General features: G+C 51.0%; 13 protein-coding genes across 18 annotated transcripts; 4 read left to right on the forward strand and 9 right to left on the reverse strand.

Moving 5' to 3' along the window:
• Positions 1–2941: 2941 nt before the first annotated feature.
• VWA5B1 (von Willebrand factor A domain containing 5B1) lies at positions 2942–24550 on the forward strand (the record flags this gene model as incomplete). The annotated part of the gene is made up of 21 exons (XM_082069825.1): positions 2942–3080; positions 3752–3913; positions 4284–4506; positions 5204–5346; positions 5705–5836; positions 6397–6521; positions 9055–9231; positions 11660–11770; positions 11848–12050; positions 14319–14433; positions 15653–15838; positions 16377–16572; positions 17472–17659; positions 20102–20324; positions 20455–20772; positions 21427–21564; positions 21953–22078; positions 22581–22655; positions 23046–23115; positions 23481–23604; positions 23813–24550. 21 exons carry the CDS (start codon positions 2942–2944, stop codon positions 24548–24550), a joined length of 3912 nt encoding a protein of 1303 aa, XP_081925951.1.
• An 11768-nt stretch (positions 24551–36318) lies between these two features.
• CAMK2N1 (calcium/calmodulin dependent protein kinase II inhibitor 1) lies at positions 36319–38716 on the reverse strand. The gene is made up of 2 exons (XM_082069875.1): positions 38455–38716; positions 36319–37681 (listed from the first exon to the last, which is right to left on the reverse strand). The coding sequence occupies exons 1-2, from the start codon at positions 38612–38614 to the stop codon at positions 37611–37613; spliced, it is 231 nt and encodes a 76-aa protein (XP_081926001.1). The 5' UTR covers positions 38615–38716; the 3' UTR covers positions 36319–37610.
• Positions 38717–41593: 2877 nt separating this feature from the next.
• MUL1 (mitochondrial E3 ubiquitin protein ligase 1) lies at positions 41594–44272 on the reverse strand. Its single transcript, XM_082069903.1, has 4 exons — positions 44124–44272; positions 43938–44025; positions 43155–43275; positions 41594–42386 (listed from the first exon to the last, which is right to left on the reverse strand). Exons 1-4 carry the CDS (start codon positions 44241–44243, stop codon positions 41657–41659), a joined length of 1059 nt encoding a protein of 352 aa, XP_081926029.1. The 5' UTR covers positions 44244–44272; the 3' UTR covers positions 41594–41656.
• Positions 44273–45531: 1259 nt separating this feature from the next.
• Positions 45532–46428, reverse strand: FAM43B (family with sequence similarity 43 member B; the record flags this gene model as incomplete). Its single annotated transcript, XM_082069918.1, has 1 exon — positions 45532–46428. The coding sequence occupies one exon, from the start codon at positions 46426–46428 to the stop codon at positions 45532–45534; it is 897 nt and encodes a 298-aa protein (XP_081926044.1).
• Positions 46429–49030: 2602 nt separating this feature from the next.
• On the forward strand, positions 49031–50805 carry CDA (cytidine deaminase). Its single transcript, XM_082069929.1, has 4 exons — positions 49031–49214; positions 49547–49658; positions 49885–49942; positions 50571–50805. The coding sequence occupies exons 1-4, from the start codon at positions 49037–49039 to the stop codon at positions 50682–50684; spliced, it is 462 nt and encodes a 153-aa protein (XP_081926055.1). The 5' UTR covers positions 49031–49036; the 3' UTR covers positions 50685–50805.
• Positions 50806–52402: 1597 nt separating this feature from the next.
• PINK1 (PTEN induced kinase 1) lies at positions 52403–61940 on the forward strand. The gene is made up of 8 exons (XM_082069657.1): positions 52403–52716; positions 54868–55179; positions 56037–56140; positions 57038–57220; positions 58086–58249; positions 59443–59570; positions 60091–60327; positions 60801–61940. The coding sequence occupies exons 1-8, from the start codon at positions 52423–52425 to the stop codon at positions 61059–61061; spliced, it is 1683 nt and encodes a 560-aa protein (XP_081925783.1). The 5' UTR covers positions 52403–52422; the 3' UTR covers positions 61062–61940.
• Positions 61941–65443: 3503 nt separating this feature from the next.
• Positions 65444–78005, reverse strand: DNAJC16 (DnaJ heat shock protein family (Hsp40) member C16). Of its 2 annotated transcripts, XR_014185752.1 has the most exons (15): positions 77764–78005; positions 76085–76151; positions 74849–75179; positions 73722–73906; positions 72846–72950; positions 71986–72144; positions 71513–71643; positions 71094–71277; positions 70742–70924; positions 70439–70515; positions 69896–69976; positions 69694–69792; positions 69143–69310; positions 67914–68804; positions 65444–67241 (listed from the first exon to the last, which is right to left on the reverse strand). XR_014185752.1 is itself a non-coding variant. In XM_082069555.1 (14 exons), the coding sequence occupies exons 1-14, from the start codon at positions 77925–77927 to the stop codon at positions 68408–68410; spliced, it is 2331 nt and encodes a 776-aa protein (XP_081925681.1). In that variant the 5' UTR covers positions 77928–78005; the 3' UTR covers positions 65445–68407. The 2 variants fall into 2 exon arrangements, 1 of the variants encoding a protein (XP_081925681.1); XM_082069555.1 differs by having other exon boundaries at positions 65445–68804.
• A 60-nt stretch (positions 78006–78065) lies between these two features.
• Positions 78066–83863, forward strand: CASP9 (caspase 9). Of its 2 annotated transcripts, XM_082070054.1 has the most exons (10): positions 78066–78212; positions 79010–79229; positions 79730–79810; positions 80000–80031; positions 80610–80786; positions 80905–80994; positions 81656–81803; positions 82102–82281; positions 82395–82504; positions 83359–83863. In XM_082070054.1, the coding sequence occupies exons 1-10, from the start codon at positions 78081–78083 to the stop codon at positions 83449–83451; spliced, it is 1263 nt and encodes a 420-aa protein (XP_081926180.1). In that variant the 5' UTR covers positions 78066–78080; the 3' UTR covers positions 83452–83863. The 2 variants fall into 2 exon arrangements, with proteins under 2 accessions (XP_081926180.1, XP_081926181.1); XM_082070055.1 differs by lacking the exon at positions 79730–79810.
• A 1606-nt stretch (positions 83864–85469) lies between these two features.
• On the reverse strand, positions 85470–87489 carry LOC309448383 (chymotrypsin-C-like; the record flags this gene model as incomplete). Its single annotated transcript, XM_082069857.1, has 8 exons — positions 85470–85487; positions 85570–85719; positions 85887–86032; positions 86108–86244; positions 86871–86996; positions 87087–87184; positions 87270–87361; positions 87450–87489. The coding sequence occupies 8 exons, from the start codon at positions 87487–87489 to the stop codon at positions 85470–85472; spliced, it is 807 nt and encodes a 268-aa protein (XP_081925983.1).
• A 640-nt stretch (positions 87490–88129) lies between these two features.
• EFHD2 (EF-hand domain family member D2) lies at positions 88130–93184 on the reverse strand. The gene is made up of 4 exons (XM_082069696.1): positions 92977–93184; positions 89970–90117; positions 89294–89428; positions 88130–89141 (listed from the first exon to the last, which is right to left on the reverse strand). Exons 1-4 carry the CDS (start codon positions 93171–93173, stop codon positions 89007–89009), a joined length of 615 nt encoding a protein of 204 aa, XP_081925822.1. The 5' UTR covers positions 93174–93184; the 3' UTR covers positions 88130–89006.
• A 1632-nt stretch (positions 93185–94816) lies between these two features.
• FHAD1 (forkhead associated phosphopeptide binding domain 1) lies at positions 94817–117563 on the reverse strand (the record flags this gene model as incomplete). The annotated part of the gene is made up of 28 exons (XM_082069858.1): positions 94817–95069; positions 95687–95852; positions 96432–96652; positions 97703–97786; positions 98089–98216; positions 98652–98787; positions 100029–100137; positions 100594–100753; positions 101321–101436; positions 101830–101908; positions 102606–102831; positions 103018–103107; positions 103326–103433; positions 103646–103783; positions 104103–104173; positions 106007–106202; positions 106748–106900; positions 107279–107362; positions 108477–108584; positions 109165–109269; positions 109655–109723; positions 110612–110742; positions 111445–111568; positions 112527–112757; positions 113008–113096; positions 114862–115132; positions 117064–117270; positions 117471–117563. 28 exons carry the CDS (start codon positions 117561–117563, stop codon positions 94986–94988), a joined length of 3777 nt encoding a protein of 1258 aa, XP_081925984.1. The 3' UTR covers positions 94817–94985.
• Positions 117564–118699: 1136 nt separating this feature from the next.
• On the reverse strand, positions 118700–129593 carry TMEM51 (transmembrane protein 51). 3 transcript variants are annotated; one of them, XM_082069814.1, is made up of 3 exons: positions 129537–129593; positions 121353–121810; positions 118700–120009 (listed from the first exon to the last, which is right to left on the reverse strand). In XM_082069814.1, exons 2-3 carry the CDS (start codon positions 121691–121693, stop codon positions 119598–119600), a joined length of 753 nt encoding a protein of 250 aa, XP_081925940.1. In that variant the 5' UTR covers positions 121694–121810; positions 129537–129593; the 3' UTR covers positions 118700–119597. The 3 variants fall into 3 exon arrangements, with proteins under 3 accessions (XP_081925940.1, XP_081925941.1, XP_081925942.1); XM_082069815.1 differs by lacking the exon at positions 129537–129593 and adding an exon at positions 127334–127541; XM_082069816.1 differs by lacking the exon at positions 129537–129593 and adding an exon at positions 125555–125750.
• An 8224-nt stretch (positions 129594–137817) lies between these two features.
• On the reverse strand, positions 137818–215741 carry KAZN (kazrin, periplakin interacting protein). 2 transcript variants are annotated; one of them, XM_082069590.1, is made up of 8 exons: positions 215542–215741; positions 147911–148102; positions 140783–140919; positions 140063–140233; positions 139120–139309; positions 138891–139021; positions 138546–138596; positions 137818–138130 (listed from the first exon to the last, which is right to left on the reverse strand). In XM_082069590.1, the coding sequence occupies exons 1-8, from the start codon at positions 215702–215704 to the stop codon at positions 137963–137965; spliced, it is 1203 nt and encodes a 400-aa protein (XP_081925716.1). In that variant the 5' UTR covers positions 215705–215741; the 3' UTR covers positions 137818–137962. The 2 variants fall into 2 exon arrangements, with proteins under 2 accessions (XP_081925716.1, XP_081925717.1); XM_082069591.1 differs by lacking the exon at positions 215542–215741 and adding an exon at positions 153676–153912.
• Positions 215742–282079: the final 66338 nt, after the last annotated feature.

Below are 282079 nucleotides of genomic sequence, written 5' to 3' on the forward strand. Positions count from 1 at the left end.
AAGTGGAAGGAATATTTTTACCCAGCTGCTGAAAAAACAAGTCACCCCCGAGCAGTGTGGCTGTGACCCAGGTCTGGCTTGGACCTGGAGGTACCATTTCCCAGGGAACCCAGTTGGGGCTGGTGAGAGGTTACAGCAGGGGGGTGCAGCGATTTGGCAGCCCAAAAATGCCTCTGTCACAAATTGTGGCACCAGCGTTGGTTTTCACACAGTGGCATTTGTGTTTGGGGGGAGCAAAAGCAACGGGGGATGCCAATGGACACTGGGGCCAGGTGGGGCTGTGCCGCCCTTTTATCCCTGCTGCCAAGACTGATTTGGGTCTTACTGGCCCATTGTTGGCTGTGGGTGCCAGGGATGCTGTGGTGGTGACACTACTGGGACCCCAACATGCTTTTGGGAGCTGGGCAGAAGTCAGGCTATGTGCTCATGTCATGATTTGCTCTGTTCAACACACAAAAATACACCTTAGAAGAGCGTTATTCTGCCTCTGTCTTTACTACATGTGCTCAAAAAGCAGATTTTTTGGAGGCACTTCAATGCTTTGAGACGCAGACAGGCACCCAGGCAGTTCTGAGCAGCTCTCCAGGCATCACACCCTCTTTTCAGGCACTAAACCCCCCTTTTCCAACCCAATTCTTTAAAATCCAGCCCCAACCTGTGTGTTGGGGCAGGTGGAGCAGCCGGTGCGAGGTCCAGGTGAGCCTGTGTGTTGCAGTGGGTCTGTGCTTCAAAGCAGAGCTCTGTACATCACCAGGACCGTCCACAGTATCAGTAAATCCTGCACAGAATTTGGCCGGGGGTATAACCTGGAGTGGGACGAGCACATTTCCAGTGTCATTCCCCCCTCTGTGGCCATGAAGAGGAGTAGATTGTCAAGGAAAGAGTGTTTACAATGCAAGGGAAAAAAATTACAATGGTGGTAATTTGGGGGATGTGGAGTCCTGCCTGTTCCCATCCTGAGGGTCCAAGCCCTGGACAGAGACTGGTTGCAGGTCCCAGAGGAGCAAAGGCAGGATGGGGAGATGCTGGGGGGGCTGTTTCAGGCTCCTGGGGGGCACAGGACAGAGATGCCAGCTCTACCCCTGCTCTCATCCCCTTCCACGCTGCAGTCACTTGATGGCGTTGCTGACACGATCTGCAAGGAGCAGCAAAGGGAGAAAGCAGTGAGGAAGAACTCTCCCAGTCCTCCCAATCCTTGTAGGATGGTTTTTGTAGCTGGTGTAGCAAGGAGGGCTCGTGCAGGTCTTGTCCGAGCTGCAGGAGAGGTGCAACTCTGCTGCTTTGCTTTATAGAGCACACAGCTCAGGGCTCTGCATCCCACCCAGGGTCCCTTAACGCTTATGCTGGTCTGGGGGATGCAGAAATCCTGTGGGAAGCACGTCCTGAGCTGCTGTGCGGGCAAGGAGGGGCTGCGATCCCAACTGTGGCTCTGCCATCAGTCACCAAGAGAGCTGCCAGGCCAAAGTCACGCTCCTGGAGCTCGAAATCACCTCTCAGACAGCCCCATCATGAATTCCCCCTGGCACCTAGCCGGCAGAGAGCAACCTCCCCTTGCTATTTCTTGCTCGCTTTCTTCCCTAAGTCAAAATAATCTCCCCCTCCTTCTTCCTCCGCCTGGCATTTAATCCCTTCCCGATATCTTGATGGCCTCTGCCATGTCTTGGCGGTGAGACAACCTTCACTATCTCTCCCCGGAGCAGGTGAACTCTTGCCAGCTGCTGACTTTACAAGCACCGTTAGCGTGGCTCCGGGCATCCCATGCCGGAGCAGCCGAGCTGGAAATGCTCCTGCATCTCCTGAGCATCCCCCGATACCCCTGGGCAGCTCCTGGCATGAGCACCCTTTGCAGGGGAAGGAGAGGATTGAATCAGGTCGTTGGCTGGGAATCGGGAGTGTGCCTTGGGTTACAACCCTCCATCTTCTCCTCCGCTGTTTCATTTGCTCAGGTGCCCTGGCTGCTCTCCCTTGTTCTCTCTTTTTCCTCCCTTAGACCCATTTTCCTGCCCATACGCCCAGTGAGCTCATGGCCTTGATGTCTGCCGTTCGCATCTTCCGTGGCGTTTGCATGTAAAGGTGGTTTTAATAAGGCAGGACAGCTAGGGAATGAGAAACTGATGTATTTCACTGCTGCTGGCTCCTCCTGGGCCTTGTAAATCATTGCATAAAACATCGCAGAGCCAGGCAGGGAGAACTGCTGCCTAGCAACTTCTCCTGCTGCCCCAGGGGAGCTGGATGTGGCCCCAGAACCACCTGAAAGGTCTCCTTTGAAAGCCCAGGTCTGGCGGGAGATGAGCTGGAACAGAAAAAACCTGCTTGGGGGGAAGAGTTGCAATGTAATTGGCAGAAGTAGCCGCTTTTTGCATCTGAATGTCTCGGTGAAGGGAAGGGAGGGATGAGTCAGCCTTTGGGGAAGGGATCTGGAGATGCAGGGCAGAGCTGTGCCACCACCCCGAAATGCAGCAAGGAAAACTCTCAGAGTCATACTCTTATCCTGGAGAAAGTTGTCAATTTGGAGGATAATGACATGCAGGAGAGCCAAAAAAATGCCATTAACCCATTCTGCCCAGGTTCAAGCAGTGGGGGGGTGTGGGAGCTGATGGGATGTGGGATCCACCACGGCAACATGGACCTCTGGGGCTGCCTGTCCCAGCCAGGTGGCTTTAATCTGAGCCCCCTGCCAGGTGCTGGAGGGGACCTGGGGCAAGCATTTGCCTTGTGTCTTCCCACCAGGGTCTGCTCTCCATCTCTACCAGCGGAGCCGTCAAGCCCAGGTCTCCTCCCATCCTGGGTCTATCACCGTTCTGCCCTCAGGGCTGCAGAAACTAAAATGAATTGGCAGGGGCACACAAGCATTTTGGGGTCTCCTCTTTCATTCTCACCCTTGCACCTCTCTCCAGCTCTCTGCAGGTGACCTCCCCGTCATCGACAGACTCCCAGGAAGATGCCGGGGCTGATTAACCGGACAACCCGCTCCCCGCTCCCACTCTCCGCGTCAGAGGTTACATCGTGTGTCAGCGGCTATGCCTTTGGGATGACAGCGTCCCTCACCTACCGCAACCCAGAAACACAGGCTGTTGAAGGCAGGTTCCAAGGGGTCAAGTTCCGAATGCCAGAGCTACTATGGGAGCTTTAGTGCCAGGGATATCATAGAAGTTTTGGTAGGAAAAGAGCGTAATTGAATTCAACCTTTAACCCAACACTGCCAACTCCACCTCCACACCATGTCCCTAAGAATCTCATTTACACAGAATCACAGAAGGGTTTGTGTTGAAGGGACCTTCCCAGCTCCCCCAGCGCCACCCCTGCCATGAGCAGGGACACCTTCACCAGCTCAGGTTGCTCAGAGCCCCGTCCAGCCTGGCCTGGGATGTCTCCAGGGATGGTTCATCCACCACCTCTCTGGCCAACCTGGGCCAGGCTCTCACCACCTCAGGGCCAACAATTTCTTCCTCATGTCCAGCCCAAATCTCCCCTCCTTTAGTTTAAAACCATCACCCTTTGTTCTATTGCAACAGGGCCTGCTAAAGTCTGTCCCCATCTTTCTTATTGGCCCCCTTAGATGCTTGTGGGAAGAGCAGCGAAGGGCATTGTGCCCTCAGTTATACCCTTCAAAGTCCAAGGCTACAATTTTTTAAGCATGAAAAATCCCAGGAGCATACAGGGAGGAGCCAAGAGGGATCTGCCCTGCTGTGGTCCTGGCTGGCGGGCCTGGACAAGTGCTCATTTTTGGTAAAAACCCTTCTGCTGGCAGGACTGTTCGTGTATCCCTTGGATGAGTGCACCACCGTGGTGGGGTTCGAGGCGGCTGTGTCGCGACGTGCCGTGACGGTGCAGATCAAAGACAAAGCCAAGATGGACGAGACGTATTTCGACGGCTGCAGCCTCCCTGATGGAAGAGCTCGCGATGGAAGTGGTGAGGGGGTCAGGGGCGTTTTGGGGGGTGAAAACCAGGGGAAGAGGGATGGGGAGGTGGCAGGGGGTGACATATGCCATGGCATGGAGGGGGCTCCTTGTGAAAGGCTGAGCCTTGGGTTGTGGTGCTCGTGTCCTTTCAGGTTCTGCCAAAAGTGGTAGTTAAATCTGTTTTGGAAAATGCTGTTGTTTCTGGACAAGTGAAGGAGTGGTGCAGGGTGCTGGGGGTCTTTAGAGAAGTGCTGATGTGTGCAGAGATGGCTGGTTTGGGCATTTGGTCCAGGGTTGAGGTGGTCACAGGATACCCAGGGTGAAGCATTGTCCATGGTTATGACCCTGCATCTCCCTGGTGTGGTCCTCTGTCTGTACAGGAAGGATCATGATGGATGAGGACTTGGAGAGGATTGTTTTTGTAGCTAACCTGGGCATGATTCCTCCTCTGGAAAGCGTCTCCATCTTCATCAGCACCTCCTCTGAGCTGCAGACACTGCCCAGCGGGGCCGTGAGGGTCCTTCTGCCAGCTGTGTGTGTCCCCAAAGTCCCCCAGCCCAGCCTGGAGAATGCCAGCAGCCTTTCCAGCCACCAGCTCCAAATGTACGAAAAACCACGGGACGGGGTCTGGCTGGGATGGAGCTGGGGGGATGTAGGACTGGGGGAGCAGAATCACAGAATCACAGGATGGCTGGGGTTGGAAGGAACCTCTGGACATCATCCAGTCCAACCCCCTAGTTCACCCAGAGCAGGTTGCACAGAAATGCATCCAGGCAGGTTTGAATATCTCCAGAGAAAGAGCCTCCACAGCCTCTCTGGACAGCCTGGTCCAGGGCTTTGGCACTCTCAAAAAAAACAAAAGTTTCTCCTCATATTCGGATGGAGCCTCCTGTGTTTCAGTCTGTGCCTGTTGCCCCTCACCCTGGCATTGGGCACCACTGAACAGAGTCTGGTCCATCCTCTGACACCCACCCTGCAGATATTTATAACATAAATAAGATCCCTCTCAGCCTCTCTTCTCCAGCTGAATAGCCCCAGCTCTCTCAGTCTCTCCTCATCAGAAAGATGCTCCAGACCCCTCAGCATCTCTGTGTCCCTCTGCTGGACTCCCTCCAGTAATTCCTTGTCTGTCTTAAACTGGGGAGCCCAGAACTGGACCCAGTACTGCAGATGGGGCCTCACCTGGGCAGAGCAGAGGGGCAGGACATCCTCAAAAGTGTGAAATTGCTGTGGAAGGCGGGAGAGCTGCTGCAGATCTGCAGTTCCTGGTGGGGTTGACTGGGGTTCGTGTCACCGTCAGGGACAAGCGCTTCTGCAGATCGGGGAGCCCGGAGGGAGGGAGCAGGTTGTGCCTGGCTCAGCTGCTGGAGGACGAGGCCACCAACCCCTTCGAGTACGAGTTCAGCTTCCACCTGGAGATCCGAGGACCGTGCTTGCTGGCAGGTAGGAGCACCAGGCTGGGCTGTCACCACCTCAAGGCAATGGCCACATTCTTCCTCCTTCTCTTGCGCCCCATGTGGAGTCTATTTTGGCAAGGTAACTGTGCTGGGGTGGATTTACCAGTGCTGATGTTGATGTGGGGTGTTGATACAGCAGAAGCAGCACATAGTCTTCTTGTTTCCTGTCCTCTGCCATCTTGCTGTCTCTTCTAAGAACCTTGTGGTTCTTAGGGACATGGTTTAGTGCTAGATTTAGGTTATGGTTGGACTGAGTGATCTTAATGGTCTCTTCCAACCAAAATGATTCTATGATTCTCCCTGGTCTTCCCCATCCCTAACTGTACCTTGGTTTTCCCGGCCAGGTGTCGAGAGTCCCACACACGAGATCCGAGCAGACGCTGACCCCTCCGCTCGCTCTGCCAAGAGCATTGTCATCACGTTGGCTGATAAGCACACCTTCGACAGACCCGTGGAGATCCTGATCCACCCAAGCGGTAGGTGGGCTCTGCGTCCTCTCTGCTGCCCTTGCCCCTTCCTGCGATCCAGCTGGATTAGCTCTGGTTTTGCAAATGTATCAGGTGTTTCCTGGGAGATAAAAGGGGCCTGTCAGAAAGATGGGGACAGACTTTTTAGCAGGGCATGTTGTGATAGGACAAGGAGTGATGGTTTTAAACTAAAGGAGGGAGATTCAGGCTGGACATGAGGAAGAAATTGTTGGCCCTGAGGGTGGTGAGAGCCTGGCCCAGGTTGGCCAGAGAGGTGGTGGCTGAACCATCCCTGGAGACATCCCAGGCCAGGCTGGACGGGGCTCTGAGCAACCTGAGCTGGTGAAGATGTCCCTGCTCATGGCAGGGGTGGCACTGGGTGGGCTTGGAATATCCCTTCAACCTAAACTATTCCATGATTCTATGATAATCCCAGCACCTCTCAAGGTTGCCCATGCTGCCCAAGCTCAGAGGTATTGCTCTTTTTTCCACAAACAGAGGTTCCTGCATCTCTCATAAACCTAAAGTTCAGCTCAGGCTGTTCTTCACCCGATTCTCTGCATTTCCAGAGCCACACATGCCTCATGTCTTAATGGAAGAAGGTGATATGACGCCTGCAGAGTACGAACAACACCTGAAGGGGAAGAATGATTTCATTAAAGGCACTAAGAAGGACCCCAGTGCTGAGAAAAAGGTGAGAAGCAAAAGCTGCAGGGATTAGCTGAGGCTTTCCTTGGAACTGGAGATGTGCAAGTAAATAATTCCTTGCTTGCTTGCAGTACCAGACATTACACTGGCCCAGTGAGTTCTGCAGCATCCTCCCTCGGAGAGGTGCTTGTGTGGAGGAACAGAGGAAAATTCTGCAGAGCTTCTCGTAAACTGAGTGTGGAAGAAGCTCTGAGATGGTTTTTGTGTGTATAATTAGTGCTAGTCTAGCATAGCACAATTAGATAGGTACATTGTTATAGCATTAAGGGTATTATAATTATTGCAGTGACATAGAATAAAATATTCTTTTAATTGCTTGGTAAATGTTTACTGTTTCTGGATAGCTGTCAGAGAGAAAGAAGTGATTTTGCTTGGAATAATGAGCTGAGCTGAAGACAAGGTAGGAGAAACTTCTCTTTGTTCTGCTGATCAGCAAATAGGAAAAAAAAGTCTGCTCTGGGATTTGTGCTTCGTCTTTTTGGCAATTCTGAAGTGATGAGTGACAGCAAATGCTTCTGAGCTGCCACATCAGGGTGTCTGGGATCTGGGGAGACAGAGCTCTCCGAATTTCCAGGGGGGGCGTCTCACCCACGGCACTTGTGTGACCGCAGCCCTGGGCTTTATGTGTCACCTCCCTGTTTTACATATACCCAGCTTCTCATTGTGACCAGGGATGCTCAGTTCCCCCCGGCACACACCTCAAACCCGCTGTGGAGCTGCCTCCCCACACTGCCGTGATTTCTCCTTTTGCATCAACCCATTTTGAATTCCTTTTCGCCCTTCGCTTTCTCTCGCAGCGCGACAGGGGATGGGGACCGCGCTTGCTTGCGCAACCAGCGTCTCCTCTAATTGTGCTCGGCAGGTGGAACGAAAGGAGACTCCCACGCTCCGGCTCAGATGGCTCTCTAATTATTTCTGTGTCTTTAGCACGTCAAATTATCTGATGGGGGTATCATTCCAGAGCCGTTTCCCTGCAGGAAATCCACCTTTTTTACCTCAGGAAAGCAACTGCGTGGAGAAGGGAAGAACCAGACAAAATGCCCTGAATATCTGGGGGGATGATGGGCTTGAATTGCTGCTGCTCGGAGCGTGAACACTGGGCACCTCTCAGCTTAAATTAAATTAGCCCAGAAATTTCAGCAGTAAATGATAATTAATTCTCCTCCCTCGGTTTGTTATGCAAAAGCCTCAGATGCTTGGCAGCTAGCAGGGTGCTGGGGACGAATGTGCGCTGGAATCAGCTCTTGGTCGACAAGATTTGATTAGTTTACTGTAATTGGATAAGGGGTGATGGGGAACGGAGGGGAGGAGGAGAAAGGATGCGGGCGAGATGTTTGCTTTGCTGGCTGACCTGCAGCAGCGGCTCCAGGGCTGTTGATTGAAGACTTTGCCTGTAAAATTTACACTGAAGGGAAATCCAGACTATGGGCTCAACCTGATCACGCTGGGATTTTGTGTCTTGGGTCCCCGAGAGCATCCCAGGGAACCCTGCGGTGGGTCCAGAGCCACAATTCAGTCCTTGGACAGGGAGACATCGCTCTAGTCTGAAATGTGATAAACCTCCGTGCTGGGAAAGATGTTAAACAAAATAATGTCACATGGCTGGAGGAAAATGGGATGAAAAAAGCTCTTCCAGTTCCCAGGGACTGATAAATTTTAATTTATACTGCAAAGCATGAGAGGGAAATGCAGGAGGATGCGCGAGAGCTGGGGTGACAGCGAGGTGCCTGTTCCCGTGATTGGAACCGTCATTTCACAGGGGTCAGAGAAGCAGCACTCAGCCGATGTGTCGGTCCACAGGGACTCTTGAATTTAGTGATTTGTGGAAAATAAAGGTTGGTCATTAGATCTAGGAATATGACTCACGGCTGGAGAAAACAAACCCGGTTATTTGGGGTCTGGTTTACTCCCGGTGAAACTAGCAGCTTTTGAAAAATGAGGAAAAAAGGCAAATAAAGCCCCTGAAGACCGAGCTGCTTATTGCGGTGGATGTTTCAGCCCTGCAGACCCTGGGCTGTGCTGATGGAGTGTCCCAGGGCTCCCTGGAGAACAGCAATGGGCTGAGACCCTGAACTAGGGACTGATTTATACACCCGTAGTAGCAGATTTTACACCCATCACAAGAGGGTTTTTTTCCAGTTTAATTTTGTCACGTTTTTAACGAAGATTGAAACTTGAACTAGAGCGAGGCAGAAAGCATCAGAGCTGTGTGCAGTATACAGACATATATCATGCGGGTTTGTATCGAACTGTGTCCTCAGCGGCCAGTTTGGCTTCGCAAAACGTTTTGATCTGTACAAAGAAAAATTATAAAAGAAACAGGCAGAAAAAAAACCAGCAAACCGGAGGCAGCGGGAATGAATTGAAGTGGTGAATACAGCACGCTAAGGGCTGTATCTGTCACTTTATTATTGAGCAACCACGGACAAAACCTCTGGTGTGCCTCTCTGGGGAATTAAACTCTGCTAATGAACCATGTTTTTGGGGAATCTCTTGAGCTCTCTCCTTCTTTCTTGCAGACGGAAATCATCAGGAAGCGGCTGAACAAGGACATCCCCCACCACCCCGTCGTTATGCTCAACTTCTGCCCTGACTTGAGGACCGTCCAGCCCGACCTCCAGCAAGCCCAGCGGGAGTTTATCTTCCTTGTCGACCGCAGCAGGAGCATGAGCGGGGTGAACATCACCCGCGTTAAGGTACCGCGCAGGCGGGGAGGCGCCTGCGTGCCAGCCAGGGATGAGTGTTAGAGAGCAGCGGTGGCTGTTGAGCGCTGATGAGTGTTCATTAGGAGGGGATGGGGGGTAATTATAGGCTGTAGCTTTAGTCATCTCAACCGTGTGGCTTGTTAGGTACCTGCGGTGAAGCTGACTCTCCCCCGTGCTGTTCCTTTTCCTCTTTCTATCAGCACATCTAATGCAAAGATGTTTTCTTTCCCCACTCTTCGCTCATCTCCTGCATCTCTTCTCCAGTTCTCCCCGTCTCCGGGAGCTCCATGAGACACTTCAGGGCCACGTGCTGACCATGCATGAGGTGACATTTTGCCAACGGGCAGCTCTGTGCACCTGGAGAAGTTGTTTGAACGTGATCCATCCCATTTTCAAACACGAATGCCTGTGGGAGCTTATGAGAGGTGTGCTGAGACCTCTGGATAAAAAATGGGCTGTAGAAAGGTCTTGTAACGATATTTTGTGGGTCTGAGGTTTTCTGGTCAGGTAAGACCCATGAGAGCCGGGCTTGGCTTTGTGCTGCTGCCCAGAGGGGCTGGAGAGACTCCTGCCTGGAGCCCACTGGGGACCACCCTGTCCAGGAAAGGGGAAATCACTCCAGTAACTAGTTATTTATCGTTATCCCTGCCTAATGCGCTTTGGAGGCCAGGTTGGTGTCCAGCTGGCAGGCCTCGGTGAGAAGCCACAGTCTCTGTCAAAAGCATTTTGGAAAGTTTGTGTCTTGATTTTGGGGGCCAGGTAAACCCCAATAACAATATTGCATCCATGTGCCGCCCTGTGCATCTTTGCTGAGGACAGCAAGGGAACCACAGAGGCAGGTTCATCACAGAGGTTTGGTTGCATTTGGACACCCGAGAGATTCACCAAGCAGCTGGTGTCCTGCTCACACCCTTTCCTAACACAAGCGCCACCCAGATTTGGACCCAAACGCTCCCCTGGGTACAGCTGCACCCGCTTCTGCAGGACTCACCGCCCAGGGAGCGTCTCATGGTCCATCTCCTTGACCATCTGCAGGTGGACTCGCTGGCAAAGCACAGCCAATAACTGGGAATTGACTTCTCTGGAGGCAAACATCTCTCCTTGTTGAGCTGCTGTATAGATACTGAGTGCAATGGGATTGAGATCAATATTTACCACAAGAAGCAATAAATCTTTCTGCTCGCTGAAACAGAAAGCAGGCATCGGTTGCCCACTTTGGGAAGTGCTTTAAGAGAAATATTTTGAAATTATTATTTTATTTTACTTGTAATTAGTTCCAAGAGGGGATGTCAGCGTTGAGATTTGGAAGAGCCGGCATCCCAGGAGCCATCTGGGAAGCCAGCGGTCTAAATATACTCTCGCCGGTTTGAGAGAACAGCTTGGTTTAAAGTGCTGTGGAGCCTGCGAAAGGGCAGCCCTGTCCTCGTATAGTATTTTGCTGATTTGCAGCGTTTTGCTCATTCTTATGGGGGTCAGGAACCAGGCTGACCTCCCACCCATGTCTCACCCACCCCCTGCGATGACTCTTGGCCACCACGTGTGACAAAGCAAAGATGCTGCTCTTGCTGGTTTGACCTTGGCAGCTCCTCTCTCGGGGCTGGCTGGAGGGTTTTTGCTGCCCCAGGCAGCCTGGCAGGAGTTTGCCTTCATCAGCACATACACAGAAAGAACCGACCTGCTCCTGAGCGCTGCCAGCACTTTTTGCTTTTAATTGACCTCCACGCTAATTGCTCCCACTGCTCCTGCAAGCTCGGGAGCTCCTTGTGTGGCTCTTGCCCTGTTGCTGCTGACACGAGCTCCATCCTGGAGCCCCATCACATATGCCTGAGACAATTCAAATTGCTCTTCTCTTATGTAAAAACCAGGAATAGGCAAGTTAGATAACCACCTCTGCTAAAGAAAAGAGCTTCAAACTGTCTCTCCTAGTTATTTTAATTGATGCCAGCTATGGATACAAGAGAATTGGGGATGGGGGAGGCTTTTCCTTTTGTGTAACTTGGAGCTGTTTGTTTATTTTTCTGCGGGTTTGGACATTGAGATGCATTGCGTGTCGCACTTCTCAATTTCACACTCTGCTTCTCACCCACCAGCTCCGTGCCGCAGCACCGTATTGCGAGCACAAATTTAATCAGCTAAAAACAAACAGAAAAATTTGTTCAGCTCTTTTTTTCTTTTTTTTGAAGGCTCCCCATTTCCCTCCCTGCTTTAGGACCCAAATATCATTAAGGGACTTTGGGAAGAGCAGAGTAATATGCAGGGCTTTCTCGGTGCGGTGCACATGAAGGAAGTGGTTGTTTTATTATCAAATGCAGGTGGGAATAAGGTGTGATGGCTGTGAGCAAAGCTTTTACTGGTGAAACTGGGGCAGGCAGGCAGAGACCTGCTCTGCCTGATGTCCATTTGCTTCCAACCCCCCCAGGAGGCCCTGTTGGTCATTCTCAAGAGCCTGATGCCAGCGTGTCTCTTCAACATCGTTGGCTTTGGATCCACCTTCAAGACCCTTTTTCCTGCCAGTCAGACTTATTGCGAGGTGGGTGACGGGGGAGACACATGTCCCTGGTGCTGGGAGGGGGCTGGTGCCCCAGCTGATGATTCTCTTTTGGGCAGGAGAGCTTGGCCATCGCCTGCGAGAGCATCAAGAATATCCGGGCTGATATGGGTGGCACCAACATCTTATCGCCTTTGAAGTGGGTCATTCGACAGCCCATCCACAGGGGCCACCCCCGCCTGCTCTTTCTGCTGACGGACGGAGCCATCAGCAACACGGGGAAGGTTCTGGAGCTGCTGCGGAACCATTCTTGCTCCACCAGGTATGGTGGCAGTGTAGAATCATGGAATCATAGAACAGTTTGTGTTGAAGGGACCTTCCCAGCTCCCCCAGTGCCACCCCTGCCATGAGCAGGGACATCTTCACCAGCTCAGGTTGCTCAGAGCCCCGTCCAGCCTGGCCTGGGATGTCTCCAGGGATGGTTCATCCACCACCTCTCTGGCCAACCTGGGCCAGGCTCTCACCACCCTCAGGGGCAACAATTCCTTCCTCACATCCAGCCCAAATCTCCCCTCCTTTAGTTTTAAACCATCACCCCTTGTCCTATCACAAAAGCCTGGCACAATAGGGGACACGCTTCTCCTCCAGCATGGCTCCATCTCACAGACGTTCCCCCAGGAGAGAGATTGCTGGTATGGACCATGGGAGAACCTCAAAGGGTTTGGAACAGATCCCAGAAGTTCACATGCTTTTTAAACAATCAAAAGCAGGATAATTGGGCTGACAGCTTCACAGGCTCTCGGCTGATGCTTCCTGCTACGAGAGATTGACACATGAACAATCTTCCTTGCCTTTTATTTTTTTTTAATTTTTTTTAAAGCACATCTGGGTCTGGCCCCAGCTGCTTCCAGGATGGGGCTGCGCAGAATTGAATATGCTGAAAGAGAGCAATATAAAAGCAGCTAATTTGTGCATCAAGCTCCCAGCCTGGTTCCCCAGCCCTGATGACAGGCTGCTCTGGCTTCTCCTCTGCCTCTTTAAGGGGCATGAAACAGAAGAAAAATGTAAGAAAACCTTGTTCTTCTCGCATCCTTCAGACTTCAGAGCTTATCAGGGAAGCTGGTCTGTCCTTTTTTTTTCACCATATGGAGGTTTAACTGTTTAGGGCAACCCATCCCTCGCTCTGGTAGAGGCACAGGGGTGGGCTAAGCTAAATGCAGTCAGTTAGGGCATGGTCTGTGTGTGTGTGCCCTTGGTTCAAAAGAAGATCAAAGCTTTATTTAGGAGGGTGTGAGGCTGAACTCAGATTTGCAGCCAGATGGGGATTAAAAACCTCGAAGAGAAAAGCCCCTCATGAAGATGCAATTTGCTGCTGGTTTCACCCTCAGCTCTCAGCTGCCCTGGCTGAATGCCAGATCCCATCCATAGAATCATAGAATCATTTTGGTGGCAAAAGCCCCTCAAGATGATCGAGTCCAACCGTTCCCCACCCCTGTCCCTGCCCCATGTCCTGAGAACATCATGTCCGTCTGTCCAACCCTCCAGGGATGGTGACTCCAGCACTGCCCTGGGCAGCCTGTTCCAATGCCCCACAGCCCTTTGGGCAAGAAATTGTTCCCACATCCAACCTCAACCTCCCCTGGCGCAACTTGAGGCCGTTTCCTCTGCTCCTGGCGCTTGTTCCTGGGGAGCAGAGCCCGACCCCCCTGGCTCCAAGCTCCTTTCAGGCAGTTCAGAGATCAGAAGGTCTCCCCTCAGCTCCTGTTCTCCAGCTGAACCCCCCAGGTCCCTCAGCCGCTCCCATCACACTTGTGCTCCAGCCCCTCACCAGCTCCGTTCCCTTCTCTTAACTCACTCCAGCACCTCCAGGGCTTTCTTGGTGTGAGGGACCCAACCCCATCTCCATCCCATCCCATCCAATCCCACCCCCACCCCATCCTTCAGCCCAACCCAAATCCTGACTCATTTCCCTCGGCATCAGGGGAGCATCCTCGCCTGGCTGATTCCTCCCTCCTTCCTTGAGAAAACATTTATTTTAATTGTGAGCAGAGATAATTACTGGGTCTTTAGTGCTATTGACCACAGGCGCTCAGCAGGGAAAAGAGCTGAGCTGGCAGCAAAGCAGCTTGTTTGTCCTTGCAGGGGACACAGGGGCTTGGGGTCCCGCTGGGGAGGCCCCGAGCATCGTGGCTGGAGGCTGCTCTGCGGGGAAGGGTTTGGGGTTTGCTGAAAGGAGGGGGATGCTGGTTCCTGACCCTCCTGTCAGCCAGCTAGAAGAGGAGCTCGTTTATTTTTTTCCTCCAGACATGTTGGGCAACTGCACAGCAGTAGGATAATATAAGAAAATATAGACAACCAAATAAATGAATAAAATAACAAATATTTAAAATTAAAAATAAAATTAAAATATAAAACTGTAAGGAAAAATATAAATAAATATATAGAAAATATAAATAAAAATATAAATTAAAAATATAAATATAAATATAAGGTGGGATCTTCTGCCTGCAGGGAGTGGGTGAGCTGCATGGGGCTGGTGCTTTGGATGGCTTTGCCCCCCCCACATTCTGACCCTCCCTGTCCCTTTCAGGTGCTACAGCTTCGGCATCGGGCCGAATGCCTGCAGGAGGCTGGTGGGGGGGCTGGCTGCCGTGTCCAAGGGTATTGCTGAGTTCCTGGTGGACGGCGAGAGGCTGCAGCCCAAGGTAGGACCAACTTTTGAGGCTCTGAGGATGCTCTGGTTCAGCAAGGGGGTTTTATTCCTTGTCCTGGTGCTGCTCTGCCACCTCCCCCTCGGCAGCGGGAGGCAATGAAGGAGCATCTTCATCCCCAGCTGTCAGAGGATGCGGGGGCGTGTGTTCACCCTCCGTGCGGAGATGGGTAGAAGTGATCGCCACGATAACGGTGGCTTCGCCTTCAAAGGCAGCTGCTGCCTCCAACACTGGCGATGGCAGAGGAACCGGCATCAAAGCAGCCAATTAATTCTGAAGTCAGGCTCAGCCCTGGCTTTGCTCAGGCACAAAGTACCGAGGGTTGGAGGGGGGAGGAATCCACGGTGACAGCTTTGCTTATTAACTTTAAAGCAAGAGGGGGGGCAGCCTCTTCATTTCCACTCTCCCCGTGAAGACTGAGTGAACCGATGTACCTCAAACATGCCGTACGAAGGGCTCTGTCCTGCGGTGAAAGCGCGGAGCCTGGTCCGTCATCCACCAGATGACTAAACCCAGGGACAATTGGGTCTTTAGCTCCTAAATATCTCCAAAAAGCTGGCTCCTGTGTTCTTGATCTCCAAAGGAGGAGTTCAGAAGTCCAGCCCCTCTGCAGGAACCTGGAGCACACAGAAACCTCTATGAGACAGAACAGCATCAGCATTTCTGATGTAAATTAAAAGCAAAGACAGTGAAGAGAGGTGTTGTTTTGTTTTGTTTTTTTATAGAGCTATTAATAAAGAGCTTTGCGGGCTGTGCGGCAGTCTGAGGCATCAATTAATGGCCTTATAAAACACAGCCTAGTGCGTCTTCCTGAGCCTGTGAGAAAGCAGTGAACAATAGAGAATGCTGGAGCTGTTCTGCCTCAAAATCAGGTGTTTGCTTCCCCTGGTGCACAGGGAAGCTCTTTAGGCGGCTCCCTCGTAGGTTTGTCCATGAGATATTCACGGATATTGTTTTTCTCCACATGTGTTATTGGTAAGAGCATCACTGAGCAAGGACCTGTTCTCCCCTGGCTCCAAGCTCCTTTCAGGCAGTTCAGAGATCAGAAGGTCTCCCCCCAGCTCCTGTTCTCCAGCTGAACCCCCCAGGTCCCTCAGCCGCTCCATCACACTTGTGCTCCAGCCCCTCACCAGCTCCGTTCCCTTCTCTCAACTCGCTCCGTATCTGCTCTGCTGCCCTTGGTACAACCGCACCCCTCTGCTCTCTGCCTCAGATGATCAAGTCGCTGAAAAAGGCGATGGCTCCGGTTCTGAGCGACGTGTCCGTGGAGTGGGTCTTTCCTGAGAGCACCGAGGTCTTGGTTTCTCCCATCAGTACCAGTTGCCTCTTCCCTGGTGACCACCTGGTCGGCTACAGCATCGTCTGCGACACCTCCCCATACATCTCCAACCCCCGATCGGTGAGTCCACGTGTGCTGGCTGCTGGGGCTGTCCCAGGAGTTGGGGGTGTTGGTGTCCATGTGCACAAGAATTACAGAACAGTTTGGGTTGGAAGGGACCTTCCCAGCCCCCCCAGTGCCCCCCCTGCCATGAGCAGGGACATCTTCAGCAGCTCTGGTTGCTCAGAGCCCCGTCCAGCCTGGCCTGGGATGTCTCCAGGGATGGTTCATCCACCACCTCTCTGGCCAACCTGGGCCAGGCTCTCACCACCCTCAGTGATAATAATCTCCTCCTCATGTCCAGCCTGAATCTCCCCTCCTTTAGTTTAAAACCATCACCCCTTGTCTGTATCATCACAAATGTGCATCTCAACTCTTTGTGCATGGTCAGGAGATGTCTCTTGCTTTTTTGCTCTGCCCTCAAGTGAGATGGCAGGCAAGACATTGGGGAGAAATAGGAGTTCAAGGGGTCTGGTGCACAAACAGTCGCTCCTCTTGGCTGGGAGCCGGCTGACAGACACGATGGCAGGACCTCTTCCCTCTTTCTGCTTCCCCCCAGGACAAGAGGCGGCGTTACAGCATGATGCGGTCCCAGGAGTCGGGCAGCTCCGTTTTCTTTCACTCCCAGGAGGAAGGAGCAGGCATGGAGAGCTGGAACCACTGCAGAGATTCGGAGAGCGGCTGCCCCGCTGAGCGTGGCCCCGATCAGCTGGTGGTGGGCAGAGATCCCGGGGGAGAATCCGACACAGACACCGGTCAGATTTTCCTCTGTACAAGCGTGGGTGTGATGCCTCTGTCTTTTTAATCAAACTTCTGTGCCAATTTGCTTGTCTGACAAATAAATCGCTTTGGCTGTATCTCTGCAAAGAGGTGGAGGGGTTTGCAGGAGGGATGACAGATCTCCTGAGGCCTGAGCAAGTCTATTTGGTTTGGATGTTTCATCCTAACCTGTCAGGAAATCAAGGAAAGCCCTAGAGAACTGGCTTCCCTGGAGATTTTCAAAGCAGCTCTAGCTTTGGCCACAGAATTGTTTACAAGCTTCCCAAGCAAATGGGTGGCCTGTCCTCGCACCTGGAAAGCTGTCGCTTCCCTGCAAGTCCTGAAGTTGCAGCTCGAGATCAGGAGAAGGGGAAAATGGAACCAAAGCCCTGTCCCCAGGGTGTCACCCATCTCCATCACAGTTCAGCTGTGTGAGCAACACGTGGTGTAAAGCAGCTGCTTGCACCCCAGAACCGGTTGCACCCCATAACCGGTTGCATTTCCTCGCAACAGAGAAACCTCTGTTCCTTGTGGGATGTTCTTCCCTTATCTTCAGCGAGGAACTGGGCTGCGCATCCCCCCAACCTTGTCAAAAGCAATGAGAAGTCGTGCCTAAAATGAAATTTTACTCTTGCTCTGACAGGAGAATGTCTGCGCTAATGAAATTTCATTAGTAAACGCTTTGTCTTCTCCAGGGAGGTTTGGGGAAATGCAGTCTGAAAACTGCTCAGACAAAACCTCCCCAATCTGCTCTCCTGACTTCCCCAGGAGTTTTGAGTGTAGGCTCTTATTTCCTTTTGTGGTTTATGTGCTTTGCTTAAAACTATGCAGGGCCAAGGCTGGATGGTGCTGGTCCTGCTCCAGAGTGGAGCTGATCCTCTCTCCCAACATACAGGCACGGACGTCAAGGTTTCCTCCAGGAGACGGGCATTCAGCACCCCCCAAATCGCCGACCACGAGCCTTGCAAGAAAGTGCCCACAGCCAGTGATCCCAGCAGCACCCTGGTGAAAAACCCCCTTCGGAAAACCCACCGGCAGGACCTGCAGCAGGTCAGCCCTGAGCCCTGGCAGGTGGATTTCCAGGTACGTGACACCCAGAGAGGCTTCACCTGCAGCAGGAATATTGCAGATGCACAAGGGAAAGAGCCTTGCTCACACTAGTCCTCATATAGAAATGTATGTGCCCATGCTTTGTGCTGCAGCACGTCACATCGTCTGAGGGCTGAGACAGCTCTGCTGTGGGACAGGCTGAGAGAGCTGGTGTGTTCAGCCTGGAGAAAAGGCGGCTCTGGGGAGACATTATTGCAGCCTTTCCATACTTAAAATGGGTCGAGAAGAAAGATGGGGACACACATTTTAGCAGGGCCTGTTGTGATAGGACAAGGGGTGGTGGTTTTAAACTAAAAGAGAAGAAATTGTTGGCCCTGAGGGTGGTGAGACCCTGGCCCAGGTTGTCCAGAGAGGTGGTGGATGAACCATCCCTGGAGACATCCCAGGCCAGGCTGGACGGGGCTCTGAGCAACCTGAGCTGCTGAAGATGTCCCTGCTCATGGCAGGGGGGGCACCGGGGCACCTGGGAAGGTCCCTTCAATCCAAACTGTTATGTGATTCTGTGACCTCCTGAATGGTGTGATGTCCTTTGCCTGCAGCAGGTAGCAAGTGAAATTTGGGAAGATTTTTCAGCTGTGGAGGGGTAGGGATGATTTTCTCCCATCCTTGGCACCGCCAGGATGCTCCGCTCTGCAATCAGCATCTGCAGGGCTGGGAGGACCATCAGCACTCTGGTTCCCATGGAAACTCCGAGCAGGGAATGTTGGGGGCTTTCATTTCTCTTCCTCTGCGGGTTAGAGATGCGTTGGGTGATGGGGGGCTGGAGGTGAGGCAAGGTGAGGGGACCAAAGGGGATGAAGGGCCAGCGTTTCATGGGGAGGTATGAGACCTCTGCTCCCTCCGGATGCAGTGCTGAGGGTGAACAGCATCGCTTGACGAAGGGCAACCAGTGGTGGATTTTAGGGCTCCCTGTGGCCTTGACAGCATCATGAATGTCCCCAGAGCATCCTCCTGCCCACGGGACGCTCGGTGCAGAGGCAGAGATGGAAACGACTCCCTTCTGGAGGGCAGTAAACAGTTAACAGCATGCATCCTGCTCTTAATTAATTGCAGCCTGGTTTTGCCATCCCTCCTGCTTGGAGGGCTCCCAGCGGCTCTCCCAGCTCCCACACCAGCTGCTGGGGCTTGACATTTTCAGGGGTGTGAACGTGAGCCCTCGGCTCGTCTCTGTGCTGGGAAGGAAAGGTCAGCATAGGCGATGGGCAGCTGAAATCCTCAGCTCCATTCCTGGCCAGGTTCTTCTGGCTGGGAGGAGGGCTTGGGCAGGAGAAGGGGCAGGTTTTGAATGGAAAGGGTCTGGCAAAGGCTTCTGTGACCGGTTTGCTTTTAAATATCTCAGTCTTGGCTTGGTGAGTAGCTCCTGGAGCTGCGTGCCTCCTGTTTGTGTGGTGGTTTCATAAAGCATCAAAGACTTAGTGGTGATAGAGGCCATGTTCTTGCCTGCCACCCAAAAAAGCATCTTTCCATCTGTCACTGCAAGCCACTGCTTTTTGCCATCTCTGTCCCTTGCTGGTGTTGTGCTGGGAAAACAAAGAGGCTGTTGGTTTTAGAGAGACCTTCGCACAGCCCTGAGGACAGGGACAGAAACAGCCAGACCTTGGGAGAGAGATGTCCATGTGGGATGTGGCACTGGAGATGCTGGAGGAGGAAATCATGTGTCCTGAAAGTGGAGAAACAGTCTTGTTAAAAAAAATAAAGAGATAAAAATTCCCTTCTTCTCATCCCCCGCTCCTCTCTCCTTTCGTTACTAAGCAACTGCTCCTTGATCTTTCTGTCTCTCTTCTTTCCTTTGGTTCCCAAGTGAAGTCATTAAAATGTCTGGAGGAAGAAAACTCATATTTTACCTTCTGCCTGTCTGGGGAAGGAGCCCCTGGGGCCGGGGTCCCTCGGGGACACCCTGCAGGTCTGATGGAAAGGGGGCTGAGCAGAAAGGGACCCACGTGTTTCATAGAATCTCAGAACAGTTTGGGTTGGAAGGGCCCTTCCCAGCTCCCCCAGTGCCCCCCCTGCCATGAGCAGGGACATCTTCACCAGCTCAGGTTGCTCAGAGCCCCGTCCAGCCTGGCCTGGGATGTCTCCAGGGATGGTTCATCCACCACCTCTCTGGCCAACCTGGGCCAGGCTCTCACCACCCTCAGGGCCAACAGTTGCTTCCTCATGTCCGGCCTGAATCTCCCTCCTTTAGTTTCAAACCATCACCCCTTATCCTGTCACAACAGGCCCTGCTAAAAAGTCTGTCCCCATCTTTCTTATCAGCCCCTTTTAAGTCTGGAAAGGCTGCAATAATGTGCAAGCACACATTGCCAAGCACAAGTACCCAGTATCTCACACTGGGAGCGGCAGGGAGCAGACAGGATCTGCAGGGACAGAGCAAGTCCTTACTGGTTCCATCCCTCACATTTTCTCTTCTCTCAGTCCTTCGCAGCCACCTCGCTCATCTCTGCCACAAGGATCTCTGGCACGGGTGCCCGCAGGCCATCCCTGCTTCCCCGCAGCTGTGTGTCCTTCTGCCACGACGCTGACTCCTCACCGGTGCTGGACGGGCTGCAACAAGCAGATCCGGGAAGGGGCTTAGGAACGTTCAATGCCAGCGCAAGCCTGAGGTCTTCATCAGATAGCCGGAGCCCCGGGGAACTGGGTAACTGGGGACAGAGGGAGGCAGGGCCAGCGTCACCTGTCCGTGCCGGGGTTTTGGTGGCGTTGCATTGCTTTCTGTGCTTTCAGCTCCCACAGATCTGATTAATTGTCTGCCTCTCCCCGGTCTGCAGACTCTGCCCAGCATCCTTCCTTCACGTTTGAAACAGAGACCTCCTCTGACTGGGAGCCCCAGGACTGGGACTTTGGCTCTGCCCGGGGCTCCCCGCACTCCCCCAGGACCCTCTGCAAGGCGGTGGTGAAGGGGCTGAGGAACAATGAGCCTGTGCAGTGGGAAGTCACCTTTGATATCCGCCCTCTCTTCCGAGAGCGGGAAAACCAGGCGGATGGTGACGCAGACCTGTGGACCGAGACCTTCCACCACCTGGCAGCCAAGTCGGTGATCCGGGACTTCGAGCATCTTGCTGAGAAAGAGTGTGAAATAGAGCATGGTAATGCGTGGCTCCCAGCCAGCCTGCGAGCTCCCTGCCCTGCCCCGGGGTGGCTTTCCAGCAGCTTCCCACGTTAATACAAGGGCAGGCAGTGGTGGGATGTTAGGGAATGTCTCTCCCAGTTCCCAAATGATGGCACCTTCCTTGAACTTCTGCTTCTGCAGCCTTGGTGCATGTTACCACTGTTAACTCATTGCACCTTGAATCCTGGGGTCAGTTTTGGGCCCCTCACTCCAATAAAGCCCTTGAGGTGCTGGAGCAAGTTGAGAGAAGGGAACAGAGCTGGTGAGGGGCTGGAGCACAAGGGTGATGGGAGCGGCTGAGGGACCTGGGGGGTTCAGCTGGAGAACAGGAGCTGAGGGGAGACCTTCTGATCTCTGACCTGCCTGAAAGGAGCTTGGAGCCAGGGGGGGTTGGGCTCTGCTCCCCAGGAACAAGCGCCAGGAGCAGAGGAAACGGCCTCAAGTTGCGCCAGGGGAGGTTGAGGTTGGATGTGGGGAACAATTTCTTGCCCAAAGGGCTGTGGGGCATCGGAACAGGCTGCCCAGGGCAGTGCTGCAGTCACCATCCCAAGCATGGAGCTGTGCCTGGGAGCTGGGTCCAGAGGGTGGATGGAGCACACAGCCTCTAACCCCGGTGTCTCTCTCGTGGCAGGGTCTGGGCGGAGGTACCATGTCAACGCTGTCCACACCAGCAAGGCCTGCAACGTTATCAGCAAGTACACAGCGTTTGTGCCGGTGGACCTGAGCGCCAACACCTACCTGCCCACTGTTGTCGAGTACCCCAACATGGGTAACATGGGGCTGGTGGAGGGGGAAACCTCATTGGAGGGAGGGTGTTATCTGAGAAACTTCGCTCAGAGGAAACCCCTCCAGACATGAGGAAGAAATTGTTGGCCCTGAGGTGGTGAGAGCCTGGCCCAGGTTGGCCAGAGAGGTGGTGGATGAACCATCCCAGGCCAGGCTGGACGGGGCTCTGAGCAACCTGAGCTGGTGAAGATGTCCCTGCTCATGGCAGGGGGGGCACTGGGGGAGCTGGGAAGGTTCCTTCCAACCCAAACCCTTCTATGTTAGGTCTGGATGCCCAGAGATAACCAAACTCATCCGTCTGTGGGGTTTGTTGCCATCGTGTGTGTGCCTGTCCCTCTCTAACACTGGCAATTCCCTTCTCTCGTGCCAAGGGGCAGCATCCAAGCAAGGCAGCCAGAGGAGCCAGAGCTCAGGAACCAGAAGACATCGTGGCTTTTCCCAGGGATGTCCCCAGTCAGCTTGTGGCCAGAATGGAGACGGTGGATTTTATGGCATGAGTAAGATTTCTTGGGGGTTGTCTCCTTCCTGGTGTGGTTTAGTCTATAAAAGGGACATATCCCCTGCTTTTTTTTTTTTACTTCTGCCTTCCTTTTTGAATATGGCGCTTACCAGACACTTGTCTGACCAGAGTTCACCTCCTTAAATGGGGAAGAAGCTGCAATTTCACATGAAACTCCCAAATCGCAGGCAGTGGCTGCTGACAACACTTGGAAGTTAATTGGCAGCCATAACACAGATAACGTGAGGGATGAAACTGGCTGTAATTAGGGGCAAGGGGATGGGAGACACTTTGTTCTCGCCAAATCCTCCCCTAATGAAGATGAGTGGGATTGGACCTTGTCTGGCATTGTCAGATCTGCAGCTGTGTTAAAAATGCCCCTGATCAGGCTCATTAACCGGTTAATGCCACGGGGAGGGGAAATGACCGTGCTGCACCGTGCGGTGACATGATGGCGATTTTGGCTGGGTTGCATTGCTGATGTGGTTCCTCCATTGCAGATGCCGAGGAGAGCAGCCTGACACCTTCCATCACCCCCTCACCCCATGGCGGGGAGCGCTGCGGTCTCCCCGAAGGTAGGGAAAAAGCTGATGGTGTTCGCCAGGGTGCAGGTGCATTTAGTCTGTGATTTGGGCTCTTCAGCAAATACTTCTACTGAGTTTTGGGTTTTTTTTATAAAACCTTATGACTTTAAAATTAGCCCTGTGAGCACAAGACCTGACTCCTTCCAGGGGTGAAAAAGACAGAGCCAGATGGGGCCTTTGCTGTCGGTTTCCCCCCAGGATTCCTTTTTGAGAGGCAAGGGAATTTCATTATCCACATAGGAAAAACAGGGCGAGGAGGGAGGAAGGATTTTGCCAAAGACTCAGCAGCAGAACAAGACACCCCACGTCCCAGCACAGACTCTGCTCCCTTTTGTTCTCCTGTAGCACTTTGTTTTACCCCAGCTTTGTGTTTCTTCCCAGGGCTGTTACAGAGCCTGTCTGCTCCCTCTGCACAAGCCCAAAAATCCATCGAGAACCTCTTTGCTGCAAGGTATGGGCCAGCTCGACCTTCCTCTGCTCTTAGCAGTTGTCTTGCACCTCCATGGGTCCAACAAAAACACAAGTGAGCAGGGGAGGAAGGACTTAAACGAGGTTCTTAAGGACATGGGTTAGTGCCAGGGTTGGGTTAATGGTTGGACTCAATGATCTTGAGGGTCTTTTCCAACCAAAATGATTCTGTGATTCTATGATTCTGCGATTCTATGATTCTGTGATTCTACAACACCCCAGGGTTAGCAGCTGGAGCCAGGACCAAGCGTGATGCCGGTGGCTGGGGACTGATGATGGTTTCCGGAGGGGAGGGTGGGCATCGGGAAGGGACACAGAGGTTCTGGCCACCTTTTTGTCCTCCTGCAGGTTGACCCTCAATAAAACCAGGCTGCTGACCCGAGCTGCCAAAGGGTTCATGAGCAAATCTGCAAGCAGAGCAAGCGAAGCCAGCTCCGAGGGTGACAATGAGAACACCGACTACCTTCCCCTGGTGAGCAGCTCATTCCCAGGTCCTGCTGGGGTTGTGTGGTCACTGTGGGGGAGCAAAGGGCAGGAGAATCCCCCAAATCCTGCCTCTTGCTCTCTGGTGGCCACGTTCAATGGTCTGCTTAGAGATGGAGACCTGTTCCATCATGCATTCCTCTTTCCTGAAGCAGTTGGTATCTCAGAGCTCTCTCTGTGCCCACTGCTCCTTGCAGGTATCTCTGCAGCTGGCCTGTGGTGCCTTTCTCCTCAACTCGGCCTTCTGCAATGCCGTCAACATCCCCATGGAGAAGCTGAAGTGGACATCTCCCTTCACCTGCCACCGCCTGGCCCTCAGCCCCTCCAGCTCCTACAGCTCCAAGAAGACCAGCCCCACCGGGGAGCACAAAACCCTCAGCTCCAGCCGGCAGCTCCTGGTTCCCGATGGCCAGGGGAAGAGTCCCACCACCAGAGACATCACTCTGGAGGGTGCAGAAGACACTGGCCGCCTTCGCCACTTCTCAGGCAGCGCAGTGGAGAGCATCTCCAAAGCCCTGAGAGCTGAGAAGGAACTTTCCCCACCGGCCATCACCATCCGCCGCTTCTCCTCCCCAGAGAACACATCATCCTTGGCTGAATGGCAAGGTGACAGTGGCCGGGGCTCGGAGACAGATGGTTCTGAGATCCAAGCGTTGCTTTTCGACATCGAGTTGCAGCAGCAGACGGAGCCGGAGGGGATGTTGTGGGCCACGGCGGTGGCCTTGGCTTGGCTGGAGCACAGCTCAGCATCCTTCTTCATCGAGTGGGAGCTGGTGGCTGCCAAAGCCAGCCTGTGGCTGAGCCACCAGGACTTCCCGCAGGGATACAGCCTGGCCACTGTCAAAGCTGCAGCCCAGCAGCTCTTTGTCCTGCTCCGGCACTGGGATGAGAACCTGGAATTCAATCTACTGTGCTACAACCCCAGCAGTGTGTAAGGAGGACAAGGAGAGGGGCTCAGGCAGCGCAGGAGCAGGGGTCCATCCCTGAGGAAACACCTCCAAGGAGCTCAGCTCCTCTGCTGCAGGAAGAGTGTGTTTATCAGAGCAAACCCTGCAAACAGAACCAGCCTGGATGAAATTCTGCGCTCAGTGGTTGGTATTTTACCCCAGGAGGGCACCTGCTGCCTGCCTGCAGGAGGATGCGGTTTATTTTTAACTGAAGCAGCACCTCCAGCTACAGCAGATCCTTCTGATCCTTGTTTCTCCTGATTTTCAACCCTGTTCCAGGGCAGGTCTTTCCTGCTTGGCTTGTCCTGTCCTTGCTTGGCTGCCTCTGCCCAGCCCCAAATCTCTGCCAAGCCCCTGCTGCTGTCCCCTGTCCCCGAGCTGCTGCTCTCCTGAGGCTCCTGCCATCTCAGATGCCTTTTGGTGATGGTGAACATCTGACAACACGTTCATGTCATGGACCAAAGAAAATCCAGGCTGGGATAGACCATAGGGGCTGGAGCACAAGTGTGATGGGAGCGGCTGAGGGACCTGGGGGGTTCAGCTGGAGAACAGGAGCTGAGGGGAGACCTTCTGATCTCTGAACTGCCTGAAAGGAGCTTGGAGCCAGGGGGGTCGGGCTCTGCTCCCCAGGAACAAGCGCCAGGAGCAGAGGAAACGGCCTCAAGTTGCACCAGGGGAGGTTGAGGTTGGATGTGGGGAACAATTTCTTGCCCAAAGGGCTGTGGGGCATTGGAACAGGCTGCCCAGGGCAGTGCTGGAGTCACCATCCCTGGAGGGCTGGACAGACAGACATGAGGTTCTCAGGACATGGGGCAGGGACAGGGATGGGGGAACGGTTGGACTCCATGATCTTGAGGGGCTTTTGCAACCAAAATGATTCTGTGATTCTAGGATGGTCCGTGCCAGCACGGACTCTCCTTAAACCGGTTGCCTGGGACACCCCAGCAGGCATGGGGACACTCACTCTCACCACCTGCAAGGAGCTGGGTGCCCTCACCACCACTCCTCCTAATTCTCTGCCAGCTGGGGAGGCCCTGAGCTCGCTGCCCAGCCCCAGCAGCATGGGGTCCTGCCCAGTGCCCCCCAGGACAGGCTTTTCTGCAGGATCCAGCTCTGCGGATCAAGTGCCCACGGAGGGAACCACCCATTGTCACCTCCGGCGTGGCTGCAGCACCCGTGGAGCCCATCCGAAACCTGTTGCCTTTCGACCCCCCCTCTTACTGTGTTTCACCAGGTTTCTGTTTCATGTCTGTGTGTCTCAGGGGGGAAAATGGGAGAGAAATTTGTGCTGGGGACCACGAGCATCCCTCTGCTCTCTGCTCGTGGTGTCACCTCTCTGGTGTCCCCAGCACGGTGATGCTCGGTGACGTTGCGGGTTTGCCAGCCAGGTGTCTGGGCACGGTTGTGTTCTGTGTTGCAGAAGTGTTGTTGTCCCAGTAAATCACAGCCTGCTTGACTGCCCAGTGCTGGTCCTTTCTTTCAAAGTGTGGGGGGATGGTTTCCCTTGTCCCCAGGGACACCCCAGCTGGCTGGAGCATTGTGTGACCATCCAGGAAAAAAACCAAAATCCCATCCTAATTTCATGTATGAGTCAAGATCAGGATTTCAGAGGGGAAGCAGCTTCCATCAGGTTCTGGGGAGCTGTGTTTTGCAGACCCCAAATTGCACAGCGCTTTGTAAACTGACGGATCTGGGGATTTATTAATAAAAACCAGGGGCAAGCAGATTTAATTCTTCTATGAGGCAGAGACAAGGAGCAGAGAAATCCTGCTGCCGTCTCTGTCTCCAGAATCAGAGATTTCAGCATTTATCCTGTCACCTGGGCCATCAGCAGGATGCTGAAGTTCTGCCTTCATCCTACACCTTCCTTAATTACTGTTGTTATCATTACAGGCATTAATAAAGCATCCATCAGGTTTTCCAGCCCAACTCAGGAGGTAGGAGCTATGTGATCCCTTATGTTCAAGTAAGGACCTGCTCCTGTTTCCTCTTGCCTTTGGTGACCTGTGTATATATACACGTATTTTTAAGAAATAGGCAGTTACAGCTCGATTTGCCCCCTCTGGACCAGATTAGAGGAGTCAGGTGTTTCCGTCTCATCCCCCCATCTCTGCCTTCACCCATTGGGGAAGGGCACTGGGCCAGGAGTTGGTAATTGCTCTTTAATCCTCTTTTCCTTCCCAAATTCTCCCTGCTGCTCCAGTGCTGCCCATCTTTGCTGTTCCATTTGCAAAGCCAAATCAATGGAAAATGCAGTTTTCCCCATAATTTCACCCAGGACTGAGTTGAGGGACCCACCGTGTGCTAAAAAAATGCCCGATCCTGCCTTCCTGCTGTGCTGTGGCACCTCTTGGTTCATTAACTGCCCTTCAGTTAGCTAATTGGGCTGTTAATGAGAGCAGGAAAGGCTGGGATCACCACCTTCTCCAGGGATGGAGTGGGGATAGGTCTCTCACATCTCTGAGGGTCCCCCTCACCATCCGAGGGGATTTTCACCCCATCAAGTCATTGTCTTTAAGACTTGGGTGCTCCGATGCTGTTGCCAGGGTGACTGCAAGTGCTTCATTAGGAGAAATTAGTTTGGATACAGTTGTCAGCTCGAGCTTAATAAATAAGCCCCTTTATACTGTGTAAATAAATATTTGCATCCACACAGGGAGGGAGAAGCTTCTCAGCCCCACAATCAGTGCCGAGGGGTGTTTTGGAGAGAGAGGTGGCCAAATTGGGGTAACCCTGGTGCAAAACACCTGGCGTGGGTGTCAGGCGGGTGACAGCAGGTGGTGGGACCCCACAGAGACCCCCAACCTGCCCTGACATGGGGAGATTTTGCTGCTCAACATCCCTGCCAGGGCTATTAGCCGCAGGGGCTCGTTAGCCAGCACCCGATGGAGCTTTTTCGTGCTTTGCAGGGTTATGAAACCTGCCGGAGAGGGGGAGGACAGGAGAGCTTAAAAAAGCCCCGTCGTGTGTGTGTCCCCCACACACACCCCACAGCCGAAAAGGGCTGGCGACGTGCCGCAGCCATCCCAGCACAGATTGTGCCTCTGCCCCCGTCTGCCCGCCAACGGAGTGGAGAACTTTGCTGGAAAATGAGCTTTTTTCATAGCATTTGCTGTGTCTTGTGTGTTTTTCCCCCCTAATTTCTGCCGAGGAAAACGGGGAAAGAGGCCACGGTGCAGTCACAGCCCCCCAGGAGCATCCACAAAGTGGTCCAGGGCTTCTCCGGATGCTTCTTGCTCCTGATTTCTCCAATAAGACACAGCAGAGCAATATAGAATCTACCTATGATGCTTGAGGTCAGCAGCCCCCAAACAAGCCCTCACCCCCGAAATCCAGACCAGGTTGCAGCATGGTGTCGTTTTATCTTAACTATATGTATTTTTTTTGCTTTGAGGATGTTTTTCCCTTTGATTCTTTTTTCCCATCCCAAGAGCCCGGGGGATGCGGCCGGTTGGTGCCCGTGGGCTTTAGCGCTCCCGAAATAGAGCTCAGGGGCAGCTTTTTGGGTGTTTCAGAGGCATCTGAGCCGAAGTCATGAGGATGTTATGCAAGACTTGATGATAGGTTGTAAACAGCTATTAAAGTGATTGACAGGCCCGAGATGAAGTATTAAGGGGGGGGGGGGTAAAGAAGAGAAAAGATGAGTAATAATGATTAAAATAATTAGCAAATGGAGATGTTCCATAAATGAGGGGAAAAGTCGGTGAGGATGAAGGTGCGGCGAAGAAACTGTGTTTGAGCAGGGGGCTGGGTGGATGAGGAGGATGTTGGGGCAGATACTGTGCACAGAAAAGTTTAGAAAAGGGGCTTTTTTCCCAAGTTTCTGGGTGTCAGGAGGGTTTTGCTCCCTCGAAACCAGCTCAAAAGCAATTCCAGCCCCAATCTGGCAGATTTGGGTTCACGGAGTGCTGCCAGATCCCAGCACCCCCAAAACCCAAGGGCTGAGCAACGCGACGAGCGCAGCCCCGAGTTAATTAGGAGAAACAAGCAGATTATGGGGAAGACAGCTTCTATTTATATATAAATACTCCAGTAATCAGCAGCGAAGGGCAAGGGAAATCCAATAGAAATATGTGGCTGTTTAAGAAGCTTTTGGAGCAAAACGTTACACAATCGGTTGCATTTGTCTGGCTCCATCTCCAAGATCCAGAAATTAAGGAAAATAAAAAGGAGAGTAAACCCATGCACGAGGAAGGAGAATGGATTTCCAGAGGCTTCTGCCCATCAAATAAGGGGAAATAAGGGGTCCAGGGAGCCCTTAAATTCAGCCCCCATGGGATGGAAGCTGCTGTGCACCCAGCAGCTCCTTTTGACCCCAAACTCCCAAGCTTTCCACTCAAAACCAGCCAGCCCCACACCTTGCAACTCTGCTGAGCGCACAACATGGATAAGGTAGAAATACATATATACATGTGGAATTTAATCTATAAAATATGCCCAGAGCTTTGCTGTGTTTCTCAGGGGTGCTCGTCACACAAGAAGCTGCAGGAGCAGAAATAGTTGCCAGTTGCCCCTAATTTCACATGCCACCTTTTTTGCAGGAAAACGGGGCTTTTAGTGGGATTTGGTGACCCCACACATGCACTTTGCTGGGCATCATCTTAATTATGTGTATTAGTGGGAATCACCTGGGCTGGAAGCTCTTCAAACCCCTGGAGTTTGGGCCGTTTTGGGTTGTGTTTTTTCCCCCCTCCCTCTCTATACTCACACCCAGGACAGCTGCTCTGAGTTTTTGTAATTTATTGATCCCAAAGGTTATATAAGACCTAAAGCAGAGGTTTGGGGGGGTTGCAGGAGGGGTGGGTGCATGGGGAGCCTGTTTGTGTCCTCTTTTTGGGATGTTTGCACACCCACTGGTGCTGTTCTTGGGCCATTCCCCAGCTCAAAGGGGCCAGGAGGATGAAGTTTGTCCCTTTATGCTACAAGGAGCTGCTGTTGCCACCCAAGGGTCACCAGTAAGTGTTTGTTTTGGCTCCGGGGATGCCGGTGGCTTTGCACTGTTGATTTTAGGTATTGCATTTAAATGGGTAGAATTCTATGCTCTGTGCAATGGCCTTTTCTGGATTTCTGCTCTTTTGTGCCACCTCCAAAGTCACCTTTGCCAGGGGCAGCGTGTGTCAGGTTGGGATTTACACATGAGCACGAGTCCTGTGTGGTCGCTTCAGTTGTTCGTGTCATTAAATCTCCTGAATGTGCAGATATTCTGGTGCCGATGTGCAAAAAACTCAGCTAAAGGTCTGTGAGCTCCCTGCCCATTAAATTAGGGGCTTTCTGGCTTTTTGTCTTGTTAACTCTTTCCATGCACAAAGAAGGAAGGCAAAGGGATGTATGATAAATACATGTGGGTGTGCAGGGTTGGGGGAAATTTACACCTGGAATGTGGGGTGTAAATGCCTTTGGAAAGGTGGTCGGGTTGGGGCTGCAGCTCCTTGCAACCCTCTCTTGCTTGTGCAAGGGGAACTGATGCCAAAGCACCATGATGGGTAGAAACAATATTACTTTGGTGCATCAAGATGCAAAATTACTGGGTGTTTTGGCCAAATGCATCTCTGTGCTGCTGATGTGTATGTTCCTAGGGTGAGGTCTGGGGGTCGATGGCTGCTGCTCAACCGTGTGTTTGCTGCCCTGCAGAGCCTCTCCAGGAGTGGGAGATGCTGCTCCCAACCTTCCCCGTCCCACACCCCTTCATGTTTGGTTAAACACCTTTAAAAACTGGTTTGTCTTTGGAGCTATTCCCCAATCCCATGGCTTGAAGTGGCAGCAAGCGAGTGCTGCATGCTGCAGGGCTGATGCGTGTGCTGCTCGCTGGCTTTGGGGGTTTTGGCAGCTTTTGTCCTGGGTTTGAGCTGCGGTGGGTTGAATTCCTCATTTTTTGGGTCTCCCTGGTGAGGATGATGAAGGGATGGGCTTGGGGATGTCACCGCATTTAGGCACAGCTGTCCCTGCTGTGGGACCCACGGGACAAGCCGGGCTCAGGCCATGGGTCCCACGCCACGACGCAGCTCGGGGGCCGTGGGTCCCGCTGCTTTTTCCTCTCTCCTCGGGGCTGTGCGCGCTGCTGCGGCTTATGCAAGTGCTGGCAGCCTTGTGTAACAGTGCTGCAGCCGGTGGCGCGGGGGTGAGCGGCTGCGGGGGCCCCCGGAGCATCCGAACACCCGTGAGCATCCGTACACCCGCCTGGGCGCCCTCCCACCTGCATCTGCCCAGGATGCCTTATTTGTTTCCCTGGTGTTCAGGATGAATGTTTTGAAGGTTTTGTGGCTGTTTGCTTCTGGCTGGAAAGGAAAGGTTAAACTGGGAAGGCTGGTACAGCTGAAATGGGCTGAGCGGGAGCTGTGTCGAGCGGTGATGGGATGGGGTGCACCTCCCCAAACCTCCCAATGGGGGTGTCCTGGGGGGTGTCGCTGTGTCGTGGCCTCGGCTTCCCCTCGTGCCCGCTCCCGGCGCACCAAGATGCGAAATTCTTTATTTATTTTTAATTATGAAACCTCGTTGTTTTGCTGTGCTGGGTGTCCTTTGGAGCCCCCTCCTCGCCCCTGCTTCCCCGGCGCCCGCCGCCAATTTGGAGCTGAACCCTGTTGCCATGGAGATGGGTTGAGGATGCTGAGGATGCTGCGGGTCTCGTCCTGCCTGCGGTGCAGGGCCGCTCACCCTCTGCCATTCCTCACCTGCATTAACCTGGGTGACCAGGCTGGGATTACCCTGGCCTGGAGAATCCCGGGAGGTTAAACCCCGTGGGTGGTTAAGCCCGGCTTGGCTTTGCACCATGCTAGATCTTGCTCACCGTGGCACACAACATTTGTTTGCTCTAAGAGGTTCCCCCAAATTTATTTGTCCAGATCAGTTGAAAATAACCCCAGGTTGGCTTTCCAAAGGCACCCCTTCCCAAATAAACTCTGTTTCTGGCTCTTTTCCGTCCCGCTGGGGATGTTGTAGGATGCTGTGGCTTGGGAAGGGCTGGGACTGGCTTGTACCCAGCCTGGTCCCAGTTCCACCAGCACCCACCACCCCTCACAATGGGGGTGTCCCAGTCCTGGGGCTTCCCCCATCCCCTCAGCCAGCACCGGGCAGGGGCTTTGCTCCGTATTTTCTCCCTCTGGACACAACCATGGGGAATTAGTTGGTGCTTCAGGTTTAAAACGATGCTAAGCTGAGGAAATGCTAATTAATTAGAGCTAGTTGGAAAATCCTGAGTGATTCCTTGTGGCAAGAACCTCCTGGGTGTGTGTCCCCCTCCAAAAATACATTTTGGTTTTTTAAGAGCCCCTTTAATGCTCCCCAAGCCTGGCTTTTGCAAAACACTGGTGTGTTTGGCCCCGTTGTTGGGGATTTGGGGATGCCGGGGGGGTTAGGAGGGGGCACCATCGGCTGAGCCCCATTCTGTTGTCTCTGAATTGCTGCCTATTTGTTTGTATTTGAGCAGGTTTGGAGCAAAACTGGGAAACGGGGGGTGTGTGGGGGGCAAACACAGCTGAGCGCGACTGACTCAGAGCTGGATTGGCCCCATCCCAGCACCGTGAGTCACCGCCGGGTATTTCAGGGTGTTAAATCACACGGGCTGGTGCTGGGGGGGTGTGTATTTTTGTGGTTTGCTTATTTTGCTTTGCTTTGCTTTTGTCCCCCACTCTGGAAAGGGGCTGGTTGTTCCAAGCCATGGACACAAAGCTCTGGGGACCCCAAGAGATGCTCCTGGCAGCTGCTTTTCTCCCTTTCTTTCCATGTTTGCTCATCAAACAATAGGAAAGGACGAGTGGGATGGGGAGATGTTAAAAAGCCACCAGGAACAGGGGGGTCTTAAAGCAAAGGGCTCGTACGGGTGTCACACATGCAAAAATTAGTATGTATATTAATATATGTATAAATTAATATATATTAATAATTGCAATGCCACAGCATGGGGAATGAGCCCTAATTCCACAGGTTTCTTTTGTATCTGCCCGCTGAGGATGTGAAAATGCTCCTGGGTTGGAAAAATATGAGGTTGTGCAGGCATCCCCCCCCAAATAATAAAAATAACCCCCCTCTAACCTTGAATATTTAACTGATAAAACATCAGTGGGGTTGCAAACCCCCTCTAATGTTGGATATTGAACCGGTGGGGTTGCAGAGCCTGGTGCTTTGCTCGGGCTTGGGTTTTATTTGAGCATCTGCTTCTGCATTTAGCTCAGACTGAAACTTTTCTTCTTTTATTTGGTGAGGTGTCTCCCACTTGTTGTTGTAAAGCAACAGTTTGACACCTTGAGCAATGTATAAATGAAGATGTCTGATGTTTCGCTTAGTCCTCATTAGCGGGAGCAGCTGTTTAGAATATCCTAGAAATTTTAACTCCAGGCTAAAAAGAAAAGAAAGAGCCTGGGGAGAGTGGCAGCGCTGCTTTGGGGCTCCCAGAGACGGGCAGCAGGAGGGATTTGGGGTGAAAAGAAGCTCTTTTAGCATCTCCCATGCGGTCTCTGACGCTCTGGGAGTACCAGTGGAGATGGGAGATGAGCCCCAAATTGTGCTGCTTGTGTGTTATACTATTTTTCTCCCTTCCATTTCAGCCTTTTGGGCGCTGATGTTGTGTCCAAACGTCCCGAGTGGCTGAATCGGGTGGGATCACAGAGCCCCAGTGGCCTCTAGTGGCTGTGGGACAGAGAGCCTGCGGATGGGGGACCCGCAGCACCCCAAAATCCCCCCCAAAAAGTGACTGTTTGGCCCCATCCTGCAAGAGACCCTTCTCCTGGGGTGAACCCCAAAGGCAGAGAGAAATTCAGTGGAAAACAAATATTAAAAAGTCAAAAGAATGCCCAAGGCCTGCATCACCCCACACAGAAATTGGAGCTGGGATGGCGCAGCCACTGGGGTTTTTCTTATTCCTGTGTTAAAAAAGCGAGGGGAAAATAAAATAAATAATTTTCCTGCAGGGCAGAATTTCCTTCATGTTTTTGCCCATTTTTGCCCATTCTTCTATTTTCCAAAGGGTACGTTATGTCGGTGGCACCGCAATATGAACCATTAACGGTGCGCGGCGGGAAGCAGCAGCGGTCTCAAGAGAATGGATCAAAGCGGGTTTGAGACCGTTAAAATGACCGGTTTCATGTCTTTTCCACTGAAAGTCACTTAAACCGCCTCCTTCTGAGTCATTGTGGTTTGTTTTATTTATTTTCAACAAGAGGAATAACTGACCCCATTTTCTTCCCCCAAACGGCGGCGTTTGGGGGCAGGATGGAGCATCCCTGCCCTGGACACGCTGCTCTGCGGCCCCCCATGAAAAATAAATCACTTTGCAGGGGAGCGCTGGCCTAGTTTAACATGCCCTAGTTTTGGTAGGATGAACAGAATAAAGAAGGAATATTTATTTTGGGCGGTTGCTACATGGGCATCCTTTTGGGGGAAGCACTTTGGGGGGCTCGCCTGCTTCTCCCTGGCTGCCACCCACTGCCCTTGATTTTTGGGGTGTTTTCCTATGGATTATTACAAACTGATGCGGGAAATGAGTGGCGGGGACACTGATACAGCCCCAAAATGGGCACCCGTGGTGCTGGTATCATCCCCACGGGGGTTTACACGATGCAAAGGGCTGATGCTGCGGGGGTTTAAATCCTGCAGAAAATGCGAGGATTTTGAGATGGATAAAACCACTCCCCATGGCTTTTGGGTGTGAGGGGTTGGGGTCGGGTTTGCTGGGGGACCAATTGTTTTAGCACCTTCCCCCTAGTGCCAAAATCCCCAGGAATTTGGGCTAAAAGTGCTTGTTTGAGCGCAGCAACCCCTCCGGGTGCCACCGGGACCTTTGCACCTTTGTCCCTCCACCACCTCCTCCTTCCAAAGGTGCCAAGTTTCAGTAAATAAACCCACAAACAGCTTTTTAAAAATTATTTTTAATTTTTTCCTCCTTTTTCTCCCACCGCTGCCAAAACCAGCAGCACATATGGGCCAGAATTGGGTGGGGATTCTGATTTCTTTTGCAGTTTCCATGGGGATTTGGCACTGGAGCTGCTGGGTACTGGCTCCCTGGGCTGGGGTTGGGGGGGAGGGGGTGTTTTATTGTATTTTTTGGGTTGTTTTTATGTATTTTCTCCACCGGTCCCGGTAACCAGATCCCGGCGGTGACACCGGCGTCTCCCGGCCAAGGTCACCGTGGAGATCGCAGGCAGCCGCCTGCCGGCGCTGGGCCATCTGTTAAATAATGTATGCAATAAACTCCTGTCCCGCGGCCGCCTTAATCCTTAAATCCTCCTTCAGAATATCATCTCCCGGCGATGCGTGGCTGGGGGATCCCCAGCTCAGCCTCTGGGGTGCATCTTCCCCCATATGCATCCCGCAACCCCCTTTTTATTGCCCCTCCATCCTCATCCTCGCCGGCAGCCGCCGTGTCGCCGCGCTCTCCTGCTCCATTATTGATGTGCTGTGCATGAAAGATGCAGATAAAAGAAGCGGTTTATAATTTAGCAGAATCTCCTCTCCTTTCAGCCTCCCTTCCCCCTCGGCTTTCGGGATTTTTCTGCTTCGTTCCGGGGTGTCGAGGGGTTTTTTTGGGGGGGGGTTCCTGGCACCGCATCGCTGCAGCACCTGGTCTGGTGCAGCTGGGTTTTGGGGGATTTTGGGGTGTTTAGGTTGTTTTGGTGTTTTTATGCATGGGGAAAAAGTGGGTAATTGGGTCTGGCAGACCCGTAGATCAGGTTTTAATGCAAAACTGGGGCTTTTGGGTATATAAAAGCCCATGGTTATGTGTGTGAGCTGCTTGGGATGCAGGATGCTCTGCTGCTCTGTGGGCTGTGGCTGCTCGCACCCAGCTGCTGGTTGGGGTAAAAACCACTAGAATAGGGAAAAAGAACCTTCCCTCGAGCCCATCTTGTGCTTTGCAGGTACGTGGGGTCACCCAGGATGGAAAATCCCGGGGCCAAATTGTTGGTGGTGTCACCCGAGTCCAACCCCTGGGACCTCGGAGCTGAACCCAATGGGCAAAGAATTCAAGTATTTGTTGTGTTTTGGTTGGTTTCATTTTGGTTGGTTTGGCTGTTTTTCAAGGGAGTGCTTGAGCAAATCTCCCCATCCCGTCCCCTACCTGTGAGAGGCTGTGGGGTTAAAAATAGAGAGGTAAATAGCAAAGGAGCTGGAGCCTGAAAATGGGGGTGTTTGGGCAGCACCGGCTCCCCGTCCCACCCCAGAATTATCAGTTTTCCCCCCCGGCCATCGCCGTATGAAGCAGCGCCGGCCCTGCTCGGCATCACGCTGCTTTTATTGCAATATATTGCTTTATTTGCAATAAAACCCTGTCCCCAGGACCCGTTTCCCAGGGAATGATTGTATTCCCCCCCTCCCTGGCACAAAGGTTTGGTGGGAGTAATAAGGGCCAATTAACGCTGCTCCCAGGCAATGATTAACGATGCGATCGCGGGGAACCGGCCGGGATTTGGGTTTGGGATGAAAACCCCATTTCCCCCAGGTTTTCCCAGCTGCAAAGCCGCCTTTTTGTGTCCCCGCCCCATCCCCAGCAGCTGCTTTTGGGACCTCGCCTTGAATTTCCCCATGGAATTTGTGCCCTGGGGGCGTTGTCCCACCGACCAACCAACCAACAAATCGCATAAATTAATATTAATTATAATTAATTATTCAGGGCGCAGCATGACCCCAGTCGCGGGGGTCGTGGGGAGGTTTTTTCTGCTGTATTTTGGCGGTTTTGGGGTGTTTGGGGCGGGATGCTGGCAGCGCTGGGCCCCACAGCACGCGGGGAAGCACGGCAGATCCGCGCTTATTCCTTATATATATATATATTTTTCCATTTTGTTTCATTTTTCCTTTTATTTGGACATTGCAGAAATAGCCCTGTGTAGTGGATAAAAGTGCAACATACACAATATTTAAGAAAAAGGAGGAAAGGAAAGAAAAAGACCCTGCCTTGAGGTCTGGTTTAGAGTCGCAAACAGGAACAAGGAACCGAACGCTGGCGCGAGAGGCGCTTTTTTCCCCTATTTTTTTATATGCAAGTCATGCAAAATAGTTAAAAAGAAAGATTAGAAAAGAGAAGTTAAAGAAAACCCCACGAGAGACCGACCGAGCCCTAGAAAGAGCAGAAAACCCCGAGCGCTGCTTGACTCGGGGAGGGAATCGCTGCCCTCCGGCATCTCCAAGTGTTTGGCACTCTTGTGATTACATTAGATTATTTCTTGTAGTATATATATATATATGTTTTTAATACAATCTATTAAAGAAAGAAAACGGCCACAATATAAGAAAAATAAAACCAAGAGCACTCACAGTACAGACCGCATGGTGGTTAGAAAAGCCGAGCGTCCCCCCGCCCCCCCGTACATATAAAATCTGTCCCTTTGCTCACAGCAACCGAGAAGTACAAGCTTTAAAAAATAAACCAGCAATTCTTCCTCTAGGCCTTTCCTTTATAAAAGTTTTGTTTCTGTTGTTTGTTTTTTTTCCCCCTCGAGAACCTTAAAACGTGACTAAAATGAAATATATATATATATATTATTTTTATATATCATTTCCCAACATCCAAAGACATCAACATAAAAAAGAACGGAAGGAAGAGGGGAGAGCGTGGTACATCCAAGTGCACGGATTCATTTTTGCAAGATTAAATAATGTAAACAAGGTGCCCACTGGGAACAACCGTCCGGGGGGACCCCGGGGCCGCCCCCTCCCTCCATCGCTGCCCCTTTCCCTCTTACCCCCCGTCTCGCCATGTTCATCGCACCGAGAATAGAAACCGCGGGTGATTCGGAGCCACGACGCCTCCGTTTGTAGTCGGTGGGTTGGGGTGTGAGGGCGTCGGAGCGGGTCGTTACTTTTCCAATTGATTTCTTTTACGTTTTAATGTATGATTTGATCTGTCGCCGGGCTTCGTCTCGCTCGCCGCTTTCCCTCCGCGTCTCCCATAGGGCAGGATGTGGTGCTGGGGGCCGCGGGCTGGCGAGGATGCTCACTCGGTGCGGTGCTGCGGGGGGCTCTGATTTCTTTATTTGTTGCCGATAACCTGCGCCGTTGTAAAGCGACCCCCCCCACCACCCCCTGACCCCCTCAGCTCCAGCCGAGCGTCCCCGGGGAGGCTTTAAACACCGGGAGGGGCTTTTTCCGTGAGATTTTGCAGCACATCATCAATTCTATCGTCTTCAATAACCACTGGAAAGCAGAAAGAACAGAACGGTGATGAATACGCTGCCGCCGTGCTCCTCTCGCCCAAGGTCACCCCAGGGTGGTGGCACCTCAGGGTGGGCTTGGGGGGTTCTGCATCCCTGGTGAAGCCTGGGGGGTATCGGTACCTGGTGCGTGGTGCCCGAAACTCCCCAGAGTACCCAGCACATTGTGCCCCGTCCCTGGGGAGGGTACCTGGTACCCCAACCCCGGTGCTGGTGCCTTGTCCCTGGGGAAGGTTCCTGTGCCTGGGGTACGGTGCTTTGTCCCCAGGGACAGTCCCTTCTCCTCTACACCCTGGGGATGGTCCTTGGGGGGACAACGTCCTGTCCCTGGGGAAGGTCCCTGCTGATTGACCCCCCCGGCAAAGTGCCCAGGAGGGTCCCCACTACCCAAAACCCCTGGGGAAGGTCTCTTGGGCGCGTTGCCTGGTGCATCGTGCCCTGTCCCTGGTGTCCTGCATCCCCAGAAAGGGCCCTGGTCCCTATGCCACCCCGGGTACCCTGTGCACCGGGGACGGTCCCTGCATCCCGGGCAGGTACCGGGGGACACGTCCCTGAGGAAGGTCCCTTGGGCACGATGCCAAATAGACCGCGAGGCGCCCGGTGCACCGTGCCCTGTCCCTGGGGACAGTCCCCGCTGTCCTGCATCCCCGGGAAGGTCCCTGGGGCACCGTGCCCGACATCCCGCCGGGTACCCGGGGCCGCTCCCGTCCCCGGGGAACCTCCCGCTGCCCCCCGCCCGCTCCCCCCGGCACCCACCTCTCTTGCTGCGCCCGATCTGCCCCAGCTTGGGCGGCCGCTTGCCCTGCCCGCCGGCGAGGAGCCCGTCGGGGCCGCCGAGGCGGACGGGGAACGGCAGCTGCCCCACGGCCGCGTCCCCCGCCAGCTGCCCCTCGCCGTAGGGCGGCCCCTCCGACATGGGGGCGGCGGGGGGGGGCCCGGGGCCGCCGCCGCCGCCCCCCGACAGCCTCCCGGGGCGCGGGGCCCGCGGGCCCGGGGCAGCGGCGGAGCGGGGCGCGGGGCGGCCGCCCCGTCACATCCCGGCCCGGCGCTGCTGGCGGCTCCGCGGCTGCGGCGGCGGCTCCGGCGGTGGCGGCGATAGAGGAGCGGGGGGCGGGACCGGGAGGGACGGGGCGGGAGCGGCACAGCCCCCGGGAACGGGACCGCCCCTCCCGCCGGGGCTGCCCCACGCACCCCGGGGATCCCCGCGGCTGCCCCACAGCATCCCCCGGATGCCCCACAGCCACATCTGGGGAGCCCGGAGCTGCCCCACAGCATCCCCGGATGCCCCGCACCATTCCTGGGGAGCCTGGACCTTCCCCACAGCATCCCTGGGGTGCCCCACGGTATCCCTGTGAAGCCCACAGCTGCCGAACGGGCATCCGTGGGGAGTCTGGAGCTGCCCCACAGTATCCCTGGTTCCCCGGAGCTGTTGAACAAGGAGCCCTGCGGAGCTTGGAGCTGCCACACACCATCCCCAGTGTGCCCCACGGCATCCCCGGGGACCCTGGAGCTGCCCCACAGCCACAGCTGGGGAGCCCAGGCTGCCCCACAGCATCCCTGGGGACCCCAGCACTGGGACTCAGCCCCACATCTGCCCTGCACACCCCAGCAGAAATGACTTGTCAATGGGATTCTGGCACTTTTTGGGGGGCTGCGACGTGGGGAGTCGGTCTGGGCGCTCTCGGTCCCCAGGACGTGTCCCTGTACAAGCCTTTCCCTGGGGACAGTGGGGTGGCTTTGGGGTGTCTGTGAGCATTCCATAGAGTCTGCCCCAGCACAGACCATCGGGGTTACTTCCCAGCAGTCAGACAGCTGGGGCTTCCTGGGAAGGCTGGGGTCACCATTTTGGGGAAGACCACAGCTAATTTGGGGGGTTCAGGCATTCCTGGTGCATCCCTGCGGAGCAGAGTTGGGGAGACAGTGGGGACAGCAGCAAAATCCATATTTGCATGAGGCTGGTACAACATCTTCACCAGTGGATTTCTTCCAGAAGTGGGAGCCCAGCTCGTTTTGGGACCAAGCGGGACGGGGACACAGGGTCAGGTCAATCTGCCCCGGGGCTGTTCCCACCCCGAAACCCCTCGTTTGGTGACACCCTCAGCTCCCAGAGCCGCACGAGCCCCAATCCCGCACACCCCCGAGCTGTCAGCTCCTTACATAAGGTTCCATCTCCGCCCGAGATATCGCGGGGGAAAGCTTGAAAACAGGAGGCAAAAGGTAGCGGGGAAAGCACAGCCCCCAAAAAAGGGTATTTTTAGGCTTTGCTTGACAGCTCCATTCCCTGGGGAAAGTGCTGGGGCTTGAGGCCGCGTCCTGCACCTGTCTGCCTGGGGGGTGACGTCCCTGCTGTCCCCATCGAGAGAACGAGGCTTTTTGGGGTGGTGGGTCCCCAGAAAACTGCAACTGGGGAGCGAAGGGCAAAACCTTGGTACCGTACAGGGAGCGATAGGCAGCGATACTCATTAAAATAGTCTCTAAATATGATTTTTACAGCAGAAAATTGCTTTTAGGGAAAAGAATCGAGGTCTCAGCTGGTCCGGATCTTAAATCCCGGCTGTCAGGATGACAGGTGTGGTTTGGCAGAGCCCATCCCTCGGGGATTTCTTGCTCTTTGTCTGGGAGTTTCTCGTCTGTTTTGGGGGTTTTTTGTGCCGATAAAAGGAGGTTTTGATTCCCGGCAGCGGCAGGAGGGCACAAAGGGCACGGGAGGGCAATAACCGTGGGGACAGCAGGGAGACGCCTCCGCCAGCGAACCCCGGTTTGGCTTCTCCCCGCTGGGATCCCCGCTCTCCCCCCGCAGGCAGGGCCAGGCAGGGCCAGGCAGGGCCAGGCAGGCAGCCTGGCTGTGACAGGCAGCCACTGCCATCTACAGCCGGCGGGCCCTTCTCGTTAATGTTCAACGAGGAAATATCCCGTTTCCTTGTTAAACTCACCATTTTTTATTGGAGCTTCATGGAATTTTTTTGAACGCGTGGGAGGACGTGGGTGGCTCTGCCCGCCCGCAGGCGCCAGATGGGGCGCGGGGGGTTCCCCCCGTGTCAGTCCTGGGTTTTTTGGCTGTTCTTGCTCCAGGCTCCCAAAAACAGGGGCTCCCCTCCCTGCTCCTGCGTGTCTCTAATTGAAAACTCAACGCCGCCACAGCAAATGTTAATTAAAGCATCGTTAATTCTCTCAGGTGCCATTACCATACGTGATTTATGGCAGAACGGGGGAGTTGGGGAAGGGAATTTCCCTCATCTGGGTGGATGTTTGGGGTTTTGGTACCACCTGCGTTACAGACAAGGGGACAGCGGTGTCTGTCACAACCGGTGTCAGGTTTGGTGCATCCCCCCCATTACCCCAACTCGGTCCCCACTTGGTGTGATTTACGTTCCTTTGGTGTCGATCCGCACAGCGTGTGCGCCCCGGGGAGCACAGATCCCGTCACCCCCCCAGGGCCACGGAACGATCCACGACAAACACGCTTTTCATCCTGGTTTATTCCTTCACATCCCATTTTCCACCCCAGCTCGAGCCAAGCGCAGCAATCGGCCGCAGCGTTTTCGCCTCCAGGTGTGACACGGTCACAACTTGATTTTGCAGACGGTCACAAAACTGCTTTTGTTCACACAAGCTCTCTGAAAACTCCCCCTGCTCTGTGGCTCCTCAGAGCCAGCTGGCAGCATCACCCCAATTCCGCAGCCATAATACATCTTTATTTTTCCTCGCAATATTTTTATAAGGGACCACAAGCTCAGCAAACCATGACACAAACCCCAAGAGTCCAACTCTTAACAGAAGAGCTTAAAACAGCATCTCCCAGCCGAGCACTGCGCCCTTTGCGAGGACTCCTCGTCTCTCACCCCCCAAAAAACCTCCGGAGCTTCCCCAAAATCAACCACTCAAGCAGGCAGGCGAGAAAAAACCCCTTTGCGAGAGGCAGTTTTAATGCTAAAAGCTTCCCCCAGCGCACAGAAATTTAACTGTTGTACAAGGGAACCACCCTGGACACGGGCTGTCGGCAGACGGGGCAGCGCTTGGGCTCGGGGAGCGCCCGGTAGCACTCGCTGCACGAGCAGACGTGGCCGCACTCCAGGAAGACGCAGGATTTGGCGTTGCTCAAGCAGACGACGCAGGCGTTTTTGAGCGTTTCGCCACCTTCCGCGTTCATCTCGCGCATCAGGCGCTCCTGCGCCTGTCGGAATTCCTCCTGCATCTGCTTGAGGTGCCGCCGCTCCCGGTGGTGCCGGTATTGCTTCCGTAGGATGAAGAAGAGGACGGTGCAGGTGGCGAAACCGAAAACGACGGTGAGGATTTTCCAAAAGCGGACGTTCGCCTCGTGTTTTTGCAGCAAGGTGCTGAAATCCAGGCTGCTGAGGTAGTAGGGCATGCCCTGCTTGGGCGGCTGCAGCTTGATAGTGGCGTTGTCCAGCACCAGCTCTCCCACCCCCGTCAGCGCCGTCCCCACCTTCAGCATCTGCTCGGTCTCCTGGATGCCCTTGGGACGCTCCCCGCTGATGTAGTGGCCGATGACGTCGGTGAAGGACTGCACGGAGGGGTGGAATTTCTCGTACACCGTCTCCAGGCTGAGCTCGGCGGCGTCCAGGGGCTTCATCACGCGGACGGTGACCCCGGTGCCTTCCTCGGGAGGGACCAGGTCGAAGGGGGTGGTGTTGGTTCGCTGGTGGATGATCTTCTCATAGTCGTTCCTGCGGGAGGAGAAGGGGATGAAGCCAACAGGAGCGTTGGCGCTTCCCACCAAGGCTGGCAGGGAAACACCCGCCTGTTTTGGGGACTGCCAGGTGTCCCCTGTCCTGAGCGAAGCTTTTTTTAGGTGGAATTCTCTGGACAACAGCATTTTTTTCCCTCACACGCCACCCTCACCTCTGCGCTTCTACAGTCCCCACAGAACAACCGTGGGCTTTACTGTCACCGGGTGAGCGCCCCATCCGCCCAAATTCCCCCTTATCTCCCCATGGTGTTCCTGGCTGCCAGAAACCGCGCTGTGAGAAGCGCTGCCTGTCACAGGTACAAATTTGAGCAGCGTCATCCGACGTGCTGAGGCTGGAAGAGCGTCACCATGTTCTTGTTTCCGCAGCTCTCAGGGCCAGGCTGCTCTCAGGACACCTGGATGCAGGTATCACCCGAATCCAACTAAATTCTGGTTTGACTGCGCTGTTTTGCTCGGGAAACACCATCCTGTGGCCACCTCTAAAACAGCAACATGATGCTGCTGATAAATGCTCTGCCCACCTTGAGTCACTCTACATGCTCATCATCTACAGCCCCTAGATGAGCTCTGAAAGCCTCCAGCCCCAAAACCAGCCAAACATGCCCCATTTTGGCAGTGGCAACAGGCCCCCGTGGGGTCCATGTCTGTGTCACCTTGGTCACTTTGGCCACACTTGAAGTCATTTCTGTGTGTCAGGCCCCCTGAGGCCACCTCAGGGGGACATTGGTGGGCACTGGGCACATACCAGAGGTGGGTTGTTCGGTTCCAAACCATCTTGTGCTCCTGCAGCGTCAGCCGCTGCACAACGCCCTTGCAGTTCTCCACAAACTGGCTGCTCAGGGTGTCCTTCACGGACTGCACCACACCTGAAAGGCAAATCCGAAGGGTGTGTGAGGTGCCTGTTAATCATCTGCTTCATTTCTTAGGGTGTACAGTGAATACGGGTAGTACTGGAAAAAGACAGGGAGACAGAGGAGTGGAGAGCTCGTGTTCTGAGCCGTCAGGAGAGCCCGTGGCTGCCTGACAAGGGGGAGATGAGCAACGGGCAATGGAGCTGGGGAAGGGGCTGGAGCACAAGTGTGATGGAGCGGCTGAGGGACCTGGGGGGTTCAGCTGGAGAACAGGAGCTGAGGGGAGACCTTCTGATCTCTGAACTGCCTGAAAGGAGCTTGGAGCCAGGGGGGTCGGGCTCTGCTCCCCAGGAACAAGCACCAGGAGCAGAGGAAACGGCCTCAAGTTGCGCCAGGGGAGGTTGAGGTTGGATGTGGGAACAATTTCTTCCCCAAAGGGCTGTGGGGCATTGGAACAGACTGCCCAGGGCAGTGCTGGAGTCACCATCCCTGGAGGGCTGGACAGACGGACATGAGGTTCTCAGGACAGGGGGCAGGGACAGGGCTGGGGAGGGGTTGGACTCGATGATCTTGAGGGGCTTTTCCAACCAAAATGACTGTGTGCCCCGATGGGGGCAGAACCGCGGGGTGGAGATTAAATCCCCGCCCAGGGATGACGCTTTGGGTCCCGCCGCTACCTTCGATGACCGCATACGGGACGCAGCGCCCCGGCGCCTCCAGCAGCACCGCCCGCAGGTCCCCGTCCAGCCGGACCGTCCTGGCGCCCTGCGGGGAGCAAACCGAGGCCGCGGCTCAGCCGAGGGGCCCAGGCCGCGCTCGGGGCCCGGGCCCTGCGCCCTCCCCGGGGGGCCCCGCGCACCCACCTCGAGGCCGCGGGCGACTCGGGCCCTTTGCCGGTACACGGAGTAGAGCAGCGCGGTGAGCGCGGTGCTGGTCGCCAGCAGCGCGGCCTGCAGGGCCGAGGGCCGCCCGCCGCCCTCCATTGCCGCCGCGCCGTTACCGCGGCAACCGCCCGCCGCCACCGGCGCCCGGTGATGACGTCACCGGGACGCTCTAGCGGGCGGCACCGCCACCATCGAGACGCGGTCCGCCAGGGCTGGAGGGGGGCAAAAACAGGGACGAAGTGCCCTGAGCCCCCCAACAAGGCTTTTTTGGGGGGCCGGAGGGGCACAAATCCCAGCGCCACAGGGCCTGGGGGGGCAGGCAGGACAGGCCGTGTCCCCACAGGGCCTTGGGGGTTTAATCCCAGCGTTGGGGAGCAGGACAGATCCCAGCCCCCCCCTCCAGGGGTCTTGGAGGGGAAACTAAAGCCCAGCCTAACAAGGCCTGGGGGTGGGATTATCCTAAATCCCAACCACCCCCTAGGATTGCTGTAGCAGGGCCCAAAGCTCAGTAGCCCTATGGCCATGGGGGGAGCACCCCCAGTGCCCCCCCCACCCAGGGCCTTGGTATGAGGGGGGGACCCAAATCCATGGCCCCCACTGCAAGGACACGGCTCAGGGTGGGCATGCAGCCCCCAGCCCCCTTTCAGCCCCCAGCCCCATTTTTAAGTGTCCTCCCACCCCCCAATGCCATGGCCGGGCTGGGGGGTCCCTGCCAGCCCCATGCTGGGGGGGGACACAAGACCCTGTGTGTCCTCCCCCCATCCCCTTCCCAGGCTTTATTCTGAGAAAGCAGCAAAAGAAGAAGATAAAAAATAGCAAATTTTGGTAAACTATTGATGTTCAGGGCCTTGGTGTTGCTTTTGGGGTGGGCAGCGGGGGCTGCAGATCAGCGCTGCCCTGTGCTGGGGGTCTGAGGGGCCCCATCGCAGCCCCCCCCGGTTTGGGCGGCCTTGTGCCACCCCCCCAGCTCTATATTTAAAAAACCCGAGTTGCCATGACTACGCGTTGCAGCTCTCGCCAGCCCTCGGTGCCGCAGGGTGGGCGCGGAAAGACACAGGGACCCCGCAGCCCCCACCCCAGCTTATTGGGGGGTAAATTTGTTATAAACCCCCCCACAAAATTTGAAGCCAAGCTTAACTCTTCGTCTCCCGTTTGCCAGGGCTGGGGCTGGGCCAGACACAGGCGCCGTTACACCGCAGAAAACACACATTAATTTTATTATGGCTGCGGAGGAGGAGGTACGAGAGCAGGTTCATGTTTGGGGGGGTCCTCAGGGTGCAACCCCCCCACACTCAGGGGTTTTCCTTGCAGACGAAGCCACCAGATTTCTCCCCGAGGGTCCAAACTTAGCTGGAGGCACGGGGTGGGCAGCTTGTCCCCAAAACGCTCAGCACACGGGGGGCCGGGGGCCGCGCAGGCTGCACCCCCGCATCTCCCTGGCCAGGAGCAGCATGGCGGTGGGACCACCATCCCCACCGCGGGCTGCCCCGGCGCCGAAGGCTTCTCCCTCCTCCTCCTCCTCCAGGATGGAGCTGAGGCGGGGGGCACAGCGGGCTCGCTCGGCCGGCGGGCGATAGGGACACTTGGCGTTGAGCAGCCGGCGCAGGGGGACCAAGGGGACGATGGCGTCGCCCAGGAGCTGCTGCTGGACGTGTCGGAAATCGCTCTGCCTCTTGAGCCTCTTGAACTCGCTGAAGGCGGCGGCGGAGGTTTGGTAGAGGAGCAAGGCCATGGCGCGCGCCTTGTCGGCTTTGGGGAGCAGGACGGCGTGGCAGCGCAGGACCACCGCCTTGTTCTTCACCTGGTGCCGGTAAACCCAGGCGAAGATCTTGGGGTGCCGGCGGTCGGCGGCGCAGTAGGTGATGCGGTGCAGGAGGTACGCGTGGCCCGGGCGCCGCGTCCCCTTCTCGCAGGGGGTCATGCGGATGCCTTGGGGTCCCAACGTCAGCTTCATCTTGGCCCCGCCGGCCCCGCCGTCGCTTTTCGCCCAGATTTTACCCACCGCCTCCTCCGTGCAGCCCTCGCCCTTGGCGTGCAGGGTGACGGCGTTGCCCAGGTACCGCACCGTGTACGTCGGGTCCTCCTTGTTCAGCTCCACTTTCTGCCGTTTTCCGCGGAAAACGCTGCCCAGCCGCTCCAGCGGGCAGTCGGGCAGAAGGTCCGGGCAGGAGCGGAGGAAACCGGCCAGCAACGCCGCGTAGCTCAGCCCCGGCCCCAGGCTCTTGCTTTTGCATTTACGTTCATTTTCCACCAGCACGAACTTGCTCCGGCGCCAGGGCAGCATCTCCGCTCCCTCCGGCCGCCCCGCGCGCCTCCGCTAATCCCGACCGCGCCGCGACCCCTTTGCGAGCGGATACACCCCCCCCTTAGACCCCAAATCCAGCTGGGGGGGTGTCCCCACACCCCGCTTTCCCCACCCAGTGGGGATGCCCCTACCCCGGGATGCGGCTGCCGGAGCCGATGCCGTCTCGGAAGGATGCGGGAGCCCGTTTTTTGGCCGAGATGCTGCCGCCTGCGCCGGCTGCGGGGATGCAGCTCTCTCCGTGGGCTGCTCCACCTCCCCGCGACGCCGCGTCGCCCCGAGCACGCAGGGAAATACAAGATGCTGGTAAAATAAAACACACTTCCCTCCCCCCCCACCCCCCGCAGCCGTTAGACCCCCTGCACCAAACCTCACCTGTATGGGGGGAAATTAAAGCAGGATCTGGTGGGGGGGGGATGATTTTTGGGAGGGTCAGACATCAGCTTCTTACCCCAGCTCAAGAAAACACTTTCCGCCCCCCCCCCACAAATCAGCGCTTTGCATGAGGGGCTGCGCCAGCGCTCACAGATCCTGTGGTTTTGCTGGTATTTTTTGCTTCAACCCCCCCATTTTTTTCCCCTTTATTTCCAAGCCAGCCCCATCCTTCCTCTTAGACTGAGCTTGTGGCTTTTAACCTGTTGCTTTTAACTCCGGCTGAGGCCCCGGGATGGCTTCTCCCTGATAAACGCAACACCAGCACGACCTGGGGGGGATTTCTGGGGAGTCTGAGGATGTTTAAGATTCAGCTAAACCCCTAATTTCCACCTTTTTTTACCTACTTTGGGCTTCTTGTGCCCGGTCCCCAGGCTCGGTTTCCCACAAACCCTCTGGCTGCCTTGAGATTAAAAAACAGGGAGGAAAACAGGTAAAACAACAGCGTGTGCCCCCGGTTTGAGTCCATTTTGGGGGGGAATCCTGAGCGCGGTGTTGCAGGGAGCAGGAAGCCATTTCCCAGCCGTTTCCCGGTTTTTCTATGGTTTGAGCGAAGCTACTGCAATCTTAAAATAGCTGCTTTGCAGGCAGCGCGGCCTCAGCAGCCTCGGAGGCTTTTGCAGCCAAAATACTGAGATAAAAAGGCATGAATTTCTGTGTTTTTCAGCTCTGCTGCTGTGTGCTTTGCTCCTGGCGTGAGGATGGTCTTGGGGAGGTGGCAATTAGTAAATTAGTGTGAATGAGGAAGGTTTCTATCCACGCCAGCTCCTGTTTCTTGTTTCTGTTCTCGCTCTTGTCACCAGAGGTAAGGGCTCAAATTTTATTTAATTGCTTGGGGTCCATATCGACAGGGCATTAAACCCTCCCCAAAAGCTTGTTTATTTATAGACACCCACATTATTTAGGAGGGGTTTCCTGGTTGTGCTCCCCACCAGCTGCCGCAGGGCTGGTTTTCCTTTTCTCTCGTGTTTTTGTGCCGCGTAACAGGATTGGGGGGACACAGCAGCATCTGCATCTCCTTTTAGAGGGGAAGACAACGAGGATTTGCACTTTGAAAGCCTAAAAAAAGGGCTCCGCGCTGATTCAGGGATCCTAATCCCTCCTCCAGCTGCTTGTTGCCTTGACTGGTTGCCCTTGCAAATAGCTGTCATCATTAGGTTTCAGGGTGAACAAGCACCTGCACAGAGTGAGGAAAGCAAGTCTCTTGGTTATCCCTTGGGACAATAGAGACCTCAGCCTACCGGCTTTGACTTTTTGGGGGTATCTGTGGTCCCCTTGCTGTCCCACACCCCATTTTCAGCTGCTGGTGTTTACACCGCACCAATTCAGGTGCCACATCCCGGCCCGTTCGGGGCTCATCAGCATCGACCCAGCGCCGAGGTTTGGTGCCAAAACCGGCGGGTAAGGTCAAAGTCCTCCCAAAATCCAGCAAACCGCACAAAAATCCCGGTGATAAATCAGCGAGGGCTGCGACACCCGCACTCGCAGCCAGAAAATGGGGCAATGAGCTCCTCCAGCAAGGGCAAAAATAGAGATATCTTTAATTAAGAAGAGATCACTTTAATTAAAGATTCATTTCCTCATCCTGGGAGCCCTTTACCCCTCATGGCTGAATCCCGCAGAAGAATTTGGGCTCGAACATCCCTAAATGGGGTTTTATTACCTCTGTCTTCAACCAGCTGCCTGGCAGCTGGGATTTAAAAGACCTAGGAAAATGTAATATATCTATGTGGGTTTTTTCTGTTTTCAATCAAATTAATGTATTTCTTTTCACTGATCAGGAGCTGCTGTTCTACCCCCACCAGGAATGATTTAATGACATTTTCCAGTGGAGCCGCGCAACCAGTTTTCAACTGGGAAGGATAACAAAAAGCAACCAAACAAAACAGTGAGGAAAAATGCAGCGCTGGGACAGAGAAAAGAGGTAAAAAAGATTAAATAAATAAAAGGAGAAATAGGGAAAAACGAGACAAAAGGCAGGGAGAGGACACAGGACCCCCCTGTGCGTGAATCTGGGGGGTCAGGGCTGCACCCCGAGATGCTCCCCGGGGTTCAGCCGCTCAATGGGGCGTTATCGCGGTGCGGCCGGCCGGTCTATTTTCCAGGCGAGGAAATATTTAACCGCGGCGTCAGCGGGCAGGGCAGGCAGGTTGCAGGCATGGAGGAGGGTGACAGGCAGCACCCGGCCCCCACTGCCCCCCCGGGCCGTCCCCATGGGGAGAAACTGCAGCTTTTGCTTCGCCGCAGCCAGGAGGCCAAACATTCCGCTTATTGCCCCTACAGCCGCTTCCCGGTGGGCGCCGCGCTGCTCACCGCCGGCGGGGAGATCTTCTCCGGTAAGACGGGGCCGTGCAAACCCCCCCGTTGGGTTTTGGGGTCCCGCTGCAATGCTTCGGCCATGGGTGGGGGTTCAGAGGGGTCGGCACAAGGTGCTGGTCCCCCCTCCCCGTGCCCCTTGGCAGCCGCCGTCGCAGAGCGAGCCAAAGATTGCGGAAAATATGGGAAATAACTCGAGGAAGTGAGGAATGCGTTGGCGAGAGGCCAGGATAGGGTGGTGCGCCTGAAAAATGGCTTTTTAATGTTTTTTTTTGCAAATTTCTCCCCCCCCCCTAAAACATCACCCGGGGGTTTGGGGCTGGCTGAGAGGGTGCCGGGGGTGTCCCCGCAGGGTGCAACGTGGAGAACGCCTGTTACAGCCTGGGGGTGTGCGCCGAGCGCACCGCCATCCTAAAAGCCATCTCCGAGGGACACAGCAGCTTCAGGGCCATGGCCATCGCCAGGTAAGTGACACGGTGGGGGGGATAGCGGGGAAAACCCAGCGTGACCCCCCTGCCGCCCCACACCACAGCAGCCTGGGTGTATTTTGGTGGGGAGGCAGGTGTCCGCATGTTTTTTGGGGGGGTGATTTAAGGGGAAATCTGCTGTGGCTCTGTATTTATCGGCGCATGAGGGTTTTTTTACAGGTGTCCCCCCCAGCTCTAAGCTCTGTGCCCTTCTCCTTGGCAGTGACATGGGGGACAACTTCATCGTGCCCTGCGGCGCCTGCAGACAAGTGATGAGAGAGGTGACGGCTTGTGCGGGGGGTCCCGCGTCTCCTGACCCCCAACATCTTCCCCCAAAACACCCAGAGGTGCAAAGGGAGGGGGTTGTAACCCCTCTGTCCCCAGCCCCAGGGCTCTGGGCACCTCAAATTGCTTTATTTACTAGGAAAGGGGTATTTATTTCTTTATTCATTGCTCCCCGTCCCACAGGACCAGGTGACCAGTGGGAATCCATTAACTCACCCTCCCTGGGGGGTTTTATTCCTCCCAGGTGCAGAGTTTGACCCTAGAAGCCTGAAAATGTTCTTTTTCCTGTAAAAAACAAGCCCATCCTGCTGTCCCCTCCCTCCTCCCTGTGAGCACCCCCAGCCCGGTTTTGGGGGGTTAATATTTTAGGAAGTATAGGGCTCAGTTCAAAGGATGGATTTGATGGGTTTGGAGGCACCAGGTTTCACCCCGGGGGGGGCAAAACCACAGCATCTGAACCCAAAATACCCTCTGGGGGAGGTGATGCTGAAAAGCCGCCCCAAAATGCATGAAATAGAGCAGGATGCTCCCTACAAACTCAGCCAAAAAAACATGTTATTTGGGTAATTTAAGGAAGAAGTACAGGTTTTGCATAGGGCACTTTTTTCTCCTCTTCTTCTCCAGTTTGGCACGGACTGGGACATCTACCTGACCAAAGCTGATGGCACCTACATTGTCAAGAGGCTGGAGGAGCTGCTGCCGCTCTCCTTCGGCCCCGAGGACCTGAAGAAGGTGTGAGCAGCGCGGCTTTCGCCCCTCGGCAGCCGGGGAGGATGGTTTTCCCCAGTTTCCCCAGTATGTAAGCGGCTTTTGGGGCACTATGCAATGGGAAATGTGTTTATAGCATTAAGTGACTCGTTCCTCTCACTCATTTTCTTGTTTAGCACTGATTCACAGACCCCGCTTTGCCCTGGGGTAATGGTGAAATCAAATAATAGAAAATCCCTATTATTAGAAAAAATGTGTCCAGATATGGCTGTAATCAAGGCGGAAGTTCACAAGTGGAGAAGGGTTTGATGCATGGCTCAAGTTTGGGCTTGTTGGTGCAGAAACCACTCCTGCATGATGCCAAATCATTGTTTGGGAAAATGCTGAATTCTTCAGGTTTACATGAGAAGTGAAAGCAAAAAAGAAAAGCTCCATCACCCCCAGTAGTTATTAATAAGCCAATTCAGATTAGATGATTTGCTGGAATTGCACGGTTATCACCCTGTGTCCTTTGCTCGTTTTATCTGCCTTGTTTGCTTTCCTTTTATCTCATTTGTGGGGATGAAGAGGGAGAGGCATTTCTGAGGCCTTTTGGAGGGCTTTCTGCCTCCAGAGTAATGCCGTTTGCTGACTGTGATATTAATTACGCACAATGCAAAACAAATGTGTTACTTTTCCCGACCGGCACTGTGCTGGGTGTTATTGCCCGTGCCCCAGCAGAATCACACAGAATCACAGAATCGACTGGGTTGGAAAAGACCTCAGAGATCATCGAGTGCAACCCTTGGTCCAACTCCAGTCCGTTTACTAGATCATGGCACTAAGTGCCATGGCCAATCTCAGTTTAAAAACCTCCAGGGACGGCGAGTCCACCACCTCCCTGGGCAGCCATTCCAATGCCTGACCACTCTCTCTGTAAATAATTTCTTTCTAATATCCAGCCTAAATTTCCCCTGGCAGAGTTTAAGCCCTGGTTTTCATCCTGCAGTTGCAGCAAATGAGGAATCCCAGGGAAGGGGCAGCGGGGCTGTTGTGCCCTGGCCGTGCACAAAGTACGCTCAGATGGGCTGTGCACAATGCACACCCAGTGTGTGTGAATCCATGTATCATACAGAATCATTTTGGTTGGAAAAGCCCCTCAAGATCATGGAGTCCAATCGTTCCCCACCCCTGTCCCTGCCCCATGTCCTGAGAACCTCATGTCCGTCTGTCCAGCCCTCCAGGGATGGTGACTCCAGCACTGCCCTGGGCAGCCTGTTCCAATGCCCCACAGCCCTTTGGGGAAGAAATTGTTCCCACATCCAACCTCAACCTCCCCTGGCGCAACTTGAGGCCGTTTCCTCTGCTCCTGGCGCTTGTTCCTGGGGAGCAGAGCCCGACCCCCCTGGCTCCAAGCTCCTTTCAGGCAGTTCAGAGATCAGAAGGTCTCCCCTCAGCTCCTGTTCTCCAGCTGAACCCCCCAGGTCCCTCAGCCGCTCCCATCACACTTGTGCTCTGTTGTGCAAAAGAACCATGAAATAATGGAACAGTTTGGGTTGAAGGGACCTTCAACGGTCACCCAGTGACCTGCCACGAGCAGGGACATCTTCAGCAGCTCCGGTTGCTCAGAGCCCCGTCCAGCCTGCCCCGCGATGTCTCCAGGGGTGGTTCATCCCCCACCCCTCCGGGTTCCGGGCCCGCTCTCCCCGCAGTGTCACAGTGTGTCCCCGCCCCGGCAGTGACGCGCGCTCTGTGTCCCGTTCCGCGGCCCCGCCGCTCGGTGTCCGCCATGGCGCTCCGGCTGCTGCTGGCCCGGGCCCTGCGCCTGTTCCCGCGCTGCCGCCCGCCCCGCGCCCCGCGCCGGGACCCCCGGCCGGTCCCGCAGCCCTCGCCGTGGCGGCCCTGGCTGGCCTGGCTCCCGGCCGCCCGCCGCCTGCTGCTGGGCGGCCCGGGGGGCGGGCTGGCGGCCGCGGCGCGGCGGGGCGGCGGCGGGGCCTGCCTGGCGCTGGCCATGGCGCTGGGGCTGGTGGAGCCGCGGCTGGAGGAGCAGCGGCGGGCGGAGGCGGCGTGTCGGCACATCCAGGTGCGGGCACCGCGGGGGAGGGGAGGGGGTCACTGCTTTGGGGAGCCCTTCAGACAGCCCCAGTGAAGGGGAGGGGGGGGTCACTGCTTTGGGGAGCCCTTCAGACACCCCCAGTGAAGGGGAGGGGGGGTCACTGCTTTGGGGAGCCCTTCAGACACCCCCAGTGAAGGGGAGGGGGGGGTCACTGCTTTGGGGAGCCCTTCAGACACCCCCAGTGAAGAGGAGGGGGGTGACTGCTTTGGGGAGCCCTTCAGACACCCCCAGTGAAGAGGAGGGGGGTGACTGCTTTGGGGAGCCCTTCAGACACCCCCAGTGAAGGGGAGGGGGGGGTCACTGCTTTGGGGAGCCCTTCAGACACCCCCAGTGAAGGGGAGGGGGGTCACTGCTTTGGGGAGCCCTTCAGACACCCCCAGTGAAGGGGAGGGGGGGGTCACTGCTTTGGGGAGCCCTTCAGACACCCCCAGTGAAGGGGAGGGGGGGGTCACTGCTTTGGGGAGCCCTTCAGACACCCCCAGTGAAGGGGAGGGGGGGGTCACTGCTTTGGGGAGCCCTTCAGACACCCCCAGTGAAGGGGGGGGGGGGGTCATTGCTTTGGGGAGCCCCTCAGACACCTCTTATTAGGGGAGGAGAGGGTCCTTTTTATTGGGAGCCCCTCAGACACCCCCGTGAAGGGGACGGGGTGTCTTTGCTGTAGGGAGACCTTCAGACACCCTTTATGAAGTGGATGGGGGGTCAGTGCTTTGGGGAGCCCCTCAGACACCCCTTATTAGGGGCGAGGTGTCCTTTTTGTGCGGAGCCCCTCGGACACCCCCCATGAGTGGGATGGGGGGGGTCACTGCTGTGGGGAGCCCCTCAGACACCCCGCAAAGGAAGGTGTGGTTACCACTGTGGTGATCACCCCTTGGCCGTGTCCCCACCATGGTGACTGCAGTGGGCAGCCCCACAGACGCCCCCTCCTGAGGAACGTGTGGGGGTTCCCCTGCTGTGGGCAACCCCAAAAACACCCTTTCCTCCCCCAAAAAGTAGGGTATTGGGGAAGCTTGTCAGTCAGCAGCCCTACAGCAGGTACTGGGGATGTCATCACTGTGGGGAGCCCCTCAGTCCCTGTCCCCCCACAAAGTGAGGGGGCACTGGTGACGGGGGTCCCGTGTCGCAGGAGGCTGCTGTTGAGCCCCCAGGTGTGTCCCCTCTCCCCATTTCCGACCCCGCAAGGCCGTGCTGGCAGGGCGCTGGGGACAGACGGCGCTGAACATATTTTATGGGTAAAAATAGACATTTGGTGCTCAGCCAGCCGTCACCTGCCCTGCTAACCGGCAGACAAACACATTCCCGCAGGGCTTCTGCCTTCCCTGAAGCTTCTTGGGATGCTGGCTGATTAAATGTCCTGTTTTCCCCTTTCTGGCGTCCCTGGAGCTGTGTCCCTTCACCGCAGGACACGTCCCTGGAGCAGCCACCGGCGTGTTGGGGTTGTATCTTGCGGAGAAGCACACGGGTTTGTGTCGGTCCAGGTGACAGCCGTGACACCTCCGGACCTGTGGGATGGTGAACGCTGCGCTTAGACTCCAGAACAACCCTCCTGGGCTGTGTTTTCTCACATCTCTTTCGATTTCCTCCCCCAGATCTTTCTCCCATCGCTGATTCACTGTGCTGCAAACTGTGCCCTCGCACTCGGCTGCCACAACAACTCAGGGCATTGTTTTTCCATCTGTTGTCGCTCTTAATTGGATTTTCTTTGAAATGCTGTTTGCCTGGTTTATTTATGGAGAAGGACAAAAGTTTAATAGTGCATCTCTTTTTAGATGTAGTTAGACTTGTCTTTACAAAACGTTTATATTCTGGATTAGCAAGTGAGTCCCCCCTCCCCATTCCTCTTCTTCTTGTGGATTTACAGCACCCTCAGGAATGGCATTTTTAGTAAAGACTCTTTTCGGGGTAATCTGTTTCAGACTTAAATATAGGCTCTGCAAATTATTTTCCCTGTGCTTACAGTGATTTGAGCTGTAGTGGCCAGAGCCTGGTTGTGGTTTTCAGGTCAGACCAACCCAATGGGACACTTAATACAACTTAAACAGTAAGGGAATTCTCCTTCCTTGGGAAATCTTGAATAACTGAGCAGTTTTTTGAATCATTGTCTTTTCTTATTCCTTCCAGACGGTGTTTGTTGGGAAGAACAAGCCGCAGAAGGATCCGCTGAGGTCCTTGCGCTGGCAGGGCTTCAAGCTGGAGGAATATCTCATCGGGCAGCCCATCGGGAAGGGCTGCAGCGCCGCCGTGTACGAAGCAGCGATTCCCTTCTCGTGCGATCGTGGCGGGTGTGCGGGGAGCGGCTGTTTCACGGCGCGGGGGCCGAGCGTGCAGCAGGATGGCGGCTCCGCTTCACCGCCGGCTGAAGAGGAACCCGTGCAGGAGCAACCGTCGAAAGAGGCTTTTCCGTTAGCGATCAAAATGATGTGGAACATCTCGGTAAGGAGTCGGCTCTTTGTCTGTCACTTAGGAAGTCTGGCTGGAATGTTTTAACGCTTAAGCGCTAATTATGTAGCGCACGACGAGCGTGTCAAAACAAAGCTGTTGATGGGTGGCATTGGAGGTGTCGATTGTTAACGAACGGTCCCAGAGCGAGGTAATTTGCGTTCGTCATTCCTCTGGAATTGGCACTGAGAGCTGCTGGTGGGGGAGCTGTTGGTGATGGAGGTGAAATTTCTGGAAAAAAGGCTTTTTGGAAGCTGGCTGTGATGGTGAGGTGTAAGAAGGGAAAGCCACTGCTGCCACAGCTTTGGGAATTGGTGTCCTTGTCGCTGTTGGGATAGAAATAGATTCTTGTCTGCGAAGTGTGGATGAGGTGAGAGATCCGGTGGTCACAGGGGCTACTCCACATTTTAAAAACCCATCTGGCTTTTCCCATGGAAGAGTTTTGTGGCACTTGATGTGACAAGTGGATATTCTAAGAGAGTCTTCCAAAATGCCAACATCTATAATCCCTTGGGCTCCAGAAATACCCCAGCATTTAGCTGTGGCCTTTTCCAGACCGTTTTTACAGTTGAAAGTGTTAACATATAGCTCAGAGCGCTGACAGTCAAGAATGCATTTAAAGAGACACACGGATTTCGTTCTGTAGGTAAAGGCCTTGCCATGTCATTTGGCAAATTATTTAAGTGTTAATTACCTTCCCTGATTTTCAAAGCAGAGAAGGGAGACCCTCAATCCAGTCTCGGTTGATCCAACTCCAGATATGCTGCCAGCATCAGGATTATCAACTTTCAGGCTGTTTTGGGGCTGGATTTTGGAGCTTAAGCCAACATGGTGTTTAATTGCTGTTGCAGGCGGGTTCGTCGAGCGAAGCCATCCTGGATGCCATGGGCCGAGAGCTCGTTCCAGCCACGGGCGCTGCCTTAGCTGGAGAATACGGAGCCGTCTCTGGCTGCAGGTACGGTCATGGTGGAAATGACAGCGGTTCCCAAACGCTGACATGCTGATTTTATCCATCCATCAATTTTGCAGCGCATCTGTGCTGTTAAGATGGCCAGGGCTTTCTCTAACAGTTCCTGAAGGCAGATAAAATGATTATTAGCGGCTCAGGAGACGTGTGTGTGTGTTTTGTCTAAATGACGGAGCCTTCAGAAGTCCCGCACACCTCAGTCCAGGAGGGCGTTGAAAGGATGCGCCAATAATTGGGGACCCACTGGGGTCCTGCCAGCGGTCTGATGGGTGACTGAGGCTGATCCACTCTGTGCCCCGTGCCTCAGTTTCCCCATGTGTAAATTGCTTTGGTATCTGCGGAGTTAAAGGTTGGGAGGAGCTACTTGTGATTAACCATTTAAATGTGCATCATGGTGCTTTCTAATTGCAGAAATATACAGCTATAATCGGTAACAGTTTGAATGTATTAAACATCAAACAATCTGACTGTAAAACAATTTGACTGTACAATTTTAGGACTGGTTTGGTTGTAAAATGTGTGCTGGGCAGTGAGGTGGAAGCTGTTCTAGTGCAGGGAAACTGGTGAGAAAGAAAATGGAAAATGAGCTGGTTCCCACCCTTTCACCCAAGTGAGAAGTGAACAAACAGCATGGAGGTGGAAAACCGCATGGAAGCTCATGAATCATTTTGAGTTTAGCTATCTTTTTGTTCAAAAATGCATCTTTTTGCTCCATTTGAAACAATGGAGTCTGCAGTCTGTTTGCATGCTGCTTTGGAACCCGTTGGTGGGGAGGGCGGGCTATATTAATGAAAAGTAAATCCAGAAATAACAGAGATGTGTCCATGATAAATCAGAAATGACCCGGAGATCCATGTAACCTGTGGTACCTATGCTTCTGTGCAGAAAACCCGTCCTTGGGAGGAAGAAGTTGCAACCTCATCCGAATATAATCCAGGTGATCCGAGCATTCACATCCTCAGTCCCTTTGCTGCCTGGAGCATTCGCAGATTATCCTGATGTTCTTCCGTTCAGCCTGAATCCCAGAGGGATCGGCCACAGCCGCACGCTCTTCTTGGTGATGAAGAAGTAGGTAGAGAGAAGCTTGTTGTGTGACTCGGGGATTTGCTGACACTGTCTAACAGGGCTGCATGTTCTGCTCCCGCATGGGTCCTCGCAGATATTTTACTCGGGTTGCTGCCAAAAAGCAGAGTCTCCTCTTGGAAACGCCTCCTAAGACCTGTTCTAAGTCCTTGAGGTTTTAACTCTAGTCTGACAATGAAAACAAGCTGTTCTTTTTAATAATTAAACCAAATTAAGGTAAGAAATGTGGAGCTTGTCCCCATTTGTCCGCCCTGCTGAGTCTGAACTTCACCTCTAGTCTGAACACACCACTGGAGACAGGGTGGAATCGGTAATGAGATTTATGCATGCTCGGCATCTCTGGCTTTCTCAGTTGGGTTTTGGTCTTGAATGGGGATTGTGGTGGCACTGATGTAAAAACACTTTCTGTTTTTATTCTGCCATTGTCTGGAGAAAGTGCTCTGGCCTCTCTGTATTTCAAGAATATGTTCTTTCTCCTGATTAACACATCTCCTCATTTTGCTCATACGATCTGCGTTATTAATCTCCCTCTTATGTCATGCAAAACACAACACTGGTACATAGAAACCTATAAGAATACCTGGAGCCCCTCACCGTGCCGTTTGAGAGGTTTATTTTATTTGCAGTTGTCAAACTTGGGCGAGGGTGTCGGGTGTTGCAAAACAAAGGTTTTGAGAACAGCAGATGGGGATTGGTGTCGGGTTGAGGCTGGGAGGTGGGAGGGCGTCACGAAGGTCAAGAATTTGTCACGTGTAAGTACGCTGTATCCCCAGCCAGCCAGCGCTGAGGTTGAACCACAAGCGATAAGCTCCCAGGATGCTAATTCACTGATTTTCCTTGTTTTGATTAGTTATCCGTGCACGCTGCGCCAGTACCTGAGGGAGAACAGCCCAGATGTTGTTCTCTCCACGATGATGATTTTACAGCTCCTGGAAGGCGTGGACCATCTTGTTCGACACGGAATCGCGCACAGAGACCTGAAGTCCGACAACATCCTGGTTGAATTTGATTCTGGTACGTAGATCACTGAGTATAAATGCCAATTAAGTCCCTCACGGAAGCGATGCGGTTGTGTCCTACGCAGGCGTGTATTTGTGGAAAAAAACGAGCATCAAACCTTTAGAAGAATCTCAGGTTTGGTTTTTAGCTTACTGCTTGCTGTCACTGTAGCACCGGGGATGTAATTTATCCTGTGCTTCAGGTTTTGGATCGTTAAAGCGAACTTGAAAGGAGCATTTCGCTGTGATGAGGTGGAGGGATGGAGAGTGCATTGCACAAGCGCAGTGAGTGTTTGGTGTATGATAATGTCATATTAAGGATGCTGGAGGTGCCTTTGCCTCAGGCACTTGGCTCCGTCATCTCTCACTCGCCAAACAGCACAGGACGGTTCTTAAAATCCCCCCTCATGGTCAGTGCTGCTCCCTGGGATGATGAAACATCGGTTGGAGGGCAAAGGATCTGACAGCGTCAAAGCCAAAAGCAGCGTTTTCATCATCTCGTTCTCCTGTCAGCCTCTCTAACTGAGATTTTTAATTACCTGAGCTCTTTTTCAGCATGATTTGAGATGCGAATGGGCAGGAGACAATAGGAGGCAGCCAGATCTGTGTAATTAAAGGTCTTGGTGCAGCAGCCGTGGAAGGTTTTCAGCGATACTGATGCCATCCTTCTTTTCTTGAAGGAAAAGCATCTCTGTAGCAATGCTTTAGATCACTCCTAACCACATTCAGCATTGATTTTTCCACATTGCAGTCTGGAGAGGGAATGATTCTACTTTGCAATGTTTGACTTGTCATCAAGACAAGAACTGATATAATAACTAACGCAAACTTTCTCCAGCCTTTTGCTGTAGCTGAGTGTACATCTACATGTCGATAGCTTTTGCTGTAGATAAAAACAGAGGGGAAAAAAGGGAATATATTGCTCCATCACGAATGAGTCTCTAACCTTATGTGTCTTTAATTTGATGGCATCCGCCACATTTTGTGACACGCACGTTCCATGGGGAGCAGTAATATCCTCTCAAGAGGAAACAGAATAACAAGTTTTAACATATCACCTAATAAAACCGAGGGGAAGCAGGAAAATACCGCGTGGTTGTGCTGATTCCCGGGGGTTTCGAGACTATTCCTGACTGTCTCTGGTGTCCGTGTGACGTGTCTGGTACAGCCGGGTCCTCCCCAGCTGAATTGTCTGTCTGTCCTTCGCAGCTGGCTGCCCCTGGCTGGTGATCACCGACTTCGGCTGCTGTTTGGCAGATGAAACCGTGGGCTTGAGGCTGCCGTTCACCAGCTCCTACGTGGATCGGGGCGGCAACGGCTCCCTGATGGCACCCGAGGTGAATCCCCCCGTCGTCACCCTTTGTGTTGCTGGTTTTCCGTTCGTCCTGCTGGCGGGACAAAAAAGTTTCAGGCCCAGCTGTGGTGCAGGGTGAGATTGGGTCTAAAAGGAGCAAAGGGTGTGTGTGCAGGTCGCTTTGCTGTCGTTTGTCCCCAGTGTGCACACAGCGGTACTTGCTTACGCGGTCTGTGCTGGTGTGTGTTCACAGTAACGCCTGCTGAAAGCTGCTGCGATCAGATCGATCATTTTCTACCCATTTTTGCTTGTTGACGTAACTCAGTCATGCCAGACAGTACCGCTAGTTGGTTACTGCCTAACTATCTTTAAATCTTTAATTTTAATATTTTAATTTTTAATCCTTAAAGGTCCCTTCCAACCTAAAGCAGAGATTTAGACGAAACCTAGCTTTGGTTTTGGTCTTTATTGCTGCAGAAATACTCTCTTGCCCCTTGAAAATCAGTTTTAGCGCAGAGCCCACGCTAGAGCTGGTTGTTTGAACATCCCCATCTCTTTGGCAGGTGATCACAGCGTCACCCAGTCCGGGCACGGTCATCAACTACAGCAAAGCCGACGCTTGGGCTGTGGGAGCCATCGCCTACGAAATCCTCGGCCTGGCCAACCCTTTCTACGGCCCTGGGGACGCGGCTCTGGAGAGCAGAAGTTACCGCGAAGAGGATCTGCCAGCCCTGCCTGACCATGTGCCCCTGGAGCTGAGACAGGTGATCAAGATGCTGCTTCAGAGGGATCCCAACAAGGTAAAACAACCACTTTTTTTTTTTAAGAAGTTGTCTAGCTGGTGTTTGGGAGGTTTGTCTGTAGATTGTTTCTCCCGGGTGCAGATATTGCTGAGACCAACAAAAGGTGTTTGGTGGTGGAGTTGCCATCCCTGGAGGGCTTTAAAAGACATATAGATGAAGCTCTCAGGGATGTGGTTTAGTGCTAGATTTAGGTTATGGTTGGACTTGATCTTAAGGGTCTTTGCCCAACCAAAATGACTCTAAGATTCTAAGTGCAGTGCAGATTCTTGCACAGTTTCAGGGCTTTCAGCAGATGTTTGTGTCAGGGACCACACCTTGAATTAGAGGGGTGTCCTGATATTAATAATCACAAAGAACTTGTTCATTATTAACATGTGGTATCTCAGAGGAGGCCTGGGGGGCTGTGTGGGCTGGCGATGCCACAGGATCACGGCAGGATCAGCTCATCCTCCCTCTCCCTTTTTACGCAGAGATTGTCCGCCAGAGTCGCCGCCAACGTTCTGCACCTCAGCCTGTGGGGTGGAAGCGTTTTCGCCTCCTCCACCCCGAAACCCGACCAGATGATCTCCTGGCTGCTCTGCCAGTCTGCGGCCGCACTGCTCACCCACGGCCTGGCCGAGAAAACCCGCGTGGAAACCAAAATGAAGATGTGTTTTTTGGCCAACCTGGAGTACGAAGACCTCTGGGCGGCGATATTCCTGTTGCTGGCCTGGAGAAGCCGCTCCGGGTGAAGAACACGACCCGGGGCGCGAGCGTGCGGTAGATAAACATCACTTTTTAAAGGAATCTGTCTTTTCTGTCTGCCGCGAATCCTGTAGCGCTTTAGGGAACAAACCGGGTTGAAGAGGTTGAGTATCTCTAGCAAGCGTTAGGCGCTGCTTGCCCCTAGAAATCCCCGCGTGTCGTTGCTCTTGGGGAGGGTTTGTGGCCCTTGGGGGTGTCCTGAGCTCCGCGGTGGGTTTTGCTCACGTTTGGAATTCACCATCGACTCGTAAGTCGCGTGTTGAGCGGAGCAGGTTCCCTTTCAGAAGAGGAGCGTGGGAGGACGTACTGGAAGCACCACAGAATTCAACAACTCACCGAGAAAGCCGGGCTGACAGCGGGACGTGCGATCTTTCTTTGGTGTAGGGAAACCAACGGCGGTTTTAAAATGATGTTAAAATTTCTCCGCGGCCACAGACGTATCTGGAAAAGCCTCTTGCTGAGGTGAGCGGCAGCCGCTTGCTTCTTACAGTAATGCACATCGCGTATCTCGCTGCTTGTACGCAAAACAGCAAAAGTGAGCCCAAAACCACTTCTATTCATTTTTCAACTGTGGTGATTGTGAGGTGGCTGCTGTGGAGTCCAAGGCAAAGTCAAAATGTGGTGGGTTGGAGATAATATTGCGAATGGGCTGAGCAGAGTTCAGTGGGATGTTCTGTTTGATCCACTTGTTTTTTCTGTTTAACAATGAAATAATGTCCTATGTTCGCAAGGGTAGGACGTGGATTTTTGACCAACACTCATATGTATGGAAACGTGGTTGGATTTCATGTCTGTGATTCTGTTCTGAGGAGTTTGGGGAGAAAGTTCTTTACGCTTGTTGCACAATAAACGGAAGATTAAGCTCTGCTGCTGAGTGGGTTCTGTAAATCCGGTTCATCTCCTGTTTTGGGATCGGGGTTTAGGCTGCAGCCCCGGTTCAGTGGGGTCCTAAAAATCATTCAGCTCTTTCCAGGCCTGGCTGCGGGGCTCATTTTGTTTTATTTCACCAAGTGAAGTTTCCTAAAGACCTGGAACAAATTGCTGCTGGTGGCAACATCCCAGGAAGGTGGGAGTGGGACTGACCCTGCCCAGCCATTCACCTCCTGCACCCTGTGCCGCAACCCTCCCCAAAAAGGGACATTTTTTGCCCCAAAGTCCCTGCTGGAAAATCAGCAATTTCACATCCCTGCCCCAGCTCCCCCCAGTGCAATGAGTGGGTGACAGACACACGGACGGGGACACCGACAGACACATTGTGGGGGATTAAGGGGCCCGATCCTGCAGATGAATGGGGGCGGGGCAGGGGTGTGGCGGGGCGGGGTGGGGGTGTGAAATTGCTGATTTTCGAGCGGAGACTTCAAGTTAAAAAGGCCATTTTGGGGCAGTTTGTGCTGGAAGGTGCAGGAGGTGACTGTCCAGCTGTATGTACAAGCACCGTGAATGGGTGACAGACACATGGACAGGGACACAGACAGACACAAAAACAGACTGGGGGGGGTGGGGAATGGGGGACTAAAGGGCCCGATCCTGCAGATAAATGGGGGCGGGGCAGGGGTGTGGTGGGGGGTGTGAAATCATTGATTTTTGAACAGGACTTTTGGAGCAAAAAATGACCATTTTTGGTGCATTTCTGCTGATTTCTGCTGCAGGGTGTAGGAGTGAGTATCCAGCTGGTGTCTGTCCAGACGTACGTACAAGTGTCCGTCTGTCCGGCTGGACGTACAGCTCCGCACAGACAAATTGGACACTTGTACGTGCAGCCAGACAGACGGACACGTGTACGTACAGACACATGCCCAGCCACTCAGCTCCTGCACCCTACAGCACAACCCTCCCCAAAATGGCCTTTTCATCCCGAATGCACCGCTCGAAAATCAGCGATTTCACACCCCCGCCCCGCCCCCACCACACCCCTGCCACACCCCCGCCCCGCCCCTGCTTCTAGACAGGATTGGGCCCTTTAGACCATGACAAAGTGTCTGTTTGTCTGTGTCCCCATCTGTGTGTCTGTCACCCACTCATTGCAGCGGGGGCGGGGCAGGGGTGTGGCAGGGGTGTGGTGGGGGCGGGGCGGGGGTGTGAAATCGCTGATTTTCCAGCGGTGCATTTGGGATAAAAAGGCCATTTTGGGGAGGGTTGTGCTGCAGGTATTGGAGTAAGTGTCTGGCTGGGCAGGTGTCCATCCTGCCGTACGTACAAGTGTCCGTCTGTCCAGCTGCACGTACAAGTGTCCAAGTTGTCTGTGCAGAGCTGTACGTCCAGCCGGACAGACGGACACTTGTACGTATGTCTGGACAGACACCAGCTGGACACTGACCTCCCGCACCCTGCAGCACAAATGCACCAAAAAATGGACATTTTGCTCCAAAGGTCCCGCTCAAAAATCAGCGATTTCACACCCCCGCCCCACCCCCACCACACCCCTGCCCCGCCCCCACTGCAATGAGTGGGTGACAGACACACAGGGACAGGACAGACAGACACATTATGGGGGGACTAAAGGGCCCGATCCTGCAGACGAATGGGGGCGGGGCAGGGGTGTGGCAGGGGTGTGGTGGGGGTGGGGCGGGGGTGTGAAATCACTAATTTTTGAGCAGGACCTTTGGAGCAAAATGTTCATTTTTTGGTGCATTTGTGCTGCAGGGTGTAGGAGGTGAGTGTCCAGCTGGTGTCTGTCCAGACATACGTACAAGTGTCCGTCTGTCCGGCTGGATGTACAGCTCTGCACAGACAAGTCGGACACTTGTACGTGCAGCTGGACAGACGGACACTTGTACGTACAAACACATGCCCAGCCACTCAGCTCCTGCACCCTACAGCACAACCCTCCCCAAAATGGCCTTTTCATCCTGAATGCACCGCTGGAAAATCAGCGATTTCACACCCCCGCCCCACCCCCACCACACCCCTGCCACACCCCTGCCCCGCCCCCACTGCAATGAGTGGGTGACAGACACACAGACAGGGACACGACAGACAGACATATCATGGGGGACTAAAGGGCCCGATCCTGCAGATGAATGGGGGCGGGGCAGGGGTGTGGCAGGGGTGTGGTGGGGGCGGGGCGGGGGTGTGAAATCGCTGATTTTCGAGCGGTGCATTCGGGATAAAAAGGCCATTTTTGGGAGGTTTGTGCTGCAGGTGCAGGAGCTGAGTGGCTGGCCATGTGTCTGTACGTACAAGTGTCCGTCTGTCCAGCTGCACATACAAGTGTCCAAGTTGTCTGTGCAGAGCTGTACGTCCGGCCGGACACTTGTACATCTGGACAGACGCCGGACAGTCACCTCCTGCAGCTCCCAGCACAAACTGCCCCAAATTGGCCTTTTTTCCTTGAAGTCCCTGCTCAAAAATCAGCAATTTCACACCCCCGCCCCGCCCCCACCACACCCCCGCCACACCCCTGCCCCGCCCCCATTCATGTGCAGGATCGGGCCCTTTAGTCCCCCATCCCCCCCCCCCAGTCTGTGTTTGTGTCTGTCTGTGTCCCTGTCACCCATTCACGGTGCTGGGAGTGTGAAATTGCTGATTTTTGAGTGGGACCTTTGAGGAATTAAGCCCATTTAGGGCTTAGAGGTTTGTGCTGGGAGGTGGAGGAGGCGAGTGTCCGACTGTGCGGCCGTCTGTCCATCTGGCCATACAAGTGTCCATGTGTCTGGTGGGACATACAACTCTCTGGCTGGACAGACCTGTGTCCATCTGTCCGTCTGCAGCGCTGCCCCAACCCCAGCTCTGCCAGGGCAGGGAAAGGGGCAGATGTGACCACAGGTGAAACCATCGGACATTCACCACTTGTGTTTCTTCTTTATAGCCCTTCCTGGGAACAAACCTGCTGTTCAGGCTTTGCACTAAGGAATAAATACCATTTACTGGTAGAAAAGGTGACTTTAATCCGATAAACTGTAGATTGGAGCAGCTGGTGTGCATAGCAGCGCAGGGCGATGAGGCTGATGCAGCTGCTCTTCAGCACTCACAGCTGTGATTCCTCCCCCCGGGGGCACAGGGGCTGTGAATTGTCGCGATAAAAGGGGTTTTATGATAAAACGCGGCAGCGGGAGAAGGGGGTTTATTCTGGGGTTTATTCTGGGACTCCCCAGCTGTGCCAGATCATCCCTGGAGGGGTTGAACAGATGGGAATGAGGTTCTCAGGGACATGGGGAGGGTTATGGTTGGACTCTGAGGGGCTTTCCAACCCAAACGCCCCTGATTTTATCACAATGAATATACGAAGGTGGCGCGAGGCTCACGCTGAGCACAGGGGAATATTTGACTTAATTACCTTTTGGAGACAACAAGGTGTCTCCAGTGGCAGAAGTTTAGTGGTCCTGGGGATTTCTGAGCCTTCCGGGGAGGTGAGGGCAGTTTGTACAAGGAAACACCAAGAGTCGACTCGTCACACATTAAAATAGTTTTATTTCGGTTGCGAATCGTCTGAAAATAAAACGACATCAGTGTCCGTTCACAAATACAAATTAAAGAAAAAAAAGCAAACCAAAACACAAATAAAAACCCAAAAAGACAAGTTTGCCAAATAAGTTAATCCCCCCCTCCCAGTATCAAAAGTGCAAAATATGTTCTAGCTTTCAGTCCTGTTTCTCAGTGTTCTGGCTCCTGGCAGCTGCCGCAGCCCCCGCGTGGGCCAGGGCGGAGGTTTTGGTACACACCTTTAATTTGGGGGCCCGGAGCCCTTTGCTTGAGCTGGGGAGCGGGGGCGATCACCGGGATTTCAACTAGAACCGTGCACTGGGACTGAACGGCATCAATCTTTGGATTACAAACCACCACGTGCATAACAGAAGGGCAAGCGCATTTTGCTGAGGAAACATGACAATTTGGGTTGGGCGCCGCTGGAGAAAATTAATATTAAACATTATTGTGGCTGCTGGGAGAGGGCGGATGGGTTTGGGGTGTCAGCAGCCTCTGCCCGTGCTATTCTACAAGAGATCAAGCACCCCGTGCTCGGCGACAGACACCAAAGCCAATGGACAGTTTGGCATTTGCTTCAGCCCATAAAATAAGGGTTTTGTTCCATAAAACAGCGACACAGTCCCATCCAGGCACAGCCAGCGAGAGCAAACTGCTGCAAGCGCTGCTTAACTAAACCCAGGCTGAAACGGGAGGCCATCTGCGCTAAAATAAAATAAATAAGGATTCCAGCAGGCGTGCAGCACGTTAACTGTAATTTGAAGGCTTTCAGGCCTTATCGTCTTACCCGGGTCAGGGCTGAATTTCTTGCTATAGCACAACTAGGCACTTCAATGTGTCAAAGGTTTTCTCCTGGTTTCTGATGAGCTGAAGAGGCCGCAGGGACCTAGAGAGTGTTTTTGTTTTTTGCAAACGTTTAAAAAGTTACGTGGAGCCCTCCAATGGCCCACAACCCTATTCCAGCCACATCCTGCACGGCCAGCAGCGGGAAAAGCACAGAAGTGCTTCAGCAACTGCTCCAGCCACACAAAAACCAAGTTTAGCAGCGTCAGGCCAGTGTTTTATCCCGTCCCGCTCCATTCCCGCAGCTCCTGTGCACCTCGGAGATATTTGGCAGGGAGAACACTCCTCCTTCCTTCCTCCCTTCTATTCAGTGCCATGTTTGTGCGGCAGCACAAGCTACTGAGCTAAAATTAGGTAACCGCAGGATCAGTTGGTAGCAGCGGAGCCTTTATTTGGAAGGAGGTTGTACAGGGAGTTTGAGAACCTGTGGTGGCCGCAGCAGGTAAGGGATGCAGCAAACCAGCGCTTCGGGAGCTGGGGAGGCAGTAAAAGGACTTGAGCACCCCCAGATTTCCTATGGGATCGGCAGCTAGCTTGGTTTGGCATAGTTGTTCCTCCACTAAGGTGGTTAATTAAGGTGGTGAGGGCAGAGGGAGCTTTTAATTAACAGCACGTGCTCCATCAAGTACCAAGACAACTTGGTACCACGCAGCAAGGACCAGCCTGGGTGAAGGTGTAAGCCCTGGGGTGGTGAAAAGGACAATTCCCACAGGGTTTCGGTCCCGGCTGCGAAAATAAAACCCTGCTGCTTTTTTTTAGTCACCTGAGGAATGGAAAACAGCTGCAAATCTGCAGCTTGATTTCCCTCTGTGTCACACAGGGCCACCTGTGGTGGTGACAGTTGTTGGAGCAAAGCATCAAGCCAACCCTGTGCTCTACGGTTGTCCTGGCTCCACACAGACCTACGAGTTCCAAAAGACAAAAGAAATATAAAACCAAACCAAAAATACAAACAAATAACCCAAGGCAGCAGCCTGCATGGTGAGAAACAAGGGTTTGTGGCGAGAAGGAAACGGGTGAGAGGCTGAAAACAAGAGTCTTAACCCCATGGCCGAAGTTAAAAGAAGTTTCACACATAAGTGACGGTTGGATGACACAGCACGTCTGGGGCAAAGTTTCAGGAATACAACCGTCGAAAAATTCGGTTCCTTGATACAAAGAAAGGTTGGTTTGTACTACAGATGTGAGGGTGTTGGACAGGAGCCGGGAGCGACTCCCTAGCAGCTAGGTAGAGTTTTTTTTACACATCTACTGGCTCATAGCAGCTCACGCCTACGATCTGAGGACACGGTTAAAGTTATGGCTCTAGGATACATCGTCTAAAATTGACAGAAGCAGAAAAGGCATCTGGGAAAAAAAATCAACGTGACATTTAAACGGCTCAACACCTTTACAGTATTCACGGCCGTGCAAAAATCCTCCCCGGTTACGGTGTAGCCGGTGAAGCTGCACGTGGGATGACGACAGGAGGAGCATCAAACATGCAGATCGTCCACGAGCCCGCACCACGGGTGAGTCCCAACTACAGGTTTGCTACGAGGGAGATGCTCCTGACCGTATTCTAGCTCACTTACCATGGGGAAAGCCGATAAAAGTACGAGTGCCTGGTGGCAGGAGGCCTTTCGGAGGGGTCTGCAGGGTTGTGCCGCTGTGACACCTCGGGCCAAGCACATTGGGAAGGGGACAGAGAACCACGACCCGACCTGTGTCACCGGCCGCGTTCGGTCCGGACCGAGTCACCGCGGCAGAGAAGTCACGGCGTTGGTTTTTTTCTTCAACCGAGGTAAAACAAGAGATGGAACGGGGGCAACTCGGGAAGCAGATGCAGCAGGACAAGAAGGAAAAAATGGGTTTCTTGGCTCTTCACGGTATCCAAACGCACGAAGGAGTCGGCGGAGGGAATTTCGGTGCGCTTGGCTGTGCTCCTGGGCTTTAGTCGCTGGCCCGAGGAGAGTTCATCTAAAACCTAAAGGTCCATTCGTCACACTTGTTCGCTTATTCCTGGAAAGAGCTGTCCCTTGTCATATCTTCATAAAAAGTTTGTCCGTTAGAATCTCTTTAAAATCCCTCAGTCTAACGCGGGCCACGAGGGGATATAGAACCTCTGTAAGGAACCCTCAAGGAGGCGTTCCATCCAAAAGGACAATTTGTGTAATTTGTTTTTAACAGATCTAGATCTTGGGCTGCAGGAGGATTTCCCTCTGCCTTCCGTGTGCAGCGAGGACTCGTAATCCTCGCACGATCCCAGGGTTCCCCCCTCGTCCCCCGATTTGTGAGGCTTAAAGAGACAGAAATATTTCTTGTGGCCGTTCAGAGCCAGGACGTAGCCCGTGTAGTCGCGCTCGAGGAAATGCTTGTCGTACTGGTTTGGGATGGGGGCCGCATCCTGCGCGAACTCTAACAGGTATTCCAGCCACTCCCGGTGCTTGTCCAGGCTGAGGAAGGAGAAGTGAAGGGAGCTGCTCCTGGGGGAAGAGCAGAGGAGAAGCAGGATTAGCACGTTTCCTGAGTCAGGCCGGATTCCCACCAGACAGTTGTTTGTAAACAGGCGCAGAGCAGTGTCACCAAGGCTCATTTTTTAACCCGGTTTGGCGCAGGTGTGCAGCACCCAGTGTGCAGCACCGCCAGACCCATCCGGTCACCTTCGCCCAAAGGTTTTCAGCATCTCATCGCCACTAACAAGCACGGAGGCTGCTTTGCTCGCCAGGCAATCGAGCCAACGCCGCTCCTAACTTGTCATCGGAGCAGCATGACACACGGGGTTAAAACGGTCACAGAAACCCAGGAGAGAGCCCCAGCCTACCCGGTGAAGGTGTAGACTTCCAGTGCAAACTTCTGCAGGAGGGCAGTTTTGGTTGAGTTGGACAGGATCAAGACCACGTTCATGTGCCCCGGCCTCAGGCGCACCAAGTTGCTGGTGTAGTTGATGCCCGTGAGCTCAGTCACCTCCACGAAGCCCTTTTTGGGAATCCTGCCACAATGAAACGGTGACCAAGTGAGAGGGGAAACGAAGGACCAACCCACCAAGGATGGAGAAACCAAGAATTCATTCCCTGCCTGTGCCCTGCAGCTAAAGCCAGTTTAATTTTCCTCAACAAGTCAGCCAGACCTTTGCCTTTCCCCGAGGATGTTGTCTGGGGCAAAATCAGTGGGAATTGCTTAATAACTTAAGTTTGGGCCCCCCGTCCTTGCTGGCCTCATGGTTAACCGCCATCTGCTCCTGCCCGCGCTGCCCTGCGCAGCTCTGGCCCTTCTCTGCCGTCCACCCGGGGCTCTCTGCGTCCTCTCACTGCACAGACCCTCCCCGAGCAAGAACTCAAGAGAAAACACATCTGGGAAAATCAGAGAGGGAACCTGTTACTCTCTTTGCTGAAGCTCGTGTTATTCTTCTCGGTCTTTGCGGCAGTTTCTTCTTTCTCAGAGGGAGGAGAGTCCCTTGTATCGCTTGAATCGCTGCAAAGGAAGATTTTTGTGTGTGCGTTTAAGGTGACAGGTTGGGCTGAGGTGATATTTGCTGCCTCAAAACATCCCTCAGCATGTTTTCGCGTGCACCCACCTGAAAGCCTGGACAATAACGGTGCCAAAGAGAATGAAGAGGGCGGAGAAGAGCAAGGACAGCAGCGGCATCATTTCTCGCCTGAGGGGAAGATTTGCAAACAGCAGTCAGGTAGTCAGGTCTGTGAGTTGAGCAGTTTCTGCTTGAATACGAGTTCCCGTCTACCTGCAGCTTCCCCAGAAACCCAGCTCCTTTCCTGAGGTCTCAAGGACAATCACATTTTTTGACCACCACCCTGCTCCCACCCAAAAGGAGGGGAAGAAAAATGGATCCATTTTAAAAAACGGTGACAGGGAAGTGGTGAAAAACTATAGCTGATGTGTGTTGATGAGTGTAATGTGCATGCTCAGCCTCGAGGCAAAAGCACCAAGCACAGAAGTTAATGTCACTGTGATGTCACCGCTATTTGCCTAAATCTTTAGAAAATACAGGCACTTTTGATATGTTCTCAATTCTGTTAATAAGAACCTGGTTCTACTGCGCGTCTGAACAAGATAAGAAAATCCTGCTCCCCATCAAGACTTGTTAACACCCAACCCGTACCAGTTACTGTGAAACACGCTGTCCCAGCAGTCCGAGATGTAGTCCAGCGTGGAGTAGAGCCATCGGATAAGGAACATCTGGTTAAAAAGGAAAAGATATCAAATGACAAATCCTCTATGCAGAGCCCTGATGGGATCCCACCCCTTGAACAGAATCCTGGGCTGAATCAGGTAAGGAGTGCCAAGTGGAGCAGGCCAAGAGTGAGAAAACTTTTAAGACTTGCCTTGATATTTTAAAATATAACCAGCGGCTGTAACACGAGTGTGCAGGAAGGTAACGCGGTTGGAAGGGCCGCGCACTTACGGGAGCGAGTTCATCGTTCAGGTCTGCCAGGACAGTCTCAGACGACAGAAGGCCAGGGTCTGTCCTCAGCTGGTCCAGGAGATCCAGGAGGATGAAGTTGTCCTCTTTGCTGCCCTGCCAGGCCTCCTCCAGGGTTTTATAGGCAACCTTCCCCGCTGTATTGCGTCTCTCCAAAATGACCACCTGGACGAGCCAATAACACAGCAGATGTCAGAGAGGAAGGTACTTTTCTTTGGACAGATGTTATGCTTCAAATCACCACCCAGAAGTAGGTGTCAGATCAATGTATAGCATCCTACATGAAGGGATGTGAATTAGAAAAGAAAAAGGAAAAAAAAAAGGCAATTCTCACAGCTGATTTTCCCCGATACTTCTCGTCATCCATCAGCAAAGTGTCCGCAAAGTCTGGCTGCCGGTCATTGTAGATGTGCACAAACTTCAGTGTGTCTTTGGTGTTGGCCACAGCGAAAGTCAAAAATGCCTCGTAAGCCTCAGCAAACTTTTCGCCTTCTCCGGTCAGCAAGACCACGCAGTGCCTAAGGAACACAAGGAGACAGAGGATTAGGACTCATTCTGGATGCAAGAGGAAACAACCTTCCACTTTCCACTACTCAGAACGATCCTGATGAGCCAGAAACCCATCAAACAACACAGATACCCAGCATGATCCCACACAGTCATTTCTCTTCTCCCTCGGAATCAAACTAAAAGTGGCTTTAGCAGCAGCCTCGAAGAACAAAATGAGGGGATGTGTCACCCCCAGAACCTTACTTTCGCTGGCGGTGAGTCTTCTTGACGGGACACAGCTCTTGGAACAGCTTCTGGTTGGTGAGTCTGGCCACCATGAGGAACTTATTCTGGGAAAGGAAATCATCGATGAGCTGCTTCTTCATTTCTCGTGCCTGGTGAGGACAAAGAAAACAGAGGTGAGAACTGAGCAGGCTGAGGAGAGTAAAGCTGTTGTGATGTTCTCGCTCCTCGATGGAATCACCTGAGACGTTCTGAGGCCCTGAGACTGAGAAGTGACCTGCAGCCACCCTCCTCTAAAGGTCAGACACCACCGCTAAAGCCAATTGAGCTTCCTGCCTCCTAATATTCTCTCTGCATCTGCTAAGCCTGAGTTTCCACTGAGAACAAATGCTCCTTACTCTGAAACACACCACCAACCAACCCCCCATCACAAGCTCGGTCAGAAAACCTCAGCGTCCGTTTCACGGAAGCTATTGGAGAGGACTGAGCAATACCTGCACAACGTCGGCGGGCTTGTCGATGTTCTCCTTGAAGATCATCATGGTGGGGGTGTAGACGTTGATGTTGTACTGACTGGACAACTCTTCAGTGCCTCGGAGCCCAACGTACACGTAGCCAAAGGACAAATAGTCGCGGTATGCGAAGGCGGTTAGCTGGGCGGGAGCAAAAGAACATTAGAGAGCAAAACCACCATTTTCTTCCCTGGGTTCCTGTGGTGACTTTGCTTCAAGAACAACTCCTGCTGTTCACATTGCATTGCAAGAGGTAAAAACCCTTCCTCTCCCTCGCTGAGCTGCAGTTTGCATTTTTATAGGCATTTTTTTCATTAGTTTACTTTGACAATTGCCACCTTTCAGATGGTGACTGAAAGGGACAGGTACCTCCTGTACTAACCCTTGGACCAGAAATGACACACATTTAAATTGTCAAATAGATGACGTCCCACAGTGATGAAGAACAACAGCTTGAATTTCTTTACAATGTAACTGTGTTAGCATTATACGTGAAAGTAGAAGCCTCCACTGCATTTGATCAACATTGTATTCCTATTTCGACTAATTTATTGCAATGAATTAAGACTTTTCATTCACAGACATGTAAAAAGAATTTAGCAGCACTTTAACAAGTTGCTGCCTCCGAAACTCACATGCACCTTCACATTCACTCAGAAACAAACTCCTAATGAAGTTGGTCACTTGGATGAGCCATTTCCAACCAATGCAAATCTACTTGTTCTCTTCGAACCAGTCAATAGTATTTAGAGGCATCATTCTGCCTCTGCTTGCAGTAAAGTCACTTTTTTTTTTTGGAACAGCTGGATTTATTAGCAAGCCAATGATAGAAATCAGATTACCTTGTATAATAATGGCACAGCTGGCATATGATCAAACAGAAGGACGTGGGGCTTGTTTTCTTTCTTCCAGTTGGAGAGAAAGCGAATGTAGTTTTTATCTGTAATCTTTAAATAGAATCAGCACGTTAGTTTAACCTCTGAGCCATTAGACACATGCAGTATTGTACAATTAAGTGTCTGCATGAGAATTAAGTGTGGAAAAGCTGCCCAGGTGGGATAGAAAGCAGACGGTGGGTTCTTCTTTCCAACAGGTATTCCTGATCTGAATTTTTTTGACACAAGAAATGAGCTAAAACCCATCAATCTTGACCCCACCAGCCCTCTTAGTTATTGCACCCCCATCGATGCTGTTTCAAGTCAATGCTGGTGCTGGTCTGAATTAAAACCAGACAAAACAAACAACGGGTCTCTGTGTGGGTCAGTTCTAGCAGACAATGCCTACAATTAGTGAGTGGTGTTTAATTTGCTGGATGAAACACCAAGAAAGGAGAAGGGAAGTGAAATCCAGCAGGCAGGTAGGGCGCAATCACAGATCCCTAACCCAGGGCAGCTTTCCTACTGCTCTGGCAGCTGTAGGAAGTTACAACCAGGAGGAGCAGGCATGTAAAGTTGCCAGCCTGACCCCGTAGTAGCACAATTAGCAAGGAGAAGCGTTACACAGCCACGTTGCACGATCACTTCCAACAGCTCCAGGGTCTGTAGCTGTAATTACAGCTCTTAAAACACTTAATTTCCCCAGCCTCAGTCAGATCTTCTCGTGTTCATGACACAGATCAGCTCAGGGGCTGAATTAAACAGATTAACCAACAAAACAGCTAAGGAGCAATGAATATCCAGACATGAGAAGCAGCATACAACACTCGCGCTAGAAATTACCTTTTCCACGAGATTCCCCGGTAGAAGGTTCTCCACAAACTGCCACAGGTTTTCTCGAACAACAGCATTGTGGAAGAAGGTTATTTTCCCGTTAATGAGCCCCAGGATGGACGGGGTACTGTGTGCCCCGAGGTGATGGGCCAGGCGCCTTTCGTAGCCAGCGTGAACCACTCCGATTCCCACTCCTGTAAAAGGGACACGACACATCAATGATGAGCCAAAGCACATGGTAGAAAATGGAGGCTGAACACCTGTTCCCTTCCCCAGCATCCTGCTTGGGAGTTATTCATGCAATAGTCACTCCTAACTCTGTGCTTTCCTCCTCTTGCAGTCCCCTGAAAATTGTATTTAAAACTCTAGAGGGAAAGAGCGAACATGCTGTCCTCTTCTGTCCAGTGGTATCTCGTGGGCTGCCTTAAAACCTCAAGAAGAAAAGTCTTATTAAGCAGGAACATCTAGGAGCCTCTGGCTCCCACTGTCTGTTGAGGTTGTGTAATGTCTGCAGGGAAAAGAAGGGAACTGGAGATGGAAGGGCAAGTATAAATATCTCCTTGGCATCCAAATGTGTTCAATAAGTCTCCAAACTTATAACAAGTAACAGAACAAGAGGAAACGGCTTCAAGTTGTGCCAGGGGAGGTTGAGGTTGGATTTGGGAACAATTTCTTCCCCAAAGGGCTGTGGGGCATTGGAACAGGCTGCCCAGGGCAGTGCTGGAGTCACCATCCCTGGAGGGTTGGACAGACGGACATGAGGTTCTAGGACATGGGGCAGTGCCAGCGGTGGGGTAATGGTCTGACTCAATGATCTCGAGGGGCTTTTCCAACCAAAATGTTTCTGTGATTCTACAAAACTGCAGGACGTAGAGCAACGCAGCATTTCTGCTGGTGGCCTGAGCTTGTGGTGCAGCGATCGTCCCTTGGCCGCGCCATCATTTATTCTCATCAGCACTGGACTAAGCCAATAGCTGTAGGGACAGGAGAAAAAGCATTTTGACCTAGAGATCTACAGGACTAGTTTTTTCATAGCCTCATCAATTATATTAGTGACATTCAAGAAAGCCTCAGGATAAATCCCCGAGGTTAATCTACAGGTTAAATGAGGGACACACGCCCGGCCTTGTCCTTACCCAGCGCCTCCAGTTCCTGAGCAACCTCCTTCCACACGGGCTCAATGTGGATGCAGCTGAAACACCAGTCCGAGGTTATTTTAATGAGGTAAGGTTTCTTGAAACTATCTGGCACGATTTCATTGACGTAGTGGGAAAAATGGAGCAAATACTTCTCGTCGGAGGTGTCGCGCCTCTCGGAATTGAAGGGGAAATGGAAGAAGGACTCGTCGAAATAGAAACCTTCGTGGAAGTGGTGGAACTGGCGATGCTGGTGCTGAGAGTAGCCCTGGCTTTCCCCGGCATCTCCGTAGCGATCAAAGTTTGCCCGTTTTTCCTCGTTGGAGAGAATCTAAGAAGTAGATGATAGAAAAATAGTGGCCTGAAACCGTGAGGTGGAACTGTCCTGACAATAATCCTATGGTAAATAACTGCAGCTGCATAAATACGGGCTACGAAGGAACATGCAGTCTCTGTTGCATCTTGAAGAAATAAATGTTCTGGAAAAGGGAACCATTGCATCACCTTCAGGCTCACCATTGTAAATAAGAGTTAAAAAAGACAAAACTCAAGGAAAAGGAGCCTATAAGTCAAGGCTGCTGTACAGTTTCCAACACCAACAGTTCCCTGAGCCCGAGTGTCACGTCGTCTGAGCATGAATGCTCTTTTCTGGAGCAGCTTTTGCTGCATCTGCTCAAACATTGAGGTTTTCTCAGCGCATCAGCACCACAAGTTTTACCGAGCAGCGAGGAGCCCCACAGAGAAACTGCATTTTTGGCTGTGTAATGATGATTTATTTCCATGGGCTCAGCTCGCTTGCCATGGAAGTATCGGGTTGGCCGCTGCAAACTGGGGCAGCCAATTTCGAGAGCAGTGCAGGAGCAATGTGCAAATAACTACTTACACAAAGAATAACTTGAAACAACTAAAGTAATTAACGTTGCTTGCGTCACTCTGAAAATACTCATATGTAGGTGTGACACAGACAAGATGCCACCCGGCTGTCAGGACTAGGGGAATCTCTGATCCTCCCTCGTTTGAGGTTTTTTAGCAAGAACAGGGCTGACCTGTAGCAAAATATTTAACAGAGAAACCACACTGGTGTCATCCAGAAAGCAGAGGAAACTTTTTTGGGTCAGTAGGGCTGAGCATACTTCCCATGGAGATGCGCACAGAAAAAGCGCAGAGCCACGTACGGAAAAATAAGGTCACTTAACTGTTAATGACAGCAGGAGTTTAGCAAGAAGAGCGCGTTACCTCATAGGCCTTGCTAATCTGGATGAATTTATCTTCTGCTCCCGGGTCCTTGTTTTTGTCAGGGTGCCTACGAGGCAGAACAGGAGGAAAAGGGGGTCAGCGGTTCCCCGGGGGGCACAATGAGCTGTCAGCCTCTGCTCAGAGGCGAACGGGATGGGGACAGTCGGGCGTGAGATCTGATTCTACACCCAGCACATGCTCTCCCCACCCAAACCCCATCCCAAAAGGCAGCACTGGGACATGCACCTTGAGCCCACGGACCTCTCCCTCCATCCCATTCCTTGTCAACGGCGTCTGTCTTTCCTACTTGCTACAGCGATACATCCCTCAGCTGCTGCCCTACATATCTACCGAGTTCTTCCTGTAAAATACCTCCCACCACAGCCTTTGGAGATTCCTCAGACAGAAACATGCAGGCTCTAAAAGCTCTGGATGATGCTATTTTCTGTGACAACGCTCCTCAGCGCACACCACCAAAGGGAGGGGCACAGCATTTATGGATCCAATGCGTTTCCCTTCGGCATAGGGGCTGAGTTGTCTGTGAGCATCAATGTACCAAACCAAGACCCAGGGGCTGGCAAACTAAAGGTTCCCAGTTGAGTCAGGGAGAACTTTTCTGCCCCTATAGCCCAGCTCTAGGAGGGTTTTCTAGCATGGATTACTGACGTGAAAGAGTTTGTTTGGTTTTAGGATGATTCTTGGGCCATGAGGAGACCTGGTGCTTGTCCCTGACCACTGGAATGGACAGCCAGATAAGGGGATAATCACAGAATCCCAGATGGTTTGGGTTGAAGGGACCTTCCCAGCTCCCCCAGTGCCCCCCCTGCCATGAGCAGGGACATCTTCAGCAGCTCAGGTTGCTCAGAGCCCCGTCCAGCCTGGCCTGGGATGTCTCCAGGGATGGTTCATCCACCACCTCTCTGGCCAACCTGGGCCAGTGTTTCCTAGAACCATTTTGGTTGGAAAGGCCCCTCAAGATCATCAAGTCCAACCGTTCCCCAGCCCTGTCCCTACCCCATGTCCTGAGAACCTCATGTCCGTCTGTCCAGCCCTCCAGGGATGGTGACTCCAGCACTGCCCTGGGCAGCCTGTTCCAATGCCCCACAGCCCTTTGGGGAAGAAATTGTTCCCAAATCCAACCTCAACCCCCCCTGGTGCAACTTGAGGCCGTTTCTTCTCATCCTATCACTTGCTACTCAGAAGAAAAGACCAACACCCTCCATGCTATAAGCTCCTTTCAAGCAGTTCAGAGAGCAATAAGGTCTCCCCTCAGCCTCCTGTTCTCCTTTTCACCACCCTCATTGTAAAAAATTTCCTCCTCACATTCAGCCTAAATCTCCCCTCCTTTAGTTTAAAACCACCACCCCTTGTCCTATCGCAACGAGCCCTGCTCAAAAGTCTGTCCCCGTCTTTCTCATCGGCCCCTTTAGGCACTGAAAGGCCGCAATAAGGTCTCCCCGGAGCCTCCTCCTCTCCAGGCTGCCCCCCCAGCTCCCAGCCCGTCCCACAGCAGCGCTGTCCCAGCCCTCAGCCCGTTCCGTGTCCCATCGCCACCCTCAGCAGCGTTACCGGCTGCCCCTGCTCTGACAACCCAACGCACGCCACACGACACCGTGCGTGTCCCCGCGCCCCGCCCGCTGCCTGAGGCGCGTCAGGGCCGGGGGGACGGCGACGCTCACCACTCCCGGGCCAGCCGCTTGTAGGCCTTCTTGATGTCGGCCTGGCTGCAGCTCCGGCCGACCCCCAGGACGCGGTACGGGTCGAAATCCCCCACCGCCGCCGCCTGCGCTGCCAGGGCGGCCAGCAGCAGCGCGGTGGCCCAGGCCAGGCCCGCCCGCCCCATGGCTGCGGGGCAGGGACGGACGGACACACGGACACCGGCGCTGAGGCCGCGGGCACCGGCCGGGCCGCTCTCACCCTTCCCCGCGCCGCCACTTCCGGCGCGCCCGCCCGCGTTACCATAGAGACGGGGCGCCGCTTCCGGTGCGCGGCGGCCATGGAGGAGGCGCAGCGGCGGGCGCTGCGGCGGGGGCGGGCGCGGCTGGTGGCGGCGCTGCGGGTGGCGCCGCTCTGGGAGCCGCTGGAGCGGCGCGGCCTCTTCACCCGGCCCATGGTGGAGGAGATGCAGGTGGGGTGGGGCCCCGCGTGACCCTCAGCCTCGGGGGTGGGGCGGGGGGAGGGCCCTGTGTCTGCTCAGCCCCGGTGACGGGTCTGGGGGTGGCCCCTGTGTCCCTCACCCCGGTGACAGGCCCAAGGGAAAGGCCCCATGTCCCCCTCAGACCCAGTGACAAGCCCAAAGGAGGCCCCTGTGTCCACTCACCCGAGTGACAAGGCCCCGTGTCCCCCTCAGGCCTGGTGACAGGCCCAAGGGAGGTCCCCATGTCCCCTTACCCTCCAGTGCCAGGCCCAAGGGATGGGCCTTGTCCCCTGTCACCCCAGTCCCTGCAAACAGAGGCATAAGACCCCCCCATCTCCTTGTCACTTCTTGTCCCCTGCCCCAGCTGGTGCCAGCCATGGGATTTCTCCTGGGGTCCCCATCCCAACCTGGTGACAGACTGAAGGGGTCTCTGTGACTGCTGGCAGGCCTGGGGGTGTCTTGCCTTGTTCCATGACCTGGTGACGGGCCAGGGGATACCTGTTGTCCCCTGGGGACCCTCCTCCTTGTCCCCTTGAGCCATTTTGTGGGCTGCAGCTGCCCATCCCAGTGGAGGCTCCTGGGCTGTGTGCCTGGAGGGTGTCACAGCTGAGGTTCAGTGGCTTCTGGGGGTCCCTGTGACTGTGTCTCGGTGCCTTTCACTCTGTGTAGCCATTTTCAGCACAGATCCCTGTGTTTCCCCTCACTGGGTACCAACGGGAAGGGCTGGGCAGGCGGAACACCTGGGCTGGGAGTGAATGCACCTTATCCTGGGCTTTTCTCGTCCGCAGAGTGCTGGCAGCCGAGGAGACCAAGCCCGGCAGCTGGTCATCGACCTGGAGACTCGAGGGAAACGGGCTTTTCCTCTGTTCCTCTCCATCCTGCGGGACACCGGGCAGGGCGACCTTGCGGACATGCTGATGCAGGAGTGTGGGCACCTTCCAGCACCGCCACAGCTGGGGGACCTGAGGCCAGTTGAGCTGGACCTGCGTGGAGAAAAACGTAATAAAAGTAAGTATTGAGGGGGCAGTTAATTTGGGGCAAACAGCAGCTCTGGTGGTGGCAGCAGGGATCCCTCTCGCCATCTGTGAAATCATGGTTTTTATTATCTTGGAGTGTGGCTCTTAGAGGTGACCATGCAGAGCTGTTGGGAGAATACTAGGCTTTGCAGTAGCAGAAGCTTTTAAGCTCAGACTAAGTGCTCGTGGCATTAGGAGCTTCCTCCTCTGTATTTTTGTACACAATCTCTGAGGTACGTTGGTGAAAAATTGATTTTGCCACATCCTCGCCAGCTTGTGCTCTGCTCAGTGTGCGTGTGGATTCAGTTTCTGTGGTTGTTGGAAGAAATTTAGTCTGACAGACCTTGAAAAGGGGAAAACAGACGCAATGTTGTCGTGTTGCTGTAGCAGGTGGGCGTTGGTTTGGGTCCTTCTGAGGCCCCCTGGTTGGTTATTGTAGCGTTAAATTGGAATGGGGAGAAGGTGAGACCCTGCTGTCCTGTGTTGTGACAGATGCGAGCTTCCCTGGACGTCTGTCTGTCCCGGTCCAAGCTGAAAGCGAAAGACCTCAAATGCCTCCCACGCCAGCCCAGGGTAAGCTGTGTCCAGGCTCTTCCCGAGAGACGGGGTGTGAAATGCTCGTTTCCAGGGTGCAGTGGGGTGAGAAGAGGGAATTCCTACATGTCACTGATGCACAGGGCAGGATTGACATTAATTCCAGGAAGAATGGGTGTAACATCTCATTGTGGAGTGCAGAGATTAAATACTGTGTCTCTGTTGTAGGTTCGGCTGTTGACAAGAGGAACCGTGACCTGGTGAGTATTTGGTTGGACCAAAAGTGGTTTCCAGCGAAGGCTCACGCAGCTGGGATTTGCTGCGACAGCTGGGATTTGCTTCTTGTGATCTGAGCGATCGCTGCAAGGCTGATGCTGATCTAATGGAGCTGATGAGCTCAGGGGAGATCAGTCATTATCCAGCTTCTCCTTAGAGTGACCGTAACTGTAGCACAACCAACATATAGAGCTAAAGGTTGTGCAGAAACTGTTTCAGTGGTAAAGCTGAGTCTCTAGGAGATTTATCTGCCCATTCTTTTGGCTCCTTATGTGGCCTCTTGCGGTGAGGTTTGGGGATGTTGCGTAAAAACCTCCTGGAAACTTCAGCTTGCCATCAGAGGTGCTGCAGGTAAAGAGGCAGGTGGTTTTCTGCAAAGGCAGTCCCTGTTTTGGCAGCGTTTTCCCAACATGCATGTGGAGAGCAGATGCTTTTACGCATCCACAGGCCGGAAGAAATGAAAAAGCTGTGAAAGAAGTTACTCTCAGAACTCCCATTCTCACTGGATTAGCCAGCAAGCACTCTGAGTAGGAGGGGTTTTAACTGCGACGTGTGCTGTCAGGTTTATGAGCTGAAATCAGACCCGTGTGGCTGCTGCCTGATCCTCAACAACGTCAGCTTCAGTAGAGACTCGGATCTGTCGACCCGCGACGGCTCCGACGTGGACTGCGAGAAGCTGGAGAAGCGTTTCAAGGCTTTGAGCTTCGACGTCCTGACTCGGCGGGATCTCCCAGCTCAGGTGACGCCGGTTGTGTCCAACTGATGTGAGGGACGAGAGAATCAGAGAATTGTTATGTTTGGGAAAGAACCTCAAGATCGTGATGTGAAAAACTCTTTTTGTGACGTTTTCCATCTAGAAAATGGTTTTGGAGCTGCAGGAGCTGGCGCGGCAGGACCACAGCGCCCTGGACTGCTGCGTGGTGGTGATCCTTTCCCACGGGTGTCAGGTGGGTTCATCGCATCTCTCCCTTAGCTCATTAGCCAAGATTACCTGTGTGGGAAGGGGTTAATTCCCTGTGCTGCTGTCTCACAGAGAATGGGAGGGAAATTTTTGGTCCTGAGTGATCTGATGGCTGTTCTCAGCATGTTGCAGGGGGTTACACTCTCGTATCTGGGTTGAAGAAAACAGGAGCTTCTCCAGTGTTGCCTGTGGAGAAGTGTTCTCCATTTTGGGGTATATAATTCAGAACCGAACAATGGGCAGAGAGCAGAGGCCGTGCTGACCCTAATACCATGGTCACTGAGTCTTTCCTGTTTCTCCAGCTCTGATGAGGGAGATACTATTAAAAGTAAAGGCTGTTTATCGCAATCAGAGGCCTCAAAGTACGAGGAGAGCAGTTTTTAGGGAAATGGTGTGTGTTACCTGCCTGTTGTCCTGGAGGATGAAGAACCCCGTGGCTGGAGGAGGCAGGATAGGAGCTGGATAAAAGGAGGAGTTGGATTGTTGGGATTTAGGGTGTTTCAAGTGTCTCTTGGGCATCCCTTCACCTTGATGCATTTGCACAAACATGAGGAAATGAGACTTGTTCTGGTAACTTGAGGCTACAAAGCACCCTCAGGACCGGCCTGACCTCCCAGCTGACTAGCTCCTGGATTTTCCTCTTGCAGACGAGCCATATTCAGTTTCCCGGAGGCGTTTACGGAACAGATGGAAAAGCCATTCCCATAGAAAAGATTGTGAACTATTTCAATGGGTCCCATTGCCCGAGTTTGAGAGGAAAACCCAAACTCTTCTTCATCCAGGCCTGTGGTGGAGGTGAATCTTTGTTTTGGCTCCTGTAGGGAATTGACTGTTGAGTGTAAGGCTTCGGAGATGTGATTAGGCTTTGACTTCTTGTTCCTTTTGTGTCCATCACGTGTTTCTCCAGCTGTCTTCTCTCTCTCTTGGTCACACGTTCATACTACTCGTGTGGACCGAGCCCAGCGGCTCAAGCACGAGCCTCTTGTAGGAAGACAGTTCCGATTTGTGTGTGCCGGAGCGGTTTTTCTGCACAGCAGGGAGATGCAGGATGGAAGATGAATTTCAGAGATTGTCTCCTTGCTGCTTTTTGCAGAACAAAGAGATCGAGGCTTTGTTGTGGATGGTGATTCACCCAGCGACGAAGCTCCCGGAGGTTCTTTAGAGTCAGATGCGACTCCTTTTCAGACTCCAGCAGGTAATGTGGACCAGCCGGATGCCGTCGCCAGTTTGCCCACGCCCAGCGACATCTTGGTCTCCTACTCAACTTTCCCAGGTGAAATAAACAGCACAAATCCCAACGGGGGAATTAGCCCAAAAGTGGGAGCTTCCTGGCCAAAGTTTGGGCTGAGTGGCTTTAGCAGTGATCTTCTCACTCTTCCTCCGAAGGTTTTGTCTCCTGGAGGGACGCATCGAGTGGCTCATGGTACGTGGAGACGCTGGACAGCGTGCTGGAGCAATATGCCCATTCCGAAGATCTGCTGAACATGTTACTACGGGTAAATGTCTTATTTTTTTCCTGCTTTGCATAGTCATGAAAGTGATGCAGGAAATAATCAGAGCTGCAGTTGGTCAGGGCATGGAGCCTACACTTAAAAAAGGAATGAGGATGTGGAGCATTCAGTTTACAGGTTGGCTAATTGAAGGTACTGTGGAGAGGTCTAATTATTAAGAAAGTGTCTGGCATTAACCCGCCAAAAATCTCTTTGAGGTTTCTCTAATGAGAAATAGTTCTGAAAATTCAGGCTTTAATCTTTGCCAAGGAAGCTTCTAAAAAAATCACCCTAGACCAAAGCATAGTTTGTCCCATATCCAAAGTGTGGGACAAACGTTTGTGCTTCCAGACACTTTATTGTTCTCCGTGAGTGAGACAAAAGTCTTTTTGTGGAGGTGGCGGGAGAGAGAACCTACTCTTGGTTGTTTTCCTGATGTCACGGTACTTCCTCGGCACGTGGTGGCACAGAAGCTGTTGATCTCAAGGGAGTAGCATGAGACCCTCTCTGCTGGCTGGCACTGAGTGCGAGGGCAGAGACCTTGGGGAAATTACAGGAATATCTGGAAGAAAATAGGTGGGAAGGGAATTTGCTTTGAAGCAAACACCCAAATGAGCTGGGGCTTATGCTGAGAAGCACCAGCTGGAGGCAGCGGTGGCTGGTACAGCCTGGGTTTCTTGAAAAGATGTTTTTCCTCAAGTCCCCCTTGCGTGTGTCAGCAAAAATGTCTCATTTTAGGAGACCTCCCTCCTCTCCCATCCCACAGTCCCATTCCCCGTCCTCACCGCGCTCCCTGCAAGACGTCACACCCCAGCATGGAAAAGTGTCCTGCTCCTCAGCTGCTCTGCTTCTGTTCTCAGGTGGCAAACGCCGTCTCTGCCAAGGGGAGGTACAAGCAGATCCCGGGATGTTTCAACTTCCTCCGTAAAAAGTTCTTCTTCAGGTGCAAATGACCTGCGGGCTGCGAGGTCCTGTCAAGAACCAGAGTTACTTCCCTGCGGCCGGATGAAATCTGCGCCCGTCGTGACTCGGCATCGATGTTGCCGGTGGCCTTTGTCTGTCGAGATGTTTGTCTTGAGCAATGTAAAGCTGTGAGAGCTGTCCTTGCTGGGAAACATGGATAAAAAATGGGAAACGTTAGTGATGGAGCAGGGATATATGAGAGAAGCCCGTTTGCTGGGGCTCATGCCAGCCCGGAGCGTCTGTTCTCATGGCCGCATTTGGCCTCCAAGTAAAACATCTTGGTGATCATGGTGTTTGTGTCCTTTGCTGGCCCAGATGGATGGAATCAAGGCCTAGTGCTTGAGTGGAGTGGTATGATTTTTTCAATCAATATTTTTAATTTTCAATAAAATGCAATGAAAAAGGAAAAAAAATCTTTTGTGTTGTATTCCCTTGTCCAATCTGTCTGCTGAATGCCATTTCGGCATCTCCCGAAGGCATCTTTGAAACGGGAAGAGCAAGAAAAACCTTACCTGAGTTATTTTTTAGCCTCCTGCTGTTCCTGGTACCATTTCCACTGCAGTTGTGCCAACATACAGAGGAGGCAGCTCTTGTCCTTTCAAGGAGTCGACATTGAACAGGAGTTATAGCAGGAAACTGATATCCTTTGGATATCAGAGCTGAGTTAAAGCGCTCGCCCTGATCGTTAAGATGACACAGTAGAAATGCGACAGAGGAATATGGAAAACAAAACAGATTCTAGGTACCGCCTGCCTTTGTCCCCTTGGAGGAGCGATCCCAAGGTCCTGCAGCTGCATCTGTTACAGGTGCGAGTGGAGTTTGTTGTGCGTTTCATCCCTGTCCCCTCCCTGTCGTAGCACCGAGCTCCCTGTCCCCTCAGGACAGCTGGCGGTGCCGGTCACAGCCGCAGCGCTGGCACAGGACCGGTGCCACCTTTGCTGGGGTACATGTCACAGGGCGGCTGTGGGTCCCTACTAGGGTGGGAACCACTTTGTGTGCCCGTCCTCGGTGCTGTGGGGTGCGGGTTCCCTGCCATGGCATCGGATGGGATGCTGGTGGTGCCCGTCATACCTGGGAAAGCCTGGGGGTGGGTGGCTATGAGGGGTGTGCATGTGAGCTTTTGGGGGGCCTTTGCTTTGCTTTAATTGTTAGTTTAGTTTATATCTACGATTTGGAGCTACAGACATTCATTTTGCTTGGTTTCCCTTTGGTTTTGGCTTTCCTGGGGGCAGCGGGTGCCCCAGGGCTTGCCTTGGCTCCCCACCAAGCATTCTTAGACCTACCTGGTGTCCCACATCACCCCAGAACCAACCAGCCCCACTGCAGCCCCCCAGGGCCACCAGAGCCCAGCCCTTTTCCCCCAGAAACATCAGCCAAGCCTGGAGCCCTTTGGTGCCATGGGCATGGCTCCTCGTCACCCCCCTGCCCATAACTAGGGACAGCTTGTGGGGTGGCCCAAGGACCCCCAACCAGCCCCACTGCATGACCTGGGACCCCTCCTGAGCACAGAGGCTGTACCCTGACATCAAAATGAAGAACAGGAGCTGAGGAGAGACCTTCTGAATTGCCTGAAAGGAGCTTGGAGCCAGGGGGGGTCGGGCTCTGCTCCCCAGGAACAAGCGCCAGGAGCAGAGGAAACGGCCTCAAGTTGCGCCAGGGAAGGTTGAGGTTGGATGTGGGAACAATTTCTTCCCCAAAGGGCTGTGGGGCATTGGAACAGGCTGCCCAGGGCAGTGCTGGAGTCACCATCCCTGGAGGGTTGGACAGACGGACATGAGGTTCTCAGGACATGGGGCAGGGACAGGGGTGGGGAAACGGTTGAAATCCACGATCTCAAGGGGCTTTTCCAACCCAAACAATTCTGTGATTCCATAACCAACGCAGCTCCAGGAGTCCACCACCTGCTCCACCACATGTGTCCCCCCAAAATAACCAGCACAACACACAAATGAGAGCAGCACTTGTGCCTTTATCACAATCAAGACTCGTTGCATCACACACCACGTCCTCAGTTTGTGCTTATTTTCTGCCAACGACAAGACATGGGAGGGCTCAGGGTGAGACCCACAGCTGGGTGGGCTCAGGGGGACAAAGGAAGGGGCACCCACCTCGTTGATCCAGTCGATGAAGGAGGACACCCGTGTGAAGACCGTCGGCTTGCGCACCGTGTTGCAGCCCCAAGAAGAGCCAAAGCTGACGATGCCGTCCACCTCCCAGAGCCCGCCACGCTGGCAGTTCAGGGGACCACCCGAATCCCCCTGTCCGGACAGATGGACACTCAACACCCCCACAACGTGCCCCCACCTCCTTCCTGCCCCACACCACCATCCCTTCTCCTCCCACGGGGGTCACAGCACCGCACCACCCACAAACAACCCACCCCCTTTCCCCTGCACCCCGACTTTGCCCGGGGACCCCCACTCACATTGCAGCCGCTCGTGACGCCGTCGCCCCCCGCGCACACCATGTTGGGGAGGACGTAGTCGCCCCACCAGTTGCTCTGGGAGCAGGTCTCATAGTCCACCACAGGCAGCAGCGCCTGCTGCAGGACATCGGCCAAGGGCCCATATGCTGCAACAACAGCCCTGTCTCACACCCTGCACCCCCAAACTGCCCCGGCTCCTCCCTGGGGAACCCCCAGCTTACTCCAGAGGCGTCCCCAGCCGGTGACATAGCAGGGGTAGTTGTTCTCCAGGACCGAGCCGGCAGGCGGCAGGCAGGCGGCTTGGATGGTCTCGCTCTCCTCCACCTCCTGCGCCAGCTTTATCAGGGCAATATCATTGCTGCAGGGAGAGAAAAATCTCATTGCGGCTTTTTTGTATTTAAAAGGGGCCCAAAAGATGGAGGCAGATTTTAGCAGGGCCTGTTGTGATAGGACAAGGGGTGATGGTTTTAAACTAAAGGAGGGGAAGTTCAGGCTGGACATGAGGAAGGAATTGTTGGCGCTGAGGGTGGTGAGAGCCTGGCCCAGGTTGGCCAGAGAGGTGGTGGATGAACCATCCCTGGAGACATCCCAGGCCAGGCTGGACGGGGCTCTGAGCAACCTGAGCTGGTGAAGATGTCCCTGTCATGGCAGGGGGGGCACTGGGGTGCTGGGAAGGTCCCTTCAACACAAACCCTTCTGTGATTCTATGTAGATGAGGTTCTTATGGATGTGGTTTAGAGGTGGACTTGGCAGTGTTTGGTTAATGGTTGGACTCGATGACGTTAAAGTTCTTTTCCAACCAAAACAATTCAATGATTCTATGATATTTGAAGGTCCCTTCAACTGAAACTATTCTATGATTCTATTCCATGAAAGCCAAGCTGACCTCGACCAAAGGACCCTGAGCCATGGGGACAGGTGAGCCAAAGACATGGGGACCCCAGTTGTGATGCCCCCGCCCATCCCCGACGTGTCCCATCCTACACAATGAGGTAGGGGTCCCAATCCTCATGCACGATGAGCTTTTCCACACCGACACTCAGCGAGCCTGGCTCGTCCTCCTCCGACAGGACCTGCTTGCCCAGCAGCACACGGTATGTCTGGCTAGAGCTGCCGGCGGGGGAGGAAAGAGGGGGTGTCAGGCTCCCCAAATGTCTTGCTTCCCCAATCCAGGCCCCCCCTCGGCACCCCAGCACCCACCTGATGCAATGGGCGGCTGTCAGCACCCAACTGGGAGCAATGAGGGTCCCGCCACATGTGTGGTGCCAAGCCCCTGAGCGGCTGTACTGCAGCGAGATCTGTGACAGCGGAGGCACCGTGTCAAAGTGGGGGTGTCCCCTTCCCTGTCCCCCCCTCCCCATCCCCGTGTCCCCTATACCGTACCTGCCATGGCCAGCTGTGTGCCACAGCGTCTTCGCCACCCACCACCCGGTGGCCCAGCTGTGGCGGCACGGCCGGCTGCCCACATCCATAGGCTGTGTGACACCCCAAGGGACCTCAGCACCCACCTGTGATGGGGTCCCGGCCACCCCACCCTGTCCCCTCCCTGCCACCTGCACCCACCGTAGCCCAGCAGCACAGTGAGACACACGGCACCCAGCATGGTTGTCCTGTCACGGGGTGTTTTTGGGGGGCCACCCGCCCTCTTATAGCAGCTGCCACCACCGGGGACCTTGGCATTGTCCCTCCTGCCACCATCTGGCTGGTATCACACGCCCTGGGGGCTCCCTGAGCCACCCCTGCCATATCACACTTCCCCATCCCTCCTGGGAATGGCCACCTGTGCCCTTCCTGCGCCTGCACCATGTCACCGCAGTGTGACAGGGACAGGTAGCACCAACCTGGTGACAGGAAAGGTCCCTCTGGGGGGTCGGCTGGCAGGCAGCCCCCCAAGCTGTCCTCATGTGCCCAGCAGCCCCCCCTGCACCCCAACCCAAAACATCAGCCACCCCAGGACATGTCCCCCTCACCCCTACGGGAACAAGGTCCCCTTATCGCACCCTCAAGGTGACACGCTCCATGGGCACAGGCGCAGATGCCAGCGAGGACACAGAATAACACCTTTTAATAACAGCACATCCCCCACAGCTGGATCAGGCCCCGCTGCTTCCCACGCTCATGTTCCCACACCCAAAGGTGACCAGAGCTGGTCCCCGTGCCCCAGCGGTCACTGTCACCCCTCCAGACATGACCCCAGCACGGCTGCACCTCAGCCCCTGCACAGGCAACCAGCGCTCTTACGAAATATAATATTTATTTGGGATTAAAATAAAAAAAATCATAACATTCCCCCCGCCCCGTACCATCCCTTGGGGACACTGCAGGACAGACAGACACCTCTGCACAGCCACCCACACACACGGGAGCCCCCACCGACCGATGGGAACTGCTCGCGGCTACAACACTCGCCCTCCTGGGCAGAACGCAACACGGAAAAGAACATAAAACAGCTTGGTGAGCCTCTCTGTACGGCTTTTACCACAAAAGAAATAAAGATACAGGCAGATGGGTGCAGCGCTGCATGTCAGCGGGGGGGCTGCCACCCCCGAGCATCACACACGGACCTTGGCACAGACACACGGACCCTGGCACAGACACACGGACATGGCACCGTGACGTGGGTGTCACCACGCTCCCCCCCAGCTTTCGGCACAAGGCATCGAGGAGGGGACACCGTGATCCCCAGCAGCAATGCCGATAAGCAATAAGCCAGCGCAGCCACCGGCGACACCTGCCCGGACAAGCCCCCCCATCCGGCGAACCTGACAGCGCATGCACAACACAGGACAGCGTGGGGACAGGTGTCCCCTGCACGGCCCCCCAGGGACACCGCAGCCCCCGGCACGGCTGAGGGCAGGGGACAGGGCGCTGCTGCCCCTTGGGGATGGAGCAGCTCGGCGGGGGACATGAACAACACCTACAGACACCACAGTAAGGGGACAGGGGGACAGGGCCACCTGGGTGCTGCATCCAGCCTGGACCAGGAGCCCACTGGTGGCCCGGCCATTGGGGGGTCACAGGTGACACGCAGCTGGGATGTCACTCCCGGCACGTGGCACACGCAGCGTTCCCATCCCGGGCACCGCGGACCAGTCCTGCCCGGCCCCCCACCGCCCCCCATCACTGCTTGAAGGTGGATTGCAGCTCCTTGAACGCCGCCTTCCTCTGCTTCAGCTCCTCCGCCTGCTTCTTCTTCTCCTCCTGCTCCGCCTTGATCTCCTCCTCAAAGCGGCTGGCGTCGTGGATGGCTTGTACCTGCGGATGGTGATAGGTGTGGCTGGGACCCCCGCTGAGCCCTGCTGCCCACCAAAATATCTCCATCTCCCACCCAACATCCCAGCACCAAACCACCCTCATGCATCACTGCCCCACATCGCGACCTCTCATGCCCTCGGCATTTGCCTCACCTTGGCCTCAAAGAAGTTCTTGGCACCTTTCACCCCCTCCGTGGAGACGTCGATCTCGGAGAGCCGGGCCAGGGCGTGCAGCCCGCTGTCCTCCTGCAGCTCCCCCGCCGCCGCCTTGCGGAAAATCAGCAAGAACTGGGAGGGGAGATGTTGGCATCAGCTCTCCTGAAACCTCAAAGCCACCAAGGCTCCCTCCCCATCTTAGAATCATAGAGTTGTTTTGGTTGGAAAAGCCCCTCAAACTCATCCAGTCCAACCGTTCCCCAGCCCTGTCCCTGCCCCATGTCCTGAGAACCTCATGTCCGTCTGTCCAACCCTCCAGGGATGGTGACTCCAGCACTGCCCTGGGCAGCCTGTTCCAATGCCCCACAGCCCTTTGGGCAAGAAATTGTTCCCCACATCCAACCTCAACCTCCCCTGGTGCAACTTGAGGCCGTTTCCTCTGCTCCTGGCGCTTGTTCCTGGGGAGCAGAGCCCAACCCCCCGGGCTCCAAGCTCCTTTCAGGCAGTTCAGAGATCAGAAGGTCTCCCCTCAGCTCCTGTTCTCCAGCTGAACCCCCCAGGTCCCTCAGCTGCTCCATCACACTTGTGCTTCACCTTAACTCCAGCCCAGCCTGGCACTGGCCACAGCGGTACCATTGCCCTCTGCCACCACAGAGACCCCCCAGCCCCTCACCTCCCGAAAGCTAAGCTTGCTGTCCAGGTCTTCATCCACTTCCTTGATCATGTTCTTCAGGCCCAGGTGTGTCTGCGGTGCCCCCAGCTTCTCCATCATCAGCTTCAGCTCCATCAGGTCAATGAAGCCATCCTTGCCTGCATCGTACCTGTGGGATGGAGACACGGGACTCTCAAACATCAGGCAGCTGGCCAAACCACGGGAAGCTGCCGGTGAACCGCTAACAGTCCCCCAGAGCATCATCCCAAATTGTTTCAGCTTCCGTGCGGCACTTGGCAGGAAAAAATCCCCGGGATGCTGCCAAACCTGCTGCTGGCTCCCTGTGCCAGGAGCCCGAGCATGAGCTCCCCTTGGCTGCTACAAGGGACAACAGCCCACAGTGCTGCACCCACCCCTTGGGTGCATCGCCCTGTGGTCACAACCCACCCTCCTCCTGGCTCCCAGGGGTTTGGCATCCCCTGCCCATTTCACAGAATCATAGAACAATTTGGCTTTGAAGGGACCTTCCCAGGTGCCCCAGTGCCCCCCCTGCCATGAGCAGGGACATCTTCACCAGCTCAGGGTGCTCAGAGCCCCGTCCAGCCTGGCCTGGGATGTCTCCAGGGATGGTTCATCCACCACCTCTCTGCCCAACCTGGGCCAGGCTCTCACCACCCTCAGGGCCAGCAATTTCTTCCTCATGTCCAGCCTGACTGTGGGGACCATGAGCCCACCCCGTGCTGCCACCACCTCCTACTCCCTATGCCACCTCCAGGTGACTTTTATCTCCTGCCCACAGCCCCTTGGCATCCGTGCTCCAGCCTTGGCCCCATACTGGGGCTTGGCCAAGCAATCTGGAGCAATGCAGAATTACGCAAGCAGCTCCCCAGCTGCGCCCATCCAGAACAGAGTGTATTTTTTGGGGTGACTTGCCTTTTCTACGCCTGCAGGCGCTGCAGCAGCCAGGCAGAGCAGCACGCTCGCCGCGCTGCAGGTCCATGACTCATTTGTACCTTCTCTGCTGTGGTCGGCTCCGTCCGTGTCGCAAACGGCACCTTCCTGCTCTCCCACGCTGCCCCGAAATAGGGCTGGCCCTACTCAGCTCTGCCTGTCACCCCGGGAACCAGGCTGGGGGAGCAAACCCCACGTGCTTTCTGCCTCCAGAGCCCTCTCGGAGCATCACACAGAGTTTCTCTGCAAGGGGCATGTTTGCTGCCGCCTCGTCCCATGCAAGCCGTACACCAGCTGCAGGGCATCTCCTCGCTCTCATTCCCCTCCTCTCTGATTTTTGGGATGCAGACATCCCTCTGCTTCTCCTGGGGATGCTCCCAAAGAGTAACATCTCCCCTCTAGCAAGAAAACACCCTTTCCACATATTGCTTTACACTGTACAGCCAGATTGTCACATCATGACAGGGTTTCACTTGACAGCATCCTTTCCTCGGGAGACCCCCCCCGGCTCCCAGACCCCCAGGGGCCGCCTCCACAGAGGGTGTGCAGCCCCAGCGCTGCTCCTTTTGCTGCAGCACGATGCTGCGAGTGTCAGAGCAAACACGTCTGCTTCGCCCACCCGGCTCCCCCGTCTGCGCGGCGCCGGCCAGACTCCACCACGCAACGCTCCCCCCAGCGCCGCCATCTGCACCGTGGCCGGAGCACCTGCGGCCAGGGCCACTGTCACCAGGAGAGGATGCTCTGCCCCTGGGGACCCCAAATACGGTGTCCCCCTTGCCACAGGCTCCCTTCTGCTATGGTCCATGAGACTGCCAACAGCAACCTGCTCATCTTGCTGCCACATACATGTAACGGGGTGACAGCCCTCCGGGAAGAAGTGGGGAACAGGGGGGCTTCTCACACTGCTAGGGATGCTGGGAGGGAACAGTATCATAGAATAGAACAGTTTGGCTTTGAAGGGACGTTCCCAGCTCCCCCAGTGCCACCCCTGCCATGAGCAGGGACATCTTCAGCAGCTCAGGTTGCTCAGAGCCCCGTCCAGCCTGGCCTGGGATGTCTCCAGGGATGGTTCATCCACCACCTCTCTGGCCAACCTGGGCCAGGCTCTCACCACCCTCAGGAGTAACAATTCCTTCCTCATGTCCAGCCTGCACCCCAAACAGCCTCCCAGCCTTGTGCTTTGCAATTTGCTGCCTTCATCCCCTCTGTTTTCCCCAGCACTCGGCCAAGCTCGAGCAAACCACGGAACACAGACCTCCCCACGGCGGAGCTGGCCGGGGCGAGGGGCAGCAGCAACGCTGCAGCCAAGCCTTTGCCTTTGCCTGCACCGTCTCCCTGCAGCCGCGCCGCTTCCATCCACGCCGCCTGCACAAAGCGCCCAATGCTCTGCGGGGATGCTCCGGGCCGTCCCACTCGTCCCCAGCTACTCACGCGCATCCTGGCGTGATCGTGGTCGGAACCAGCCTGATTTCTCTCTCTCTCCCCCCCTGGAAATTTCCAGGGCTCAATGCTTGCTGGCCCAGCTTTTCCCCCGGGGGCCGGGGGGCTGAGCTCGCAGAGTCACGCTGCACTGTGCGCGGTGGCACGCAGCACAGCCAGGGATGCTGGGGACACGCCACAGCCCTGGGGGGCTGCACTGCTGCTGGAGAAATAGGGGCTCCTCGGTGCTGCAGTGGGGGGAGAACACGGGGGTCCCTTGCGTTATCCTCCAGTCCCCTTCCCCAGCCTCAGCACAAGGGACCCTCCTCTCAAGAGGGGCAGGGGGGTCCCTTTTGCAAGGATTTGGGGGTGTGCAGGGGTCTCTCCTGCAAGGAGCTGCGGGGAAGGTGTCCCCAGCATCCTTCCTGCAAGGTGCTGGGGTTGTGGGGGAAAGTCCCTGGGATCCCTCCTGCAAGGAGCCTGGGGGTCCCCCTCCTGTAAGGGAGTCTCTGGCATCCCTCCTGCAAGAAGCTGGGGTGCCTGGGGGTCCCCTCCTGCAGGGATTTGGGGGTCCCCTCCTGCAAGGAGCCGGGATGCAATGGGCCCCCCAGCCGGGACCTGGCGATGCCACCCCCCCTCCGTCCCCGTCCGCACTCACTGTCGGAAGAGCCGCTCCATGTCGCGGAGCTGTCGCCGGGAGAACTCGCGGAACTCCCCGGCGGGGCTAAAGACGCGGCGGCCGCCACCTCCGGGCGAACCTTCGTTCCCCACCCGCCCCAGCGGGCTGCCCGGTCCCGGTCCCGGCTCCGGTGCCCGGCCCCGCCGCCCCGCCAGCTCCTCCGCCGCCGCCGCCATGCTGCCCGGATGGCCGCTCCGCCCCGCTCCGCCCCGCCGGCGGGGGCGGCCCCGGGGCCGGGCTGCAGCCCCCCTGCCTGGGATGCTCCTGGCCCGGGGGGATCCGGGCTGCAGCCCCGCACTGTGCACACCCTCCCCCGGGGGGGGTCCGGCTGCCCCCGCTCCGCATCATCCCCGCCCTGTGTCCCCATCACCGGCTCTGCGGGGGTCCCGGTCGCACCCAGGCGTGGGATCGCTCAGGGATGCAGCTGCGAGTCCTTAAGATCAAGGGAGGAGATGGGGGCTTCTGCAGCCCCGGGTGCACCTACAGACACCTGCGCACCTTCCAGCTCCATCCATCAGGATCGGGGCTTTGGCAAGGGTGAGATCTCTATGATAATCATAGAATCATAGAATGGTTTGCATTGAAGGGACCTTCCCAGCTCCCCCAGTGCCCCCCCTGCCATGGGCAGGGGCATCTTCAGCAGCTCAGGTTGCTCAGAGCCCCGTCCAGCCTGGCCTGGGATGTCTCCAGGGATGGTTCATCCACCACCTCTCTGGCCAACCTGGGCCAGGCTCTCACCACCCTCAGGGACAATAATTTCTTCCTCATGTCTGGCCTGAATCTCCCTCCTTTAGTTTAAAACCACCACCTCTTGTCCTGTCACAACATGCCCTGCTAAAAGGTCTGTCCCCATCTTTCTTACCAGCCCCTTTTAAGTATTGAAAGGCCACTATAAGGTCTCCCTGGAGCCTCGTCCAGGTGGAACATCATATAGCTCAGCCCAAAACCACCAGATAAACACACAGAAGATGCCCACAGCATGGACAGACAAGCTCACAGCACAATGTTCAACTTATGCAAGCACGCAAGGCCGGCTTTGCCCCTAAACAAGCCCAGGGCAGCGCACAGATGGAAAACCAGATAACCGATAACCAGAGCCCTGCAGCACAGCTGCTCACCGCACAGTCCACAGCAGACATGAGGCATCGGCCCCTGTGCACCCCTGGGTGCCCAGGGAGGCTCTGCCCAGCAGCACGCCGAGGACGATGCGGTTCCTGCATCAGCAAGTCGCAGCTCCTCTGTGCTGCTCTCAGACCTTTTTATCCTATTAAAGAAAAATCCAACCCTCCCTCCTCCCGGGGTTTTACTCACATCCAAATTATCCTCGACTGAAAAGATCTGCTGAGGACTCAGCACCGACTGCTCTGAGTGATGCTCAGGCAGAGCTGCCGCAGGGGTGATGTGTCCTGGCACTGCCCGTTCCCCGCAGAGACTCCCCTGTCCCCAAAACACCCATCCTCACTCTACTGCGGTGATGATGATGCTCCTCTTCTTCCCTTCCCGGCACACCGCGGTGGCTCAGTGCTGTGATCTGGCATTCCTGGGGTGCTACGTTTCCACATTGCATCATGCCTTTTGTTCCAAGGCCCTCGTGACACCACGGGGACTGGAGGGCACAGGAGTTGCAAGAGCAAGGGACAATTAACCCAGCTGGGCTCCACGTGCTCAAGCTCACTTCAGCAGAGACTGGACAGACCCCACACCATTACTGTATACAATGGGCTGTATTCACACACATGCACATATTTATAGATATATTATATACACTGGGCTGTATCCACACCAACTTTTCTATTGCCAGAAACCCCACCGTGCAGTACGGGACACATATTGCTGGAAATTAAGCTCCTACACACCCTATGGCCACACCAGCGTGCCCAGGGGCTCCTCCAAGTGCACCCACACCTTGTACCACATCCAGCATTGGAGTCCATGGTAGGATGACTTGTTCCCACCTTTGCCAACCAAAGGCCCATGTGGTGCCACTGCTATGTGCTTCCCTTCTTGAAGCCTCCTGCTGCATGGTCTTTGGCCTTCGGTTTTCCCGAGCAGAAGGGCTTCTTGGCTCCAGGCTGCAGAACAGAGAGACAGTGAACATCACGTTCGCCCGTCAGAGCTCAGTGCTGCATGAAGTACCAGAGTTAAGAATTGCCCGCAACCAAGTGACCAGAGGACACCATGCCTTCCCCCTCTGCCTTCTGGAGAACGGGCACAGCCTGGAGGCTCCTGCACCTGGTCCCCTGAAAGGCTCTGGGTAACACCAAGAGGCACCTTCTTTCTACTTGCAGGACTCATCTTGGGCACCTTAGCGCTGGCTGAACATTCAGGCTGTGCACTGCATCTCCTCAGCCTTCCTACATCATCGGGGCAGACGCATCTTGTAGCACCTCACTGAACTCAGAGGTGCCTCCTGACCACCATGACCAAGGAAGGGCTGTGGGGCATTGGAACAGGCTGCCCAGGGCAGTGCTGGAGTCACAATCCCTGGAGGGGTTGGACAGATGGAGATGAGGTTCTCAGGACATGGGGCAGTGCTAGGGCTGGGGAACAGCTGGACTCGATCATCTTAAAGGGCTTTTCCAACCAAAATGATTCTAAGATTCTGTTCTATGATCTGCCACTAAACACTTGGGGATGTTGTACTCCAGGTGTCCTCCCAGGCTGTGCTCGCCTGCTCCCGTGTTCTCACCTTCTGCAGTTTGGCCGCTCGCAGCAGCCGCTTCTCCTGGCTCAGCTGGAGCTGTGTCCTCTCCAGGGCCTCTCTCAGCAAAGCCTTCTCCTCTGCCTCCTTGTAGACCTCAGCGTCCAGCTTGGACATCTCCTCCTGGCACCTCTGCAGAGATGCTTGGTTCAACCTGTGCAAAACAGGAGGGGGTGAATCCGTCACTGCGTTGACCCCCCTGTCCCCAGCCGGGCTCTGCCTGGGGGTCACGGCTACCGAGCAAACCCAGATCCCTCTTGTGTCTCTACTAGGACCCCCCCCATACTATGGGGTGACACCAAAGGGCATCAGAGTGCCTCACACCTTGCAAGGACCTGCGCATGTTTTAGCAAACCTCTCCCCTGCTCTGTGCAAAACCCCACTCCTCTTGCCTTTGCCAAGACCCAGATGCCACCTCTCCAAGGCGTCCCCCTCCTTGCACCCCCAGCGAGTCTGGAGATTGTTATCAAACCTCTTGCCTAACTTTGAATACTGAAGCATATCAACACCAGCCCTGAAATATCTTTCCACACCGTGTTTTCCAGAGCTGCGGGCAGGCAGACTGCTGCATTTGTGCTGCAAACAGCAGCAGGGCTTGCACAAGCCTGCTGGTGGGTTCAAGACCATCTCAAGACCCCCAAGACCATCTGCACCACTCCTGTCCCCGAATTCCCCATCACTTTGCATCCCAGGACCAGCTCTCACCAGTAACAACCACTTTGCCCTTTGCTACCTGAGTTGCTCCACGTTTGACTCGTAATCTTTCAGCATTTCTTCTTTTCTCTCCAGACAGCTCTTGAGGTGCCTGATCTTATCATACAGCAGCGCCAGGTCCTTCCGTCTCTGCAGTCCCGCTTCCCGCCTCCCCTCCCGAGGAAGATGCTTCAGAGGCTGCATTCCAGACAGCTCCTCCATCTTCAGCAGCCTGCCCAGAGCACCAAGAACATCCAGGTACTGTGGGGGCAAGAACAGGGAATGCTTTATTTACTAGGGCCTGCCAACTCCTCCGCCACATAACATCACACTGCTCAGCCATCTGCTTCCATTCTGCTCTACAGAGGGAGATGAAAATATCACAAAAGGAAACTGCTGCGTGCCTTCCCCTTTGTTTAATTTCCACCCGTGCTTTCCCTGGGTGAGCTTTTCTGAGTGCTCCTAAAAAATACGGCCGCCTGGGGTTCATCCATGTCTTTGAGGTGCTTGGAGAGGTGACACATCGCAACCCCTCTCACACCTGGAGTCCCATTCTCAGCCGCAGGACTCCTTGGGGTTGAATTGTTTTCCAACGTTCAAACGTGCTGTTTTCCCTAATGGAATTTATTCTGTACCTTTCGGAGGGAAGAGACCCACTGACACAACCCCTCCTCCTCCAGCAGCCACCTCCATCATTCTGCAGCTTCTCTCAGAGAATCATTTTGGTTGGAAAAGACTTTCAAGATGATCAAGTCCAACCATTCCCCCACCCCTGGCACTGCTCCATGTCCTGAGAACCTCATGTCCGTCTGTCCAGCCCTCCAGGGATGGTGACTCCAGCACTGCCCTGGGCAGCCTGTTCCAATGCCCCACAGCCCTTTGGGCAAGAAATTGTTCCCCACATCCAACCTCAACCTCCCCTGGCGCAACTTGAGGCCGTTTCCTCTGCTCCTGGCACTTGTTCCTTGGGAGAAGAGACCAACACCCTCCAAACCTCACATCATCTAGTAGGCACATGCATTGGTGAAGGTTTCCGTCCTCCCCAATCATCCCTGTCCTTGAGGATCAGCCCTGAGTGCCCAAGGGAACAGTCCCAAAAATGTTAGGTGGGAAGGGGAGAAGGATGGACCACAACATGTTCTGGGGTCCCAGAACATCCTGGCAGCCCCCGGCACGCCCCAGGTTTTGCACCACACAGCTCACCCTTCACCACAGCCCTGGTGATGATCACTTCCTTCAGCAACGAGTTTGAAAACAATCTACCCTCTATGAGCGCCGGGTACCACAAGAACACGTCTGTCACTGACATACCATCTTCTCACCGAGGTCCATCTCATCTACCATCTCTGAGCTCGCTGCCCCATTGGTGGCCCCGTTCAGACCAGAGCCAGGAACCTGCACAGACAGGGAAAGACCAACAGAGCACACAGATCTCCTGGCTTCGGGTTGAGCTGCCTCGAGCACCCTTTCTGCTGCATGGGATAACGGCCCTGGCAAGATGAGGATGATCCAAAGCCTGGCAGGAGCTGCCAACCCCTCTGCAAATGCTGCTTCTTACAAGCTGCCCGATTATATACATCTCTCCCTCGCTTCTCATCTTCTTATTCAGCATATCTGGAAGCCTAATTCTCCCTGCTCCAGGGCATACTTTTCCAAAGAAGCCACAAGCACCATGAACCACAAAAGTGCCTTCTTACCTTGATGGTTTTTAGCTTCGCTCCTGACACGGCTGCAGGTTCCTTCTCAAGACCTGTTTTCTGCACTATTTCCTCTGGTAGGTCTTTCATCAGGACCACCAGTGGCTCCGAAACCTTGTTCATGACAACTGGGGGCAAAAAAACACCCAACAAGTCATTCCACTCTCCATGGGACATGCTGGGGTTTCATACCACAAACACTTTGAGACTCACCAGGTTTCCCCTTCTAGATAGATGCACAGGCTATAGAGTAAAGCTGGCACCAGCCTTTCCCACTGGCATCTTTGTCCAAGCATTTGGGAAATTGCTCTCTCCATAAAACAGAAGCAAAACTATTTTCCTGCTGACAATTCAGAGATTGCACCACAAACTGCTACTCTACTTGTAGCTTCTAACAGAGATGACACCGCTTTTCCATACTGCTCTCAATACAGGGATAATGTGGGATGGAAAGGGACCAGACCAGGAGGAGTTCGGACAAGCAGAAGATTCTCACAGCGTGCAGTATTTGCAAGGTTATGCATGGCCAAGGCTCAGTTCCCTGAGGTGACAGCCACACTTACCCGAGGGCTGCATCTTCTCCAGCATCTTTATTCTCTCCCGGAGCTCACCCAAACCTTCTTTTTGGCGCTGGATCGTTTCCTCGTGCCTGAGGCCTCGGCATTTCGCACCGAGGTCGGCCAAGTCCAACGCCGGCTCCTGGAAGAAGCCCAGCTGGTTCTCGCCCAGGCTGCAGCTTGGCTCAATGTGAGCTCAGCTTAAACCTGCCTTAAACACGGCCTTGCTGAGAGACGCTGGTCACTTGGCATGTGCCAAGAGCAAAACCCACGGAGCGTCTCATCCTACACCCTCCCCGTGAATTTGTGGGGTAGAAGAGCAGTGTTGGAGATGCTTTGGATACTCCGCTGTGCCAGCCACACTCTGGTGGGGACATCAACCTTGCAAATGCTCCAGAGAGCTGGCAAAGGCCACGTCAGCATTTTTCTCTTGCCTTTCGTGCTACTGCAAAGCATTTACTGTTTCCTACACACCGATACACTTGGTGTCTTGCATTTATACATGATCTCATACATTATTCTCTTTCAAACTACACCCGTGCGCACAGACATGTGCATTCCCCTATTCCAGCCCCAACCAGCTCGCTGGATCGTGACAAATACTCAAAGATCTAGGACAGAGCAGGGCCAACGCTACAACCTGCATGCAGCAAATGATGGCTGCAAATGGCCCACCAGGGTCTGGCCGCCCTTGTCCCCCAGCACCACTCAGTGAGATGCGGTTTGCTCGTGACCCACAGATTTGGGTGGGCTGCACCTCCTGCTCCCCCTCCCCATCGCTTCGTGTGGAACAGGACGGGCAATACCTCCCGCTCGTCATCTGGCTGTGAGTCAGCGCTTGGCCCCCACGCATCCAGCCTTCCTCGCTGGCAGGCTGGCTGCCACCGCTGCGGAACGGGCTGTACCATTCCTCTACAGTCCCTCCATCTGCTGCTGCACCCACCTTTGAGTTCTTCCCATTTCCAGCACTGGGCAAATCAAAGAAGAATTCAGCACAATAAGCATTTATTCCTGTCCTGTGCAACAAGCTACCCCTAACTCCTGCGGATTCAATCCTATTAAATAAAACAACACAACTCCTTTTGTGTCACCAATACAGCCAGCATCAGGCTGAGCAAGGTTGGGAATGCTCGCAGATCTTTCAGCAGGCTGCTATCCCATCTAATTGGCAATTACCGCAGCCATTAGCACACACACAACACTTCCTGGCTCCAAAGTGCTGTGCAAACATCAGCTCATCTGCCAGCAGCAGGAGCAGCCGGCGATCCTGCGCTCCGGCCAGCGTCGAGCAGAGCCCAGCCTTGCCTGGACATCACCAGGTCTCACCACGGTGCTGAGAAACACCCTGCATGTGATCGATACTCGCAGAAAACCATGACTTACCCTCTCGGAGGCTTCACCCGCCTGCACGGGCACCCCAGGAGCATCTTCTGTCTTTTCGGCTGTTTCTCGGGCGGCATCCCTCAGCGCCTGGCAGTCGGCTCGGGCTCGTCTGTGCCAAGAGACGAGACCCTTGTGGGACACTGTGATGGATGAGGGTCACCCAAACAGCTTGTGGAGAGCAGCGCCCTGGGTACCCGCTGGTGACTAGCACAGCGTGGGTGGGAACATTCACATCCACTGGCTTGAGCTCCACTAAAAAAAGCCCATTTTGGTTCACATGGCACTTCCATATGGGCATTGCTGAGCTCAATGCTGATGCTCTCACACATGCCTTTTGCTCCCGGGGAGATAGCAGAATAGAATTATAGGATCATTTTGGTTGGAAGAGACCCTCAAGATCACTGAGTCCAACCATAAACCAACAATGTCACCAAACCATGTCCCTGAGAACCTCATCTCTGTGTCTGTTGAACCCCTCCAGGGATGGTGACTCCATCACTTCCCATCAGCTGCTGGGAATCTACAGAGCAGCTTCGGCAAAGCATAAGGTCACAGAAGCATGTACCTTAACTCTTCGGCTGCTGCTTTCAGGGCTACATCCTTCTTCTCCACCAGGCTGGACATCCGGGAGAGCTTCTCTCTGAGCAGGTTCAGTTCCCGCTCTTGACGTTTCACCTGGCTCAGGTTCTGCTCCAGTTCCACCTTCTGCTCCTCGCCCAGCTCCCCTGGACACACAACAGCTCGGTGTGTGTCTGGTGGCTCCTCACTCAGCCTGGGGCATCTGCAGTTCTCTATGAAACGGATGCGACCCCTTTCCCCAGCGCACCATCACTCATGTGTTGTCACTACCCCATGTCCTGAGAACCTCATGTCTGTCTGTCCAACCCTCCAGGGATGGTGACTCCAGCACTGCCCTGGGCAGCCTGTTCCAATGCCCACAGCTCTTTGGGGAAGAAATTGTTCCCCAGATCCAACCTCAACCTCCCCTGGTGCAACTTGAGGCCGTTTCCTTTCATCCTGGTGCTTGTTCCTGGGGAGATGAGACCAACACCCTCCAAAACTCAAGGGCTTTCTTGGCATGAGGGGCCCAAAACTGAACCCAGTCACTTAGCCAAGAACAGGGAGGAATTCACCTACCCAAAGACAATGAGACCACCTGCTTTGCCCTGAGAAAGGCAACAGCATTGCTTGAGAACAGTGACATCTATTTCCCATTATCTGCCTGTACCCACCCTTGTTACTGCTCAGAGGAGGGATGGGAAGCTGGAAACCACCCAATACAATTCACCCACCTCTCATGTCTGACATCCTGGCCCTGGTTTCCAGCAGCTCTCTGGTGAGTCCGGCGATGACGGCCTCCTTGGACAGGAGGATGCTCTGTGCCGCTGCCAGCTCCTCCCTGAATTTCCTGAAAAAGATATTTGCAATGTCACAAATTCATTTGAAGGAATCATGTCATGGAGCCTGCACGTGCTTTCTTGAGCTGCATCTCATGATTAATCAGTAAACACCAGTTTTCAGGCACCTTTCACTCCTCTGGGTTCACGCCTGTGGCATCAGCCTTTCCAGCTCTCCCTTACCTGGAGCCGCCCAGGCAGGACAGAGATCGCTCACGCTGTTCTGCATCATTTTGACACTATATGCACTTCAGACTGTCTCAGCCTAACGAGGGGACTCTTTTCACCAAAAGGCCTCAAGGCAAGTTGCAATCAGCCCCTCGGGCTCCCTGAAGCTGCCATTGCCATGGCTGCCCTGCTCCCACCCCCTCCAAACACGACCATCATCAGCAAGTTCTGCTTACACACAACCGGGCATCTCTGCAGCAGGAGAAGCCTCCAGACAAGTTCCTGATGTTGACTGGTGAGCATCACCCTGAAATCCTATGGGGCAAAATAAGAAAAGCAAATTACTTCTGTGTAAAGCATACACATTTGGTCTGTTTGCTCCTGCTGTGCCCTCTCCTTCACAACAGCTTTGAAGACTGAGGACCCTCATTCTTGGAGACCTGGGTCTCTTAGGCTCCAGTTCCAACAGTGTTTAGACAGCGGATGGAACCACAGAACAGTTTGGGTTGAAGGGCCCTTCCCAGCTCCCCAGTGCCACCCCTGCCATGAGCAGGGACATCTGCACCAGCTCAGGTTGCTCAGAGCCCCGTCCAGCCTGGCCTGGGATGTCTCCAGGGATGGTTCAGCCACCACCTCTCTGGCCAACCTGGGCCAGGCTCTCACCACCCTCATGGCCAACAATTTCTTCCTCGTGTCTGGCCTGTTCCTTAAATCCTTCCTTGCTCAGGATCACTTATGCTTGGCTGCAGCCAGAAGTGCCCCAGTCTTATGGCTTTAGCAGGCTCCAGCAGGAACAACCAACAACGGTCCCCAAAGCCACAGAACAACACAACTCCTTGTGAAATGGCTTCTTCAGGGGCTCACAGAGCTTGTCCTGCATTCAGGCAGACCTCAAAACAACAACTTGCTGCTGTGGAAGGCATTTTGTAAACTCATTACTCCATCTCTATATAACTTCACATCAGCTGAGAGGGCTCCTAATACAAACTCACCCCATGCAACCCTTAGCTACCTTCTAATTTTTCCACAAGCGCTGCATTTTCTTCCTCCAGCGTCTTCTTCTGCTGCTCGGTCTCCACCAACCTTTCCTCTAAGGCCACAATTGTCAGGGAATGTTGCTTTATTTGCTCTTTATATTCCAGTATTTCTTCTTCCAGTTTCCGCCTCTGAAACTCATTCTCCTCCTGAACGGTCTTGAGCTGCTCGTCTCGCACGAGAACCTGTTGCTGCAACGTTATCTAGGAAAGAAGATGTGTGGTTGGAAGTTTTGCATGTGTTTTCCTTTAGGATCATGATCTGCATCATCTCTCCTGGCTGGCAGCTGGACAGACAGAGGGAAGGGAAGGATTTTGGCCCCAGGTCAGCAGGGACCGGAGAAGCCTTCACCCAACACACATCTATGTGCCCACGGGGGTTGTTGGTACCTCTCGTGTCGCAGCTTCCTCCAGGTTGCGCACAGCTTCTCTCAGTTTGCAGTCTGAAACCTCCTGCTCTTTTGCCTTCTTTTCCATTACCTACAAGAGGAAATTAGCAGTAATTGAGAAGGTAAAAAGCTTGCAAAAATCCACTTTTCTCTCTGCAGATACGCATCTATGCTTGTTTTGGTGAATAAAACCCACCACAGTCCACTGATGGCCCCTGACCAAACGCATCACCATGCTACAGAGCACTTTCAGATTTAATTATTCCAAGCATGAAAAGTTCTGCTTTACATCCCGTGCGTGCCACTGACCTCGGTCACGCTTCGCAGGTGGCTCTCCAGGTCTCGGGTCTTCTTCTGTTCTTCCTCCAGGGACTGCTTGCATTTGTCCTTCTCCTTGGAGATGGTGCTCTCCAGAATCTGAGAATGGACAGCCCTCAAATTCATTGAAAAAAAAAAACCAAACCCAAACATACCACACATATCAATACAAGAAGATATCTGGGTTCTTGGTGCTGCACCCAGACAACTTGGGGCTGGAGGTTCCTTCCTCTCACTAGGCAATGCTACTACATACACCCGTTTTTCCTGCATAACAGTAGTTTTCCTAAGAAACAACCATGTTGACACACCTCTTTGTTCTCCTTGTCCTTTTCCAATATGATTTGATTTATTTTTGTCTGTAGGTCTTGCTCGTGTTTTGCTTCCAGCTCCTTCACGTGCTCCTGCAGCAAAGCCACCTGCAACTCCTGGACCTTCTCTAATTGAGCCTATGGGGAAACAGTAGATGCCAAGGAGCTGGAGGAAGCGTCTCAGCAGGAGAGCAAGAAATAAACATCCTGAGCACATTCAATAACAATTAAAGAGAGAGAAATACCCTCCATCCTTGCCGCATTAGGGATACGGACACTTCATGCTGACAGTGGGCTTTGTCTTCTCCATTCTCCTGAATCTAGTGCAGACCCAGGGACCTCTGCTGCCATACATTCCAAATTTGGGTCCCATACTGGCTCATTTGGGACTACCATCATGTTTACCAATAGAAAGATCCCCAATTCACTCAGTTCACATACATACACATTTCTGTACCTGTAATAGCCTCTTCCTCTGTGTGGTTTCCTGATAATCCTCCAACAATTCCCTGAGAGCAGCCAAGAGCCCTACAAAAGCCAAGAGAGTCTCAATGTATGAGATGCTCACACAGCCCACACATCCCACCTGGAGCATTCTCTGGGGCCCCCCTCACCTAAGGATGGAGGTCCAAGTTCCTCCAGGGGCAACAGGGAGAAGGGACCACCAAAAGCACGGGCACTGCCCAACGCTAGTTGGGATACCCAGAAAACACACTCAGCATGGACTGCCCTCCCAGGCTGGGACAATGGCCTCAAGTTGAGCCAGGGGAGGTTGAGGTTGGATGTGGGGAACAATTTCTTCCCCAAAGGGCTGTGGGGCATTGGAACAGGCTGCCCAGGGCAGTGCTGGAGTCACCATCCCTGGAGGGTTGGACAGACGGACATGAGGTTCTCAGGACATGGGGCAGGGACAGGGGTGGGGAATGGTTGGACTGGATGAGTTTGAGGGGCTTTTCCAACCAAAATGATCCTGTGATTCTGTGTGCTGGTGTCAGCTATCAGAGGAGACCAACTCCACCTGGCACCCACAGACCCTCACCAGCCTCTTGCTGTGGGATTCACGCTCAGAGATGCCCTCAGAAAGGCTCCTGGGGCCAGCCAAGGGTTTCCTCTCTGCACTTACTGGGCCCACGGCACATTCCCACCCCCAGGAGATCGCTGAGACATCTCTGGAAGGGATCCTGGCTGCGCACACAGCCCAGCTGCCTGCGCCCACCAGCAGACTTGTTTTCCTTGTCACACACTGTCACCCGTTTTGCTGCGTCACCCCGTCTTCTCTAAGCCCGACGCTTTTGCAAGAGCTGAGGACGGCTTGCTGCTGCAGGATGCTCCTGGTGCTATAATTACCGCTCTGCTAACCACAGCGGCCCCACAGCTCCTCCTGCACCCTCACCAATGCTGCATCGCCCCAGTGCTGCCCAGCACGTCCTGCACCCCTTTGAGATGCTCAGTGCTGCCAGGAGAGCGATGTTCCCCCTCCCACGCTGCTGTCACAGCCATCACTCCTCTGCGGTGACACTCCACAAGACAAGATCACAGATACACAGAACAGTTTGTGTTGAAGGGCCCTTCCCAGCTCCCCAGTGCCACCCCTGCCATGAGCAGGGACATCTTCACCAGCTCAGGTTGCTCAGAGCCCCGTCCAGCCTGGCCTGGGATGTCTCCAGGGATGGTTCATCCACCACCTCTCTGGCCAACCTGGGCCAGGCTCTCACCACCCTCAGGGCAACAATTCCTTCCTCATGTCCAGCCTGAACCTCCCCTCCTTTAGTTTAAAACCATCACCCCTTGTCCTATCACAACAGGTACTCCTAAAAAGTCCATCCCTGACAATGCTTTGACACAGATTTGTGCTACTACAGCTCCCATGTTTTCCACACGCTGTTCACCTAAACTTGGTTTTGGCAAACTCCACGCAGCAATTGCTCTGCTGCTCCACTACACATGGGGCACAGGAAAGGGAAGATAAAATAATTTCTAACCTTGAGACAAAGGGTTCGGATCTCAGCTAGCACCACAGCCACAATCACAACCAATAAGCATTTCCTAGATGTCACCATGGCAAAAGTCACTTTGACTGAATAACCACGATGGCAGTAGGTCAGGTCCACCACACACAGACATCCCAAAGACAAACCTCAGAGTCCTACATCTGGCAGTGGCTACACGGGGTGACCGGTGCCGCAGAGGAATAAGAGCATGCATGCTGAGCAGGATTCTTTGATGCCCAGACTCCCCGAGATTTGCATCAATATGGGGGGCCTGGCATTCCCAAGCTGGATGTTCTCTTCTATGGCTGGCTGACTAGGACATCCCACCTGGAGCAGGTTTGTGCCCAAGGACACCCCGTGTGACACAGACCTTTGCTGGAGGCACGCGGGTCCATCCCTGCGCTGGCCAGGAGCTGCTCTGTGTCCTCCAGCCAGGACAGGAGGACAGATGCCATCTCCACCACTGCCACTCCAATGGCCGAGACGGAGGGGTCCAGGATTGTCACCTCCAGCCTCCCCAGCTGCCCTCGCAGGCTGTCGCTGCTGCAGGAGCTCCTCAGGCACTCCTGCAGAAAACACAGCGGTGAACAAGGTGGACTCCATGGGCTTCTGGGACCTGGGAAATAGCACAACGTCTCTGAGAAAGTTCTGGGTACAACCATAGAATCATAGAATGGTTTGGGTTGGAAGGGATCTACAAAGGTCACCCAGTGCCCCCCCTGCCATGAGCAGGGACATCTTCACCAGCTCAGGTTGCTCAGAGCCCCGTCCAGCCTGGCCTGGGATGTCTCCAGGGATGGGGCACCCACCACCTCTCTGGAGGTGGCAGATGAACACTCTGAACCATAGAAACACTTTTCACTTCATGGGTCAGTATCTTGGGTGGGAATGGTTCCTGGCAGGCCCAGAGGACACTTCTGTGACACATCCCACTTCTTTCCAACCAATATTTCTGGGGCTACACTCACCTCTCGTTGATCTGGAGAGCTGTGCCCTTGCTGGTGCTGATGCCCAAGCCCATCTTTTCTCTGACCTATCCTCAAGCTGCTGGAACACCCTGTGCCACTTATCTCCTGGCTGCCATCTTACCCGCAGTGTTTAAAAGACTGACCTGGAGCCCACACACGGATTTCTTGAACACCTCCAGATTTGCAGACACCTCCTTTTCCTTTGAGAGCCTGGAGCTTAATTCCTCCTGCAGACCCTTCTCTCTCTCCTGACTTTGTTGGTTTTCTTTGCAGATCTCCCCAACCTTCTCTATCACCTGCAAAAGCACATGAAGGTAAAGCAGAATAAGATATTGCATTAATACACTTTTTCAGCTGAGGGACCACAGATTGTTTCAGTGAGCGATGACTGAGACTTGCTGCAAACCACGCCAGACTTCTGGGCCTCTCCCTGTTGCAGCCCATTGACCCCATCCAAGCTTTGGGGGATAAAAAATATCACATCCCCTTGACATTCTGGAGCAGTATCGGTAACCTGAAAGAGCTGCGGCACGACTTACAATCTAGAGAAGCTTGGATGCGACCAGCACTACTGTGCATGGAGCAGGCACTGTGGCCATCCTGCAGCGGCCAAGTTGAGCAAATGTGGGTTTTGGAGGCAGCGAGCATCTCCGCGCGCTGGTGTCCAGCCTCACCTGCTGCTCCGTTACGGCTTTCCCCGCAATGCACGCTGCTGCTGGAGAACAGGCTCGCATCACCCGGGTTTTGAAGGACTCCAGCTACAGCAGAGACGGACACAGGAGAACAAAAATCACAGAGAATCGATACTGGCTCTGCTGCTCCACTCTCCCCAACCCTGCACCCATCAATGCAAAAGGTGTCCTGGTACCTGCCACCTTGGACACCTTGTGCACCCTCCTGCCATCCCCTCAGGACATCGTGTTAGCTCGTGCACCATTCTCACCCCTCTCTTGGCCTACAAGGTGCAAGGTGTGAGCACCAGAACCATGCACAGTGGAGGCCACGGACAACGTGACTCCTAAACATCTCCTGCTGCTTTGCTCTTGCTGTGGCAGGGTTGTAATGACTCAGGGCCAGTACAAATTGCAAAGGATGGACAAACCGAACTCAGCAGCTGCTCCATCCCACGCTCCAGCAGGGATTTCTGATGGCCAACTCCTATTTCCTCCTGTGGAACAGTTGGGGCAGGCTGGGGATGCCACCCCCAGCCTCTCTGCAGGAGATGACAACTGTTTCCACTGCGGTTACTGCTTTACAATCCCATATCAGAGCTCCTCGACACGTGGCTGCCCCTGTGCTAACCTACCGGGCAGCACGCAGACCCAAAAAGTCTCCATCTGCCCTTAAAAGCTTGAGGTTGCCCTTTAGCTCAGCTCTGCATAAACACTGGGTTTATTTTCCAAATATGTAATCAAACCGTCCACAGCTTTTTTCTACCTCCCATTGACCGAGTCTGCTAACAAATTCGTGCTAGCAAAACTCTGAGTTGCAGTTTAATGGGGAAACACGACCTTCTTGTGCAAAGCACGGCTTTATCCCGCTGCGATGCTGTTCTGCAAAGGGCTGTCTCTGCCCAGAGCAGCATTGCCCAGGCATGGAGGAGGGTTTGCATGGGTGCCAGACAACATAACTATGATTATAGAGACTATAGTGCATCTCTGTATCCTATTAAACCCGCTGCATCTTCCACGCTGCCTACACAAATCCTGTGGATAAGCCTATTATACTGCACCCGATGACAAGTTAAGCCCCGTGCCAGGGTTTGGACGCTGCATTTCCTTTCCTGCACTCAACCACAATGTTCTTCCCCATGGGACAATCTGTGTTTTTGCTGCCTCCAGCCCAGCCTGGGGATGTTCCCCTCCTCCCTACCTGCTCCTTGCCCTGCCCCAGCTCCACTCGCAGCAGCCGCTCCCTGCGCCCCATCTCCCGCAGCTGCAGCACTTGCCTGGCACAGGTTTCCTTCAGCTCCTCCTCAGCCTGCAAGGACAAAAAAAGAGCATTTGCACATCAAAGCAACACCCGGCAATCATGCTGAAAGCACTTTTTACCCTAACTATTCCATATTCACATCAGATGACTCCAAATACAGTACTTAAAAGAGGCCTATAAGAAAGATGGGGACAGACTTTTGAGCAGGGCATGTTGTGATAGGACAAGGAGTGATGGTTTAAACTAAAGGAGGGGAGATTCAAGCTGGACATGAGGTAGAAATTGTTGGCCCTGAGGGTGGTGAGAGCCTGGCCCAGGTTGGCCAGAGAGGTGGTGGATGAACCATCCCTGGAGACATCCCAGGCCAGGCTGGACGGGGCTCTGAGCAACCTGAGCTGGTGAAGATGTCCCTGCTCATGGCAGGGGGGGCACTGGGGTGCTGGGAAGGTCCCTTCAACACAAACCATCTGTGGTTCTATAATTCTATGAAACAGCAGAAGACGGGAGCAATCCTTTAGCAGGGGGGTGGGTTTGCAGCATCAGACCCTTGACGGTGCAGTTTGCCGGGGTTTGGTCCCTGAGCCATCATCCCTCTGTGACTTTTTAACCCAGCGCTCACTCAGGTTACCTTGGCTTTCTGGGCCAGCTGGTTTCGGGTGCTCTCCTGCTCAGTGCTACACTTCTGGATTTCCTCCTGCAGCCTCCCCAGGTCACGTTCCAGCTCCCCGATGCGCTGCAAGAGTCCCAATACAGAGCAGGGTCTCACCATTGCCTCTCCGCAGGATTTTATCCCATAAGCAGTACATTCTCCCCCTTCTATCCCATTTAATTTACCCTGGAATTTTCTTCTAACCTATATTTACTGTGGTTAGATTTGCTTTCAAGTGGAATTTCAATCTTATTATAAACACTGTTTCCCTGCATAGTAATGCGGTATTACAATTTTTACAGGAGTTTATGTTTCTCTGGTTCACTATGCACATCAGGTGCCTTCTATTACAAGAATCAGATTCAAAACGACTCTTTTAAAACGCCCAGTTAATTATTCTCTCCATGATGCATTCCCATCATTGCTGCTTTCCCGCGTGCTCCGTCACCCCGAATGACTTGCAACTCACATTTCGGCACGCAATTATTACTTCTCGCTCTCCGAGTTCATGTTTCATTTCCTCTTTAATTCTAGAGCACTAGAACGAACGGCAACAAAAGGAAAAAACAAATCATCAGGACAGGCAGATACCGTCATTTCTGCAGCAAATGACAATGTGAGCGCTGTGGGACACCAAGTACTGAGCAGGATGCTTCCCCGCGATGCCTGGTTCCCCTCCCACGCATGGAGGCTCAAATATCCATATATATATATCCCTTTTTCCACCAGTTAAAGGGTTGATCCTCATCATTCACATCCAGAGAGCTGCTGGGGAGGATGCTCGGCCAGGTACAGCAACCTCTGCCTGTGCCCATGGGCCCCACGGATCTTTTCCACCGTTAAAATTCACTATAAATCACTGAAACCTCCTGGAACAGCCCCTAGTCAGCCAGCCAAAACCCAGCACCGGCTCTGTGCTTATTATGCAGACGATGTGGCTCTGTTTCTTAAGGGGGGAGCTGCAAATACAAAGAAACAACCTGCTGCACAGGCCGCTTTATTTAAGGGGAAAAAAAAAAAACCCAGGCTGGGCTGCAGGGAGCCACATCAAAACGGGGTTTCCATGGCTCCTCGCGAGCAACTTGGCACGAGTACTTTGTGCGTAACAAACAGCCACTGTGCCATGAGAAATCCAGGGCGGACAGCACCTGAATGCAGAACAAGGCGGGGGGGATTTGGCTGGGGGAGGCGACACGGCTCCGTGGGCATCGCCCGGCACCGAGACACAACCGCAGCCCCAGTGCCGGCACATCCCAGGGGAAAAGTTCCGTTTGCATGCAGGCAGGACCCCCAAGTTCCAATAAGCAGCCACAGAAATAGCTGCTACACCCCTTAACACAGAGAATCAAGCCTTCTCCGCCTGCTTTCCCACCTTAACCCTTATGCGAGACGGTAAATTACCAAGCCCGCTCATTAGGATGTTAACCTTGGCAGAAACGACCGCGAGCTGATGGTCCTTTTCCCTGCTTTCCCTCTTCATTTTCTCAACGTCATCCTTGAGCTGCTGGATTTTCTGCTCCTTCCCGGCGACCTCCCGTTGCAGGCTGGTCACTAGACCTTGAGAATAACAGCTCCGGTGAGACGCTGTGCAAGAGCATCCCTGCAAAAAACCCCTGAGCGACTGTCCTTCCCCCTTTTTTGACAAGCTTGGAAAGCAAATCCAGCTTTGGGCATGCCATGCCGGCCATTGCTCCGTGACAGCATCGCTAACAGGCTCCTCAGGGCCTGGCAGCAGATGCTCCCTGGACGAGCGGCTCCTATGGATCCATTTTTGCTGTGTTATTATATCAGATCCACGGCTCCGCTCCCTGCCAGGCACTGACCCTACTCCCTTATCTTGGGCAATGAAACCGAGCAGAACACTTGTGCTAATCTGAACGTTTTACAAAAGCAAATATTTTGTGTGCGCGCTGCATTCCTTGTGCCTGATAAAGACCATTGGAAAAGGTTTATGGTCCAAGGTGGCCTTTGCAGGCGGGTACAGCCCCGAGCAGCTCAGAACCTGCCCTGCAATCCACACTTGAAGACTTTTTTTTCCCCTAAAAGTTCTCAGTCCCATCACTTTGGTCCCCAAAGTGCCCCTCACTCTATGGCGCTCATCAAGTCAGAGCTTCGGTGCACAGAAACACAGGTCGGATGACTTCTACAAGCCGCTACAAATCATTTGTTGCCCTAACAGCTTTACCAAAGCTCGTTTATTATCAATATCAGGCACCAAACTGCTTCGTGCCCTTACACAGAGCTCCAGGGATAAAATACCTGCAGCCAAAGCGTGGTCCCTCTTCAGCTTCTCGCCTTCTTTCCGCAGCCTTCCGATCTCCAGGTCTCTTTCATAGAGGGAATGGCTGAAAACCTGGCTCGAGCCTTTCTGCAGGTTGCTGATCTGTAAAATACAGGTTCACCCACCATATAACTTATTAACACAGCGCCGTTTGGAGAGGGAAATCCAGTGCTGCCAGGTCCCACTCCGATGGGGTTACTCTTGAGCATCTTTGACTAACTCTCAGCAGTCACTGCTTTGGATCGGATGAACTTAAATTCATTTTGGTTGTTCACACTCAAATCCTAATATCAAAAGTGCATAGAAGCAATGTGTTCGCTGCCTGCAACGCCATGAATCCACGGCTGGGTGACACTAACGCGGTAACGGGCAGAAACGCCTGCAGATTTGCCACCTTCTCTGGGCATACCTATATATTATCACAAACACAGATCCAGAGCTGCTAATAAATCGTGTTTCTGCTTCAAAGACAGTTTGTCCAGTCCTCACTGGAAACGGGAGTAGGGAATAGCTTGTGCTACCACTCCAGGCAACACCGCTCTGCAGATAGCGCCAATTTGCTTCCCACTGCTCAAATGACCGGTTTCACGAAGCAATTACTGGAGAATATAGAAGAGGGAATAGAGGGAATCCACAGGTGGAAGACGCTTTTGTCAGAGAAACGAAAGCCGCTGGGAAGACAGACACTGCATGTTTCATCTCATAGAATCATAGAATCAGTTTGGTTGGAAAAGACCCTCAAGATGATCGAGTCCAACTGTTCCCCAGCCCTGTCCCTGCCCCATGTCCTGAGAACCTCATGTCCGTCTGTCCAGCCCTCCAGGGATGGTGACTCAGCACTGCCCTGGGCAGCTGTTCCAGTGCTTATAGTCACAGGGAAACTTGCACAGAGAGAAAGAAAATGCATAAAACAAAAAAATTTGAAGAAAACCCAAACCTACCTCATTTCCCTTGGTTTCAGACATGCAACCTGCTGCTCCTAAAAACCGAGTGCTAAACTAGAAGTACATCTGTATCCGAGGTATTTTCCCTGCTCGGTGCCCATCGAGGTGTTCAGTACCTGTTCCCTCAGCGCTTTGATCTCCTCTGTTTTGGCTCCCAGCTCTCGGTTGAAGGTGAGCAGCTTCTGGCTCAGCTCCACCTCGTTCCTCGCCGCCGCCTGAGCCAAAGTCTTTGCCATCGCCGCGATCTCATCCTGCAGATCCCTTATCACAGCGTCTTTCTGCTTTGATTCTGTTTCCAAACCAGATAGGTGACTGATTTCCTTCTCCAATTGCACAAGCCTGTCACCCTGTGGGCAGATTATGGGTGACATCTGTCACTCTCCGGCTATGGAGACACCAGGCTGCCTGCTCCAGGGGTACCGATGCATGGACATGCTCGCCCTGGCTTCCCAATGTACCCAAGTCCTCTGTCCACCCAGCAGTCCTCATCCCCAGGAGCCTTTGGTGACAGTCCCTGCATCCTGCTGGGACTCATGGCCAGACATACAAACAGGAGTGGGACAGGGATGGTGACACTCACACCTTCCCCAGCATCACCTTCTCCTGCAGGACATCTGTGTCGTGAGTTCCTGGGGAAGGGGCTCCCCCCACGCCACTCGCACCATTGCCTGAGATGTTGGTCGAAGCTGGAAGAAAGCAAACACGACAGCAGTAAACGTCAACATGAGAATCATGGAATCATAGATCACTTTGCTTGGAAAAGACCTTCAAGATGATCGAGTCCAACCGTTCCCCACCTCTGTCCCTGCCCCATGTCCTGAGAACCTCATGTCCGTCTGTCCAGCCCTCCAGGGATGGTGACTCCAGCACTGCCCTGGGCAGCCTGTTCCAATGCCCCACAGCCCTTTGGGGAAGAAATTGTTCCCCACATCCAACCTCAACCTCCCCTGGTGCAACTTGAGGCCGTTTCCTCTGCTCCTGGCGCTTGTTCCTGGGGAGCAGAGACTGATCCCCTCTATGCTATGCAGCAGTAGTGCTTCCTGCAGCATCCCTCTCACTTGACTCACAACTATTCTAAGGCAGCAGCTATTTTACAGTCCATGAACTTGGTTCACAACTGGAAGAGAAACAACTATTTGGCACTAAAAAGACACCGGTGCCGTCAGTCTGCACCACAGAGAGGAATAATACACCTCTGTGAACAAAAAAGCCTCAAGGCCAGCAGAGACAGAACAGATAAAGGCTCCTTGGATTTTTCAGCATTGCCCACAGCCCTCCACAGAAAGCAGCTTCACTTTTAACTTTGCACGTACTAATAGCCACGTTCACTGCGATTAGCACATCTGGATCCTTTTGGCTGTATTTCCCCCAAATCAGATGCGTACATGCAAACCTGAAGCACGTTCTTTCTTCCCTTTACCTTCACGGCAACTTCAAGTTCTGCCCCTGGACACGTCTTTCAGCACCGCTGCTCTGGAACACCCGCCGTACTTTGGCACTTCAACTATTGACGTTGTATTAATTACAACTGTGCAAACAACCCAACCCCAAACCAGGAAAACCACCAGATTGTGTCTCAGGCCATAACAAGCTACATTTGGGGCAAAAAACTCATTCTCTAGGTGTACTGTTCTCACAAATCCATTCCTCTGCTCTGCTGCTATTGCATGCTTTATTTTCAGAAAGGTATCGGCTATTGATCTAGTTTATAGTCCCTGCACACAAGGCAGCCAGTAACTGCACTTCAAAGGAGGAAAAACCATCACTTCAAGCAGGGGACGGCAATAGGTGCATGAGTCGCCAGTGCAGATACAGTTATCGCCCTTCCCAACCACACACAAGGAAGAAGGAAGAGGAAAAGTCCCTCAGCTATGAGGGCAACGGCATTCCTGTGCATGAAATCACAGAACCCTTTTGGATGCAAAAGACATTTAAGATCATCGAGTCCAACCATTAACCCAACGCTGCCTCTAAACCATGTCCCCAGGAACCTCAGGCCAGATATGAGGAAGAAATTGTTGGCCCTGAGGGTGGTGAGAGCCTGGCCCAGGTTGGCCAGAGAGGTGGTGGATGAACCATCCCTGGAGACATCCCAGGCCAGGCTGGACGGGGCTCTGAGCACCCTGAGCTGGTGAAGATGTCCCTGCTCGTGGCAGGGGGGGCACTGGGGGAGCTGGGAAGGTCCCTTCCAACCCAACCCATTCCATTATTCTGATTCTCATGTACATTTCATGTCACAGCCCATTTCTTAACTGACCCACATGCCACCAAGGACCACACATGGTCTCCAATTATATGCACTGGACATGGACTCACACCCGATCTCTGGCAACGCTCGTCACTGCTCAGCTCATATCAAAACCACCTCTGCTCAGATCAACTTTACTCAACACTGAGTTGCTCCAGGAGGTGACCTGGCTACGAATGACCCAATTTGGCATTGGGGAGTACCTGGCCTCACCATGGAGGTCCCGCTGAAAGCGTCTGGTGGGCCGGTGGTGGCCACGCTCCTAGCCCAGGCACTGAGCGGTCGCTTTCGCAGCGGTGGATGTGGCACGTGGCCAGCTGCTCCGGGAGCCCGGTTGCCCGGAGAGCCGGGGGGGTGCGGCCCCCGCAGCGAGGGGAGGTGGGAAGGAGATGCAGGAGTCCGGGGCTTGGGCTCTGCAACCAACTGGAGCTGCCCGGTCCATGCTGTGCGACGTTTCACGGGCGGATAGGACATCTGCAGTGCGAAACAAAACCAAACACAACATCAGCAAGATTTTAGGAAGGTTTTTAGCCCCTGATGAGCGTGCATTATGTGGAACAAAACATAGGCAGAGATCTGAGTAGCGGTAGAATTTCAGTCCTTTCCCATTTCCATTTGCCAAGTGTCAGGTTTAAATCAGGAATCCCAAATATTTTGTGGAAATCAAGATAAATTATTAAGGGTTGCTGCTTTTTGAGTTCTTCCCTCTCTCTACATTTGACTACCCTAATTCCGCACGCCGTTTGCAACATGGGGCCGCCCTGGTTCACGCCTCTCCTGGCTCGCACACCAGCTGTCCTGCCCTCTCATTTCTCCCATTCCTCACGCTGAACCAAACCCTCTCATTGCACTCCTGGCTCGTTGTCACATTTTTCAGACCTATCAGACATGTAATTAGGACAATATCTGCTCTTCTCCTTATGAGCAAAGCTTCCCGGTGCAGAAGAGACAAGCCACCATTGAGGTTTAATGTCAGGTTACAAATGTCCTTTCTGGACACTTGTCCTGAGCTCTGGGGCACTGCAGATGTGACTCACAGCTGGGTGTTGCTCCTCCTTATATCATGTTCCTCTGAAACTAGAGAAAATGAGAGAAAATTCCCTATATTATAGACCATTGACACCTCACGGGGTGCGATGCACAGGTGATTTACTCTCTGCATTCAGAGGCTTCAAAGCTGTTCCACCGGAGGAGGATGAAGAAGCGCCAGAAGCACCGCAGGGCTTCCTCTGGGTCACGCTGCAGAACTGCTTTCTGGGTTCATCCTACTTTGGGAAATTAAAATGCTCCCTGTTCCAGCAAGAACCAGCTCTACCTGAGCAGCACTGGCACCCCGGCTGCTCTGCCTTCACTGGGGAGCTGAGCGGTTTTTAAATGTCTCTCTGCCAAGGCTTTCTGGACAACTTTGGATTCACTGGCTCAGTTGCTACACCAGGAATCTTGCTGAGACCCCTAAACCCAGTATTTGGGTGAAGATTTATTTGTGCACAGGCACCGCTGGAAGACCAGGCTCTGCGTCTCTCACCACCAGGTACACAATGCACATTCCCAGGACTCTGTCTTAGTATCTATTTTCTGGTATTCCTCAAGAGTCAAAATATTACAAATAACACCAGATCTTATCAATCCTGAACCGCCTAATAACCCAAAAGCTCCATGACCTCCACAGACATCCCTAAAAAAGCTGTTCTCCCACAGACAGACTGCCACGATGTTTGACAACACTCTTTCCAAGTTTACAATCTCTTTGGATTTTTCTTGTGCTCCCAAGTCAGCTGCAATGCCCTGGCCACGCTGTGCAGGACAACACGGCATCCCAGCTACACACAGCCCAGCCCAGCACCTTCTAGTTTGCTCTTGGTGGGATCCAACAGCAAACAGCTGTGTTAGTAAGTAGAATCATAGAACGGTTTGGGTTAAAGGGACCTTCCCAGCTCCCCCAGTGCCACCCCTGCCATGAGCAGGGACATCTTCACCAGCTCAGGTTGCTCAGAGCCCCGTCCAGCCTGGCCTGGGATGTCTCCAGGGATGGTTCATCCACCACCTCTCTGGCCAACCTGGGCCAGGCTCTCACCACCCTCAGGGCCAACAATTTCTTCCTCATGTCCAGCTGAATCTCCTCTCCTTTAGTTGAAAACCATCACTCTTGAGGAAACATCAAAATGCAAATAGAGGAAAAGGACGTTTTCCAGACCTCATGTCCAAATTACTGTTGGGAAACCTGTCCTGGGCTTTTCCTTTTTTCCTACTGAACTGCCCGAGTTTCTGCAGCAGAGGGAGCTCCAGCTTTTCCTTTTCCCACCGTTTGCTTTTCCTGAGATCACCCAGATGAGTCTGGGAGCCTGATCCTGCTCCTCGGGAGCAGCAGCACCCACCTGTACCTGGGCATCCCCTTCCATCCTTACCTGGGCAGCCCCCTCCACCACCAGCTCGAAGGATGCTCCCCCCGCTCCGAAGCGCAGGATATCTCCCGGACTCACTTTCACGGCTGCGTTTTGGACCTGGCAGCCATTGACGAAGGTGCCGTGGGGGGAGTTGAAGTCCTGCAGGACAAAGCCGTTGTCCCAGGCGGTGAACCTGAGGGCTGCCTGATGATCGGCGACACCTGCGGACTGGCACGGGCAATCAACAGGCAAGCAGGGAAACCTACCGGAAAGCAGCTCGGGTTTTGTTACTGATCTGCCGAGCCCTCCCTCTCATTGCTGTACATCCCTGCAGAAGCGAGCTGGTAGCCCTGGGCGACCACGGTGCACCCTCCTCCCCGCACACAAACCACCACCCATCTTAGGACCATGGGCTTCCTCGACCCTACCTGCAGGACGATGTCGGACCCTTCGTGTCTGCCTATCGTCGTGTGCGGTTTCAGCTGAAAACACCCCTCCGAACTCTTTAGAAAGGCTCGCATCGTCCAGCCCTTGCACCTGCAAGGCTTGCATTATAAAACACAACAACTCCTCGTTTAGCAACCCCCATCCAACACAGGCAACCGAGTCAAGGACGTCCCGACCAACTCATGCACTAGAATTGTGCAAAAGCAACCCAAACGCGGCTCTGCCATGGCCGGTAGCGCAGCCACAGCTTCGCGGTAGCCTTGGAAACCCCAGCCAGGCCGGAGTCTGCTGCCACCCTCCTTTCTCTCTTTGTTTTGGATTTCTTTTCCCCCTTCTCCTTTTTCCAAGCAACCGGTCTGGCAGCACAACACAGCCCTGTGCCAGCCGCAGCTCTCCCTGACGGCAGGCGACACACACAGGAGCATTTCCCCACCTATCAAACAACTCACAGGGATCCATGCAAGTCACCACTGAACATTTTTTCCCCCTTTCTTACTTATTTTTTTAATTAATCCCATGCACGCATGCACAAACAGGTCTGGCAGCCTCAGGCAACTGGATTAACATTGCCACCTGGTGCTGAGGACGCTGTGACCCGTTGGCATGCTTCTCAGTCGACTCGCCTTCATCCCAACCTGCCAAACGCCCTTTCTCAGCAGAAAACAGGAAAATAACACACCCGCCACCAATACCCAACCCAGCAGCCTCTGTTTTGGCCACTCCAATGTTGGTGACACTTGAGCTTCTCTCATTCCATCCCCGCACCCCCTGCCCCAAATCCCTCCATCTGGGCCATATTCTTCTAGTACTTCTTCCTTCCCTTCAATCAGGGAGTGCTTTATTCAATGACATTATTTTGCGTTTGTGCTGCCCACTGCGACACGGCACAGTGAAATTCATCTAATACGACCACAAAAATCAAGAGATGCAATATCAAATAATAACTAACCAAGAGAAACTGTGATACAGACTTGGACCAGCATCTCTTCTTGGTTTTCATTTTGCCCGTTTGTGCTCCTCTTACACACCTTTTACCAACCAAGTCAACCTCTGTTGAAGGGACAAATCTACATCAATATCAGCATTGAACCAACACAACCACATCTGTCCCAGCAGCCCAGAGGGCAGATTGGCCAGGAAACATCAACATCTGCTGCAAATTCAGGAGAGATTCTGCTCTCTACCCACACCATCAAAATTCAGACCATTGAAGGGAGCCTGTGGCTGCACATCATGTTGTTTTTGTCATTAAAAGCTTTGCTGGAAGCCCAGAATTTGGGGATTTGTTGGGATGTCCATGGAGCAGCATCCACCCCAAACCAGCCGATGGATTTCAAACCTTGGGAAGGGTCAACCACACATGAGCGCACACACACACACACACAATGTACAAAATATTTATTCGGAACAGGTCTGCTCGCGCAGCATCCTCAGCCATTTCAGTGCACTCAGCCCCCGACCCCCGGATTTCTCCACTCGCCTCAGACCATCCCCTGGGAAGCACAAAACGCAACAGGGAAAGCAACCGAGGCAAGGAATCCAAACTCTCCCTGGGGAACACGGGGCTTGTTCCATCCCAATTCCCACAGCAAAGACCTTGGCAGGAGTTGGGGCTGGCCCTGGGCCATCCCAGCCCCGGGCGGGAGCGGGGCAAGCTGCACAGCTACTCTGCAAATGCCATTTCCCATACTCAGAAAGAAAAGGCACCAAAAAAAAAGGAGTGCTGCCCCTTTTCCACTTGCAAAATCCTTGTTTGGTATCCGTTTGTCGGCTCGGAAAAGTCTTGCTGGCGCAAGGGGGAGAGGAGGTGAGAAAACACATCGGGTGGTCCTTATGTAAATCACCGCAAATTACATTTTCGGTACTTCCAGCCCTCATTTACTTCACAGCAGCAGACCTATTGGCATTCAGGTTTATCTGCCCGTGTTCCATCCTGGGAAAAGCCCATCCTGTCCCCACGCCGCAGCGCGACGCGGCCATCGCGTCCTCCACATCGCGGCGTCCAGGCAGCCCCGACCGCTCCTGCGCCCACAGACCGAGCCCCTCTTAGCGCGCTTTAAAATAACAAACCAATAAAAACCCCAGCAGCAACGCATATTCCTCTTCTTTTAAGTCATTTGCCGGCTCTCTGGCGCTTTCTCCTGGATCTCCTCATACTTGGGCGGAGGGGTGAGCGGCTCTATCGTGACGGGGACGCTGTTGTTCCCTTCGGCCAGGTTTAACCTGATGTCCTTCAGGTGCAGCTTCTCTGACTTGATCCTCCGGACCTTGAGCGGCTTCAGGCGCTTGCTCAGGCGCGAGTTGTGGCGGCTGGGGTGCCGTTCCGTGCCGGGCTCCGTGCCGGCGGGGCCCGGTGTCTGGGTGCTCTCGTCCAGCCCCGTCAGTGACTCGTAGGAGGGGAGGGAGACGCTGAGCCGGGGGCCCCTGTCCGAGTCTCTGGGCTCGGAGTAGCCCGAGTTCATCACCTCCTCGTAGCTGGGGACGTAGTACTGGGAAGATGTGTCTTCATCCTCTTCTTGACTAGAGGAAAAAAAATTAATAACATTTTAAAAAACTAAAATTCAGGCTTTCAGGAGCGCATCATTTCAGCTTCATCGTGGGTTGGGGATGGAGTGAACTGATAAAAAGATCCACCCAAAACTTTAGCAAATTACAGGGTGTTTCAAAAAGTTGGACCCCATTTGAATCAGCCTCAAAAGAATCACAGCAGCGGTGACCACGGTGGGAGGAAACACTTCGAGAGGCGTTGGGTCCATACAGCAGGGGAAGGGAACACAGAGCACTTAGATAAAGGTTCCTAAAACTTGAAGCTCATTAAACCCTTTGTAAAGTTTCGTGTGGTTGTTATATGCTGCTGTTGTGGAACACGCTGCTTTGAAATCGGGTCCATCTTTTTGAAACACCCTGTATTTACCCCTCTACATTCTATAGCACTTCCTTTTTGTTTGACAGAACAGATCACAACCCCACCTATATTCACACACGTTTTTATGGCCTTGTGACCTACGTCCACTTTCTTTGCGCGCAAAATCCATTTTTCTATTGCACAGCAGTGACTTCTTTCCCCAGCAGAATACTGATTTCCCCCCTCCCCTCTTGACAATCAACCAAAAGACATTTGACAGGGACATCACCCCTCTGTCTTTGCCATCTGGATGTCTTTTTGGTGGTGTATGTATTAATACCTTGAGTTTTTCTGCAAAGAGATTCAGCTCTGCAATACATCACCATTTACGCGCGGGTATGCTCGGTGTTCCCTTTGCATTATGAAGTTATCATCACAATTTCATGGGGAAAACCTGCGCCCATGAGACAGGACACCCTCCACCTCCTGCTGCTCTCCCTGCTCGCACCAGCCACCTCGATCTTCATTAACCATTAACCACCGTGTGCCGGCAACGCCAGGAGCGGCCACGGCTCCATCCAGACCCCGGCTTACACACAAACAACGCTCCCTGTCACCTACGGCACCATAAATACAGCTGGAGTTGTTCCTACCCAATCGCCATCATGTATTTGTGCCCTGAGCCACGAGCCGTGCGTGCCTTTGTTTTAGCACACGCTGCTATCGGCCTTGCTCTCCTTGCTCCTGACCTTCTTGAGGAAGGATAACAGCTCTTGGCTTCATTCCTACACTTGATTTCGCCCCATTTTTGCCCCAAAATGAAAAAAATATTCACAGAACGGGCTGTCGGGCATTGGAACAGGCTGCCCAGGGCAGTGCTGGAGTCACCATCCCTGGAGGGTTGGACAGACGGACATGAGGTTCTAGGACATGGGGCAGGGACAGGGGTGGGGAACAGTTGGACTGGTTGATCTTGAGAGTCTTTTCCAACCAAAATGGCCCTGTGATTCGGGCTCACCTGTCCTCCTGGTGCGAGGGCTCTGCAGGCGCTTGGTGCTGCACGTGAACGATGTCTTCGCTTTGCCTCTTCCTGTCACGGATATTCAAGCAGATGGAGAGCAGCAGCAGCAGCACCCCGGCTCCCACCAACACGTACGCCACCGAGAAGGTCTTACTCTTCAAAATGCCCCCGGTGCCGCGGTCGGGCTTGCTGCTGTTCCCGGCGTGGGTGGCGGGTTTGTCGGCGGGGCCGAAGCCGGGGACGAGGTTCCAGACGGCCATGATGATGCCGAGGACGAGCATCCCCAGCCCGATGGCCGTCAGGGCGTAGTGCGAGCCGTTGGTGCGGGACTGGGCCATCGCTGCCGCCACGGGCTGGCCGGCCGTGCTGTCCCCACCTTATCGCCTGGCTGGGTTTCGGGGGGATGCAGGACCACTGGCATGCGTGCGGTCCCCTCCCCTGGTAGGCGGCGAGCTCTGGGGAGAGATGATTATTGCAATAATTAGCACGTGGCGGGATGCAAAGGCTACGCAGCGGCCGTTTCAACCACCATGACAACGTCGTTTTATTCCACTAATGCTGGAAATCTAATTCCAGCGTGTCTGTGGAGAGTACGTCGAGACACAACACAACCATCAGCAGCAGGATTGGATCTGGGGAACAATTTCTTGCCCAAAGGGCTGTGGGGCATTGGAACAGGCTGCCCAGGGCAGTGCTGGAGTCACCATCCCTGGAGGGCTGGACAGACAGACATGAGGTTCTCAGGACATGGGGCAGGGACAGGGGTGGGGAATGGTTGGACTCGATGAGCTTGAGGGTCTTTTCCAACCAAAATGATTATAGGATTCTACGATCCTTCCTGGCTGTTCTCATCACACCCCTTTGCTACTTTCTCTGCTTCAATACCCACCAACCTTAGGAAAGAACTGAATTATTGACATTTGCTAAGGACTTAAATTAACCGTCCTTAGGAGGACGATAACTGACCTCTTCACAGCACCAAAGAAACCCCACCAAAATAAATCTCCCTGCTTGGAAAAATGCTCCGTGCTTTATAGAGCTTGGCTGCCTTTAGACAAACAGCCATTGGCAACGCAAACTGACCTGAAACCACCCAGAAATAACCCTCCGGCTGCACAAGTTCTGCACTTCCCTGTTGGGGCCGGAGCGGGGCTGCCTGGGCGCTGGCTGCCTGCCCTGCAATGCCTCCCTGCCCGGGGAACAGAAAGCAAAACCACTGCTCTCCCAGCCAACTTTTCTGAGCTCAATTCTGCCTCTTCTGAGTCGCCAGGACCAGATGCGCTCTCTTGCCAAAAATAAACACATGGAAACACATCTCCGGGCTGCTCACCTCCCTGACCCCGGCTTGGGAGATGCAGCTGCGAGTGCAACCCCTTCCTGCAAACCACGGGTGAGTAACGGGGATCTCTGCAGCAAAGCTCCCCCATCTCCACCCAAGCAGCCTAAGAGCTTTATGCACATGCCAAAACCAACATGCAGCTGCACAAACATGCCAGGTTTTTCTCCTTGTCTCCCCAAACCTGGATTCTAGATGCTTGTTTGTGTTAGAATTCACCCTTGGATATGCTGTCACCACACACGTCCTCACCCTTCAGTGTCTGTCCAGCTTGATGGCCTCAAGCTTTACATTTGCTTGTTTAGCTTGTGCTCAAGCCCAGCTTGCAGGGTCAAGGGGCAGAATAAACCAGCATTCCCAGAAAACAGACCAGCTTGCAGGAAGAGACACGCACGCAAGCCCGGGGAGGAGAAAGCTGCAGAGCAAACTCCCCATCGCAGCCCACTCACCGCTTCGGAGGGTCACCCGGGGATGTCCCAGCCCCCTCACACACAGCCCCGGCCCCGTGTTGGGCTTGTCGGTGTTTGCAAGGACACGGGCAGGGCAAAGTCTTTGCTCCTGCAACACATCAGGGATTATGGAGCGAATATGAGGTGCAGGCAGAAACAAGTCACTGCTCCCCATGCATCGCACATCCTCCCCCTTCATCCACCCGCTGCTGCATCCCGCTGTGCCGATGATGCTCGTGGCAAGGACCACCGAGGCCCTGTTTATATGCAGCCCTGCTTCTCATGTTGGGTCTTCCAGACCTGGCTGCTGTTGGGATTTTTCCTTATCTGTTTATCCAAATGAGCTCCCATCCCCGCGTTATTTGCCAAGGGAGTTTCACAAATGGACATCGGCCTCCTGAGATTTCACTTGCAAACTGCTGCGATGGGTTTGGGGTGGGGACATCGTGCTGTACGCAAGGTTGGCACAGAAAACACGCAGGGCCGGTAACATTTACCTGATGTGTCTAACCCTCCCTGATCTATTCCTGATCCTTCTGGCTTCCCTTGGTACCTCACCCCTGGATTTCAGCCTCTTCACCATCTCTGTGCCTGCACGTTTCAGGCAGATCCCTCATTGCACTGCCCCGCAGCCCAGGCAAATCAGATTAAAGCAGGAGACCTGACATCCAAGTCTGTCTCTCCATTGAATTAGCTCTTCTTTCGGCTTTCCAGAGCATGCTCCTATCACTGCTTTAGCAATAACCCCTGTGTCCTGACGTCAGTGCCCAGAGAAAGGAGCCACTGTCCCGGGTCCAGCATCCCTGAGATGGACACGGCCAAAGGGTGCTGCAAACTGAGGGTTCAGAGAAGCCCAGAAACAACCACCAAGTCACCCCAAATATCACAGCATAGCTGGTGCCTCCACCCTCAGCACGGGGTCTCCCTGCAGCCAGACCCCCCTCGTCCCCATCCCACGCACACCCACAGCCCAGCGCTGCCCTGGCAATGATTCACACCCGGATCTCCGAATCATTAAACTCCACCAACGCAGCAAACCCAGGGCTTTGCACCCACTCCACGCTCGAACAACGCTCCCCGCAGCTCTCCCCAGCTCCCCGCAGGCTGCCAGCGCCGAGGGACACTTTGCGACTTCTCTCGGGACATTTCCGACTGTTAATTCTGACAGATAAGCCCGTTCTCCAGCACGGCAAGCCAGCACACCCAGACGCACCCCAAAGGCTTTTGGCACGGGTACCCAGGCAGGACGGCAGCAGATAGCATCTTCCTCTCTGCGGGAGACACCAGCCCTCTGTCACAGCGGTCCCGCCATGGGGACACAGATCCCCCTGAGGGTATCAGCCCTGGATCGTGTTCCACATCCCGGTGAAACGCCAGCCCCGCCGGGGTGACTCACAAGGAAACACAACACGACACCCACGGCCGCCCCCGCGCTCCTCTGCCCTCCGCAACCTTTGGATCTTCCCCCTCTGGTGACATCACCTCCCGCTCATGCTCCGGCAGCAACACCTTTGTCACGGGGTCACGAGAGATGAGTCTGCGTTTCGGGGAATGGGTCAAACGCCGACGTGGGCACAGGGCATGGGATGAGCTCACGGGCTTCCTCGCTTCCCAGGAGGAGTCGGAGCACGATGTACAGCTCACCGCATGTCACATCCCCTTGGAACGCGCCGCTACAAACCAGCGTGCCACTCCAGCACCGGTCATACACCACCAGGCTAATTTTCTGGACATTTTTCCGGCGGGAAACAAAAAATATTCTGCAAACATCCCAAGAGCATGGAGCCCACAGCACATTAGTTTGAGCCACAACTCCCCCTCTTCTCAAGCTGCTCCCAGGGCTGGTGGCGGTTCTGCAAAGCGTTTGAACCTTCTGAAGGTGGAGCTGGAAATCCCAGGGGGTTTGGCTCAAAGTTGGTGCACCCCAAGTTGGTCGGAGATGGGGTAATGATGGGCTTCACCTCTCTGCCCAGCGCCAAGCCCCACATCAGCAGCGCCAGCAGGCAAGGCAGCCACCTCCACCTTCACCCTTATGCACAGACAGCTTCTCATTAACTGTGTCCCTAATTGGGGACTGCAGTGCATCCTCACAAGCTCGTTCCCGCAGTGGCTGTAACCTCGCACGGAGCCCTTGTCACACGAGGACTCAACCCACCAGCAACACAAAACCCCACGTCGAGTCAGAAAACCAGCAGGTAATATTTCCTCTGCTCAACAGGTAATATTTCAGGTAATGTTTCCTCCTGTTTTTGGCCCTTCTCGCTGCCCGTGTTCCACCTGCCCCAGCAGCAGGGATGTTTCTGGCCGGATGCATCCCAGGGGATGCAGGGATGCTGGGAAGAGCAGCGCTGCTGCCCATTTGGCCAATTCCTGTTCGTTTGGACTCATTCTCAGCCCATTTTAGAGCATCTCACCAGGGAACGCAGCGATCCGGCGGGACACGCTCTCAGGGCTTTTCCACATTTTGTTGCTTTGATGCTTCCTGCCACGAGCACACAGGAATGCGCCCACATCCATCGCTCTCGGCGTTCCCTACAGGGTTATTTCACCATCTTTTTGTTTTATTTCAACAACCCCTCCTCAATCGCATTCTCGCAAACAGCTCTTTCTGGAAGCTTTGCACAAGGAGCTCCCCCTGCTTTGGCACCAGCCCACCCCGGCGCCCAGAGCCCCCCCGGTGCTCCGGTTTCCTGCAAAACAAGGGCGTCACGGGAAAGCAAACGCTGCCCGGCCCCCTCCCGGGCTCAGGATGCTGCAATCTGCCCGGCCGGTCACCGCAGCCACCGCAGCCACGCTGACGGCTGCAGAATAACAGCGACGGCTTTCGCAAAACACCCCTATTCGCACAACGGTCCTTCCCCAGCTAAGGCATCGGCCACCACCAGCATCTCCATCCTTCCTAACGCTGGACACGGGCGGGCGAACAAGTCGCCACCAGTTTAAGAACTGGCACAGATCACACAAGCCACAGGAACTGGACCCCCTGAGCTTTAATTATCACTACACAGCCATTAATTAGCTTGAATTTTGCCACCGAGGTCTGAGAAGCTGACTTGCAGACTCTTTTTCTCCCCATAATTTCATTACAGCTGTCAGAGCAGAGCTTGCTGCAAACCAGTAATGGACCAAGAGACCTTTTAAATATCTATAAAAGTCGCTTTAAGTATGTTTAAGGATGCTGCTGTTTATTCCTGGGGACAACGCTGCCGCAGCCGCCAAGACCGTGGTGGCACGAGGAGGCTGGTGTCACCCTTGCCGTGTCCCAGCCCACTTTGTGACCAGTGTCCCCTGGATTTTCCCGTGCCCTGCTTGCACACATAGTTAGTACCAGCCTAACACCTCCGGGCCAAGCTCTGCTAAACCAGAGGCTGGGGATTTGGGGCATCTCTTAGGGCTAGAAAAGGCAGTTGAACTGCCTGGGAAAATCCCAGCATTGTGCCTTTGTCTCCTTCCTGCTTTCCTTTGGACGCCGCTTTGCACCTTTGTCATTGATTTCTTTTTTTAATTGTCCTGATTTGCTGTTTCCTGCCTGTGATAACACCATTCCCCCCAGCAGCATTCCCAGGGTTTTCTGTCTCTGACCTTGCCCGTCTCCGTGCCAGATAACAACTCCCCTCCGGAGCCTTTCAGCATTTGTAGACATTAGACATTATCTGCCTGCCCTTCCGACGTCTTTCGAAGCCAAATCCGGCATTCCCGCCGCCTCAAAGCGCTTCCCAGCCCTCCCAGAGTGCTCGAGCAGCTCCTGTTCACACCGGAGAAGCCCCCAGGCTGCAAACCCGGGATGCCCCGCTGCCTTCGGCCTCGCCAGTGCCGCCTTCCTCATCCTCAGCCTGGATTTTCAGCGTTATCCTTCATCGCGCTGCGCCCCAACGCAGCATCACCTCTCCACACGCTTCCCAAACGAGGAAAAGCCACCAATAAAACCCACTGAAGACGGCAGAGAGGAGCCAACAGGGCAGAAAGGGAGATGGGAGATAGAGGGGAGAAGGATGGATCTGTCTGGGCACAAAGCAGCAGTGTTTAGCCTGTCGGGGACAGGTATTTTGATAGGGATGGAGGTTTTCCGGCGGATTATGTCGCTACACACTACCTCTCCAGATTCTTCAGCTGCTTTGGCAGAGCCCCAACACCACTTTCTGCCTAAGAAACACACTGGGAACAAGAAATGCATTCGGGAGGCAAACACGTACCTGGGCTGCTGGATGGATTCTTCCTGCCAGGCTCTGGTGAGGAGGATGGACGGACGGACAGACAGACTGGCCTCGCAGGATCTCCGCGGGAGCGTGGCTGTGGGCAGCGCTTTATGGCAGCGCCGAGGTCACCGCGGCTCAGCTCCCTGCAGGGCACCGAGGCCCAAACGTCCCTCCTTCCCCAGGCACTTCCCTGCCCCAGGATTTCCCCACCCGTGTCATTACCCACAGATAAAATCAAAGGCATCTCTCGCATACTTCCGAGTCATTTCGGTTGAGGGCTGGGTTTCACCAGCCCCACACCCACGCGTTCCTCGGCGCCACCTGGGATATTTCCCTTTCTGCCATCACACCGCGATGTCCAGGGCCTCGGATGGCTGCGGGACGCTCGGCTACATCCTAGAGGGATGCGATGCTGCTGCATCCCACCAAGATCCGCACCAGAGGAGCTTTAAGCAGCCTGGAATCCCCCCAGCAGCCAAAAGCTGGGACCACACCTGGTGCAGCTTCACCCCTCACCACGCAAAGCCAAGGGCAGCCCGTCTCACACGGGATGCGCTCGCAGAACTGCTGATTCCTGCTCACACAGCCACGCTTCCCACAAACCTGGCGATGCCGGGCTTAGCGACACCCCCACCGCATCACCTCCAAAAAGCAAATGCCAATGTCTTTGCAGACAAGTGCTTTGGGACATGCTGCTGGCAGCAGGTGCTGCTCCCCCAAAACCCGGGGAGCTTCAGCATCGCATGGGAGACCCTCAATATGGGGTTATCCCATGTGCAGCCTCCGCAGCAGCTCAGTACCTCCATACAATACTGTGATACTGTGATATGCTCCCATCATACTGGCGCTGGGTGCACTGTCACTCCTGAAACAACCCGTTTTTAAGTCAATATGGGGAAAACTCACCCTGGGATTGTACCTGATACACAAACACACAGAGCTGGCTTAGAGGAGAAAAACAACCTAGGCAAAGCTGCCAGCAATAAAGTCATCAAAACCATCCCCAGCAATTAAGAGTCACAGGACTGTGAAAGAGGCTCAGCACAGGTGGAGCGAGGCTGGCAGGCTCCTTCCCCCACACAAAACACCCACCTGAAGATGATCTGGACCTGGCCTTGCCTTCCAAACCCAAGGATACAGCAGTTCTTCCCTAGCCCATCAAGGCAATGAAGGAATTAACCATCACGGCAGGCAGAAATAGAAGCTTCCTGACTTAATTGTGACTATCACAAGCCGTACCCCAAACACGGTGCAGGAGGGTGTGTGCCGACCCGGTGCACGCTGAGGGTGACTAACCACGTCTGCTGCCAAACACCCATGGAGCTGCCCACCCGCTTCTTTTCATTCTAAACCAACTCTCAGATGACATCTGCAGATTTGCTGGAGCCCTTTGAAGCTCCAAGCCACTCTTTAATTGGCAGAAACGGCACGATAGGAAGAACTGAAAACCCACTGACCGGTGTTCGGTTCATAAACCGCCCGGCACGGACCTGCTCTGCACAGGTTTCCTTCTCTTTGTTTGCTTTCCAAACAGACTCGTGCACACGCCGTCCCTTGCACCCTCCTGGGACTGACGTCTTCGAGCAATGGGCTCGTGGGACGTGACTCCCTGGCCACGCTGTCACCCGTGGGAACCGGCCGCAAAGACACGGGTGGGTTTGGCGTGGGGTCTGTCTCATGCCCCCCCCTCCTCCCAAGGCTGCTGTTGCTGGTTCCACCTTCCCCAGCCCCATGGGCCACACTCAGAGATTCTATGGAATCAGAATCATTTTGGTTAGAAAAGACCTTTAAAATTATCGAGTCCAACCACAGCCTAACCCTGGCACTAAACCATGTTCCCAAGAGCCCCACCTACACTGTTCAGCCCCTCCAGGGATGGTGACTCGGCCCCACACCAGGAAGGTCCCAGCCCCAACAAGGTTCCCCGGTGCTGGGGTAAAACCCAACCGAGTCCTGTCCCCCCGCATGGGTCTGAGTCCAGCCCGGGACTGAGCCTGACCTGGTCCTAACCCGGGATTCAGCCTGACCCGACCCTGCACCTTGCCCTGAGTTTAAACCCACTCAGTCCATCCCCGGGACGGAGCTCAGCCCGCCCCAGCCGCGGCTCCGACCCGGTCCCGTCCCCGCCCCTGTTCCCCCCCGCCGGCGCTCCTCGATCCCTTCCCGGGGTAGGGGGTCCCCCCCGCCCGAGCCCACGTACCTCCCGGCGGCGGCTGCGGGTCGTTCCCAGCCCGGTCCGCCCTGCCCGGCCCTCCCGGGGCGGCGCTTGCAGGGCCCGGCCCCGGCCATGGGGCGGCCCCGGGCAGCGCTCCCGGTCCGGCCCCCAGCGGGAACCGCCGCTGCGAACCGGGGGAGCGGAGAGGGGCAGGAAGACACCGAAACCCGGGGTGCGGGCAACCCACCCCCCTCTTCTCCTCGCCCTTTGCAAGGGCTTCCAGCTGCTCATCTCTCCCCGCGGTGCTCTGGGCTCTTGCCGATCCCCCAAGAAGGAATTTGCTCTCCTGGAAGCCCTTTACACGGCACAAGCCTGGCCCGGCTGATCCCGACCGTGAGACGCTCTCCACCACCCCTTCTCCAGATCTATAGTTTCTTTCAGTATTATCTAAAAGTTCTCAGAAAGTCGGGGGGAACTGCACTGGCTGATTTTGGTTCCCCTTCTCCAGAAGTGTCTGAGCTTCCAGCAACAACAGTTTAGTCAGGAAAGGGATGTGCTACAGCAGCAACCCAGCAAAATTTGTTCCTTCTCCCATGCTATTTGTGCACCCAGGCGTGAAGGGGACGGGTTCCAGCCTGCCCGATTCCGGGGGGTCCCTGCACCCCGCAGGCTGCTCCTGCAGCACTTCCTTCCTGCAATTCCTACCATCCACCACGTAATATATAAAAAGATGTTTTTCCACACCTCATAGAATCACAGGATGGTTTGTGTTGAAGGGACCTTCCCAGCTCCCCAGTGCCCCCCTGCCATGAGCAGGGACATCTTCACCAGCTCAGGTTGCTCAGAGCCCCGTCCAGCCTGGCCTGGGATGTCTCCAGGGATGGTTCATCCACCACCTCTCTGGCCAACCTGGGCCAGGCTCTCACCACCCTCATGGCCAACAATTTCTTCCTCATGTCTAGTGGACCCTACTTCTAGCTTATAACCCAGCTCACGAGCATTCTGCATTATGAAAACGGCTCGTACAGACAAGCAAAGCCTCTCCTCAAACAAGCAGTTCCCAGCACTATTTGAGGAACCACAACCACTCTGTCTCATCACTCCGTTCCCCAGGGCAAAGCCAACATCCCCATAAAGCCGGGCTTATGTTCACAAAGAGCCTGGAAAGTGCTTTTTATCAGGCTGCTGCCCTTGAAAAACACCCCAGTTAAGCACCCGCTCCCCGGGAAGAGCCGTTCCGGGCACGGCCCTCACCGGGGCTGCTGGTGGCCATGTGCCTTGGCCTCGTAGCCAGACAGTCCCGTGGTTTCCAGGCTGAACCACATGGACAGACCTGCTGGCTCCTGCCCCCTTCTTCAGCAGGGCGTTACTAACGAGCAATTAACAGCCGCAGCCATGCATGGGGTGGTGAGCTGCAGAGACAGGGAAGATCTGCATATTTCCCTGTGTATCCATGATGCAACTAAACAACCTTTCTGTGCAATATACATAAAATAATTACAAAACTGGGAGTGCGCACAGGGGATGCAGCTGGGTTTTGGCAAACCCTGCTCGAATCAATGATGTGGCCGGTGTCACCTCAGTGTCACCTGCCAGCCCAGCAGCAATTGGGGCTTACATTCTCACACCCAGCCTTAATGCTGAACGCCACCGAGAACTCCCGATTCTATTGGAGACGACACTCAGGGTGGATTTTTTTCCCCAACCATGCGTGAAAAAGCAGCATTGCTACACTCGCTGGACCAGCCGCTGCAGTTTTTCCTGTCCCTTAAGCCCTGCAAGTCCCTGCAAAGGCAACAACCATCAAGAACCCGACACAAGTTGTCACATCCCCTCCTGTGAGTCGGCAGGGCCAGCCCTGCCTCGGGGGCACCGGGATGCGGTGGGAACTCCCAGTTTCCCTCTATCTCTCCCTTCCCCAGCACAATCCTGCACAGACCTGATGGCATTTTCCACTGACTCACCTGCCGCGGCTCCTCCTCCCGGTGCACGCAGCGCTGCCCTTCCCGCTCCTAATCAAAGGCCAACTTCCAGAGCTCTGCTATAAAAGAATATCATTATTAAATATCTACGCACAAATTGCTTTGCATTTTCAGGTTTGGCCACCCTGCTCTGGCAAATTCTCCTTCTGCTTCTTGACCTGCCTGCAGCACCTTTATCAATATAAACCTGCCATCTCCAGCTAGAGCTGGGATTTGTTTTTTCTGCGGTTTAGCTGCGAAAAACCAGGGGGAAAATACACTTCATACAGTGACTGTCGCTGATCCTGCGTGGGGAGAGCCCAGCTTAAGCTGGAGCCGTGTCACCCACCCTGCAAAGGGGCCCTGGAGACCATGAGCACAGAGAGGACATTTACAAAGCAGCTCCTCACATTCCCGCTCTGCAAAGCTGAATATTGGCCAGAAACAGCCTTTTCCGCAGCATCAGGGCCGGGCCAGCCGGAGGTGGCTGCGTGCTGAAGCCATTTCATCTCTCCCTTTGCTCCGTTGCTCCCTTTGGAGCAGAATTCTTCCTCCTTTCCCCTTGTGATGCTGACTCAGACTGCTTGCCCATCCCTAAATTAAGGGGTTTCGCTCGCACCCCTCGAAGGGCAGAGCCTGGATGGTTGCTCCAGTCTCCGCTGTGCACTTTGCCGTGGGCTAACGCATTTACATGCATTTCTTCGGCTCATTTGCCTTTCTGGCTGTAGCAGCCATCCTGGCGTGGGTATTTATCTACGGGCAGCTCGAATCCTCCCCTTGCAAACACTTACAAATCACTCCGGGGTGGGCTGGTACCTCTCCGGGGTGATTATCCAGCCAAATATGTGGGATAAAGACTTTGCTTGTACAGGAACACCAAGGAGGAAACAAGAGCCTGACCAGGAGCCATCAGCAGCAACAAAAGGGCCTTTCAGAGGAGCATTTGATGCTCTGGTACTGGCTGGAGATGCCAGGGACTCGTGTTACCTTGGCCTCAGCGGCAGAAATTGCTCATGGGCAGTTTTCCCTGCTTTTTTCTGCTCAAAGGAAGGTGCTCAACCGTGTACATTAAAATCTATGCAAAGCCCAGCGCAGAGCACAGCCACATCCTCAGAGTCCTCCAAACCTTTCCAACACTGCTTGGGGTGACACGTCGCTCCTGGACACCTGCGGCTTGTCCTGGAAGAATCAGAGCCACCAAACTGCTTATCTATTAATACAGAGAGTTATTTGTTACAGTTAAATTAGCACCAGAAGTGTAACACAGCCAGGGCTGGGGAGGATGCTCAGGTTTCTACTCCACCCCACCCCAGTCCTACAGTCCCAAGCCATCCCTTCCCCTGACACCGCAGCCTCTCAGGAGGGGGGAACTTTGATTTTCCCCCGTTTTGGGTGTGTGTAAACACCAGCACAATATTTGCCGGGCAAACCATCTGCCCAGGGAGCAGCCACAGCCCCGGCTTTGCCCCTGGGATAAAAATCCATCCCAGCTTGTCCGGTGATGCGCTCCCTCAAAACCCAGTTCCCAGCGCACACGCACTGGTTTATACTGGTATCTCCCTTTCTCATACCTTGGTTTCTACACCCTGATTTACAGAGCGCCTGTGGGGGCTGCAGGCTGGGAACCTGCCGTCTAAATGGGGAAGAAAAGAGGAAAAGCAGCAGCCCAGGAGGGACGGCGGTTCCGGTACAACCAGTCTAACTGGCCAGGTCGCCGTCTGCCGGTTCAAGCACACGCACGTCTGCAACCTGGAAAACGGCACAAGCAAAGCTGCTGTATTAATTATAAGAATAATAAGTAACCTGGCAGCTTCCTCCTGGGGGCTGCTGCATCTCATCTGTGATGCTCCAGCTTAGTCCTGCCTTGCAAAGCGCAGCTTGGCCGGGCAGAACTGTCCCATATGGGAAGGGGTTGAGGAACTTCATTCATTTACCTCGGGACCTGTGTGTCCTGTGTGGTGCCATGAGGCTTGACCAGGACAAGAGAGGAGTTGGGAATATTGGGAATACGAGATCCAGGGCTTGAGGGAAAGAGAAGAGAGAGTTATGGGGGTGTCCAGATATTTAAAAGAGCTGAGCAGAGGTTTAATGTAGCTTTGCAGAATTAGGAGCAGATGGCGACCGATGGCTTGTGCCCAAGACTAGGAAACTGCTGGGAAACCACTCAGCAGCGATGATAAAACTCCAAGGAAAACTCATTACCTGGATACAGGGTCTGATTGCAGCATCAGTGTCCTGGTTGGATGGAGCCAATTTCCAACATCAGCTTCATACACACAAAGCAGCAAGAGTAGCAGACACCTTCTAGGAAAACACCGAAAATGGGTGAACAAATAAACAAGGATAATTCCAAATTTTCAGCGATTCTGAGCAATAAACCAGCAGCCTTGACACTAGCGTTTGGGGAGGCACCACCATTCGTGTCCCCCACCAGCCCCATCTCAAAACCCACAGCCATCCTGATGGTTTGTTCAGCTATTGAGTGTACACAGCTTCAGCTCTTTAATGCAAAGGATAAAGCCCAGGGAGGCGAGCTCACCTGCCTGAAGCCATGGGGTGAGTTTCCTGGAAACCTCCCCGATCTGCTCCTGATCTACAGGTTATTAGTGCATGGCTGTGGTGTGATGTGTAAACACGGCTTCGGCTGGAACGGCACCCAAAGACAACGCCAGGACACAATGGTAAAGGAGCACAGCGGTCCCCCAGTGTCCCCTCTGCAGGACACCCCGACCACCCCAGCACAGAGCAGCCTTTATTTTCCTTTCTCAGTCTAAAGTCCTTGCGACTCCATCTGCACAGCGACGCTCCCGGTGCAAAGTGCGCAACCACCACGAGTCAGACCTAAAATAAACACGCCCTGCTCCTTAAAACCACCTCGTGCTGCATTTGTTGAGCTGCGTTCAGCCCGGAGTTTGTTGACTTTGGGCAAGAGAACTCAACGGGGCACACGAGATCTTTGGCCACATGGCAGCTGGTGTCACGGTGGGGACAACGGTCACCGGGCTGGTTGCGGTGTCCCCTGCGTGTCGCAAGCGGAGGTTTGGCTGCGGCTCGGGGAGCGCTCACACGGTGGCAGCATCGCAGCGCGCTGCAGCGGGGACACGCTGGGACACAGCAGCCATGTGGGGGGACACAGTGCGGATGGGGGGACAAAGTGTAGATGGGGGGGGACAGTGCGGACAAGCTTTGCACCCTGCGACTGACAGGAAAAGCCAAATATCGCCAAAAAATCACTCCCAAGTGCAGCAAACGGTCTGCGCCCGGCTCACCTCTGCTGCTCTCAACAGCTACACTTCAATGCGATGTTTCATTCCCATTAATGCTGTGTTACAGCTGCAGGTGACAGAGCTGCAGAGCCAGCTGGCTTCTAGCTTTCTTTCTCTTCTCTTTTGTTAAACCCTCCCTGTTTCAGGTTGTGGAGGCTCTTACCTGCTCTGCAGCTGCTCTCAAACCCAGAAGGATATTTTTGTTAAAAAAAAAAAGGCATGTCTATTCATCTACACTCTCATCGGTTCAAAACACAGAAAATCATCACAGGCCTTGTATGAAATGCTCTTTTTTTTTAAGTTCTTTTCCCTCCTGATTGTGGCTCGATACCTCGAGCGGCTCCGGCTCGCGAGAGCGGCTCCTCCGCTTGGCTCCATCCCGAGAACTGTCACCGACCCCAAACCAGCATGGGGACCCGCTGGAAGTGCTGGCACAACCCTGCAAGTGCCAAACGCCATCTGTAAATTAATAATAAGAAGTTAGTAATAAAATAACAATTTTATCCATCCATGATTAACCATAATTTATCCATGAGCAAGTGTTACAGCACAAAAACTTCTCGTCTCTCTGTCCCACCTGCTTTTCTCAGCCCTCAGCTTTACATCTTCCAGATCTGAGGGCATGTCCTGGCTCTTCTCCTGTGTTCCCAAACCTTTACTTACCTTAAATCCTTACATTCCCATTTGATACGGATGCACCAATGGCCGCAGCCCCTGCCGGTGGTGCCGTGTTTGGGTGTGAGTGCTCAGCTGGCAGCTGGTCATGGGAAGAGCCAAGGATGCAGCTTTCTCCTGCATCCCACACCTGCATCCTGCATCCTTCTCCTCCATCCTCACCTGCATCTTTCTCCCCCATCCCCCATCACCCCAGGGACCCCAATTCACCCAGCAGCCAGGACAGAGGTGACATTTCCCCTGTGTTCCCAAACCTTTACTTACCTTAAATCCTTACATTCCCATTTTATACGGATGCACCAATAGCCGCAGCCCGTGCTGGTGGTGCCGTGTTTGGGTGCAAGTGCTCAACTGGCAGCTGGTCACGGGGAAGAGCCAAGGATGCAGCTTTCTCCTGCATCCCACCTGCATCCTTACCTGCATCCTTCTTCTGCAACCTTGCCTGCATCCTTATCAGCATCCTTACCTGCATCTTGCATCCTTCTCCTGCATCCTCACCTGCATCCTGCATCCTTATCAGCATCCTCACCTGCATCCTGCATCCTTCTTCTGCATCCTCACCTGCATCCCCCATCACCCCAGAGACCCCAATTCACCCAACAACCAGGACAGGGGTGACGTTCACTTGTGCCCATGACAGTGATGACAACAGTTCACCACCAGCATCACCCCAGGATCTCCATCCGGCAAGTAATTAAATCACGTGGAGTTCACCCATACTTTAAAATAAGCTTTATTTAGATCTTTTATAATTTTATATTTGCATCCATGCCTTCAAGGATTCTCCCCCACTCACATTGGGGAAAAGTTAAATCTAATGTTACCCATAATTCATATGCTATTTATCGAAGTTCTCTCTTAAATAAATCATCCTCTTAGTAATTTTTAGAATTATTTCCTAATTTACAAAAAAAAAAAAAAAAAAAAAAAAGCTGAAATGCAAAGGAAACTACTCGATAACAAGGAGATTGCGCATCTGTTCCGGTGGTTTATAGTTTAAATTATAAAAATGCAAGGAGGAAAACAAACCAAACCAAATGAATGAACAAAAAACAACCCCCCCCAAACAAGAAAACATATATAAAAATGCCTCTCTGCAGAGAAAGATGCGGCGGGGTGAACCCCGTCCTGCCCACCCCGCGGCCTCTCCGCATCATCCCGTTCGCAGCAATACACGGCGCAAGGGCATCGGCGGTTTAGTTCGGCGATTTAAGACAAAATACCCCTTTCTTGTTCAACCGGGGCACGCGTATCGGAATGAAGAAAAATAATACACTATTATAGCATCATTAAATAAATCTTAATACATTTTTTTTTTTTTAAGAGCTTAAAATTATATCGTAAGCATTAAAGCATAAGGTACTTATCTTGGCATAAGCAGAGCGCGGTGCGTGTTAGTGGGGAGGGGAAGCGGCCGCCGCGCCGGGGCTGGTTTTGGGGCGTTTTCCAGGGGATTTGGAAGCACAAGTTGCCATTTTTGTGCTTAAAAATCACCCCGGAGCCAGAAAAACCTCCCCGTGGGGGTCTCGTACCGATTTCCCCGGCGGCGATAACACCCCAAACGTGGCGTTTGGAGATATCTCGGGATATCGCCCTTCCCCGCCTCCCGGCTCATGCCGGATCCCCCAATTTTTACTCAAAGAAAAGGGTGAGCCCCCCCAAAAATGCAGGGAAAAAGCAGAGGTAAAGCCCCCACCAGCTTTTCCCCCCCTGCTTAATTTCCCGGCATGTATTTAAATCTATGTTTTCCAAGGCGTTAAGTGCTCCTGGGGCCGAGGGAGCCCGGGGTGGGGGGTCCAAGGCTCCAGCCCCCCCGGCAGCAGCTTCCCAGGACAGTACAGTACAAACACACCCTTTCCTCCTCCCCTCCCCATCCCAACCGACGTGGAAAAATATAAAAATCCCAAAAAACTTCTGCAATAATTTAGTTAGAATAGCTCCTCTGGGTTTGTGCAAATAAATTAAAACAACTTAAAGAAAGAAAAAAACAAAAGGAAAGGTTAAAACACTTAATTTCCAGACCGGCGGGCGTTACGAGCAGCCCGTGTCGCCTCCGCGGGGTTCGGCCAGGAAGACGTCACAGCAAATGAGATAAGTGTTCTTTTTTCTGTGTGTGTGTGTGTTTTCTCTCTAAGGTCCCTCAGCTGGGCAGGTCCTTTGTCCCCAAGTGGGGACATCCCGCGGGCTGGGCTCCGGAAAACAGCGGCTTTCGGACAAGAGACGTCACAAGCACAAAGTGCACAATATTTCTGGGTATTTACAGAGACACAGCAGTCCTTCAAGTTTCAAGTTTCGTCAAAAGAAGGAGGAATTTAAAACAAGAAAACCAACAAAAAACCCCAACCCAAACGGACAAACTGAAGTGACAACAAAGGGTTAGCGGCGTGGGGGGGGGTAAAAAAAAAAGGCACACACAAAAAAAAAAGGGGGAAAAACTGAAGTTACGACACGGCTGCATCGCTCCCAAGACGACAGGTAACACGTCCACAGGCGGGGAGGGGTGGGATTATGTACATCGGCGACGGCGGCGCTGGGATGAGCGTCCCGGCGCTCGCCCGGCGCGGAGGGGTCACCAGTCCGCATCCTCCTCGATGTAGTAGTCGGGGGCCGTACCGTCGAAGAGACCGGGGTCCAGGGATTTGCGCTGCTTGCCCCGGGCGAACACCCTGGAGATGGAGCCGAAGCCCATCTTCTCTTTCTTCTTTTTCCGTTTTTGGTCTTCCAGGTCCTCTAGAGACTGTGGGGGGACAGGACATGAGGTTGCACACTGAGTTTTTCATTCAGCACCCCCCCCCATTTGGTTTAATTCAACCAGCTCAGGATTTCAGCTCCAGGTACGTAAGGATGTTCAGAGCAAGGGTCTGCGCATAGCTTGCAAAAATACCCCTCCGTTTCAGGGTCGAATACAGGCGAATAATCTGATCTAGTCTGCCTTGCAAAAATTAAGACCAAGATGGGTTCTAAGCACTATGGCATTACCTGGATTTTGGGGCAAATCACAGAAATCTGAGACATCCCAGACTTAGAACTCAGGATGGCTTCTGCTCTTTTCTTTTTTTAAACCCAAATCGGTGTCTCTGAGCCCCCCAGATCACTCACTAGCACAGAAATGGGTTTCACGAGTGGGATTTAAATGGGGTTTTGTGCCCTACCTGTACAATTGGGTTGTGCAAGTTCTTCTGTACCGGTCCAGGACTGTCCCCCTGCGGCAGAACGAGACACATCCAACTGAAGCAGCCCCAACGCAGCTCAGAAATCCCCAAATCCCAACAAAAAGCAGCTCATCCTGACAACCACAAACCTGCAAGGCTGGGATAAACCCCAGGAACAGATACCTCCAGGTCAGCAAACCTCCAGCCCCAAAACATCATTATATTTGGCAGGCGAGGACCCGCAGCATCGCCAGAGTCTGTTCCCCCACCACGCAGCAGGCCAAGAAGCCCGCACCAAAGCAAACCCCCCCACCAAAGCAAACCCCTAATAACCAAGTGCCTTACGTTGCAGAGCGAGTGTGTTCGATGCCGGGGCGAGTTGATGTCGCTCGGCGTGGACGACCGGTCGCCCTCGGCCGCCGAGGCGTCGGAGATGATGGACGGCTGCCGGGAATGGCAGGGGCTCACTCTGACGGCTGGAAAGCACAGGGGAGTTAACGTCTGACCTATTTTTGGGGTGCTTCACCTTCTTTTTTTTTTAATAATATATAGAATGGGTGCAGGGAGAACCCACCTTGCCGGTCCGCCGAGTGCTGGGGGTGGGAGTGGTAGAGGGTCTGCTGGCTCTGCCGGATGGCGGCCGTCAGCGGGAGGTCGGCCTGCATCACCCACTCCTGGTTGCCGTTCAGCACCGTCTCGCCCGGCATGGCCAAGGAGTGACGCTTGGGGACATCCTTGGTCAGCGTGGCCAGGGACTGCTTGGCCTGGGGAAGGACACCGGGGTGATGGGGGGGGATAAAACACATATGAACATCTCACGGAGCAGCAGAACCAGCAGCAACGCCGCACCAAACCCACCCGCCCCTTTGCAAGTAAATACTCAAACTGTGCTGCTTGCTGCACTGAGAATATCCAGCTCCTTTTTACAGATGGGTTTTTTTCTTGCCAGAATTGCGATAATGCAAGAACTGCAGCAAACACTTGGATGCAGAACTCGCTGGGGTGTTTAATGTGTCCAGTTCTGGGCCCCCCAGTTTGAGAAGGATAAGGAATTACTCCAGTGAAGAGCTACAAAGATGCTGAGGGGTCTGGAGCATCTTTCTGATGAGGAGAGACTGAGAGAGCTGGGGCTGTTCAGCTGGAGAAGAGAGGCTGAGAGGGATCTTATTTATGTTATAAATATCTCCAGGGTGGGTGTCAGAGGGACCAGACTCTGTTCAGTGGTGCACAATGACAGGATGAGACAGACAAACACAGGAGTTTCCATCTGAATACGAGGAGAAACTTCTGTACTTTGAGGTGCTCAAGCCTGGCCCAGGCTGCCCAGAGCAGGTGTGGAGTCTCCTTCTCTGAGACATTCAAACCCACCTAGACGTGACCCTCTGTGATGTGCTCTGCTGACCCAGGGGGTTGAACTGGATGATGTGCAGAGGTCCCTGTCAACCCCAACCACACTAATTCTGTGTTTCAAGCCCGCAAGCTGCTGAGCCGAGTGCCGGTGGCGTTCCCGAGCTCACCATGGCCAGCTCGGCCTCCAGCTCCTTCATGCGGTTGTCTTTCAGGTCGAGCTGGGAGCGGAGGGCACTGGCGTGGTCGGTCGCCTCCTTGGCTTGTCGCCGCAGCTCCCACTTCTCCCGCTCCAGAAGGTCCTTCTCCTTCGCCAGGGCTTTCACCGCGTCCTCGCTCTCCTGCCGGGAGACAAGAGGGGAAGCTGAGGGACCTGGGGGTTCAGCTGGAGAACAGGAGCTGAGGGGAGACCTTCTGATCTCTGAACTGCCTGAAAGGAGCTTGGAGCCAGGGGGGTCGGGCTCTGCTCCCCAGGAACAAGCGCCGGGAGCAGAGGAAACGGCCTCAAGTTGCGCCAGGGGAGGTTGAGGCTGGATCTGGGAACAATTTCTTGCCCAAAGGGCTGTGGGGCATTGGAACAGGCTGCCCAGGGCAGTGCTGGAGTCACCATCCCTGGAGGGCTGGACAGACGGACATGAGGTTCTCAGGACATGGGGCAGGGACAGGGCTGGGGGAACGGTTGGACTCCATGATCTTGAGGGGCTTTTCCAACCAAAGTGATTCTGTGATTCATTTATCCTTTACCTGCTGCAGTTCAGCCCTTGTGTCTGGTGAGCGTCTCCCAGCTGCAAGAGGCAAGCTGGAGCTTTGGGAGGCTTTACCCCATTGCAAACCAGGTCTCACCCCCACGTCACTGCCACCCCCGCCCAGTGCTGGGCTCTCACACTCACTTTCCTGTGCTGCTCGTAGTTCCTGATGAAGTCGCGGAGCTGCTCCTCGCGGCTCTCCAGCGTGGCGTACAGCTGCTGCATCTGGCTCACCAGGTCCGTCTTCTCCCCCTTCAAGCGCTTGCGGTCGGCTTTCATGGCTGCGGGAGAAACAACAGCTTCAGCCTGGGGGCACGGCCGGCCCCTTGCCTCCACCGCTTCTATTTTTCAAGGAAAAAGCAGCAAAATTACAACCCCAGGGGCCTTGTGAGGAGCGGGTGCCCAATTCACCCCCATTGTGCACCCAGCAGCCTATCCCATCATTGCCACGGCTCCAAATCATCTTGAAAAAGGAGATTTGAGAGCAAAACCTGAAGAAAGCCACAGGAAAACCTGCTGCTCCCTTGTCCAGGCTAAATAAACCAGAGCGGGTTTTCCTGCAGCGTTCCCATGTGTCACCCATCCAGCTCAGTGATGCTGCGGGGGGACGAGGGGACAGGGTGGGGGCACCATGGGACGCATTTCACCAGCCCCAAGATGAGACCAAAACCTTCATGTTTCCCTTCTCCCACCCAGGGAGGGATGCTCGCTGAGCACCAACACACAGACAACGTGCTGAAGTCCAGTAAAACCAGGGAGGATTACAGAAACATCCACTAATTTCTGCACATCAAGTGCTCGGAGCCCGGTCGCAGAAACCCTCTGCCCCACATACACCCCACCAAAACAATCCCCGATTTAGGGATCAAAATACAAGGATTGCTTCTCATTATAGGAAAGACTTGACATGTTTGTCCACCCGGGGGAAGTGCTGCTCTCGAGGGAACGGGATGGTATGGAACACTCTGCCCCCCAGTTCTCTGAGTTCCAAGCAGCCCAGCCTTGCAAGTCATTCCTCTATATTACAAAATAAATCCTACTCAGGTAGGAACTTATTTCTGTGCACGCGTATCACTGTACGTGAAGATGCGTAACAGAACGAGCGCTTGGGATGGAGCCGGTAAGGAAGGAGGTTGCAGATTAGCAGAGAAAATGGTAGGGAATATAAAAATAAGACATGAAACAGTGGAAAAAGAAGGGACTGGGACAACGGGAAGTTTTATCTGTTTAAAACCACATTAAACTCTTTGGACCAACCACTCTGCCATCAGGCACCAGAGGAGCACCCAACGAACCAAGGGACAAATGCCGCAACGATTCACCCGGTCCCGTGATCAGCAGCACTTGTGATTCTTCCTTTCCCACCTCAATGACTGTGGCTCCTCCTGGGACAGCTCAGCCCCTTCCAGCACCGGGCCCTTCCCTATTTTTGTTCCAGTTTGGGAAATGACTACAGAAACCCTCTAAAAATAAGCACGACTGGACCGCATCGGAGTGTTTTTAAAAAGCGCTTTCCTGTCGTCTGTGTGTATTTAACAACCGCGCTCCCTCTGCCCAGTTATTCATTTCACATGAACTACAAGCTCGCTGAAAAGGAAAATATTATATAAGTGATATGGGCTCAGCCCCATCCCTGCAGCACAAGGCGCTGCTGAAAATGCCTCTATTTTCAAGCTCTTGAACACTTTGTGACATACAAATATATATTTTTCATTGCCCCAAGGATACCGAGAGGCTTTTCTAAAAGTCACATTTGCACTCCCTGATGCTGCAGGTGACAAAAGGCTACTAATGAATTTAATTAATTACTAGCGGGTCCCCATAGCATACAACTGGCTTTAATTAGTGGCAGCATTCAGGGTCCTTAAAGATTGAGGGAAAACACTTCATTGCTTGCCAAAAAATATATATATAAAAAGCTCAGAAGTACTATTAGGAGAAAAGCACATACCATGTCCCAAGGTTTACCAGTATTTACCAATATTCACACTAATATTTACCAATATTCACACTGCAAGAAGATGATGGACTTGGGGTATTGCAAAAGCACTTTTTTCCCTATTAACCTAATAGGACAATTTACCATTTGTTTCAGTTCATAATTGAGAGATTTGCTAAAATGAATGCACTTTTTTTCCCCCTCTATTACCACCGCTCTCCCTCCTCCAAAACCGATTAGCTCCTAAGCTTAAAGAAGATTTATCAGTCATTTGAGAACTTCATTCCAAACCCAATTAATAGCAAATTAATTGAAAGAGGCAGAAGAAAAATACAAAAGTTAAGGCAGAAGTGAGCGGTTGGGGCTGCCAGAGCCCCCGGACCACGCGCCGCGGCTTAATAACGTCCTCAGCAAACAGCCCTGCTAATTACTCGGTCAGGGCAAACGAGCCATTGCAATCCATGACGTGACGGCAAGGGCAGCCAAGGAGGAATAAAGCGGGTTTTCACCGGCCATTCCAGGAGGTGAAATGGGTTTTCTTCTTCAACCTGATGGGCCAGGGCCAGGTGTGTGCATCCCAACCCCCCCGGGGACCGAAATCAACTCTCCCACAGCTCAATGTGCTCTGGTGAAACCTCCAGCCTGTTCATAAACCCAAGACAACAGGAGAAGCAAGATCCTCAGCCCTTCCCATGAGCGGAAAGTATTTATCTCACGTGGTTTATTTGCATTATTTATTTTCCCAGCATGTGGCAGAGATAGAGCCACCAGCCCCCCCTGTGTCCCCCACACTGGGCAGCAAGTGATGGGAAGGATGGGTTGGGAATGATGGGGTGAACCCCCCAGCTCTCATCACCACCCCCCTGCACCATTAATCCCATTAATTGAGCTTCCACCTCCTGCCACATGATCCGTCCCCCCAGCATCACTCTGCTGGGAGGAGGATGATGGACACAACGGTAACGGGACCCACTCCGCAGCCAAAATAACTAAAAATCCCCCCTAGCACCTCGTCTTTCCAGCTTTACCTAACGAGCCGACATCTAATTGCTCCGATGCACCAACCCGAGGGGCACAGCAGCACGGCTGGAACCTCCCTGTGATGCCACCACCCCATGGTCCCTATCCGGCCTCAACATCTAACATCTCCTAGGTGGGAATCAGCTACTGCATGCTAAAAACAGGCATTTCCCCCTCTAAAACGGGGGCTGCTGCAAGTACCGTCCCCCTTTTGAAATTAAAAATATCACATTGAAGGAAAATGATGTGCTGGTTGCACCATTTAGCCCAAGTTTGCTTGGAGGGCATACAGATAATCAGTATGGCTACCTAGGTAATGTGATATTAGATGAAAAACTACTATTTTCAGGCCATAGAAACATGACAGGAAGGGAATTAGAGCTGACTTTACAACTTACTGAATCATACACTGATTTTCTAACATGGGTAAAGGTGTTCTTGGGGGTCAGCACTCAAGCCTCAGCGATGTCCTGTGCCAGAGGAACGTGTAAAGCCATCTTGTCCCATTAACATCCACTTAATTTCTCCTGTTTCTCCATCCCAGCCATGAAATCTGATGTTGTCAGCATGACTAACCCATAAAAATCGGTCAGCTCTGTGCAGGAATTGCAGCACCGCTCCTTGCTTCGCAATTAAATAGTCACGTGCAGCCGTCACCGTTGGCCGAGAAGATCTTGCTGTTGAAGACGTCAGCGTTGCGCGGCGTTGGGCAGAGCCGGCACCCGCTCCTGGGCGTGCGGAGGTTCGGCACGGGCAGGAAATTTGGGTGTGATGTCAAGTTTCAGAAAAAAAATGAGGCGAGGCATTTGCCTCGGGGGGAATTCACCTGGAAACACCCTGCTAGGAGGCCAAGGGCTTTCCAAACCAGACCTGCCGTGGTCATGGCATGGTGAGCAATGACTTCTGCTGGGAGTTCAAGGTGGGTCTTTGAAGGAGCACAGTGGGTTTTCTGAACAGAGTACCACGTCCTTTTGGTGGAGAGAGCTTCCTTGGATGGGTCCGTGGCTGGGAGACCCATCTACTGGGACATCTATCCACTGGGAGACCCACCTACCGGGACATCTATCCCCTGGGAGACCCATCTGCTGGGACATCTATCCACTGGGAGACCCACTTACTGGGACATCTATCCACTGGGAGACGCATCTCCTGGGACATCCATCCACTGGGAGACCCATCTGCTGGGACATCCATCCACTGGGAGACCCATCTGCTGGGACATCTGTCCACCAGGTCATCCATTTTTGGGACACCCATCCACCGACACATCTATCTGCTGGGACATCCATCCACCCATTCCTTTGCCACCCATCCGCTCCCTGCAGCAGCGGGGGATGCTGAGGATTTCTGCAGGAGGCTTGTTCCACCCTAAACTCCATCCCTGGGAGATCATAGCTCGGAGACACGGGTTTGAGAGGCAGAAGACCGGGCTACAACTGCTGTGGAGCAGACATGAAGTCGGTTCACACCTTCCCAAGCTCCAGGGAAAGCCAGCCCGAGGTCTGCACCTTGGCACTCGAAAAAGCAGCAAAAACCAGTCTTGCTCTCCACGTGATAATCCCTCAGGCGAGCTCCAGCAGATTGGATAAACCTTCCCAGAAAGGAGGTTTCTGCCATCAGCCCACATGCTCGGAGATGTCACCTGGCCAAGAGGCTCCTGGAGTCCCGCGGGCGCTGGGCACGGTCCCTGCCCGCAGCAGGACGCAGCAGTAATGAAGCTGTCTGCAGCTTCTCCCGCCAGACGTTTCCACATCAGAGATCCAAACCACATCCAGGCCTTTTTCCAGCCAGGGACGGGGAAAATATAACTGCGTTAACTCTGTAAGCACCGTCTCAAGTCCAAGAAAAGGAGGGGAGGATGATGGGATGTAGCACCACGGGATTTTATTTGGATGTTAATTGATTAAAAAAAAAGAAGTGCAAGAGATGGAATGGGCCCAGGAAAAGGAGCAATAAAGATGCTCATAGCACGTGCTGCCTGGGATACAGAAACTGCTCAGTTACTCCTGCAGATCATCCTGTGCCGCAGCAAAGGTTTGTGAGCACAGATGGGGAAAATGCTGCATGGGCTTGTCACCGGCTTTACCCCCGTGCTGAACACTGTCCGAAAGGGCTGGAGACACATTGATGACGAACCCACCCTCCTCCATCCAGACCAGCACAAAATAAAAGGCGTGTGGCCGTGCAAAGCGTGCGAAAGCCGCTGGAGCCTCCAAAAGCAAACCCCGCCGGCAAAGCCTTTCCGCTTCCCTCCGCGTTAATGCCCAGCGAGCCAACATCTATCTGAACCAGCTGCTTCGCGCTTCCAGGCTCAGAGCCAGCAACGCCGACACATTTCAGTATAATTTATCCGCTAATGACATTACACGTGACCCAAGGCGGGTGGCGCTGCTGCGGGCGCGGGGACGTGCAGCCGATGCTGCTGTCACGGCATCCTCGAGCGAGGACTTTGCAGCAACGCGAGGTGGTGAGATGGTCCTGGGGATGCGAGACGTGACCGACACAAAGCCCTGAGCTACAAGAGAACACATCCAGGTTTCCCCGAGCTCCTTGCACTGCATTACCTGCAGCTCCCTAATACAGAACCATCAATGCTTCTACCAGCCAATACATTTCCCCTGGCAGAACCGCTCACCAGGCACAGTTATTGCCATTTTTCCTCCCCTTTTGGCTATGTTTCTCTATGGCCAGAAAGGAAAAGGTATTATTCTTTTCCCCTCTCCAGCTGCTGCTCTCGTTTCCACATCACCCGTCTCCGTATCCGCTGCTGTGCTGAGCCTGCGCTGCTGCCCGGTGCCTGCAGCCCAGCAAACTTTTCCAAATTATGCACAAGCTTTCCAATATAGCACGGGAGGGAAGGAGCAATGCTCTTAAAAGCCTTCTTGTTACGTGCCTTTCCAAGCGCCGGCTGAGATTCCCTCTTCCTGGCCATCTAATCTGCAGAGAAGTCCTGGGAAACCAAGCCCAGCAGCTCATAGAGCAGCCAATAAAAGCCCCATTAAAAAACCCAACATTATATTCCTTAAATACTCACAATTCTCAAGCCAAATTCACTTTTTCCCTGTACTGTCCTCCACAGTATGACCTCACCGCACCTTCTTAGATGACTCTTTTTTTTGCAAATAGTCTTAAAATAGTTCTGCTTCTCTGTATTTTGCATTTATCAGCACTTCCTCCTCCCTGTCTGCACAGAGCAAATATTCTCTAATTAAGGTTTTTCTTCTCCAATTACGGCTTTATAAACCCAGAGCATTTCCTGCTGCCGGAGGCTGCACTGGCGATGGGGGTGAGATTTTGAAGGTATTTTGGCTGTTACTAATTTATAGCGATGCTTTTGCAAATCGGAGCAGGATAAAATAGAAAGCAAGTCGACTGGGGTAGATTTGCTCTTCTTTTTTCCCAAATCCCCCACCTAAATACAAACTCATCCCAACTTGTGCACCTCAGCATCCCGGACGGGGGGAGATGTGGTGGGTTCTCAACCTCTGAGCCTGAAAAACTTTTGACGGCCTCACTTTGTAATCCGCAAACACGAGCTGACAAGTGGAACTTACCCGCGGTATGTCAGGGATTTGAGATGATATTTAGAGCCGCGGTGCTGCCAGGGTTTGACACACGAGAGCTTTTCCCTGCTCAGGATCGTCCCCCGGCTCTGGTTAACAAACCGTCCTGCCTCGACTTATCGCCAGCGCCTTTTTGGGGAGGAAAAGCTGCAATTTTGCCCATTGCACCCTGGTCTAGGGCTCGCAGCAAGATGCCCGTGCAGATGCCAGCAAGGGAGGGAGAGCCCAGTCCCATCCTCTGCACTAAAACACCCAAATCAAGGTGCAAAATAAAAAGAGGGGACCCCGCACATCACCTGGACGCTCATCCTTTCTGCAGCGCTCCTGAAAACTCCACACGGGATCAGGAACGTTGCATTTACCAGGGAAAAGAAAAATCACTGCTTCTCTCTTAAAAGATTCCAAGGGGCTTAAATCCAACCCACCCCCACCTCGCAAACGTTTCCAGCTGCATTTCAGCTGCTCTCTTGGCTCTGCTCTCTAGCCAGCCATGGGGGGATTTCTTTGCAACGCTGCAAACGTTCCCCACACCCCGTTTCCCAGCACGCTGCTGCACCCCAGTTTTGCACCACGGGGGGAAGAACAGCGAGGGGGTCCTGGGGTGCGGTGCGCTGCAATCAAACCGCGCCACCACGTGCACGTGGTGCGCAATCCAAATCAAAGGAACGGCTTTTCCTTTCCTTGTTAATTCCCTTATGAAGCTTTGAGGTCCCGGGGAGATGCATGAGAAGAGGAGGGTGCAGTCCTTACCGTGCAGAGCCTCCTTGGCCCGCGCCAGCTCGTGCTCCTTCTGCGCCAGCTGCACCTTGAGCTCGGTGGCCGAGAGCACCTCCGGAGATTTGCTGCCGTGCGTCTCCTCCAGGTCCTTCGTCAGCATTTCCTTCATTTGCCGGAGCAGGTGAACCTCCTCCTGCAGCTGAGCCACCTCCTCCCGCAGCAGCGCTGGAGGAAGAGGAGACACAATGCGAGGAAGTCAGTGACCGACGGCTCCCGGTTACGGCCCCCGCTGCGAACTCACGCCCCGCGGAAACGCTGCCGGGGTGACCCCCCCGGCTCTTGCAAAATAAACCCTTTTGCACAGCGCAAAATCTGCAGCGGTGCTGGGAACGGAGGAGGAGGAGGAGGAGGAAGGGATGGGGAAGCACTGGGTAGGGAGGGGGAACATCCAATGGGTACTGGCTTCTAGTTTTTGCATTGCAAAATATTAACACTGAGCCCCATGAGACACCCCAGCTCTGCCTCCAGCCAGGGAAATACCCCACAAAATTAAGCAAAAACCATTCTAAGACCAGAAAGAGGAAGACGGCGCTTTTCCCGGCACACCTCAACCTCTAATTTTGCCAATTTACACCCAGCGATCACTGTGCCCCCCAAAGCAGCCGCATTGCAGGAGCATCCCAGCCCGGTCCCCTCTGCGGAAGCTCCAGCCACGTTTCTTACGGCTGCTTAAAGTAATTAAAGCGCTTTTCTGCTGTTTCCACATCGCCCTCGTCTTCCCTCTTCCTGCAAAACCACCTTTGGGCCGTGCACCTCCGCTGAAATCCTCTGTATTAGCCAGATATCGTGACCCAAAATGACTCGTGCCAGCATGCAAACAGTTTCATTTTGCTTCTCATAGTCTTTGAGAATGTGTGGAGAAGATCCATTACTCACCCAAAAGGACTGATGGGTTTTTTGGGTTTGCATCGTGCCCCTGGACATGGGGAGAGAAAACCCAAACCCCTCAGCATGTATGTTACAGCTATCAGAAAAAATAAAAGAGGAATGAAAAATAAATGCCCCCTCTTCAGGTGACTGTGGTTGGGTCTTTTCCTTGTTGTCACCACCGAGGGGACAGTGGCTGGCCATGAAATATTGGGGTTTCTCCCCTTATTTTAGCCGGCCCGGACGGCAGCTGCACCAGGAAGGCATAAAAATCTGGCTCGCATACTTGAAATACTTCCCGTATGAAAACTGGCAAGGCCCCATTCTGTAAATTATTTAGCAATACAGTCACTAACGAGGAACAGCGGAGCTCCGCGCTGGGGATTTCGGGGCAGTCCAAAGGGTTTTCTTGAAATCTGGGCAAAAAGCAAGAGCCCAGCGGCCGCCACGGCCAAAAGCGGCTTCCCCAGGGGCTGAAAATATGCAGTTTTCCCCCTCCAACCTTTGGGAACGTGGGGAGGGAACGCGATGGACTTGTACACGGTGTAATATTTACTGTGCAAAACCCACCCAGCGCCTTCCCCGGCCACAGAAAGCCCCACGCCACCCCACAAAACGCCACTGCCTGCCACTAATTGCTCTTTTGTTTGTCCACACCGATCAATTAATTAATATTCACCTTTCATTGCGAGCTGCTTTGCCCAGGAGGTACCGCGGGCTGTTCCCTGGCAAATCATTAACCGGCACAGGAGGATCTGGGCAGGACAGTTTGAATCCTGCTGCGGTTCTGCAAATCACTGCATTTCAGTGACAACCCAAAAAGTCCCCACTCGGCAGGGACCCCTCCAGCAAACGAGCCCAAGGAAGGGCAGCTCGGGGGAGTTTCTGCAGCACAACATGCCAGAAGAGTCCAACAGGCAGATTTGCAGCTGTTTCTTACAAAGCTCTTTTCTCTAAAGTTCTGCGCGATGCGGCTTCTCCCAAACTGCACCGTTCCCGCTTAGCAAATAGTAAAAATAATGCAAAAGTATTCATTTTATGAAGCATGCAGCAAGGCAATTTAATCCCCAACTTAGTCCTCGGCTCCTGTTACCACTGAAACATTAAAATCCAAGACCTATAGGCAGCTATAGGTGCAATATGGAAAGGAGGATGCAGCACCACGCTCCCCATGCTGCAATTGTATTACTGAACCCAGGATCAGTGAGATACTCGAGATGCTTGATTTTTATATATATATAATTCAAGAGATATATATATATATATATACACATATATATGTATATACATACACACATACAAAAAGGACTGCGCTTTACAATATATATTTATTTTTGCAATATTCATCTATTCAGCAATAGATAGATAGATAGATAGATAGATAGATAGATAGATATCTCAAAGCACAATTCTTTTTTTTTTGTATAGAAATATATAAATTGTAAAGCACAATCTGTGCAGCCCAAGATAGAGGAGAAAAACCTCTTGCTGGGCTCAACCAGCAGAAGACACACCATCAATCTGGGCCTGGACCAAAGCTGGGATCCCACACGCTGCCTTATACCTGTAGTTTCCATTATTTCCATACAGGATTTCCAGCCCATCAGCGGGAAACACAATTATCCCCCCCCAGAATCACAGAATGGACTGGGTTGGAAAAGACCTCAGAGATCATCAAGTCCAACCCTTGGTCCAACTCCAGTCCATTGACTAGATCATGGCACTGAGTGGGTCCCCAAGCGGGTCCCCCCTCCAGCACCCACTATCCCTCTCCTGCAAGTTTCCATCCAATCTCAACTGGCATCTCCATCCCGAGAGGGTCTTATGGAGAAAGTCCATTTTATTTGCATAAATTGCATTAAGAGAACGACTCTGCTCCAAAGGAAAATCAACTTTGTTTTAAAACAAGTTGGGGGGGGGAAGACAAAAATCCCTGCTGCTGTGCCAAGTTTAAGCACCTAAATAAACGATGCAAAGAGCGCTATTTGCAGGCAGCTCTTGGCAATTCCTACAGCAAAGTTCCACTAACCAGGAAAATAGGGTCAATTATTCAGAGACGTAATTTCAGACTCTATTTCTTGCGCGTACAGATGGCGTTTCCATCCACGTTCCTGCAAGGCCGGGGCTGTGAATGAGCTGCACATGGCTTGAAGTGAGCACCAGCCCTCTCCAAAGCACAATGCAAAAATACAATCACTTCTGCAGTTCAGCCTTGCAAGCGCTCCCATATTGGGCTGCAAAGTTAAATTTGCTATTAGCAATCACCTCCCAAATGCAATAATGCCGATGCAAGAAGCTTCTACATCCCTTTTTTCCCTTTTTAGTTTTTTCCTCCTCTTTTTAATGTCTTTTTGGGGGGTTGTCTGTGCGCTGTAATTCCCGACCCCTCGTGGGGAAGGCAGCGTCACCCCACATTGACAATCCCCATCACACTCCAGCTCATTCCAGCCTCTTCCAAATCCGCCGCACGTGGGCAGCGACGGAATTAACGCAGTTTAAACATCTCCCAGACTAATTGAGGAAAACTACCATTCACGCCGAAATAATTGCCTGTTAATTATATTTCACTTGATAGCATTAAACTTCCATGACACCGTCGGATTCTGCATCCTTTATGCTTTGAGAACTGATTAGTGGTAACAGACAGTGCGATTAAGACTTTTTTTTTCCATTGTGGACACTTCCAGACAATATTTGGGGTTGGAATTGCTACTCCTGCCCATGGAAATCCCACCTCGGGCTCCTCCAGGGAGCGGATTCACCAGCACCACAGCGTGCTGGCATCCATTTAAAAAACATCTATTTAAAAGCCTTTTTCCCCATGTAACTCAGCTGACACCATTGCTGTACACGCGTGTCTGTCTTCGGAGGGTACACATTAAAAATGAATGCGGTATAAACGACAAGGTTTTTGTTGGGGAAATTTGTATCTCAAGCAAAAGCTGCATTTTGTGCCGCTTTTGCAAGTTTACCGGTATGGTGGGTTTTGCTTTACTGGGTGCAAGTCAAGGGGTTTTTTTACGCAGGACATCAGCAAGAAAACTCAAGTGTGTCTTGGGTTGCAGCAGCGATGTGTTGACAACTGAGGTGGGAGAAAAGGCTTGAAATCAGTGGTTGATTGCCCCAAAGGGTGAGTGTACAGGGCCTGCAGAGAGATGTAAATGGGGAAAAAACAGGGGAAAACGGGACAATACAAAATCTCCGTGCTATAGCATCATCTAACAGACTTTCACCCATCGATGCAACCCTTGGTGCCTCCTCTGTCCTGCAGAGCTTTGGCCCATTATATATAAATATATATAAACACATATACACGCACATAAATACACACATAGCTCTGTCCTGGGATGGAAAACAGAAGGGTCATAGGATAAAGTACATTATTAGAAAAAAACCAATGATTCAAGGCCTAAGGATGAGCCTAACTAGTATTTTATAGAGCATCTCATCACCTCTGATCGTCCAGCAGCTCTCCAGCTTGGGACCCAAGTCTCTTGCAGACAGTTCAACCGAACAATCCTCGCGAACAGCCCGCACAACGTGTGACTTTCTGCTCTCAGCACGTCTTTGCGAGGAGTAATTTGGAGGAAAATCATGAATTGGTGGGCACAGGGCAGGGTGACAGCCAGGTGACAGAGGGGGGAGGCCAACCGTGGCCACCCCCATGCAAGCCACAGGTTGCACTCAATAAAGCATTTGATTAGCTCCAAATACACTTGGATTCACAAAAAGACCCGGTTACCATCACCGCCCATGCAAAGCCAACGCGTCCAACCTCTCCCACCGACACCCGGACACCATGAGAGATTCACGGCAGCTCCAAACCAAACCAGCAGCATCGGCTCCTCGTGGGGACAACACGGGGACCTGTAATTTGTCCGTCCCACCTTCAGCCGGGTCCCGCTGCTGCTGCAGCCCTGGGGAAGGTGTTTCCTGCAGCACCAAGTGAATTTTAGCCCCACACACCCATCTTTCAAAGAAGGAAGCTTTAGGTTTCGATTTCACTCCTCACTACCGCTGTGATGCTGTGAGTGAGCTGTCATGCCTGGATACAGGTACAGACACCCCTTAGCAAGTTCGTGTTCAAGCTTTCACCCCACAAGCGTAAATCCTTGCAAACACCATTATTTAGCATTTCCCGAGTTAGACACCAGCTCGTCGCATCCATACGGTCACAGCCCTGGGGCGGGACCCCCACGCTGCACACCCCGACCGTGCACCATCAACCAGCACTTCCACCCACCTCACTCGGGCAGGATGCGCACACACCACCTGCCTGCAAAGTCACCCCCGCGTCCTGGCACACCCCAAAAAAAGAAGGACTATTCCCAGTAACATGAAGCCTGCTTGCTCGGCTGCCCCGGCCACACACCGGCGGGTGTCTCAGAGTGGATGTAAAGAAATAAAAGCTGATATAACCCCCCTGTGCACACCGTTGGGAAGGGGGGCAGAGGGGTCCGGGAGGCAGCTGGAGGCTGCAAAGCCTTTCCAAAGCACACGGGGTGTGAAAGCAGCTGGCTGGGGGGCTGCGACCTCCCCAGTGGCCCCAGAACCGGCCGCCGAGCCCTCAGCGAGCTCCTGGTGTGCTCCAACTTCCCCAGGAGACAAAATGGACTACGGAGTGCGGGGAGCCACCCATTCACCCTTCCCCAGGGCCACGGGGGAGCCCCGGCCCCTCGCCCCAGCCCCTCGTTTCACCCTCACCGTGGGGGGACGGCGGGACGACCCGCAGCCGCCCTCCGGCGCGGCCCCGGCAAGCTCCGCGGTGTTTTGTTCCTCCCAGGAGGAAGCGAGCGGCAGCGGCACAAAGTGAGCGAGGGCAAGAAATGCACGCCGGGCTGCACCCCCCAGCACCCCGGGGACCCCCTTACCTGCGTGGGCACAGCCGGGGCACGGCGCCCTGCCCCGAGCATCGTCCCCGGCCGCCCCTCGCCCTCCCCGGAGACCCGAACAATAGGCCGGGCGCGGAGCGAAGCCGAGCTCGCAGCGGCACGTCCCCGGCTTGCTCTCCTCCTGCTCCGACTTCATGGCGGGGTCGCGGGGTCCCCCGGTTTCGCAGTGTCCTGGCGGGCGGGTCCCTCCCCGGCACGGCTCTGCACGGAAGTACAGCGGACGCTACCTGTGCCGGGAATTTGACCCCTTGCTGGTCACCAAGTTTTTCCTTGGCCTGATGTCACGCCGGCAGAGGAGTGGCTTCGGCCGACAGCGAGCGAGCTGCGCGGGACGGGGGCCGCGGGCGGGCGACTGGCTTCTCCCCACCAGCCCCGAGCAAAGGGCTGTGCAGGAACCCGCAGTCCGGGCGGCGGAAATGATTCCCGGCTCGCCGGCCATCGCTCCCGCCACCACCCACCGAGCCAGCGGTTGCCAAGAGCGCCCGCGACCTCCCGGCTGCACCGGCTCGGTCGCCGCTGTTCGCGACCCTCAGCGTCACCGACAGCGCGGTGGGGACACCGAGGCACGAGGAAGGTAACGCACGGCCAAGCAGCCCTGTCTCTGGCATGCGGCTTGTGCTAGCTGCTCCTTGCATGGGGAATAAGTGCATTTTTAAATCTCTTTTGCAAAGCAATTATTATTTATTCTATGCAGGCAGGCTGCGATTGCGTGAGCACCATTGCAGACCGGCTCCCCTCCCACGGCAAACCGCCAGGACCGGCCCTGCAGCGAGGAAAGGGCAGGGAGGGGGAGCTGGAGGATGGTGTGTGGGGACACGGCAAAACCCAGCGAGAAACCAGGAGCCACTTGGCTTTTCTGTAATAAAAGCCGCATGAACGTACACCAGAGAAACCCAGCAGACCCCTATGGCACATGCTGCACTGTGACCTGACTTCGTCCGGCCACCTGGACCCCGCATTTCTAAGCCTCCCACAGCAGCCCTGCTTTCTAAATCTATTCACCCCACCACAGAGGTGAAGACCTGGGCAGAAGCACTTTGGGTTTATGAACTTGGGCCAGTCTCTCTGCTGCTACCTGTGCTGGCGAGGACGGACACACGGACGCTGCCCAACCGCACTGCTCAGGGCTGAGATGGAAAGGAATAATAATAATCACCATATGCTATTTTCCATGAGCACCCGGCACACAAAGCCACAGCCAGGCACTGTGAGCCCAGCTCCCCGCCCTATAGCAGCATCTTAGGCATGGGGAAACTGAGGCACACCCCGCGAGCACAGGCTTTGACCCTTTGGGAAATGGGTGGCAGAGCGTAACTGCAGGAAGCACAAGCTGCTCCTGGCTAGGAAGAGATGCAACCACGGTTGCCTCACACACCAAACACTCTTGGGTCACTAAACCAGGTCCTTCCCAGCCCCATGTTCCACAGCTGGGATGAGCTCCCCTCTCTGTCCCACCTGGGAAGGGGAAGGGACTCGGTTTTGTTTTGCAACCAGCCCTGGTTCTCACTGCAACAAGCCCCGGTGCATGCAATGGGCTGGCAGCGACACTGCTCGCATTGCCGGCAGCCCGGTGCCATTGGCAGCATCACCACCGGGACATGCCGTGTCCCCATCGTCCCAACCCCTGCATCGCCCACCTCAAAGCCCACAGAAGCTCCGCTCTCGGTTGCTGCATCACCTCCCATCGCTCCTGGTTTGCACAATTCCCCTCCCTGGGGATCAAGTCACAGCGCGCCCGTCCGCGCTGACTCAGCTCCCGATGCAGCGGGGACGTCGCAGTGGCCACAGCAACCGCAAGGAACCACCGCTGGGTTTGGGAGAACACGCTGATTTAATTATCCTCCGCAAAAAAAGCACGGTGCGAAGGGAACCACGCACCTCTCCGTGTGATCTCCCATGGGGTGGTGCAGAGCGGTGCCGACCCTGCACCAAAGCTTGGGGACGTGGTGTCTGTGTCACAGGCGTTGCACAAGCTCCAAGCGCCCAGAGCCACTTGCAGGGATCCCTCTGCCCCTTCCTGCTTAATTAAAAACCCCTTTGGAAGGTGCATGGAAAAAGCGTGCTGCTTAATTAAAAGCTGGCGCGTGCCTTGGCTGGGTTTGCAGGGTGCAGGCGGGATGGGTGCTGAGCGTGGCGCTTCACGCGACAGTCACGCCGTGGGCTGCTGTTCAATGGGGTCTGGGTTTCCTCTCCTTGCTTTAGAGCAACCTATGATCTCATGCTGGGATGGAGGTGACACGACAAGAAGCTTTGCTTGTGCAGCGTCCCCTCCAGAGACGGCACTGACAGTGCACCTAACTGGGGCACGAAGAGGTCGGTGTGTGAAACTTGGATTTCATAGAATCATAGAGTCATTTTGGTTGGAAAAGCCCCTCAAGATCATGGAGTCCAACCGTTGCCCACCCGTGTCCCTGCCCCATGTCCTGAGAACCTCATGTCCGTCTGTCCAACCCTCCAGGGATGGTGACTCCAGCACTGCCCGGGGCAGCCTGTTCCAATGCCCCACAGCCCTTTGGGGAAGAAATTGTTCCTCATATCCTAATCTTCATGCAACCCCCAAGCCAATTTGTCATCTCAAGGGAAAAACCATGAACACAAAACCTGGTAAAATCCAGCTGTCTGAGCTCCGTTTGTCTCAGAGGTGGGTTGCATACAAGTTTAATCTCAAAGCTTGATTCCGGAGGACGATGTGGAGGAGGCGGCACCTGAAGACACCCCTGGCACACGGGCTGTGCCCCCCAAACATCCCGTACATGGTCTCCTGGACCAAATTCCCTCCTACTTCCAGGAAAACTTGCTAAAACATTTCCCCATGCGTGTGGAAACTCCCTTCCCCACCCTGTCTCTCACCAAAAAAACCCATAAAATGAAGCAAGGAGATGTTTTGAAACAGAGTCGGTTTCTTTTTCCCCCCATGCTTTCTCTTTCAAAGAAAACTTTTCTCAAGAAATGACACGTTTTTGTCAAACACTTCACTCCTGACAAATCGGCGGCGGCACCGAGCGCTCGCTGGGGATTTCGGAGGCGCTTCGGGGAACCTTCGTCTGCTTTTCCCGAGTTACAAACCCGCGGTGGCGAGGTTGCAAAACGTGACGTGCGAAGGATTAATGATCGCGGATCTGGCTCCAGGAGCGGAGGCAGGGAGAGTCATTCTCATTCAGGAACTTGGCACCGCTCGGAGTATTTTAAGCTCCCAAAAATCACACGTGCATCGCACTGAGTTTTTGTGGTGATTAATTAAAGCCTCAACCCAGAGAAAAATACAAAGTTCTTGCTTTATATCCCTACCTATATCCCTACACAGTGACTTTCCCCTTCTTAAAAATACCACCATAAAAACTCTTTGCAATGTAAAGAGGCAAAGAAGTAATGAGTAAAGGACAAAACATCATCATGCCAGTCCTGGTTACCATCTCATTTGGTAGTTTCCTGAACTCAACAGGGTTATTTCTATTGTGTTTTTTGTTTTATCATGAGAATTGCGGTTGTTATCACAGATGTTTTATTCCTAACAACTTCTGGCTTGCTTGCGATATTTTCATTCAAATGCTAAAAGGCTGTAATGAGATGAAGATAACGGCCTGCAAAAATAGGTGATACAGATCAGAATCCAGTAAAAAGGAAAATAAGAAAACAAATATAAATTATCCATCCTAATTAGCAATTGAAGATGGTAAGTAGGGGTGGCACCAGCTCAGTGCTCCGGCCACATCTGGATCCAGCTGCAAACGGCACTGGCTCCATCCTGCCCTCGCCAGCTTCGTCAGCGCTAACGAGGGGGGCGCGGGATGTCACCGAACCCGTCGCTTGCAGCCGCGGAGGGGACAGGACACGGTGAACCTCCGAACCCCACCACAATCAATATTTTCCCTTTTAAAATAGCGCTGGGAGGGGGGAAAGCGCATCTAATATAGATTCAGTGTTATCCTGGGTTTTACATTATTCATTGAACCGCATCCTATGCCGTGCTGCAGTGAATACATTACCATAGAGGATGGCAAAGAAATTACACAACGTACGATGGAGTGGTAGCCTGGGCTGCTAAAACAGCCCGCTCGATTGGCAATCTCTAATTAGCAACATGTAATTAAGCTGCTGTACACTGAGGTGGTGCCTGTGCCACCAGCCCCTTCACGGTGAAAGAGAAGAATAATAAATCCAAATAATAACAAGTCAACATAATAATAAGTCAACATAATAATAAACCAAAACAGCAACAAACCCCAGAGCTGCGTGGCTGCTCTCAAACTTTTGGGAACATTTGCTTGTTAAGGTTCGGGAATCCTACCAGGAAAGGTTAATGATTTATCCATACGTCAAAACGTGCTCCCATTTCTAAAAGTCACTTTGCACCCCCAATGACATCCCTGATTTTAATGGGGTTGAAGGCAGGCGACCCACCTCCGAATTTGGACACTATCTTAATGAACCACATGTTATTGCCTTTAAAATTATTTTTTGATGCTGCACTTTAGCTTGGAGCGAGTTCCATGTAAGCAATCCTAACCATCCCTCTTCATTAACCATTCCAGCAATATGTTTATATATATACATATGCATAAATATATACGTGCATTAGGGAATCCAGTATGGAAACCATCTTGTTTAGGACACCTGCTGCCCACGTAACGAGCAAACTTTACACAAACCCCATTTTCCTGCACCCCAGACCTGTCGCTCACTGGGACCAGTTTGTGCCTGGAGGGGATGCTGGGCAGAGACCAGAGCTGTGGGTATGAGCACTGAACCCACTCACATTTTTTGGGCCACGTGCAGTGGTCAGATACAGATTTGAGAGGAGAATTTCATGCACAAAACCCACCTCTGCGTGCCCTTGATCATGCCCAACATCCCAATCAACCAGCACCACGAAAAGCAACAGGGTTTGTTCATGTGCACAGACTCAAAACGATGCTACAGGGCAATTTTTGGTTGCTTGCAGGAATTGCAAATAAAATATATATATAAAAAGGAATAAAGCCCGGCTGAAATCGCTCGGCTTTGCAATGCAGGTTAGGAGAGCCCGGGGGGGCTACATGAATCAATGACCCCATGTGCCCGGACATATTCCATTCCCCTCCTGTCCGCTGCGTGTATCAACAGAATATTTATAAATCAATTGAAAGCAATTAATCAGCTCGAGGAAGATAAAGGATAATGAAGAAAAGAGATTAGCTGGCGATGCACAAACAGAGCTCCTCCGGGGAGGAACCGCTGTGGTTGGAAGCCTCCTCTGCAAAGCCTATTAGCTCCACTTAAAAAAGAAATTTAAAAGAGGCAACCTGAATAATTAAAAGGAAGAGTTAATGGTTCATGCTAACAGCTTCTAAAACCTGCGGCAGCCGTGTTTGTTAACCAACACTGCACACTGACAGAAGGACCTGCAGAAAAACCCTAGTCCTGTGGAGAGATGCTGGGCTGGACCAGATCCCTGCATCTCCTGCATCCCTCGGTGCGCTGGACCACGACTGGAGCCAGGGATGCTTGTGCAGATGCCATGAGCTGCCGGGTTCACTGAAGTGACCAACCCCTTCCATCCAAGTTATAAATAATACCCGAGAAACATCTCCAGGACTCCAGGGGAAGCCTCCAGGGACATACGGCCTAAAATTACCCATCCAATGTATCCCAGGGTAGCCTTCCCATCGCCAACCCGCTCCTCGTCAGTAAAGCCAGTGTTAAATACACCGTCATTGCGCTGAAAAATGAACCTCTGGGCAAAGCAGCCAACGGCCACGTGTTTCTGGATGTTTTCCACAAATATTTCCATCCTAATCCTTCTCAGGACAAAAGCAGCAACGCTGTTAGTTATGGATTTCATACCCGCAGAGGATGCCAACGCCAAGGCTGAATCAGCAGGATCAGCATCACCATGAACTGGGCGCTTTTTTGCCAAAATTCCACAGCTGCTCAGCTCCAATGGGGGTTACAAGCCACTGCTTTGTTTTTAAGGAGCACCCAAAAATGCCGCATCCCACAGGAACGCACCCCGGGCTGCCTACAAGCCGATTTCCCAAATTGATGACTTTAAACCACCCCTCTGCACCTCCTCCTCCAGTGCTGCGCGATCCCACCCGAGAGCCGACACCAGGGTGGGCATCTTAACACAAAAGGGCTCAGGAAGAGCTGCCAATTCTGAGGACAAACGCAGCATTTCAGTACAATCCTGGCCTTTTTCAAGTAACGCTCCACAAAATTGCCAGGTCAGGGCTGAATCCCACACTTGCGGAGGGGATGGAGAGAAAGCATCTCCCCGCCTCGCTCACCAGCTTGCAAGGCAGCGATTTAACCTTCAAGGAAAAGCTCAAATTCATTTAGTATCAGCCCTTATCTACAGGCTGGGGGCAGAATAATTCTACCGAGAACAATGTATAATAGATTAAACATAACCGTGGTGCAGCATGGTGCAGGCAGCACCCAGCAACTCCCTCCCTGCTCAAGTGACTCCGAATCCCATTTCCAAAAGCTTTTTACCTCCCAAAATAAAAAAGAACGATAAACCTAGAAGTCCAAAGTGCCTAAGCAGTAAGGGAGATACATTTTATTTATACGCCGCTTATTGAACTTCCAAACGGCGTTTATTACAACTTCCACGCAGCAAAGTTGGTTTGTCCCTGCAAAGGGACAAAAATCAAACACCTGGAGGTTTTCAACCAATTCTATAATACCAACAATTTAGCGGCACGTCTGACTGCAATGGAAATAATTTACCCTACAAAATGACCAGACAGACCCCAAATTGCTAACAACAAAATTTAAAAATAATAGTTTTTTTAAAATTAAACAAAAAGAGGGATCTTGGCTCCGATGGGACATCCTGGGTATTCCCAGCATCAGTGCCAGGATGCAGCGTGTGGCCAATGGGAACAATGGATACCAGAGAAAAGAGATGGAGCGTGAGTTTATGCCAAGATCAAGGAGGAAAAGAGGAGAGAGATTAATGGACACATGAAAATCTTGGCTTTTGGCTTATATATAAAAGTTCACAACCCTCCTTTTTTAATACAATACTTCTACATTGCACCCCCCCAATGTACTGCGCAAGCTCAGAAACCAAAGCAATAAAAGGAATCCTTATCTCTTCCAAATACACTTTATAACCTGAACCGTGATTTTCAAACAGCTACAGGTAGAACATGCAAATGGTAATAAACGATCCTACCCAAGAAGCAATTGTATTAAAACTAAATGTGATCAAGAATAATAACCCGAGTATGGGGTTTTAATGCATTATTTAAGCAAGACAAAAAGAAAGAATATATGATGTTTCCTGCTATTTATTCGCATAAAGGTTTCAGTGTCAGGCACTTTTTGAACCCCCAGAGGACCCTCCCGAGTTGTGCCCAGCGCTGGGCTCTGCCCCAGAACAAATATTGTACTGAAAAGATCAGGCCAATAATAATAAGAATAAAAAGCAGTAATGCGGGAATTTGGAGAGGAAAAATAAGCCATGAAGGAGCAAATGCAACACAGCTGATCTGGTGCAAGCAACAGCGCGTGGGAAAGGGACACCTGGCATGGGGTGTTTGCAATAAAGAGGGTTTGGAGAAAAACAGATTGCAAGGACTCAAAATTGTTCAAAGTTGTTTTTTTTTTCCTTAGTAAGACAAGGAGGTTTTTAATATTTCAGCTATTTTGTGCTCCATGGGTGCTGGGACACAGGATCCCAGAATGTCAGGGGTTGAAGGGCCCTGGAAAGCTCATCCAGTGCAATCCCCCCATGGAGCAGGAACACCCAGATGAGGTTACACAGGAAGGTGTCCAGGCGGGTTGGAATGTCTGCACAGAAGGAGACTCCACAACCCCCTGGGCAGCCTGGGCCAGGCTCTGCCACCCTCACCAGGAAGAAGTTTCTTCTCAAATTTAAGTGGAACCTCCTGTGTTCCAGTTTGCACCCATTGCCCCTTGTCCTATCACTGGTTGTCACCGAGAAGAGCCTGGCTCCATCCTCCTGACACTCACCCTTTAGATATCTGTAAACATGAATGAGTCCCCCCTCAGTGTCCTCTTGTCCAGCTCCAGAGCCCCAGCTCCCTCAGCCTTTCCTCACACGGGAGATGCTCCACTCCCTCCAGCATCTCTGTTGCCCCCTCTCCTGGGGCTGCTTACAAGACCAGAAGTAAAATAAAAATTGAAACAATCTAAAAAGGAGGCTGGGTGCAAGGTCCATCTGACAGCTCAACAGTTCTAAATGGGAAAGTCTCAGGCGATGCTTCAAATATCTGATTAAAAGGAATCAGAAGAGGGACCGCGGAGCACAGCCCAACCTTGGCCAAGCTGAGCTGTGTTTGGCAGTGGCTCTTTGCACCAATTTCCCCCCAGCTACGCAGCACAAATTAAAAAAATCCCTTTATTTTTTGCTTTTTAAAGTGAGATTCACCCTCTCCCCACAGGCCCCGCAGGATTACAAATATTTGATGCAATCGGAAAGAAAACAAAACCGTCCCGAAATGACAACTGAGAGGGAAACAATCTGGGAAGTTTTAACCTTCAAAATCTGTCTCTTAATTCTGGTTGCGATTTCTGCAGGCGAGGGAGGAGAAAAACACAACCCAAGCGGTGGCTGCTGTGTTTGTAATGTTAGACGGGCTTTTAAAATAACACGACTACGCTATAGTTAATGCTATTAAAATTCACAGTGCAAAGACAAGCGATAATCACAGCCGGTTCCTGGGACAAGAATCCAATCGTGCACGGCACAGCTATTTGGTGCTGCTATCGATTTCCCTTTATTGGAGGGAGAAAAAGAGTGAACGGTCAACAAGGAAACCAAAACCTCTCGGGTAACCCGGCCTGCCCGCTCGTGTTCGATACCAGCAGCTCGGTGAGCGACAAGAAAACCACTAACAGAATCCACACTGAGTTTCCAAAGCTTAAAAATATAGATTGGGCAACAAAATCATAGGGTCATTTTGGTAGGAAAAGACCTTCAGGATCAAGAGTCCAAACATAACCCACCCCCGGCACTGCCCCATGTCCTGAGAACCTCATGTCCATCTGTCCAACCCTCCAGGGATGGTGACTCCAGCACTGCCCTGGGCAGCCTGTTCCAATGCCCCACAGCCCTTTGGGGAAGAAATTGTTCCCAAATCCAACCTCAACCTCCCCTGGCGCAACTTGAGGCCGTTTCCTCTGCTCCTGGCGCTTGTTCCTTGGGAGAAGAGACCAACACCCTCCAAACCTCACATCATCTAGTAGGTGTGTGTGTTGGTGAAGGTTTCCGTCCTCCCCAATCATCCCCGTCCTTGAGGATCAGCCCTGACTGCCCAAGGGAACACTCCCAAAAACATTAGGTGGGAAGGGGAGAAGGATGCACCACAACATGTTCTGGGGTCCCAGAACATCCTGGTAGAATCATTTTAGTAGGAAAAGACCTTCAAGATCATGGAGTCCAACCATTCCCCACCCCTGGCACTGCCCCATGTCCTGAGAACCTCATGTCCATCTGTCCAACCCTCCAGGGATGGTGACTCCAGCATTACCCTGGGCAGCCTGTTCCAATGCCCCACAGCCCTTTGGGGAAGAAATTGTTCCTAATATCCAGTCAATTTTTCCTAATATTTCATGCCCTGGGCTGCCAGACGCAGGTATGAATCCACGTGCCCAGCAGAGCTGCAGACCGGCAGCACGACACGTCCTGGAGCACAGCGGGGACCGGGGATGCGGATGAAGAACAGCCCCAGAGCATCCACAGGGACACGACCTGTAAACGCAATCCACACTTAGAGCAGTGCCCAAGAGCAAACGCTTTGGACACCTGAAATCCCACACTTGCAGTATTACGCATCTCCAAGCTGCAGGAGGCACCGAGGGATCACTCGAGAAGAAACAAACCGAAATACAGCCACTTGTTTTGTTTTTTTAAACACCAGTTGGATTTTAGACCAATTAATCCTATAGCCAGAGACTTTACTCTGTTCTTCAGCCACTTGCAAAATCCTCCTGAAAGATTGCTGCGGGTTATACAGGGATAATATTGTTTAGTGAGCCAGTTATAATCCCTCCGATAAGAGGAGCTGATCCAAGCGGAGAGGCATTGGCTCGACACTATGTGCAAATACAAATTAAAACGGAGATAGCGGCAGGTTTGCTCGGCCTCCTGCCTTATCTCCAAAGCGTGGCAGAGAGATATTGCTTGATCCGGCTCCATTCGGGGAAGGAAAGCAGGACTCCAGGGGAATGCAGCGAACGCCGCTTTTCCAGAGGGAAAAATCAAAGTACAGCAACGGAAAAGCACGGCGGGACCTGCACGCTGGGGATTTTGGGAACAGACACCTGGAAATCGGGTGTCCTGTGGCTTTGGTTTCTTAGAAAAGCAGCAATAAGCTGGCCCAGCATCTCCAGAGAAAACGAGTCCAAAAGAAACTCTGCTCAGCTATAAATAGGGGAGGACTGGATGTTATTTGCGATGCTTAACGTAGTTACTTGAGCTAAGTCACCCTGGGGAATTGCAACCGCAACTATTCTGCTGCGGGAAAGTGATTTGCAATTAATAAAAGATCTTTTTCTTTTTTAGTGCACCAGATTTTTGAGGAAAGGTGCAGGGAAAATACAGGAGGACTGGCAAGCCTGTCGCAAACAGCGAAACATCCCCAGGCACTCATGGGCACCAACACGTGATGTGTTTTCAGAGAGAAAACAGCTTTTCCGCAGGGACGGCAATCACGTTTTTCAAGACTATTATCTCAACACAAACACATCCCTCCTATTTTGGTGAGAAAGGTAAGTATGTAAGGATGCCATGGCCCTATTCCCAACAGCCCCAGCGAATGGCGGGGTAGGTTGGCATAAAAATGTGAATTAAAAGCCTAATTTTTAGATATCCAAGAGTTTTTTGGGAAATGAATAACTGCATGCTCTGAAGAAGCGATAGTGGGGGCTAAAGATAATTGAAAGCCGAGCCCTCAGCGCCCAGCAGCATCCCCTTGGGCACAAGGATGCGGAATCAGGGGCGATGGAGGAATCCAGCAGCAAACCGAGATGGGCAGCTCTGCGATTGCTGCCAGAATATTGCACACAGCAGCTGTGCGTCACCAAAACCGCCGAGAATCACCCCGATCGCAGCCCGCAGCCCAACCATCCACACACGGCGCTTCCCTGGCTGTGTGATTGCCACGAAGCCTATTATCTTCCGCACCGGCTGTTAGAGCGTCATTAGGACAACTCAAACGAGAGGCTAAATTCTCCTATACGCACCATTTTAATAATTACAGCCCTTTTATACTCGGCAATATTGCTGAATATGGCAGCTTGACAAAGAGGATGCTCAGGCCTTTGCAAGGGCTGCAAACTGATTGTTTTCCCCCCTCATCTTCTGCAGAACAAGCGCGGGGTGTTTCAAAAAGACGGGCCCAATTTGAAATCGTTATATCCTTGAAATTGGGCCCATCTTTTTGAAACACCCTGTACTTCTTGCTCCTTTAACAGCTCCTTGAGCGGAGCTTTATTTGAGGAGAAACGCAGACGATCGGCACGATGGAGACACGCACCTCTGCCACGCCGGGGGGAATTCCATAAGAGGGCATAATCCATGTGTAATATTGACTCAATTATGTAGGGTTTTACAGATGCACGTCACATTTCCACCAGCCCCTGCGGATCCTGCGACGTGAGCGATGCACCATGGAGGGATTCCCAACCATCATTTCACGCAGCCTAACGTACGTTTTTATACATGGAGACCTCGTGAATTTAAATTTTTTAATTTGAAATCAAAAGCATGTTTTAAATTGACAGGCAAAACAAGGGGAGGGGGAAGAAGCAAGCGTCCTCCAAAAATATAATATTTGCAAGACATAACCCAACATATGAATATTCTCAACCACCTCCCCATCCCCCTGTTCTCCTCTTATCTATCCCCAAAGCTGCAAACAGTAACTTCAAAGCCAAACGCTGTTTCCAAGTGGAAACGCAGGACTGGCCCCCAGCGGATCAGCTGCCGGGATGCTCAGCCCCAGCCCACACGTCCCCAGGGATCACCAAGTCCAAAATAACCACCATGCAACCCCAAAATGACCACTACGCATTACTACGTATCTAAATACATCTATTGCCTTAGCAAGGCAGCATCGCTCCTCCTCAGCGGAAACTATGCAAGGTCAGGAAACTTTGTGATCTCTAGTGTAACAAGATGTTCAACATTGCAGAAATAACATGCCAAGGAGGATGTGGGGATCTGGGGAACACACTGTCTAACCAGATTTAGCTCCAAAATCATCCTTCCTGGTGCAGCAAAGCAGCAGATCCCTCCCCGGAGTGGCCGGGGCACTACAGACGAGCACAGATGTGGTTTCTATCCAAGTAGTAAGCGAAAGGACCAGAGGAAACGGCCTCAAGTTGCGCCAGGGGAGGTTGAGGTTGAATCTGGGAACAATTTCTTCCCCAAAGGGCTGTGGGGCATTGGAACAGGCTGCCCAGGGCAGTGCTGGAGTCACCATCCCTGGAGGGCTGGACAGACGGACATGAGGTTCTCAGGACATGGGGCAGGGACAGGGGTGGGGAATGGTGGGACTCGATCATCTTGAGGGGCTTTTCAGCCATTCTGATTCTCTGGTCCCTGCTGAACTCCAGGGGATCTCACCGTGAATCAACACCAGCGAGGGTTTGGCTGATTCGGGTTCTCCTTCAGCAGAGCATAATTAGCTCCCCCCAAAAAACTGCACCAAAATTCAGACCAAGAAGCGGCATTTCAGAGAAGCCGCGATCCTGGGCTTTTCAGCTCCAACGTCTCACGTGAAAGAGAGGAATTTCCCTCCCAGTGAATAGCGGTTTCATACATTCTTTGGCAACCGCAATACCATGAGCAAACACAATCTGTATTTCTGCCTCGCTCATTAGTTTGCCAAGCGCATTTGAAAGGAATATTTTATCCGCCGCGAGATAAACCCCGGAGGCTTCGCCTCCTGACGTAAGCGACCGTGCACGAAGTTTTGCTGCAGGTAAGAGGCTTGTTCCTGCAAAAAGCCACCTCGAGAAGCCAAACCTGAACAAACCTCATCTGCAAAGGGCATCTGAACAGCTTAACACAGGGATGGGGGGTTTGAGGAGCTGCCCCCATCTCTGCCGACAGCAACCAGCCCCTATTGCAACCTGGAATAAAGCATGGTGGGAATAAGAAGGGGGAAAATGAGCTGTACCAGAGCATGGTTAAAAAGGACATGTTGGATCATGGACAGAGGAGATAACAAGTCTCAGAGCCAGAGCTGCCACCTGCAATGCTGCTTCAGCAAATATTGGGACCTCTCCGGCCCCCGAAACTTCCCAGATTTCCACCTGTTTACAGGTTTGTCCTAAACTCCAGCTCTGCTCCCTGGAAGCAGTAATACCGGGATTTAAACCAAGCCATTTGCAGCTTATGGTTCAGTTCATTTTCCTAGGATATCGTTTAAATGACAAAACTCCCTGAAAACTCCATTTGTGTTTCCAAACTTTTTTTTGTGTGTGTGTGTGATCTGCATATCAAATTAACTTTATTTATGAAAAAGGAAATGGAGAAAAGGGCTTGTTTGACTCTTTCCTATGACCCAAGAAGCTCCTCCAGGCCGTTCCAGCACCCATTGGGATGCTCCCAATGCTCCCAGCCCTGGGGCAGAGCTGCTCCCGCTGCCTGGGAACTGCCAAATGACTGCAGCACCCATTTAAAACCAGCTTATATTCTCCTCTGAGCCGCGTTTAAAGGAGCCAAACAAATCGAGACGTATCCCTAACCTGCAAGCAGAGTTTGCTGCGAATACACACAGGAAGAGATCTGCTGAAGAAAGCAGCAGCCAACATGCAAAGCACCATCACCCAGCCCCAGCATGCTTAAAAGGCCTCGTTTTTTTTTGGTTTCCATAGATGTTTAATTTAATCTTTTCCTGCTCCAGCAGCCAGGGTAGCACACGCTCCCACACAAAACTCCTCCAAACCTGCACCAGGGGCTATTGCTACGAGAATCAGCAGCTCCAGGGCTGTTGTTCCCTGTTCCCCAGCAAGGGAAAAACCACCCCCAGGCGACGCAAACACCAACACCAGCTCCCTGACCCCTTTTTTACTGAGAAAACCCCCCCAGCAGCCCCATACCCAGGCAGGACCCACCAACCCGCAGCTGGGAAGCTCCCAAATCCCACCAGCAATTCCCACAGCCATCCGGTCCCGCCTTTGGTTTCCAGCTCAACTTTACCCTCTTTGCTTATTTTCCAAGTTCGGTTGAAGACATTACCCTAATTACAATTATCTCTGGCACCGCGCTGATGACCCAGAGCGCTTCTCCAGCTCATTCCCCCTCCATATTCAGGCAATTTTGCTTTTGCACCTTGTCCCAAGAGCTCCTGCTCGCTTGGGGTTTCTTTGAAACAGCTCCACTCCAGCCAAAACCCACCAGACAGGGAGATGATGTAGAGAGACTGAGAATAAATGGGGAAAAAACCTCTGCTGAGGGTGGTGTGAATAGAAAAAACCCATTAAGGGTATGTGTGCCCCCTCGGATGCTGTTTGAGGTGAAGACGGGATCATTCAGGACAAGGCTCACAAGTTCAGTTTGTTCCTTACCGGCAGCCAGGGACTAATTTGGGGGGCAAGGAGCATTCCCCCCTTTGCACCCCTACATCCAGATGCCTGGGGGCACACGGGAGGATGGGATCCCTTGCTTCAGGGCACATTTTCAGCAGGTATTTAAGAGCTTAGCGAGATTTTCACAAGCACCTAAGCCGGCTAAGGTGCATAAATCCCACTGAAAGTCCCTTTGAATACTGCTACCTTCCTAAATCCCAGCCGGTGTTCGTTAATGTCATTAAACACTTAAATACCTCCGGCCGCAAATCCTAATCCCATGGCTGGCAAGCTGCTGACCACCATGAGCTGCAGCCCTGCGATTTGGGGGCAGGGGACCCCAATTTTGGGGCAGAGCAGGCAGCACCACCCCTGCTGCTTCCCACACCTCCGGGGAAGCCAAAACAGCAAAGACTCTTCTTTTTCCCATCCTTCTTGCTCTATCACTGGGAGCATCGAGACGAAAGGAAGATCCTTATCTACAAAGTCTCTTGGAAACGGGTGTACAACAAACCCCATATTTCTTCCTGCTTTTGCATAGGGACAAACCTTTAAAAAGCAACCTGAGAGGGAGATGTGTTAAAGCCAGATGCTCAGTGTGCCAACAGCGTTCCGGACACACGGACGCAGCTTTTGGAGGTGTCTGGTGCTCCAGCTGCAGCAAATCTAGCCCTGGGTACCACATATTCCTCCTGGCAAATACTCCATCTCTCCAAATCGGGGTGATTTTCACCTTTCTGAGGTTGCAAGGATGGGGGATACAGCTGCAAGGTGTGTTTTTGGGGGTGCAGACTCTCCCAGATGTCTTTCCCCCACCCCCAGGGCAATTTAATTCCCCTACGAACCTCTCCAATAAGACACGGAAGGAACGTGCCTGAGCGCGTTTGGCTTGTATCATGTCAAATGCGCTTTAATTGGCGATAATTTCTGCACGCCTGCTCTATCCAAGTGAAAATGAGATGGATGTGCTCCTCTCTGCTTAACGATCCTCAGCGAGTCGGTATTAAAAACAAGGGGCTGCAGCAAGGGGAACAAACAGGTCAACTTTTAAAGGGCAGCTTGTCCAACAGCATCACGAGATGTTTGAAGTTCGCTACGACATCAGAACTGGCAGCAAACTCCCATTTTAATACATGTGAGGGATTTAGAGAGATTCTCCCCCTTCCTCTGCTGAAGGGAGGAGGGATAAGTGACATTAAGAGGGAAAATCCCCCTTTTATCATATATACAGGTGCAATGGAGAAGCCGCCCAGACACTTGACGTTCAGATGAGGCTGCACCGGCTTCTCCATCACTGTTGTCCAGCTCTAATACTTTGATCGATAGGTTTATTCGCATCCACGGGCAGATGACATCCTGATGTTTGCAACTCCATCCCTTCGACCAGGGGAGACCAAACACGTGGCAAATCAACACCCACAACTGCAAATTATCTGCTGGGCAAGGAATTATCGACATGGGCTAGAAACAGGTGAGCAGCCAGCACAGAAAACTGAATGGTGGCGATTAACTCCCCCCCACATGCACACAAAAGAGCTGAATTCATGGGAGAATTTTATTTCCCGTGATTAATTCAACCAGCGCTAATTACACCATAAACCAGATGGATGCTCCATGTCTTTCCGAGGTCTCTGCCTTCTCCTCCCAATCTGGCTCACACCACCATCAGGGTGTTTATGGGGCGCAAAATTAGGGGGTTTTGGGGGGCTCTGCAGCAGGACAAGCCACAGGACCATTCAGAAAGCAAAAAAACATGAAAAGAAACCACAAAGCCCCGAGCAAGCGGGGGTAAGTTTTAAGCAGCATTTTGCACAGGTAGTCGCCATCCTGGGGAAAATATATAATATATATGATCTCGCGGGTCCCCAAGGTTTCCAGGCCTGCTTTTCCTCCGCCGTGCTCATTGCTGTGCCACCAGCAGCAGGTGGGAACAGGAGCCAGGGTGGCATAATTCAAATATTCCCCGGGGAGCGCCAGCAAGAACAGCACAAATCTTCCCTTTGAGGCGCATATGAAAGACGCTCTTTGTGCTCAGGAACACCCCGTGCGTTTCGAACCCGCGCTGGAAACGTGAATCCAATCTGATGGGCGCTTTCGCTTTATTTATTTCGATTGGGTTTTCATATAAACAAGCTCAACGAGTCTATATAAACAAAATCTGCTAAAGCTCTTGTTTTCCCTCACCTGCCTGATTGTTTCTTTCCCCCTTGCTTTGCTGTATCAAAATAAACAAACACCGTCTATTGATTCCAGCAGATCTGTGGCAGAAATGTGATGTTCGCTGAGTTATTGCGGAGCGGTAACTGCGTGTCCGCTGCTTGGAAATGCTTCCTTAGAACAAAAAAGAAAGATAAAGCAGCTGTATCATAGCAAAGGAGGACATGCTTTGCTTTCAGACTGGAAGGAAATCTGAGGTATGGCTTTAATAATTCATTTCAACAAATCTACATCATTCCCGCTTTAAAAAAAAGTCCAGGATACAGTAGGAAAATCAATACAAGATATATGAAGGTTTGCTTTTATTTTTGCTTCCCAAAAACAACAGCACCCACAGACCCTGCACCTCCTTGGATCCATTTTCACCAACCGCTCCTGCAAAAAGACATTTTTCTGCTGCATCTACACGACGGCACCAAATTAAAGGTTTTGCTCTTCCCCGCAACCCACAAAACTTCAAATTAACCTTTTGCTTTCGGGGTAATTAATGCTGCTACAACACTAACGACCTGGTTCAACCCAATGCACCAGAGAGCTGCCCCAGCCGGGATGGGGATGCCCTTGCAGAAAGGGCCATCCTGGAGGCAGAATTATAATCTTCTTAAAGAATGCTCTGTAATTGCCTAACATCGTAAAATCCTGCTGAAAGAAACTCACTCTGCAGCATGTTTGATATATTCTGGTCCTTGGTCAAGCTCTGCACGAGTCTAAAATGGAACCTCTTGGCTTTATCCCCCCCTTAAATGTTACTTTCTGTTGAGTTTTCTAGATGGTGACCAAAGCAGGATTCAGCACGTTTGGCAAGAGGGGCCAAAAGCACCAGAGGCCACAATTCAGTGAGTCCTCTAGACCAAAATCCACATGAAATCACACAAAAGAAGTCTGGATTAAATCAACCGCAATAGTTTCAATGGAGCTACATTCGCCCTAAACCCAGAATCCAGCCCAAACTAACACCAGCTCCAGACTTTGAAGGTTTACTCACCACCATGTACCTTGTCCCCATCACCAGACTGATGGTTGCGCTCCACAGGGTCACAACCTCTGCGTTCCGTTCACATTCACTGGCAACTCTATTAAAAACCTGATATTCCTCACCCAGAAAAAGACCAAATTTTGCCACAAGCCCACCCTGAGTTGACCTCTGACCATCAATAATGGGCATTTCTGCACCCAGGGAGGTGAAGAGCACCCAACCATCTCCACTCACCCTTTTATCCATGGGCAGCATCATCTTCCAAGACCCACCCTGCCCTTCAGATGTTCCCACTTTCCCCATTATCTGCGAACGGAGACACAGAAAAGACCCAAAGGAAGGTGTTAGAAATCATGAGCTTCATCCAAGCCCAAGCAAAGCAGATACCACCACCAGCTCTGCAAAACCAGCCTACAGTTGGTTTCTAAAGAAATCCTCTTTATTCACAAAGCCCTAAAGTTCATCTACATAAAACTACTGCTCCAAAATAAATAGGGATTTGCCCAAAAGACGCAGGGCTGTTGGGGGGCATGACCACCCCAGGTGGTTTTGCTCCAGGAGAACCTGGTGCCTGCAGCTGCAATGCCCCAGGCTGGAAATAAGCTCCCTGCTTGCTTTTTCCTACTTTAAGACTCACAATCACTGCTTTAAAGAGGGAATTAAACTGATGGATTGCAGATAATGCAAAACCTTGACGTCCTAGGAAGCCACACAAATAAGCGTTATCAAAGTAACTAAAAGAGGAGACAAGATAATTTTAGCACTAAGTGGTATTGAGACTGTCTGAATTTTCCCTGTCTTGCCTAAAACACGGAGATTGCTGCTGCACAGAACTGGCGTTGCCCACGTACAAAAGCATCCGCAAATTGGTTTCCTTGCAGGAAAGGTGTAAATCAGAGCAACTTCAGCACCAAAACTTCACCTTGGGTTTCCATCCAGGAGACCAAACAAGGGCCACTCGCCTCCTGCTACCACCAGCAGCTTCTACCCAGGAGAACCGAGACCAGAAGCAACAGACCACAGAACAGAGAGGATTTTTTTTGCAGAAACACAAAATGAGCACTAATCACATCGTCAGGGTATCAGCTCACACTTGCTGCCAACAAATCAGGCCAGATGTGCATCTGCAGTTGCTCATTTGGCCACTAACCTGCTTGAGCAATTACAGCTAATTAAAACATCGCCCTGCAGCCATTGCAATGCAAATAACTCTTACACAGAGTGCCGCGAGGTCTGATTGCTGGTGCGCGCATCTCCCGCTCTGGACCTCAGCTGCAGGATGAAGAAAGGGGGGGGGAAATCTCCAACGGGTGTAAAGGGGCAGATTTACATCCACTCTCTGTGGCATAATTTACAGCAATAACTCGCAACAGTGCGATAATTTACAGTAACGGGGGAAGTGACCGCTGCTAGAAGTCAAGGAGAATAGAACTAGAAAAGAAACAAAATGCTGTTTTCAGTTGGAAGGGACCTACAATGATCATCTAGTCCAACTGCCGAAGAGTTGGAGCAAGAGGAGCTAGAGCAAGGAGGACCAAGACAACCCCCTCCGCCCTGTGTATTTTCTATTTGCAGGTCCTGGTTAGAGCATCCTTGAGTGATGGGAGCAAAATACCCACTTGCAGTCCAGATGTCCCCTGATGACTGTCTGTCTGTCCTGAGCAGCCCATTGTCCCAGCACTACCATGGAGAACCTCAATTCACCTCCACGCGGGTGCTGAACAGCTTCGCTGCTATTAGGAGACCTCACGCACGGTGCTAATTGCAAAAATGCCATCAAATGCCACAAGGGTGTGTGTCAGCAGAGGAGCTTTGGGGATGGCTGCGAGCCGGCTCCATCCAATGCTTTATTGTCATCTTAGCGTCCCTTTTGTGTTTGAAACAAAAATCAAGTCTCTTTACGGGCTTTGCTTCTGCAGGGATAGCGGCTGCACAGCCTCGCAGCTCAAAAATCAAAGGAATAATTAAATACCTGTAATTACTTAGTCAAAAGAGAGCTCTCGGAGTAAAAACAGGAGAGGGAACATCCTCGGGATGGTAAAGGTTATCGAAATACCAGGGTTGGGAGGAAGGGGCTCTTAAAGCATCACTCCCTAATAACAAGCAGCAAAGCAAACCCTTCCAGGAGGAGGAGATAAAGAATTTCTTCCTCTGCCAGCAGTAAATCAAAGGGCACTGTTCAGCTGATGGGAATTGATTTTCCTCCTTTCCTTTGCACTTAGAGCCAAGCGGGACCGCGGCGAGAGGCTCCAGATGTGGCAGAGCCGAATCGATGGCGGGGAGGGGACGCGGTGGGGACATTCGGAAACCAGCACAAGTTTCCACCATCCCACAGCATCGCCCAGGGGCGCATCCCTCTCCCATCCAGCGAGATTCAGCACGGCCCTTCCCAAAAGCAGAGCAAGCGAGTGAAATGGGAGCTGGCAACAAATGAGACTTGATCAGAATAAAAACAGGGGGAATGAACTTCCATTAGCACAAGTGGAGCAAATTCCGGATGACTTTGGTGCTGGAAATGGAGAGGGTGGGGGACAAAAGGGACAGTGTGGGGGACAAACCCCACCGTTCCCTCACAAATAGTAATTAAGAGCCCAGCAAACAAGGTGCAGCGTTCCCCTGTTCCAGCTAAAGCTAATCCACTGCTAATTACAAGGATTTTTTACTAGAGGCTCCCTCAAATCCAAACCTCTTTGGCTTTCCATGTGCACACAAATAAAAGAGTAAAACACCAAAAAAAGAGCTGTCTGTAACGCAGATCATACAGAGATCGATCCTGCTCCCACTCAAACTCTTTAGTAAGAGTCACTGAAACACAATGATTTTTCCCCTTGTTTTGTACCGAGCATCGCGCAGTCGCGGGACGGGGACAAGGCCGGATTGATTTGGTTTCGCTCCAAACCCCAACGACAGCCTAAGGTGGCCGTTCATATACACACAGACCTGATTTAACACCTTATAAAGCTCTGCTGTTTTCTCACTATTGACTTTTATTGTGGCACATAAAGTTTTTAATGAGAAATAAATTGCTAGGGATACGTTAGCACGCAGGAACCGCGATCTGCTCATTTGTTAAGCTATAACGTCAAAGAGCACATTTTTGAAATCCACAGAGAAAAACGCACTCGGGGTGTATTTATGTCGGTATTTAGCTGGAACTGGCACCTGGATGGTGACAGTCCCCTGCAATGGGACTGCGTGACATTGGGCAAGATGCTGGTGATGGGATCAACACAGCAACCACCCCAGGGTGATGCCCAGCAAGTAGCTTTGCATCTCTCTTCTTTTTTGCTCTACCAGCAGCTGTTGGCCACAGCACGTGCATTTCAAAAATTACATCTTTCCCACAGCGTTGCCATCGAAAAAGCACTGGGTTTATTTTCCTTCTCCCTCCCATGATTTTATCTGGACAAACCAAGCGCTGCCACTCCTATTAACACATCCGCACACCGCTGCACTCCTACACCAGCGATACATCTGTGCAGGTTTACCTAGAAATCACTAGGATTCAGATTTACATGGATAAGATTATTATTTTTTTGTATGGAAAACAACTCCTTGCTGTTTGCCAGCTCCCACCTATCACTTTGCAGCCAGACTCACATCGATGAGTTTGTCACTCGTCCATCATTGTCCATCAGCGATTTCCCCCCTCCAAGAGAAGCACATGAATTGCACGGGGAGTTTACCAACAGCACGATGGCTTCTGCATTGACAATCAGCAACAAGACTGGGGAAGGGACTGGAACACAAGCCCTATGGGGAGAGGCTGAGGGAGCTGGGCTTGTTTAGTCTGGAGAAGAGGAGGCTTAGAGCTGAGCTCAGCACTCTCTAGAACTACCTGAATAGCAGTTCTAGCCAGGGGGGGATTGGGCTCTTCTCCCAGGCATCAGCAATAGGACAAGGGGCCATGGGCTTCAACTCTGCCAGGGGAAATTGAGGCTGGAGATGAGAAAGCAATTCTGTGCAGAGAGAGTGGTCAGGATTGGAATGGCTGCCCAGGGAGGTGCTGGACTCACCGGCCCTGGAGGTGTTTAAACTGAGATTGGACACGGCACTTAGTGCCATGATCTAGTAAACGGACTGGAGTTGGACCAAGGGTTGGACTGGATGATCTCTGAGGGCTTTTCCAACCCAGTCCATTCTGTGATTATGGGGAGAGGAAAAAATAGTTTAAACAGCTCTTCAAAGGTGATGCTTTGATCTTCAGTGTGTCAGGAGAAATCTTGGTTCCTGGAGATGATATTCAAGCAATTGAGGACAAATGTGTATATACTGTATATCCAGAGGAAGAACAGAGCACTTAAGCTATAGGAAAACATCCCTAGGTGGTTAATTATTGTGCTTGCAAAATAATTATTTTTTAAAGTTGTCACTGATAGTTCAGAACACACGTTCTAGTGCTGTTACGTGAGTTGTGCGAGTATCTGCCTTTATTTTGAATACAACCCACAGCCACCAAGTGCTCCCCAAACCAAAGTTCACCAATTTGCAAATAACGGCTGGCACATTCCTCTACTCTTTTATTCTATTAATTCTTGCTTTAATTTCCAAGCAATCAAGAACCGTCTCCCTCCCCCTCCGCAGTGCTGGTGCTTTGCACAGCACAATGTCCTCACCAGGATTTCCAAGAGCACCTGAGACACGGAGGTGGCTGCAAAACGCTTCCAACGTTTTCACCCAAACGTGGCTATTTTGGTGGGTGCTAAGGTGAAGCAGAGCACACCCGTGGCCACGGGAACACCTTCCCCATCGCCCAGCGCAGCCCCACACTCTTTCTTAGCTCTTTTTGCAGTTCTTTCTTAGCCAATTCCTTGGCTTTTTTCCCCCAGAGAGGATTTTAATGCTGTGGGACAAGCTGGTATCTCAGGGAACGGAGTAAAACAGCTCATCTTAACTGGAAAAAGCATAAAGTACTCAGAAACTGCCATTTTTATAGCCTAAAACTGTTAACTTTTAAACTGCTGCAGCATCTTATGAATGAAGAATAACTGAGAGAAATGGCTCAGCCGCGGCAAGAGGGAAAACCAGCAGCGGGGGGGCGAAAAGACCCAAGTACCTTGTCTTAGTCTTTAATAACTCATTATCATATTATGAAGCGAAGGCTCACAGGATTATGGTGTTTAGTAATATTGTAATGGACGCAAGCCAGCCTTGCAGAAAGCTTTTTGTGCTCCTGCTTTGTGCTGACCCGGCTTCAGACCTGGGCTTTGCATCCCAGTGCACTATCCAAGGCAAGTATCCCCCGCTCCACAGCGGTAAACACACACGCATTCACTAAAATGTATGCTTAGTTAATTATATACATATGAAAAATAGATAAATGTATCTCTAACACAGGTAGGAGGGAATTTCAGAGCACGACGTTCTCTGGCTGCTTCCACTCAGCCAAATAGATGATAAAAACCTTCAGCAGCAAAATAAACAGCTTAGAGCACACAAGAGGCTTAGCGTGCCAGCACTTTATATTTTCTGGCTGGGACTGGCCATCGCTGAAGCCACCGAGCCCTTTGTCACGGTCCCTTCCCGCTCCTCGTGCCCAGAGACCTGCCCCGGCTTTAGTCCTTTGGATTGACCAGCACTGAGCGCAGACTGAATTATTCTGCTTTCTTTTGCTTTGGCACCAATCTGCCAGCTCTAGGGACTCGGGCAAAGGTTCGTCTGGCACAGAGCGAAGCGAAAAGCTTCAGAGAATAAACTGGATGCTCCCAGGATACACTACAGAGCCATCCTCAGTTTCTACGATGAGTTTTAAGCACCCCCAAGTGTTACTCCCGGCTCTTGGTCCCCTTACTAAAAGGAAAATTAATCCTCAGCGGGAAAAAACAGCGTATGTACCCAAAGCTGTCGAATCAAAAGAAAACATGTTTTCTTCCACCTTTTCCCAATTAGAGCAGCAACCGAGTTTTCATGCCAACAGAATTAGAACCGAGAGCAAAGGCATCATTTTAATGTGAAAACAAGATCCCGTTCGGGTGGTTTGTTCTGTTTCGAGTTAAGTAGATGCATTTTTGCAATTCCTGTTTAATTTCGAGATTTCCTTTCTCCGGAGGAGCCGAGAGCCGTGTCCCACCTGCCCGACCCAGCACCGGCCCCGGCCCTTCCCACCAACTCCATGGGAGCACGAGCCCCCAGGCCGGAGCCCACCTCCCACAATGGGCGAGCACCAGCCGCTTCGCTGCCTTCTCCAAGAATTTGTCAGCACATTACTATTAAATAAAACAGAAATTTAGAAATTCCAGCACGTAATCCTGCTTAAGAGAGAAGGGGATGTTGCAATGAGAGTGAAAGTAGGTTGCATTTTACTCCCTTCTCCGGCATTTTCACACTAACCTTCTCACGGGCACATTATTGAATTAGAAATGTCCAACTTCATCAAGGCTTACTTTGTCTAAACAGGATTTGGGGTCTCGAAGGGCCACCGCGGACTATCATGTTTAAAGAGCGATGTTAAAGACATCAGGACAATAAGGGATGTGTTAATGCACTGAGAACCAAGCTCCTTTGCTGCCACTTTCTTCTTTCAGGACAAAATTACACAGATTAAAAAAAAGCCACAAGAATTGGATTACCCCTCTCTCCTTCCAAGAGATCAAATTAACTTCCTACAAACCCATCCTGAATTCTCACATTTCACACTCGTGGACTCTTGCCAGCAAACATAGGAAACTATTTTCTAGCTGGGAATGAAGCAAAGTCCCAGAGGCCAAGGACCGAGCCCATGGCCAACACCAACCATGGAGGAGAAGGAGGCAACGCCACACACTTCTCCAAGCAGACAATTTATACAGAATCATACAATAATTTTGGTTGGAAAAGACCCTCAAGATGATCAAGTCCAACCATAACCCAGCCCTGTCCCTGCCCCATGTCCTGAGAACCTCATGTCCGTCTGTCCAACCCTCCAGGGATGGTGACTCCAGCACTGCCCTGGGCAGCCTGTTCCAATGCCCCACAGCCCTTTGGGGAACAAATTGTTCCTTACATCCAACTTAAGCTACAAGACTTCTCTCCTGTGTGCAAACAATCCTTTCACTGCTTCACCTTCCTCACAGACACAAATGTTCTTCCACCAGAAAACAACTTGCATGGGATATGGGCAGAGTTAAGAACAAGTCCAGGAATAAGGAACTTTTGAGAAGTTTGCGCTGTAGGAAAACCCCTAAGATGAAACCCAGCGAGGAGGGGTCTGGCCCCAATTCCACGTCTCATCACCCCTTGCAAGAGGGGATGACATGCGCTGCAAGGCCAACAAGATCCGATGTTGAGACTTGTGCTTCTTGTTGGCCTCTCTTGTGAGCCAGCAAGAAATATTTCAGGCTTAAACAAGGCTGTGAGATGCCTCTAGAACCCATCTGCTCGCCTGCACCGTGTTTACACGCCATAATGGTCCCTCCCCTCTGCTTCAAGCCTCCTTACGCAGGAAAACCTCCAGAGAAAGCAGTGGGAGGCTCTTAATTGCCTCTGCTCCAATCAATACAAACAGCGCTCGGTAAAGCCAACAGCCATGGCAAATGCTGACTCCCCAACAACAGGATTTCCATGTTTTTCTCCCAATTCCACTGCAAAAGAAAGCTGAAAAGAAAGAGGGTTCTATGGGGGTACAAGCAGGAGGTACCAGAGCTATTGCTTCATGGATGAGTCCACCAAGCCTTGTAGACCTCTGCCAAAGACTTCACTCCAACACTGAGCAAAGGTTGAGCTCGGCCACCAGGAATTGTTCTTCTAAAGGCTACAGAGAGCTGACCCCCATCGCTATACATTCCCAGCTCTCCTCCTCAGCTGCCTTCAAAACACAAAAGCCCTCCGAGCTGCGGTGCCGAGCGGGATGGAGAGGACACAAGTCATCCCTGCCCTTAAATGAACCGCTGCCACTGACAAATGAAACCTGAAAGCACCGACCGCAAGTATTTTGATTTAATGCCATCTGCAAAACATCTAAACTTACACTCAGCGGGAGGCACAGCAGCTGGGATTTCTGAGGGCGCCGGGGGAATTTGAGCTCCCAGATCTTCTGGGGTCTTGGGATATTTCAGAGTCGGACTTAAGCCTGCTTAGCGCAAATAAAGCACGAGAGAAGAGTCCTTCCTCATGTTACAAAATCCTACTTCAGACCCTGGGAAAACACAGCAATACCTGAAATGTATCTGACAAGGCCAGGATTAACCTGTTCTTGAAGATGTTGCTACTTTTCATCTGAAGTGAGCACTAAATTGTCTCTAAAAATGTGTTTAATTAACAGGGTTTCACCAAGTTTATTAAACAGTTGTCCCGATCTCTTTCCTAGACAAATCCTTAGCCCTGCAAGTTTCTAGAGGTCTTCCATTCCATAAATTACAGCCTCGCCTGTACTATTACATAGCCTGTTATCCTCATTCACCTCTCCTGTTCTAATTAGCGAGGTCATTTTGACAGGTAATTTGGCACAGCTGTCATCACGTCCAAGTTTAACACGCCTTCATTTGTAAGAGTGCCACACAGGCATGTTCCACATCCCAGGAGCAGCCCAGACAACCACGGGTGGGATTTTCCAAAGCATCACAGGACCCCGTGTGAGGTGTCAGGATGATACGGCCGAGCAGGACACCCGGGGGCTGGTACCCACTGTGCGAGGTGCTGTGCCAGCAGGACAAACGGACAGCTTCTCTCTAAATAGCTCGTATTTTCAGGATGAGATGCAAGATGCCAACTTAACACGAAGAGATGGGAGAGGAGCAGGAGTAGACAACGCAACTCTGGTCGGTGGAGCATATTAGACTTGCAACACACCAATGCATATATATATATAAACCCCATATCTGGTGTGGGAGGCCAACCATCATGATTCTGCTCGCTTCGTGCCAAAACCTTCCCATCAGAGAAGCCACAAAACAAACCGTGAGCCTGGGAGACCCTGGGGAAGGTGGTGAGAGACAGCGGGGACCTGCGGCTCCAGGAGCAGAACCAGTCCCTGGATGACCCCACGTGTGCTTCCCAGCAAGGGTTTGACTCCAGGCGGGATAACCACAAATATTGGTAAGCCAGAACCCTGCCTGGGACCTCAGTCCACACCACTCCTCCTACCTGTGGCCTCACTAAGCGCTCTGTGGTTTTCCTTCCAAACCATGACTCTTGGCAAGCGCTGGAAGAGGACATGGACTTCAGCCAGGCTGCAAAGTGCACCAGACTCCTTAATTACTTCACAACACTTCCATTTGTGCGTGGCTCTATAATGAAGTTTGTCAGCGTTAACAGTGTAGTCACCCAATAGGGATGCAAATGGGATCAGTAAGAAATTTATTTAGGGTGCAGCAATATATCAAAAAGGAGATGGAAATAAAACAACAGCCCAGCCCTGCTGTAACAGGGACACCAGCTTGCTGGGGCATGAGCAGTAAGATCAAGGCGATGGCAAAAAACAAGGGACCTGCACCACAGTCATCTCTACAAACCAAATCCCAGAGAAGAAAACACTTTTGAATGATAATCATTGGGTTAAAGTGGGATCTGAAGTTTAAAATGCTTGTTTATGATACATTTCCACAATCTCTCCTCAGGTTATAAATGCATTCATTCTCTGTTTCCCAAAAATCTGGGCTTTCTTTTTAATCTCCTTACGATATTGTGGGGGAAGGACTCTAATTTCATAGACCACGCACTTGAGACAATAAGTGATAAAACCCATTAGTTTCCCATACAAAGGGCTTTAGAAGAGCCAACGAGGAGGAGATGCCATGGGCTGAGAGGAGGCGGAGAACGGCAGCAAGAGCCTTTCCAACACAGAGGAGCTTACACAGCCTGCTGAGCCCCAACTTCTTTGAAAAGCAGTTTTCAGATGGGAATGAGAAAAATAACATGTCCATAGTTGGCTTGGAAATCACCTCTCTTTAAAAGCTTGAAAAAGAGGAGAAGGGAAAAAGAGCTGAGATCCAGAACAGAAGATCATGGGTCCTCCTGAAGGTACCTCCAAGACGTCCATTGCTCAAGGGGTCCTGCCCTTTCAGCAGAAATCCCCGGCCTTGCAAAGCCATGGAAGCTCAAATATCAAGTCTCAAAGTCCTTTTTTTTCAGGAAACTAGACTTTGAGACTGCTTAAAATCCAACCCAAGCGCGGGTGCTGCCAAAAGCCACCCACACCAGTGCCAGCTCCAGAAACCAGCACCGCTCCCGCACTACTCGTTTGTGACTTCAGTCCTGGCATTGCGAAGGAAAAACCATAAACCTGTCCCAACGATACACATCCCTGCTCTTCCATCCCCACCTGGGGAACATCCGTAGGGTGTAGGTTCCTCCAGCCAACAAGAATGGAGGTTGGGGGGGACACAAACAAAACCGTCTTCGTCTTTTACAAATAAGTTCTTCTTTCAGAAAGGAAAGGGAGAGCCGTTCGCGGCCGGCTCTGACTCTAAACGCTCGTGAGAGGGCTGCCAGCTGGGTTCAGATTTATCACTTGTGTTTCCTAACTCGCACATCTGTTTTCTGTAAGTAGCTGTCCAAGTCAATGCATCTCCCCTTTCCTCACCAACCGCCCACGGAGCTTTTCAAGGACAAACCATCATTGCTTTCAGTGTTTATCTGCTTAGTGGTTTCCACTATGTCATCTTAACAATCTCGAGTACTATTCGTAAAAAACCCAGAGCGGGCATTTTTAGGCCCAGTCTCCCTGTGCTCTTGCAGGGCTGTAAATTTGCTGTTAGAGAACCATGCCAGGGTGCCTATAAAAGCAAAGTAACACATGTGGCAATTACTGGGGGTCGGTTTAATGAACATGCTGAATGAGAAGCCAGCGGTCTGTTCCCACCAGCAACCCAGGAAACTCCCCGTCATCTCCTCTAATTCCACTAAAGTCATCAAAATTATTTCCATTGCCCTCTGCCAGAGCATCTTCTCCTACACCGAAAGCTGAACGTGGGGATCAGAGAGAAAAGGGGAATTCCTCTAAGGACGGACGTGTTGGGAAAGTGGCAAAAAGCCAAGGGGGGGGTCACGGGGAATTAATGAGACTTCCCAGAGCTCAGCGCATCCGGCCACGAGGAATGCGCAGCATGCGGGGGGCGGGAAGGGCCGAGGCGGCTCCAGGAGAGCTGGGGTCCTGTGGATGGTCACTGGAGCAACAAAACCTGCTTAAAGCTTTGAAATTCTGTTTAATGATGAACCAATAATTTGTCTTTCTTCTTAAGAAGCAGCCTCAAGGATTTCACTACCAAAAATGTGGAGTACACTCCATTATGCCGCCTTTGGTGTTTATAGGAAACCTACCAACTGGATATTGGAGTACTAGGATAAATGGAATAAAGCAACAGGGGGGAAAGGAAACAGAAAGCATTTAGTAGGAAATTCATGTTTGCAGCGCTGTTGGGAGAGTGGGCATCAACCACATATGCAACGCGGTCCCACGACCAGTCATCCCAACTTGGAAATGGGTCCATAGGGAACAGTTGATATCATGTCACTTCCATAGGTCCAAGGGACACGGAGATGGGCAAAAGCAAGACGTCAATGGGAAATGGTGTAAGAAGAGGGTGCGTGATGCCATCTCACCTCTCGCTGCGCTTCGAGGCAAGCGCGATTATGCAGTAAAATTGTTCTAAAATGAATTATTACGCAAAACTGCTAATGGTTTCCTTCAACAGAAGTACATGGTGTGGGCCACTGCATGAGAGGAACCAGGAGCAGCCCCTCAAGGGTTCGAGAGCAGGGGAGCACTCGAGGAAACGCGTAGATGCAAAACGGGGAGCTATAAAAAGCAGTGAGAGAATAAGCAGCGGCTGAACAAGGATTGCAGAGGATATTAAAGACACACTCCGACCGCAGAAGAAATAAAAGGTCAGCGAAGGGAGATGGTGACTTCTCTAAGAAATTGTACAAGTGCATTCCTAACACAAATACTGACAGGAGAGACAGATATATATAATTAATTTTGCTCCCTGCCCTGGCAGCACACAGAGACATGGACCTACCGAATAGGGAGAAAGGAAAAGAGCAGGATAACTGAACAGGTAACCACAGCAAAGGGTCACTCCAAGAGTCACCTAAGCAGGACACCTCCCAGCATTTAATATATCCACTGAAATCCTGCCCCTTCTCCCCACCAAACCAGAGAGGAGAGTGAGAGCGCCCAGGCCTCAAACATCTCCAGATTCACAGAACTGGACCGTAACAGATTAAACCAGAGCAGCCCAGAGAGGACAGACAAAATATTAAGCAGAATTAAGCCTTAAAGGATGTTACGGTCCTTGGAGAAAAATGAGCTTGATTCATTTTATCCTTATGCTTTATAGCAACTTTAAAAAGGCTCTTCCTTAGATGATGCTCCAGAGTGATTTTTACACCAGGCTTTAAGCAGCCATCCCCCTCTCTCTTCTCCAATATGTGTAATCTAAATCACAAATGATATTGCCCTTGCAAGAGCTTTATTTCAGAACACTGGCTGCTGCAATGGCCACAGAAGAAACCGAAGTCTGCTTTTGCCTTTCAAATTTAGATTTACAGGAAGAACCATTTATTTTAACTCCAGACTCTCTCTTCCCATCGACATGTTTTTCTTCCTCGAAGAGCCCTGTTTCCAGAGTTATTTCGCAAGCCTCCCACCTACTTCTCTGTTCATTATTGCTGACAACGCAGCAAAATGTGAAGCGCTCCTCTCCCTTCTGAGATGTTGGGAAGACGTCCCAGAGCTGCCAGGGCAGGTGAAGACAGAGATTTGGAGGCATCTAGGGCCAGTTTTTCCCACAACACGATGTGCTTCCCAGCATCACCAGCTGGGCTGCCCGACAGGGCAAACCACAACTTTTCGATAGGAAAGGCAAGGAAAAATTAACAAGGCAGCTTGTTTTCTCCCGCCAGCCTCACGTGCCAAGGGAAAGCAGCCTCTCCGCTTTCTGCTATGTCTAGACGTGTCTTTTTTTGTAACATCCCAGCCCGACTCGCCCATCAATAGTCTTTAAATATTGAGAAGGGCTCCTGCTGCGATCGCTGCTGCTCCTCCCGACCCAGGGACGGCCAAGGCCACCGAGCAGCGGAGGCGGCATCTGCCACATTGGGCGCAGCTGCTTAAGTGCAGCCCCCGAGAAGCAAATCCACACCCAGCTCGAGCTTTTAATTATTAATATTATTTAGATAGAGCTGTCGGGGAGCAAAGAGCTTTGCAGAAGCACAAGAGAAAGACGTTGCCCACTGCTGCGTGCCCGGCTTTCGAGAAGCTTCCGCGCCATCGCGCGCTTCCCCGCTGTCTGCACCATGTTCAGCAGGCTGGGATTAACTTTTTAGCATCAAAGGTTATTACAAGCATCTCTTGCTTTGCTGATTCAGCTCACGGGAGGTCAAACGGCTTGCAGGAAATCCTCAGGTGGTGCAAAAGATGCTGTTGAGGGAAATCAGCGTTGGGGTTTTGATTGCGGCGTTGCAAGATGAGCTGCAGAATGAAGCTGTGAAGGGGCTACCGGCAAAGTCCTGCTGGACAACCCGGCATCGGGCAACATGACCACAGACCCGCACATGAGTGGAAATCCAGGTCTAGGTGCTGTTTCTTTCCTTACAGCCATGCAGGACGGTCTCAAAGGAATTGAGAAATATTCAACCCAAGTTGCAGCCAAGCATGGATGTGGCTCTTTGTTGGTCTTCAGATGCTGCAGCACGTGGCCGGGTGCTTTTTGGAGCATCGCTGGATGGATCCAGCCACCACTTCAAGTTATATTGACTATGCTGGGAGGTTTCTCCATCCCTCATGTCCTGGCAGCTTTGCTGGAGGCTCTTGACTCCACCTGGGGGACACCCTCTCCTCCTTCCTTCCTTCCCCCCAGTTTCAGACCTTGCTTTTCCTTCGCTCACAGCTTCGTGCTCACCGTAACTCAGGGGGTTTAGCAGCTCCCATGTTCAGGAGCTGGCGGATTTGAAGGCAACCTTTCTGAATAAAACGTGCCCCTGGCTGCCACATCCACCACGGCCAGAAGACGACAGGGGAGGGCAAAACTCAGTTTAAAAGCACAAAGACTCCACTTGTTCACAGACTTAAGTTTGCACATTGAACTCGTGCTCCCAGCCCTCTGCGGCAAGAGCCTCGGAACAAAACCCTTCAAACCAGCCCAGCACGTGGCGCAGACTGACACATGGGTCTCACCCAACACTGCCCATGCGATCATTTGGGCTGCTATAGTGGCAGCTCAATTCCTTGCAGAAGTGAGATGCTGCAGCCAGTATTGCCCCCCCAGGCCTGGATGGACGTGCTGCTTGCACCATCCTTGGCCTCACCAGCATCTGCTTCTGAACCAGAACACGCCACGTCCGACATCGCTCTGATTTTTGCGGTAAAGTAGATAAACGGTCCACAACTAACTCAGTAATAAACCAGCAAAGAATCCTCACCCGCCGAGTTACCCAGGCACCACGCTCCATCCCAGCCAGCTCCAAAATCCCTCCCAATGCAAATTCATCCCTCACCCCTCTACGTCCAGCCCGACCCTCCCGCAGGCACAAGCCCCAGAAATATGAAATACCCAAATATTTCAGTGTCTCCACACTTCATCATGACAAACAATAAAACACAATGAACAAACATCAGGGAGGGGTGGAGGGAAGGCGCTGCTCCAAAATCAACACAGTTCCTTCTCCTTTGGTGCCCAAGACAGGATGGCAAGTTCACCGAGGTACTGATTTAAGGGTTGTAAGGCTGCAGGCTGGATCCCGCCAGCAAGATGAGGTACGAATTAATACACTGCCAGGCAATACCCAGCTGCAACAATAAAATTATTCAGCCACATTTTCCCCTCCCCGCGTCTCCGGGCAACTCTTCTCCCCTTTCCCATCAAGCCAACAAACACGCAGGCGTTTAATGGCAACCCGTACCGAACGGACAATGAAATGAGAAGGGAACAAAAGAGCAAACCTCGCTGCGCCATGGCCGCGCGCTCGGCCGGGCAGACAATGGTCCCAGCTGTTCCCGGGAAGCCCCCGGCCACAATGAGACCCGGCTCCGGCACCGAAGAGGGTCCCGCTTCCCCGGGGGGGCAGGAGGTTGTCGCTGGAATATGCATCTCATTGGTTACCTGTCAGCTTTTCCGAGGCGGTTATGAAGTACAGTCGCTGCCGGAGGGTATAATGGGATGTAATAACGAGACCGCCGGCTCGTTTGACGCCGGCGCTTCGACAGAGGAGCTTTGATTAGGTGATGGGAACTGGCAGCATCCACTTTAAAAAAAAAACACAAGCCCAAAGCTGTAAAATAAAGGCATATCTAGGAATGTGGCCACTTTTTGTCAGGCTAGGAGGGATGGAAAATAGAAATAAATGACAACTTTAATTCCTTGGCTTAATCTCTCCTCCCTGGGAGGTCCCATCCTTGCTGTTCCATTAGGCTTAGACGTTATTTCCCGGCTCCTCAGGAACGCTAGAAAAATGACACGATATAGCGCCAGGGAATTACCGGCTACGGAGGGGGCAGGAGGAAAGCTCCCTGCCCCAAAAATCACAGGCAGCAGCTCCAGCTGCACATTCACCTGGGGGGGCACCCACAAAGGCAGCGGGCGGGACCACGGGTGGGATTCGCCTCTCCTCCCTTTTATCAGCACAATATCTCAGGCGGCCCCTCCGCACCCAGCAAACTTGCAGCAAGATGCTTAGACAAAAGTACAACTTGAGTATTCCTGCTGCTCGGTGCCATCCGGCACGGTGAGCAGGGACCATTAGCTTCTGGTTGAAAACTCCGCTTTTCCAGCTAAATGCAATTTTTGTGGCTGGTGACATGACCACCCACGCAACACCCTCCAGCTACCTCCATTCCCAGCACCGCCGTGCCCTGCTTTCCCCAGTACACACGTCCAAGCTGCCGCCGGGACGCGGCAGAGACAAGCAGAAAAGCATTTTTCCTCGCTGCAAGCCAAGGAAAACATGTGCAAGCAAGATGGATGCGAGAAAACCCTGGGGTTTAGGAATGCCAACTGGAAGAAATAAAACCTGACTAATAAAGCACAGGCTGGGGAAGCTGCTACTGAGGCCAGTGATGCCATCAAGGATCCATCCTGATCCCCACACCCCAAGCACCCCGAGCCCCATGGTGCTGCTGTCGCGATCCTGCTGCCCTCGAGAGACGGGTGGTTTTGTGGAGCAGCTCCGTAGAATCATTTTGGTTGGGAAAGACCCCCAGGATCATCAGGTCCAACCTTAACCTAACTCTGGCACTAACCCATGTCCCTAAGAACCTCGTCTCCGTCTGTTCAACCCCTCCAGGGATGGTGACTACATTACAACGAAAGCAAAGGACGCTCACAAGAACGCATCAGTTCAGGGACTACATCTGGCTGTGTTAAATATTCCTCTCCATGTTTGCCAATGCCTTATCTGCTGTGTTTTTAACCAGATGCGAGCACAGTGAGGAAGCCGCACGCCGGTTAACGAACAGGCCAACCCACGACCCCGTGACAATCAAATTCAATCAATCTGTCTGCAAGGGATGAGCAGCAAGACCACGGCCGGGAGAAAGGAGGCAGGAGGGAACCCGCTGGCTGCGTTACCCATTCCTCAGCCCAGAAAGGAAGGGGAAATGGGGCTATTTCCCTCAAAGTTGTGGTTATATCCAAGCAGCCCGCAATGCTTGGCCATGCAAGGCTGTGCAAGGGCAGGGTTTGGGGTCGGGGAGGATCGCTGGCGGCCAGGACAAGCTGTCTGCTCTCGCGGAGGCATTACAAAAGTAAAGTGGCATTTTGCAGGCTCAGCACAGCTCTTCCTTTCAGCACGAAACCCATAAACAACAGCCCAGCGGCTTAACGGGACTGAAATATGACGGTATTCAAAGGGGATGTCAGGAGGATTAATAGCCTGTCTCCTTCCAGCTCGCCGGGAAGCCGTGCTGGGACCGCAGCGCTAACGCCGCGCCGAGCGTGCAAAGTTTCACATCTTCTCCATTAACATCGCTGGCTCAGCGGGGGACACACGTCACGGCTCCTGCTTGGTGTTGGTGACACCAGAAGGGGTGACAACCCACTAGTGCTCTCCCTTTGGCACCCCAGCCCTGCCAAAGCATCACCAAAGGGATGTTTTACCATCACCAATGGAAGCAAATGGGTATGATGGTCATTAAGGACGGCGAGAGCTGTTTAACAGTGAACTCTTCTTCCCGGGAGGTATTTGGGCAGAGGCGAGTGATTACACAGTGTTTGACCAGCTGCTAAATCAACACGGGGATCTAATAAGAAAGCCTGCTATGAGGCACTGTGATATTAAACCACACAGAAAATAAAAGAAACATTAAAAGAGCAAGCAAACGCAAAACGTCATCGTGTTTCCTCTCCATTCGCTGTGCAGAAGCGAAGGCTCCGCCGCACCGTGGGAGACCCGCCAGGACTTCCCACTTACACACGTAACCCCACGCGTGCCCACGTGAAACACCAAACACCAACCTCGGCAACAACCAGCCCCGCCGTCCCGTTTCACAAACCACGGCTCTGGAACCTTCTGCTCTTTCAGGGCATTAATGCACTTTTTAAAATAGAAACAAGCTGGGACAACTGTTCCTGTTTTTAGGGGCTGAGCCACCTACACATCTGGTCAAAACTCGACATTTCAAGACAACTTTTTGCAGTGGCAAAGAACCACTCCAGTGCTCAATCTGTGCTAATTTACACAACATAAATATTTATACAATTACAGTTACTATCCTTCAATGACCAAAGTTATCGCATTTCAAAGGATCTATATTTAAAGAGCGCAATACCCTGATGGCAACGCAGCTTTAAATTTTAAATAGCCTGTTCCTCCTCACACAGTGCACAGACACACACTGAGAATTCCCATATTCTCTGCAAAGCCCCAGCAGCTCCTCCCTGGCCCCCCCACACCCCAGATTTGGCCTCTGTCACCCCACACATCTATGGTGACACAATATCTGCCCATCATCTCCAGGGGATGCAACGAATCGCTGCACAAAACACTGATTTGTAAAAGCGCTGGATTCACTATCTTCTAGACAAAGCCAGAAGGAAAAGGACTTTATTTTTACGACAATTAATTGAGAGCATCACTGCCTATGAGACTGGACACAGTGGTTTATGCCGGTACCAATTCCTGCTCTTCCCATCCCCTCGGGCGCACGGGAGCGCTGCAAGTTTCCCTCCGTCAGCCCGTTATTTCAATGGGAATTCAGTATCAGCTCTTCACTGGTGCTTTCTGAACTACCTTAGCAAGTGACGATGCAAAAATCAGAAAGAATACTAATAAATCAGGATTAGGAATTAATAAACTGGGATCAAAACACCTTCATAAATCATCTCACACTCTCTATATGTGGGTGGGTCTAATTACTAGAGAAGAAAAAAGATAAATCTCATTTAGGTCAGGGCATTCCCTTTTCGGAGCAGGAAGAAACCCCTTGATTAATTATTAGCTGTAGATATAAGTCAAGAGGTTTTCAGGTTAAACACAGAAGCACTGGCAGGGGGAAAGCAGGTGTAACCCCACTGCTGTCCCCATCCAGCCCATCTGTCACCATGCGCTCTGGTTTATCGCTGTTTTCCTGACTTAAGAAAAGCAAGAACTAAACACACTTTTCCACCTGCACTTCGCAAACTCGGTCCTGCCTCGTCTCCAAGTTTCTCCAACAGAACTAACATGAATAAAGCAGAGGGGGAGAAAAAGGACCGAGTGGAAAACCATATTTACAGAAGAGGGAGGGAGCGTTTCCTCGCTGGCCTCCCAAAGCAGTGCCCCACAGCTGCTTCATTCATAAATATTTCACCGATAAGGAACGGGCCTGCCAAACCTCAACAACGGCTTTGATGAAAAATATAAAAAGCCTTCTCCATTAGTGCTTTTGATGTTCTTTGCATATGGAATAACGAATGCGGGAGATTCATCATCTTCCCCTCCTCTCTCCTCCCTCGCTTGAGCCTTTTATCCGGCAGGGCCGTGCGCATCATCCCACGCCGGGGAAAAGCAGCGGAAAAGGGAGCAGAGCTGACCTGGTCATGTTCCCCACAGCATCGTCCCGCTCCTCTGGCTTCTTCCACCCCAGGGGACAGCACCGCAATCAAACCGGGGTACCCACAGGTTTTACGGATGCTCTGCACCCCCTTTTCCCCCGGCCGGACAACATTTAGCATGGGGACTCTACCAGGAGTTGCCCAGCAGAAGTAAGTGACCTTCTCCCAGCCTCTTATTCCTCTCAGGAACTTAATAGCTCAACATTTATCTTAACTCAGCAGAGATGTGCTGGGGATAAAGGAACCATCTCCCGGAGCACCAGCACCGGCGTTTCCAACCCGTCGCTGCTGAGCTTTAAATTGCATCTTTTATCGTCTTCTTGCACTTCTGCTGTAACAGGGCATCCAAAGCAATTAAATCCAACCTATTTTTTTCCTACTTTTATTCCTTGAAGTGCAGCTTTCTTGTGTGGGGCAGAGATTACAGGGTTTGGACTGGATTTTGATTCGCATTCATTTTCCATTAAGGACTTGACTATACTCAATCTCCTCTTCCTCAAATGAAGCCTCCTACGAGTTCCACAAACTTGACAAACAGAAATTGGAAAGCGGTTTAAAGGAAAACAAATAGAAACCGGTGCCTTGCAGAATTTTTGCAATGAAAGCCCTGGAAACACAGATAGCGTTTTAAGGGACTTGAATGGGAGCAACATCTTATCAGAGCGAGCGGGATGTTAATGTTTGCAGGAGAGTTATCGCTGCTCATTATTCATCCTCCTTTTTTGTGTTAGAAACAGTTGGGAAACGCATCACCGGCTGAGCTCCTGGGCTTCTCGGCAGAAAACTCCCCACATACAAGGACCAAGGGCTCCTGCCCCTTTGTGGGCAGCGGGGTTTGGTTTGGGGTCCTTACCCCATGACCCCATGCAGCAGGGAGAGGAGCACCCCAATACGTTTGAGGGTCGCACCGCTCCTGATGCTGCATTTCCCCTGCTCTCTTGCAGGTGCAATCTTCACCTTATGAGCCAAAACCCCCTTCCAAACCACCACTTTTGCATTAACGTTCCTCTGAGCACAAACTCAGCCTTTTGACCCGAGCCCGCGGGTCTGATTGACGGGGTTGTCCTCGGTCCTCCCTGCAGGAGGCTGACGACAGCGCGCTAAACGACTATTTTCCCAAAAGGAGCCAAAACCAATGCCAGGATGGCAACGGGCACAGGGAAAAGCAGAAGGGAGAGAGAGTCTTTTTGTCCCTTTTTTTCCAGAAAGGCTCAAGGAAACACAGGCAGGAAATAAAACCTGCTTGCACACTTTTTAATTACGGAGTGAAGGACAGCAGCACCCAGAAACAAAGAGAACTCCCAGTAACCTTGCATGAAAAAAACACGCATGAAGCATTTCAATCACTTCTACAACACACGACCAGCAGGAACTGGGAGCAAACCAGCCTTTTCCAGCACTACTTCTCCCCCATTTCACCCCCCTGATTGTAACATGGTGCAATATGCTGCATTTTCTCTTCTTGCTCCAAAAGCTGATGTGATGCTGAACTCAAGGGCTGTGCAAGGGCACCGAGTACACACCGGACAAATCAGCTGAACAAATCACCTATTTCCCACGCAAACTTCCATTTCCTAGAGGAATTTGAGCTTTTTGAATTATAGCACCTTCTCCCGGCAAACAGGCCCTTCTGAAGGGCTCAAGACGCTGCAGGGACGCGCTTTTTAAACCCATTCATTATGCAAATGGCTCATTTATTGCTGCTGCGCTGAAAGCAAGAATCCCAGGCACGCAAACACAAATAAGCAGGGGGGGGGGAGCAGCGGCGAGCAAGGGCGCCATGGCATCTGCTGACGGGGCAATCGCAGCACAGACCTGGCAGGCGGCGGCTTACGCTGCAATTCCAAACTCCAGGTTGCAATGGGTTTCCAACCAACACCAGCGACTCTGCAGGACCACACGACACCTCCGGCGAGCTGGAAATCGCACATCGCATCCTGCCATAACCCTATTTATCCCCAAGCTTTACTCGTGACAAGATGCCTGAGCTGAGCACAGCTGAAATTCAATAATTCGGGGTCAGCGGGCGCTTGTGTATCGGTATAAAGGGGAGAGCCGAGGCGGGACGGGGTTACGGGAGATTTCATCAGTGGGGTTGTAACAGTGCCAGAACCGCAAAGCTTTCACAAAAACCCTAATAAACACCCTGGTGCTGGGTGGGAATGAGTGCTAATTAGCATCTGATAAAGATTCCGAGAGAGAATGTGGCTGGGAAAAGAGACAAAACTCAAAATTAGCTATGCAGGCGGGAAACTTTAGGCAGGACTATCCTGGGAACAGCCGGCCTCCACATTTCTCTTCTCACAGTGCCTGGAAGCACAAGGAGAGTCGCGTGTAAGAGGCTCCGTGGCCAAGGATGAGCCTTTGTCCTCCAGGAACTGAATCATGTACAAACATTTCTGAAACTCGGCGCCTTCCAGCTACTGAATCTAATTCAGGTCCAAGTCCTGGAAATGACCTGGCACGGGGTATCGGTGCACATTACAGCCATGGGAAATAATAAGGAATTTAAAAAGCAAAACAGAAGCATTGAGCTGAGTATTAAAGAACCTTTCAAGTTCAAACACGGGGGGAAAATAATGCGATATCAAGCCAGTCCAATGTCAGCACTCAAGGTCAAATAGAAAAATAAATCTCTGCAGATTTGCCTTTTAAAAGCTACTGTTAGTACCAGTATGTTAATATCATTAACACAGAATCATTATGTAAATTCTGGCTTTTCAGCTCGGTCAAGGTAGTTTTACTGTAGGAGCAAAGCAGAAGCGGCTCGTGCGCTGACCCGGCGACGCACAGAGCGCAACCCCACAGCACGTTTGGCACTCGCGTTCTCCTCCTGCAAACGGGATTTGCTCGTTTTTACATCCTCCTGTATCCTCAAACACCATCAGTGAAGTTCCAGCTCAAACCGGGATAAAAGTCTCATTGCCACCTCTGCTGCCAACCAACCAGGAGATCCCGGCAGGACCTGGTGGAGCGTTCACGAACAAGCAGATCAATTGCCAAGACAGAAAGGTCCTGATACACAAGCACCCGACAACAATCGGGCCATCAGTCATTATGCGTCTGTTACTCAAAGTCCCGGAGCTGGCACAACACCCACATCAACCCATGCGACGACAAATATTGCTGAACATTTCCTGCCTCAAAACCAGCCAAGCTCAGCACTTTCAAACCTGGCAATTGAAAAGCATAAATTTACCTGGGCCTGTACTTTCAGAGCAATAGCTGTATTACATTAAAAGGTTTATATAATGGAGAGACTGTTCCTCGCTTCAAACAAGAACATAAGAAATAACGTACGTGCAACAATAAGCATTCACGCGCACGGTCCTGCACAGATGAAGGACAAGTGCTATGGGCTGAATGGGCGCCATTCAGTACAGCTAATTAGCTGTATAAGCATATGCAAGATCGGGACCTAAATTTGTTCTGTGCCTCCTGGGACACTGATAACTCCTTTTCTTCTTGTTGCGCAATGTCGATAGATCGCGCAAGTCTAAGGCAGCGCTATAACCTCTGGCTGTCATATGGCATTGCTGTTGCAAAGACATTAAGGTCGGGAAACAGCAGCTCAGGTGAAAAAAGAGTCTTGTCCGCGATCTTATCGCAGGTTATTGTCAGAGCTGGGAGCAGGACTCGGCTCTCCCGAGCTGCCACAAACCGATGCAAACACCCCACCGTGCATAACACCACCGAAATATTTGCTGTGAAAAGACAGCGCGGCGTTCAGATAATGGATCTGATTATCAGAAGCTGCATCCAGCGAGACAAGGCTCTAATTTCACTCATCTAAAACACATATCGCTGCAACCGAGGGTGAAGTCTGTTATTACAGGCTTGATCCCATGACTTTTATTTGCGCCGCAGAGCTTTGGCACAATTTTCTCGTCTGGCTGATCCCTTTGTGGTGGAGATGAAGAAGGGGAATGTGGGGTGTAGCACTAGAGGAAATTAAACTGGCACCAAAATATGGGTGAGCATCACTAGATCCCTCTGCAACGTGGCTTTTGCACAGGGCAGAGGTGGTCGTGGAGGTTTTGTGATGAAGCTGCCCATATCTTGCAAAAATCAACCCCAAGGAGAGCGCTTTGGATTAAGTGGTGCTTGCAAAGAGCCCTGCAGGTCCTCACGCACACAAGGAAAGGGAACGACCGACAAGGTCTCGATCCCATCCCAGCTGGAATTGCTGGCAGAGCTCCCACGGGCTGTGGGAACGCGGCTCCAGGGGTGCGGAGTGGGGGAAAACGGGCTAAAAGGGCTCAGCTCCCTTCCCGCATCAAAACCCCAAATCCGAGATGTTCTAAAGAAAATGATGTCCAGTTCATGTCTCTCCTACAACATTTGTCCCGTTCCTATGTACTTTGGCTGATATTCATTAAAGGAAAAAGAAACACGACTGAAACACGTGGTAACTGGGCTAAGTTCTTGCTACATTTTATTCCTTCCTTAATCTAAACATATAGTCATAAGAGTAAGGTATTTGCTATAAGGAAATGAGCTGTCAAGTGATTTACAGTCTCGCCCTGTCTCAACAGCTCCAAGTCTTCTCCAAGACCTATTTTTAGCGAGCTGTAAATTGGAGGCAATAAGGGACAGGGTGGGAGCCAGGAGCTGAGAACTGTATAGAGCAAATTCGTGTACTTGTCCATTATCCTAATGCACCTATAACTGCCGTGTCAAGGCACCATATGGACAATCACAGTCAACGTTATACTATCTTTACTGATTCAAGTTGCTTTCTTGCATGATATCAGCCTGTGCAGCCACCGATTCTGGGTAGGTTGGTTGGGGTTTTTTGGGTTTTGTTTAAATAATGGCCCAAACAACTCGTTGCCCATATGTACGAGGAACCCCCATGGTGTATGGATGCTACACAAGACCCAAATCAGCTGGAATAAGCAGAGGCATTATTCCAAGACAGCTCAAATGGAAACCTACACCTTCCACCCATTTCTCTTTCAATCATCTAGCTCCCCATCGACTATAAACTCCAATAGAAGCAGTTGCCTTATTCACATTTTATTGGTCATTCCAGCCAAAATGATTCTAATAATTCCCCTCAACAAGCACTAAGGCCCTATATTGCAGAAACTTTTCTTTCCAGCATCTTCACTTGCAAATGATTACAATAATTATTCTAACTCCCATATAGCACTTTCTATACAAGAGCTTTAACAATGGAAAGTTATTACCAGAGCTTTAACAATAGAAAGTTATTACCAGCGTCCTTATTTGTGAGAACAAGGCGCAGAAAGATCAAATGAATTGCGGAAGATCATTCAGCGACTCGCTGGCAACGCCGGGAACAGAATTGTAATGTCCTGACCCTCCATCCAGCCCCCATTTGGACAAGGAAAAGAAGAGTCCTCCTTGAAGCACGTATAACAAGGGAGAGGTTTGCCTTAAAAAGTGCTGAAAATGAGCTTTTTTCAAGAGGTGCGGTGGTGGCAAACGTCCTTATCAGGTTACGCCAAGTCTGATAAAATTCTGAAAGAGATTAAATGACACTACTGATCGCTGCATAGTGGGGAAATGGATAGAGATAGATAAAGATAACTCTTCCCGCTCCTTCGTTTCTCTTCTTCCCTTTGTTTTTTTTGGCCCCTGAACTCTCAAAAGCGACATGTCCAAAATCACCGGTGAATTTTGACCATCTTGGCCAACGCCATTTGCTCAGAAGCACCAAACACACACTAAGTCTCCATGAAGCTCTCCCCTCTCAGAAGTATTTCAATAAGACAATTTATTTAGGAGAAAGAACAGACCTTGATCAGCAGAAGGACCATGGAGAAACAGAGTATTTATACAACACCACATCCTGATACCAAACACGATGAAATCCTCCAAGGCGACTATTAAGGAGATTGCCCAGCGGAAAGGAAATTCAGCAAACCAGATTATCTCTAACAGGCTTATCCACTGGAAAAAATCATCAGAGCAACGATGAGATGGTTTTGAGAGACAATGAATGAAAGGTAGGGGAGAGGAGAGATTGTAACAGGGTGACAAAGAGTGAGGATCCATAAAATACAGATTGTCACGGCCGATCAGATGTAAGGACATTACACGGCCCATCGTACAGCTGGGAGAGGAAAGGGGCGTCAAGACGTTCACAGAGCCTTGTGTCTAAGGCTTTGCTGGGGCATTACGGCTTTTATCTTGTTTAATACAGTAAGAAGAACTCCCCTGTTAGTTCGGTTGACAGCCATGAACTGGATCAAACGAGCGTTTCCAGCAGCAGCAATGAATCCTTCCTCGCAGTCACATCCACAGCTACATCCCGCAGCAGAAGGAACCGTCTTCTCCAACTGAGATCCCAAATGTTTAAATCAACAGCAAACCTCCAACAAACTAAAAATGGGTGAAGGAATAAAGCTTATGGGATGGTCTTAGACTGGAAACTATGAGAAACAGTTAAACTCTTCCCACCGACGCAGAGTTCCTGGAGAAAACAGCCCGTTGAGCTGGGCCATGACGGCTCTGTGCTCTATGTTGTATCATTGCTGAGCTAACAGGGCTTTTTCTTACAGGGTAATTCTGTGTTATTTCCAACCCAGACTCCTCTTAAATCTCTGACCTTAAGCCAGAGCTCAACAGCAGCCAAGACAGGCAGCCTTAAATCTTTATGTCCCCCTCCCTTGCCTTGAATGTACCAGCACCCCGTGTGCTCCTCAGCAGGGGAACTGGACAGAAAAACCAAGGAAAAACAAATCCCAATGTGGAAAGAATGAGAGTCCTGGCATGGGGAGATGTCCCTGCCATTAGCTCTGGCTGCAGATGGGACAAGCAGGGACAGACAGATTAAGGGATTTGCCTGAGCTAATGACATGGACATCTTTCCAGTGACTTCACTAGGCTTTGGACCAAATTCTGTACAAAGAGCCACACTCAAGAGCTATCAAGGAGCTTAAGTCATTAGCATTTTCTAAGTACTTTTAGATCCTTGAATGAAAGGGACTATCAAAGTGCAAAGTAATTTTATTAATGATAACAGTCTAAGAGAGACAAGTCGGATCCTTCAGTCTAAAGCCTGAATGGTTTTGTAACATGAAAGCACCACAAAGTCCTAAGAGATATTAAAACTTCCTTTCAAAGACTTCTACTAGACACCAGTTTTTGACAATTCCCTTTAGCTCAACAACAGTTGTGATGGTAATTTTTACATTTCCATGCAGCAGCGTGGACCCAAAGCCACTTAGGGAAAGCAAGAGGATGAAGAACTTACAGCAGCCACTGGTGTGGGCAGAGTCGATGTGCCTGGTATGTCGTGTCAGGACACCGACCGCAGGGGACCCGCACAGCCCCACATTCCTCCCATCGTCCTGGGAAGCAGAAAATAAAACTATCGCGGGTGTTGTGCATGCCATCCTCCAAAATGATACAGAGGAACGGCACCCGGGCAGCGCGGGAGGACAGAAGGCAAGAAGCCTGGCATGACCACAGGTTGGCCTTGCGCTCGCTTATTTTTCTTCTTCAAAATAAAATCTCAAGCCTATAAAAACATTGGCAGCAGGAGCCGGAAGATGCAGAGTGTACTCTTCTATCGTTTCGCTGGTGGAATAGACTTCATCCTGTTTCCTCTGGCCCCAGATCAAGCAAGACTCTTCACAGGAATTTTCCATTATCCTGTGGCAAACATACCAGGGCAATCCGGCCGCTTAACCGACTTACACTCTGACCTCCCCTCTTCGGCGGTGGCGAGATCGTGCATAAAGCACAAGCAATTGCTTGCACAACGCCCCGATTCCAATGCCGAGGAAGAGGGGCTGGAAATCCTGGGCTGCTTTACAGGACCACGATGGGGTGATGGAGATGACATTGGTCTCCTCTGCTCCACCTCTGTCCGTCTCACAGACCCTCCTGTCCCCCACTCCCAGTTGCTGAGCCCCTAATTAATTTCCCCAGCCCAACAGACTCGAAACCAGGGTAGCATGGAAAGCTTCAGCATCACTCTTCTGCTTTGGTGAATGCTTTTCTTACACTGCTTTTACACTTGTCTGTGAACTCATCTCCAGAGCCCATGCAACCATCCCACTACAGTTGGATTACTACGTGAAAGACACAGCGAGCGCCAAATTTACCCCAAGTAACCCAAGGGAGAACATCCCAAAGACTTCACCTCCCGTCCTCAGGCTCTGCAAACCCTCCAACACCTTTGTGGATACATCAGAGACCACTGATTAACACAGGTGCCCTTGAGCCACCAAGGATCAGGAACCCCCTTTGCATCGCGGGGCGGTGCGAGCGGTTTGCCCAAGGCGCGTTCACGGCGCCGATAACCGCGTGGAGCTTACCCCGGCTTTCCCTTTGCCACAGTTATTTGCTCAAGAAAAATGTTCGGTATCTCCCCATCCCTGCTCATTTCCGATGTGGTTTCTACTTTCCCCGGGGTCACAGGCAGTGACAGGCGTCCCCGAGGCTTATTTGTGTTTGGAGCCATCTGCTAAAGCAGGGAGGGTTGAAACAGCCTACAATAAAAACGAGCCACTGAAGAGCACTGTGGTTTCCTTGGTAGGGGTGACCAAGTGCCAAAAAAATGTGGTTTACTCCCTTCTTCCCAGAGATCTGGTCTTGAATAGTGTGATGGCTCAGCTCCAACAACATAATCTCTTGTAGCAGCACGGCTCATATCATCTTGGAGAAGGCAGAAGGCTGCAGCTCCAAAAACACGCGCTTCATTACGCTGCAGCGCATCAACTGTTCCGCTCGGTCTGGTTTGCAGGGGACGGGGAACGCGGGGATGTCTCACCCCGCTGATATCTGCACTTGAGTTCTGAGTCCCCACTCCCCCGCCTCGGCCACCACACCCTTCGTTAAGCAGTCTGCAAATGAATTTAAAAAGCCTTAATCCTGCAAACAGCTTCTGCATCACCAATGGAGCACAGCTCCGCTGTCGGCATCGCACGAAGGGGAGAGACACCAGCCCCCAGCGCGGGGACCGGGGCACAAAGCCCACATTGTCCTGCCCTGCAATTAAAAAACCAGCAAGGCCAAGCCTTTCTAATTGTGAAGGGGCAAAGCTTTTCTAGGGCATATCCAGCAAACAGCGGGTTCATGCGCTGCGATGTGCCAGATGTTGCTTGCGCACCCCAAAACCTCATTGGGTGTAAGGAGGCTCGCGGTACCTGATGCTGCACATGCAAATAGAGATGCTGCTGCCCAGGGGGTTGCAATTTCAATATACCAGCCCCAGCTCACACTCGCTGGGCATTTAATGTAATGAGTTTTTCAGGGGAAATGAGATCCGGAGCTTTTCAAAGCCTCTTTGCAATTTGTCGGCACCTTCCTCCCACTGTAAGGGATGAAGTTGTCGGGAATGCTGTGAAACAAGCGCCACATCACCTCTTTGAAACTAAAATATCAAGGGACCACGTCACGTCTTCAAATATTAATCTGTACTTACCAACTAATCAGCACGGACAAAAATAACTCATCTAATTATCAGAACACTACCACTTAAATAATGAATTATATGCCTTATTAAAAAGTATAATAGATCAGAGGACGTGAGGCAATTGCAATTAGTAAAACAAGAAACGCTGAAAAAAAACCCAAAACTCCACAAGTGTGATCCGAACTGTATAAATTTATCTTGCAAAATAGTGGCTCGTCTCTTCTGACACATCAAATGGCAGGAACATTTGAAGCTTGCTGCAATTTGATGAATACAACTCACCTTAAAATGGATAAATACTCCCTGTAAGGCCTTGTCTGCGCTGTTCTCCCCCGACCCCCAGCCCATCTCTCCTGCCCACAAATCCCTTTGACATGCAAAAAACCCCTTTTTAATTGCAAAACATATTAAAACTACAAGAACTCTAACACACTGGGTGTCTTTGAGCTGGCAAAATAGCACCTGAGCAATGGTAACCCATCTTTAAAACAACATCCTTCTTCCCACCAAGAGGAAAGACAGTGAGCTAGGGAAACTGTTCTTCATTCTTCAACAGCCTTTTAATAACCTGAGTGCTAACTCAGTGTCCAAAATACATTTGATTTAGCCCGGCCCCAAATAATTAATAACGTTCCTTGCCAAGTTCCCCCCTCTGACAACCAACACTAAGTTTGATGTTGGATGAAGAGGCTTTTGGTTAAAATTCCCCTTGTGCTCAACACACTGTAACTCACTGTCGGGTTTGCTGCGTTTTTATTCCGTACAATCCACAGGTGCCTTTACACACAAAGCACATTTGGTTTCTTTAATGAACTGAATACACCAGTTCCAGCCTGCTCCACCTTTAAAAAAAGAGGCTTTCCCCCCAAAAAAGTGTTAATGCTTTTGCACCAAAATATTTGCTGTCTGAGCTCACTTTTAGGGGAGAGTTTCAGCTGGAGACAATTAGGGAAGGTCAGGAATTCAACCCAAAAAGCGGAGGGGAGGATTTGGATTGGAGCGTGGGGCTGCACACACCGACCCCATGGAACCGCCTGGGCACTGTGTGTTTGGTTGTGTAGATCTAAGAGAAACTAGTCGGCCCCAACTTCAGAGATTTTGCATCGTGCTAGAAAACAAGTATGTTCAATCCAAACTAAAAAAGTACGTCCTCCCGCCCACTTGCAGCTCAGACTACACACAATGTGCACTAATGCCTGGGAACGAGAGAAAGCGACTGGAAATGAAGGGAAGTACGAGCCAAGGTGAAGCCAAGTTGTTTGTTTTCATTACTAAAACCCACAGAAAAGAAACGCAAAACACGAGACAGCCCAACGCCAACGGTGAAAATCACATTCGGGCCGAGGATTTGCCGAGGGTAAATGTTTGTTTTCACCCCGGTGCGCTTAGGTCAGCTTGAATTTCTGTTAATACCATCAGCGGAGCAGCGCCAAAGTGCTCACACTTGACAACCTGTAGGTTGGGTTTTAAAACAATATATTAATTTGTCCCCTTGGGCATGAATACCCAGCGCTCCTCCTTCCCCATTGCACCGGTATATACCAGTATGAGCCCACAACACTGATTTTGGTTACAATCGGTGGAGACTGCAGACAGCCCAACACTTCCACTTGTTCTAAGCATCATCTAAGCACCAAATCCCCGTTCCTCACGTTTTTGTTTGCTATTGTGAGCACAGTAGCGTTTCCATGCCCGTTTCTCACATCACTCCGGTCTCTCCATGCTAAATCTCTGTCCTGCCTGGCGCTCATAACACCAACTTAATCATCGGTTGAGAATTTAATTAATGTGTTGTTTCTCCCTTCAACCAGATCATTAATAGAGTTGATAAATCAAACGTGCCATTGTACTCTGTAACACTGGATTTGTGATATTCCCCAGAGGAGCGGGACATGGAGACCGAGGGATGAAATTCATTGAGACATAAATACGGCGTCCCCATCGGTGGCAGTCGGATGCGATCACGCTGCGGTGATGGGAGCGTTATGGAAGGGAACGTTGTGCTCTGGCCTGCGCGGCAGAAATGCTGCAAGACCAATCCAGAAAAACATAACAACTGGCTGGCAATTCATTTCGTACATCACTCCTCATCCTCCTTCCATTCGCGCTGCCAGATCAGTAACATTTACTTCTGTTTTGCTCACCTAGAAACCGATACCGACGGGGCAGTATTTATTTATTTTAAATGGAGGATGGAGACTCAACATGGGGAATTCTCCATTTGGCATCTTCAAGATGTGTTAGGGGGTTTTGCCCTCCCGTTATGACAATTAAGCCAATCCCTTGTCCACACTGGTGCCTTCCCATTGCTGCCCCACCTGCACCACAACCCCTGGGCTGAGCAAAACCATTGGGAGGTTGTGATGGAAACCAAAGACCAAAGCAACGTATAGAGCCTGTGCCAACTTTGAACCAGCCTGGCTAAACTACACAACACACAACAGCAAGGCTTAGACGCTGGTGTCCACCACTGCAATACCTGCAGTCTCACCACCCATCGGCATAGTCAACCAGTTACCTGGTGCGCCAGGTTTTGCACGGCCGCTGGTCAGAAAGGAGCCATCAGAAATCCTCTTAAAGAAAACCCAAACAACACAATGACAGCAAAAAAAAACACCCTTATCTGTGTGCAATCTCGTGGCTCAGCATTTATTTCTGCATTTCGTTCAGGTTTGTGCTGAGCAGCCTGGCTGGTTGACAGAGCTCCCCACCGCTTGCAGCGGCAGCAATGCAGAAAAGCTCCTGTGGTGAACAGATCTGAAAGGCAACGCATGAAGAGGCTCTGAAGCCAGAACCACCTTCACGCGGAGGATCAACCCAAAACCACAAGGGTCGTGGATGTGTATTCTGACCTTGAAAGATGTGAGAAGATCTCAGTGGACGCTCTGGGACACCAAGACTTTGAGATGCCTCCCCAGGTGGGTCACGGAGACGCGTTGGGCAACGAGTAGTGCTGGGAACACCCTTGAGGAACCAACTCTGCTTACGGACACCTCCAGACGTCATTTGATGCAGGCACGACAGCCTTTACCAAACGCAACCCATAATTAAGCCGAAGCGGTGCCTCAGCAGCCAAGGTGATGTTATGGGTGGGATCATCTCACCTGCTGCCCCAGCACTCATCTCTTTCTGGGATGTCTAAAATATCTGGGAAGAAAGTCCCTCTGGAGGTACCGACAACCAGCCCGGACAAGCCCCGGACCTGTCGGAGGGCTCAGCTCGGGCGTGACGAGTCTCGGCGCGGGAGCCCGGCCAAGGTTCAAGTGCTTCGCAATTAACTTTCACAACAAACCAAAGCCTCAAGAGCTTTTCATCTCCAAATAAGTAGGAGATGTGGGTCCACGCCAGGGTTTTTGTGCCCTGGTTTCTCGGCGCTGATAAAGACCTGGCTGCTTTTTGTCTGTTTGTGAAGGCATCCACGCAGCGAGCTGCCTTCATTTCCGTAGCAGGTTAACAAAGAAAGGGCCGGTGTAGCTGTGCAACAGGTTAAAACACGGGGAACATTTGCTTAGCAGTTCAACCTCATGCAAATAAGCTTAAAGGAAACACTGAAGATAAAAATTCCAATACAGGTACCACCCACAGCAAAAATCTCCTGGTTGTGCTGCTGTTCTTCACCATAAAATCAATTTAAAATATTAAAAAAAAAAATATATATATATATATATAAAAACATTATTTCATCAGAAAGTAGCTAATCTTCTCTGCTAGCCATCATTTATAAGAAGTGAAATAACTAACAAAGCAAGTTGGTGCTTGCCTGAATAAACAGGCAGGGAGGAACCTCCGTGTGCAGATCCCAGCGGGCAGGATAACGCAGCGGCAGCGGCTCCTCATCAGGATTCTTCGTACAGCACCCGTCACCCAGACAGACACCGTCCTCGTGTTCACGGAGTTCAGCGCCCGAGCAGCCCCTCGTCGTGATAGTACTTTTAATAACACCAGGAACAACAGCTCGCCCGGGAACACCCCGACTTCCCCGCGCGTCCCTCGGTGTCAAACGGAGATGCCCACAGCAGCACACACGTACACAGTCCGTGGCTTCACCCAGCAACGTTTTGGCTCAAATTCAGAAGGAACTGGCTCTATATCGCCCAGGACAATATTTACTCAGCTCGAGCGTGAGCGCGTTGATAAAATACAGTGTTTTGCGTAGCACTTGTATTAGGATTTATGGGATCTGTTCTGCTCTGGACAGGCTCCTGGAACTCCCCTGATATCAATGCTGGCGTGCAGAGGCATGAATGGACCTTCTGGTGCTGTGTACATACTGAAAAAAGGCCCTGGTCCCATGCCTGCAAAAGCCAAAGGGCGAGGGGATGGGTTACAGGTGGGCAGCTGACATCCTCTTGGCTTTAATTCAAGCCTCAGCTGTAGCATCTCTGGTACCCTACACCTCCCTCCACCCTTGTTCCCTAATAGACTGGAATAAAGACAAATCTTTGTGGTTTTATCCTACACTAATTCAAAGTTATGTGTTGTTTTATTTTTCCTTACCTTTTTTTTACCCCTTTTCAACAAAACTTTTTGGTCGTGTCAATTACCAACTTAATACTGCTCTCCTAACAACATATACACAGATTTACAATGAGATCAGAGCAGCTCTGCTAATCAGGGATAAACCTAGTATACTATAGAGGGTTATACCTTTATATTAGTCTTTCTTGTTGGTCTAATTAATGGTATTACCCTCTGCACTGTGCACACACACTTAAAGAAATTCAAGATATGCTGAAAACATGCCCCAGAGGAAGCAGAGTATGTTTGATAACTTGCTGCAGGTTATCTCCAGCACCGGGTCCATTCGTGCCATCCACTTGTAGCCAGCAACACCCAACTCACCTTCTCACTCAAGACACTTGGTTTGATGAGTGTCTTTGAACATTGATATAAAAACCAGCATGAATAAAATCAGCTTCAAAGCACCACTCCAGTTTTCCCACTTCCCCTCTCCTCACCAGATTGTCACAAAGATAGACACGCATTTGCTGATTCAAGCGCAAGAAAGATGCAAAACGTCCCTGCAAGATAACCTTGTACTTGCATTGGCAGTAACGACCAAAAATGAATTAGCAAAGGAGCTACTTCACAAAACTGTTAGTTAAGCAAAATATCTCCCCAATTTGGACTCTTTATGTACAGCTGCAACTAAAAGGAACCGGAATAAATCACAGCAAGTCTTCAAGGCTCGGATAATTTTCCTTTTTGAAGAGAACCCAAAAGCTCAGCTGTTCCCAGCTCGGAACACACTGGAGGATCCAACACTGGCATTATTGAAGGTATCTGAGTATGAAGCACCCGGCCTGAGATGACACTGGACATGAGCTCCTGCAGCAGGTGACCCACCAACCCAACGAGGGCCGGCAACCCACCGACCCACCAAGGGCTGGCGACCCACCGAGGGCCGGCGACCCACCAACCCAACGGCCAAAGCCCCTTATTATGTACATCCTGACCAAAGGGCAGGTCCCTGCAACCACACAGGCACGAAAATACCTCCCCATGGCCTTTCAGCCCCACGGGCTTGGCTCGGGCTGTGACAAAGAACCGCGTCAGGTCACCAACATTGTCACAGAGCTGCTGACCATCTCTGGAAGGCACCAAGGTGGGGAAAAGAACCTTGAAAATTATGGGAAATGAATGTTAGGAGCTGCACTAAATGCCATGAGACCAAGAACCAGCTGTATAATCACATTAATAAAGGCTTCAGCCCTGCAGTTCTAGACCCAAATGCTGCTCCCGAAGCCACCCACAAAGGGCCTCTCACTAATGAGGATTTACTTGATTTCTCCCTGTGCAAATGTGACAGTGCAAAGCCAGGTTTGACTAAACCTCGTGCTGAGGTCAAAGGTGTGCGTGCTGCCATCACGCTATCGACAGGCTGTCAGCGCCGCACCAGCCGGCTCTGCTCATTTGATATTATCTGATCCTTTCATGCTGCCGACAAGCGGAGTTCACCCATTATCTGCATATGGGATTTTAATCCTGCAGGGTGGTCAATACCACGTTATTGTTGGACTAATTAACAGGCAGAGCTCTCGTGGCTTTTTGATGCCTTCTACCCCCCACAAAGTAAAACATATATAGAATAATCACAGCCATAGACCCAGATTTAGCATCGGGTTATTTCCAGGAGCTATGGACCTTCTGATGTGCACAGTCCAACCCCGCAGCACAGGGAGCACTACAGTCCACAAACCACAACAGCATCAAATAAACCTCAGCCCAAGGTAATATGGTTCCATTTAAATGAAAAAAGAAAAGAATCCTTAAGGAACCTACAAGGTACTCAAAGCTATTTAGTAAAGTGCTTTCCATTAATCTTGCCATACATGTAATGCTGAATCAAAGATGTTCTGCCGCTGCAGAGCAAATGTGCCCATCAGAGGAATTATGCCCCAAATCAAACCGGTCCCTAATGAATGCACTCGGAAAGCACAGTGATAGGCAGGGTGTGGAAGATGTGTTAAATGAGATCATTTACCAAAATACCCTGGAAATGATGCATGTCCAAGGAGGAACAGCACATAAAAAGCTTCTCTGCAGAGGTGGCGAAAATGCAAAGCGCCTTCTGAAAATGCAAAGTGCTTTCTGAAAGTGCAAAGTGCTTTCCGAAGCTTTGCTCTCCCTGAAAGCAACAATGAATTGTACTCGGTACTGCATGTGGAGCAACCCGGGCAGCTGCGGGTCACCTTTGTGGGTGCCACACGCTTCGTCCCGGGGACAACAGCCACTACAGACCTTTACACGACCCCAGCAAAACTTCCACAGCTTGCAAGCAACTCCTGAGAGCTCAAGTCCCAAAGGCACCAATGACACAGGCACAAGAACATGGGCAAGGAGAGCGAGCAGCAGTCGGAACCCATGTTCCAGCACTCCCCATTAGCCCCATTCACTCACTCTGACTATGGCACGTTCAGCAGCTCCTACACCACCAGGGACATCCCCAGGAGATGCTGGGGACCCGCTCATGTCCCCTCTGTCCCCACCACCGCCTCTCCCAGCAGCTCAACAACCCACCAAAAGCATCGTGTTCAAAAGCATCACATCTCCGGGGCTTTGCAAGAATCCACTCCCATGCCAACACTCAACAACCGGCCGGGTACCTCATAATTAATGAGGCCTGAAGTGTTTCTGCTTACATTACAACATACTGCTCCAGAATATGCCTTTGTGGCATTAAATACAGCCCTTTGCATTAAATAGGTGGCCTTTCTACTGTTTCTCAGACCCACGCCACCGGGAGCTTTGTATTTTGATGGTTTTCCCACAGGAGCTGTGCAGCTTCAGCCCCACCAGCTCCTGCTGCTTTGCATGGAAATGCAGTAATTCCCTTAATCCGGCCTCTAACCCCAAAATATCACTTTTGGACCCCTCTGTACCACGAACAGAAATAATTCAGGAAAGCAGAGCTCATTTGAGCAAAACCCTGCGCAGCTTTAAAACGAGCTGTTCCCAAGGATGACAACAATCTCTGCAAATTCAATTACAGGTTTCAAATGTACGGGGAGCGCGCGGCGTCTCCCCCTTTCGTGGTTCCCCCTCCTGCCTGAGCCGTCACTTCGGTGCGAAAGAAATAATGACAAATTTGGGCAAAGCCATTTAACAACACCAGATACATTATGCAGGATATAAAAGATCAAGGAATTAACGTTAAGAATCTGCAGGTGGATAAAACAACAGGTTTTGCCCGAGTAGATAATGCAATAATTGACAGACATAAAAGCAAATAATTGGGTGTATTTAAGGCTATGAAAAACAACGCTGAACACATAGAAAGATGGAATATTTTGCTGTTGCAGGGTGAAGAATATTCTCTGTGCACTCAGTGACATTGTCCAGCTCTAACAGAGCAATCGATGCCCAACCAATCACTCCTCTTCCCCGCACCCCCAAAAAGGAGTCGTTCCATCACGGCACCAAGTGGAAAACTGGTCCCCAAGGTCTTCTCCAGCAACATCCTTGCGCCCAGACCCCCAGCAACAGATTGTGATGGTCATGCCAAAAAACACCATGCCCTCCTGGCTTTCAAAACGCAGCTGCACGTGGAGATTTTCCTACTGAAAATCTCAATAGTCCACTCAAACCTTTACAGCAGCACTTTAGGTTTCTTCTATGATGTTCTTCTTCCCCTCCTGCAACTTAAGAGAGCGTCTAGACCATCTAAATCGAGACATCAAAGGTAAGTTCCTCAGATCTGTTCCTCAAATCAATTTGCTTTGCTTTCCAGCTAACGCAGCAGATCTCCCTGGAAAACAGGCAAATGCTTCCCGTGCTTGTGCGCCTGCAGCAAATTTCGACCTGCAGGAGTATCTTACAGCCATCAGAAATATCCTGAAAGAAAAGAATCCCACTTGATGATGGGAGGGCAGACTACTCAAACCAGCCCTGGCAGCAACGGCAGAACCTTACAAAGACCTCTTAACACATCCCGAAAGGGTACGGAACGCTCCCGTGCGCCCCTAAACCACAACACGCCAAACTAAGCATTTTAGGATATTCTGCTGTTAAAAGGGAGCAATTAGGGCAATTAGCCAGCTGCACGAACACAGTGCTGACCTTGTGTCATCTTTCCTGCCACAAACTACTTCTCCACAGCAACGTCAGCTCACCGGGTTCGATTGCTGTTGCAAAAACGAGTCATGGGAAAACATAGCGATAGGCATCAGCACAGCATTGCGCTCACCCACTTTCTTTACGTCCCACATCACACACATGTTCACACCAAATACTATCTTTTTTCACCCCAATGTGTGCTCTCTTCATGAGAGAGGAGGTGATGGAGAGGCTTGGGACTCTCCTCCAGATGCCACCCAGCGAAGCAGGACAATAAAGCAGTGGTACAGGAGAGGAGCGTGTCCCTGGGGACGGCTGCAGCAAAGGCTGTGACACACCAGGTAACCCCAAAGGTTCAGCCTGTAACTTCAATTTAGAGGGAGAAGTGTCAAGAAAAGATCCGAGGCAGAACAACTCCATAAGGACCAAGGAGGGTGAGAAATAGATTTATGGATGCTCTCAGAAAAGATGCTGCTTCCAAAAAAAGTTTGTGGAAGCAGCAAGAGACACAGGCGAGTTTCCAAGCCCGGGATGCAGCCCAAGCCTGGACCGCACCACATCACTCAGCCCCTTTTCCTTCTTCAACGATGAGGCTGATCCTCTCCCAAGCCCTGAGTCTCCTGGGTGCCCAAAGGAGATCCATGATGCTCCACTCATCTTTCCATGGGCATCTTTGCTCCTTTCCCATCATCCGAGTGATCTGAAAGCAACGTCCAGCCATGGTGGTGTGTGTACTTAAAATCTGGGGCTGACCACACATCCGCAAAGCAAAACTCGAGAGCTTTTTCCATTTCTCAGTGCAAACGCAGCCCTGCCCGCTGCAGCCCTCGCAGGTGTCAGAAATCCTAATGAAAAAAGCCCATTTCCCATCAAGTGTGCCACATAAAAGCAGCTCTCTGCTGCAGCGCATCTTCCACACTCAGAAGTGGAGGTCTTGCAATCTAGCAATTTTCGGACACAGACACATCACTTCATCAGGTAGGACAAAAAGAACACCAGAAACCTGCCCCAAAAGCCACCCATACCTGGTGTAGCTGGGAGCAGTCAGCCTGCACCAAAGTCCACCAGCTCCGTCTCCATCCCGGCAGCTCCTCGCAAGGATCTGGGGCAGGGGAAGACTAACGAGATTAGAGAAATAAGCAATTTATCAGCCTACTGAAGCTGTGTAGCCAGAGCCCGGCTGAGGGCACTGGGGTATCAGGATGTCCCTGGGAGCTGCCACCTCCGCACAGCGTCACACTCAATCACAATCAATACCTCTGCAAAGCTGTTCTTACCCAGCGATGCTTTGTCCTCCTACAAAGCGTCTGTTGTCTTAGGTGCCCTTGGTTCACAGCCTGTCAGCATCACTGAACCTCAGGCTCTTAACCCAGGGGAGACACCCCCAAACCACCCAATTATACCCCTTAGGCCAGGAGTACACAAGGAAAACCTTGGAAGGAGCTTTTCCTTCCCCTTTGCAACTTCGGCAAACAAACCGACTATGAAAAGGACTTTGGGCAATGCTTTCAAAAGCCATTATTCTGTGTCTGTTCTGGTGGGACAGCCCAGACCTGCTGCTTCTTTTTCTTCTAAAAAAGCTAAACCTGTTCCACCTCCTGCTAACACAGCACACATCTCCAAACTTCAAAATAAGCATCTGTCCAGCTTGAGGTCTCCAGACCTGTTGCTTCCCCAAAGTCCATCTCAACACCTGGAGGCATCAGCCATAAAGACTCAAGCAAAATTGTACAGCAAGAGAAAAGCAGGAACAGGTTGCAAAGCTGGTGGCAAGCGAGGAGCCCTCAGCATCCCACAGGTGAGGATGTCACCTGACAAACGAGGTCTCTGGTTGACCGATTCCCCAGGGTTTCGCACGGAGATGGAGCCACAACCCGGCTCCACACGTTGCACCATGAGCACAGCAGTTCCGCGAGCTGCTGCGTCAGTACCAAAGGCTCTTATCTCATGCTTCGCTGTCAACAAGAAATTATGAGAATTGAATTTTAATAAGCTGGAGACTGAAGCGTGGCCATATATCGTGCTAGCGGCTAATTTATAGGGATGTACATCGGCCCCGTTTGGTGTGAGGAGAGGAGCAGGGACTGCTCAAGGAAAGACATTTGCCCTCCGAGGCTGGACAAGGAGCCTCCCCAGCCGCAAAACCTCAGACAGTTTCACATCAAGGATGCACATTCTTCTGCATCACCCGGCCCCAGTGCCGCAGAGCACAGTTTGTAATATATCTGGAGTAATAAAGAATAATTAATGGAAGGAAAGTCTGTCCTTTTGGGGGATACCCAGCCCCACCAGTGATTATTTGATAAAGTGTCTGAACCCAACAGAGAAAATCACCCTTAACCTTCCCTGAGTTTAAGACCAGGACCTGTTTATCACTCCTTCTCCCCATCTGCAAGTCTAACACTAAATGTCTTCATGGTTATGCTACAAAACAGGCAGTCAAACCCCTGGATTAAGTCCTCCTTCAACTTCTGAGTTTACTTGAGCTTGCTCATCCCCAGGAGCTTCACTAAAACTCCCCTGGACAGGCCCTAAGGGAACAACAATCTAAATATTACACTAAACATGCCAGATGAGGCTTTTGAATAGGAAAACTCCAGAAAGGATATTGTACATTTCCATTTGCAAAGACTAAGATGTAACAGGGATCTGAAGCGCTGTCTGCAGCCAGTTCCTTGCGTCTTAAAGAACCACGTGAATACCACTACACACCAATTTATTCCCCCGTGCATGCAATTGTTTCAGAGCATGAAACTAATTGCTCCCTCACCCCATGAACTATGCAGGACAGAGGTAAATAAAGTAGGAAATTATTAGAGAGAGTAATAGTACAGCAAGACCTTGATCTTGCGATAAATTTGGTGCAAAAACGCTCCTGATACTCGACTGGACAGCAGTATCCATACTGCTCAGGTTCCTTTATGTTATCAGCTCTCAAGTTCTGGAGGAACAAATGGCAGGGAGATCGCTGAAAAGATGAAAATGGTACATTTTCAAGAGTCTGAGATGATTACTCGCAAAATAGCAACAGCACAGAGCCCAGAGGTAACTGATTGCCTCCTGGGTAAGAGTCCAAGTCTTTGCATTGTAGCTACGAAAGTGTACAGAGATCAAAAAGAAAAAGAGAAAACTATTTTAGGCTGTCATGAGCATCAAGGTCCCCCCGGCCCTTCGGCATCACTGCCTACCAAGACACAACTGAAATCTTTCTTATATGCCCCAGATCAGCGTGCAGCAAGGAGGAGAAACCCTTTACTCCAGGAGCAGGGGCGGCTCCTGCTCCCTTCCCAGCGGAATTTCGGCAGCGCCGGTGCAAACAGCATCCCCAGCACCGCACACCGTGAGCCGGGGCTCAGCGACCACCCCGTGCAAACAGCATCCCCAGCACCGCACACCGTGAGCCGGGGCTCAGCGACCACCCCGTGCAAACAGCATCCCCAGCACCGCACACCGTGAGCCGGGGCTCAGCGACCACCCCGTGCCACCAACGCTCGGAAACGGGAAGCGAGACGAGCCAAATGCTGAGCCAGGTATTTATTAATAACACTTCGCTATTGATTGCGCTTTACATCTTCAAGCACTTTACCAACATTAATTAATTGAGGTGTTTTCCATTTAATACTGGGAGGAGACTAAAGCAGAAACACGATGCTAAACAGACCAAGCGCCTGATTCAGGTGGCAAGTCCTTGCACCCCAGCTTTGTGTTTCCCCCCAGATATTGCTTTTATTCAAACTACTGAAAATACAAACACAGATTAGGCAAAGCCAAAAGCCCAAAGGTGTACCCAGCGTGAACAGGGGCCATGGCTGAGCACAAACGCTGCACGGCGCTTGCTGCGATGCTCTGCTGCCAACCTGCATCCCCCCATCCCCAGCATCCCGACCCCACCGCAGGCACGCCTTTGGTCACAATTAATTCAACCAATATTCATTTGAATCAGAATTTAAGCACGAGGGTGCTGACACACAGCTCTAATTGCTGCGCTAAGCGCCGGGGACACGCAGTATTGATTTCCATCCGGGTTTAGACGGAGGCTGCAGCCAAACTACTTCTTGCAGCAAACTCGCTGTTTAAAACCGACTGTCAGGACTGAGCGGTTCGAGTGATTAACACTCACGCTAAGGACGGTAACAATACACAAGTTTCATTCCTACCCACGTACACACACCCACCATCCACTCCTGTTCTTATGCTTTGCTGAATTCTTCCAGTTTTGTTTCAAATTATGTAAAACAGGCCCTTGAAGCACACCTCGCCGCTGGAAAAAGAGCATTACAGTGGGGAAAAGTCTCCATGTGCACAAAAGTGGAAGAGTTATTACCTGGAGCTGTCTCAAGCTGCACCATAATTATACAAATAACACATTTCACCAAGTCAGTGTTAATTACACACATTTACCTCCCTTCGCGTGACTTGGGACTGACCTGGAGCAGTGCTGGGATCACCGAGTTCCTTCCCACGACAAGCAAAGGGACCTGATGATTCTGCCACCTGCTTCTCCAGCAGGACCCGAGCAGATTCTCACCACAACCCCAGCACATCCCACGTTTGCACTGGCAGGTAAGCGGCTGCCCAGCCAATTCACTCCTGCTTCCTTTAACACACATCACACAGCTCAGCAACCCTCCTACTTACAAGACGCGACAACAGAGCTACTCAGAGATACTTGTTTTTACCTCATCCTTCTGAACGTTGTCTCAAAATCCTTGAGGAAAAACGTAAAGTTCACTATAGATACCTTGGGCCTGCCTATACAAACCCAGAGTGGCGTAGGAGAGCGTATTTATGGCAGTATACAAACAATAGTAGCAAACTTACAGAGGAAACTCAAAACAGAGAGTGAATCTAATCAGCAGGAGGCCAAGTACTTTCTTGGCCCCCCTTTCTCCTCAATAAGCACGATGAACGCAATGCTATTTAGATGCAATTTTATACTTAACTGATCGGCTTCTGTTATAGCACCACTGGTACGTGGCTGGGTATATCACATCTTAAGTAACAGCCTCTTAAACTCATGGGGAACCAAAAAAACTCACAGATCTACAGCTACAAGGCCAGAGATTCACCCCTCGTTAGGGAAATGTCCTCTTTCCTACCTCTTAGACACCAGCACCCCGAGTCAAATTTGCCAGCTTAAGGAGAGGGAGGATAAAGTGACCCCTCCAGCAACTTCAGCAGCTGCCCAAGGTACCACTCGTGCACCCCAGCGACAATGGGACCACTCCTCACCACCGGTCACAGGGACCCCACAACCCCCGACACATCACTTTTCACCCCAAAGTATACGTAATTATAGTTATGAAGCAGAAGGGCACACCTTTTGGAGAACAGAGTGCATGTCTTCCGCACCATTACAGGATGCCAATTCTGCCCCAGCGTGCTGACAGTAAAGGAAGCCAAAGAGGAGTTTTTGCATCACTCAACAGATTGGAAAACCTCTGAGGAAGACAAATGAGAAACTCTGCCCCTTGCAGAACCACACGCACATCCCTCCCTTGCCGGGGTGTCCTGCGGGAACAAAGGCACTGCCCCTCCGCAAAAACACACGCTTCTCCCCAAAAGTCTCCTGGAGAAGAAACAAATTGCAGTATAGCCATAGGAATAGGTGTGCGCATGAACAGCTGCAGGATTTCACCTGTTTTTCTAGCTGGACGGCTGCATTTCCACACGCTGATGCCCCTACAGAGTCACCAGCTGCGTTCCCGATGCCCCCGCTCTGGTGGGGATGATGAAGGCATCCTTCATCCGCTCTCTCGGCAGATTTTTATAAAAGCAAGCACCTCGGTAGACTGAATGCATACGTGGTTTAGATTACACCAACAGGCACCTATACGTATTACCTGACTGCACATGCAACTTTACTCCCCTCAGCTCCCGGGAAGCTCTGCTGGGTCCAGCTCCTGTCAGCCGGCAAACCCACCTGATGACGGATTAACTTTGTTTAACAACTGGAATTCACACTCCACACCCCTGCTAAGGAAAACAGCAGAATACAACAAGCTGGATGGAACAAATCCACCAATTAATCCCTGTAAATCAATTTGCATTAACGCCACAAACAAAATACCAGCGGTGAACCAGCAGCCGGCTGGGAGCAACGGTGCCCACCGAGACCTACATGACCTCTGAAAAGCTACAGCTTAACCAAAATGCAACTGTGAAACAACGCCAAACCAGCATACCAAGAGAGACCCACAGTCAACAAGGAACATGTAAATTAACAGCTGCTGATGATTTTCTCACGCAGGTGTAAATTCAGCTCAGTTATCGAGAAAGGGCTTGTGTGATTTCTGATCTGACACCAAGGCTGCTCCAGGGTGAGTTGTCATGCAAGCCTGCAATTATTTAGTAAATATATATATACATTTGCATTTAAATGTTTCTGAAGTGACAGTGATACCAGCACTAGTTTGATGAGCAGCAAGCAGCAAATCTCAGCCAGATGAGAACCGGACCCCATCAAGAGCGCTACAGAAACAATCCAGACCCCATTTGTTCACGCGAAGCCAAGAGCACAAATCACTCCCCTCGCACCCCGTTTTCCACACTCGGCCCCCGCTGCTCCAGCTCCGAGGCCTGGTGACAACTTTTTAGGGGGTTAAAAGCGGCTGGGGGGGATGTATGCACGGCACAGGGTCCGCGCAAGCCAGATTTACACACACGCTGGTGCTGGCTGTTCGGGGCGGGTCCCGCAGCCCCGCACACCCCGAGCTCTCCCGCTGCCGGGCAGCCGGTTCGCCCCCCCGGCTCTGCCCGCCGGCCCCTCCCGGCCGAGCGGAGCCCCGGGCCCGGCGGCAGCGGGGAGCGGCGGGGCCGGAGCGCGGCGGCAGCACGGGGAACATGGCTGCTTCGCCTGCCCAATTACGAAACCGGCTATGGGAGCCGGGGTACCGGGGAGACCGGCGTGCAGGGAACGGGCGAGTTCAGCAACGCGCTGGGGATGGCGAAAACCCCTCCTCGGGCTGGGGTGGGGGGGGGTTTGGAACCGAAAACGATGGGAGAAGTAGCAGGGAATGAGGAGCTGCTAAACAGCAAAGGGGGATCCGCAACCGGCGGGTGGAGCCGCGTCCCGACGGGACACACACACCCCCCCCATTCCCCACCCCGCAACTAAAACACACAATGAAAAATCACAACAAATGGAGGCGGTGCCCGCGGAAGGACCCGAACCCCCCCATTCCCTCCCCCTCCCCATGCCGGGGGGGTCGCGGAGCGGCACCCACCTTGCGCGCTGTGCGGGCCGTGCTCCATGGCCGGCTCGCTGCCCAGCTCGGCCAAGCGCCGGCCGGTGGCCGCCAGCTCGGCCCGCAGCGCCGTCACCTCCTGCCCCGCCGCCTGCAGCGCCCCGTCGATGCGCAGCGCCAGCTGCTTGTTGTCGTCCATCATGTGCAGGATTTTGGCCTGGGGGAGGGAGGAAGAGGAGGAGAGAGGTGAGAGAGCGGGAGCGGCATGCGCCGCTTGTGGGGGGGGGATGAAGGGGGAGGCGGGCAGGGGGCTGTGCCGGGAGAAGAGGCTGCCGGAGCGGGGAGAGTGGGAGTGGGCTGGGAGAGGGGGCGGCGCGAAGGGGAGCGGGACTGGGCGAGGGGGCACAAAAGGGGTGGCTGTGCAAGGGGAACGTAAAGGGGGGGGCTGTGCGAGGGGGGTGCAAAGGGGCGGGTGGCTGTGCAATGGAGAGCTATGCGAGGGGGTGCAAAGGGGAGTAGACTGTGCAATGGGGAGCTGTGCGAGGAGGGTGCAAAGGGGAGTGGGCTGTGCGAGGCGGGAGACTGCGCAAGGAGGTGTAAAAGGGCGGGGGGGTGTGTGCAAAGGGGGTGCGAAAAGGGAGTGGGGCTGCGCAAGGGGGAGCGGTGCTGGGGGGGAGGCTCTGCGAAGTGGGTAACACTGTGCGAGAGGGGCGCAAAAGGCACAGGGGCTGTGCAAAGCGTTCTGTGCAAGTGGGGAGCAAGGAGGATGGAGCTGTGCAAAGGGAAACAGGCTGGAGAGCGGGGGGGGGCTGCCCTCTACCTGTTGCCCCCCCGGCAGCCCGGGCAGGGTGAGCGCGGCTCGGGCACCCGCGGCGCTCAGCAGCGGAGGTGGGTCTCTCTTTTGGGGGTGCAGCCCTGCGGCTGCGCTGCATTAATAGCGAGACCCCCTCACACCCCCCCGGCAAATTCGGTGCAGCTGCGGTGAGTGCTGCAGTGCCCGCAGCTGCCCTGCAAATGCCACTCATTAAGCGCCTTGCTGCTAATTGGGCTCAGGTTCGCCCCGCTCCGTGGCCATACTCAAAATCTGCACGCAGCTTGCTAAGGTAAAATGGGCTCCAAAAATCCCCCTGGAAGGATTTTTTTTGAGGGAAAGCACAACGTTTGTATCCTGTAGCAATGGTTAATGTGAGAGCCCTTATGCTGGCGGCTGATGTGGCACGAACCCAGGGTGAAAAATCGAGAATTATTTGGTATCATCGCTGGCGACTGCTAGAGGGAGCGCTGCTGTTTCCCTGCGCCTCAGCGATGCCTCGGAGGGATGCACTTGTGTGCTTGCCAGGGCCTGGGCTGCAGCGAGGCTGCGGAGCTGCGATCCTGCGCCCAGCAGCTGCATCCCCATCAAACCACGATGCTGCAGAGCTGTGGTCCTGTGCCCGGCAGCTGCATCCCCACCAAACTGTGACGCTGTGGTCCTGTGCCTGGCAGCTGCATCCCCACCAAACCGTGATGCTGCAGAGCTGTGGTCCTGTGTCCAGCAGCTGCATCCCCACCAAACCACGATGCTGCAGAGCTGTGGTCCTGTGTCCAGCAGCTGCATCTCCACCAAACCGTGATGCTGTGGTCCTGCACCCAGCAGCTGCATCCCCACCAAACTGTGACACTGTGATCCTGCACCCAGCAGCTGCATCCCCACCAAACCGTGACGCTGTGGTCCTGTGCCCAGCAGCTGCATCCCCACCAAACCACGATGCTGCTGCTCTGCAAACTGCTCTGGCTGTACCTCCCCAAACCATCCCTGCTCCCCAACACCAAAGGCAGCAGCGCTGCCTGCTTTCACCTGAGCTGTGCACACCTTGAAAAGTTCACAGAAAATCAGAACCCTTAAGGAAAGAGGGAGAAACAATCTTCCTCATGTCTCAAATTTGCTAAAGTCTCCAATATTTGCCTAAACTCAGCTGAACAAGCTGAGGATTTGAGGCATTTCCTTCAACTTCAGGGTGCTCCTGGCATTGCAGAGACCTTAGCCAAAATGTGGTAAAAATATTAGAAAAGTGCTTCCCTTCTCAGAGAACTGCCCAGACGAGTCTGGGAGAGGTTTGACATGAGCTAAAGCAGAATCGCATCAGTGTCCCGTGCGGCGACGGTCCCCGGGGAGCGCTGGGATGTGGCTCTGCAGAGGCAGAGGGGTTTGGGATGCAGCATCCCCAGGCAGCATTCAGGAACAGAAATCAGGTGTGTGCCATGTTGGTCCACTGAAAAACAACATTAAGATGGGCTTGAGTCCCCCAAAACCTCAGACCCGATCTGAGTCGTACGTAAAGCCAGCTCTCCAAGAGCCAAAAGGATCAAGCCCATGTCGAGTATCATCTAGACCTTGTGATCTGTAAAAGGATTTTGTAAAACAAAGAAAATCTAGTGTTCAGATAAATGGTGCAGTGGCTTTTTCATGGGAAAGTTATTTGTAACTGAATTTCCAGCGGTGTTTGCAACCGAACCAGCAGCGCTAGGCCAGCGTGCTTGGAATATGGGTGGAACGGGCTCTTTTCCTTAATGAATTCCCAAAGGGCAGCCAAACAACCCACAAGGAGAATAAATGCCATTTTTCAAATTCTTTCTTCGTCATCTATGCAACCCTCCCTGCACAAGATACAATTCTTTAAGTATATATAGAAACTGAATTCTAATCAAGATAAATGCCCGGTGTCACGCCTGATTTGCATGAGTATTTGCTGCAAACTGTGCCTGTAAATGAAGAGAATTATGTATGTAACCGGATAACCTGAATGTGCAATCGCGGCAGCGTATATGCAAAACTTAGTCATTGCACTTGAATAAAACGTAAGCTGCAGCAGAAAGGAACTCGGCTCTGAAGTGCAGCCACATTATTTTTATCATTAAAAAAATCAGGTTAAAACTGATTTGCGCCTTCCAAGAACACATTCAGCTGCTGAAGCAAAGTCCAAATTATGGTTCTTGCTCAATCTAACCTTAATAATAGACTAGTTGAGTTGCTGCACCGGCAGCACTGGAATCTTTAATTTACCGATGCAAGAGAATTTCTACATTAGCAAGTGTGCTATTTAAAAAATATATTTCTTAAAGTTGGCTGTGGACTCATCCGTAAATTAATAACCTCGCTTTAAAAAGTCTTCCTTATTACTTCAGGTCCTTTTGAGATTCCCCTGAAGATATCTTGAAAGGTTTCCTTGCCCACACCGCCTCCCGTCCTTACCAGGGAACAGCTGGGTCCATTTAAAATTGATTTGGATCTCTCGAAGCAGGATTTGATTTCTCGGAGCTTCCACCTGGGAGAGCGCGACCCCGAGACATCGGCCGGAGGAGCTCGTGCCGGCTATAGCGAGGGGTTTCCAGCGCCGGGGGGGCTGGGGGTCTGCTGGCCACACGCAATTAAAATGAATTAATATGATGGGGTGTCCCCCCTGTGCAGCGATGCTGACCCCCCATCCCATGTTCCCGACCCAAAATCTCCCTGGTTCTGAGATAAGGGTGATGCACAAAGCCACAGAAAGGACCCGACTGTTGCTCCAGCAGCAAAACTGCCTCCAAAAAAGGATTAAAAATATCAACCAGGGTTTGTATTCAAAAGGTGATACCTGAGGATTATTTTGGGTTGTGCTGATTCCTAAGGCCAAGCCTTTGCTGAAATCCTCAACGCTGGGGTGAAACGAAGCGTTAGGAAATGAATTGGGCCTCTTTCCATTCCTCAGCTTAGTTTTGAATGAACAAAACAAATTAAATTAAAAGCTAATTAAATAGCCAAAATTAGAAACATATTATTTCCCCAAATTGCTTTTCTTCTGTTTTTTTTTTAGTTCCAGTTTTCCCAGGAGTTTGCCAGCTCTGCAGCAAATGTGTCCCCAAGGGACGGGCGTCCCCGGCCACAGCACGAGGCGCAGAGGGCTCGGGGTCCCTCCTAAGGACACACAGGGAACCCGACTTAATGCCAACAAGTCTCCGTTCCACATCTTTCCAGGCGGTGCAAGGGTAGCCTTGAAAACCTGGAAAAAACCCTTCATTTTGGGCAATATGTTCTAGTAGTAGCATCACATCCTGGCAGGGTATTTCTCCAGAACGTATAGATGGCATAAATGCAGATGGAGGAAGATTTGAGAATACTACCCGTTTGCTCCCTTTTCAGCCTAAGGAATGCAGAAAAGAGAATATGAGAAGGTTTAGGAGGTGAAAGAGTAGCACGTGGTTACTGTTCAGCCCTTCCAAACACTTCAATTTGCTATTCAGATTACCACTTTTTATAGTTTAATATGTACAGTATACAAAGGAACCAGTTGAACAAAATGGGGAAAAAGCCTTTTGTGTTAAGGTTGAACGTAATCTAATACAGCCCTTTGACTTGATTCAATTAAATCCTTTCTTTTCCAATTAAATAATCAGCCAGAATTTAATCAAAATGAATTTCAGTGTGTCACGGTGCAGAATGATGACCTCTGAGATGGTGAAGGCTTGTGTAAACTCTGCTGATCGCTTTTATCAGCTTGTGCCTCACTTCCACCATAAAAATATTGCCTTCTGTCTGTGTATTTACATTATTTTCTCATCTCCTCCATGTGTCTCTGTTTGCAGTAACAATTCCCAGCTGAATGGGCTGCAAGCATCACCGCATCCTCTAAATTGCCCCTTCTGTGGCTGGATAAAGAGATGCCCAAGGATGGGATTTGTGCTCCGCGCCTCTATTCTGCTGCGCCCTGGCACGCTGCGGCGCCAACAGCCGCACTTTGGCCCTTGCCAAACGCCACCAGAGGCATCTGTGCGGCCATTCATCAGCAAAGAAAAGCGCACCGAGAAAATCCCATCCAAAAGACCAGGAAACTCCAGCGGCCGCCGCCAGAAAAAGCGCAGCCCGCCCCGAGTTCAATGGGCTCTTGTAGCGCATCTCCGCTAAGTCGTTTCCATCCCACTTACAATCCTTGCTAATGTCTATTGCTTTTGTTTTGCATCTACAAAGGTCACATTTTGATTTGTGCGTTTCTAACGGCATTTGGTCCTTCTCGCTCTTAAAACACTGAGCGCCAATTCTTTCCTTCCTCAGTTGGAGCATCTTCACGCAAACCTTGCTAATGCGTTAGTGCTGCGCTGTAGCTGGAATGCTAACGCTTTAGTTAATAGGTTATTAAACGAGGCTAAGGATGCACAGGTTAAAAATTCAGGTGAATATTGGCTTGTCCCTGCGATGTTGCGGTGACGCGCTTCCCCGGCTCCATTTCCCGGTGACCTTCTTGTGCTGCGCGTCCTTCGGGACGGCGAAAACAAACCCATTAATGTTTATAAAGTGTCTCGGACTGGGGGAATTACATCACGGCGGCGAGATACAAGCTTAATGGATCAAAACAAACCCCAGGTCCAAACCCCCCCAGCTTAGACACATCTCAGTTACCCGGCGCAAACCTCGAGGAATCCCACTGAGAAGGGATAATTGAGAGAAAAATGTGATCCCGGAGATTTTTTTCTCCAATAAACCCATTTTACGTTAATAGGAAGCAGATTTCTAGGCCCCTTGCAAACAAACGACTTCCACAGCATATTTCACAGCTGAGCGCATCTATGGCACCAGCCTTTATAGGCAGCTCTATTAAACCCAGCATTTGTTTAATGAATTACAGCGATCCAATGAATCCATGTAGTTCAGCCTATATTTAAATGTTTACAGGGACACCAGCAGCCAGCTCTGCACAAACAGGTATTGGTGTCACTGATCATCTCCCACTGCAATGTACCCAAAAATGTCACATTTTTGGGGTTTCTGCTTTCTTGACTATTGTGGGCAGTTGGTTGCTGTTTAGTTTTATAAAACTCTAAGTGCAATTACCCAGGAGTTTCAGGGTTTCTGCTTAACATAAAACTGTTTGGGTTCAGTGCAAATTTGGGGGGGTTTCTCCCCATTGATGAACCACATCTGTCATCTGATATAAACTGTTGCACATCTCCCCCCTGGCTGGGGCTGGTCCATGCCACTGAAAGGTGAATTAATGCATTAAAATCCACACAGTCCAACAGGCTGACATGCTGCAGCTGTTTCCAGGATGACCTTATCTTCATCTCACCCATCAATACATAAACCTTGACAAAAAGCTGTGGTCCACCCTTCTGTTTTAATGCATCCCCCGCTGCAAAGTATGGGTGAAGCGCTCCCTTTCATGGCATAAAGAAGCGATAGCACCGCAATAATTTCCCTTTCTTGCAGGGATACCTCTGATTTGTGAGGTTTCGTTGGGTGTTGAGCACAGTTTCTTATATTGCCAGTGGCCACTGGGGGACAACGAGCCTGGAAAAACCTGGGACCTCAAAGCTGGTGGAGAAGATGTGAGCGGAGGGTGGGGATGCAGGGGACTCGCTCTGTCACGGTGAGAGACAAAGGGACAAGAAGAGGAACAAATGCTACCTTTTGTAACATCCACATTTACGGTTCCTAGACTAAAAGTTAGGCCAGACCTGCAGTGAGAGGGGCTGAAGCTCCAGCCCTCGCCCCTCTCACTATCCAACAGGTCTGGACAAGCACCAGAAATGACTTGGGGCTGTTGGGCTGATTTTCTTGCCTTCTGATGACTCCCCATTAAAACTAACAGTTCATAATCTGCGCCGGACCAACTCGGCCTCAAGATAAAGATCTGCCTCATTTGCAGTTACATAATTAGCAATTACCCTAATTTCACTTATATCAAATTACTTTTTTTTTTTTTTTAAATAAACGTTACCTTTTCTGAAGCAAAAATAAAGCAGCCTGGGTCTACTTTGTACGCACCAACATCGTTATCCTGTTCGCAGATATAACGTCTAGACACTTGTAATGAAAATATTCATTATTGCTAATTTGCATCTCTTTCAGTTCTAGGACAGAAATCAAATGAAGATGTCAAAGCAGCGCTACCTCTGCCGCAGGCAAAAGAGGAGGCGCAGTGACCCCCAGGTCCTGCCAAACGTGAGCTTGGCCCGCGTAGAGAACATCTCGGCACCCTCGGAACCGAGGGCGGCGCTGGAGGAGAGGCGAGCGAAGAACGGCGGAGCAGAATAACGGTGTAAGAATCCGGATCTGAAATCTGCGGCTTTAAAGAGAGGGGAAAAGCTCAGCAAGACACCGAACCGCCCGGAGACCCGCACGGTTGGGTTTGGGTTTGAGGACAATGAGCCAGAGCGAGTTATAAAGGGGTTATAAAGGAGAGAAGAGAATTTGCTTCTGACCCCCCCTGCGTTTCAGCTCTTATATCCCTTAGACTCACTGGAAAATCCCAGCCTTGAACTGCAAGACGTGTTGAAATACAGATGTTAATTCCAGCCTTGAACTGCACGACGTTGAAATACAGGTGTTAATCAAGATGGTGATAACTCGTGTGGGCTTAGTAGAGACTTTTCCTGAAGATAAAGTACATTTTAAATGTACTCCTTACTTGCTAGTAACAAAACTTCCCATTAGCACAATGAAATACATATTACACCTCTGAAATACACTCTTCACTGAGCTTGGAGAGTAAAACTAAAATAATCTTTTTATAGCAAATAGGGACAAATACTTAAAAATAATAAGAAGTCGGTGAATATTCATTTGAACTCCTAAGCAAATTTGCCCTTGTCATATTTGCATCTCTCTTGTGTTCTCTTTCTGTGCCACAGAGTTTTATTAGCATGAACATTCACGGAAAGTGAATTTGAAGCCTGAATACCCATGGGAAATGAATTTTAAATTCACTTGCTGTGTGCAGTCACCCAAGAAACTTGATCATAATTGTTTATTATACTTAAATATTTATATTGTGGAAGTACTTGTTAGATAAAAAGGCCAAGATGTTCTGGTGCTGGGTGTTGTACACACATTGTCCCAGGCTTAGAGGAATTATCTCCATCCCCAGCAAACACAAATGGGGACGTGTGACGAGTTTGACCAGGCTCGGTCACACAAGAGCTGAGATGGCAGGTGGCAAATGTCAGGGTCAAGGACAAGCATTGGGGTGAGGGTGAGAGATTAACATGTTTCTGCAGTTTTCCAGGCAACAATGAGAAAGTTGCAGCATATCCACTTGTGGGCACGACCGTGCACAGGGCGTGTTCATCTGGGATGTTCAAAATAGAGTCGAGGATTTAAAGTTCATCAAGAAACATCCTTTTTTAATGCTCAAGTCCTATGGGCCGGACTCCGGCTTTCACTCAGGAGCTCAGATTTCAGCAGATCAGTCTTCGCTACATTATTTTCCTCTACTGCCTGTCTCGGTCTAGAACGCAATGAGGGAGCAAATTTGTTATGATTATGGAGGAATAACTTGAAGGTCAAATTCCAGTTGGGAGCGGGGCAGGGCTCTACACATTGCACCGCGGACTGAAGTGCGAGCAAATTACCAACTATTAAGGGCTGATGAGCAAAAAAAACCCTTGAAATTGAAGCTTAAGTTACAGTAATAAGGATGCACAAGAGAGAAAATTGCATCAGGACATGCACTATCTGATGCATTGCCCTTAAGCTGGATTCGCTGCTGGAGGGGGGGATTTAGAGCCGCCCCTCGGAGCAGCATCAATCTCCACCAGCTTCCCTACATACGACTGTCTCTTAATGATCCCCCACCACACTCAGATTAGGGTCGCCCACGTCAATTTGCAATTGCGACGCACCACGCTGCAGCAGTTCCCTGCCCCTCCATAGAAACAGCAGGTGTTATTGACAGTGTAATTAAGTGCCATCGATAATTATCAAAAATTTAAACTGCCCCCACGTTGCTTGCAAGCGACTCAGCCGCGGTATTTCGCAGCGTTTCCTTCAAACGCAGGACACGGGGGTGACACCGGTGTCCAAGTGGAAAGACGTAATTAGGTAAATGTGAGAAGGAGAAGAGGAACATGATGAGAGAAAGCAAGAGAAACCGGCACTGGGGACCGTGTTGCTGGAAATGCAAATAAATAGATAAACTAAATCCTGTGAGCACATTCTTAGTCCTCTTGGCTTTCCACCACCATGGCAAAAGATGCCACACATCATGGGAGCGAGATGGATGATACCAGGGAAATGAGATCAAGGTCAATATGTGGTACAACCCCACAGTAACTACTATAAGAAAATATAAGCACCAAATGGGCTAAAAACACTTTCCCCGGGACAATATTCCATTGGTAGCAAAGGAAGCCCAAGTTGGCTTGGACGACTTGAAGTGGTTAATTCTACAGCTTCTTTAAACCAGGGAATTAATGACACTGAACTTCACAACAACGGCGCAAAATTAAAGGCACCCCAAGAATGTTCTCTTAATTGTAGCAGCCGGCTACATTAAAGCTGCTATAGGAAAATTCATTTACAATTCAGCTATTAAATTGCAAACCATTACCACTGCTTTTATGGCTTTATATCCCTCTAACAAATTTATTATGTAATTACTCTGTGCAACAGCATCGTTTCTAGCAAGCCAAGTTGAAATAAGGCACCTTTTCCAAAATCCTAACAATTCTGTGTTTTTCCAGATGCAATTTATACAACGGAGGAAAAACATTACGGCGCAGTTTTCTGCTTGGGATTCTGAGACATTTGAGTACGGAACCGGAGTCCTGACCATTATCTGGCTCTAGTTATGTTTGGGAAATACTCAAATTTTGGGTGTCGAAGAGCTGGGGCTCAGACCCCAACTAGGACCAGCATCAGGGGGTGTTGCACGTGTTGTTATGAACCAGAACGGGCAAAACAGGGTGATAAAGGTGGGACAGAAGCGCTCAGCGCCGACAACTGCCCTTGATTTCTGTAGGAAATGCAGTTGCTTTGCAGGGCTCGGGATTCGCTCCAGCGGCACAGCTGGGGCTCAGCGGGCTCAGCCAAACCCCGGCCAAGCTGCGCTTACAAAGTAAAACGGCATTAAAAAATTAAGGAAAAATTTAAAAAAAAGGGACATTTTGTGCCTTTCATTATCCACCCCTGCAAAATAAATCTGTAAATAAATAAGTAAACTCTTGGGCATCATAAAAAAGCTGCATAAAGGGGCATTAAGCAGGACACACATTTCCCGGGCAGAATGACTGGATTATTGTCGGGAGACGCAAATAAATTCACATCATGTGCCTTCTTTTTTATTCTGTTTTCTCCTCCTTTTTCTTTCTGTACCACCCTCACCAAAAGGAGGAGACAGCGCCGGTATCCAGCTCAGGGATCTCCTGAGCAGATTAAAGAGCCAATTATGCTGGATTTGGGGACGCTGCCTACTGCCCAGCCTGAATCTGTTGGGTTTTATAAAACCCTGGATTAAACACTCAGGAGCTCACAGCCCCTGCAATGTCTCTGCCCCAGCAAAACCACCACATTGCTCCGGCCGTGCCATGGCCACAAAACCAGCTTTGTGGAAGCAATTCCCTTATCTCGTGGGGTTTTCTTCTCTCTCAATCCACCAGCGGGTGTTTCTCAGCCCTTTCTCATTACCTGTGATGGTACCTGCACTGAAATAGGAACCGTGGTGCATCGCTGGGCTGGCCTCTGGGGATGGAACACAAGCTCAAAAGGAAAGGGATTAAATGAACAAGACCCCATTTTTTTTCTAATTATCATCCTTGCTAATAATAATATTCCAGTTATTATTATCCTTGCAGTGTTTGTTTTGAAAGGGAGGGTCTTTGGGAGTCCCAAGGGCTGTAAACGCAAAGAGAAAGCAAAGCAGCCGCTCTCGCAAACTGAGCGAGATTGTCAGCCCGTCCCACCCCGCGGTCGGAGGGGACATGGACGGGGTGTCCCCGCAGCCTCGGGAATCCTAATGGCACAACGAGCCCATTTAGCGATGCAGGAGGCATCTCCCCGGGCTCGCACATCCTGAGTCGCTCCTCGGAAGGGCTGAACGGCACAAACCCCCCTCGCAATTCAGAGCCGCTCGCCTTCTGCCGCCACTGCTAAACAGCTCTTTGTCGGATTATTTAATATTTATTCAAAATGTTTGCCGTGGGTATAATGACATAACCACCGAGGCCAAGCATGACGTGGTTAGAGAAGCACAGCACCCTCCTTTCCCCAGTAATAATGAAATCCCTGCAAAGGGTCGGGGGGAATGAGCTGATGAGTGGGATAATTGATTCTGCTGAGCCCAGTTCCTGCCAATACAGCTCAGTCTGGCGTGGGACAGACTTACCGGGAGCAACCCGGCTGGGATTTGCAAAGAGGAGGAGTCTGAGAGAATTAGATCCCCAAATCTTGCCTGATTCAGCAGGAACTGGCTGTTCAGACAGCCCGGGATTATCGTCCTTCTGGGGTCTGCCTGTTGGCTCAAGTGCCGCTAACGAGTCAGTGAGCGATGGATTTCCATCGAGTGCGTTACGTTAAAAAAGGGGGTTTTAGGTAATGAGCAATAAAACTATTAAGAATAAAGATACAGGAGGAGAAAAAACAAAGCTTGAATTTCCCATTAGGAAAAAAAAAAAACAATGCTTTTTGCCTACCACAAAAAAAACCCACAACAACCTTAATACATATTTTGCTCAGTGTTGTCTCAAATTCTCCTTAACTGCCATTACTTTTCTGAGCCCCCAGTACGTGTGACACTGAACTTGAACAGCAAGTCCCTTGAAGCTTCAGCACCTGCCTGTGCCGGTTGGGTCAATGAGACCCCGGCACTGGGGGCTCCCCAGGCAGATAAAAGTCGGCCCATCGCCGTCTTCCAAATGATCTGGAATTGCCGCAGAGATGGGAGCAGCCAGACTTCAAAGGCAGCCTTGCCCCTTCGGTTTCTGCTCTCTGCTTTTTCTCTCTGTTCCTTTAAAATAGATCTCTGCTAGAACCAAACGGATGTGCCTGGTGGCTCGCTCAATTATTCGTCACTATTTTCTGAAGTAGGGCAGTGGGACTTTTTCCAAAGAAAAGCCTCCCCCAAATGCATCTTTCCAGCCAGTGGCTGGAGAGATAAGACCTTCACACGCAGACATGTGCTTGACCCGTTTCTCCGCTGCGATGAGTTCGCAGCTCTGCGGGGCATCACCAGCAGGAATACAGCAAAAAGCCTGCAAAACCCTCACATGCTACACGGACGGAAACTGCACAAAAGCCCAGGACAAACCCGGCTGCCTTGCTCGGTGACACCAGGAGAGCCGGGCTGCGAAACACCTTTGGAAAAGCCGCGTAGAAAGCCCTTGGTGGTGGCATCGGGGCGGCTGGTTGCAGAAGCAGCACGGCAAGGTGGAAAGTGGCCTTTTAACAGCCTGGATAACGAGATCAGGATGCACAGGCGTCGACCTGGAGGCTAAAACAATTAATAATGATCTCCCTGCCTCGCCCAAGCCAGCCCAGTGGGGAAGGACAGCAAGAGCACGAGGACGGGGATTCGCTGCGTGAAGCGCGTTAACAGTGAGAACTTGCGTCTCAGCTCCATGTGGGCACCAAACCCTCTGCCCCATCGAGATCCCAAGGGAGAAACATGTGCCACGGAGCCACCGGTTGCTATGGCGACCATGGATTTTCTTAAAACTCCTGCAAAGAGGAGAGCAAAGGGCCAAGAAAGCCGCGGCAGAGCAGCTCCTTTGCAGGCAAGTTTTGGGGCTGCATACGGACACTGCACGACACCCTGAGCCGTGATACCACCTCCGGCTGAGCAAGTTATTCCCTTCAAACACATCCACGTTTGCCCCGCGGGGGTTATTTCTGTGGCAAACACCCCTGTTAGGTCTTTGCTGGCTCATCTCTGCAAGATGCCAGTCCTAGTCCAGGAATTGTGTTTATTTCAGCGGTCTCCAAGGGTTATCTAAAGGCACAGCTCCTCTGTCGATACGGAAAACAGCTTTTTTAATGCACCCCTGCTGACGGGGATGAACCTTCTTCCTTCATTGGTGTATCTTTTAAATGCATGGAGAAGTCAGAGGACAGGCAGATGGAGGAGCAAAGCCCCCGATATCCCGACGACAGCCCAGCACATGGGCAGAGTGGTCCAGACCCTCCATCCCTGCAGCGATACTGCTGGGGCGGGATGCAGAGCGAGCATCCCAGTCTGCAACTGGGTTAAACCGGCAGCCTAAAGCACGAGCGCTCCTTCCCACAACTACCTAAACTCAGCTTTGCCTTTTGATATTTTAAAATGGCGTTTTGTCCCTCCCCAGCCTCCAGGAGTTGAGCTAAATCAATAACCCCATTGATTTTAACAGTGGAGTGATGTGGTACCCAAATCTGGAGGTGCCGCTCTGGAGTGATTTGTGTGTATGCAAGCAGAACGTTTCCTAGATGGCTTTAAATGAAGTGGCTGGCAAAATCCCACAGGAATATTTAGTTAGTATAAGAAACATATAGAAACAGAGCTTTTGGAGCCATCTCACAGTAACTTTAGTCTCCATGGAAACAAATGTTTGTGTTTATATCTAGTCCCAGTGTTTCTATCAGATTTTGCTTCATGGAACAGCTGTTCCAAGTCATTTCACCAAGACAGATGATCTTGATAAGGAGCAAAGTTTCCATTCTACACAAATGCACATTTATTTAATAAAATCCAAATAATTCAAACCCGGAAAAGATCTGTGCTTCAAGAAACTGATTACCAATGCTGTTGCCTGATGGAAAGAGATTGAAAGCGGCGACAGAAGAGCTGCTGCCTAATAAGAGTGTGATAAAAAAAACATAATAGAAAATAAATCAAACAACTCTGAAAATGCTGGTAGCTTTATTAAATTTGGCCGTGATCTTTCTATCCTTGGGCTTCCTGCACACGTGTCAGGCCCGAGAGTGACCTCCTGCTGATGGGGATGGAGCCACTTGTGCACCATAGGTTAGGAAAGCTGGGAGGAAATTGGGACAGCCCAGAGCGGAGCATCAGGAGTGACAAGAGGTCTGAAAGAATGCAAATGGACTAGAGGAAAAATGAAACATAACCCCAGTATTATCCTGCCTCTACGCCTCTCGCATTTGCTTTCCCATAGCCCCATCCCCAATGCGAACTTGCCTAAGCAGTGCTGATGTTTTACTCCTACAGTCTGGTTTTGTTTGGTTGTTCATTTTTTTGGGTTTGTTTTGGGGCTTTTTTTTACCCTTTAAAATTCCTCCCTGCTTGCACAGACTCTCATTGAAACCCTAACACACAACACAAGGCACCAAAGCATTTGGCTGATGGGAGAGGACACGTCCGGCTCCCCCAGCGCTGTTGCCACAAACTCCTGGAGTACCCAGGCATGGGTGAGGGCTACGGAGTCACATCACCGAAATCACTTATCACTGTAATCACTTATCACCGCAATCACGGATAAATCCTGGCTCATCACATCGCCAAACTTGAAATCTAAGCAAACAACTTTCATTGTTAACCTCCTTCACATGAAAACTTCCCGCGAGCAACTGAAATTCCTGCTCAGCAAAAGCCTGATGTGCTGCCTTGTTTAGTGAAATGAAGAGAGATGGGACTTGACTCTAGTTGAGATTTGCTAAATATTTTTCCCTGCCTCCGGAAACGTTTATTACATTTCACATTGCACAAACTGCTTCAACCTCCTGTCGGCTGCAGGAACGCGCTGAATTATTTTAAGCAGAAACAAGAATCTGTAACATGACACAAGAGGAAACCTGGTCTTGCAGACTCCTACAGAACAAAGGTTCAAGCTTTCCGCTTCACTCTTCACAACTATCAACCAAACCCTAAAAATCAAGTCCGATATACAAAATTATTCTGCTATCGGGGCCTGAAAATATCTCAGTTAAGCATCACTCAGTGCTTCCATTATGCATCTCCATTCCCCAGGTTCTCTATCTTCACTTTTCAGATTGCACCAGCTGAAGCTTGGCATGCACCCTGAAGACAACACAGTCACATTTTGCTTAACAGCAGGCTGTGAATATTGCTGGAAGCCCGGCGGCACGGGGAGACCGTATTTCTTACTGTGTCAGACCCGCTGATGCAAACACCTGCAGCTCCCACGGATTTTGCTTGAAACCGGAGTTACCTTCAGCGCTTCCAAAAACGAGGCTGCGTGCTCTGCTGGTTTTGTTCCGGCATCAATCCTCCCTTGCAGCACCAGGGGTGCCACGTCTGCTCGTTGCTGAAGCCAGCGAAGCTCCTCCTGATTTACAAGAGGGTAACAGAGGCCAAGATGAGGGTAATGCCTGAATGCAGCTACTTCTTCCCCTGTGCGAGGCTTCAGCACAGCCTGCGCTGCCTCTTCCACCTCCTCCTGTTTCCAGCCTGATGCCCAAAGCCATCAGTCCCTGCTCCTGCGTCCATCACTCTCCTCTCTGTTGGAAAATCTTCCTTTATTCCCAATTCTGGAGAAAATATTGGGCGAAATGAATGTAAATATCCTGCATTCCTAGAGACTCACCTCCTGCTACCACCCAAGGGCTACCAGGACAACACCTCTGTGTCCTCTGGGCCTCGGCTCTTCAAGCCCCAACACCAAATACTTAATGACTGCCGCCCTCTCCAGCAGCACGGCCAAGAGTAATCAAAGTCCTCCCAACAGTTGCTGCAGCCCCAGGGAAGAATACTTCATTTATTTGTTTCTTCCTCTTGGAAAAAAGAAGTATTTAAAAGCTAATCTAGCAAGGACTAGGCACGGGCATGCGTAATCTCTTTATTACGGTCCTATTCGGTACAGCCAGGTCCGGCAATATACAGTTGGTGTATATAACGCATAAGATTTCTCCTTGTTTGTAAAGCGGTAGACGAGGCAATGAGATTCAAGACAGATTTGCTTTGCAGACTATTTGTTTTTTAATACTGGGGAAAGTGGGAACATATGTGAGGGGGGATGGGGCGGTGGCAGCGTTCGTAACGCTTAATTTACTAAACCCACACATTGCACAGATCTCCCGTCTCGCTCCATTCAGAGAAATCGGCATTTCTTTAAACCAGCCAGCCCAGAGAACTACCAAAGGGGTTTCAAACACACCTGCGGGATGGGGGATCCTTGCCGAGAGATGAGGCCAAAAGCATCTTCCTCATCACCACCTGGCCTGGGTGAGACGTTCATTTACTTTTCCCCCCCATTAAACATCAGGTTTTTGATGGAGAGGAGCCGGTCGCTTCCCATGTGCGTGCTCCCCACCAGAAAGATGCTTGGGTTTTACTGTTATTTAGAAATTACATCCAAGCTTTTTCTCCCAGGCTTAAACCAAATGAAATAAGTGAGGCTGAAACAGGTACAAAACGAGGACAAGAGCAGGATCAGGTTTGAAAACTATTTAATTTATAGCCTCTCAGTACACGAATTATTAAGAAAGAAAAATACCTATTGCCTCCCAAACGTTACCATATCCACCCAACTTCCTCAAATCTTTGAATGGATTCACCAGTGCCGGAGGCAATCTCATTTTCTAGCAAACCTGTTTTACTGCCTAATATTCCAACCAAGTCTACGGCTGATCACTTAAATAGGCTTTTCCCAGGCAGGGCAGGCTGTACGTCTCATTTCCCGCAGACACCCTGCAGCAGCTCCCCGCGTGGGTGGGGAGAGGAGAAATCGCAGCGAGCCGAGCGCCATCGCTGCCTGTCAAATTAAAATCGTGATTAATTCCAAATCAGTTTGCCGTTCGCCGAGGTGTTTTCGAGTTGTTTAATTCCAATAATCGCGGCGCGCCTGAGATTCGGCGCAACGAGAGAAACGCCGCAGACGATGCTGAAGGGATGAGCTATTTCCTAAGATAAGGAGCAGATAAGGGATGAGATGCTTCCTGGCTGGAACATCCCCCTGGCAGCCCTAGATCAGTTCAGGGGGGCTTAAGAAGCTGAAGACCTGATAATCAAAAGCTGTCCAGAACATTTCACTCTCTAATCGATCATTTGCAATGTTTACTGACGAAAGGGCGATAAAACCTCTGCTTTATCCCTGCAAGTCCTGAGATACCTCCAGCAACTCTGGAGGAATTGAATACATTGATTTATTGTAACACGCCTAATCTGTATGTACAAGCACACAGAGGAAGAGGTTGATCCTTCGACAATTATACAGTATATTGATTCCTTTCTTTTAATTTGCCACCCTGTTAACCCACTCGGAGTATCACATGCACATATTGCCCTGCTACGGATAAATTGGAAAGGAAGAGATAGGATATTTGAGGCCTGATCCTGCAAGTCTTACTCAAGCGTCACCCAGACATAAATAATTTAATCTGCTCAGTTTATGCCAGGAAGCCCAAAAAGTGACTGGAACGCAGCTTATTAGGACTCGCACAGGAAAAAGGAAATACAAAAAGTCAATGACCAGAAGCCACAGTGGCTCTAAGGAACAAAATGTCACTCTTGGATGCCTCCCAATGCCATCACCTTTATTACAGCAATGTAGTCCTGGCGTGCACCCCGCAAAATAAAACTGCAGAGGGGAAGGATCACGAACAACCACACGAGACACCCAACCATGTCCCAGCTACAACCCCCCAGTGCAAACAGCTTTGCGGTGGAAACTATTAATAAGTGACATCAAATACCAGCCCTGCATCTGGTCCTGTCTCCCAATAGCTTCTCCAAAATATAAAGTGCAGCTCCAGCCTGGAGTGATGTGATCAGAGCGAGGGGAAGCTCCGGCAGCGTCTGTATTGCTGCTCCTTGTTCACAATAACTATTTCTCATTAATTGAACTGATAGCTTGTGTTCGCTGAGTTGATACAGAACAAGGGCAAACAAAAGATTAGGCAGAACACAGGAAGATTTGATAGGTGTATTATTAAAAACCATCTCTCCCCACCTTCCCCAAACTGCCTCTGCATCTCCTTCAGCAGATTCCACTAAGGAAGGGGAAAGCAGAAGGAGGTGAAGATAAAGGGCAGACAAAATTGCTTTCCAGCTGCCCCCTGGGTTGCACGCCCAGCATGTGCACAAGTGTTTTGCACACGTGTTCACTCCTATCAATGAGAAAGGAAAAAAGAAAGGAGAAATAAGGGGCTTTGCTAGTGGGCAGCTAAGCCCAGAAAGACAAGCAAAAAGCAGGGTTTTCAGTTATCGATCGTCGTGATCTCCTTAGTAACTCCACTTGGTGAATCTTTGAGGTTATTTTCTGCAGCACAGGCAGGATCTGCGAACTACTCTACAAAGCTACTGTTAAACATACCAGACATCACACTTGCTTGTCCAGAATATCTTTCTTTAATGCTAATTTTCTAAGAGGAGTTGTGTAAATCTCTCCCTTCCATTTCACCACTTTTAATTTTGTTCTCTGCTGTTTCTTTACGTGCTTTTTGAATTCAGGTGAGTGTGAATCGTTGTTGGCCTCTGGGGTTTCTCTCTCCGTGCAGCTTGTCTCAATTACCAGTGATGCATTTTCCTCCTCTCCTTTTTACATCACGCGTGTTGCACAATAAATGTGAGTAACAGCAAGACCTTTTATAGCTTCCTTCCTCGCCTGCTTTAAATTCCATCCACACTTTGAGCCCAACGTAAAAAAGTCCGTCTCGGTGCTCGTGAGCCTCCCAAGTCAAATCTCAAACTAATAAAAATGACCGATCAGAGGGATCAGCTCCTCTGGAAGACAAAGCTCAGCTTTTGGGCAGTTGCTAATGGACTACAGAGGTCGGACTTAAACACCCAGTTGCTGCAAGGGTCTCTTGCCTGATAAGAGCAGGATGTTGGGAGCAGTTCGGGCAGGGGAGGATGGGGCAGAGATGCTGAGACAGGAGGGCATCCAGAACAGTGCTTTACAAGTCATTACGGTGTCACAGCTGCATGTTAGAAAATAGGTGCAATCGGCCCAGTGGAAAATTAGGTGTTTAGAGAAAATTGCACTCAGATTCTCCTAAAGTGTGGTGTGGTGTTTTTTTTTCCTTTTTCATGCAATAAGATACAGGGGAAGCAAGGATGGGAACAGGGGTGTGAGCTGGAGCAGCTGGTACAGAGCAGCCCTGGCATTCAGGCTTCTCATGAAGATATGTCATATTTGAATCACCCCTTCCTAACCACCTCATCCACTCCCAAATTAAACAGAAGTCACATTATACCCTCACATATTAATCACATTTATTACGGTTGTGCCCAGCAAGCACCTCCAAGATCCAGTTCCTGCTGTGATTTGCACGCTAAAGGAGATGACAGACCCGGCCCTCAACATTTTATAATCTAACGGGTTGTGAAGAGCCCAGAAGACAAAAGGAATTATAATTATTAGAAAGGAATTAGCAGCATCCAAGCGGCAAAGCCTTGGCATGCCCACAAGAGCCAAAGCACCCCAACAGTGCTGGGGTTCACACGGGAGCTCCCAGGAACAGCAAGTTCCCATCTCAGCAAGTCACCCTGACCCCACCAACCCCCAAGGCTGAACAAATCCGTATTTATTAAAACTCCCTGCCATCTCCAGGGCCCTTTGGAGGAGGGTTTTAGGGCAGGGATGCCCAAAGGCCATCAGGTTATGGCCTGAATTCAACCTCCATTTTCCCCATGAGCCTTTTAAGTCCTTTGAGAATAAGCGGATGATGTTTTACTTCCCGCAGACAGGCAGGTGGACACACTTGCTGTATTTCCCGGCCCTCAAGGTCCTCAGCTCCAGGATGTCTTTAATTTCAAGCATGAGTTTCATCCACCAGCTTTGCCTCGACGATCCCCAAAAAGCACAGGGCAGGTGAGCAGCTGAACGCTGCTGCCACAAACAGATTTATCTGGGTAAATAGCAACGCCGTGTTGGTAGCTTTATGAAAAATATTAAATCGGATGAGTCATTCTGCGGATTACAGCCTGGAACCGAGGAACACAACAATATCTCTGCATGGCAATGACAGCCCACTGGATTTTTTTCAGCTAATTCTATAATCACCCTTAATCAGTGCATTGGAGAACAGGGCAGCCCGTTCGGCTTCAGGATCAATTAAAAAAAGCTCCAAAGCCACAAACCAGCCCATTTCCACTTCAAATGTGCTGGACGATACCCCATTTCAAATCAAGCCAACCTTGTGCCTCCACCTCAAGATGCTTCAGATTAATTTGTTATTTAACAGAAGAACTTTAACCCAGGAAGACAGATTAATATCCAGAACTTAATTAGGAAGCATTTGAAGCAGCAAGGCCTACTTTGGCTGCCAGCCATGTTATCCTGCAGCCCAGAACTTCCCCAAGGAGCTGCTGCTTTCGGCATTGGGGACACGACCTGGAGAGATGATATTTATCATTATCTGTTCATATTAGCCATCTTTCCTCATGCCTTGCACTTGAGTTTAGTGTTTCCAACAAGAAAGCTTTTCACACTCTTAAACAAGTTAATTCTTCACCACGTTATGCGTGTTTAATTACCTGTGCACCCGTCCTTCGCTGTAAAGCAGTTTGCTTCATTTAAAAGGTGCAAACCATGCTGATAACTGAATGCAATTGCACTAATCAGACAGTAGCTCCAGATAGCATCTCTATTTGAAACACGTGAAACACTGAACCCGCTGAAGTTGTCAGGATGGGGAGCAAGAGGGGCTCCTGGGCGATGGCAGCAGTGACTCCCAGCCACATGGCTATAACCCAAAAAGACACAGCTTTCTGACGTGCTCCACCAAAATACAAAATCCGAGTGGGATGCCAGTTGGCTGCGACACAAGCAGGATTGCAGGCAGACCGCGCTGCTCGCGGAGCAGCTGGCACCCAGCACCAAAACTTTGCATGGAGAGGAGGGTTTCCCATCCGGGGAGCTAATCCTGCAGCTCTTATCTACAGCAGAGCAGGACGGCTGGTGCCTTCAGAGAAAGAGCTTGTCACTGTGAAATGGTAAAGAAAGTCTTTGTGCAGCAGCTTTTTGTCTCCTATGTGTATTTGTGTGCACGGGGGAGCCCTGAACCCGCTGCAGACCTTGGCACCGGGCGATGCTCTGAGTGCAAATGCCCCAGCGCAGCCCCCATGGGTGTCTTGGGACAGCTGGAGAGGCGCTTGGGACCCCACCGAAGGGAATTTGAGGGTATTTTCTTGCAAAAAGTTATTGTTTGGAAGGTGATGCTGTTGGTCCTGCAGAGCAGCGTAGGATCAAAAAGGAGGAGGACAGAGCCTTCAATCCCCCCCAAAATAATGAAATGTGTGATTTTCTATGTATTATCCACACTACAACCGGAATCCCACTCCTGATTAAATCTATAAGCTTGCCAATTCTCAGCAACTCTCTGAGGAATCAATACTTATTACCCAAAGAGCCACAGCCTCTCTAAAATTAGTGTTAAAGGAAGTGCAAGTTTCTTCCTGCGCAACATAACCGGGTAGCCGGTACTTTTGTGCAGGCCTTTAAAAACCATTAATGGCTCCCAGGAGGAGTGCTAATCATTTTCTACATGTTCTTATCCGCTTAATCCCATTATAAAGATTTGTAGCATGAAAGCCGACCACTCATAATCCCAAACTCAGATGGAAAGCTGGAATAACAGGGAAATGACATTTGGGAGGAGAAAGAGATTCATTTTGCTTGCAACACTTGCTACTGTCTTTTCAGACACGACACAAATGAGGGAATAAGGCCGAGTAACTCCAGAAATACAAGAAAGAGCAGTTTTACAGAAGTTATAGTTTTAAAGAAGTTATATATATGCAAAGATATTACCCAAAAAGTTTATACTCAACATCACCCCACGTTGCATTTCAAACAGTAAAACGTGGAACCGTTCAGCTCATAGGGACAGAATGTTTGTCCTCAATAATGGTGTCATTGCATCTAATTGCATTTTGATGATTTTGGGGGAATTTCCATGCCCGCCTGAGCTTGAGCTGCAGACACAGTGAGGACGGAGCCCCAGCTGCTCCCCAGTGACACCCGCACACCAAACTGGAGACTCCCGGCTCCCAGGGCTCCTCTCTAACTATCTCAATTGAGTTAAAAGGTGCTCTGCTAACAGCTTATTCAATGGAAATCTCATTACCCAGAGCGCTGCCAAGAATTTATTCAAAAGGAGCCTTCGCAAGGATCTTTGCCAGTAGTTCATTGAAAGGGAATCTGTTATGGGGTCAGATACTGTTTTATTTCAGTGGAAACCTAACAAAAATGGGCTTTGCTAGTAATAGGGTCAGTCCTGCCATGATGAAATGAGACCTTCACTAACAGATTAAAGCTAAGAAACACATTAAACCTGTCTTACCCTGAGAGAAGCACTAGCCTGCTGCCCACCTCATGAAAACACTGTTTCCATATGCCAGCAATGCAATTAAATACATTTTTAAAAAATCTGAATATATATTTAGAGTCTAAAACTCTGAAACAGGTCTGTGCACCTTCACAAGTTTCCATCAGCATCCTTCTCGTTCAAGCCCCGATGACCCCACAAAGGAGCTCCAAGGCTCCCAGGGGCTGCAACCACAACCTGCAACCACCAGCCGAGATCTACTAAGCTCAGCCTATGTGCTCAGCCTTAGCACGAGCAGGACGAGTTTTCACGGGACATCGTCTGAGTGGTGCAGCCAGGACATCCAAGACTGTGTGAGCATTAGGACAGGGACTAAGAAATATTTGCTTTTGAAAAGCCTAGATTACCTGAGTCTGGGTTTAATAAAAATGCAAGTGACCTGACGAGCTATGCATTTCTGCAGAAATACAGAGGAAGCTTTGATTTTGTTTCATCACTAGTAAATATCGGCTAGTCCTGATTTCGATAGTGGAAGGGGGAAAAGCCAGGGCTTAGCTTTGACAAAGCAAAGCTCACGCTGGTTTACCCTAAAGATGCTCTTTCTTTGGGCAGTTAAACTCAAACACTCCAGAGCAATTTAGAATTTTGTTTACCTGAGACAGAAAGAGATTCAGGTTTATTTTTCCAAATAAAACATTTAAAGGCTCGAAAACGCCAAACCGTCTTTCTTCACTGGCTTGAACAGCCACCAGAAGCAGGCGCACAGATAGAGATCTTAGTTTACTGCAAGTGTATAAATACCTGCGTTTATCTGGACACGGGGCTGTAAATACGAACGGCACAGACGTGTTTACTGCCGAGCTGTGAGCCGGGCGCTGTGGTGACATGAGGAGCAGCAATCGCGAATGCCAGAGCAGGGAGGTCTCAGCAATCAACCCCGTCCCACCCCTGCCCAGAGCTGGGGGACGAACCCCTAGAGCAGCCCCTTCACACACCCTACAGCATCCATAGGTGTCACGTCCCCATGTCCCACTACCCTGACAGGCACCAGATTTTCCCCCTTGATGTATCCCATGACAAAAAAAGGGGGATTAATGACTTTTCATACATCCTGCCCTCTGAAAATGGTATTTGCTTTTTCTCCTAGCAACTGCATTGCGTCGCTGAGCCACATTTTTATTGGGATCCGTGATGGACCCCAAATACTTTCAGCACACGCTTCTGCCAAGGTCACTATTCCCTGTTTCGCAGAGAAAGGCTTTGCTGCCCTTTATACTGAATTTTTTCCTGTGCAGAGCAGCAATACAATGAGCCAAGGTCAATATGAGCCGCGAACCCGCCTTCCAAAGCGCTCGCAACCTCTTCCCCCCTCGATCATTCCCAAGTTCTGTAACCGGATCGTCTGTTGTATCGCCCAAACCGCTAATGCTAATGAAAAAAAACCCGACACACTGAATAGAAGTGGATCCTGGAGAGACCCATCAAAACCCAGGCTGAGCATGAGTAATAATAACCTGCTTGTATTTCTGGTAATAACGTCTCCTGTGAATACAGTGATATCCAGCACACTGCCAAATAGCCCGGGATCAGAGAAACAGGACTTCATTTTCTATTTTATTGAAAGAAATTAAGCTTTTCAGACACAGGAAAACTGCAGTTGTTTTGCTTAACATAGCAACCTGAAAATGAAAAAAATTAGGGCTGGTCCTCAAAAATGTAAAGGTAATTCCAACGTACCTTAAGGTAGAGTATGAGCTGTTTAAATACCAGAGCTGGCTCAGTAGGTGTTGCCTGGATTACAGCATAACCCCACATGGATGCTGACCCCTCTACTTTTAGAGAAAACTCTTTCTTTACCTATTTCCCAGGGATCAGCTGCAGCACATTCCCATAGTTTTCAGCTGAAAAGAGATCTCACCTGCTGGCTGAGCCGACCTCAGGAAAATTACCATTGAGGGCTTAATGCAAATCGCTTAGGTAGCCTGACTACAAGTTAGAGACGTGGGTTCTGGGTTTTCCGATATCAAGATGATGCATCATTAGCTACAACATCAGGAAAGCCACTGATACAAATATTTTCCAAGTTGGGGATCGGAGGGAGAAACCAGTTTGGGGTCCAGACCTGGATTTTTAATGGAGCTGTGCATCATTTTTCTGATGGCAAAGCAGGGAAAAAAACACCCCAGTAACAACAGTGAAGTAGTTCTTGCTTCAGCTGCAGCAACCTGCTTTGCTATGGGATCTTCCTGACTTATATTTTCCCATTAGGAGCCCCTTTGCTTATTTTTTGTTCTCCCCCTTGAGGAGAGCTAAAGACTGCCAGAGGATTAAGGGTTGTCACAACGATAAGAACAAAAAAAAGCCCGTCAAGTTAAAACAAAACATATTCCCCAGCCCAATGGTTTTGCCAGCAGCAGCTCTGTGGGCAGCGAGGATTTAGGGGCGCACGGATCAGCCTCTGGTTTGCTGTTCGCTGCAGAGAAAGCCCAGGAGAGGAAACTTCTGCACCCTGTTTTGTGGTGACTCCTCTGTGGTGGGAACGGCTGCTGGGCTGGGGAGGCTCTAGGAGGCCAAGCAGACTCCTTGGTGCTGGAATCCATGGGTGCTGGAGGGTGCAATCCCAAACGCATCCTTGATCAGAGCGTGCACGGGATAGGGATCGATACGATCATTTTATTCCTGGCTTTTCACAGAATCCCAGAATGTCAGGGGTTGAAGGGCCCTGGAAAGCTCATCCAGTGCAATCCCCCCATGGAGCAGGAACACCCAGATGAGGTTACACAGGAAGGTGTCCAGGCGGGTTGGAATGTCTGCAGAGAAGGAGACTCCACAACCCCCCTGGGCAGCCTGGGCCAGGCTCTGCCACCCTCACCATGAAGAAGTTTCTTCTCAAATTTAAGTGGAACTTCTTGTGTTCCAGTTTGAACCCATTACCCCTTGTCCTGTCACTGGTTGTCACCAGAAGAGCCTGGCTCCATCCTCCTGACACTCACCCTTTAGATATCTCTTTGGGTGGGGTGAGCATCTTCATGAGGAGCCACATGGAAATCAAACAAGATTCACTCCGTTCTTTGCTGTCGATATATTGCCTGTATGGGCTTCATCTCCAGCAGAAACCTGGCATCCACCAAAAATTTACATAGCCCTGTGCCAGTGCAGAAATGGAAGTGGATACAGACGTGCTCAGCAGCCCCAGGAGCTGCAGACTCACGTCTGAGTCGACATCGTGCAATAGATCCGGGCGTGATGAGAAGCAGAAGAGTAAATTGCTCCATTGAAACTGCAGCAGGAGTTTGGCCACCAGCCGTGAAGTCTTTAAATAGTTGATTAAAAGTAACTGTGATGCTGCCAAAATTACCAACAGACAAATCGACACTTGTCTCCTCCAAACTCCATGTCACGGGCTGCCGGATAGCGACGTGGAGCCTGCAGCTCGCCCAACTTGATGAAGATCAAGTTTTTGCAGATAATTTTCTATTAGGAGTGTAGCTACACCTGCAACAGCAAGACAGCCTAAAAAATAGGATTTTTCTGCCTGGCCAGATGAAAATATTCATGGAAGAATAAGAAGATGAACACATTATTTGAATTGCATAAGCCCAAGACCTATCGGCACTGCCAGAGATGCTCCTTGAAAGGCAGATAACTGCAGAGCATTCTGCTGTTGCACATGACATCAGGGCTTTCATACCCCACTCATGATCTTCTAGCACAGAGATGACACTCAGTATTTCATGTAAGATGACAAAAGCAATAAAAAAGCAACATCTTTAGACTACTGAGCACCATAATAAAGCCATACAGGCTGAAAATACCTCATACTGCAAGGAAGGTCAATTAAAAATTCTCATCACGACTCCTTGAAGTGGCTCTTAGCGATTTCCGACGCTACTGGAAATGGATTAGGAAACACTGTGCGTCCTCTTTGGCCAATTCGATGCCACATGTTTGGTGTAGCACGCAACACGGGATTAAAAGGGCAGGTATTGCACAAAAGCAGATTAGCGGCGGCAGCACCGGCACCTGGAAGAACTGCGGCTCTGGGCATGGGTTTTGATCCAGCCGGGATTATCCGTGGCTGTCTCAGCCATGGAAAAGCCAGGCTGTGATCCCAGTGGATGGCTCTCCACATCACTCCAATGGAAAACACAAAGGACTCAACAGGTTCTGCTTGCTCCCTCTGTTGCAGGTTGCCTGTCCAAACACCTCGCTCGCTTGGCACGAGGAAATGCACAATTCTGCTGCTTCGGATTAATAAAACCTCACCAGTTTTAATAACTACTAACGTGGACTCTTCCACAACTTTAAGGAAGCTCCAGAGAGGTTGCTTTATGACATGGAAAAGGGCGAAATGCTGTAAGAGAGACTATTTACACAGAGCTAGATAAAGAAGAACAGCTTTGGGCTCCCTCGTTGCCGGGAGCGGCTGCTGCGTGCCATGTTGCGCTTCAAGCTGTGATCAAACACATCCCGGGCACTAAATCAAGTGCAAATTCCGCTTTGAGGACAAAGCGCCACAATTCAGATGCGTTCCTGGAACACGTCGGGGAAATAGCTGTTTTTTCAAGCACTAATTCTTGAAATCAAGCTGCCCAGACAGTACGTTAATTTGAGGTGTGAGCCCCTCCAGAGCGTCCCTGCACAGTTCCCAGAAAACACCGACCTGTTATCCCAGGAATTAATGTCAAGGAAATTACATCCCGGCAGCTACAAAGCTCTATGTCCAAGTAAAATAACAACATGTTTTTATGCTTTCTAACAAGGTGCTTTGAAGTCTTCCAGACTTCAATCTCCATCACAAGGTCCTTTGTATGACCTAGTTGCCCCACAGCTCCTTGTTCTTGTCCTACAACCCCTCTCCTTTCTAGCTTTTCCAAAATACCGCGTATTTGGGGTAGAAACAGATGAAATCCAAGAGCCACAGATCCACCCTGACAAAACATCACAACAATTTGAATCAGCAGAGCTGTTCCCACATCCCTGTCCACACCAGGGATGACCCGAGCTGGCCGACCTGCTCCTTGTTTTCCATACACTTCAAAGGAGAAGAACTCCGCTTGCCTTATTTCTAAAGTGATTTAGCTACCCGAGACAGCCTTAAAAACGCCATAATTTCTGTTGTCATCCACATAGTCGGGCATGAAACAATTAAATGATTAAAAATAAAGAGATAAATAATGCGTCCTAGCATTGCGGTGATTTTGTAGGTTCCCTCACCGTTGCTCACGGCTCTGCTGCCGCTGGCTGATCTGATCCCGGTGGGTGAAATGCTAGAGGAGCACTTTCCCAGCCGTAAAAGTCCCGTCTCTGATCGTATCTGGATTAAGAGGAATGCGGTTTAAGATATGTCAGCAACCTACTCATAAACAAAACACTTAGGGTTTTAACACACGTATTCAGTTTCAAGGAAGCTTTAATGGGGAGTCTAGTATTTACTTTGATCTACTAAGAGGCATAAAAACGTCTCGACCTGTGTTGTCTCTGTTGGGATTTTATGTTGATTTATTCCGTTGAGAAATACGCCCATTTTCCTAACACAGATGGAGCAAAATTGCAGGGGGCACCATGGGCGTCTTTGGAGAAGGACTGCAGGGGTTTGCGTGTCTTACGGATGAGTAGGAGACACTTCGCTTTATGAACACAGCCTGACGGCTGGATGGAGACCTGCCCGTAAACGCAGCATCTCGGGTATTTCACAACCTTAAACACGCCGAGCTTTGCTTTTCCTGGGGCTCATCAACCTTATCCATTCATTTCTGTGCCTGTGTCTGAAATACCCACCTGTCACTGGTGTCCATCGGTTACCACGCACCGGTACGTACTCGCAAACCAAACGCCGCTGTCGTTAGGCAGGATGCGCAATTTGCTCCTGATGGGCAATATACAGCAACAGCCTTAAGCTGAAGTTACTGGGGGAAAACAATCGAGACCACAGAAGGGTAGAAAACCATGCAAGGAAAATAGTCGCACGCCCTGGAGTTATCTAGCAATAAATAAGTGTATAATGGTGCAGGGTACATGCAGAAATCATCAGGAGACGGAAGAAGCCACTGGAGGCAGAAGCAAAGGGCGCACGGGGTGAATTGGGGGGTGTGCGTGGGGTGGAAAAGTAGAAATTACATTAGGGGTTAAAACAAATACAAACGTTTGTTTGTTTTGCCTTTTTAAGTGTGGAATAGAAAAAAAAGGATCATTGAAAGAGAATCAAGGGGCCTCTGGAAATACGTCGAGATCAGATTGCTGACGGAGGAAATAATAAGAATGTGTTGCCTTGGTATTTACTAAGACGGGCAGGAGAGAGGCTGCAATGTGACCCCGCAGGGAGGGAGGAAGGAATAAATTCCATCACATGGAATAAAATGCAAAGTATAATTTAGCATAGAAAAATCTCTTGATGAAGCCATTGCCCTTGCTGCAGCAGCCGTAGCAGTGTGTTGTCCTAAACAGCAAATTATTATTAAAAAGAGTAGCTCATTCCAGAATGATGATTAAATAAGAGCCGTCAGCCAGAGCCACCAGACTGTCCCACCGCGCTCCAGCAAAGCGACGTCAGAAGAGCTTCAGAGAAAGACATCCAAAGCGGAGAGAGTTATCTGAAGCGAGCAGAAATCTCTGCCGCTTTGGAGATTGCACCTGTCACTAGAAATAATTGGAGCTGAGACTTGCTTCCATTTTTCTTCCCATTTTTTCTTTCTTTTTTTGGTCTAACAGCTGTTTCTTTGGGCAGTGACGGCAGCACAGGCCTGAAAACAACTGCAGGCTACTGATGTGCTCTCCTGCTCGGCCAGCGCTCCGCAGAGCACCGGCAAATGCGATCGGCACGTTTCTTTCCAAAAAGGTGAAGGAATCATTTCAAGGGCTCTCAGATCTCAAGAATATTTACGCTGCTCAGAACAAACCTTGCCTGTGTTGATATACCGAGTGTATTCACTTTATTGATGGTTCCTCTTTCAGGCAAATCAAAATCGCTAGATTTCAGCAAAGTGATGGGGTAACGGGAAAAGCACAAATGAGGGAGTGGGAAAAGGAGGGACAGGGACATAAAAAGGACATGAAGATTAGGAATAAAAAGGAAAAGCAAAAGCCCTTGTCCCGAGCTCAGGAAATGAGCTGGCTTCGCAGCAATATCAGTACAAGCAAAGAGCTGGGACAGATACGGATGGCTGAGGAAATCACAAAACCTACAAAGGAAAATAAGGAGGTTTCTGACATTTGAATCATCAAGAAACATGAAGAATAACAAAAGGAGCGTGAATCAAGCCTGAAAGGGTAGAAAAAACAGGTTGGGGTTTACATGGAGAACACGATTATCTGAATATTCAATATTAAAGCAGAGGCCGTGGCCAAGCACGGGGCTGTGTTCACCCCCCGCCCCAGGCACCCCCGTGGCTGCTGTTTGGCATCGATCCCAACAGGGATGGGTGGACACAAACCGAAAGGATTTAAGAGAAAATTATTCATCCACTTGTAGAAGAAGGGCTGCTCAGCAAAGCAAAATAACCACACCGACCTGGGTATTGTGCTCGGATAACTGGAGGAGAAAAACCTACTGCTCTCCCACCAGTTATCTGCCAGTTCATGGAGTGAAGATATATATATATATATATATTTTAACCTGAGTGCCCAACGTCAACGCTTTGGTGCCAGCACAGGTTATTTTCTATGCTCTAAAAGCTGCCCCCACCAGCTCTTTGTTCTGGTGCCACCACTTTGTTCATGGAACCGGTGGAGCAAACTGGGATGCAGGTTTGAGCATCCTTGTGCAAAATGATGCTGTCCTGCAACGCAGGTTTTCTGCCCCAGGTGTTGCTTTCTAAACCAGCACTTCAGCATTGCAGAAACACTCCTGAAAACACGTGGCTCCACTTATCCTTCTCTCCTTTACATTTAGCAACCGCAGGAAAAAGGCCTTATTTCCCCAGGGAGGGTTTGCTCACAAGCACTCTGCAGGTTTGCAATGGCAGGACAGAGCGGGCGTGGGTTCAGGTGAGCATTCATAGCATCACAGAATCATTTTGGTTGGAAGAGACCCTCAAGATCATCGAGTCCAACCATCAACCCAACCCTGGCACTGCCCCATGTCCCAGATCCTGCAGCTTCCCCAGCGGCAACACCAGTTTAACAGGGTGAATAGAAATAGCTGGATAGGACACCCCATAAACACATTTAATTCTTGCTTTAGATGCTCCATAAATCACACTCTTTATCCCTTGGGCATCCTACCAACTTCCATTATCACATTCTTATTCTAATAGGCACAATCTCAGTACAGCAAATCCCCCATTTTCCACAGCTTTCAATCACAACTAAAGAGTAAAGATGAAAAATCTGCATTTCAAATCGTTGTTTGTTGTTATGACAACATAGCACGGATTTGGTCCTTGCTGCAGCCCTCGCAGTCCTGGGCTTCAGAGCATTTCCGAAGCTTTTATGAAAAGACCACATTTGTAGACACAGATGCCACAAAGCCAAAGAGGTTGTTCGCTTCGTGTGATGCAAAAGAGCAGGAGAAGTCTCCTGGAATTTAATTGCAGAGAAAATTATCTCAGCACTAAGCAGAAACATTTCCTCCTCATCAGCTTCCCCATAAGATGTCAGACTGGTACAAAAAAGACTCAAAAAGGGTTTATTGAAGGTACAACAGACAGTGTTGGCCTTTCCATCGCAGGTGTTAGTCTATGGGATTATTCAGTAACTGCACAAGTCTTGTCTGTACCATAAATAATGTGGATATACATTAAGAAGAAAAAAATAAAATAAACATACAATTGGGACCTTTGGATCCAGGAAACTGTGATATAGGAACACGTGGTCAGCAGCTTCGCAGGTTTTAGGGCCGATATGGACCACTATCAGTGCATGAGACAAAGCACAGGTCAGAGATTTCACCTGATGGTTCCTCAGAATCCAGCTCAATGTATTATCAAAAAAACCAGCAACTATTCATATAAGGTCTAGAATTAGAGATTTTCCTCAGTGTTGATAAAACACACTAATGGCTCCTTCTTAAGGCATCATCTCCCCCCAGCCATGGTGACCGGAGCCATCACGCGACATCCATCCAACAGTTCTGCATGGGCAAAATAAAAACAGCGACTAAGTCCACAATGGGTTTCCTGCTTTAAAGGAAAAAAAGGTGTTTGAACTAAACTGTTGCCATCTGTCTTTAGCTGAATGCGTAGCCACGCATCGATGGCAACTTATAAATAGATTGAGAGCCTTATTAAAGGTCAGTAAAATTGTCCTGACTCCTTCTCCCTCCTCTCATTGACATGAATAGCTGCCATTCATTCCGGGGAAGAGAATTTTGCTTGTACCGAATGAAAAAAACAGCACACAATCCACAGTTTTTATTCTGTGTTCACTGCATTGGTGCAGTTATTCAGCTACAGATGGTTATTTGAGCCCAAGCCCAGCCTGGGACTCCACTCAGGCCACGAGTGAATAAGTCACCAAAAGCACAGAGAAGGGTCATGCGGGGAGAAGCTCTGCCCTTGGTTTTTATTTCATACCCCCCCGCGCATGAGAACTCGTGGCAATCCCGTGTTGGGTGAGGATAACCCCTTAACCACCTCCTTGCCACAAAACAACCCCGGTTACACGGGTACCTGCAACACGCAGTGATTGCGGGGAGCTGTACTAAGGGGTAACTCAGGCAGCGAATGTTCCGTCCCTAAGCCATCCCAGCAAAGCTGTGCTGGCACCACCAGTGTGTCCTGGCGAAAAAATAAAAGCAAGGACATATTTTGCTTTTCAATATGGCCATTTTCCAAGACTTGTTTAGCAATCCCTTGCACTTATCTTCTCGCGGAGCAGCAGGCTACTGAGTCCCTGTCTTGCGGTACAGCCGCTGACCTGCGAGGGAGGAATTAACGGGCTGTGGGCAGGAGGTAAAACATCCTGAGCAACTGTGAGCTCAGCTGGTTACTCCAGATTATCGCTCCATAAGATGCATAAAATGTCAAGCAACGGCAGCTTTATAAGATTTTACAAACATCCATCCAATGCATTTCATCTGAGAGTTCATCAAAAGCAGAATAAGGAATTCCAATTTCACAGAAAGCTGAATGTATATGTACTTAGAATATGTATATTTAGAAGAAAGCACTCACGATGATATTTCAATCAGTCTAGCAATAGGATTATCTCAGAAACAGCCACATGCTGAGTTTTCATTAGCATGCAGCATGAGAAAGATTTCATCACCCTAATAATTTTTCAGGCTTCCCTAATATTCATGATTGCCCATTAGTTCCACTGCCTCAAAGTGACCCCTCATGTTTTTTATTATTAACCAAAAAGACAGAAAACAAAATGAGATGCAACCTGGCAAATACAAACTAATGACATCGGGGCGGGGGGGGGAAATAATTGGAACCAGAGATTCAAGGGGGAAAAGATGTCTTGGAGCCACAGTAACTGTGACTTAATTTAAATGGTGGACAATAAATAAGATATGAGTTTACAGCATGAGGTATGTGTGTAAACTGCCGGCTGCATAATAACAGGTTCCCATTGCAAAGCAGGGAGGATGTCGCCCTGTTCTTAAATGACCCTGGAATCATCTCACCTTCACCTCCCGGTGCAGAACAGCAGCACAACTGACCTGTAACTGGAACACTCAATTATATCAAAGGTTACAAAGGTTCCTCAATATGTGCAGTATAGCGAGATGACATACAAGGCTGAACGTGCTGAAAACACGGCAGTGCCAAGGACAGGGAGGAAATCACAGAATCCCAGAATGTCAGGGGTTGGAAGGGCCCTGGAAAGCTCATCCAGGTCAATCCCCCCATGGAGCAGGAACACCCAGATGAGGTTACACAGAAGGTGTCCAGGCGGGTTGGAATGTCTGCACAGAAGGAGACTCCACAGCCCCCCTGGGCAGCCTGGGCCAGGCTCTGCCACCCTCACTGGGAAGAAGTTTCTTCTCATATTCAAGTGGAACCTTTTGTGTTCCAGTTTGAACCCATTACCCCTTTTCCTGTCACTGGTTGTCACCGAGAAGAGCCTGGCTCCATCCTCCTGACGCTCCCCCTTTCCGTCTTGATCCCCATGAATGAGTCCCCCCTCAGTGTCCTCTTGTCCAGCTCCAGAGCCCCAGCTCCCTCAGCCTTTCCTCACACGGGAGATGCTCCACTCCCTGCAGCATCTTGGTGGCTGCGCTGGACTCTCTCCAGCAGTTCCCTGTCCTGCTGGAACTGAGGGGCCACAGCTGGACACAAGATTCCAGGTGTGGTCTCACTGGCCCAGGCTGCCCAGGGGGTGGTGGAGTCTCCTTCTGTGCAGACATTCCAACCCGCCTGGACACCTTCCTGTGTAACCTCATCTGGGTGTTCCTGCTCCATGGGGGGATTGCACTGGATGAGCTTTCCAGGGCCCTTCAACCCCTGACATTCTGTGATTTCGGTGAACAAAAAGAAGATAATAGTTTTTTTTCTTCCCGACATCCACATCTGTTCCTTAGAGCTGCCTCCCAGACCACTACAGCTGCTCACATTTTAAAGAACAACAAACCCTTCACACAATATTTACAAGAGGAATTAGCAACAGAATGCACACAAATAAACTTTGCTTTGCAATGTTTTGGCAATAAAATGTATTCAGTACATGTTAATGTACCCTCTTAAGCAACCAAGAAAATAAAGGCAGTTTGATTCTGGTGATGTAGAAAACGACAAAGTGGCCTCACCTGGGGAAAAACTGAATATTCTGTTACAAATCTTGCCTGATTTTCTGTTCTCAGTTTGATGGTGAATAGGTTGGGTTTGCCATGTCTCATATTAATTTTAGAGTTAGGAACCACAGGGGCTCTTTTTGTGTGACCTGTTTGTTATCGCTGAGCACTAATAATGGACCTGATTTATTAAGCCACCCGTTTCACACCATTATGCCCACTTTAGCTTCTGATCGTGAGGGTTATACGGGCTCCTGGAATGAAAATTCATAGTGATGTTTAGACAAGCTTAGAAAATGTTTCTAGAGGTGATTTTGCAGTAGTTAATCAGTTTGTGGCGCCCTTTAAAGATGTGCTTTTTCTAATCTTGATTTCATGGGATGCAGACTGACCGAGCCACTTACAACCCTTGGTGCTGATTTGCCACCTGTCTTGCACAGATTTATGATTTCTTTTCCCTTCAACCAGAGTATTTTCTCCTGAGTAAAACGGATGAACTTGTCAGGTGGGTTTTGAGAAATAAGATTTGGAAGAGGAGAGAAGTGCTGAGACATCCCTGTATCCTCTCCCCTCCCTGGAGCCTCTTTCTTTGCCTTGGGGCACATGTTCCCTTTGCTCTTCTCTCTATATATATATTTTTTTTACCTGGTCCTACGGCTTCTTCCTTTTCATTTCTTCTCTCTGCCCACTTTGATACTAAGACATGGTGGAAAAGTCCTCAATGGGAAAAATAAGTGACATGGGAATGCACAGAAGCCTCCAAAGCCAGCTGGGTTTGTACACTGGGATTACCCAGCCCTGGGCTTCTATCTGAGCCCTTCGCACCCCAGGGAGACGCTTCTCCCTCTGCCCCTTTAAATACCCCTGAAATTCTAACAGCATTTTAGGAGGAAAATGAAAATATAATTCACTAAACACACTGTCCAAAGTAAAGAAGGTCCAAAATAGATACTGCTGGGGAAAAAGAAGCCCCTGAAGCCCTGAATTTGCTTTTAAAAATTATTCATTAGAACCGCTGCCACAAGATTTTAGGTGCACAAAAGCAAAAGGATTAAGAAAAAGGGATCTGAATGTCAGGCAGAGAATGAAAACATCCAGAAATGAAGTAGATAAACAAGTAATTTAAAACATTTCATGGTTCAGGGACTAAGCGTAACAATAACTGCCTCTAGGTAGGAAGGCATGTCTTATTAAGCAAATTATTCCTGCGACCTCTTAGTATCTCCCCGTCGTCCTGCCTCTGACCCTTATGTATTTGCACTTCCCAACCACATCAGCGCTTTCCTTAGAGAAAATTGTTGCGGGAACCTGTTCCTCACACCAGCACGTCTGAGACGCGCCGAGTGTGAGCCCAGGGACACCAGAGCCATCAAAGGCCCATGAAGAGCTTCGGGGGGGAAAAGAAATAGGAATAAAAATCTCCTTTTGTGCTAACACCATTAGCAATGGAAATAAATAAAGGACAAGAAATAAAGACGTGTGTAAAGTTAAGGAGAACTGGTTTGAAATGAAAGGCTTTGCAGAGCTCTCGCTGTGCCTCACCTGAGTCCTTAGCGCAGTGGGTAAGTGGTAAATGTCAAAGAAAAGCAGAGATGGCTTTTTTCTGGAGAGGTTCACGGCCAAATCAGCACTGGAAATATAACTGTGGAGCCCCGAGTGCTGGCACAACACGTTCATTAATCACAAATCTGTTGTTTTTAATGACTTATAATCACCGATTTTGCAATATACAATTATAAAAGGAGAAAAACAGAGCCCTGGCACCTGCCTTTTATAATATCATTCCTGGCATCCATTGAGGGCTGAATAAAGCCTGCCCGGGGTTCAATGCGATTTGAAACAAAGGCGGCGTTTGAAGTTCAGCGTGGTCACCTCCTGCCCAGGTGGATGAATGTGCTGCTGCAGCACAGCTGGGCTGCTGTGGCTCCGCAATGTTACACCATGGGCCGCTGCACACCAGCAACAAAAAGGGATTTATTGCACCTATTCTACCCCTTACCAGCTCGTACGGGTGTCCCCTTGTCAGACAGCACGGCTACCACACATGGTGGGTTTTCTCCAAGAAGCGTTGTCACGCAAGATGTTATATTCACTATTATCTGCAAGAAAGCAGGCGAATACAATGGAGGAGAAAGGGCAATTCCACAGGGCACCCGTGGCTGGTAAAAGATATCCTAAGCATGCTGAATTAGAGAATGATTTAGCAATGTAAGAATTGTGAAGTTGTGGTGGGAGGGGGGGGGGGAGAAAAAAGGCAACAAAACAAATTGCTCTTTTGTCCTCGTATTTCTTTCCTTGGCTTACAGGCGTGAGATAACAATGACTGTTCCTCCCTGGGTGTGTGAAATTGAGGATCTGCGGAGCCTGGGGAATGCGGGGCGGACAGAGAGGGAAGAAGAAATATGTCCAAGTATTCACTCGAGCGCTGGAAGCCCAAGGCTGGTGTTTCTCCAAGGAACAGCCCTGCCTGCTGTGGTCCCTCGCTGGGACGGCCGAGTCCAGCACTGCAATTACACGTCTGTAATTAGAACCGTCTGCCTGAAGAAGGAGCCACGGCTGCGGACAACAGGGCAGTGGTCCGTGCAGGAAACCTCCCGAATTCCATGTGTTTAAAGGAAATTTTCCTCCCTAAACCCTGCGGAACGCACAGGGGAGCAGCGAGCCATGGGCAAAGAGCCACCTTGTCCCTTCCACCCATCCGAGGGTGTGACACATGACGCTGGGTGTGCAGAGAAAGAAAAATATAAAGTGGGAAAAGCAGCTTTGGTCAAACATTTCTCAGCCATCTGGTTCTCACAAACAGGGCTGGGGGAGCTGCGGATCCAGCAGCCTCGAGAGCGTCGTGCAAGATTAATGCCTGCGGGGCCACCCCGGCCAAAGCGCACGTGTCGATTCTGCACGCCGGGCTGGCGAAGATGCAAAATGAACGATGCCCTGTTCTGTCAGCGGCCGATCAGGACATGCCCAGGGTCCTACAATGAGCCGGACCACAGCCCCAACTCTCTACACCAAGTTATTATTCCTCCAACAGTGGAAAATGCTCTGTGCCTCAAGTGGGAAATACTTAAACGCACTCGGATGTTCGATATTTTGTCATTTTAAGGCTTTTGCTACAGAGATTTGCATGAGGAGCGAACACACCCGAACACACCAGACGTGCAGAGGAAGCATCACCCAGCAGGGCTGGACCAGGAGAGCTCAGCCCAGATTTGCTACACACTGCGTGACCGGGATCATCATGCTTTGATAAAACACCATTTACCTTCTCTAAAGCCAATGTTTACATCATTTACCTGTGATAAAACCAGGCAGAGCTCTCCTGCAGCATTACCAGCCTCTGCTTTTTGCCCAGGGAACCCCTGCAAGATGTCTGCAATAGAAAGTTCTGGTTTCTCGCAATATATCTTCCCCTTTTCTTGCAGCTTTTGTGTTACTCATTGTTTCAGGGGACATGGGCTTTTATTTTTAACTGAATGATTCAGTCTGGTGTGATCAATTGACAGTCAAAGCTGGGACACTAAGAAAAAAACACACCAAATACCATGAGACTTCCTGATAAAAATCACAGACGTCGGCAAGACTGGATGAAACAAGACACTTCCCAGAGTTTGCCCTAGATACCAGATGCAAATCAAAGCTAAATGGGCTCTGAAACTTGAAGTACATGCAGCTCCCCACTGATTTCGTCTGGAGTGGTGGGTGCTCAAAAATCTCATGCAAGATATTGAGCTCCTCCGGTAAAAATCAGAGCCTGAGGGTCTCCCAGCAAACAGCAAACCCATGTAACGAATCCCCCAGCATATGCACGGCCAAATGGAGAAAAGCAGCAAAGCAGGAAACCTCTTCAAAGTGGGTTCGTGAGCAAAATTGGCCGAGGGCTGCAGGGGAGGAACGTGCCCCCCACGGGGAACCAGGTCCCCCCATGATGGGCAGAGGAGCCCCCGAGCAGATGCTCCCGAGCAGAATCTCACAGCCAATGCTGCTCATCACGCTCATCGCTCACATGGATCTTTAGATGAATAACAATGCGACACGTTTTTTTTTCCTAGCAAAGCTGGGCTTTTCTGTTCCTTTGCAGGGTGCTCATTTACTCCAGCGTAGCACATACCAGGGTGATTTGTGCGTGTGACACAATGACCGAGGGCAGGTTGAGCACAGCATTAAATACCAGGAAAAGAGGCTGCCTAACCCTAACCTTGCTGTGAGGAAGCAATTTTCTACCTGTTAAAGGCAAATAGTCAACACACGCATAGCGGCCACACTCCAAATACTTGTTTTTTCACTTAGCAGCTGGTATTTGATCACCTGAAGGCTACAAAATTGGTTTATTGTGGCCGTAACGCTGTACAGATGAATGTAGGGAGATGATATCTACCCCCTGAACTGAAGCAGCTCTAATCTAACCAGCCAGCTCGGGGGAGTTTTCTGTACCAGCAGCATTGTTTCTTTCTCCCAGGTGATTTTCTAGTAGGAGAGATGATTAGAAGAGCTGATAATGTGAAATAAAAGCTCTTCTGGAAATGTTTATCATTCATACAGGAGTGCTGGGATCCATTTACACAGCCTTCCTTTGCTTTCTTTCTACCACCCTGAGATGGCCGTGGTGTAACAAGAACATCCCGACAACCCGGCTGAACGGGAGCACCCGAAAGCCTCACACAGTGTGGGCTCTGCCATTAGTTGCTCATTTCCTGGGAAATAGAGCAACTTGAGGGTTGTTTAATCCTCCTGCCAGACCTAAGGCTGCAGATCCATCAGAGGCACCGAGCCTGAGGCATCCGCCACTACGATAACGGCAACGTACCCATTATACTTCATAATATTCATATCTATAAAAGCGAGCCATCCGTTGTGGGCATTAGCTGCCTTTGACATTGTTTAAGGAGATGAAGGGTGTAAAATAAACCCAGCAGCTTCCTCTAGTACCCAGAAAACAACCAGCGAGAAATAATAATCAAACACAAACCACCGAGGAGCCAGAGATGGACTCTTGCCTTGGTTCTCAGTCCTGCAGGGACCGAGCTGCTCGCACCCCACGGTCTCCTTCACGTTACCCAGTTTATCACATTTATCCATGAAAAATTACGGGAAGTACTTTTCAAAAATCAAGGTGGCAAAATCCACTGATAAGTTAAACAACACAGTCACTTTCCAAACACTGAACTGCACCACCAGCCTTAATTGGATCTTGCAGCCTGACTGTGAAAATTAGGGCCTTTAATTTATGAGTTATGGTAACTCGCTTGTGTTTATTAACCTAGCGTGCTCAAATTCTAGTTTTCACAGCACTGCACAGCGTAATCCAATTCCTACCGGAGAGCTTTACCAAAGCGCTGGTTTCCAAAAATTCCTGCACGCTCAGGGAGAAATCAGAAAGAGCTAATGATATCTGTCTGCGAAAAACGCCTGTTGTCAGTGGGGCTCCAGATAATCCCACACACAATCTGTAATGATGGGGGTCCCAATACATCGAGTACAAATGCTTTGTTAACCCCTGTGCTCTGCCCAAGCCAAGGGCTTCCCTGGGATGGACTCTAACACATGAAGGAGAATAAAAGTCCTATAGTAGAGGATGGTGGCTGAGCGATGGGGTCAAGAATAATTTGCTCACTGCTGACATATCACAGCTGAAGCCCTGTGGGATCCTCCTCTTCACCCGAGCTCCAGCGCTGGGGTTTCTGTAGGACCAGGGCCGTGTTTCCATCGCGGTTCAGCCAGTGGTGCGGTCCCGCTGCCGCCTCGCCTGCACGGGAGCCCAGCTCTGCATGGGGACAGCACAACGTCCCCTCCTTCTACTGGCTTTGCTGAAACTCTGTAGCTGGCTCTGGCTGTTTTTATGAAGCAGCAAACAGCTTCGTGTCCATTAACCGAACAGAACGGTTCACGCCAGACAAAAAGCCACCTTTAAGCACGTCTTAAAAACCCACAAATTTTCTGTTTGTGTGCTCTTGCCTCTGAACTTGATAATTACCCAAGAGCTTCCTGCATATAAAATGCAAAGCAATAGTGCAATAATTACCTTAAATGCTGAATCTCAAGGGAATTCAGGCTTGTACCAGCAGATCATCCTTCCCCCCGCTGGTGGCTGTTCCTCTGTGGTGCTTAAATTGCAATAACAAACCCCCTACAATGCTACACGCCGTTGTTTGATTAACTCAGGAGCCCATGACTAGGGGACATAACTCTTTTCTACCTTCAGCCAGAACATAAGAATAGTATTTTTAAGTTACTTTTGAAAAAATGATCCCAGACAATCTTACTCCTGATGCTGCAAATCAGGTTTGAGAAGAGTCTGTGATAAAGGCATTGATAAGCACCAATAATCAATAAGCATCAATAATTAATAAGCATCAATAACCAAGGTCCCTGCATGGCACAAGGCGGCAGCAATGCAGATCTCGGTAATGGTCTACAAATATAAGAAACAAAGTTCTAGCCTGAATTAATCTCTTTCATTAGACCCACTGGAGTAACTAGATAAAAACGTGGAAAAGCTTTTGGGTTCACGACCCCTTCATCAAACCCGACAGAGATTGCAAGTTAAACATGCGCTCGAGTGCTTTGCAGAGTTAGGGCCCTACATCACTTTAAGGACATTGCCCGGCAATTTCTCCCTTAATTTTTTTGCTATTTGCTTCCATCTCCAGACACTGAATGTATTAAAGGGTCCTGATGGATGCAATATATGGTTATCTAGAAGAGTCTTTCCACTTAAAACCATAAAGAAACAATTTCCTCTGAATATAGGCAGCTGATTGCTACCACAGGACTTCATACACACGGTGAATAGAAAGCTTGGATAGTCTAAACCTTACTTTAGTTTAACAAAATGGCCAGTACATCATTGCATACTTTATCATTGAATATTGAAGGATGCTTTTTAATTCAGCGGCAATAATCCTAAACATACCTGTTAGACTTTCCTTTTGCTTTCTTTTCTTTATAGACTACGACAATTTCGGACTCTTAACTATGATGGCTTAGGTGAAGTCATGAACGTGTGCCAGGTACGGTAACGATCCGACAAGCAGAAGGTGACACTCCAAACTCACACTCTGGTCTCTGTGGCTTCCTGGTGCTTGTGAGCCTGGTTAAGATGTCTGCATGACTTTGACAGTCTTTCTTAGAAAAAAAAAAACATTAAAATAACAGAAGTAGAGCTCAGGTTTCCCAGTTCTAATCCTTTCTTGCCATTTATGCTCCAACATTGTGCTGTGTTGCCACAAATGGTGGCCTCATCACTCTCTAGAACTACCTGAAGGGCAGTTCTAACCAGGTGGGGATTGGGCTCTTCTCCCAGGCATCAGCAATAGGACAAGGGGCCATGGGCTTCAACTCTGCCAGGGGAAATTGAGGCTGGAGATGAGAAAGCAATTCTGTGCAGAGAGAGTGGTCAGGATTGGAATGGCTGCCCAGGGAGGTGCTGGACTCACCGGCCCTGGAGGTGTTTAAACTGAGATTGGACACGGCACTTAGTGCCATGATCTGGTCAATGGACTGGAGTTGGACCAAGGCTTGGACTGGATGATCTCTGAGGGCTTTTCCAACCCAGTCCATCCTGTGATTCTGTGTGAAGAGATTTAGAGATACCACAGTAAAATCTGCTACCTAAGCGAGCAGATTATTTACTTCACAGGGATTCTTGTAAAGCGTTCACTAAATTAAGAGATATTACTGGGCTCATCTTTACAAGTGGCCCTGCCGTTTCAATTATTGAACCCTCCTCAATCAACACACAAAGCAAAGCAAACACAGGATTCGGCCTTTCCTGTAAGCTGAGCCTGGGACACTCAGAAAGCTGGTTGGATGTATATTCCCCATCAGAAAACGTCTAGTCTTGATCCTAAATGCAGCCTCAGCTTTGCAGCTCACACCCACCCCCAGCGACACAGCAGAGCTATCAAAGCTAATGAAGGAAAGTTAATACATTTTTCAGCCCTCAGTAAAAACTTCGTTTGCCCAATTATCTTGTCTAATTGCATTACACATTGACAGATGAATACATGACCCCCTCACATCTTACTTTGCCACCTCTAAATCCGCAGAAGAGATCCCATTCTTATTTAGCTCATTTGATTTCGATATTCGTTAAGTTGCTCGACCGAGCGATGCCTGTGCAAATTAACTGTTGGTGTGCTAGAGCAAAACTATTCTCCCTGTACCAAGTGGAGAAAAAATTAGACAAGCATCACTACCTAACTGCTTTATAGGGGATAAAGATAGGGGTTACTGGAGCAACAAACTGATGGAAGAGAAAGAAAAGGGAGATGCCAGAAGCCAAGAGGTGGGAACCAAAGCCTTCACTGGAAAATTAAAGGGTTTCCCTTTTGATCAGCAGGTCCACGGATCATTTAGAGAAGTAATAAAGTGACCTCCGAGGTTTTTTGCAGCTAAACCAGCCTGGCCCATTGCAGACAGGTCCTCCCGGTGCCAGGACAGCGGCGGCTGTAACGAGCTGTCCCGCAGAGACTGAGCCGAGTCTCAGTCTAAATGGGAAGCCGCACCACGAAATCCGCCGCGTGAAGCTTGTACGAGTTCCCTCTGACTCCCCACCTCATGGCGCTTTGCTGCTCCAGCAGGTTTTAAAACACCCCAATTACAACCAGACTCTGTAGATACATCTAATAGACAAACGCAGTTTGGAGTTTGCAAGCAGGAAAATATTCAGGCTGATGTTGCTTTTAAACTAATGGGATTTGTAGCTCTTGCAGGTCAGGAAAGAGCCAACTGCTGCGAGGAAGAGACAGAAGCAGCCACATTAGCCAAGGCACTGCGGGGCTTTCCATATTACAGCATTAGAACTAAAATAATGCAGTAGAAAACGCTGTTTTGCAGCAGATTGGAGAGCACAGCGTTTCCTGGCATGGCGCTGGATCAAAGCCGAATTCTATAGCATTAATTATTCAAACACCATTGAGGGACACTTTGCCAGTTACAGCAAAGAAAAATAATCAGATCGGTGTCGTTACAGTGTGAAGAAGCAAAACAGACTTTGTGCAAACGATTACATGCAGTTGTGCAGTCAGCCTGCACGTACATTTCCTCCAGATCTGCAAGTTATTGCACCAGTTTTCTCCAATGTGAGAAAACATGGAGCTCACACACAATGCCGTGCTAGGAAGCTCCTGTGACTGTATTGCAACTATACTCGACCACCAATCCTACGTTCTCCTACTTACAAGTGACCGTGTTTTAAAATGGGAAGAAAAACAAAATACTATCAACGCACTTGCAGAAATTAATGAGGTCTCGAGAGCTTTGCTGTCTTGGAAGAACATTGTCTGTGAAGAGCATCCTTTGCACAACCAAGGCATTTTCTTTTCTGCAGCAAACCCAGCACGCAGCCAAGAGCAAACGGTTCAGGCAGCACAGACACTCCAGAATGTTTAGCATCGCTACCTCCCCAACCAAAAACATGACCTACATTCCCCAAAATACATCCCAGGAGAGTTATATCCCTCTCTCACTTTTTACTGATCCCAAAGTAACTGGAAACCAATGCTCAGATCTTGTGTAGCCCTGATTCAGTTTAGCTGGAGCTAAGCCCAGCACACGAGATCCTGCTTTTCCCCAAATTTCCCCTTGGCTCCCGCTTGCCTTGCCACCTCTCCCCATGGCAAAGACTTCGAGGATCTAAATTGTGACTCAGACAAACTAATCATCGCTTTGTAGCTCCAGGAAGGTCTCTCCTTTCCTACCCAGGACAGGTTGCCGGTGAACGCCGCAAAATCTGCTGTTCCCGCAGGAGCCGGGCACCGTGCCCTCCCTGCTTGCTGCGACAGCCCATCTGCTCCGCAGCGGGAAAAGACACGCGGCTCAGCTCGAGCGGGAGCTGCATCCACACAGGAGACCGTTTCTATTTTAGCCTCTTCTCTGGTGCTAACCCATAGGTTTGTTCATTTTCCTATATTTTAAGTAGGAATGTGTAGCTGTAGTTCTATTATTCTGCTCAAAGCCAAACCCTTGATGCCATTTTGTTCCTTGCGTTCCAAAGCGATATCATACAGACACAACTTATCGCTGTCCCTCCCTATCCCCCACCATTTAAAAGACCACGTAGGACATATCCCCTCCTCTTTATGCCTTCCACAATGAACACGCATAATTGCTCAGCTCTGAAAATTCAGTTTTTATTGAGTTTTAACGCTGCCTTATGGGTTCTCTGTTCATTGAGAAACAAGCTACCATTGAGTCTCACCTCTTTTTATCCTCTGCTTCTGTAATTAACCAAACTTTGTGGCCAAAGCCCTTGTTGTATATGAAGCACCTGCATTTCATCTCATAGGAAGCAGCAGTTTCCGAGCTGGAATGCAAGCACCTGCCTCTTGAAGCTCAGTAATCCCACTAATTGGCTCCTCCTCTCCATTTTGCCTCTAAATATGTATTCTGTAGGGTGAAAAGAAGTGCTGCCACCTGCTACCACTTTTTTCTTCTTTTTGCATGATTCCCCATGGATTACTTGTACATATTTATCCTGGGCAGAGGGGCTGTTCCCCCTCCAGGTTTCTTCTCCACAAGTGTCACGTAATGGGTTTCCACCCTTGCGGGAGGGACACATGTGGGTCCCAGAGCCGCTTCCCAACCAGCCCCGCAGCTGCCGGCACGTTTGGGATTTGAGAAGCCTTTAATTATCCCCCTTTCATTGTAGCAGCCGAACGCTGCCTCTGAGCGTGTAATATATTATTGCAGTAGGCTGCCACAAGAGATCTCTTGGAAATATAATTTAATTCATGAGCTGACATAGGTGTACGCTATTTACACTATAACTTAGAGCTTTCATAATATTGAACTGGTCCCCAGTATTTGGGAGCTGATCTCCTGTTTGCTTTCCGGGAGTGTTTGCAGTCCCCAGGAGTGTTTGTGTTTCTGATTATGCAAACAATAAAGGTATAAGCACGTCCTTTAGACATTTCAAATGCCTCATGGAAGCTTTTAAATGAACAGGTATGGGCTCATCAAACGCGTCCATGAAACAAGAAGAGCTGAGAACAGAAAATAAACCTCCACGTTCAATCTCTAAGGGACACAGCATCCCTCCATCGTTGCTAAGGTCACACGTTACGTTATCCAAGTGAAATACGCAGTTCTCAACTTCGTTTCATACAACAAATGCTAGTGGCAAGGGAGCTATTGATAATTCTGCCACCAAAACGCTAATTGATATTGTCTGCAGGCACTGGCAGTCCTCCCTGTTCCGAGTAATTACTTCTGGTTGAATTTAGGTATTATCCTCTTAATTCTAGACAGAATGCAGATAACACTCGAGCTATGGAAGTGAGTTTCGAGGTAAAACACGGAACTCGTTAAGAGCGTTTTGAAGGTTTCTTGGGCTTGTGCCTGTTCAGTTTTGCCTTATTTGGGGCTCAGCCATCAGCAAACTGCTGACCAAGGTGTCTGCCCATGTCCGCGGTGGGATGCGATGGGTTAAGGTGAGGGACGTGCCCATGAGACACTGCACCACCAAAAGACAAGGGAAGACACTTACCTACATAGAAACAGACTTCTGCACAGGATCGAAATCTCAATTATGCACGAGAGAGAAACTTCTCCGAAGTGTCGGTGGCTCAGGCTCCTGAAGCTCATCCAGAAAATGCGCTTTGGCACCTACAGCCCCGTATCGCTTCTCAGCTCCACTGATCTTATCCAAATTTCACCTCCCTCCCTGCCTCCAGGAGAACACCAAACGCTCTTCCATGCGGTACCTCTTGCTACTGAAAGCAGTTGGGAAACCGTCACTTCATGCATACTTGAGAACATCACATCTGCGAATCTGCTGTGGATACAAACCTCGCTTTTTAAAAATTCCATTTAAAAAATAAGCAGCAGTTGCAAAAATCTGTTTCTCCTCTAGAATGGGCTTCCTAAAGAACTGCAACCACTAACCGTCCCAGGCTAGTTTATCATATTTTTTCCATGACCTTCATCTAACTTCAGCTTTCATACGCAGAGTAGGAGTGAGTTATTTTGATTAATGATGATTGCTTCCTTGTCAAACCAGTAAATCAACTAAAATAAGAAACTCATACCTTGAAAGACGTAAAGGAGTTGCTGCCAAGTATTTTTATAAGGTCTTTATTCACTCTGCATTGTGTGCTCCACTCTCGAATGTGCCACAATAAAATGCCTTGCACTATCAATTCCCCCTTTTGCAAACATGGCATTTTTTCTGTGTTTTCGGTGGAGCTGATACATTAATACAGCTGTAAGGCTGGTTTATTTTCTTGTTTGTGCAGAGTCATCACTGATCCTATGAGTAATGTGGGAGCAGCAGGAAGATTCGGGTGCGCTAATAACTTTGGCTGTGACAGGGAGGGTTACGTTAACAAGATGAGTGGGGAGCGCATAGTTATTCTATGCAACTTTTCACTGTAAACACGATTTAAAAAACCCTTACGGAGTTTTCATTTCAGATGTTCACACATAGAAAGCCCCAACGGTACCTGCTACCCAAGTGCGCTTGTTTTTACTGCACTAGACAGTCATGCGTGATGTTTTTCCACTTGTGTTTTTGGTGGGAACAGCTTAATCCGCCTCTCAAATCCCTATAAAAAAAAATAACGAAGCATTTTTGGACGGTTTGTGAGGAACCATCCATGGGGGACTGACAGCAGAGCTTGGGCTGCAATGAGCACCAGGGAAGCTTCCCCTATATTTCACACCAAGAAATCAGGAAGAATTTGTCATCTTCAGCTGCACCAGCTTTGATGGGACGTCAGTAGAGAAGGAACACAAAACCCCAGTGGAAGGAAAAGCCTACAGAGCATCAGTTATTTTGATCTAACACCCCTTCACCAAGTTGGAAAAGTGAAGGATGAAGATACCAGTAGCGTTTTCCAGCATTTCCCTTCTAGGATTCACCAGGGAAGGGCTCTGACGGCCCCTGGGAACGCAGCAGAGAGCCCAGAGCTGGAACAGCCTCTGGTCCCCTCACCCAGCAGAGCCACAGCTGTGGAAGCGGCACTGGCCACGTGGAGAAATCACCATTACACCTTCAGTTCCCTGCATTCGTGAGACTTACAGCATCGCTGCCGCAGCTTTTTAACACCAACTCAAGTGCGTTATTCATAGGGGTTGTTTTAAGAAGTCTGTAATCATGGGAGCTGCTTCCTTCACATTTTTAACGGCACAGGAAGGATCTCTGAGTACCACTTCAGCTCCCATTTCAGGCCCGATGCCACTTGTGTAAAGACAGCTTTGCGAGCTGAAAGAATCATGCTGTGAAAATCCAAAGAAACCACGTTTTGGAAGTTTGGCCCAAGCTTGGCCTGATTTGGCCCACATTTGAAGAATTTAATCTGAAATAGCGCAGAATCACTCTGAAGCAGTTTGCTTTGGAACAGGAGCCCTTGCCAAAGACGCCGAGGCCTGGGGGATGTCCCTTGGCTTCAAAAGGTCTCTTTTTGGTCTCAAAACTGTCAAAGAGGGAGGGATGGGGCATGTCGGACACAGCTCTGCAGCAGCGATGTCCCTGCAGCGCTACACGTGTGTTCACAGTAAGATCTCCTGTCACCACCTCGGGAACAAGTCGAAACAGAGACATGTTTGATCACAGAATCACAGAACGGACTGGGTTGGAAAAGCCCTCAGAGATCATCCAGTCCAAGCCTTGGTCCAACTCCAGTCCATTGACTAGATCATGGCACTAAGTGCCATGGCCAATCTCAGTTTAAACACCTCCAGGGCCGGTGAGTCCAGCACCTCCCTGGGCAGCCATTCCAATCCTGACCACTCTCTCTGCACAGAATTGCTTTCTCATCTCCAGCCTCAATTTCCCCTGGCAGAGTTGAAGCCCATGCCCCCTTGTCCTATTGCTGACTGATGCCCCTGGTTCAAGAGATGTGACGTGTCACAGGTCACCGCTCAGAACCGCACGGGCAGAGGATCAAACCAGCAGCTCACACTGATGGAAAAGCACCTTGCAGGCAGCTCTGTGAGATGCACGGGGATGGGGATCGGGGGGTTCGCCATGGGAAGGGGGCAGCAAGCGGCAGAGGAGAAGAAACGTCTCTTCAAAAGGAGTTTCTGGCATCCCATCCTGTCAGCTCAACAACCGAGGACACGAGGAAAAAGTTTTCAGCAAATCAACACCACCACCAAGACCAGGATATGCACGTTAAATACAACTTCAATAGAGATGAGCACTCATTGCTATGAATTTCACGGGCGGCTCGTAAAAAATGAGGGCCCTGTGTTCTGGAAAAGCAATGCCAGGCACAAATACTGTTTTCATGGAAAATCTTGGTGCTTTTTGCCAATATAAGACAAGCATCAGCCACAGATGTTAGTTAAGGACATCTTAATGTTGTGTTCATTGTGCATTCCGCAGCCTAATTACACTGCCTTCGTTATTAATTATGTACAAACTGAGTAGTAATAGATTCAGACAGTTTTCATTATTTTACTTTGGGTCTTTTGCAATGCAAGACAAAACCAGATGGATTAAAAAAGAAATAATCCTGAGATAAATAATGATTGTTCAGAATGTAAAAATGCGATGAAGTATTTCAGAAAGAAAACACATTCCTCTTACTGCCATTATGCCAAAAATAATGGAGACTGATATCATTTGGAAAGGGAAACAATTGGGGAATATTAATTGGGGCACACAACACGCAGTGATTCTGAATTCCTCTGTGCAGAAAGGCTGAGAGAAAAAAGGTGTTATATTCACTCAGCCTCTAGTGATGTGGCCAGAAAGGGAACGTTGTGCTTGAAAGAGGAGCCAAAGCTCCTCTAAGTCAACTGAGGCACATTTTGGAAGGGGCGGCACAGCTTTGGGGGATGAGCTGTATATTTGTAGGGTTTGGGGTTTTTTAAACTGGGAAATGAGGATATCTTGAGTTCTCCAGGCCACCTGCCTCTGTGCTGACAACCCAGCCCCCTTACAAATACACTTGCTTCTGCCTGTTAACGTAGCTTCTAAAATATTATAAGTATATCAGAGTCCTAGGGAAAATGTCTTTTTAAACCATTGCAGAGAAGAGTGGAGATTGGCAAGCTATTTCAAAAACTAAACCTTACTTTCCTGCCTTTCACGTAATACGTATATTCTCTTTCCCTCAAGCCATTTCTATGGTGATTTCTCACGCACAAATAAGCATTAACCACTAATTCACAGGCAGCGTGAAAAGTATTATTTTAAGAAGAAACAAAAAAGCCGGCCGGAGGGCCTGAATAAATCACAAGCCACTTGCATGGGCCTATCGGTACTTTTCATGTATTAGGAAACAGCAGCAAGAAATCCTGCTATTGATAAGTGCTCCGCACTCCCTTTGCTCCTGCAGAGGCTCCCGGAGCCCAGCTTGTGGGACAGGAGCCTGAACAGTGATGGGTGATGCTAAAACACACATCAGCACAAAGGGATTCAGCACTTGAACCGCATCGCTCGTTATTGTACCTTCCTTGATCACCTCATGGTCTCGCTTACAAAAGCTCCTTGAGCAACTGGAAGGTGTTGCAGGGAATCTCATCCAGGAGGGAGCATTTTTCAGATGGCTTGCAACAGATACCTTTTATAAAGGATATTTAAATCCTTATTATTTGGGGGGCGCGGGGTGGGATTAAAAGGAATTGGGCTCCTGAACACCTGGGGCTGCTCTGCCCTGGGCAGCCCTTGTGTGCATGGAGTGATCCAGCTCTTCTTCAACATCTCCCCCATGTGGCACCAGGAATGTTCACAGGGCACAATTCACGCTCAGATACGAATCACGGGGGTTTCCAGGGCCGCTGATAAGGGGGAAACGCTTTGCTGTACGTTTGCACCTTCCTGGACACCAACTTTCTTACGCGTTAATTTGCAAAGTCGTTATTCACATTGGCCCTGGCTCCATCCCGCCTGCCACCCGATGGTTCAGTGCTTTCCCTTTCCATAAAAATAAAGTTGATATTTGGGAAAGACCAGGTAACTTATTTATGGGAGCTCTTTATTTTCATGGAAAACATATTCAGAGCCTCCACACTTAGGAGAATAACTGCTGTGTGCCTGAAATCTAATCAAAGTTTGAGCTGGGTGACCAAGCAGCAAATTATTGGATTTTCCATAAGCACCAGTCTCCACACGCCGGAGTGGAGGTTAAGCACACAGAGCAGGTCAAAAACTATCAGTATTTCAACAAAATAGTTAATTAAATTCAAGTATCAGAAGAAAAAGAATTCATGGTTTGCTTATAATGAACGTTATTCGCTAACATTTAATTCACGGAAAGAGTGGCTAATTCCATTTACGTTAATATTAAACTGCCATGGGTTTGCTTTCAGCTTAATCACTAAGCAACCAAGTTAGCAGAAGAACGCAGGCGATCGGGCAATTATCACACAAACATGGCTGGGGCTGAATTCTGACATTGCACCGTTAAAATCCATGGAGATTTTCCCAAGAGTCCCATGACAGGAGAGTCAAGGATATAAAACCTGACACACGATTACATGTTAATTGCTCCCAATCCCATTCGTGGTTCCAATCCCGCTCAAAGCCTTTTAATTCAAGGAAGAGTTGGGCAGAAATGATAGCACCAATTATTGCTAAGAGGTACCAAGGTGCATTACTTGATATTTATTATTAACGGCATCTTTTAAAGCAATTTTCATCCTAAGGATCTCAAAGCTTTTACACATTAATTAATGAAGAGCCTCACACCATCGCTGTGAAGTAGGCAAATATTATTCCCAACTCACAGATAAATGAGGAAGATGGGAATTAAATTACAGCCTTAAAATTACACAACAGATTAAAGACCCACAGCCTAGAAGGAGTTAAAGTAGGAAGGATCACACCAGCTGGACAGGAGCCGCTGTCGGGGTTAACCTGTGTGGCTGTTTTGGATATTTTTGCCTCTTTTCATCAGGAATAGCAGAGCAGCATACTCTTCCTAAAGCCCTAAAGCTCCTCCACTAGAATCTTATTTCAAACCCAAGACAGCTTACACTTGCAAAATCAGCTCCCTATCGAGCATCCGACGCATGAATTCGGAGAAACAGTTTAATTTTTATCAAGCAAGTGCTTAAAGCAACTGTTGACGTATGGGGAAAGAATGCAAGCGCTCGCCCTATCTTGCAGAGCCATTTAGCATTTATTAGTCTTTCTGAGGCAAGAACGCGAATGCAAGCTTGGCTTTGCTGAGCCCGAGCTCACAGGTTGGAGGAACAGTTTGCAGATGACTCCGGAGCAGTTGATTCCTATGCGACGGAGCTGCCGGGCTTCCCGGCGGCTCATTGCAGTGATGCACCTTATTTGGGGGGTTTAGTGCTTTTTCCTTTGCTTTTGGAGTGGGAGATTCTCCAGGCAGAAGAAAACACGTTGAGTATTCGGAGGGAATAAAACATTTTCCTGAGTCTTCGTGTCCTCGACTCGTGCAGAAAATGAAGCGATCTGGGATTTTCTGATTCATTTGTTGGTTGCACAATCGGGGTTTTTATTCTCTTATTAACTGAAAATCTGCATTGCTGATAAACAGCTGCGATAGCAGATACACTCTGCTCTCCCCTAATTGCTTCTTTTACATTTATGAAGATACTTTTCGTTTATCTCTCATGAACTCTAATTAAAGCTTGTGGAGGTTTTACACACACACAACCCCACTCATGAATATACAACACATTTTAAGTGACACAGAATGGTCACCCTCTTTTCTTCCGTGTTAACAGGACTCTGCATTTGGAACCCTGTCCTGAGCCACCTGCTCAGAGGTGCGAGAGCATTTTGTGAGCGAAAGAGTCAGAGAAACTGGAATTTGGGAATTATCTGGGTACCAGCTTGATTTGCAGTATCTACGACAGCTGCAGACATCACGGCTTCTTCATGCATTTTGTCTTGTAATCAGTGTTGGTTCCCCTCTGACACAAAAAAGGTGTCTACCCCATTTTCTCAAGTGCTACATTCTCTTATATGTACACACAGAGATATTTCTCTCCCTGGAGCACAGCGCTGAGTTGCTGCTGTACAACATCCCGTTTCAGCCTCTCCACTGCCATGACCGCTCTCTCCCGCTGACCTCCATACCGTAATGAAAACATAGAAGTCAATACTAATTTACAAGCAATTAAATGAACAACAGACCTGTGGAGAATCTCACGCCTGCACCCTTCAAACACGAAGTTATGCTCTCTTGTTTGTACGAGTGATTAATATTTATTTTTTAGGCTTCTACTCTCGCAGGGCTGCAAGTATTGAAAGCATTTCTGAGCTTTCAACCCAGCAATATCAAACCTAACTCAGAGTAATGTGCATTTTCCAGCAGCAAAGGACAGCAAAATAAGAAAGCAGGAAAATGAAATCAGAAGCGGGGATGCCGCTGCGCTGAACCATCTCGTACCCAATGCATCACCGTCAGCTCTGCTCTTACAGGACTTGGGTGGAGGCAAATGTAACGTCATTTTTCAGTACAGTTACTTAGCAATAGAAATATTTTGTTGTAGCGATGGTAGGCAAGAGAATCATCCTTTACACACGCTCAGCTCAGGTTTGTCCCACCATGGCTTCATTTCCAGCACCAGATCGGTTAAGCTGACCTTCCCCACTCCCCAACACTCAGCCCTGCAATACGGTGTCATCTCCTTCCTGCCTTGGAAATTGCTTCTTTTTCCACTGTCCCAGCTCTGCATCAACAGATCAAAGTGAACTGCGACACGCAAGGAGTAAATCGGGCCATGGCAGCGCGATGGAGCCTCAGCACCAACAAGCATCCACGCGTGAGGAACCAGCTGAATTTAGATTCTCTCCAGCATGCAGAGAGTCGTGTTTTGTATGGATAAGGCTTTAACACATTCGCGGTGTCTTTTTCTTTCCATTCCCAGGGGAGGAGGCGAGCAGAGGCTGGGCAGGGTACAGCTGTAGCTAAATGACCGCGGTGACTCCCGGATGACAACCCTGTCAAGCGACAACACTGCAAAACGTACAGCGACAAAACGTACAGTGACAAGCGCTCTTGCTCAGCATCCAAGCACCAGGCTGATCACAGATATTGATATCGGAGCAAAACGCTGGACAAAGCTGCTCTTCCCACACCAGTTAAACGCTGAGAGCTCCGCACCGGGCCACCCTGGTGTGAGACAGGGGGTGAAGGATGGATGGATGGATGGATGGATGGATGGATGGATGGATGGATGGATGGATGGAAAAAGTTGGAATTACAGCAAGAATGGGCTAAAGCAGACCCTGAATCAGCCATGGCCTTGCCTAAAATATCAGGTCAGCACGGATTTTTTGCAAGGCAAATTTTCCAGATTTAAATAACTGGAGGTAAATCCCATTTAAATACTCAGAGAAATACTATCTTCAAATCTGGATTAGCTTTTCCTTCACCAGCAGAAGACACCTAATGTGGGTTGGTTTGAACCATATGGGGCATTAGGCCTCTTCAGTCATGCAAGAGGAGTTGCACAAACGCCACCTTTTCCTCCATTTCTACACAAAGATGAAACTTTCTGTCACTTAACTCTATCTAAACGGCATCACACATTTCAGAAAGTCTCCTCCTATCACTAGAAGTGAAGGCCAGTGAACCTCAGACTAAACCCCTCATATGAATCAATGAATTACAGGTGGCTAAAAGAAGAATGAAGAATCGGTGAGCCCCAGGTAGAACATGCCAGAGCATCCCAGCTCCGAGCAAACCCCATCGTTAGCGAGGGACTAACAATGCGCAGAGCTGTGCCCACGTACCTTACAGCACAATCACTTTTTTACAGGTATCTCTGATCTCCCCTCATTACACAGCACATCGTTCTCTAAATAAATTGAACTAACAGAGGCAAATCCACAAATCAATGTGGAGCACGACGCGAGGCAGCGGCTTGGCGGGGACACGTTTAGGGATAAGCGCCGCAAACCGGGCTCGTGTAACACATGCTAATGATGCCATTAGACACAACGCAGTCCTTGACGAAGCTTGTGCTGAGTTCTGCGTTTTATATTCTCCTCCTGCAACAGAAGCGAGAGTCTTTTGTGATGCCTTTCAGACTAGGCCGAGTGGGATCATTAGAAGATGTGCTGCTGGCTTGGAAGCGGCTAAGGAGGTTTCTTCTTAAGGAAATGGGATGGCAAGATTAATGTAAAAATAATACAACTGTGCAGAGCAGCACATTTGTTTTTCAGGCTTCCCCCTAAAAACATCCTGATTTTAAATGAAGCTTTTTCCAAGCCAGACCAGCTTATGAAATGCGATCACTGACATACACGAATGCCAATTTACAATTGCATTTTCATAATGTTCCATAACAGAGAATTAGCGCCGTATCCATTTCTACAACCTCTGAAACACATTAGTGTGGAGAGGATGCTTTCAGAGCTCGAATTATGTAACTTCATCGAAACAAAGGGCAAATCGTCCCTCCCCTTTTCTTCCTGTTGATACTAATACGACCCACTCGCGTGAAAATAAAGGTCCTGGGGTTTAGTTCCCTGAGCTCGGTCTGCTGAAAGTCTGAAGAGCAGATGGTGGAAAGTGTTTAACTAGCAAGCAAAATATTGCAACAACACGGTGGGTTTTGTACAGCAGATCTCTGTAGGAAATCAGAAGTATTTTAAAGGTCAGTTGAAATAGCGCTGCTCTGCTACTAGTTCTGCAGCTGGTACCACGGCCGCCTCAGAAACACAACAGAGACCCCGGAAGAAAAGATTGGAATGTAAAAGAGCTCAAGAAATTGTATTTTTTCCAGGTAGAGAAGGAGAATTGAGGCTAATATATATATATATATATGTATGTATGTATGTATGTATGTATGTATACAAACAAAAACCCACACCAAAACCAGCTGGTGGGATGTTGAATGGCTAAAAGTAAGTCATGCCAAGCAGGGTTTTTTTGGGGTTGGTGGTTTGGTTTGGTTGTGGGGTTTGTGTGTATGTGTGGGGGGGGCAGTTGTTTTGTTTTCCCCAAACTGAAATACTCTCTCTCCTTAAATGATTTATTCACAGGATCCCAGAGCCAAACTTCAAAGGCTTAGTGCAGGGACAACTCAAATACTCAAACAGTTTCCAAAGAAAACCCCGGCAAAACCCACTATCCAAACTATTATCAACTTGCAGCTGTATCTACAGACCTGCCCTGGTAAACACTTGCTAAAGGTCTGTCCCACTAGTTAATGAGAACTGGAGCCATTTTATTCAGGTAAAGCGCTAAACCACCAGATTTTAAAGAAAAAATAAAGTCATTTAAAAGGTTTTTCCCCCTGTGACTTTTTGGCGACAACCATATTATTGTTTTAACAGCTCTGGTTAGAAGTACCGCCAGGTTTATTTTCTTTCTTCACTTATAAATAGAAGCAAACCCTCCGCAGAGAAGCAGTTGGATATCTCTGCATCCTCACGCTCTCATGCCCAGTTAAGACCTGAAATCCAGTTGAATTTAAGCCAAGTGCTCCACAAGGTTACTCAACTAATCTTGTTCTTAAGTCACGACTTGTGGTGTGAGTGCACCTGAAAAGTCCAGGCCAAACCGAGAGACTGTCCCTATGTCTATTCATTCCTTCTATAACAGCAGCTAAGAGGACACAACAATCACAACATGTTGGGAAAGAAACTGAATGAAACGATGGTTATTTCTCCCAAAGAACTTAAAATCCACTTGAAGTCAATTAAACCCTTTATGGAAGTCACTAAACGGACTGAACTTCCTGAAAGCTTGGCTTTTAAGGGCGAGCATCCAGAAAAATTACGTGTGTTCTTTCATATAAGAGCAAATATTACCCTACGTTTAAGGCTGATGCTGGTGCCTGGATGCACCTTTTGAATTCATTAAACAAATTGCTTCGGCAAAACGGCGAGATTAGACCTGATGCAGGTGACTCGGCCCCGAGATGTTGTGTTCCACGCCAGTGAAGCCTTGCACGAGAGCAATTAGAAACAGCAAGTCAAGTAAAACAAACCAAAAGGAATTCAGGCAAAGCTGGGGGGAGATTTAAAGTTTGACGGTATAATGGATTCACGTCACGTGTGTCTCAGAAGCAATAAATCCTGCTTAGGGAAACGTCTGAGGAAAAAACACTTCTAGGCTATAAAATTCCACCTCTGAGGATTATAAAAGAACATGCACAGAGCAAACATCCTTTCCAGGCATAATAGGACTGTCAGAAATGATTGACAACAATGACAATCTATCATAGGCTGCCGTATCCCTGCGATAGCATCTTGCACGGGGCTGTCTGGCAGAAATGAAATCGTTTATTCATTCCTATACTGCGCGGAGGACGGAACATGTCATATAGAATAAATGCACCTTTTCTTTCCATCTGCTTTTATGCACTCGCATTATCTGAGTCCACTTTTTAGTTCATATAACACTATTCCAGTTTCCTCTCGGATTTCTCCCCCCTTTCCGCTCCGCTGTGCAGATGATGACTTGCTAAGCGCTGCTTAGGGGAACGTGATGCTTTTCTACCTCCAGGCTGACGTCAGGAAACGGCTGCAAACCTGAAACAAACATGAGGAATGAGCAACCTGGGTGCAAAGCTGCAATCCTCCCTGGAGGGAGGGTGATGCTCCCTTTCCAGAGCTCAGCCAGCCCAGCAGTGGACGCGCGGGTCAGCGAGCAATCCCCCCAACGGGGTGTTTTCGTGATGAGGAAATCCTATCTGCGCTGTGTAAAGGATGGAGACCACTGGGGTCAAGAGATCCCTGCAGATTGCAATGACTTTCATTAAATCACTGTCTTCCCTGGGCAGAATTTGAGCTGACAGGCTATTGCTGAGAGACTCCACACAGCTTATTACCTGTCCCCACGTGCAGTTTAGTACCGGTGACTGGGACGAGGTACTGGCAGCCACCTCTCCGTGCTACTTCAGTTGACGCCAATGACACTTCTGTAGGCAGGAGGAGTGCAAAATACACAAGGCAATGCCCCATTCTGCATGGAGAAAGCCTTATCTCATACGGAAGATGTGATGATTTCTCTCCCCCCCCATTCAACAGCTGTTTCTCTACTGTGTTTACCAACAAGTGACCTCCAACGCAGTAAATTTCTCCTATAAAGCCACAGCCACTACTGTCACAGTTGCTTGTACATCACTACCACAAAAGCAAAGGCATGAAAACTAAATTGACAAAACAGATGGGGGAAGAGGTTCTTGCAAGAAGCCAAGGGAGAAATAAATATGGTCTAAGGAAGGGACTGGGCTGGCACTCAGGAGTGGGGAGTCCACATTCGGGCTGTGAAAACGTACATCTGTGAAACCCCAAACAAGAACTGTGTCCCATTTCCCTCCACACCAGAAAGGCAGCAGGTGTGAGACATCATCCCACAGGCTGGGTCTTAAAAGCACATTAATAGTGTCAGAGAAGTGAGAAATGCTCATTAACCGTCCCCTCTGATCGGCCACTTCTGGTGGGTTCACTTCCAGCACTTCAGCTAATTCCTACCCAAAAATTCAAGCTGGATGTTCTCTCCTCAAATCATCTGCCGGCCAAAACCACGTCCACACCAAGAGGAAGGAAAGGAAAAGGGCCAAACGCTGGATTTCATCTTATTTTTGTTCAGAGCCTTGCACAAACAATCTTTAGAGCTGCAGGGCTCCATCTTCCCATAAAAAACACCGGCTGGGAAGAAATGAGATCAGGTAAGGGAAAGGAAATAATTGCATTGGTGATATTTTTTCCTCCTGTGTAATTAGAGCCACGGGCACTCTGCAGTCACGGTTAGTACGTACTTTATATGCACACACTGGTGCCGATATTCCTGCTTAGGTCGCTTGCTGCCAGCCTCCTGTTTCCTCCATTCCTCGGAGGATTTATTTTATTGGCTTTTTTGGGACTTGATGTTGTCACCTGATTCGTTCCATCCTTTTCCTCATCACCACCACTTCCCGCCTTGTCATCCTTCCAACTCGGAAATCCCAGGTAAAACACCAGCCTGTCTTTTCTGGGAAGAGATCCAGGCGCACGACCAGGGCGCAGGAGCACTTGACATTTCCCTGTTGTTATCAGCATTTCCTGAAGCTGTCACTCTATCACAGACCACACTTAATATGCAGCAAGACAACTGTTAAGTAGCAAAGCAATTCTCAGGTGCTAAAAAAGGAATTCCTGCGCAAGGGGATTATCAATAGGTACCTTTTTTCCCCCATATTGATTTTAATCTCCAACATGCAGATGCTTGTAACCATCTTTCTGCTCTAATGCCTGATTTCCCACAGGTATTCCCACCTGCAGCAAATCCAAACGCACAATCTAACCCCTTGCATTCCCCGTGACATTGCAGCGGAGTTCCACCCCTGGATTTGGGGTCAATAGAGGTGATTTGGCTAAAGATGCACTGAAGTGACACGAACACCATCGTCACAGCAACAAAAGCCAGAGCGTGGCTGGAGTGGTTTGCTCACCGTACCCCCCACAGCCCCCAAAGCCCGGATTGGCTCCGCATGTGAAAATATCCAACTTTCAAATATAGCGGGGACTCCCAGGCCGCTTCTCGCATGCACCAAGATCCCTATTAGCCAAAGTAATTAGGAGCAAAGGTTTTGGAAGCGAGAGAAGCCGATAAGGTAGCCACCAGCCTCCACATGGGAGAATAGGGGAATAAAAGACAGGAATGTGTAGCTTTCTCTGGTTATATTCTCCATTTAGGTACTTGTGAAATACTGGCAGCAAGTCACGGGAATCTGGGCCCTGGGGACCAGCTGTTTAACGAAGTGCAGGGTAATTGCAGTAACACTATCGGCACCAACCCCTGCTGGTACTTGCAATAGCAACCTGGGCTCAGCATGGGAGAGCAATCAGGAAAAACCCTGAATAAGATTATTTTGCTAATCCTTGCAGGAATCGTTTACTTCTCTTCTATTCTCTTGTTAGGCTTCTAACAAGAGGTGATATGCACAAGCTGCAACATGGGAAATACCAATAAGATGTTTAGAAAAACATAAAACGTGAGGGCGGTTGAAGTGTGGAGCCTGGGCTGTGCAATCGCCACCCCTGGACAGGGTCTCAGACCTGCTCTGCCGGATTTTAGGGTTTACTGGAGCAAAAGGGAGAGGAGATCACTCTGTTTTCAAAACAACCCTCCCATATAAGCTGCCATTTTCCATCCAGGCTTTATAAATAAAGACCAGAAGGGAATATAAAAAGCCATACTGAATATTTCAGATGTTTGGGTTTTTTTCACTAGAATGAAGGAATCATGCTGCAACACGGCAAACCTACAGAGCGAGAGATTTGATGTCGAAGCAGCAAAGGCACAAAGGAACATCTGCACATCATTTCATGACTTTTAACTGGCATTTCAGAGCTTGGCTAAACCAACAGCTCCGTTGTGTGTCTGGCACTTCTAAAACTGGCATTCAGCACAGATGCTTAGTGGCAAAATGATTTTCTTTTGCTGGGGCTGACGCTGGATTCCCATCAATGCGTATATTGTTGCATTTTCTCCTGAAACTCCAGAACAATTTTCAACCCTAAATTACAAGCCACGTGGTCTTTGCACTGAGATGTCCTTCCCACAGCTGCAGGTTTCAGAAGCCAAAGTCAGTTTGAAATAAGCGTCAGGGACTAATGTTCCCCACTGCTAAAACCACACACAAAAATGATATGTTGCCTCCGGATCCGTATAATGTGCTTTCCTTGTGTCCTAACGGACAGGAGTTTATTGATTTCCTACCTGTGCATCCATTAGGAGGTGCCTCATCAACATCATGGCATTTTTCAGAGATTCCTTCTCGCTGGGCAAAAAGGCGTCTTCGTCCTCATCCAGCGTTTTCGACTTGTTGACGATAAAATGGGAGATCTGGTCGTTCAGGGAGTGCAGCGACTCCACAGCTGTGGAAACAGAGAAGGAAAAAGGGAATGAAAGTGTGCTGGAGGGAGCTGACACTGTTTCTGCAGATTGAGATGAGCTCCAGATTGCAGCCTCCTTTGGAAAAGGTGGAAATTGGTGCCCATCGCCTCCCTTGGCCTCTCTGCTGAGAAGGCCAGCAAAAAGATAGTGACCACCATAAAGTCCAATAGTGATGGAGAACCGCAGCAAGAGCAAGACGACAATGCAGTCTAAATTAACACCACAGTGTTAAATTTTAGTTATTTCCAGATGTCAACCAGAATTCGAATCTAAACACGACAGTCTCACTGCTCCCCCAATCAGCCCTCATCCAGACAACTCTCCCTATGTGATAAGGTTTTGCAGCACCAAAATTGTATTTTTCAAGAGTAAATGCATGTTGCAATGGACACGAGGGTTACAAAAGTACTGAGCTGTTGCTGTAAGGATCAATGTTTATCAATAACAAATACATATCCATGCATCTATAGGTAACTCCAAGGTTTAAGGTTATATCCCACCAGCAGCTGGGGCAGCACCGGATAGGAACAAAATGCACTAAAACATTCTGAAACAGAAGAGTGGTTGGTTACAAATATTACTTTTCATAAATTTTTCCCACATTAGCATTCATAAAATTCAGCTGAAAGCGAAGATGGTTTCTGTGCAGAAGGAAGCCCTAAGCCTTTCCTCCCAGGATACGGCAAATCTAAACAGCAGCACAGTCTAGCTGTGAAGAAAGCAAATTGCCCAAGGTCAAATAACAGGTCATTACCAGAGTAAAAATAAGGAACATTAGTCTCCTGACTCCCGGCTCCGAGAGCTGATCCCTACAACGTGCTGGGACCCAGAGCTCCAGCCAACACGAAGGGCAGAAGCCGAAAAATTGTCTTTTGATTCACTAGGGTAGGAGAGAGCAAGACCAACAACTAAAACATCGCTCATTTTGTTTCTCCACCATTATCGGTATTTGAAGCACTATTAATCTTTTAAATTCTCCTTCACATGGTCAAAAGCCAGGTGTTCTATGTGGGATTCTGCTCCCAGTCACGCACATCAGAAATCACCACCTCCACTCTCACACAAGTCCCCCAATAATTTCACACACTGCAATTCACACGGGCTGTAATACACAAACTAACGGCAACATTTACTTCTGCCCAATTAAAAACCTTGCACTTCTACAGCTTAGAACTCCGCGATGCAATTTGCTTTTAAACCATCGCAAGTTTGGAGTTTTCATTTTTACCGCAGACTCATTAAATAAATGAGGCTCAAATAATTCTTGGGTGTATTTCTTTCTGCCCGTGGTTTGCGCAGTGAAGCCCTTTGATAAGCTTGTGGCTCCGAATAACACATCATTGTGCCCCAGCCCTACCGATTGCAAATCCTGAGCTGCTCAGGCTGGTTATGAATAAGACAATGTGTTATTTAGGACTCTCTGACAAAGTGATTTTAAGTACACAAGGCAGCTGCAATATATTCAACCTAGTTCTGTCCGAAGAGGATCTTACCATAAAATTTGAAGTAGCAAAGATCAGCCAGAAACCGTACTTATTAAGGAGCAGATCTTCCCCAGACAAAAGGTCCATGACAAATAAAAGATATGTCTCCAAAATGCAGGAGTGAAAGAACAGAATCCTCCTTACAGAAAGTGTTTATTTTTTATTAAAAGAAAACATGAGCCTTGCAAAGCCTTGGGAAGAGTCTGGGGGGATTGGGAGGATTCCCAGGTTCAAGCTATTCATGTTCCTCGCTGCTTATAGAAAAGGTATTTGAGGCTCACCGTGATGGATGGGTCCATTTCAAACCACAACATAAATCATGTTCAAGATAAGGGCTTTAGAATAACCCATTGAACCAGCTCCAGCTTTCACCAGCACGCAAGGGGCGCGGGGTGTCCGTGGGTCACGTAAATGCGCTGCGCTCGCTGGAAAAGCAGGGAGGCAGCAGGGATGCTGCTCAGATAGAGGAACTTCGGCTTTGCAAATCACTCCACCGAGCAAAACAGAGACGTGCTCCCTCAGTATCAAAATAACAGAGTCCTCAGCACCTTCAAGATACAGCAAATGAACACAGTGGGTACTGGGGTGGGTACCGCACTGAGCTGGTCATGCGATGGACCAGCAGCTCCTCTCACGATTAAGTTTTAAGTCACACACGACCATCGCCACACTAGGCAACTTTTTCCAACATCACGGTTTCTCCCCGCACGCCACAGCTTATCGTATTGGTTACGTGAAATCCGGGCACCGTGCTGCTCCTTGCCAGAAGGGGATTTGAGGGCTGGCCGTACCCCGCGCCGCTCGCCCTCCGCACCGAGCCATTACAGACCACCCGCTCAGAAGCTGCATTTTCCTCCCACACCTTCCCCCAATTTACAAATATATTTCTTTCTTGCTTTGCCACTCCGAGGTCAAACCGGACTAGACCAAGAGCTGCTACCGCCAATTCTGGAAGGTCTGGTTTTGTTTAGTTCTGTATGTCAATACCCCATTTACAGCTGAGCGGAATAAGATGAAGGAGCCTCCAGAAATGCCGCCCCCGGCCAAAACATTCCAGTGCTCCTCTCTCGAGCAAAACTTGCTGATAAGCACGTAGGCAAAAGTCACCTGCACCATAAACAAATCAACCCTCCCTCACCTTTTGGCCAGGAAGACCCAGCCATGGGGACTGAGCCCTGTCCCAGCATCAAATCCCAATTTGCCTGCGGAAGCACCAACCACGGGCACAGGGAGGCAGAGGCGGATTTGGGGGTGTTCACTTGTCACAAAGAAACGCACAAATCCGTAACATGGGCCTGTAAACAGGCCCATCAATTCCTGATCTCCTCCTACCCATATTGTACCAACGCACGTGGCCTGCGTGAATGCCAGGGACAACGTTTTTAGTCTTCAGCTCACTGGAAAGTCCTCTGGAAAGTCTCTGCGTCCATTTCCCATACTCAGCCAGCTAAAAGTTGAAGCACTTTCTCTTTTCCGAGGCCCATTACCATGGTTTTGTTCACACTATTATAAATTAGGTTCTGTCAGCATTTCTATTCCAGATCTCTGCAAGTCAGGCAGCAGGATTTATTCCAGCTAAGAGTAAGGCACTCATGTGATTTCTTTTTCCCTCTAATGAAAATGGAAGTGAGGGACTAAAAGCCACACAGAGCTTCTGCTTCCTTTGAGAAGTTAGGCTTATGTCTCAAAAGGAAAAAAAACAGGGCTTAGCATTCCTCCATTCGCAGACACACAAGGGTTTCTCCATCACCAGATCACTTTCCAAAAACAGTTTTGCCAAAAATGTGATGGCTTGCAAGCAAAAGCTGACGTCTGTCTTGACTACATAATAGTTTTACTGATGGGTGGGACTTGTGTACGTCATGCTCTATTGAATATCACAAGCCAGGCAAGCATCACGCTGCTAAATCCAACATCTCCTTCTGGTGGGCACGTGGAGCCGGAGGCACCGGGGTCTGGGGAGCAGCACAGCACACGGGTGCAGTGGAAACAACAGTCAGTTTGCCTATGGATACACACAGCCCGGTTTCTCCCAGTCACCGTGAAGCAATCACTTTATAATCACACATCCTCGCACCGAGCGCCACTCGGAAGCGCCAGGAAGCTGCAGGTTTTTCCTCCGGAGCCGCAGCGGGTGTGTGGCTGCAGGTTTCATTGTCTCATCACTCCCGGGCTGAACCAGCATCTCCATCACACACAACAGCCCCGAGAGCCATCATCTTATCACTAATGCAGGAGTATCGATCCATCCCATTCCGACCCAGAAAGAATTGAGGACAGATCATTTTTTTTATTACACTTCAAAATTTTGGCTTGAGCCATAAACCCACATCTGCTTTTACTAATATTAACGTATACCAGAGTTCTCCTTGAGCTTACAGCTTCAATTCCACATTTACACCGACTGTGGCCAGAAACTGGTTTGCAGCGCAGTTCTCCCAGGCGTTTAGATTTTAATGTAATTAAAACCAAACAAAATTATACTTTCCTAAGTTATTCTAACACCCTTATCTGAAGCAATAGCTCTATATTCTCTGATATTTCTTCTCCTACCCTTTGGGAATCTTCATGTTGTTTGAGCAATATGTGGCACATTAAGCTCTGGGGGGCAAATGCTTCTCTCATTTGTAATTCTGTAGGTTTACAGAGATGCCAGAGAAATCAGACGACATATTTTTTCAGTAAGAATGTGGAAAAAGCAGATCAGTATTTGACTTGTGCTGATTTCTATAAGCATCTGCCTTAGCTTTATGTTTAAACGCTGCATAGCAAAACAGATCTATTTCCATGCAAACAATAGACACTGTATTTGAAAATAAAATCACCTGAGTCTTCGTTGCGAGAGTAAAACATGCATTTCTGAATCTCTGCCAGCACACAAAGTAGAACCAAAGGAAGCCTAAAAATCCAAACACTGGTTTTCTACGTGTCCCGTGTCAGTCTGCAACACAACTACCAAACAGCCCTTCCCACAGACAGATGATGTTTGATATTCCTCATTTAAACCAAGAGGAACTTTCTGCTCCGTGCCCACGAAGAACCTGAGCAAGCAGGATAATGAGGCAAACCCTCCATCCCTCTCAACGTCGAGCATTAACGTTTCTGCTGAGCAGCACGGCGCTGCTGACAACTTCTTTGCAGACACATAAGATAGATGTTTTATTTTAAAAGATTATGGATCTCAGATATAAGCACAGGTGTATTTAGTTCTTCTAGATCTCAAAAAAATAAAGACACTGGTTTCGGTTTTCCCTTCCTATATGAGTCCTCTTGGCTTCAGGTTGATAACACATCAGTAGCGCTGCAAGCGAGACAACCAGCTAAGTAAAAGTTACAGCTATCAAAGCCCCGTTGGCTTCCCGGCTTCTCCTGTTCCAATTGCACCATTTCCTCCCTGCGATGGACAATTTCAAGAGGCAAAGAAACCGTAACAATCTGCCATTAGTGCTTTAACACCACCTAGGAGAAGAGAGAAAATGATAGATTTTGCAAGCGGTGTTTTGCAGCGCTGCTATCAGAGATGATGAGCCCTGGGGGTTTCTTTTTTACAGGTGAGGACCAATTGCCGCCCCCAGAAGCAAGAACGGGTCGAAGTTGTTTTTGTGCAGGGTGCATAAGGGTGGGAATTACCGGAGCCTGAAGGACGTGCAAAAGGAAAAGGGAATTGATTTCTGTGAGAGATGAGGGGAAAAAGCATCCTTGTGCACCAGACTACTCCAAGGAAGAGGCTGAAGCAATCAAGTTGTTCCAGGAGACCCTATTTTATTCACTCCAGCTACTGCCCAGATGAGTACAGAATATAATAAACCCTAGATAATATATCCTGAGATCTACTGACAAAAGCCAGCAGAGTCTAAAATTAATTCTCGCTAGCAGGAGTGACTAAATGGAAGAGGATGGACAGCATCATAATCTTATCAAGGGATGCGGTACAAGGATTCCTGGGCTCATCAGCCGACTCTGCTGCAAAAGATGAGAAAAGCCATAGAAACTGAAGTTCTGTGTAAGCACTCAGCACCACTGGAGGGTGGCTCCGTGGACGGGGGAGCCGGAAGGCTCAGTGTGCACACAGATGCTTTGAGAAGCCTCCCCAGCTCTGGGCTGCCAGGGAAACCTCGCCTGCTAATTAATGAGTGTTTCTGACTATCCAGGAAAAGGCAATGGTGTGTGTGTGGGCAAATTGTGCAATTCATTATCACTTAATATTACCAAACAGCTTTTGAATAACATGTACGGGTGTTGTTTTTGCAGTGAGGGAAGAAAAAAAAAAGGGAAAAAAATATTCAAAGCACTTCAGGCCTTTTTTCCTTTAGGAGCTCTCCTGATTTTATCTGCTTTACCACACCAGACTCGGCGCAGGTTTCTGTAACACGCGGGGCGCCCGAAGCACCCGGCTCCTTTCAGCAGAGGATTTCGGCATCTCGCACATCCTAAGCCCCAGTCGATACCTCCTTTTGCAGAGCAGTTACACAGATTTGCTTAGCTAAATTTCTTTTTTTTGAGGCCCAAATAAACATGCAAGACATGCAACAGTTCATTGCTGCCTGATAAATGACTCCGATTACGAAGCCTTTCCCACTGTTGCATTTGCTAACTGCATTTGGACACATCAAAAGGGAAAGGAAAGGTATTGAAGAAGGAAAGGAAAGAGATTGAAGTGCTGGAGCGGGTCCAGAGAAGAGCAACAAGACTGGGGAAGGGACTGCAACACAAGCCCTATGGGGAGAGGCTGAGGGAGCTGGGCTTGTTTAGTCTGGAGAAGAGGAGGCTTAGAGCTGAGCTCAGCACTCTCTAGAACTACCTGAAGGGCAGTTCTAGCCAGGGGGGGATTGGGCTCTTCTCCCAGGCATCAGCAATAGGACAAGGGGCCATGGGCTTCAACTCTGCCAGGGGAAATTGAGGCTGCAGATGAGAAAGCAATTCTGTGCAGAGAGAGTGGTCAGGATTGGAATGGCTGCCCAGGGAGGTGCTGGACTCACCGACCCTGGAGGTGTTTAAACTGAGATTGGCCATGGCACTTAGTGCCATGATCTAGTCAATGGGCTGGAGTTGGACCAAGGGTTGGACTGGATGATCTCTGAGGGCTTTTCCAACCCAGTCCATTCTGTGATCAGTTAATTTATTCACTTAGCAGTAGAAGAAATCTCCCTTTGTAAAAGCCAAGCTCACGAAAATCATTCCCGTCTCTCGTACCAGTATTGCGTTGGTTTGACACCTCTTGCTTCCCAACAAGATGAGGAGCTGATCTGCAAAGCTGCAGAGCCCGTGACTGCGGGGATCACAAGGCGGTAGCTCCATCTGGGCAAAATCTTTTCCTTTACCCAAGTCTTCGCAGCTGGAAAATACACCTCGCAGCATCTGCCCCATCCATTCGCTTGTGCCCATTCCTGTTGACACAACATGACCTTACACTTGTACCTGTCCGCAGCAAAATTGGGAAGATCTAGATCTGAAGTACTCCATGAATCTTTTCTCCTAATACCAAGACCTACAGCTTTTTCTCTCCTTCGTGGTCTTTAACTTGTTCCAAAGGAGGAATTCACTGAGCCCCCTCCAATGAATCATTTACTACACCATTAACTGAAGAAAAAATATCTGTTGTCTACATTAGGGGCTCGATCACCTTTCAGAGAAACACAGTGAAGAACTCATTACAGTAATTACTAATGAGCTGGCCTCTTTGGGCTGTAAATGTTCTGTGTGT

Source organism: Streptopelia decaocto, assembly GCF_964273445.1.
Source record: "Streptopelia decaocto genome assembly, chromosome: 20".
Taxonomy (NCBI): domain Eukaryota; kingdom Metazoa; phylum Chordata; class Aves; order Columbiformes; family Columbidae; genus Streptopelia; species Streptopelia decaocto.

Bases quoted from the DNA above. Each gene is read 5' to 3' on its own strand.
- PINK1 (XM_082069657.1), top strand. From the start codon at position 52,423: ATGGCGCTCCGGCTGCTGCTGGCCCGGGCCCTGCGCCTGTTCCCGCGC. The intron at 52,717-54,867 runs GTGCGGGCACCG...TATTCCTTCCAG, and splicing joins CGGCGTGTCGGCACATCCAG to ACGGTGTTTGTTGGGAAGAA. The intron at 55,180-56,036 runs GTAAGGAGTCGG...TTGCTGTTGCAG, and splicing joins AAATGATGTGGAACATCTCG to GCGGGTTCGTCGAGCGAAGC.
- EFHD2 (XM_082069696.1), bottom strand. From the start codon at position 93,173: ATGGCGGCGGCGGCGGAGGAGCTGGCGGGGCGGCGGGGCCGGGCACCG. The intron at 89,429-89,969 runs GTGAGGGGCTGG...CTCCCCTCCCAG, and splicing joins GCAAGCTTAGCTTTCGGGAG to TTCTTGCTGATTTTCCGCAA. The intron at 89,142-89,293 runs GTGAGGCAAATG...CACCATCCGCAG, and splicing joins AGAACTTCTTTGAGGCCAAG to GTACAAGCCATCCACGACGC.
- CASP9 (XM_082070054.1), top strand. From the start codon at position 78,081: ATGGAGGAGGCGCAGCGGCGGGCGCTGCGGCGGGGGCGGGCGCGGCTG. The intron at 79,230-79,729 runs GTAAGTATTGAG...GTGTTGTGACAG, and splicing joins TGGAGAAAAACGTAATAAAA to ATGCGAGCTTCCCTGGACGT. The intron at 80,995-81,655 runs GTGGGTTCATCG...TTCCTCTTGCAG, and splicing joins TCCTTTCCCACGGGTGTCAG to ACGAGCCATATTCAGTTTCC.
- TMEM51 (XM_082069814.1), bottom strand. From the start codon at position 121,693: ATGGCCCAGTCCCGCACCAACGGCTCGCACTACGCCCTGACGGCCATC. The intron at 120,010-121,352 runs GTGAGCCCGAAT...TTTTTCCTCTAG, and splicing joins CCCTCGCACCAGGAGGACAG to TCAAGAAGAGGATGAAGACA.
- DNAJC16 (XM_082069555.1), bottom strand. From the start codon at position 77,927: ATGGGGCGGGCGGGCCTGGCCTGGGCCACCGCGCTGCTGCTGGCCGCC. The intron at 71,644-71,985 runs GTATTGCTCAGT...TGTCCTCACCAG, and splicing joins AGCCCGCCGACGTTGTGCAG to GCACGAGAAATGAAGAAGCA. The intron at 68,805-69,142 runs GTAGGCTGGGGC...CTCTTCCCCCAG, and splicing joins GAAGTCTACACCTTCACCGG to GAGCAGCTCCCTTCACTTCT.
- MUL1 (XM_082069903.1), bottom strand. From the start codon at position 44,243: ATGGAGGGCGGCGGGCGGCCCTCGGCCCTGCAGGCCGCGCTGCTGGCG. The intron at 44,026-44,123 runs GTGGGTGCGCGG...TGCTCCCCGCAG, and splicing joins GAGTCGCCCGCGGCCTCGAG to GGCGCCAGGACGGTCCGGCT. The intron at 43,276-43,937 runs GTAGCGGCGGGA...TTTGCCTTTCAG, and splicing joins CCCGTATGCGGTCATCGAAG to GTGTGGTGCAGTCCGTGAAG.
- CDA (XM_082069929.1), top strand. From the start codon at position 49,037: ATGGAGGAGGGTGACAGGCAGCACCCGGCCCCCACTGCCCCCCCGGGC. The intron at 49,659-49,884 runs GTAAGTGACACG...TCTCCTTGGCAG, and splicing joins AGGGCCATGGCCATCGCCAG to TGACATGGGGGACAACTTCA. The intron at 49,943-50,570 runs GTGACGGCTTGT...CTTCTTCTCCAG, and splicing joins GCAGACAAGTGATGAGAGAG to TTTGGCACGGACTGGGACAT.
- CAMK2N1 (XM_082069875.1), bottom strand. From the start codon at position 38,614: ATGTCGGAGGGGCCGCCCTACGGCGAGGGGCAGCTGGCGGGGGACGCG. The intron at 37,682-38,454 runs GTGGGTGCCGGG...TCTGCTTTCCAG, and splicing joins GATCGGGCGCAGCAAGAGAG to TGGTTATTGAAGACGATAGA.
- KAZN (XM_082069590.1), bottom strand. From the start codon at position 215,704: ATGATGGACGACAACAAGCAGCTGGCGCTGCGCATCGACGGGGCGCTG. The intron at 140,234-140,782 runs GTGAGTGTGAGA...GTCTCCCGGCAG, and splicing joins ACTACGAGCAGCACAGGAAA to GAGAGCGAGGACGCGGTGAA. The intron at 139,022-139,119 runs GTGGGTTCTCCC...TGTGCTTTCCAG, and splicing joins GCACTCGGCGGACCGGCAAG to CCGTCAGAGTGAGCCCCTGC.